The 268224-nt window shown below is 42.9% G+C and overlaps 11 protein-coding genes and 2 long non-coding RNA genes across 19 annotated transcripts; 7 read left to right on the top strand and 6 right to left on the bottom strand.

Annotated features, from left to right (window-relative positions):
- Nucleotides 1-36775: 36775 nt before the first annotated feature.
- AGK (acylglycerol kinase) lies at nt 36776-110457 on the top strand. Of its 2 annotated transcripts, none has more exons than XM_084785818.1 (16): nt 36776-36914; nt 41302-41408; nt 62264-62303; nt 68221-68300; nt 71131-71206; nt 73798-73890; nt 76283-76315; nt 78216-78310; nt 87259-87328; nt 92890-92969; nt 95462-95519; nt 99243-99390; nt 99787-99884; nt 106460-106530; nt 108391-108475; nt 109461-110457. In XM_084785818.1, the coding sequence occupies exons 2-16, from the start codon at nt 41308-41310 to the stop codon at nt 109596-109598; spliced, it is 1266 nt and encodes a 421-aa protein (XP_084641944.1). In that variant the 5' UTR covers nt 36776-36914; nt 41302-41307; the 3' UTR covers nt 109599-110457. The 2 variants fall into 2 exon arrangements, with proteins under 2 accessions (XP_084641944.1, XP_084641945.1); XM_084785819.1 differs by lacking the exon at nt 36776-36914 and adding an exon at nt 36932-36951.
- A 1684-nt stretch (nt 110458-112141) lies between these two features.
- Nucleotides 112142-141953, bottom strand: DENND11 (DENN domain containing 11). The gene is made up of 9 exons (XM_084785817.1): nt 141648-141953; nt 130287-130386; nt 129268-129426; nt 123974-124127; nt 121696-121834; nt 120316-120447; nt 120014-120164; nt 119139-119207; nt 112142-117544 (listed from the first exon to the last, which is right to left on the bottom strand). Exons 1-9 carry the CDS (start codon nt 141913-141915, stop codon nt 117349-117351), a joined length of 1368 nt encoding a protein of 455 aa, XP_084641943.1. The 5' UTR covers nt 141916-141953; the 3' UTR covers nt 112142-117348.
- Nucleotides 141954-144485: 2532 nt separating this feature from the next.
- LOC311599543 lies at nt 144486-170987 on the bottom strand. The gene is made up of 2 exons (XR_014779932.1): nt 170849-170987; nt 144486-144739 (listed from the first exon to the last, which is right to left on the bottom strand). It is a non-coding gene; the product is annotated as an uncharacterized lncRNA (long non-coding RNA).
- Nucleotides 148443-175503, top strand: WEE2 (WEE2 oocyte meiosis inhibiting kinase). 2 transcript variants are annotated; one of them, XM_084785513.1, is made up of 12 exons: nt 148443-148634; nt 151266-151596; nt 156794-156990; nt 159119-159170; nt 162489-162661; nt 164291-164409; nt 168365-168511; nt 169284-169391; nt 169780-169865; nt 170766-170936; nt 172652-172794; nt 174493-175503. In XM_084785513.1, the coding sequence occupies exons 2-12, from the start codon at nt 151279-151281 to the stop codon at nt 174722-174724; spliced, it is 1746 nt and encodes a 581-aa protein (XP_084641639.1). In that variant the 5' UTR covers nt 148443-148634; nt 151266-151278; the 3' UTR covers nt 174725-175503. The 2 variants fall into 2 exon arrangements, with proteins under 2 accessions (XP_084641639.1, XP_084641638.1); XM_084785512.1 differs by lacking the exon at nt 148443-148634 and adding an exon at nt 149149-149471.
- LOC311599542 lies at nt 170990-178688 on the bottom strand. The gene is made up of 3 exons (XR_014779931.1): nt 178540-178688; nt 171819-171908; nt 170990-171126 (listed from the first exon to the last, which is right to left on the bottom strand). It is a non-coding gene; the product is annotated as an uncharacterized lncRNA (long non-coding RNA).
- A 37-nt stretch (nt 178689-178725) lies between these two features.
- SSBP1 (single stranded DNA binding protein 1) lies at nt 178726-192685 on the top strand. Of its 3 annotated transcripts, none has more exons than XM_084785815.1 (7): nt 178726-178824; nt 179421-179494; nt 182339-182399; nt 183283-183345; nt 183652-183739; nt 184823-184911; nt 192544-192685. In XM_084785815.1, the coding sequence occupies exons 2-7, from the start codon at nt 179471-179473 to the stop codon at nt 192585-192587; spliced, it is 369 nt and encodes a 122-aa protein (XP_084641941.1). In that variant the 5' UTR covers nt 178726-178824; nt 179421-179470; the 3' UTR covers nt 192588-192685. The 3 variants fall into 3 exon arrangements, with proteins under 3 accessions (XP_084641941.1, XP_084641939.1, XP_084641940.1); XM_084785813.1 differs by having other exon boundaries at nt 183283-183423; XM_084785814.1 differs by lacking the exon at nt 178726-178824 and adding an exon at nt 178832-178954 and having other exon boundaries at nt 183283-183423.
- Nucleotides 192686-201110: 8425 nt separating this feature from the next.
- TAS2R3 (taste 2 receptor member 3) lies at nt 201111-202079 on the top strand (the record flags this gene model as incomplete). The annotated part of the gene is made up of 1 exon (XM_084787809.1): nt 201111-202079. The coding sequence occupies exon 1, from the start codon at nt 201129-201131 to the stop codon at nt 202077-202079; it is 951 nt and encodes a 316-aa protein (XP_084643935.1). The 5' UTR covers nt 201111-201128.
- Nucleotides 202080-204246: 2167 nt separating this feature from the next.
- TAS2R4 (taste 2 receptor member 4) lies at nt 204247-205140 on the top strand (the record flags this gene model as incomplete). Its single annotated transcript, XM_084785681.1, has 1 exon — nt 204247-205140. The coding sequence occupies one exon, from the start codon at nt 204247-204249 to the stop codon at nt 205138-205140; it is 894 nt and encodes a 297-aa protein (XP_084641807.1).
- Nucleotides 205141-217074: 11934 nt separating this feature from the next.
- TAS2R5 (taste 2 receptor member 5) lies at nt 217075-217921 on the top strand (the record flags this gene model as incomplete). Its single annotated transcript, XM_084785680.1, is given in 4 exon segments — nt 217075-217231; nt 217234-217339; nt 217342-217356; nt 217731-217921. Coding segments are annotated over 4 exon segments (435 nt in total). The 5' UTR covers nt 217075-217108.
- A 7349-nt stretch (nt 217922-225270) lies between these two features.
- On the bottom strand, nt 225271-230466 carry PRSS37 (serine protease 37). Its single transcript, XM_084787244.1, has 6 exons — nt 230415-230466; nt 230012-230171; nt 228042-228183; nt 226602-226855; nt 225797-225933; nt 225271-225514 (listed from the first exon to the last, which is right to left on the bottom strand). The coding sequence occupies exons 2-6, from the start codon at nt 230043-230045 to the stop codon at nt 225368-225370; spliced, it is 714 nt and encodes a 237-aa protein (XP_084643370.1). The 5' UTR covers nt 230046-230171; nt 230415-230466; the 3' UTR covers nt 225271-225367.
- Nucleotides 230467-238862: 8396 nt separating this feature from the next.
- LOC311599663 (olfactory receptor 9A1-like) lies at nt 238863-239803 on the bottom strand (the record flags this gene model as incomplete). The annotated part of the gene is given in 2 exon segments (XM_084785679.1): nt 238863-239296; nt 239299-239803. Coding segments are annotated over 2 exon segments (939 nt in total).
- Nucleotides 239804-251015: 11212 nt separating this feature from the next.
- OR9A4 (olfactory receptor family 9 subfamily A member 4) lies at nt 251016-251960 on the top strand (the record flags this gene model as incomplete). The annotated part of the gene is made up of 1 exon (XM_084785678.1): nt 251016-251960. One exon carries the CDS (start codon nt 251016-251018, stop codon nt 251958-251960), a length of 945 nt encoding a protein of 314 aa, XP_084641804.1.
- A 4570-nt stretch (nt 251961-256530) lies between these two features.
- On the bottom strand, nt 256531-267622 carry CLEC5A (C-type lectin domain containing 5A). Of its 3 annotated transcripts, none has more exons than XM_084786819.1 (7): nt 267454-267622; nt 266916-267014; nt 264268-264342; nt 261865-261924; nt 261406-261542; nt 259115-259221; nt 256531-257834 (listed from the first exon to the last, which is right to left on the bottom strand). In XM_084786819.1, exons 2-7 carry the CDS (start codon nt 266992-266994, stop codon nt 257720-257722), a joined length of 573 nt encoding a protein of 190 aa, XP_084642945.1. In that variant the 5' UTR covers nt 266995-267014; nt 267454-267622; the 3' UTR covers nt 256531-257719. The 3 variants fall into 3 exon arrangements, with proteins under 3 accessions (XP_084642945.1, XP_084642947.1, XP_084642946.1); XM_084786821.1 differs by having other exon boundaries at nt 259119-259221; XM_084786820.1 differs by lacking the exon at nt 264268-264342.
- Between the last annotated feature and the right edge of the window lie 602 nt (nt 267623-268224).

Below are 268224 nucleotides of genomic sequence, written 5' to 3'. Positions count from 1 at the left end.
TGTTTCACACTGAGAACCCTATGGCTGCTCAGCCCATGAGGCTGGATGCCCCCTCATTAGTGCCACCCCTATCCTCACCCCCACCCCGACCAAAGGCCTAAAGGAGTGTTAGAACTCCCTCGTCTTCAGTCACATCAGAAGGCCAAAGAAGCTGAGTTCCGATGTCAGTAAGAATGGCAAGAGCAACAGCAGCAGAGGCAGTGGTGGTGGCAGTGGTGGTGGCAGTGGTTGGTGGCAGTGGTGGTGACAGCAGCAGGGTAGGTGAGCGAGCTCACACCGGGTGCTACCCACTTTTACGGTTGTTCTGCTCACTTCAATTAACCTAATTTGGAAAATCTCTTGCAATTGTCTTCACAGACTTGTGGGCAACTTTAAGTCTTGTCAAGTTGACAATATTAACCGTTACAATGTCTACTTGGCTTTATTAGAAATCTCTCTTTTTGTTAAAAAAAAAAAATGTAACTGAGCAGGAAACACGGTTTGGATTAAAAACCCATGGCCAAATCACTCGCTTCCTCCTAAAGAGCAGTGTATCGAATGAGAAACAGGAGAGTGCCATCCATTTCTGGTTATGTAAGCCCAAAGTGGCAATAAGAATCCACAGAGAAAATGACCGAGTTAAAACATGAGGGCTACATCCTTTCCAATTATTTTAACTGAAGGTCAGCTAATGCTTCACCATGTCCCTATCTGCTCAACTGCCCATCACTGTCTATATGTCTATATGTGCGTTCATTACAGTGCAGGAAAGGTTCTCAACGCCTCTGTGTCCCTTTGAATTTGCTCCATTGGCTAGTTTTTTTGCCCTAGAGTCAGCGGATCCCTGGCATGCCTTATGGTACCTCTGGTCCTTTTAATCACAAGAGCAGATGTCTTTTCATAGTTGATGTGTCTGTCCCTATGTAACACTCCACGCTACCTAGAGCTTTGCATCTCTAGCCCCAGCTGTGGACTGCCTGAAGGAGGGGCAGGGCCACTGTTAGGCTCCCTCCATCAGCTTCTCCATCACTGCTAGATGAGACTTCAAGCTCTGATGAGGGCCAGGGAAAGGTATAGCTATTATTAACAGAGGTGTTGGTCATGTCTAACTTTGACAGGATTTCTGAGCTGACCTCTCTCTCCCCAGGGTTTACTTCAGTGGTTTCTCTGAGAGTCTCCGTTAGAACCTTCTAATATTCTAAAGAGTCAATTGATGACTTCTCCCAGTGGCTTCAGCCAACACTCAGGATCTTGAATTCAGGACCCGATCCTCTGATGGGCTTGTTCTCCCCTCCCCCAAGCAGTGCTGTATGCCAGGTCCCTTTTAAAAAAATATTCAGATTACATCCCAATTGCTATCTCCTACTTGTATCTTCCCTTTCCCACTCTCCCTCCCTTTTCCACCATATTCCCCTCCCCTAGACCTCTGACAGAAGGGGACCTCCTCCCCCACCATATGACCACAGTCTCATCCAGATAGCCTGCTTCCCCTTCTTCTGTGTGCTGCCAGGCCTCCCCACTCTGAAGTGATCAAATCAGAGTTCATGTCAGAGGCAGTGTCTGCTCTCCCCACAGCGGTGGAGAATGGGCTGTCCAATGGCTAGTTCTGAACAGTGGGTTCTAGGTTTACTGCATGCATTGTTCTTGGTGCAACAGTTTGTGCAGCCCCCACCACTGGTTCCAGATCCACCAGCTTTGATGATCTCCTTGTGGGGCTCCTGAACCCTCTGGGTCTTTCCATCGCCCCCCCCCATTCTTCCATACCACTCTCACCTGGAGTCCAGCATCTGTTCTGAGGCCCCTCTGGGTGGAGTCTGTCAGAGGACATCTATGTTGGGCTAATATCCACCTATAAGTCAGTATATACCATGAGTGTCTTTCTGGGTCTGGGTTACCTCACTCAGGATGATCATTTCTAGTTCCATCCATTTGCCTGCAAACTTCAAGATTTCCTTGTTTTTAATAGCTGAGTGACATTCCATCGTGCAAATGTACCATAGTTCCTTTATCCATTCTTTGGTTGAGGGACATCTAGGTTGTTTCCGGATTCTGGCTATTACATATAAAGCTGCTATAAATATAGTTGAGCAAATGTCCTTATTGTATGGTGGAACATCTTTTGAATATATGCCCAGGAGTGGTACAGCTGGATCTTGAGGTAGATCTATTCCCAATTTTCTGAGAAAGTTCCAGATTGACTTCCAAAGTGAGTCAGGTTCCTTTGAAGGTGACTCTGGACCTCCTCTTTCACATCTCTGGTTTCTCAGGAAACATGTTGTTCTTTACTTCCTCGCACAGTCTCATCTCTGCTACTTTGAGCTCTTTCTCTTCTATATTTTTTTCAGATATACTATATATAAATTTCCAACCTCCTTCAAGAGTCATATCAGGCTTTCTGAGTGGCCCCTATCACCCCTGCTATCGAAAGGGAGTAAAACACCAAAATTCTATGGTGGAATAACTCCTCTTTGCTTATCTAAAGCCTCCTGTTTCATAGGAGGGAAGTGAGTAAGGAGTGAGCTACATGTGGTCCAACAGCTGCCAGAGGATGGGGACATGGCTTGTTATATGACTTTCATCTTTAAGTATTCTGGGGAAACATACTAACCATGCCATCATGAGTATATGCGGGAAGCTCTTCTGTGTGTCACTTGGCATAGGGCAGGGGAAGAATTTATCTGGATCTTATGTCTTTGGGAGGATGGCACAAATGAGACCAAATATGCAGGCATGTAGTAAACATGTAATAATAAAGATGCTTATGCGTGTGCTGTTCTGTAACATTTGTGTGGGACTCAGATTGTTGGTCTAAGGGTACCATTAGGGAATTAACTGAAGAGGAAAGAGAAAACCATTAAATCAGTAGTTGGCAAGACTGTAGGCTTCACACATGGACAAAGAGTCAGAAGGAAATACCATGGCAGAGAATCCCAGTGGCTCGAGGAGGTAGCACAGCTGACGTGTACTGCCTCACTCCCAGTAATCCCTGTAGTGTAGGTTTGCAAGCCATATTCCTATGCCTGACTGGAACATGACAGATACTGTTGGTTCCTCCTGCTGGCTTGTTCCAGCTCTGTTAATTCTCCCCATCTCCTTTGGGAGCCATTACATTGTACAATCTCTATGATCAAATCCAATTCCAAGAATCTAAAGGGAACTTTATTATTTAAAGACATCACATATAAAGGCCAGCACCATAGTTTCCTTCAGAATGTGGTAACCTGAGTGGGATCTGACATTAAAGATAAGAAGTGAGACAAGTGAGACAGAGTCACCTCCCCCCACCCTCTGTGTGTTTGTGGGGGGGGGGATGTCTAGCAAGACCAGAGGGTAATTCTGGGTATCTTCCATCATCTTATTTTTTGAATCATGGTCTGAACATGGAGTTTATTGATTTGGCCAGACTGCCAGGCCATCCTCCTATCTCTGCATTTCCAGAACTGAGATTACAGGCATAGGCTTCCACACACAGCTTTTTTATGTGGGTTCTGGGGGTCAAACTAAGGTCCTCATGCTGGTACAGGAAGCACTTTAGCAACTGAAGCATCTCCCTGGCCCCCCAGCTTCTTACAAACACTTACCGACAATAAGAACCCCACTGCGTGTGCCAACAGAAGATGCTGTCTTCCTGTAGCGTTTAGTCAGGATAACGTGAAACATAATTGAACCCCAATCTTTTATTCACGTTAGCTCAATCTTGCCAAGGCCAGGAGCTGGAGCTGGGAAACACTAAGGCTTGGGAGTAACTGAAATCATCTTGGTGAATGAAGAGGGGACTAGGGAATCCCATGAGACCAGAGGAAATAGAGCAAGGACCACAAAGAACAGATAAGCAGGAACGGCCTGGGAAGCTCTTGGTGGACCTAGGCTCTCGGGCCTGGGAAGCCTGGGTTTCTGAAGATGCTTTGAAAGTTAGCTAGGAATAGAACCACTCATCACTCCCCCTCACCTTTTTGTCCAAAAGAGCCAAAAGGAGGGATGACAATGAAAGCGCCTAGGAGGAGTGCCTTAGGGTTTTATTGTTGTAAAGAGATACCATGACCATCCATGGTGTCTGGAGTACAAGGTAAGGTGGGAGGTGTGTAGGCGTGTAAGTGGGGCACACCAGAACATGCTGTTGTCCTTGGAGCACCAGGAGCCACGGAAGGGTCCAACTGGCCTCCGTTTGTTTTCTCCTCTGTCATGTGTTGGCAATATTTCTCAGCCTGAAACTATTAGCAGACAGAGCATATATGGAAGTTGAAACATTGATGAACATATATACTGACTTATAAATTGCTCCCAGGCACTGGCAGAGTACTGGGGGGGGGTGAGGGGGGAACTCCTCTCAGGGTCACTGCTCCCAAGGGGACTTCCTGTGACCTTGGAACTCACAGAACAGTTCAGTATTCCGCTCTATTCAGTTACCCTCCATTTTGTTTTTGTTTTCTTTCCTTCGTTCTCTATCCCATTTTCCTTCATAAGTAAAGGAAAATATTCCATTAGAGCTGGCTCACGGTTTCCAATGTTAAGCACCATTGTCATCGTGGCAGGCAGACATGGTGCTTGAGACGGAGCTGAGAGTTCTTCATCTTGTTCCACAGACAGCAGGAGACTGTGTGTCACACTGGGTATAGCCTGAGCATATGAGACCTCAAAGCCCGCCCCAATCGTGACGCACTTTCCTCCAACAAGGCTAGATCTACTCCAACAAGGCCATACCTCCTTATAGTGCCACTCCCTATGGGACAAACATTCAAATATATGAGTCTATGGGGACCAAACCTAGGCAAACCACCATAAAGTGTATCCAATTCCATGGGACTGTATTTAAGAGATTCAGGGTTGGGCTACTTAGGCCACTATTGCGAGGCAACTGCAGTGATGAGATGGTATCCCTGTGCAGCCTTATCAGCCGGATCAGCCTTGGTGTTTTAGAACTGTGCTACGCCCGTCAGTTGTTCCACACCGATGCATCCAACAGCTGTGAATTCTATGATTGTTAACTAACAGCTTTAGTGCGGAGTTGAAGAGTCTTAGTGCCAGTAGTTCCCCCAAGATAGCCAAAGAAAGAAGCCTTGGATTGGGATGTCCCTGAGGGGTAGCCTTTGCACTAAGTACCCTTTACACCCCCACCCCACCCCACCCCTAAAACATACAAAATGGTGGAGTGACTGGGATAGAGAGTGAAGGAAAGGGAGGGGAGGAAGCTAACTGGATAGTGTGGAATATCTAACTGTTCTATGAGTTTGGAGGCCACAGATGGTCCCCTTTGGAGCAGGGGCCCTGAGAGGACAGTCCCCCCTGCCCTATTCTGCCAGTGCCTGGGAGCAGCTTCTAAGTCAGCATTTATGCTCACTCAATGCACTCAATGCCTCAATTGCTATCCGTGCTCTAACAGTCTCATGCTGAGAAATGCTGCCAGCAAATGACAGAGGAGAAAACAAGTAGAGGCCACTTGGACCCTTATGGCCAATTATGTGGCTATTGGCGCTCCAAGGACAACATCTTGTTCCCGTGTGCCCCACTTACACCTGCACACTTTCCACCTCACCTTACGTTCCAGGGTGTCCTCACTGTCCCGGCCAGTGAATGCTCCCAAGAGAACCAGGAAAACCAGGAGGTGGCTGGAGATCAGGGTGGGCAGCAGTCTGGCATGCACAGGCAAGGCTATGAGCTGCCTCAAGCTGGTTGTGTGGGGGAAACTCAGAGGTGGGAGGTGCCAGCCTGGCTCTTGGCAGCCAAATGCGTTCATTTCAAAGTCAGGCAGAGGTGGAGCTTTGAGGCCTTCTAAGGAAAACCCATAGGTCTCCTCCTCACTCGTGTACAACTGTCCCCTGCCTCTGAGTCTTCCAGGTTCCCACACAAGATGCCCACACCCCATGCTCACAGCATCCTGCTTCCCAGGTGGGAGTTTATATGAACAGCCTAGCATTCCCCAGTGGAGGCTATCAGTGTTCTATTTCCTTATAACAGAATTGGTGGCTTTTCCCAATGGAAATGAGAAAGACAACTTGTTTTTCTTTTTCTGTATTTGTTTAGTTTTTTTTTTTTAATTTCTTAAGACAGGGTTTCCCTGTGTTATCTTGGCTGTCCTGGACTAACTTTGTAGACCAGGCTGGCCTTGAACTCACAGCGATCCACCTGCCTCTACCTCCCAAGTGCTGGGATTAAAAGTGTGTGCCACCACGCCCGGCTGATGAAGACAATTTCAAAGGTATCTGTGCTTCTGGACTTTTGTGTTGTAGAAGAGTTTTGGAAAACTTTTCAGTTGCTATTTACTTACTTTTGTGTAGGCTCACACATGCACGTGTGTATATGCATGTAGGCATGTATGTCCCATTGCATATATGTAGTTACAGGACAATTTGCAGAAGTTGCTTCTCTCTTTTTAATACATGGGTCCTGGGGATTGAACTCAAATCATCAGGCTTGGTGGGAAGCACTTTTAACTCCTGAACCATCTTGCTAGTCCATAAGATATATTTTAAATCTTAATCATGATACATAGTTCACAAATTCTCTTACCTTGCACAGGTCTATTTTGTAAAAATAAAAGTACCCATGTTATCATAGTAGCTTAGTGTGTGTGTGTGTGTGTGTGTGTGTGTGTGTGTGTGTGTGTGTGTGTATGTGAGAGATGGCCCAAGAGCAGGATGCATTTACATAGTATATGATAGGTGCACGTTTGCAAGCTGATGGCCATGAATAAAACAACAAAATGAGGGCAGGAGAGCTGAGCCCTGTCCTGTGAGGTTCAAGGGGCTAACCTGACCACTGTTCTCACGTCTCTTGGCAAATTCATCTCTGTGGGTGGTGATCCAGATCTCACCTCTATTTATGCCGTCCTTCAAATCATATCTTAAATGTCTCTCTGTCTGCCCACCATCTAAGGTGGACAGTTTATCACCTCTTCTCTTTCCCCCTGTGCTCTTGGTCTCCTATGTGACACTTGGCACTGTTTGGAGTCACCTGTTTGTCCCCCCCACACCATTTATTCATCATTATCACTTACATGGCATGTAACTCCTTAATTGTAGGCCATGTCTGTTTGTCACAGTTGTATGCCTGGTGCCAGTTGTATAATATGCATTCCGCAATACACTACGGATACAAGATGGAAAGAAAACAGGCAGGCGGGGTGCCAAGAGCTGGGTGGCCACATGCTGAAGGCTGACCATCAGCCACATTCGGGGATACAGCCTCCAGCTCCAGCACCGAGTCCTTCCGCCCAGCTCAGCTCTTCCTCTCTGTTGACTGCCTTTCTGACGGTCAGGGTCATCCAAGACAGTGAAAAGAGGAAAAGAAAAATGAGGCACAGGAGGGTAGAGTGGAGGAGCTAGGCTCTTTTAGCAACCACTATTCCTTATTTCCTGCCAGAGTATTGGCACCTTTAAAAGCCTTGGCTGTCTTCTCCAACTTCCCCACTCAATCACAAACCACAGTGCCCAGAAAAAAATATAAAGGGGGAAAAAATCAATGTGCTAAATCTCTGCTAGGCTCAGTGGCAACTCCCCGTAGCTTCCCTCTGCTGATTACAGAGCAGGTCTCCAGCTCTGTCTCCAAGATGGACTTCACATGTAAAGGATACACCCCTCCCTATACATGGTTCATCCCTGACTGGGGTAAGGACCGCTCAATTTTGGCCACTGCTTCTCCTTCCTCCTCTGATGGCTGCTGTCTCTGCCCTTCCCACACTGCCATCCCTGTATCACTTACCCAGCCAGTGACCTAGAAAGTCTTCCATTTGCAATTTCCCTCTACCCATCCTCTCTTTCGGGTGTGCAGGAGCACAAGAAAAGTATGAGTTATTCTGCTTGTAGATCGTTGGAATGAGTTGAAGACCTCATTGAAGCAACTTGTTTTTCGTTTCCCCATTAAGCCCTGTTCGCTTTAAGCTCTCTCTGAGATTGAGCCATGGGGTTTACCATCCCGATGAAGAAGGAGGCAGGATCCATGTAGGTCAAAGAGACAACTGGTCGCCTTTGGGGTCAACCCTCACCTGCCTGGCTGCTTACTCGTGTGCTCTGTCTCGGGAGCTAAGCTCTGTAATAGGAAAGTTTCACCTGTTCACATTTCTGTTGCACTCTTTGGTCCTCTGAAGATGTCTATGTCCTATTCTTTGGTACCTGTGAATGTGCTGCAGCTCGTGGGAAAGGTGAATTCAGTCAGCTGGCGGAAGCAAATTTCACAACTAAGGTAGGAAGATTATCTTGAGTTCCTCAGGCAGGCTCAGGATAGTCGGAAGGAATCTTCATCAAGAAAGAGCAGGAGACAAGAGAAGATCAGTGTGGTGAAAGGAGGATTCCCCCCTTTACTGGCTTGGAGACTGTCAGCCAAGGACTGTGACCAGCCTCTACAAGGGAAATGGTTAAAGAAAAGGATTCCTTCTTAATTTACAGAAGGAGCACAGACGTGCTGACACCTCGGGTTTGCTCTGGGGAACTAGTTGCTGAACTGCAGAACCTGGGGGAAAAAATACATTTTTGTTGTTGTGAGTCACTCTGTGGGAATCTGTTGTGGTGATAATGGAAAGTTAATTCAACTGAATTCTTACAGGTTGTATCACTCTGTGCACACAGGCTCATCTCGTCCAGACAAGATGTGTTCACTTTCTACCACTGTGACAAAATTTCTGAGATAATCAGCTTAACTGGAAGACGGATTTATTTAGCCTTATGGTTTCAAAGCTCTCAGTCTGCGGTCACTTGGCCTTGTTGTTTTGGGCCTTTGGTGGCACATGCGTCCCAAAAGGTGCCAATGACAGGGGAGGAGGAAAGAGACCAGGCATGCTTTCACATGCCCACACTTTTAGCACTTACAGGACTTGGGGAGGAGGGTTGCAAGTTCAAACCCAACTTGAGTAACATATTCCACCCAACTAACCGCCCCCCCTAAAGGAAAGGTCGCAATGTTCTCCTTAAGGGTAAGCTCACATGAAAGGTTTCGTTACTTCCCAACAGTATCATGGACTGGCAATGACGCCTTTAACACGTGTGCCTTTCGGGACACTTACCCAAGCTACACTACCAATCCTGTGAGGTCCGTTCCTATTGTGTGTAAAGCAGCTGCACTCACTAGGAATGTCTGAGTGTTCTCTTGGCTCCATATCCTCATTCAGGGCTTGAAATCACTGAGCTTCGTAATTATACCCACAACACACATGACATCTCGTTCCTATCGCACTATCCATTATTCTGGTTACCAGGGAAGTTGAGTGCTTTCTCCTATGATTTTTTTTTTTTTTTTGGCCCTTTGGAGCTATTCCCTGGTAAAGTGCCTCTTCAAATCTCTTGACAAATCAAGCTTGACAAAGGATGCAGTGACGTGTATACATATTCAGAGATATGTTGGTTATATATGTGTATATATGCATAATAGGATCTAACATTGAGTCTTTAGACATACAGCTTCTACTTTCTTGGAATTTGGGGGTGCCAGGAACATCTTTTTTTTTTTTCAAATGAGGAGACTCCTGGTGAGCTCTTGGGTGGATGCCAGTCACCGCTAAGGTGACTAAGATGAAGTCACATTTAGCAGCTTGAACTTGCAGCCTTAACTCCTGTCTTCTAGAACAGAAAGGAACTGGATGCTATGTTAACAACCAATCATTGCCATGTGATGAAGTCTCCGTAAAAGACCCTGGAAAACAGAGTCCTGGCAACATCTGGTTAGTGAGCACACCTGCATGCCTGGGGTGTGGGAAGGGGTGATGCACTCAACTCCACAGAGACACAAGCTCCCAGGCTTAAAACCACTCCACGCCTCACCCCTGTACCTTTTATTCTGACTGCTCATCTACACCAGTGCTGCGACCCTTTAATGCAGTCCTTCATGTTGTGGTAACTCCCAGAACCATAAAATCATTTTGTTGCTATTTCAGAACTGTAAATTGTGCTACTACTTTCAACTGTAATGCAAATATCTGTGTTTTCTGATGGTCTTAGGTGACCCATGCGAAAAGGACATTCAATCCCCAAAGGAGTCTTGACCCACCGATTGAGAACCACTGTTTTTATACTCGTCACAACAGTTGTTATGATAAACCAGTAAGGTCAAGGGCCCCCCTGAGTTCTGTGAGTCATTGTAGCCAACTATTAAGCTTGAGGAAGGAATGAGAGAATCCCAAATTTGTAGATAATTCATACACAAGTGGGTATCCTGGACCCCAATACTTGTGATTGGCATCTGAGTTGGAGCAGCATAGTAAATCTGAGCCATTAACCTGTTGAGCTGACTCCAGGCAGGCAGTGTTGGTATTGCTTCCTGTAGAAAACCCACACATTTGGCATCAGACATATTGTAGAAGCAAAACCAACATCTTCCTAGTACCGTGTGATTTCTTTGTGCTGCTGTGGTAAAGGAGGTATAGAATTTAGAATATGATTCTCTCGTTAACTATTCATAAAAGCCTCTGCTTTCTCAAGTCACAAAATTAGGATTTTTTCTTTAATATTGTATGAGGGCTTTTTCTTTTCTTATTCTTCTTTAAAATAGCATAGCAAACAGACACAGATTCTCACTTGGATATCATAGTATAGTTGCCTTAATCTTACCACATAAAACAGAGAGAGAGAGACAGACAGACAGACAGACAGACACCATATATATCCAGAGTTACCACATGTACAGGACATGAAACATAGCCACTTGGAAATAAATCATAACACAGTAGTCATAAACACCAACAGACCACTAGGACATTATTTATAGATTAATAATCTCTGCATGAGGCTATTTCATTCAGAGGCTCTGTGATGAGCCCTGTGTAGTCGATGTTAAGATGGAAACACAATGTTCCTCAGCTGATATAGCTCCTAAAATAAATCATTCATACAGTTGGTGACTCGTACAATCCATTCCAGCACACCCTGCTACATGTTAGAAGAGGCTTTTATTTAATTTAAGCATTTTCATTATTGTGTACTTTTATTGTGCACTGTTCAGTTCTGAGTCTTGGGCAATTGTTGTAATAAGGTTTACTAGTCTGAGGCTGTGGAGAAAGAACAGCAATTCAATAATTAAAAGGCAACCAAGAATGCAATCTGTCAAGTAGTAAAAAAAAAAAAAAAATCAGATTTGAAAGTGCACGAAGATGGGCTTAAAGCCAAAACTATTAAAGGAAAATATGGCCTTCTCCAGTGGTGAGTGCACATGGGACTCCTGTGTGACATGGATCTTGGGAGACCACCACACTGACAGAATTAGGCAGGGTCACCCTGTTTCTCGTCTGCCCACAATTCCTAAATATTTTCTTCCAGGAGTCCATATTTTAAGGAAAGGATTTATTTAGAGCCACAGTCTCAAAAAGAAAGGTCAGTGTACATGCTGGGAAAGGTGCTGGACTGTGCTGGAAAGACTTTCACCTGTGGAGGTGACAGCAGGGGGCAGTGGCCCTCACCAGACAGCACAGACATGCCAGAGCTCAAGGGAGGCACAACCTCCAAGACCGGCTCCCGATGACCTCTTTCCACCAGTCAGGCCATACATCTCCCACCCCCGAAATAAAAGGTGACGCAACTTCTCCAAATGATGTCACCCGTGGGGGAACATTTCACCTTTAAACCATACACGCAAATCAAGCAAAATCGATCGCAGCATTTGACACCAAAGCTAAGGAAGTATCCGCTTAAGATCATTTAGGGGTGGCCCGTGTGGGGACTCCCTCCATTTGCTTGCTCTGGAGACAGCTCACTGTGAGGAGAACAGGCCCATTCACCTCCTCAATCCATCTCTTCATGTCTGCTCTCCTCTCTATCTTCTTCATGGCTTTCCATGCTCAGAAAAAGGACATTTTGGCAAGACCCAGTCTTTTCTAGATATCTTTAAGAATTGCCCGTTTGTGTCTGCTCCCCAGCAGCCTGTTGGGTTTCTCAGGTCTTCGATCATTTCCCGTTTGGTCACCCCTTGATACATCCCAAGCCATCCCTGTGCTACAAAGTCTCCAAAGCCAGAGTGGTCTTGCGTCACAAACCGGATTCATGTCATTCTGAGCTTACAATGGCTTCACACCAGTTCAATCACCTGAGCAGAGCGTGAGGGCGTGCATGAGCCAGTCTCTTCCTCAGTCTCCGTCTTCTTGCTCTCTCAGCTCCATCTTTCAGGTCCTAGGACATGTGTGCCCCTGTCCACCGCAGGGCTTTTGTACTCCCTGCTCCCTCTGAGGCCTGAGGGCTTTCTACACGGCCTTGACCCTTCCGCCCAGCCACCAGGTCCAATTGTTCAGGTCTCCACGTAAGTGTAGCTTCCTCAGACCAGCTCTCGAACAATCTAAACCCATCCTTATCCGTGCTAATAATTGTTAGCAGACAAAATGTGTTTTGTCCCTCCAAGTAATTGTCACAATTGTTGAATTTCAATTTCTTTTTCAGAGTCCCCACTATGTGCCAATACCAAATTCACACTTGTGAATAAAACTAGGCCATGGCCCTATCCCCAATGAACTTACTGCTTCGGTAAGATGGAGGGGTCCATGGGCAGTCGTTTTATGAGAAACTAATAGGGGCCGTAGATAGAGCTCAACTGAAGGAACTTGCTTACCACGTACAAAAGCCTGGGCTCCATCCCTAGCATTTCATATAAACCAGGTATGGTGGTGAACCTTAATAATCCTAGCTCTAGGGAGCTCAGGGTCATTCTTGAGTTATATATGTGTAGCCATGTCTCAAAAAGGGAAGAAAAGAAGGAGGCATAGAGGGAGGGAGGGAGGGGGAGAGGGGGAGGAAGGAAGAAGAGTAGGTAGGAAGGAAAATAAAATAATAACATAAATGTATAACCACAAATTGTAGTCGGTATTCCTACAAAAGGACCCGATGCCGAGAGAGGAGCTACACTTTCCAAAGACTAGGGAGCGGAGCGCGCCCTCTACCGGGTGAGTTCTCACGAAGCCCTGGGGCCGCGGAGGAGTCGTCATCCATGGAAATGTCTTTGTACGTGGGGTACTCTCTGCCTACAGCAAGCAACTGGGTGGCAAAGAGTCTAGCGTACTTGGGAAGAACAAAAGCCAGGATTGGGTAGCGGTAAGCCAGAGGGAAAGTGACATGCTACCCAGTAGGGGAGCAGGCCGAGGGGGTGGCACTGCAGCCCAGGAGCCCAGTGAGGATTTCAGAGATGATTCTAAGGGCATTGAGAAGACGTTTTCATGCAGCCTAGCAAGGACACCCCTGCTGTTATGTGGCAAGTGGACACTATGGAGGCAAATGTGAGTAGGGATCACAATCAGCCTGTTTCCAGTGTACGTCCTTGAGGGGAATCAGAATGTCTGTGTTGCTATGGTGACATTAGACATACGGGAGAATCTGAATAGGGAGGAAATTCCAGGGACTTGCCCCACCCCAAGCCCCTAGTTTTTATTTGATGTGCATGGATGTTTTGGCTGCATGCATGGAGGTGGACCATGTATGTGCCAGGTGCCCATGGAAGCCAGGAAGGGCATCAGATACCCAGAACTGGAGTTACAGATGGTTGTAAGCTGCCATGTGTGTGTGCTGGGAATTGAACCCAAATCATATGAAAGAACAGCCAGCACTCTTTTTGTTTGTTTGTTTGTTATTTTTAATTTATATATTTACTTTACAACCTGGTCGTAGCCCCCTTCTTCCTCTCCTCCTGGTTCCTCCCTCCTATCCTCTTTCCCCTATCTCCCCCCTCTCCTTGTCCTCAGAAAAGTGGAGCCATCCACCAGCAACCCACGCCAGCACATCAAGTCACATCCGGACTGAGCTCTTCCTCATCCACTGAGGCCAGGCCCCCATTAGGGCGAAGTGATTGAAAGCTGATAACAGAGTCCGTTGTCATAGCCCCCACTCAACTTCCTGGAGGAAAGCTGTCCATCACTTACACATGTGTAGGGGGCCTAGGCGCAGTCCACGCATGCTCTTTGATTGGTGCTTCCATCTCTGTGAGCCCCACGGGTCTAGGTTAGTTGACTCTGTTGGTCTTCTTGCAGCATTCTTGTCCCCTCCAGGTCCTTCTGTCCTTCCCTGCCACTCTTTCACAGGACTCCCCGAGCTCCACCTAACGCTTGGCTAGGAGTCTCAGCCTCTGATTCGTTCAGCTGCTTTGGGGAGGGGCTCTCAAAGAACTGTTAAGTTACGCTCCTGTCTGTAAACAGAGAGTATCACCAGTGGTGTCAGAACTTGGCTGTCTCCCATGGGATGGGTCTCAGGTTGGCCAGTCATCGGCTGGTTATTCCCTCTACTCTGTCTTTATCTCTGCACATCTTGTAGGTAGGGCATATTTTGGTTCGAAGGTTTTGTAGGTAGATTGGTGTTCCAGTCCTACCACTATAGGCCCTGCCTAGCTAGAAGGTGGCCTCTTCAGTCTCATGTCCCCCTATCTATCAACTGACCAGTTCCCCTATTGGTAACTTCCTGCATCCGTTTGTTGTAATTGTCACCCAGTGTTGATACGCTTTTGTTGCATAAAGCCTGTAGTTTATGATTGGGTTCATTCTTTGTATTGTACATTCCATGGGTTTTGATAAATCTGTGACTCACAGAATAGTGTCACTGCCCTAGAAATCCCTTGTCTTCCACTTGTCTCCTCTTCCCTCACCATCATTTTACCATCTCCACAGCTTTCTTTTTTTTTTCTCGAAATGCCCAATTGTGCAAAACAGGCAAAAGGTAGCCTTTTCAGATTGGCTCCTTCACTTAGCAATACCCGTTTAATGTTCCCCATGTCTCTTCATTGATAGTTTGATGGCCTCCTCAACATGTGTGTGTGTGTGAGTGTATGTGTGTGTGTGTGTGAGTGTGTGTGTGTGAGTGTGTGTGTGTGAGTGTGTATGTGTGAGTGTGTGTGTGTGTGAGCGTGTGTGTGAGTGTGTATGTGTGAGTGTGTGTGTGTGAGTGTGTGTGTGAGTGTGTATGTGTGAGTGTGAGTGTGAGTATGTGTGTGTGTGTGTGTGTGTGTGTGTGTGTGTGTGTGTGTGTGTGTGCAGGTGCCCGTGAACCTGTGGAGGCCAGGGGTAGATGCTGGATGTCTTCCTCTACCACACTCCACCTTGCTTTCTGAGAAGACAGCATTTCTCACTGAACCCGGAACCCACTGACTCAGCAAGACTAGCTGGCCGTCAAGCTCCAGAGAGCCTCTTGTCTCCAGCTCCCCAGCACTAGAATTACAGGTGCACGCCACCATGTTCACTTTTTTACATGTGTGCTGGAGACCCCAAATCAGGCCCTTATGGTTGTATGGTGTGCTGTCTAGCTTTATGTCAATTTGGTACAAGCTATAGTCACCTGAGAGGAGGAAAGCTTGATTAGGAAAATGCCTCCACAAGATTATGTTACAGGCAAGCCTATGGAACATTTTCTTGGTTGATTAATTGTTTGAGGGGGTTATATCCCATTGCAGGTGGTGCCAACCCTGGGCTGGTGGTCCTGGATTCTATAAGAAAACTGGCTGAGCAAGACATGATGAGCAGGCCAGTAAGCAGCATCCCTCCATGGCCTTTGCTTTGGCTCCTGTCTCCGGTTCCTGCCCTGCTTGAATGTCTGTCCCGACTTCCTTTGATGATGAATTGTGATGTTGAAACATAAGCCTTTTCTCCCCAGGTTGCTTTTGTCATGGTGTTTTATCACAGGAAGAGTAACCCCAACTGAGACACATGACAAGCACTTTACTGACTGAGCCATCTCCTCAACCCTAATTCATTTCGTTTTGTTGCTGGATAATATTCCAACCCAGAAATGCATTACAAAAAGATTTTATTTCAAAAATGACCAAAGACTATCTAGCCTTAGAATTAAATTAAAGTAAATGTCCAATAGCTGTATCAAAGAGAATACTATGGCAAAGGAGAAGCTTGGTGTGAAGGAATGGACAGAGAGATCATGAGACTTCCTGTAGATAGTGTGTATTGGTGGAGGATGGACTGTGGATGCAGATGGTGTGTATTGGTGGAGGATGGACTGTGGATGCAGATGGTGTATGTTGGTGGAGGATGGACTGTGGATGCAGATGGTGTGTATTGGTAGAGGATGGACTGTGGATGCAGATGGTGTATATTGGTAGAGGATGGACTGTGGATGCAGATGGTGTATATTAGTAGAGGATGGACTGTGGATGCAGATGGTGTTGGTGGAGGATGGACTGTGGATGCAGATGCTGTGTATTGGTAGAGGATGGACTGTGGATGCAGATGGTGTGTATTGGTGGAGGATGGACTGTGGATGCAGATGGTGTGTATTGGTGGAGGATGGACTGTGGATGCAGATGGTGTGTATTGGTAGAGGATGGACTGTGGATGCAGATGCTGTGTGTTGGTGGAGGATGGACTGTGGATGCAGATGGTGTGTATTGGTGGAGGATGGACTGTGGGTGCAGATGGTGTGTATTGGTGGAGGATGGACTGTGGGTGCAGATGGTGTGTGTTGGTGGAGGATGGACTGTGGGTGCAGATGGTGTGTATTGGTGGAGGATGGACTGTGGGTGCGGATGGTGTGTATTGGTGGAGGATGGACTGTGGATGCAGATGGTGTGTATTGGTAGAAGATGGACTGTGGATGCAGATGGTGTGTATTGGTAGAAGATGGACTGTGGATGCAGATGGTGTGTATTGGTAGAGGATGGACTGTGGATGCAGATGGTGTGTATTGGTTGAGGACGGACTGTGGATGCAGATGGCGTGTGTTGGTGGAGGATGGACTGTGGATGCAGATGGTGTGTATTGGTAGAGGATGGACTGTGGATGCAGATGGTGTGTATTGGTTGAGGATGGACTGTGGATGCAGTTGGTGTGTATTGGTAGAGGATGGACTGTGGATGCAGATGGTGTTTATTGGTGGAGGATGGACTGTGGATGCAGATGGTGTGTATTGGTGGAGGATGGACTGTGGGTGCAGATGGTGTGTATTGGTGGAGGATGGACTGTGGGTGCAGATGGTGTGTATTGGTGGAGGATGGACTGTGGATGCAGATGGTGTGTATTGGTGGAGGATGGACTGTGGATGCAGATGGTGTGTATTGGTGGAGGATGGACTGTGGATGCAGATGGTGTGTATTGGTGGAGGATGGACTGTGGGTGCAGATGGTGTGTATTGGTGGAGGATGGACTGTGGATGCAGATGGTGTGTATTGGTGGAGGATGGACTGTGGATGCAGATGGTGTGTATTGGTGGAGGATGGACTGTGGGTGCAGATGGTGTGTATTGGTGGAGGATGGACTGTGGGTGCAGATGGTGTGTATTGGTAGAGGATGGACTGTGGATGCAGATGGTGTGTATTGGTGGAGGATGGACTGTGGATGCAGATGGTGTGTGTTGGTGGAGGATGGACTGTGGATGCAGATGGTGTGTGTTGGTGGAGGATGGACTGTGGATGCAGATGGTGTGTATTGGTGGAGGATGGACTGTGGATGCAGATGGTGTGTATTGGTGGAGGATGGACTGTGGGTGCAGATGGTGTGTATTGGTAGAGGATGGACTGTGGATGCAGATGCTGTGTATTGGTGGAGGATGGACTGTGGATGCAGATGGTGCGTGTTGGTGGAGGATGGACTGTGGGTGCAGATGGTGTTTATTGGTGGAGGATGGACTGTGGATGCAGATGGTGTGTATTGGTAGAGGATGGACTGTGGATGCAGATGGTGTGTATTGGTTGAGGATGGACTGTGGATGCAGGTGGTGTGTATTGGTAGAGGATGGACTGTGGATGCAGATGGTGTGTATTGGTAGAGGATGGACTGTGGATGCAGATGGTGTGTATTGGTAGAGGATGGACTGTGGATGCAGATGCTGTGTGTTGGTGGAGGATGGACTGTGGATGCAGATGGTGTGTATTGGTAGAGGATGGACTGTGGATGCAGATGGTGTGTGTTGGTAGAGGATGGACTGTGGATGCAGATGGTGGGTGTTGATGGAGGATGGACTGTGGATGCAGATGGTGTGTGTGTGTTTGTGTGTGTGTGTGTGTGTGTGTGTGTGTGTGTGTGTGTGTGTTGGTAGAGGATGGACTGTGGACTGGCCATGAATATAAGAATCAAAAATTTCTCTTATGTCCCCTTCTTAAAGCACAGGTCAGCTGCCAGACTCTACTTACCAAGTGTAGGCCCTGAGCATACTTCTATCCCATGTTATCTGAGCCTCTGTCTGATAAGAGCTTGAGAAAAAATAGTAATAATTAAAGTCCTGTTCTCTCAGACCAAATCTCGGCTGTATGGATGCCACATAATTTCATGCTATAGACACTCAGATGAGTGAGTGAGGAAACAAGACTAAGTTCCCAGACTTGGGGATTGAGGAAAAGGGAGGAGTGGGCAGAAGAATGGGTCACTAATCTGTTAAAGACGCTGGAAATGCTACTCCAAAACTCAAGATCCTTTTTACTAGGTGCTGAGCACAGTAGAAGGACTGTTTGCCTCAGGCTCCATCAGACTCAATCCAAAACTTCCCCCAAGATCGCCAGCAATACTAAACTGGTGCAGACTAACACAGAAGAAAACACTGGGTCACTCTGTCTTCCAATCACCTACACCTGCTGGACCTCTAGCGCCACCTCGTGGTCTGCTTCTCAATCTGGCTGCTTCACAAAGGGGACTGACTAGGACCCAAATGCCTTGGTTTAAAGCTACAAGGATTAAAGCTTTCCTCTTAAGGTCCAAGATAAGAGACTCCGTGGTAATGAACAGATCGAGAGCTTTAGGATTAATGTCAGAGAAGTTTAAGTCACACAACTTAATCTCAGCAATTACACGCACAATTAGTAGCAGGATTTTATATGTATACAAATCGTTGTGGAATTTTGGACACGAGCAATTTTGGACAACGGGGGCCAAGATCAAGTATTCAATCTGTGCAAAGGCAATGCAAAGCTGAGAAGTAGAAAAAAGACTCTGACCCAGCATAAGCCTTCATTAAACGTCCAAGGGCAAATTCCAGTAAATTAGACAAGAACCCCAGCTGGGTGAAGTGCCTTTGGCTTTTTGCATTACTGCTTCAAAGTGGCTTTTCCCTTTTTCAAAATTGTTGTCCTTTACCCATATTGCTTTGATAGGCTACGGATGGGTCAGTCGGCTTTATTCTAGCCTGAGCCAGTAAACTGTTCTTCCGAAGGCTTGGGTCACTGTCTTTCAGGCAGGAACTAGAATCCATTCTTTCTTTCTTTTACTTTTTTTTTTGTTTTAATTTTTATAATTTATTCAAATTACATCCCAATTGTTATCCCCTACTTTTTTTTTCCGTTCCCACCCCTTCTCCCTCTTCTACCCTATTCCCTCCCCCCAGACCTCTGACAGAAGGGGACCTTCCCCCCCCCCCCACCCCCCACCATATGACCACAGCCTATCAGGTCTCATCTGGATAGCCTGCTTCTCCTTCCTCTGTGTGCTGCCTGGCCTCCCCACCAAGGGGAAGTGATCAAATTGGAGCAGGGAGGGGGGTGCAGGGGTCGTGGGGGTCGGGGGAGGGAGGCAGTACCAGAGTTCATGTCAGAGGCAGTTCCCGTTTTTTCCCACAACCGTGGAGAATGATAGGATTCTTTTTTGTTGTTATTGTTGTTTTTCTTTTTCAAGACAGGGTTTCTCTGTGTTAGCCTTGACTGTCCTGGACTCACTTTGTAGACCAGGCTGGCCTGGGACTCACAGCGATCCACATGCCTCTGCCTCCCGAGTGCTGGGATTAAAGGCGTGCGCCACCACGCCCGGCCCAATAGAATTCTTATAATTTGAACAGAAGTTTATTATACTTGTTAAACACACATCATATGTCTATAATAGTGACTCCTCTCTTCTTTATCTCCTGCAAAAATTTATCTCCCCTCCTATAATTATTTTTGAAATATTTTAATTTTATTTTATATGTATGTATGTATGTATGTTGAATATATGTATGCATGAATGCAAGAGCCCTCTGAGTCAGAGTGGCAGATGGTTGTGAGCTGTCATATGTGTGCTGGGATCTGAGCCTGGGTCCTCTGCAAAAGTAATAAGTGCTCTTATCTACTCAGTCATCTCTAAAGCTCCCTGTATATTTTTAATCTTAGTGAATGGTTGCTAATGATTTATCATTATATTAATTGTACTATTAATAAAGGCTACTTGAAATCTAAGTTAACAAACATCTGGTTTGGGATTAAAAGGAGAACTTGTATTTACTTGGCTATAGATACAGACTTGGTGATTTGACACCTACTTATTTGTTTAATCGAGTGTTATGTTTATATTGATAAAGAAGCACAAACTCTGGAGTTTTAAATGGCCACCCTCAGTGCTGTACATGAAGAAGAAAAGCTGTAAATTAAATCTATGTTTCCTATACTGCTTCAGTGTAGAGGGATTTTAATCCAGCAGCATTGCTACTCTGACAAGGGATCACATGCAAAGACCTTCTGGAATGCAGACATGCCCTTAATATACACCTTTAATCCCAAGCAATGAAAGTTAGTTTCATGTATGAAAGGAAGCAGCCATGTTTGAAAGGGTCATCTAATTGAGGGACAGACTAAGACAGATAAAGATTTGCAGAATGAGTCAGAGATAGGATATGCCAAACTCTCACAAGAACAGGACAGGAAAGAGAGGCTACTCAAGAGAGAGAGAGAGAGAGAGAGAGAGAGAGAGAGAGAGAGAGAGAGAGAGAGAGAGAGAGAAGAGATTTTAACCAAGAGTTTCTACCAGAACAATTTTATAAAGACAGGATGTAGAGAGAACAAAGTAGACACAGGAGGAGACAGAACGAGCCAGAGAATCAGAAGGAGCCGGAAGATTAAAACATATTGCTAGAATTAGCTTGAGGCCAGGCAAGAGCAATTCAGTCAGAAGCCAAGAGAAACCAGTTTGAATCTGTCAGCTTGGAGAAGCATTTGGGCCAGAACAGCTGCATGGAACCAGCCATTGAGAGTTCAGAAAGAGCTAGAAAGGCTTGGCAACAACTCTCATCTCATCCCCTCATATGAGGAAATGAAAACATTTGCACTTTAGTCCATTGGATCCAATGTCTAGGAGTCTGTTTTATTCTCATTTTAATGATGCATTCAATACTTTACACCGTGCAAGTCACCCTTTTGCAAATTTATCATGCTCATCTGCATATCAGACTTCCACTGAGTTCTAATAGAAGGTACATATTTAGTCTAGTGGACCTCAAGCTCATGGAATTATTGCTGCTACTGCTGCTGCTAGTGGTAGGTATGCTGGTGGTGCTGCTGCTGCTGCCACTGGGGTGTGTGTGTGTGTGTGTGTGTGTGTGTGTGTGTGTGTGTGTGTGCGTGCGTGCATGCTAGCTACCTTTCCTCTGCAATAGTCCTCTATAAAAATACTTCAAAGAATGATGGCCTGCAAAGCAGTGTGCTTGAGAGTCTTCCTGGAGAGGTGTAGACTCTGAGAGGTGAACTGTGACTGAACAGACACACAGTCTTCTGAGGTAGGTCTTAGGCACACTTGCCAAAATGTTCACAGCATAATTATGTGTTAAATACTTGTTGGTAATCATCCTTGCTAAGGAAATAATTAATAAAGAGAACAGAATTTTTTCACATATATGGTGAAAGGCGTAATTAATTCTCCATGTGATCCATGTTATTTTATTAATTTAAGTATTGCTATAGATGATCCCTTTTTAATTTGAAACACAAGCAATAAAAAAAAAAAAAGAACAGAATTCTCATGGTCTAGTGCGAGTCACCAGCATCGTCAACGAAGATGTAAAATGCATCTCTGGTACCCTGCATGTCACCAGCATCGTCAACGAAGATGTAAAATGCATCTCTGGTACCCTCCAACTTCTTTTGTTGTTTCACCCTCCTCCTCTTGAGCTGCTTCCCACTCCAGCAGCCACCCTCACCTGTCCATCTCACAACTGCTCTCATTTGTCAGTCTAGTGATAGCAAATCAACCTGATCGAGGCACCACTCATTCTGTTATCAATCCTCTATGCACCCCTGGGGATTTGTAGCTGGACTTAGTAGCCTCTAACCAGAAAATTCACAATGGTTTTAATGAGATTCGGAAGAAACAGTTTCTACGAGCATGTAAGAGTACTTAACCTTACATTCATGTGCTGTGTTTCCTGTGTCAGCCTATGCCAGTGGGCTCAGTACTCCGTGCTGAGCAGGTTCAATAAAACATGGCTTGAGTCTTGATACCACAACTTGGTGGTGGTGTGGCGGGGAAACCTTTAAGAGACAAGGTGATTAAATCTGTGTTTCCACCCTCATAAATGCCTTAATGCTGTCTCTCAGAAGTGAGTTCACTTTTTCACAAGGAGTGAATCAGGTTGCTTAAAAGGGAGCCTGGTACCTCCCCAATTTTCTTGCTTGTTTGCTCATACAAATGCCCTTTCTGCCCATAGCTCTTTTCCTTTCTGCTTCTCTGCCATTTTGTGATGCAGCCAGGGGGCTCATCACGAGATCATGGTGGGGCTATTAGTAACATGTTAGGATTGTTGTGCCAGTGGAATCATGAACTCAATAAATGGTGTGTGTGTGTGCCTGTGTGTCTCTGTGTAGGTGTGTGTGTGGATGTGTGTGGGTAGGAGTGTGTATGTGTGTGTGTGCCTGTGTGTCTCTGTGTAGGTGTGTGTGTGGATATGTGTGGGTAGGCGTGTGTATGTGTGTGTGTGTGCCTGTGTGTCTCTGTGTAGGTGTGTGTGTGGATATGTGTGGGTAGGTGTGTGTATGTGTGTGTGTGCCTGTGTGTCTCTGTGTAGGTCTGTGTGTGGATATGTGTGGGTAGGCGTGTGTATGTGTGTGTGTAGGTATGTTTGTGTGTCTCTGTGTAGGTCTGTATATGTATATGTGTGGGTAGGCGTGTGTATGTGTGTGTGCCTGTGTGTCTCTGTGTAGGTAGGCGTGTGTGTGTGTGTGTGTGTGTGTGTGTGTGTGTGTGTGTAGGTATGTTTGTATGTCTCTGTATAGGTGTGTGTAGGTGTGTTTGTGTGTATGTGTGTAGGTGTGTGTGTATGCACATGCCATGTGCTGGTGGTGGTGCTGGGGACTGACCCCAAGGCGTTGTGCCCATGTGCTTTTCATCAGGAATATATGATAGACTACAATGCATCGACTTACAGTCAGAAACCTGGCATAGGGAACACAGGCAGATGAACAACAATTCACAATCATTTCAAAATTAGGAAACATAGATGACTTCCTGAGCATGAAGAGTATCTCTGAACAGTCTGTTGGTAAGCTCACTCAGTGGTAAAATTCTGATGGCTTTTTTTTTCTTATATTAAAAACTAGACTAATGGACAGGACATTCTCCACAGTTGAGTGGAGAATGGGGACTGACTTTCACACGTACTCTGGTGCCTCATATCTGACCACATCCCCTGGATGGGGAGGCCTGGTGGCACTCAGAGGAAGGATAGCAGGTTACCAAGAAGAGACTTGATACCCTATGAGCATATATAGGGGGAGGAAGTCCCCATCAGGAATAGTCATAGGGGAGGGGAGTAAGGGGAAAATGGGAGGGAGGGAGGAATGGGAGGATACAAGGGAGGGGATAACCATTGAGATGTAATATGAATGAATTAATAAAATATATTTTTAAAAAAGAACTAGACAAAGATGGGCGTGGTGGTGCATACTTTTAATCCCAGCACTTGGGAGGCAGAGGCAGGTGGATTGCTATGAGTTCGAGGCCAGCCTGGTCTACAGAGTGAGTCCAGGACAGCCAAGGCTACACAGAGAAACCATGTCTCCAAAAAAACAAAATCAAAATCAAAAACAAAAACAAACCAACAACAACTAGACAACAATAGCCCCCCTTACCAATTCTACTCAATACTGCCATGGTGAGGTATAGAAGTAAAAACAGATACATGTAATCAGATGACTATATGTATTAAAACTGCCTTTGTAATGAGGGCTCCTGTAAGAGTGAGGACACAAAGGGAGACCCAGTTTCAGTGACTCCGTTTTGCCCCTCTTGCATGATCTCTGTCTGAGTCATCTCTCCTCAGCTTACCTCAGGTTCCTGGAACAGTGAGGATGATAGACAGATCCTATCATAACGAGAATGGAATTGGTTCTCTTCCAACTGAAGACAAACAACACCCACAGAGCTTTACAGAAGCCGACTTGAGACAATGACCAACGAGGGAACAGTATGATCACAGAGTCTTGACGAAGCATGATTTTGTTTCCCTTGTAGTACTTTTCTCTGTAGAATCCTATAAATCTTCTCAGTGACTCCAGGGGTAGAGCTTAGGAAGCTGGCCCCTCCAGAGCAGGCCATGGGAAGCTGGTCCTTCTTTCCTTCCCAGTGTGACCACACTGAGGAAGTTCCTTTCTCACTGCAGTACCACTTGGCTCTAAGGCTGCATGTGGCTGAAACATCATCTTATGGGGACCCTAAAGACAGGCTCCTGTCCTGTCACCAGTAAGACTTTTGTGCATATGGCTTGATTATATATAGAGAATCTACACAATAAAAAAAAATGCTATAAATACTAGTTCAGCTTAGTAATGTTGCAGGCCCTAAAGTGAATATAAAAATATTTTTAATATATTTTATTAATTTATTCATATTACATCTCAAGTGTTATCCCATCCCTTGTATCCTCCCATTCATCCCACCCTCCCATTTTCCCCTTACTCCCTTCCCCTATGACTGTGACTGAGGGGGACCTCCTCCCCCTGTATATGCTCATAGGGATGTTAAAATAGTTTTAAGGTTGGAGAGATAGCTCAGAGGTTAAGAGTACTGACTGCTCTTCCAAAGGTCATGAGTTGAATTCCCAGCAACCACATGTTGGCTCATAACCATCTATAATGAGATCTGTATACATAACAAATAAATAAATATTTTAAAAAATATTTTTATAGTCTAGCAACAAGCAACTAGAAATTGAAAATAATAAATCAACACCATTTATAATATTTCTAAAAGTAAATAAAACCAGACATATACTAAGAATATCAGACTTAGAGAGGGGAGCCCCACCCTGTCCCCTGTACACCTCCTACCCAGCTCACAACTCAGTCTGTATCACTGGAGGTCTGCTGCCACGTGGGACAGATAGCTGAGACCCGACACTCCAGCCCCATGCCTGCTGCATTCCCTGGGCAGTCTCAGTAGCAATGAGCTATGCCCTGTCCCCTGTGCACTCCATCTCATGGACCACAGCCCTACCTGTATTCCTAGAGGCCGGTAGCCATGAGGGACCACCAGATAAGACCAACTCCCCACAACAGAGGTAAACCACACCTGCTTACCAGTGCTCAGTTTTCTGGCTCACAACTCAGATTGCATTATAGGAAGCAGCCAATGCCAGAGATAACCAGATGGCTAAAGGTCAGCATAAGAACACAACCAACAAGATCCAGGGCAATATGGCACCCGCAGGACCCAGCTATCATGCTACAGCAAGCTCAGGATCTCTTAATGCAGCTGAAGCATGTTATGGAAGCTTTGGTTTCTCAGTTATATAAGAATGGTTTTGTTTTAATCCCAGGTGTGGGATATGGGGTTGTCCACAGCAGCATATTATTTGTCTTGTGTGGCTCAGAGAAGGGTGTGGTCTTTGCCAGCTGCAGTTAGTTTAATTTTCAGGACTCTGGAGAGGGGATAAATGGCAGAGCCCAGAAAGAGACAGGGAGCTTAGAGAAAGAAGAAGGCTGCTGGTGCTTCTACCCTGATGCTACTGCCTGCTGTTGGTGCAGTATGACAAGAAGACATTGGAGATATCCTGAAATGAATATTAGTATTTCCCCAAGGAACTATGTCCCTAAACAGTAGGAAGTAGCCAAAGAGACCTACACCCTTTCTCCCCACTAATGTTCTTTTTCTCCTGCCTGCTGTGGCAGTGCTGGAAGGAATTGGGGTGGAGAAGGGAGAAAAAGATATAAGAAGCCATAGTAAAATAAAATAGTTTGAAAATATCACCTACAGAAGCACAAGAAGATGATAGAGGCCTTTAAAGAAGAAATGAATAAATCCCTTAAAGAAATCCAGGAAAATACAATTAAACAGGTGAAGTAAATGGATAAAACAGTCCAAGACCTGAAAATGTAAATAAAAGCAACAAAGAAATACAACTGGGGGAATCCTGGAGATGGAAAACCTAGTTAAGAGAACAGAAACTACAGACATAAGCATCGCCAACAGAATACAAGAGATGGAAGAGAGACTCTCAGGCATAGAAGATACGATAAAAGAAATTGATACATAGGTCAAAGAAAATGTTATATCTAAAATGTTTCTGACACAAATCATCCAGGAAATCTGGGACACTATGAAAAGACCAAACGTAAAAACGATAGGGATGGAAGAAGGAGAAGATTCCCAGCTCAAAGGCCCAGAAAATATTTTCAACAAAATCATAGGAGAAAATTTCCTAACCTAAAGGAAGAGATGCCTATAAATGTACAAGAAACTTTGAGAATACCAAATAGATTTGGACAAAAATAATCTTCCTGACACGTAATAATCAAAACGTGAAATTACAGAATGAATAAAGAATATTAAAAGCCACAAGTGAAAAAGTAACATATGAAGGCAGCCCTATTAGAGTTACTCCAGATTTCTCAACAGAGACTTTAAAATCCAGAAGAGCCTGAGCAGATATTTCTCATTCTCATTCATAGATGTCAGCCCAGACTTTAGAGCCAGAAAAAAATTTCAATCTTCATAGATGGAGAAAACAAGATATTCCATGACAAAACCAAATACAGACAATATCGTCCCAAAACTCCAGCCCTACAGAGGATACTAGAAGGAAAACTCCAATATAAGTATGTTAAGTACACCCCAGAAAACACAGGAAATAAATAATTTCATACCCCCAAAATGAAAAGAAGGGAAACACACACACACACACACACACACACACACACACACACACGAGAGAGAGAGAGAGAGAGAGAGAGAGAGAGAGAGAGAGAGAGAGCCACAATCAATATCAAAATAACAGGGATTAATGAGCATTGATCATTAATATCTCTCAACATCAATGGGCTCGATTCCCCAATTTAAAAAAAACCCACAAACTAATAGAATAGATGTGAAAACATGATCCATCATTCTGCTACATAGAAGAAACATACCTCAATAATAAGATAGACATTACTTCAGAGTAAGGGGTTGGAGATTTTCCAAGCAAGTGGACCCAAGAAGCAAGTTGGAGTAGCCATATAATATCTAACAAAATAGACTTTCAACCAAGATTAATCAAAAGAGATGGGAAGGACACTTCATTCTTATCAAAGGGAAAAATCTACCAAGATAATATGTCAATTCTGAATATCTGTGCCCCAAATGTGAAGGTACCCACATTTGTAAAAGAAACATTATTAAAGCTTAAATCTCACATCAACCATGTGTTAATAGTAGGAGACTTCAACACCCCAGTGTCACCAATGGAGAGGTCATCCAGACAGAAACTAAACAGAGAAATAAGGAAACTAACAGACAGTTTTGACTCAAATGGCTCTAGCAGATATTTACAGAACACTTCACCCAAACACAAAATAAAATACATTCTTCTCAGCACCTCAGAGAACATTCTCCTAAATTGACCATATACTAGGACACAAAGCAAGTCTCACCAGATACAAGAAAACTGAAATAACCCCATGTATCTTGTCAGGATACCATCATGGATTAAAGCTGGACTTCAACAACAACAACAGAAATAGTAGAAAGTCTACAAACTCATGGAAGCTGAATAACTCTCTACTACTTGACCAATGAGTCAAAAAAGGAGGAAAGAAAGTTAAAGAGTTTCTATAATCTAATGAAAATGAAGGGACAACATACCCAAACTTATGGGGCACTATAAAAGCAGTGCTAAAAGGAAAGCTCATAGCACCAAGTGCCTTCACCAAGAAGTCACAGATATCTCATGCTACCAATTTAAAAGTACACCTGAACGCCCTAGAATGAAAAGAAGCAAACACACCCAAGAGGAGTAGGCAGAAGGAGATAATCAAACTTAGGGATGAAATTAATAAATTAGAAACAAAGAGAACAATACAAAGAATCAACAAAACCAAGAGCTGGTTCTTTGAGAAGATCGATAAGATAGACAGACCCTCAGTCGAACTAACTGAAAGGCAGAGAGACAGTACAAAATTAACAAATCAGAAACAAAAAGGGGGACATAACAACAGACACGTAGGAAATCCAAAGGATCATTAAGTCTAACTTCAAAAGCCTGTACTCCACAAAATTGCAAAATCTAAATGAAATGGATGATTTTCTTAAAAGATACAACTTACAAAAGTTAAACCAAGATCAGGAAAACAAGTTAAATAGCCCATAACCTATAAGGAAATAGAAGGAGCCGTTATAAGTTTCCTATCCAAAAGTAAAAAATTTTAAAAGTCCTAGGCCAGATGGTTTTAGGGCAGAATCCTGCCAGATTTTGAAAGAAGAGCTAATACCAATACTCCTCAAGCTATTCCAAAAAACACAGAAACAGAAGGAACATTGCCACAGTCGCCCCGATACCTGAACCATACAAAGACTCAGCAAACAAAGAGAATTTCAGACCAATTTCCCTTATGAAAATTGATGAAAAAATTCTCATAAAAATACTCACAAGCCGAATCTAAGAACACATCAAAAACATCATCCACCATGATCAAATAAGATTCATCTTAGGGATGCAGAGACCAGAGGAACAAAAGAGTGAATCCAGAAGTATATATATTTGAAACTAAAATGTATAAGGAGTTCTTACAATTAATTGAGAAAAAGACTGCCTTTTTTAAATGTGGAAAACATTTAATAGCTGCTTCATCAAGAAAGATTTGTTATAGACAATTATATAGATCAGAATGTCTTCAGATTAAAAAAAAACTCATGTAAATGTTGCAGTGATATGTGTTTGCTGAGAGTGTCACACAAAGTTTCTAGGAATATGAAATTTTAAGCAGTCTGGAAAATAGTTTGGCCATGCCTCTAAAAGTTAGGCCTGTACTTAATATACTATACAACCACCTTTTTTATTTACCCAAAATGAAAACACAAACATATGTCCACACAATCGTGTATGAAAATGTTGCATCCTCCTTTATTTATGGTAAATGAAAAATAAGTGTAAATATCCACCAACAAGTGAATGAATGAACAAACTGTAATAGTCCACAGGACAGGTGGTGACTCATTCATAAAACACATCATTAATATGACACTGTGCTGAGAGAAAGAAGCCAGAAACAGAACATTACATACTACAAGCCTGCATTTGTAGGCAACTCACAGAGAGACAAATGTAGTGGGTGGTGACAGGAAGTAGACTAGAGGCTGTGTGGTTCAGGGATGGACTGGGATGTATGTGAGGGTTAACTGGGAAGGTTAGCACCTGGGTGGTGGTAGGAATGTTCTATAACTTCCGTAACACCAACTTTGCTTTGTCAAAAAAAATCACCCATCTGTATCCTTACTATGGGTGCATTTTGCTGCATGTAAAATCAAATTTGCAGTGAGGAAAATGACAACAAAGATTAGGTGTGTCTATGTTTGATGTCTTAAGTGGGTTATCAGTTAAGAAGGGAAGACAGTGGTGGAGTAAGGAAAAAAAAAGATGACCCATGAGCCAGATTTCCTGGAGTGGGGAAGAAGGAGGTGCCGTCCAGAGTGCAGGCCACGGAAGGAAAGGGCTTGCAGTGGAGGAGCGTGATGTTGGGGCACGAAGTTTGAGTAAATATACATGGTCTTTTGTATGTGCAGGTGGGGGAGGGGGCTAAGGATGCTCTGGCTCGTTCACTCACCCAATCTGATCAAGTGTTCGTTATATGTACGTGAGGAGCCAGGTATTTTTTAGGGAGAAAAACAATATCTCTCTTGCATAAATAGGACTGCCATCAAGAGGGGGGATGATACATATAAAGTAATAATCGCACAATTAAATATAGGATAACAGGTTACTATGAGTGCAATCAAAGATGAGTAAGGTAAGGAAAGGTTAAGAATAACTTTATTTATTTTATTTTTAATTAATGTGATGGTATCGGTGGTTGCCTGTTGCATGGGGACATCTTCATTCTCAACAGTCCTTCTGTGTTTGCTTTACCACTGAGCTCTGCTCCAACCTTGAAGCATCACACATATGCTTGAGAGAGTTTTCTTTGGTGAAAATGCTGAGCTGAGCCCAGGAGGGTGAACAGAAGTTAGTAGTTGCTAACTAACTAGATGGTGAAGTGGAGACCTTGAGGCTAGATAAAGGTTGGTATAATCTGATGATGATGGTGATGATGATGATGATGATGATGATGATGATTTGGCTGGGCAGGGTGGCACATACCTGTAATCCCAGCACTCTGGGAGGAAGAGGCAGGTGGATCTCTGTAAGTTCGAGGCCAGCCTGGTGAGTCCAGGACAGCCGGGCTACACAGAGAAACCCTGTCTCAGAACAAACAAACAAACAAACAAACAAACAATTATAGAGGCCTGGAAAGGTGGCTCAGTAAGTAGAGTGCTTGACTTTCAAGTATCAGGACCTGAGTTCAGATCCTAGCTCCTATGTGAAAAATTGATGCTCTAAGTCTATGATACTAGCACTGGGCAGGAGGACATAGGAGGGACCCTAGGACTTGCAAGCTAGCCAATCTAGTTGACTTGCTGAGTTCCAGGCTCAGTGAGAGACACTGCTACAAAAATTAAGGTGGAGAGCAATTGAGGAAGACACCCAAAATGACCTGTGGCCTCTACGTGTGGGAATACCCGTCCACACATACATACATATACATAACAATACATACATAGATGCACATATGCACAAATAATTATAGATGAATTTTAAAGGATTAATATAAAGATGAAATCATAGGAAACCTAGAGACAATACTTGGCAAATATTTGATTACTCTCTCAGAATGTATCTAAAATTTATAATGTCAAAAAATTTCAGTAGCCAATACAAAAAGCAAATGAAACCAGAAAATATTTCTAATAAGTCAAAGGGTTGTCATTCTTACTTCAGAAATAGTGTGCATCAAATTATTAGGAGAAACATTAAAATATTAATCAGCCTTGGTCACTACTAAATGATTGTTCTAAAATAATTTGATCCTTTGGCTATGTGTAGGTAAGTTTATAGAATTTAATAGCAGACATGCACATAAAGGGGAAATGTAACTAGATATAAGTGAAAGATATTGTCAAATATTTTATAGATGAGAAAATATGTGGAATCTTTTGTTTTCTGGTATTTTAGGGCATCTCCATTTTCCCTGGGACCTTTTGATTTTCTTTTTCCAGACACAAAAAGCATTTTATGCCTGGAACCAGATTTTTACAGTAGCTTTCCCTGTTTTAAGGCTTTCTAAGTTTATTTTTATTTATGCGTATGTATCTGTGTGAGTCTGTGTCAAATGTAGGTGGGCATCTAACAGGCTAGAAGAAGGCATGACAGGTTGGGGCTACAGGTTCTGTGGCTTCTGGGAAGTGAACTCAGGTTGTTTGCAAAAGCAACAAACGTTTTGAACCACTGAAAGAACTTTCTAGGCTCTTGAGGTTGTCCCATCATTGAGGTAGAGTAGCAGAGAACAGTTTTCCTCTGCAGAGGAATACAACTTCCTGTGTTGATGGGTAAGTTTTCATAGAGTGGCTTGGTGACAGGTCTCATTTCTTACTCTGCATCTTCACAGGACACATGTGGTCATCTCTCATAGATGCTGAGATGGAGGTCTGAGCCAGAACTTTCGGCCCAGGCACCGTACTGTCACACACATTTCCATTCTCAGATCATGTCCTAGTCAGTCTCTAGCCCTGTTGGGTTTCTTTCTTGCCAGCTTAGTTATGCACTTTGGATACTTTTGTTTTGTTTCATCTACAATTTCTAGGTATTAGAGTATAGAGACTTTCAGATCTATTCCATCATGCCCCAAATGAAATTCTAAATGAGTCTAATGGATTGCTTATATTGCTGTTGCTCTCTAAGGCACTCCACCTAAAAGAGATATTCTTATTTTATACAGGTGAAAGATGCAGCTATTTTAATTGCATGATTGTTCATTAGAATGATGTTGCAAGAATGCTATTTTGACTGACATCTCAAAACAACAATAATGCCAAACCAAACCACTAGGAAACTCGATAGATGTTATGCTTCTAAAGAGGAAAAATAACCAGCAAGATAGAAACAAAAATAAATGCATTACAGGTAGAAATTTTGCCTTCTTGCATCAGACCCCTTGGAATTGGATTATCTGGGAGACTGGGTTCTGAAGAACAACACTGTAGACCTGGCTTCATCCTAGGTCTGGTCTTTGTCCTTATAAATTGTCATACAGAACAGGCAGCTACAGTCGAAAGCTGGGGCCCAAGTGAGGTGAGGAGGAGGTGGCACTGGATGACAAGGAGACACATTAAAGACAAGGAGCAACTGGAGGAAAAGAGAGAGCCCTAACAGACACAGATGACGGGAAGCTTCTCGCAGGGGTCTCTACAAATCCTATGCAATGATTTGAAAATATTCTGTCTCCCAGGAAGCCATTGGTTGCTTGAAAGGCCTCATTTACATATTTCCAATCTGGTAGTTGTAGATTCAGTGGATATTAAAGGTCATAATAAGGAAGGGATTTTAAGCATAAATACCACAAGAACACCACTTCACACACACACACACACACACACACACACACACACACACACACACACACACACGTATTTTTATAGGAAACACAGAGTCTAAAGAAGTATCTGTATGCATAAAATGAGTAAACAGAATGTTAAAAGAATTTCCTCTCATTTTCCACACTAGAAGCGCTGACACTGGGGTGCATCTGCTCCTGCCCCAGAATTCATCTAAAGAGATAGATACCTACTAACAGGCAGAGACACCTCCCAACATCCTTTTACTGGAACCCCTAATGCATCTAAAGGAGCACAGCTCGGGTCCAAGAACCATCAAAATGACTGGGGAATGAGTTAAGTACAGTAAAAGGTTAAGCATAGCAGTGATGCCTGCCCGCAATTTCTATCATTGGTTTCCACTTACTTCCTGCCTTAAAGCCTCAACACTGTCATATTAAAAAGAATGTCCTCACTCTGGCCACCAATAGCCCGTGGGTTGTAGATTGGCAACATGGTGTCCAGGCCACCTGCCTTTGACCTGAACAGGATTTGTTATTCCGCATAATGGGATGTATAGAATTTTGGCAAGATCCAGACACAGGCTGACCACTTGGTTCCATGACATCTTTAAGCATCCTGGTTCTTGATGCCTCTTCTTCCTGTCATCCTCTGTGATGTGTGGCTCAGCCTCAGGCTGGCTTCCTTCATGGATGAGTGATGACAGCAGCAGTTTCTAGCACTGAGTAGATAGTTACAATCTCATGAAGCAAAATGGGACCATCTTTTTGTAAGTTTGTTTATTTATCTATTTATTTATTGTGTGTGTGTGTGTGTGTGTGTGTGTGTGTGTGTGTATTTTCCTGTTTGCACAACTGTGCAACATATCTGTTAGTGACCGGGGAGGTCAGAAGGGAATGTCAGATGGTTGCGAGCCACCATTTGGTGCTGGGAACCAAACCCAGGTGTGTTTAACCACTGAGCAACCTTTCCAGTCCCTGAGCCATCTCTTTTCCTTTTTTCTTTTTTCTTTTTTTTCTTTTCTCTTATACACTTCACCTGTTTAAAGTTTGTGACTCCCTAGTTTTAATCTTGTTACAGAGCTGTGCAGATACCACCAGACCCATATTGAGAACATTTTCCTCACCCCAAAACTGATCTCTTACCCACTAACAGTCATTTCTCTCAACCCTCCCTCCCAACACCTAATTCAGCCCATTCTGATGTGTTGTTCAGTTCTGGATGTTTCATGTACATGAAGTCATATAACATGTAGTCTTGCCACTGGCTCATTTCCTCTAGCGTAATGCTCTTAAAACCGATCACCATAATTTTGTGGACTCCTCCCATGTAAGAACGGACGCTTTCTTAGAGATCTCTCAGCCGACTTCCTCTCAAGACTCTTTGGACTAAATCAGGCTACATGACAAATCCCTGGTCTAATCAATGGCCCAGAAGAGGAATTGCTGTGGTTATCGCAAGTGGGGACTGGGTGAGATAATCACCTGTGATAGAGTCACAGGTGAACAGGGGGCTGGGAAGGTTGTGGTCTGAGCAAAGCACAGGTCCCATAAGGAATAAGTGTAAGAGAAAGGATGCCAGAGAGGGAAGCAAAATGGAAACTACACTTTGATAACACACATGGCAGTTACAGGTGGAGTTATGAGTCAACAGCAAAAGAAGCTGCAATTTTGGTTTGTTTATTCTATCAAATTTTCCTCTTCCTCCTCCTGCTCCTCCTCTTCCTCCTCCTTCTTCTCATCTTCCTCTTCCTCCTCCTCTATTAATAACCTTCAAACTCCAGGGCAGTGAGTTCACCGGGTACTGAAAATCCTACCCCTAGAGTTGATTCTATCACCAGATTTATCTAAGCGGAACCACTTCAGAGAGTTCTAGAAAGTAGCAAAACCAGGAAGGAGTCAATGAGATGTAAGAGTCACATGCGTCCCCATCTCCAGGAAATCCTTCGACAAGAGTCTGGCATGCCAGCTTTGCTCTCGGGCCTTATGAAGTTGACGGGCATAACTGGTGAGTGTGGTGTGTATATGTCAATATTGATTTAAAATTTCTTATTCATGGGAAAAATTGAGATATGGAGTCTTTTTTTTAAATCTCGATTCTTTCTCCCGTATCATAGCTTCCTTTTCCCTCTTTCTCATGACAGAGGTTGTCGGAGGGAGGTATTAGCATTTGTTCACTGTGACAAAATATATCACAAAAATGTGTGGGGCTAGAAAGTTGGCTCAGTGGTTAAGACCGCTTGTTGCTCTCGCAGAGGACCTGGGTTTGGTTCCCAGCACATCACACAGCGGCTCACAACCGTCCATAACTCAAGTTCCAGCACATGTAACATCTTTGCCTGACCTCTGCAGTTACCAGGCCCGTATGTGGTGTACACATACACACCTAGGCAAAGCGCATGCATTAAATAAATATCTTCTTAAAAGAAGAGGCTGGGAAAGTGGCTCAGTGGTTAAAATGCTTCCCTCCCCACTGTGAGGACAGGAATCTGAATACCCAGAACCCTCACGTGTGCTCTTTTGGTATTGCAGTCCATTTTAATTCTAGCCCCTGAAGGCAGAGCTGGGGGGATCCCTAGAGCAAGCTGGAGGGCAAGACTAGCCACATTGATGAGCTCTGGGTTTGACTGAGAGACCCTGCTTCCGCAAACAATGTTTGTCTAGAGATGTGTGTAAAACGTAAACCAGATCCCTCAGTTCTGCTGACTGAATCCTAATCTACTAAAGGGCCTGGCCAAAATGCTATTCCTTGCAGGGAAATTAATATAACTTCTCTGTCCTTGAGGAAGTTTCCCTGCAGAAAGGAAGGAAGGAAGGAAGAAAGGAAGGAAGAACAAAGAAAGGAAGGAGAAGCCAAGGATAATTGCCAACATGTGAACATCATCAGGCGAAAGCTCAAAGCAGTGACCTGGAACTCAGACAGGACTTGTAACAAAGAATAATTAGCATTTAGAGAGGTGACAGAAGGGGGGATTTTGATTTTCTATTGACAGCAACGTAGGGGAAGTTGAATACATAGCAGATAAAGATTGGTTTGTTAAATAAATCACTCTAATGCTGACGAGGGCCTAAAGCTGTCCTCAGGGGTTGCCTTTGTTGTCTGGGGACTTAAGGTTCTGTGAGAAAAAAAAAAAAGACACATTGCTGTACTAGAGCCTGCAGAGCAGTAGACGGATTAGAACTGCATAACACTGGAGAAATGGAGTGTCACAGATGGATAGCCAAATTTCTTAAGACAGATTAGAACTTCATAATACTGGAGAAACAGAGTGTCACAGATAGACAGCCAAATTTCTCCTCTCTTACCTTTAATGGCCATTTGTCACCAAGCTCTCTACCTAACCCATCTTTGTGGCTACTAGGTAAAACTTTTGGAATAATGAAACTCTAAACTTCCTCCAACCCAAATCTAAGACGGTCATCATCACAGGGCCTCTGAAACCCATGCAAGATATTTCTCTGCTTTACTTGTGACCTGCCACCTGGCATCTTAAATTGAGTTATGACTGTATTTTATTCTGTGATTTATAAATGTCCAACTAACCTTTTCCACAGAGGAACATGTCATTCAGGGCAACATGAATTCATGTTCCCAAACTACGGCCACTCATACTGGCTCAGAATCAGTTCATTTCCTGTTGACTTTCCCGAGGGAAACGCCAGCAAATAAAGGTCGATTCTCTCCAGATAGGGTGACAAGGACAGACCGCAAAGAAATTATTCCACCAAGGTCTTGATTTGTGAATCGAGGAATTTCATTGGGATTATCTATACCAGCACAGGTGAAGGATTACCTTCAGGAACATGGGCAGAACCAGAAGGTAACACCACTGAAGACGTTTTTTGTTTTCACCACCGCCCCAACACTTCTCAGCTCCTCTGGCCCCAGTAACCTTTAATTGCTTGTATAACCCGTAGAAGTCGTGAACCTCTAGGGATCGAGAGTTACTGAGTCCGATCTTGCGATGATCACAGGCAAGTTCCCGTTTGAAGCTGCTCTCAATGAACATCTGTTCCCCCTTCAAGACAGCAATGGCCACGTCGTGTCTTCAAGACAGGCTTTCACAAGTACTCTTTGTAGCCAGATCTGTACTGTTTTGTTGACATCTCCCTGGTAGTGAGAGGCGGCAAGTCTTTGTCACCTCGACTTTAGGCGAACAGAGGGACAGCAGGATGCATCACTGCACGAGGACCTGCACCTCCTCTTACTTTCTGATTTAGTTCCAAATCGTAAAACTGTTCTTATGATTTATTGTGAACGTTCCAGAAACGATTAGCCGGCGATAGAGAGATGGATGAAAGATTGAATGAAGGAGGAAAGTGGGAGAAGGGGACGCCTAGGTCACTCACTGGAGGAGTGCTAGGTCTGCTTAGCCCCGCGTCGGAACCCGAGGGCAGCGGTAGCGGTTTCCCTTAAAAGAGAGGGAGAGGATTGTGAGAGCACACAGGAAAGGCCGGGCGCCGAGCGGCGGGCAGCGGTGAGTTCGGGCAGCGAGCACGAGCACGGGCTGCCGGGTGTGTGCGGCCAGGTTGCGGGGCGCAATCGCGGGTTGTTGTGCCAAGCAAGGCGTCCCGGGAACGGGCCTGGGGTTCTGGGATCGGCCACGCGGTTATTGGTTGCCGCGCGGCGGGAGGAGGGGAGGTTGGGCCGGGCCGGCGTGGCAGCACGCACGCCCCTTGGTCCCTGCGAGTTAGGTGTGCTGGTTCAAGTCCCAGAGCTAACCTGTGGTCCCCCTCAGTCACTCCCCCGCCTTGGGCCGTGGGGTATCCCGGAACAAAAATGGGGCCAGTAGTATTCGAACCATAAAGGGGGGTGGTTTCATTCATTCTGCTCACTAGGTTCTGCTGTTGAGAATGGCTAGAGCCTGTCCCAAGGAGCTCTCCGTTAGTGGGGAAACCCTTACCTTCCTTGTCAGGAGATGGGCCGAACTTAAAAAATTGGGAGCTTATGGGTTTGGGAGAACCTGCTTGGAAGGCAAAGACAGGTTAATTTAGACATAAAATTGAGGCTTTAACTGACACGAATGAGAATGAAATCTCTGGCTACTGAGAAAGGAATATACACTGAATATAGTACATACGGCGAAGACAACACATGTATAGCTTTTATTCACAACTCTTTCACAGCCAGGTTAAGTAATTTGATAGTGTTTCCTTTTCTAGTGAAAAAGTTAATTGACTTATCCAGGGTCGCACCAACTGTAAGCGATGAAATCAGTCCTCTTCCTGCACACAAGGCTGCCTGCATGGTTTCCTCATCTTGGAGTAATACAGGAATCATGTATGATAAAAAGGGACTTGCATAAGGTAGGAGTGGCGTTTTTAAAAAGACAGCCCACTCAGTGTCCTCAACTTACAGGAATTCTTTCCTTGCTACCCTCCTCTTGAATGTTTATTAGCAACTCTCGTACATCGCCTTCACGGGCATGAATCCCAACTGGGCAGCTTGTGTTCAGTTTCTCCTGTTTCCAAACAGTTAAAGCCCGGACAGGACATCTGTTTGGGCTTCATTTGAGTGTGCCCACCAGGTATGCCAGTCTATGCTAGTCTAACTGCATACCGTGTTTTCCCCAAACCTACAAAGTAAGTCCAAAGGCTTGAAGTCACCTTCCAACCCATCGCCCAAGCACAAAACCTGGCTTGTTTCCTCATCCCTCACGTCCTGCAGGGAGCTGCCCATTTCGATTTTATAAAGACCTCCAAATCCTTTGTTGACTGTTGTCTAGAAAGTATGGCAGCCAGCCCTCTAATGGCTCCCTTTAACTTTACTTTCAGGTTTTAGCAGTCTGTTTTAAGATTCTGCAGCTCAAATATAATTACATTATATTTGCATTCATCTGCTAAACATTTTGAGGGTTTTTTTTTTCTCATTGTCTTCAACATAACATCCAAAACCCTTAATGTGGGTTCACTCTTTCCAAAACATTTTCACTGCCCCCATCGTTAATCTATAAACTTCTGTTTCTGAAAGTCTGGTGTGTTTGCCACCTCCATCCCAACCATGGTAGTAACTGCTACCTAAAAATGAGATGATTACTCAGGTCTAGAACAGAAGAGGGTTTGGGGGAGGGAGGTGTAATAACCAAGAATCTACATTTTCAACCATTTTTGTGCATCTTAATAAGCTTTAATAAGGCATGAGGACCAGAGTCCCAGAAGCTCTCCTGTCCATATAGTCTTTTGATGATGCTTAGGCCATTGTAATCTCCCCAAAGTAGTACATTGGCAGTTGAGGAAACGGTCAAGTTGTCGCTGTTCTAAACTGAAGCAGACTTCCTGTGTAAGGCTCTCATGTTAGAGGTGCTGTCTTATACACAAAGGAAAAGATTACTTTTACTTTTATTCCTTAAGATGAAGGGACACAGAAGAATGTGAACAAACATGCCTTGCTGGTTATTGTCTTTAAGTCATTACACCTTGTTCAGTCATGTTTCTGTACAACTTTCTACTCTTCATCAAATTGAACACACACAATTTTATTTCTGAAAGTTCTGTGTCATGTAAAACTCAAATTAGATTTATATGGTTTTTTTTTCTTCCTAATATGTCCTTTGTTACAGAAGTCTTAGTCTTTGTTCTTAGTCTTGGGTGAGAAGAGAAATTAGTTATTCAGTCTACTGTCTACCTGTGTTTTTCAGAACATAATTTTATATATATACACACACACACACACACACACACACACACACACACACACACACAAACACATATGTATGTATGTATTCTTTATGTAGCACACATACACATTTGGGTTTTGTATACTTCTTAGTTCAGGTTACTATCACTGCAGTGGCTTACATTAACAAAAATTTGTGTCTCACAATGTGCAAACTGGACGTATGAACCCAAGATGGCTGGCATTGGGTGTGGTACACTTGTAGTTTGTAAGTGGCTTTCTTGTTGCTGTGTCTTCATGTGACGTGTTGATGGGATGGGATGTAAGGCTGTCTTGCTGTGTCTCTTCTTGAAGAGGTACTAATCCCATTCATGAGGATAACATCCTTATGACCCTGTGATCTCTACGCCCTAATACCGGTTCAGAGGGAATTAGGGCAGCTGCTTTCAAGTTTGGAAACAGATGCTCAGGCCACAGCGTATCCTAACTCCTTTAGTCTGACTCCTCCTAATCTGTGGGACTCTGTAAGAATTCCCTGACTTGTCAGGCCCCTTCAGATCCATCCCAGTTTGTGGACTCAAGGTAGATCCTGTTCTTATTCCCCAACATTTATCTTACTGCGTTGCAACCTTGCTGATGTGCTTGTATTGTCGCTAGGGATTGAATGATTGTGAGCATTTGAGAGTGTGCTTTACTTTTCCTTGCCCTAGCTCTTAACACAGAGCAAGTGTCTGTTAAAGACCTCTGGGACGATTAAGTATTTAAGGCCAGATGGAGAGAGGTCAAGAATTACTTGGGCCTTTGAAACTTTTTTTTTTACTAGTCTGAATGGCTTCATTGATGTCTGTAGTGTAGCTGTTTCTTCCTAGGAGAGGGATTTTAACCAAGGGAAGTTAAAGGGAGAAATAATTTTATATCTGTTCAGATAAAAATTTATATTGTTTTAGAACACTTGACGTTGCATATATGTTGCAATTTTAAGATGTCATTTGCCATTGTACAACTTAGAAGAATTTATGTAAAAGTTCTGCTTTTGTTTATTGGTATTTTGATTGATAGTCCTATTTAAGCATAATTGCGATAATGCTAGGTATACATGGATTTTTACCCTGCTAATTTCATTTAACATTGTATGCTGAGTTGGGTTTTTTTTCTACATCTGTGAAAAATTCTCAATTAAAAAAATGGAATTGCTATGTGACTTGCTTACTTAATAGATGTTTCTGGAATAGCTCTTATGTGCCAAATCTAACTTATGTACAGGTTCTGGCCGTGACCACAGCCCTACGTTCATGGCATTTACTCCAGTGGGATAAGCTAAATAGCATATTAATAAATATAAATATCATCAAGTGGTACTTTACAAAAACAGGAAAAACATTATGCTGTTTTGTTTTTTTCATAAAGAGCTAATTTACCTTCCTTCCAAAGCTAGGTAAGAATATCTTTCTAGGTTTTTTTCTGTTTGTTTGTTTTTTGTTTTTTGTTTCTTGTCATAAGTAAACATAATTTAAAATTTAATTTTATATGTGAATAATAATAGTTCTTTGCAATTTGCATGCCTTTGATTAGTAAGTTGAACTCTTTTTTCTTTTTTTTAAGATAGGATTTTTCTCTGTAGCCTTGGCTGTCCTGGACTCATTTTGTAGACCAGACTGAACTTGAACTCACAGAGATTCTCCTGCCTCTGCCTCCCCTAGTGCTGGGATTAAAGGTGTGCACCATCATGCCCAGCTAAAGTTGAACTTTTTTTTTTTAACTTAGCCATGTGAATTTATTTTTTTTAATGCATGTTCTCCACTGATTTTCATACTGAAGACCTGGTATTTTCTTCTGTTTTGAATAAGCTGTTGCTAGTATTTTGGGTCCCTCAGACGTAATGAACAAATACTCAACAGTGGTATAATGGGGCTGTAAGAAGACAGACGTCAGAGGAAAGCTGAGGTTTATTCCCCCCTTTCTTATCTCCTCTTTCCTGCTAATATGGATGAGGAACAGTGATAGGACATGGAAGGAGCGTCATGGTAGAATAGATGACTAAAGAAGGAAGCAGAGAGTGGCGAATGGATGAGGAGATGCTGATGATGAGACTAGACAGGAAAAGATGAGAAGGGCTTGAGCAGAAGTGGCAAAGAGAAAACAAGGGGGAAACGGAGGGGGGGGCGGGAACCATAGACGAATTGATAATAGGACGTGCCATGATTATCTTGGATAACTTTTTTTTCTTTTTCTGCTTATCACATCTATAGGAGAAGATGACTGCATTCTTTAAAACACTTCGAAATCATTGGAAGAAAACTACAGCTGGGCTCTGCTTGCTGACATGGGGAGGACACTGGCTCTATGGAAAGCACTGGTAAATATAGACAGCCCCACAGCACCTGCATCCCACTACAGAGTGATCCATAGGCCTGGGTTCAAATCTTTTTTTTTTCCTTTTTTTTTTTAATTGAAAAATAAAATCATTCATATTACATCTCAATTGCTATCCCATCCCGTGCATCCTCCCATTCCTCCCTCCCTCCCGCTTTCACCCCATTCCCCTTCCCTATGACTGTGACTGAGGGGGACCTCCTCCTCCTGAATATGATGCTAGGGTATCAAGTCTCTTCTTGGTAGCCTGCTATCCTTCCTCTGAGTGCCATCAGGCCTCCTTATCAAGGGGACATGGCCAAATAAGGGCACCAGAGTTTATGTGAAAGTCAGTCCCCACTCTCCACTTAACTGTGGAGAATGTCCTGTCCCTTGGCTACATCTGGGTAGGGGTTTGATGATGACTGCACGTATTGTTCTTGGTTGGTGCCATAGTTCGAGCAGAACCCCTGGGCCCAGATCTGCCTATCATAGTATTCTTCTTGTAGGTTTCTAGGACCCTCTGGATCCTTCTATTCCCCCATCTCCTATATTTCTCTCACCTAGACTCCCAATAGGATGTCCTCACCTCTAGCCCACTTTCCTGGTAAGTGAAGACTTTCATGGGACCTGTCCCTTGGGCTAGTGTCCGGTTATAAGTGAGTATATACCATTTGAGTCTCTCTGCTTCTGGGTTAGCTCACTCATTATGATCATTTCTAGTTCAATCCATTTGTCCACAAATTTCAGAGATTCCTTGTTTTTAATAACTGAGTAGTATTCCATAGTGTAAATATACCACAGTTTCTTTATCCATTCTTCTACTGAGGGGCACTTAGGCTGTTTGCATGTTCTGGCTATTATGAATAAGGCTGCTGTGAACATGGTTGAACATATGTCCAAGTTGTATGCTGGAGCATCTTCTGGGTAAATTCCAAGGAGTGGAATAGCTGGGTCTTGAGGAAGCCCTATTCCCAGTTTTCTGAGATAGCGCCAGACAGATTTCCAAAGTGGCTCCACTAGACTACATTCCCACCAGCAATGAAGGAGTGTTCCTCTTTCTCCACATCCTCACCAGCATTTGGTGTCACTTGAGTTTTTGATCTTAGCCATTCTGATGGGAGTAAGATGGAATCTCAGAGTTGTTTTGATTTGCATTTCTCTGATGACTAAAGATGTTGAGCATTTCTTTAAGTGTTTCTCAGCCATTTGATATTCCTCTGTTGAGAATTCTCTGTTTAATTCTGATTCCCATTTCTCAATTGGATTATTTGTTTTGGTGGTGTTTAATTTCTTGAGTTCTTTATATATTGGGTTCAAACCTTCTCCACCTGTACTTCTCTATAAAATATAGTGGTTAAGCAAAATTATTCAAATTAAAACAAAAGCAAAAGCTTCTTGTAACCCACCCTATTTAATTAGCTGTACAAAGCACTAGCTGTAATACTCACACATCAACACATATAGTTAGTAAGGTTAGAAAGAAAGCAAGTTTTACTCACTTTATTTGTAATTGAAGAAATTAAGACCCATTCCAGACAGAATAAAGTCCTCTCCCAAGTAAGTAGTAAATTGAAGTTGTAACTCACGTATCCCCTTGGTTTTTTTTTTTTTTCCCAGTTTTTCTTACTGTGTCTTTATACGTCATCCCCTGGTTGCTGGATATTTATCAGCTCCGCTTTCTCCATCCCCTGCGACTATCTTCATGTATTTCATTAGACTGGGTTAATTTAAATGAGATCACAGATTAGCCCCCTTTGTGTCTGAATAAGGAATTCAGTGTAATCATGACACAGCCAGAGAAGAAAGATCTTCTATTCAGATCTTCTATTCCGGCTTTATATGGTAAGACTTAAATGAGCAGAAATTTTGTATAAAAATCATAACAACTTAAGGCCGACACTGTAACTGCAGTCTTTAAGGGACCAAGTGCTACCTTTTACATGTACCAACACAGTACTGCTCTGCTAAACAGAAAAGAGGGAGGGATTGTATCGGAAAAGAAATCCATACTTGATACTTTTATGAGTGTTCTCAGTTCACTGTTGACAGGAAACACTTGACACTACAGTGTGCGGTCTGATAGTTCTCAGCTGTGTGGTTCCTTCCTTGCTGAGTATTCTCAGAACTAAGTTCTATTAGCTAGTGCACACAAGGAATGGGTAAGGCAAGGAAGAGTGGAGGCACAGAAAGTTAACAGGTCTTTCCTCTCTCCTAACCTGGGCCCTCTTGACCTCTTTTGCCTTTGCAGGGCCTCTCAGGCACACTGTGCTGGTGCCAGCTCATCGGGACTCCCTCGACTCTGCCAGGGGAGGATCCAAGGAGCGATCACTATGTTCCTATTTCAGTTTGTCTTCAGAGGTCCTCTGATATTCCCTGAAAACTTTAAGACTTTTTAAAAGGCCCTTCAGTTCTCCAGCATGAAGAGGCCTCACTCTGAACTAGTCTTGATAGCCTTTATGTTTAATTTTATATATGGAGTAATACAAAGACAGCCTCACTGTTTTGCATGTGGGTAGCTGTGCTGGCACCATTTATGGAAAGGTGTTCTTTCTCGCCTGTATGGTCTTGGAACTTTGTTGAAGATATTTTGACCATATACAATGGAGCTTTATTTTTAAGCTCTGTGTTCTGTTCCTTGGCCTATGTATCTGTCTCTATGCCAGAACCACATTATTCTGATTACGGTAGCCTTATAAGAAGTTGTGAAGTTAGGAAGTGAGAAGCTTCCAACGTTATTCATTTTCTAGATTACTTTGGACATTCGGGCTATTTGAGATTTTATATCAATTCTTTGGTGGCTTTTTCCTATTTCTGCAAAAAGTGCCATTGGGATTTTGACAGGGATTGCATGGAACTGGTAGACTGCATTCATTGTGTTGTGGCCATTTTTAATTTATTTTTTATTGAAAAATAAAATCATTCATATTACATCTCAATTGTTATCCCATCCCGTGCATCCTCCCATTCCTCCCTCCCTCCCGCTTTCACCCCATCCCCCTTCCCTATGACTACGACTGATGGGGACCTCCTCCCCTTGAATATGATGCTAGGGTATCAAGTTTCTTCTTGGTAGCCTGCTATCCTTCATCCAAGTGCCATCGGGCCTCCCCATCAAGGGGACATGGCCAAATAAGGGGCACCAGAGTTCATGTGAAAGTCAGTCCCCACTCTCCACTTAACTGTGGAGAATATTCTGTCCCTTGGCTAGATCTGGGTAGGGGTTTTATGATGACTGTACATATTGTCCCTGGTTGGTGCCATAGATCGAGCAGAACCCCTGGGCCCAGATCTGCCCATCATAGTGTTCTTCTTGTAGGTTTCTAGGACCCTCTGGATCCATCTATTTCCCTATCTCCTATATTTCTCTCACCTTAGGATGTCCTCACCACTATCCTATTTTCCTGGTAAGTGAAGACTTTCATGCGACATGCCCCTTGGGCTAGTGTCCAGTTATAAGTGAGTATATACCATTTGAGTCTCTCTGCTTCTGGGTTAGCTCACTCATTATGATCATTTCTAGTTCAATCCATTTGTCCACAAATTTCAGAGATTCCTTGTTTTTAATAGCTGAGTAGTATTCCATAGTGTAAATATACCACAGTTTCTTTATCCATTCTTCTACTGAGGGACACTTAGGCTGTTTGCATGTTCTGGCTATTATGAATAAGGCTGCTGTGAACATGGTTGAACATATGTCCAAGTTGTATGCTGGAGCATCTTCTGGGTAAATTCCAAGGAGTGGAATAGCTGGGTCTTGAGGAAGCCCTATTCCCAGTTTTCTGAGATAGCGCCAGACAGATTTCCAAAGTGGCTCCACTAGACTACATTCCTACCAGCAATGAAGGAGTGTTCCTCTTTCTCCACATCCTCACCAGCATTTGGTGTCACTTGAGTTTTTGATCTTAGCCATTCTGATGGGAGTAAGATGGAATCTCAGAGTTGTTTTGATTTGCATTTCTCTGATGACTAAAGATGTTGAGCATTTCTTTAAGTGTTTCTCAGCCATTTGATATTCCTCTGTTGAGAATTCTCTGTTTAATTCTGATTCCCATTTCTCAATTGGATTATTTGTTTTGGTGGTGTTTCATTTCTTGAGTTCTTTATATATTTTGGATATTAGACCGTTGTCAGATGTAGGGTTGGTGAAGATCTTTTCCCAGTCTGTAGGCTGTCGCTTTGTTCTGTTGACAGTATCTCCTGTCTTACAGAATCTTCTCAGCCTCATGAGGTTCCATTTATTAATTGTTGACCTTAAGGCATGGGCTGTTAGTATTCTGTTCAGGAAGTTGTCTCTTATGCCAATGTGTTCCAGGCTCTTCCCCAGTTTTTCTTCTAACTGATTTAGTGTCTCTAGTTTTATGTTGTGGCCATTTTAACAGTGTTGTCTTCCATTCCATGGACACAAGATGTCTCCCTGTCTGTTTTCTAGTTTTCAGTAAATAAATATCTCTCTCATCTGCCTAAGTTTATTTCTAAATATTTATTCTTTTTTATCTTCTTATGATTTTTTTTCTTTTCTTTTTGGTTTTTGGATACAGAGTTTCTCTTGTAGTCCTGGCTGACCTGGACTGCTTTGTAGACCAGGCTGGCCTCGAACTCACAGGAATCTACCTGCCTCTGCCTCCCAAGTGCTGGGATTAAAGGCATGTGCCACCACCCCTGGCTATGATTGAGTTCTTAATTTCCTTTATCTGTTGTTGAAAAGTGGATGGAAATGCAGCTTACTTTGCTAATCCTTGTTTGTTTTGGGTCTGGCAGCTTTGTAAGTTGTTTTGTGGCTCTAACATTTTTTTCTGTCTGTTTGGGTGGAATCATTCTAATGTTCTATATAAAAGACCCTATCATCTGTAAAGAGAGGTCATTTTCTTCTTCCTTTCCATTCATCTTAGATGCATTTCATTTCTTTCTCCTCCTTTTCCCTTTTTTCTTTCTCTCCCAATCTTCAACTTGTCCCTGTCGTGCTGTGTACCCCAGGCTGCTGTGAGTTTAGGATATGCCTGCTTCAGCCTCCCAAGTGCAGGGGTTACAGGTGTGTGCCACTTCTTGACATTTGTAGTTAATTTTTCTTCCATACTTGCTCTGATTCAATTTCCCTTATACCTGTACTGCCTGGCCTTGGAGTCTCACATATCCTACCCTTACCGCAGAAAGCTGAGAAAATAGACATATTTTCTCCATTTCTTCCTTCCAAACTTCTGCTTCTTTCCTTCTTTTTCTCTCTTTGCGTCCCCTTCTTGTCCTCTGTGACCCCTTCCTTGCCTTCCTTCAAGCATGAGGAGAGAGTTCCCTGCCCCAGGCCCTCTTTTCATGTCATATCCTCTCCCGAAGGATCTCACCTGTGCTTACTGCCTTCCGTTACAGCTCTAGGTGTCCAGTCCCAGGTCTTTGGTTGTCTCTATAAAGATCTCTTCAGAGCTCCAGAACTAAATGGATGTTCACGTGCTGTGGTGGCTGGAATGAGATAGTCATGAGTGACATAGTCTTGTGGCAGTTTAAACACTCGATCCTTAGTTGATGGTGCTGTTTGGGAGGTGTTGCCAGGGGAAATATGCCATGAAGGGTGGTTTTGAGGTTTAAAAGACTTAGATCAAGTCAGGTTCACTAAGAGAGCCTGTCTCCGGAAAGAAAGGTGTAGAATGATAGAGCACATGCTCAACATAAGCACCTGCACAGGTGAGCACATCTGTGTACACACACACACACACACACACACACACACACACACACACACACACGTAAAACCACTCACTGCTATCATAATACTGTATAGACTTTGTCTTGCACAGTGTTACCCTGAAGCCCATGCATATAGAAGGGACTCAATGCAGATTTTGTTGGTGGGGAAGAAACAAGGAGAGGCTGAAAGGCCGAGACTACCAAGCAAAGCAGCACTCAGACATGCAGGCTGCTGAATCTCCTAAAACAAGTACTGTACTCCATCTGTAGTCAGGGTCCTCCTCCATTGCTCACAAATGTATCTAGAAATATTTATGAATTTCCCTGTTTCATCCTCTGCCTTCTCTATACTCAGACAAGCTTAACTCTCATTTTAAAGAGAAAATTAAAGGCTGCAGGCCAGTTACTCACACACATGCTTTTGTGTTCTTTACTTCAGTGGATGAGGCAGCCATCCTGCTGCCCAATGCCAGTCCTTCTGCCCCTCTGTTCCTGTCTCTCAGCATCTGTGCCTTCATCTGTGTCCTTAAGCTCAGATTTCTGCTTCTTCCTTGTTGATCACAATCATTCCAAACTTAAACATGTCTTCACTCAAGTGACAATTCCATTTGTTTACTGCTCTGCCTATCTTTTCATTTATACCAGTTTTTAAATGTTTTCCTCTCAACGCTTTCTGCCATTTTAAAACCTTGTTAGTAAAATTTGGATTATATACGATCATTTGATTGAGCATGCTCTTGACAAAGCCATGACTAGCCTCTTAGTTGAGTGGGTACCTCTCAGTCTTTGCCCGCTGCATTCAGTTGTCTGTCATCTGCAGTTAACTCTCAGGCTGGCTTTCTGTTTGGTTTCTCTCGTTCTGGTGTCCTCCAGACTCCGACTTACTTGGCATATTTGGCAAGTGAACCCCAGCTACGTGGCTGTTCGCAGGTCGGAGAGAGATTTTGGGACCATTGTGTTTGTTTAGACATTCATCTTCTCTGGACATTCCATGAAAATAGAAGAGCTGAGGGCCGTTCACAGCAGGCCTGGGGGGAAAGGCATATTTTAATTTATTTCATCTGTCCCATTTGTTATTACCTTCTCTTATTAATCTTTTGACATCACATATTTATTTGTAGGGCTTATTCCATTGTTTATAGTACTTATAGATTTCTTCTCTTTTGAGAATTTCTTCTATTTTCTCCCTTCTCCCAAGTTTCAAAGAAGAAAGTAATTTTTTTTTTTTAAAGATTTCTCCTCTATAATTTTCCTGCTGAGGGCTGCTGTAGTTGGCAGGAGCAGCAGGAATGGCTCTCAGCACAGCTCTGTGAGTGCAATTGAAGAGGAGGAAATGACCCTGTGTGCTGAGAGTAAAGCGAGTTTAAGTATTGCGCATTCCTCTCCAACTGCTCTTACTGAGCCTCGTGGGATCCCTGGGGAAGCTTATGTTCCAGGCTGCCAGTTCTTCATGTCAGTGCTTTACCTGCAGCAGCTTTTCATACTTCTCCAGCCTTTTAGTAGCAAAGAGCCTGCTGATTAAAAAGTAGCAGAAGAACGGAAGCAGTGTAGGATGAACATTGTCACTGGAGCCAAACGGCAGTGAGACATCCTGGCAGTGTGACCTTGGGCTCTTCAAGCTTTCCCGTCTTCAACTGTGGAGCGGGCAGAGTAGCATCTCATTGGGCCATTGAAGGGCTGAATAAGATGACCTCAGAACTGTGGCATAGTGTATTCTAGACGTGAGTTGAGTAAGTGCTCCGAGTAATTTGATGTAATGACTACCCAGTACTTGGAGAGTTAAAACAAAGTGCTGCTGGGACCTGGACAATGAGTAAAGTGAAAGATATCCAATGGGGTAGGAAGCCAAGCGCCTGTCAGATGATCAAGTGAGATCTGAGCCCTTTTCTATTTCTCCTCCATGAAATGAGACAATTAGGAAAAAGTCTAGTTTTAAGTCTAATGTAGGGGCTGAAGAGGTGGCTCTGTGGTTCAGAGAACTTGCTGCTTTGCAGAGGACCTCAGGTTGTTTTCTCTCACAGTCCCCTGTCACTACATTTCCAGGAGAATCTGATACACTCTTCTGGCCTCTGTGGGTTCCACAAATATATGTGATGCACATGCATATAGTCAGGTACTCACACATACACATAGAATAACTATAAGACAAACCTTAAATTACATACAGCCTATCTTCAGAACAATAGAGCACAAACAGCTAAGAACAGCAAGACCTACCTGAACCCTTGATGATCTGCCTTGAACTCATATGGTTCTGTAATCACTGGAGACTGGTCCTGTGTATCCTGCCTTTGGTTAGTCTCACTGTTCGGTAATTGAGCATTAGCACTACTTTCCAACTAACTCCTTTGGCTCCGCAGCTAATGATGGCTCTTTCTGGCCCCCACTTCTCAGTTTTTGCCGTTGGCTCCAGGCTTCTGGCACTAGTACTAACACCACCCTTGCCTGTAACCCAAGACTCCCTTCCACTTATTTCAAGGGACTATCTGCTCAAGTTGGCTAGACTTCTTGGTATCTTTTCCTGAAGATTTTTAAAATCTCATTGTCACCTTAAGTCCCTTGTTAAGCTTGCAAAGCAAATGTGATACTGTAGCCATGGTCCTGGGCCCTGTGCTCCTAGGTTTTTATTAATCTTGGAGATTTTTTTCCTCCGTGTCTTATAACAGCAATATGACCACGTGTACATTTGGCCTTCCTAAACAGAGGCTATGAAGTTTTCTACAGGATTTTTTCAGTGCCATTCACTTGTATCGAGACCTTAATTATAATAGCTAACAAGTAGAGTTGCTGGGTGTCATTCTCAGCTCTCAGTATTTATGCAATTTTTTTATTTCCCCCATAATTTGATGATATGCTTATTAGTTTCATAGTAGCATATTAGCATGAGCTTAATAGATACATGCAGATGAGGAAACAAGGACAATGAGAGTAAATCATGCTGATGTTGTGTGTGAGTGACCAGAAGGTTTGGGTGCAATTGCCTAGTTATTGAGAAAGAAGGATCACTTCCCAGAGCCCCCTACAGTAGCATAGTTAAGATAAGGCCCTAGAGTCCAGCAATGGAGAATTGAACATCATATTTATCCAAATATCTCCATTACTGGTCTGTTGCTGTGAAGAGACACTATGACTAAGGCAGCTTTTAAAAGAAAGCACTTAATGAGGGCCTTGCTTACAGCTTGAAAGTGTCAGTGTGATGGGCAGGCACGCATGGAACCAGAGAAGTAGCTGAGAGGTTACATCTGGTTTGAAAGAGGGGAGAAAGAGGTGCTGATGGGGGGACTTCAAAGTCCACCCCTCAGTGACACACCTCCAATAGGACCGCACCTCCTAATCCTTCCTAGGCAGTCCACCAACTGGGAGCCAACCACTCCAATATGTGAGCCTGAGGTGCCGTTCTCCTCAGCCCTGCACACGTAGTGAAGCCCTGGGTAGCTTCACCTTCCATGGTTGGATTATCTACCTACACTAGAGGTAGTAGGCAGTAATAGAATCCATCTCTCTGGGTCATCATACAGATTTTTCTTAGAATAGCACTTGGTCCCAAGACGCTAACAGAAACAGCACATTTATTTGGGTTTCCCTCGTGAGGGAGTTTGGCCTTGAGGATGTAGTGGAGATGGCAAACAGTGTGAGTGGAGTTGACGTTTTCATGGACGTTGGAAAAGCCAGGCTGAGGGAGGCTTTACATTGGAACGCCTGTGCTTGGTGAGCAGTAGAAGTCTTAAGAGGGGAAGGATACATGGCCAAGGTAGCATTTTAGAAGGGTAACCTAGCCTCCTGCAGGGCACATTTTACAAGTTAACCTCAGAGCTACTGAAGGCCTGAAATAGAGGGTTGCTTAAGGAAAAGGAAAACAAAACGGCAAATAGGAAGCTGTGGTGCTGTGCCTGCTACGGCACTGAGGCCTGTGGGCATCTCTGATGCTGTGCCTGCTACGGCACTGAGGCCTGTGGGCATCTCTGATGCTGTGACTGCTATGGCACTGAGGCATGTGGGCATCTCTGATGCTGTGCCTGCTACGGCACTGAGGCATGTGGGCATCTCTGATGCTGTGCCTGCTACGGCACTGAGGCATGTGGGCATCTCTGATGCTGTGCCTGCTACGGCACTGAGGCATGTGGGCATCTCTGATGCTGTGCCTGCTACGGCACTGAGGCCTGTGGGCATCTCTGATGCTGTGCCTGCTACGGCACTGAGGCATGTGGGCATCTCTGCAGCTCTGGTGCTGTGACTGCTACAGCACTGAGGCATGTGAGCATTTCTGGCTTCAGTTTTGCTCCCTGTCACCTTCGTGGCCCTGTCATTTAAACCACTTACTTTTGAGCCCCAGCTCCCCATGCCCACATGAAGGATATTATATGTGTCTGGCAGGTGAGTTGCAAGGACCGAATGAGGAGGTGTGGTCAACTGCTTTATACTGTGCTTGAATGTAGCTCTCTGAGGATGCTAGCTGTTGTTAGCGCAAGGTGATAGACTGGGTGTTTGGCTGAGGCAGAGGAACATAGGAGAAATGATTTTATGGCTTCAAGACTGGTTATATTGGTGATACAGAAGAAAGAAAGTCAGCAAGGAGAATTGGTTCTAGGAAGAGGTATTCTATTCTATTTTCAGCATACTGAGTCTGAGACCCTGACAGGATAGGCAAGGGGAATGTTAGCCGCCAGGGAGAAATTATGCCTGAACTACTCTTGACTAGACTGGTATTTTTTCCTTTGGTGGGGATTATGGTTTCAGGGGTGTCTTGGGCTTTGGGTCCCAGTATCTCTGGATGTCCGGAAGCACATGCTTTACCCTGATAGCCCTTCAGATCAGCCTCTGCTGTGCAGGCAGTTGTCCAGGCTCTGGCTCCCTCCCTGCAGCAGCTGCCTTATCACTGCTTATGGTTTATTCCCCTTCATAGCTTCTCTTTGTTTCAGATTTTTTTTGAAATTTTGATAAAGCGGTTTGTTTTTCTTTTTAGTTAGAGTTCATTTTGCATCACCCCGCCCTCCATCCCCGTGCATAAGCTGGTGCTGAAATTGGGGTTTTAATGGGTGTTATTTTAAGAAGCTCGTTTGTGGGCAATTAAATAACATGCTTGTCAGCCCAGATTTGATAGGGAATAAGGAAACCTTTTTTTTTTTTAACTTTTAAATACAATGAAGTTTAATTATATTCCCTTTCTTTTCAACTTCTTTTGTTAGATAATGTGGAAAACAGATTTCATCCTTTAAAAAAATGGTATCTGTACTTTCCTGTATCTAAGCGGGTGCTAAGATGGAAGACAGGAGGTATATTTTAAGTTATAGTTTGTCTTTTTGGCTTCTCATAATTGGGGAAGTTTTTATGTTGTTTTACTTGTACTGAAAGTAATCATAGCTGCTGCTGAAAGCAACTTTTCTCTAGGTAGTGACCGACATTTCAAGTGGATCATGTTTCAACATCAGAGCACTGATATTAGTAGCTATGGCTTTGTGTTTTCAGGTCAGAAGTTGTTCAGATCTGTCATGGAGCTTTACTCCACAGTGAGTACCATCTCATGTGGGGTGTTTATACAGAGAATTGGTAGGTTGGGAGAGAAGGGAGGTTTTCACTCAGCTTATATGTTCTTGAATACCATCATAATCTCTGTTTACTACTTCATCTTCTCTTTTTCTCTAGATTTGGGTACCTTACATATAAGTGGAACTCATTATATATTCCTTTTTATTGACATTTGCCAAAGTATAAACATGATCATTGGAACCCAGAGAGCTAGTGTTTTGTTTGCTTAGTAGCATGTGATACATTTGTATGGAAAAATAAATCTTGAATAAGGTGTTAAAATGGATACAAATGGATGGATGGAAAAAATAAAGAAAATATAGAAGTGAATGAGCCATGAACGCATGTCTTATTAGAATTGGATAGAAGCCACTGTGATGGCTGTAGGGATAAAGGTGTTTCCTGACAAGCCTGACAACCTGACTTTGATTTTAGGCCCCACCAAGAGAGAACTGACTCCTGAAAGTTGTCTTCTGGCCTACACACATTGCTGTGGCATATGTGCCATATATATGTATATATGTATGTATGTATACACACATACACACACACACACATAAATGTATGAATTAGATAGGAGAACTATTTTCTAAAAGCTAGGCGGTAGGCTGGAGAGATAGCTGAGAGGTTAAGAGCACTGACTACTATTTTAGAGGTCCTGAGTTCAATTCCCATCAACTACATGGTAGCTCATAGCCATCTATAATGTGATCTGATGCCCTCTTCTGGCATGCAGGTATATATGCAGGGAGAACACTGTATACATTATAAATAAATAAATCTTTAAAAAGAATTAAAAACCTTAAAAGCTAGAGGGCAAAGGATGGCAGCGGAAGCCTCCTCTAATGGTGCTGTAATGTAGACCTCAGCAGAAACGTAGCCACCAGGCAGAGATGGAGCCTTTACATAGAGGGTAAGGAACTCAGTCCACTTCCTTGTGCTTCCATGAGTATCAGAACAGTGCAGTAGGAAGAAACATTGGTATCTTGTGGGGACTTGAGTCTAGAATAAAAGAGTGAAAGGAGAACAATTTCTATTCTTAAGGAAAGAAAAGGCTTTCAGGATAAAGATTTTTCCACTGCCATTTCTCTCAGTCAGTGGATGGGCGTGTGTGTGGAACATAGACTGCAGATCCATCTTCTGGTTAATGAAAAGCCCTCCAGAGCAGGCTCCCAGGACCGCACAGTCACGAGAGAGAACCCCTCAAGGATGCCAACTTTTGTTAAATAATTTCCTGCCCTGAGCTGGAAAGGGAGCAGGCTGTGAGGAGGACACCTGAGAGCCCAGGAGAAACTTGAAGTACTCACAGGTAACAGCTTGTTCTGCACAGAGGTAGACAAGTACCTGTGCTCTGATAGTAAGATTGGGGGGAAGGTGGTTGGGGATTTCTTACTTCAGGGTGTAAAGAATGGGCACCAAACTAGAACTGCTAAGAGCAGCCTTTGGATTTTGTCAGAGTTGAGGCCTGCCTATCTAAGTAAGAGTCAGGTCTTCGCCTGATCAGTACTACTGAACATTAAAGGGTTGGGATAGGGTTGTGGGGTTGTTTTTGTAAACCCACTTGCAAGATGAAATACCAGTGCGGTGAGAAAGTGTGAAGCTGGCGACTGATGACCAGTGGACAGGGCTTTGTCGTTGCTGAAAATACCTGTAGAAAGCAGCAGGAGTGTTGGAGGAAAGTACAGCACGCTGAGAAGCATGGTGTGTTAGTTCTAGTGCTAAGCCCCCTGCCACTTCCTAACAGGGTGCCTGTCCCCAGGCCAGAGCTTTCCTCAAGCTAGGTCAGTTAGTCATTTCCTAGGAGCTCAAAGGGGTTGAAAAACTGCCTAAGTGGACATCCCTGAGTCTTTGGGGGTAGAGACCGAGGCTTCTACATTACATGTTCTTAGTATCTCATTACCAAAATGAGGAGCATCACTATAGTGACCTTTGTTACTAGTGGGGCAGTGTCAGACCATTTGGTGGATGGCTTGGAATGTATGGAAGTATTGTAAAGCAGTGGGCTAGATCGTTTCTGAGAACTCTGACAACCTTAAAGTTTCCAATTTCTAGGAAATAGGGCTTAAGTTTGGACACCTTTGACAAAAATATTTATTTGTTCTAGCTGCTGTTTGCCTTTTCTGTGTTGGCAAAGAAGCAAAGATAGTAAAAACAGGATTGTGGACCTAAGCACTGCTGTCAGTGTTCAGTAATCCGTTTTTTGACAGTTAGCAAATTCAAAACTCTGGCTTGAATCACAGATCTCACTCAGTAAGTGGGTTCACACATTTGGCAAAGGCTTGTTGGAAGTGTTTTTAGTTCATTGTTGAATACTCTCCTGCTGGCTTGTTTTTCATTGCTTGTGTCCCTGCTAAATGCATTGTCTTCTTTCTTTCCTTCTTTCCTTCCTTCTTTCCTTCTTTCCTTCCTTCCTTCCTTCTTCCCTCCCTCCCTTCCTTCCTTCCTTCCTTCCTTCCTTCCTTCCTTCCCCACTTTGTTTCTCCTCTCCCCCTCCTGTTTTAGCTAGTAATAATTCTTAGGGAACCACTTTTGCCTTGCTTTATATTATTATTGTTATTTTTAAAAGATTTATTTATTTATTAGTATGTATACAGTGCTCTGCCTGCACGTACACCTGCAGGCCAGAAGAGGGCATCAGATCTCATTATAGATGGTTGTGAGCCACCATGTGATTGCTGGGAATTGAGCTCAGGACCTCTGGAAAAGCGGTCAGTACCCTTAACTTCTGAGCCATCTCTCCAGCCCCTATGTTATTATTTGTAAATGTCTTTGTTGAATTAAGCCATCAACTAAAAGTTTCTGAACACTTCTGTACACTTCGCTAGTACAGGAGGCTGCCTCGCACACCACCTACACATCTGCTCGTAGTTGGTTAGCTCTCTTGTTCTTTACACACTTTCACTCACAACAAGACTATGATAGGCTTTGATGCCAGCCATTGCCTGTGTGGCTCCTGTTTTTCTTTTATATACCTTTGAAATGAAGGCAGTTGCCACTTAGATCAACAATATTTTTCTCCTTTATACAACTTAAGGACTTTAGAAATTTAGAGATTTCTTTATCATTTTGTGTGTAAGAGAGTTGAGAAAATTTAAGTTTCCTTGGTGTCCATCATAGGGAGGCCCAGGAACAAGGAAAGATGATGTCTAGAAATACCAGAGTGAAGGGCCCCACATCCTTTCAACAATCCTTAGTATTTGGATGGTGTTCTAACTTGTCACACTGCCTCTCCCTTCTCCCCTTTTTTTAATTTCTAAAAGAACTGGACATTCTTTGGGAAGGACGAGTTAACATTCTTCCCAGTAGGCTGCACTTCCCTCTGCTGGGTCAAATGTCTGCCTGTGTGTCTCTTAGATAGAAGGGATGTGGTCACTGTCTTTTCATGTGTAACAGGGACCCCTGTCTTTACCCTTTTGGGAGGGAGTCTGGGATATGACAATGGGGTTGAAAATGTAACTGGAAAAGTGTTCCCCTCAGTAGTCACTTTCCTAAAATTCACTTTTAGCTTTGCTGTCATTTATTTTTCTATCCTTCCTTCTCCATGGCCAACCAGTGAGCACAGCCTCTGGCAATGTGATGACTAATTATTTTCAGAAGCCTGAGTAAGTCACAGTGGTTGCTGTAAACATCTAAACTTTAAATCTGTTTTGGGCAAAGCAAAGACAGTGTTTGTATGCACCAAGGGAAAACTGGTGGTGGAAATTGCTGAACAATTTGCCTCTAACTATAGAAGGAAATATCCTTTTTGGGAAGAAGGATGGATCAATGTAATTCTTCTCTTCATGTAAAGCTGTTATTGAAGTAACAACTTATCTTATTTTGCAGTCCTAAAGTAATAAATAAAACATTTATGGCTTGAAATAAATTGAGAGCATCCTATTACCTGTAGTAGCTGGCAAGTTCATATTCTTTTAAAGCCCCAGGCAGTAACATCAGCAGATATTTTTTCCTTCCTTATTTTCTAATCCAGAAGCTTCTAATTTCTTTCTGTCAAAGAGCTTCCATTTTGGTTCTGAGTAGGTGTTCAGGGACCCTTCCTGATCTGACTACATTTTGGAGCACCTCTTGTAAATTGTATTTACCATTAGTGCCCAATAGACACCTTGCTGCATAGAGAGAACATGGGCTGCCAGTTGACAAGTACAGTCAGTGTTCTGTGTTTGGTAGCAGGTCTCTGACTCACACGCAGACTCTTGATCCATTAGGTGCCTGGAAGTTGCTGACACTGGAACAGTTCTCGGGCTTCATGGTGTAGAGAAAGGAACTCCTTGCTTTGCCTTTTAAGAGTACCAGTTGCACCATGTTCGACAAGTGTATGCTCACACACAGCCTGAGGTCCTTCTGACCTGGCAGCGTTCCCAGGACAGTGTGGGCTTTTCGTCCTTGTCCTTGGCTGCGCTGGAGAGCTGTCTCAGATGATGTGCTAGTTCAGGAATGCCAGGTACTCATACAAGAATAACCTTCAGTTTCCCTTCAAGGGCAAAGTATGCCTTCTGAACACAGTGAGTCAATTTTCCTGTTCAAACATTTGCCACTTATTTATTAACAAGTATTCATTGAGTTCTCACTATCTATAGGTGTCTGTGCTGAGGGTTGTACAGGAGAAAATACTGGCAAACTATCCATTATTTAAAGATCCTTATAATCCAGAAAGGAAGACAAGACGAGCAGTTCCATGTATGGTGGGGTGAAGGGATGGGTGGTTTTGTATATGGGGTTTTTTTTTTCCTCCAAATTTGTATTAGTTGCTTTTCATTACTATGACCAAAATTATGGGTTTTTGTTGTTATTGTTTTGTTTTGTTTTTTGTTTTTGTTTGTTTGTTTGTTTGTTTCGAGACAAGGTTTCTCTGTGTAGCCTTGGCTGTCCTGGACTCACTTTGTAGACCAGGCTGGCCTCAAACTCACAGCGATCCACCAGCCTCTGCCTCCTGGGGTGCTGGGATTAAAGGCGTGCACCACCATGCCTGGCCACCAAAATTATGGACAGAAACAATTTACAACAATGGACAGAAATCTCATTTTGACTCATTGTTTCTTGTTGGTTACAACCCATAATGCTGGGGAAGGCATGGTAGTGGGAGCATGTGGTGATGGATCAAAGGCAAGAGAGTGCAGGCTGGAACCAAGGACAGGATCACCTTCAACTACTCACTCCATAGTGATGCTTCAGGCAGCTAGGCGCTGCCTCCTAAGGTGCCACAAGCTGGGGACCAAGGGTCTGAAACATGGTCATGTTAGGGGAGTTCAGATTTAAACCATAACATCTGGAGAGAGGTAAGAAACCAGATTCTTGGAGGTCTGAACTCTGGTATTTTTAGGAGAAGCAAAACATGAAGTGGTGAAAGCAACATCAAAGGGAATGATGGGAACATCAGGAAGCCTTAACCCTTTCCTCAGTTATCCACCTTTGTCCGTCTGCCTCTCTCTCTTCCCCTCTGGATTCATTCCATTTCTGTCTCTCATTAGACTAGAACATGCTTCTAAGAGATAACAATCAAACATGACAAAACAATATAATAAGATGAAGCAAAAACTATCACATCGCCGTTGGGACACAGCAACCCAATAGGAGGAAGAGAGTCCCAAAAGCAGGCACAAGAGTCAAAGACCCACTTCTTCTCACAGTCAGGAGTCCCATAAAAATACTAAGCAATAGATATAAGATATATGCCACGGACCTGGTGCAGATCTATGTACATCCTGTGCTTTCTGCCTAAGTTTCTGTGAGCTCATATGCATCTTGCTTAGTTGATTCAGAGGGCTGTGTTTACCTGGTGTCCTCCATGCATTTTTTCAGCCTCCTCTTTTGTAGGATTTCCTGAGCTCTGAGGGCTGAGGTTTGATGGAGATTTTCAATTTAGACTCTTTCTGCATAATCTCTGGCTGTGGGTCTCTGCATCTGTTCCCATCTACTGCTGAGGAAGCTCTCTGGTGGTGACTAGATAAGGCACTGATCTACGGGTATAGCAGAATATTATTAGGAATCATTTTATTCATTTTAGAACAGTCATGTTTGGTTTTATCCCAGATTTTTGGCTATCTAGTTTCTGGTTCTTGGTTACCCAAGCAGTGTTGAGGTGTGAGTTCTTTCTTGTGGAATGGGCCTTAGGTCAAGTCATACAATGGTTGGCTACTCTCACAAGTTCTGCGCCACCATTGCTCTAGTGTATTATGCCGGCAGGACAAATTGTAGGTCAGAGGTTTCGTGGCTGGGTTGGTGTCCATGTTTCTTTTTCTGTAGCCTGTGGAGTATCTTCCCATACTAAAGAGACTAGAATGGAGGGGTGAAGGCTCCATGTAGGCACCAGTACAACTTCTCCATGTTCAGTGAGTTGTGTGGATGGATGACAGTGGCAAAACCCCATTCCCTGTTTGCAGAGAGCAGCTTTTTGTCTTAACCGCAGCCTAGGTTGTTTGGGGATTTCCATGGGCCCCTCCTAGCCAACAACTCAATTGAATGGACCTTAGTCCCCTGACTGGAAGTCTCACCCGGCTACAAGAGATGGCCAGTTGAAACGTCATATCCCCCATTATAGGACTCCTCACTAGGATCACCTTCATAGAGTCCAGGAAGTTTCTACTGCTCTAGGCTTCCATACCACCCCTCAAGGGACCCCAATCCCAGCCATCTTTCCCCACACCCTCTCTCTCGCTCCACCCCACCTCCCCTGCTGCCTGACCCCCACCCCCATCTCCATTTACCCCCAGTCTACTCACAAAATTTATTCTAATTCCTCCTCTCAAGGAGATCCTTGTATTTCCCTAGACCCTTCCTCTTTACCTAACCTCTCTGGGTCTATGGATTCTAGCTTGGTTATCATTTACTTAATGACTAATATCCCCTTATAAATAAATCCATACCACATTATCTTTCTGGGTCTGGGTTACCTCACTCAGGAAGAGTTTTTCTAGTTACATATATTTGCATACAAATTTCATGATGTCATTTTTTTAAACAACTAAGTAATACTCCATTGTGTAGATGTACCACAATTTATTTGTTCTTCTGTTGACAGTGCTTTGGGTATCTGGGGTGGAGGAGGGCTGTCCCAGATCCAGTCCCTGTAGGATACTAATGTCTTTCTATCTTGGTACACGGAGTCTTTTTCTTTGAGAATGTATTTGTCTTTTACAAACATCCTGGTTCAGAGAGTAAGATCAAGATAGTTTATGTTATATAGATATTAGCTTTAACTGTGATTATATTAGACTTTTTTTTAGTATGATCTAAGTTGGTGCACATTCTGGGTTTCCTATAGGCAGCATTAGCAGCATATTCCATTTTGCACATTAGATGAAAATTATTTGGATTTTTAAAAGCATTCTGAAAAATCAAGCAGTGTTAATAAACTCAAGAGACATACAGTTCTAAAAATAGCTATCACTGGTTAATTATCAAAATGTTATGTGTAGCAACAGACTTTGAGGGAAATTATCTAAGACACTGCCTTATGTTCTTACACACATTGGGGTAGTTCTCTTTAGCTAATGTCTGGGGAATCATGGCTGAAACAAAGCAAGGTGAGTTCTCTGCTCATGACCCCAGAAGAGCCAGTGCCCTCCAGTGGTCTGTGTGGCACAGTGGGAGGACCCTGGAAGGAGGCAGAGGTGGGTGGAAGTGAGCAAAGATAGAGGGAGGAGTCTGTAGCATCTCTAGAGGGAGGCCAGAAGCCCTGGCGGAGTGCACAGGGAGGTAACCTGACAGACACTGGAAGCCAGCAGAAATCAGCCTGCTGGGAACAAACAAAACAAAACAGAAACACTTTAAAAACAACAGTTTGAGAGGATCCAAGCATGGAAGAGTAGAAGCAGTTTTCCCAGGGTTGCATGGAAGCAGGTGGTGGTTGGTGCAGTCCAGGGAGCTTTAGTGACCATGCCATCATTGCTGCCAAGAACCTGGTAATACTCTGTGCCCAGCGATGCCTAGAAATTCAACGTTTCACCATTCCAGTGTATTTGTGGTAATAGGTGTGAAATACCAAGTAAACTGCAAAGGTTTGTCAGCATGTACTTTTTAAAAATGAAGTTTGTACCCTATAGTATATGTGTTTGAGATGCTACTGTTGGAATGATTCTCTAGGGACATTTGATGAAAGGATGCAGGGAGAAAAACAGAGCACGAGCTCAAAAGTGTTGAATGGGGCAGGGGAGAAGGTTGTACAACTTCCCTGCCACCTGGACAGCTGTGCACGGTTACACAGAAGATGGGGCCTGAACCTGCCTACCAGGGCCACTTTTAGACCAGACCTCATAACAGATCAGTGCCCCTCAACTCTATTGTGTGCTTTTGAGGTACTGGAGCCATTATAATTTATACAAAACATTGTTCCTAGCTTTCCGGCCATTTACCATGTTGGTGTATTGTATTGCTTGGCTGTAGAAGACAGGTTATCTATCAGGCAACAACTGTGGCAAAAGTATACCGATTATTTTTTTTTCTCCTTCATCCTTAATTATCAGTATCAGTCTTGAAATTACTCTCAAAATGCCAAATTCCAGGTGTCCAATGTTGTAAAGGTGGTCAAGGAATAGATGTTCCTTTAAAATTCTCTTCTCCAGTTAGTTTCTTAATAATACCAAGTGTCTAAGTGCAGACTGAGGTGTTGAAGACTGGCTTCTGTAGGCAATCAGAGCCATTTAATGTGCTCTCATGACACATCTTGGAGACCTTTATGTTAAAACACATTTTATTCTGATAGAGTGTTTTCATATTTGAAAGCCAAACTTTTACCTCATTTCCATTTATGATATAGATACAAATAATAGATAGTAGTAATATTAAAAAAAAATAGGCTGGAGAGATGGCTCAAAGGTTAAGAGCACTGGCTGTTCTTCCAAAGGTCCTGAGTTCAATTCCCAGCAACCACATGGTGGCTCACAACCATCTATAATGAGATCTGGTGACATGGAGCCAGAATACTATATAAATAATAATAAAAAAAAATAGGGGACTCAGATAAAATAGTAGCAGAAGCAGCTAAATATCAAGCTTTGGCAAATGACCCAAGTAATGCCTATTGGATAAGAAATATACCCAAGACATGTATATTAGTTTCCTATTGTTGCCTAATAACCTACAGTTTAACACACCATTGATACTTATCTTACCATTTTATGAGCCATAGTCCACGGGTTGACAAGGCCTGCCATTCCTCTTGGAGGCTCTAAGGAGAGAAGCAACTTGCCGACTTTTCCAGTTTGGCAAGGCTGTCAACATTTCTGGACTCACAGGCCCTTTCATCTTTAAAGCTTGCAACTGACCACCATCCCAGAGTCACATGTGTTCTCGCCACAGCCAGAAAAAGCCGCTCTGCCTAAAAACCTAGTGGACAATGCAGAGTGCCCTCCCTATCCTGAAGCCCTAATATAATCTGCATTTTCCTGCTGCCATGTGGAGTCGCAGATCTTGAGGTTCTGGACACAAGGCTGTAGGTGTTTCAGGGGTCCGGGGCATTACTCTGCCCACCAGAATGTGGAAATAGCTAACATAAGCTTTCACTCAGAGAAAGCATTTCCTGGATGTGCTCCTGATTTGGTTAACAGGTCTTTAAGAAGTTTTCACTTATGGTATTTTTTGTTTTTACCCCTCAATTCTTTTTGGGTCTTAATCTCTAGGAATCCTAATGCTGGTCTCTTTTGTTTGCTTTGATAGTGATAACCTGCTAAGAAGAGCAGCCTGTCAAGAAGCTCAGGTAATGCCATTTCCTGTGATAAAATTAAATCACCCCTTATCTCCATGGTGCAGGAGACACAGCTACTCCAGGGACTTACTTACATGGGGTCTTGCATCAGTGCAGTTTGACTGTTTTCCCTCCACCTCCAGATGGATCAGGCCCTCAGCCAGCTCTGACTAGAATGGGTGGAAGTTAGCCATCTGGTGAAGAACAGCTCTTACGCCCACTCTGTTAGACTTGCTTACTTCTGGATCACTCCCAAGAACATATAACCTTACTGGCTGAAGAGCTAGGAATTGGCACAAGTTTGCAGTTATCCTCGAAGATCTGGCTAAACCCTGAATCATTCCTGATGGAATAGCCTCCAGGGATAATGGTTTGGAGCAGATGTTACCTCTGAAAATCAAATCTTGTTAAAACAGTTGCCTCCTACTTTTAAAGCCCATCTCCGTACTATAGCCAATTTGTAGCATTGCACTGCCATTCAGCTGCATGAGATTCTGCTTAAGCATTAATTTATCTGGCCAAGGAGATGATAGTTGAACTGTAAATCCTCTCAGATTTAAGACCCTGGCTTTGCTTTCTTCCCTATTTTAATGTATACCCTGCAGATGGATTTCTGCGACTTTGCACCTTCATGTTATATGCCATTTCAGCTTATGATGTCAGAAATGCCTAAAGAGGTGTATGAAGGTTAAAGTGACAAAGAGAACACGTTTGTTAGAAGTTGGTGTCAAACCTCATGTTTGTTTTTGAAGTATTTTCATAGATGATAATGACAATAGATATTAATAAATCCTTCTTTGGTTCTAAATATGCTTTGTGAATTTGATTTTATTCATGACACATGTACCATTTCTTAAGGTTTCAAGTTATTTTACAAAATTAATTTAAATACACTTTACATTTTATTTTAAAGATCAACACGATGGTTCACACCCATAATCCCAGCTTCGTGGAAGCTGAGAGAGGAAGATTACCATGAACTTACCTCTTGGTACATAGCAAGTTTCAGGCTAGCCTAAGCTGTGCTGGGAGGCCCTCTCTCAAAAAACAAAACAAAACAAAAACCAAAAAACCTTTTGGATTATTTTTTAATTTGCTCAATATTCATACTTACTTATGAGTTTCAGTATGATACTCGGTACATGTATGAAATGCTTAATGATCAAATCAAGGTAATTATCCAATAAACCTTGATATTGCATTCCAGGTAGTTCTGCTGATGCAGTCTTGTCTTTCTTACTTACAGTGAATCCCTTGCATCTGCTCACTCTGAATTCCACCCCTTCCTACCTTCCCAGACACAAAGTCTTGTTAGGCGCTTTCTCCCATACTTACCTCCTTACTGTCCTAATCCTCATGTCCTCCGCACATGTTTAGCTCCTTTCATATGACTAAAGGTAGGTTGATTCTCACAGATTCCTCTACTGTTTCTGTTCTCTTTTTACAGTCTAAATTATTGAGTGATTTAAAAAAAATCATGTGAACTCAACTCTATAGTTTTATAAACTTCTTAATCCATGATGGGTCTGAGACTTGAGTTTACACGTATGGTTAGGAACTGTAGGGACTAAGACATGAGAGCAAGGAGGGACAGTCTAGTGCGGTAGATTTGGAATCTGCTTGGCCAGAGAGCTGGTGTCTTATTAGGGTTTCTATTAGGGTTCTATTGCTGTGAAGAGGCACCATGACCATGACAACTCTTATTAAGGAGCTGGTTCAGAGGTTTAGTTTATTGTCATCATGGCTGCAAGCTTAGCAGCCTGCAAGCACCATAGTACTAGAGAGGTAGCTGAGAATTCTACATCCACATCGGCAGACAGCAGGAAGCCAGTGCCACGCTGGGCCTGGCTTGAGCATCGAAAACCTCAAAGCCCAACCTCCAGTGGCTCGCTTCCTCCAATAAGGCCACGCCCCTGCAATCGTGCTGCTCCCTGTGAGTCTGTGGGGCCATTTTCATTCAGGCCACCATGTCCCACTCCCTTGCCCCCATAGACTTGTAGCCGTATCACAATGCAAAGTGCACTTAGTCCAACTTCAAAAGTCCCCAGAATCTATCACGGTCTCAACCACATTTAAAAATCACAGTTCAAAGTCTCTGATTCTCATGGCAGTCTCTTAACTATAACTTTCTGTAAAATCAAAATGGAAAAAAAAAGCAGATCACACACTTCTTAAGATCCAATGGCACAGGATATACATTACCATCCCAAAAGGGAGGAAAGAGAGCATAGTGAGGAAATACTGGACCAAAGCAAGACCAAAAAACAGCTGGGCAAACTCCAAACTCTGCATCCCCACGTCTGATGTCAAATTGATCTTCAGATCTCCAACTCCTTTCAGCTTTATTGGCTACAACACACTTCTTTTTCTTGGGCTGTTTGCACAGCTGTTAGCAGCTCTCCCTACCAAGTGTGCCACGGCACTGGCATCTCCAACATCTTAGGGTCTTCAAGGCAGTGCAGGCTTCGCCTTCCCAGCTTCACGCCTGGCCTTTCTGGGCCTCCATGCAGGGGCACGTGTCTATGCCTGGCTTCAGCGGGGCTCTCTTTAGTTGCAGTGGGAGATTCCAGAACTCCTTTCTTGTATCCTTGATTCTAATTTCAGAACCTCGTGGCTGAAGTTACAAAGTTCTGCTCTTTGCTGGGGTTAGAACATGGACCCCCTTGTTCAAATACATTTTCACCAGCTCCCTGGTCTTGATAGCTTCCTTCACTCCCTAAGCTTGGCTGTCCTGGAACTCCATCTGTAGAACAGGCTGGCCTTGAACTCTGAAATCTGCCTGCCTCTACCTACCCAGTGCTGGGATTAAATGTGTGTATACTTGGAAATACGATTTTCTTTAATTCCTTTTCACAAACTGGAAGCTTGGGTGGGGTTGTGCTCTGAGGCCACTACCTTTAGTCTATGTAGCATTATTAGGCTTTTCTTTAATCTGTTTACACTACCTGGTGCTCCTTTCCTGTACATTTTCTTTTTCTTGCAGTTTGCTCCTTTTTATTATATATCTGCATAGGATTGGCCACTAATAACCATATAACACAGTCAATGCTAGGTTGTTTGGAATGTCATTTGCCATAGCTATTAATTCATAATCCCTTAATTTTGCCTCAGGCAGATTCTTTATGAGTCAAGGGCAGAAAGCAGCTGCATTCTTCACCCAAATATCACAAGAATAATCTCTAGGCCACATACTAATATTCTTCTCTGAAACCTCTTGAGTTGTGCTCTCACAGTTCAAGTCACCCTCAGTATCATTGTCTTCCATACTCCTACTAGTATGGCCCGTTAAAGCCCTGCTTAAAATGTCCAGTCGCTTTGCTAGTCCAAAGTCCCAAAGTGTTCTATATTTCTCTAGGCAAAACCACTGTCAAGCCTGTCACAGCAATACCCCACTCCTGGTACCAACTTCTGTCATGGAGTTTCTGTTGCTGTGAAGATACGCCATGACCACAACTCTTGTAAAGACAGACATTTAATTGGGACTGGTCAACAGGTCAGAGGTTTAGTCCGTTGTCACAATGGCAGGAAGCATGGTGGCACACAGGCAGACATGGTGCTAGAGAGGTAGCTGAGAGTTCTACATCCGGATCAGCAGATAGCAGGAAGAGAGTGATTGATTAAATAAGCAGAATGAACTAATTGGCAATGAAGCTATAATATGTAAATACAGGTATATTGGAGGTGGCACAGGACCGGGAAGGGAATGGGGGTGCACGCTGGGGACTCGGGGGAGGGAAGGAGAGAGGGTAGGGAGGTGGAGAAGAAAGGGGGCAGGCTTATATAGTGAATCTCTGGGAGAGGGGAACCCCACCCCTAGGTAGAGGGCAGGCCATGCCAGCCACGCCCTGTAGCAAGCCCCAACAGAGAATGCCGCACTGGGCCTGGCTTGATCATCTGAAATTTCAAAGCCCACCCCCAGTGACATACTTCCTCCAAAAGACCACACCTACTCCAGCAAAGCCACACATCCGATAATTGCCACTTCCTGTGAGTGTGTGGGAGCCATTTTTATTCAGACCATCACAGCTGGGTTAGTTACTTCATTCCTGGTCGAATTCCAGATGGAATGGATTGGAACAAAACAAAGGATATTAGGAGATTTAGGAGGAAAATGCCAATATCTAGGAGTAAAAAGAAAACAGAATTGATAATGGGCAGGTAGTTTTTATAAAGAAAATACCTTTTTGAAGTATTTGGAAAAGGGTGTGTGTGGGTGTGGGTGTGGGTGTGGGTGTGGGTGTGTGTAGGCACTTGTCTGTGTATGTGTGCATGGAGGCCAGACATTAGCATTAGTATGTCATCCTCAATAGCTTTCACACCTTATCTTTTGAGACACTATCTCTTACTGAACTTGGAGCCTGCTGTTTCAGCTGGTCTGGCTGGCAAAGGAGCCCCCAGGATCTGCCTGTTTTCATCTCCCTGCACTGGGCTTATAGACATCAACTGACTCTCTCAGCTTTTTACCTAGATGCTAGGAATTGCAACTCAGTGTCTTATGCTTGCACAACAAGCACTTTACTTCTTATTTACACACTGAGCCACCTCCCCAGCTCAGAGGGTTGTTTATAAGGACCTCTCATGGACAACCAGGGAGGTGGCAGATTACAATGAGTCATTCAGTACAATAGCTTTATATGACTTTTTTTCTCTAGTTTTTATTTTATACTTCCTTTCTAGAATTCTGCTTCCATAACCCGACTTGCTTTTTCACACCGGGGACCTGAAGTTTTTGCCCTTTTTAGTGTTTTTCTATCATTCTTTTCCTCAACCGTCTTCTCCAGTCTAGGAGTCACAGTAGTAGCCCCCATTTTTGCTCCCATTTTGAATCCTCACATTTAATCTTTTGCTTCTTGGTTCCATTCAGCCTTAGAGTCAATAGCGTAGAAAAATGTTGAGTAATAGGCTTCTTCTGTGTATGCAGATGCGAAAATTGACTGGTAGGGGGAGACCTGGTGGCACTCAGAGGAAGGACAGCAGGTTACCAAGAAGAGACTTGATACCCTATGAGCATATACAGGGGGAGGTAATCCCCCTCAGGAACAGTCATAGGGGAGGGGAATAAGGGGAAAATGGGAGGGAGGGAAGAATGGGAGGATACAAGGGATGGGATAACCATTGAGATGTAACAAGAATAAATTAATAAAGGAAAAAAAAATAAAAAAAATAAATTAAAAAAAAAAGAAAAGAAAATTGACTGGTAATAGATTCCTCTGGAATAAGTTGGCTTTTTGTTGTGTGTTTGTTTTTTGTTGTTTCTTCTTTGTTTTTTCTTTTTTTTTTTTTTTTTTTTTTTTTCCTTTTTTTTTCTTTTTTTTTTCTTTGTTTTTTCAAGATAGGGTTTCACTGTGTGGCCTCTGCTGTCCTGGACTCACTTTGTAGACCAGGCTGGCCTCGAACTCACAGAGATCCATCTGCCTCTGCCTCCCATGTGCTGGGATTACAGGTGTGAGCCATTACATCTGGAATGAGTTTTAGTAATGAATGGAAGGAGAAAGGATTGAAGCATGAAAACTGAAGCCACATGGGTTAAATTTGCCTTCTCGTAGCCTGTAGCCTGTAGCCTGTAGCCTGTAGCCTGTAGCCTGTAGCCTGTAGCCTGTAGCCTGTAGCCTTGTAGCCTTGTAGCCTTGTAGCCTTGTAGCCTTGTAGCCTTGTAGGTTGTATGCTTGTAGTAAAACCAGCAGTATTTCAGAGAAAAGGTACTACCACTGGTGAGTGAAGCAAGGTTTTTAATCCTAATGTAGAAGTGGGCTTATTGTCACGGAATAACAGCATACTTTTGTTATGTTGCTGTGGTAGTTCTGTTATGGAGCTCATGAAGGAGCTTTTGTTCTTTGCCTGGAAGTAAAGTCCTTGGGAATGAAACAAAAATGTTTATGATCCCTAGTTGAATAAAGCATTTAATTGAAAACTCTTTTTTTCTTTTCAGGTATTTGGCAACCAGCTCATTCCTCCCAATGCACAAGTGAAGAAAGCCACAGTCTTTCTCAATCCTGCAGCTTGCAAAGGGTATTTCAGTTTGTGACTTATATTTAGTTTTTCTAAAGGCAAAAGGCAAAATCCCCACAGAGGCAGGTGGTTAGACTATGTGGGACTACAATGACTCCAGGACTAGACACTCTGCAGCCACAGGAGTTACGCTCAAAAGCAGAAATAACCCTCACTGTGAAATAACTGTGCCACAAATTGATGTTCAACACACAGCAAGGGTTTGTGTCAGCTTGGGTGTGATCCTCCTGGGACTGGCTGTTCTCCAGCTTTGCATGACTGTGTTAGGCTGTCACCATGACAGAGACGTACAGAGATGATCAAGATCACTGAGGGCCGGAGACAGTGCATCCTTTCCAAAGAAGGGGGCCTGCAGCTGGTCTTGGAGGAGAATGTTCACTATTCCCAAATGAGGGTGTAGCCTATACGGATGCAGCCTAGGGATAAGAGCACTTGCTCCTCAGTACCTGCTGCATGAAGGGCTTCTGGGAAATACAGTGAAGAATAACTGCTTTTGCTAGAAATGGTGTATTTGTTGGTTTGATTGTACCCATTGTCTCACACTGAAATGGAGGGTATTATGAAGGCAAGGAGAGGGTGGAGAGGAACTCAAAATTACCATGCGTGGGGGGAAAGCCATAAGCAAGAAAAACAGTTAAGGTGCTGCCATAGATGGCCTCCTGTAGCCAGGTGGATCCCTGCACGCATCTAGGACATGGAGGCTCTGAAACTCCCCACCACTTTTTGTTTTAAAGCTTTTACTATTTAATGGCCCCAGTTTTGTCATTGTGGCCATGCACTAACACATAATGTATAATTTATGGTACAGCTATCTCATTATGTAGGACTGGTTTAAAACTTCAGGACAACCTTAAGAAATAAGATAACTATGTGTTTAGTATTAATAAATAATACATTAAAGAAGTAATTATCTTGTGTGGTGCCTGAGTCTAGAAATTGCCGTAAGTACATAAAGTTTTTATTCAGGCCTGGTGCTGTTGCACCTTTAATTATGTAATAAATAATGTATTTCTTACTGGCAACACTTGTTTGTCAATCTGAAGAAAAGTCTTTTTGCTTTTATTTTGGAGATTTCCCTGAACCCATGGCATTTTCACATAGTCAATAAGCAACTAGTGTTCAGATCACGTTTCTTAAACTCACAGGAGATACAGATCTTTTAGGATTGACAGGACAGACTCAGACCTCGTCAGCGTTTGCCTTTAGGAAATAGACCTGGTCCGCTCCCGGCTGCTCTGTCCTTGCCGTTCCAGCAGGAAAAGCCCCCCTTGCAGTGTCCCAGCTTCACCTGGGAGGGGAAAGGGGAATGCGTTTCCATGTAGCTTTTCACGTTCATTCTGATGACCAGTGAAGCAGCAGAGAAGGTGCCGATGTTCAGCTTGCTTGTATTGTTGGTTGGGGCCGATGGTGGTTCTTGTGAAATTTTGTGCCATCTTTTCAGTTTCTATCCTAGTTCATGAGAAGGAATGTTCGTTTTGTTGCCATCTGTGGTTCTAGCTTTTCAGTAAAGATGGTGAATCTCTTCTGTGCTTGACTCTTAAGTATTTCTCGTTAGCTGCCTTTATATTTCTCATATAAATATCCTTAAGAAAGATGAAGCACGCACCATTGGTTTTTAAGGAAACAATTTTAGAAAGAGAACTAAGTGGATATGTATACAGAAGTTATGTTTTAATACTGTTTTTTTATGTGTGTGTGATATAGGTGGGATAGTTGAAAGAACCCAGGTAGAACACAGGCCAGCTAGTTGGTATATTTTGACATTTATCTGATTTCAACTCTGCCATTTGTGTGGAGAGACTTTTGATCCCTAGAGTGTTTTTGACTCTTGTGCTGGACTGGACAGGAGTGCACTAATGGAAGAGTGTTCACGAGAAATCCACAAGCCCATCCAAAGGCTGCTGAGTGAGTTCTCCGACTGCATCATGTTGTTTGCCTTTCCTCAGAATTTACCTGTCTACATTTGGAGATTTATTTACTCATTCATTGTACACTAATCCATCAGGTACGTAGTTCGTACCTTTGAAATAGCCTAGAAGTTGGAGGACTCAAGAGCTTATAAGGACTGGCATCTGTTTGTAAGTTTCTTGTGCAGTCCTAAAGACAGTTTTGGAAGCTATCCTCATCATGTGTTGAGAAGATTCCTGATGGACAGATGCATCAAGTGCTAGAGAAACCAAGATGGGCTTCTGGGCTAGGGAGCTGTAGACCGGCTTCCCCTTGATTATCCTTGTTAGTCACCTAGACTAATAGATAGCTTTGGCTTTCCCTTTCTAGCAAACATGCTGTTGTCATGGAAAAGACTTTTGGCCTATCTCTACAAGTTTAAAGATTTGAAACTTTAAGCTTTACAAACAAGGTGTCTTTTTCTAGATGTTCATGCTGATTGGGAAAAGGTTAAGTAAATCTGTTTTGTGCCCCTGGCCTTGTGGCTAATGTGACAGTAAGGACCTCTACTCCTTACAGTAGAAAGGAGTAAGCTCCAGGAGAACAGGCGATGTGCTGTGAGAGTGTGCGTTCCTCAGACAATCCCTGCGTCTGTCCGCTCTGCTGCTGTATACGGCACTGGGGATTCTGGGTGGATGGAGCTGTGTTGTTTTGAGTGGAGCTGTATCTACTGTTCATTGTTTGCCTAGCAAATGTAGCACCCCAAATGTATACACGCTGATTAGATGAGACAAGGGACAAACTGTTTACTATCTACGGTGACTCACTGTTGAGCTACCTATACTCAAACAAGTAAAGAAAGTCTGTATTCTCCAGGGCACGTGGTTACATTTTGAAATTGTGTCTTAAAATATTGTGGATTTTTTTTTTCTTTTGCCTACAGCAAAGCCAGAACTCTATTTGAAAAAAATGCTGCCCCAATTTTACACCTCTCTGGCATGGATGTGACTGTCGTCAAGGTGAGACTGACTCTAGAGAGCCTTTATTTACACAAGACCACCACTTGTAATGTATTCTCCCCTCTTACCTTCTAAGCAGAACCCAGCTTTCACTTAAGCCAAGAGGAAAACCAATGTTGTGTCTTGTTCTATTAATTACTCAAAGAAGTTTTGTTTTCTCCTGACATTGTCAGCTTTTATTTCAGCACAGGCTCACATGGGTGTGTGCAGGTCCTATATTTTGTAATTTTTGCAATTTGTCTTTGGGTCTAGATTGAATATAGTCTATTTTTTAAATAAGTGTTCTGTATATGCCTAAATGTAATTCATGTCAATTACTGAATATTATGTTATGTTTATGACCCACAAACCAAATCTGTTCATTGTGGACTGCAAGTCCTTTATTTCCCTCCTGTTTTTTATTTTGATTTTATTGTTAATAACTGTTTTAAACTATCCTGTCAGGGGAGTTACACATCTCCCTGTGTGATTGTGAATTGCTCACTTCTATAGATAATTTTGCCTGTTTTTTATTTTTATATCTTGAGATGATTAACTCTCAAGGACTGACCACAACCTTTTAAAGACAAATTGATCCATAAGTGTTTGTTGTAAATGTTGATACATTTTGGAAGTGAACATAAGCCTTTAGTGGTTGAGTCCTCTCTCTAGCCCAACAGTTGATATATTTAAACCTATTTCTTTGCTAGTTGTGATATGCAACACCTTGGCTTAATTATTGCTTTTCTGATTAAGATCTTATTGGTCAACAGTATGTGGCTAGAAATGTCTTTGTGTTTGTCTAGGCAGGAATCTTCAGTGTCACGGGTGAAGAAGATATTGATGGCCTTACTCACATGTTAGGTTGACGGGACTGTTTTGTGGCGCATGTGGTCTCTACCACGCATCCTTACACAGTAGCTGAGTTTTCTGAAATGAATAAAACACTATCCCATTTTAGTTTTAAATACTTGAATATATATATTTTAATAAGGAAGAATATTTTCTATGTAACCATAATGACATCTTTATAACCGAACAAGTGTAACAGTTATTTAATACCAAAGGTCTATGGCCTTTTAAAAATATTTTGTAATTTTTCCAATTGAAGATACATACATATATATATATATACATACATATATATATGCCAGTATATTATTTATGTTACATATTTAGATAATAGGTGCTAACGGGAGATTTAATTACTAGTAGAAATATTAATGTTTTCTTCTTAGAGTTTAATTGAAACTATTGATCTTTGAAAGGTTAATTTCCTGTCTTTTCTATAAAATTCTATTTGGAAATAATTTTAAATTTCAAAAACATTACAAATATATATATTTCACCCAGACTACTAACATTTTACTGTGTCTGCACATAATTTTTCTTTACATAAATGTGCATGTATGTATATAATATATATAGGAGTTCCTGTGTAGAGCTTATAGATGAAATCATTGATCCCTGATGAACGAACTCATCCTTAGGCTTTCTCCCTTCCTGGAGTTAGGGTGTTGGTACTAACATAAAGCATCTGAGGCTCACCCCTCTGGTGACCAGCTCCTATTTCGAAGCCTTCCAGGGTCCTCCCAAAGTTACTTCTATAGCAGTACTCTGCTATGTTTGAGGGACTTCCTGTGAGTAACAATGTGGATTTTTAGAGTGCTATGCCAGGAACAGGCCATAAACAGCAGTTCAAATTACACATCAGGTGTTTTAGCCTATCTGATATTTAAGTAGTTAGTTGCTGCCTGTTAGTGTTAGCTAGTGTATTTTGAATTGGAGTAGTATTTCTGTTTTTGTTGCTTTATGCTCTTAGCATTTGTCTTCAGGGGTGGGCATATCAAAGTACACCCTGATGGTGGCTGAACTGTACATTTACGTGTATGCATATATCTGAGATCAAATGTTCTCAGTAAAAATGGGAAGGTTGGAGTGCTCTTCTGTGATTTCTTTAAAACACACCTGCATTATTTTATGTGCCATCATAGCAAAAACAATAATGATCTCCATTTACTTAGCACAGTACCAGTGGCAAACACTTTTCCAGCTGTTTTAAATTCTGCTGTGTAGCAATAGTACAGGAAACCATGATTATCCTTCCCTTGATACAAGGAAATTCATTGATAAGGAAATTAAGATCCAGTGAGTTTAAGGCCACTCAGCTAAAAAGTAGCAGAGCTGAGATTTACCGCAGGCCTCTTGGGCTCTGAAATCTGTGCTCTTTTCATTACATTGACTTTCCTATTTGCATATGCACTTGACTTCCTGCTTTCAGATGAAAAGCAGAGTGTAAATAGTGTAGCAGAAGTCACACTGAACTGGGAAAGAGCCCTTTGCCTGGCTAGCTGTAGAACTAAGTTTATTAGACTAGAATTTTATTTTTAGAGTAAGGAGTGGAGTAGATAGTTTCTGAAGCCAATTCTGGCTTAGAATGTATCAAACTATGAAAATCCATACCTAATTGCTTTCGTAGAATTTTCATGTCTATCAACTGTGTAAAATTAAGAGAGTCAATATAAAACTTTAAAGAACATATCGCACCCTTTCAACCTTTGAACTGTGATCCTTCAGTGACATATTTACCAAAGCCTTCTTTTATATTTCAGACAGATTATGAAGGACAAGCCAAGAAGCTCCTGGAATTGATGGAAAGCACAGATGTGATCATTGTTGCTGGAGGAGACGGGACTCTGCAGGAGGTGCCCCTTCCCATTTAGGACCATTTTTAAGGAGAGAAAAATGGAAACTGGGTTCTGGGATAATGGCAACAATAATTAAGGAAATTGTTGTAATTTATTATTTTAGGGCTGTTGCTCTCAAACTTGTACAGCCCTCAGCTTTTCTCCTGAACTTTTCTGTCCTTGTTTTTGATAAACCTTCCTCCCAGCACAAAGAAGAGTTTATATGTAACCAAATTTATTTGAGAAAGTTAAATAAAACAAGCGCTTAAGATGAAGTGGGAAGATCTTGAGTTCCAGTTAGTCTTAGGCTACATAGCAAGATGAGATTGTAAATATTGAATAAAACAGGAGACAAAATGAGTATGGATGGGCTAAGCTTGTTATGTTGTGCGTACTGACATGCAGGAGCTCGGTGATGGCATCACGGTCTCACTACAAGGACAAGTTCTCGTCAAATGAATGCTTCTAGGAAGAAAATGCCTTATGCCCACTCACGGCATTTCTGTTGTACAGAAAGTTACTCTTGACACTGCATTTGTAGGAAGAGGCACTACTTGTTCAGACATACGCATCTGTCTCTCCTCTTCTGTTGTTTCTAAGGTTGGCGATTTGGCATTTAGTGCTAGAGAACCCACCTCATGCGTGCGGGCCAAGTGCTCTCCTACAGAGCTGCAGCCCCAGCCCTGCCTCTGCTCTGATATTAATTCCATTTATCCTCGGTGAGGTGCAATGCCTATTTGAATGGCCAAGATCCAGAGTGCTGGCAATATCAAATGTTGATGAGTGTGGAACAATAGGAACCGTCATTCACTGATGGTTAGAACGCACAATGGCCTAGTCACTTTATACCTATTAGAGCAACTAAAATCCAGGATAAACAAAATGAAAAATGAGTGGCTTTACTGAAAACTGAACATATTCTCACCATATGGTCCAGCAGTTGTGCTTATGAAGCTATCCAGAGAAGTTCACAACTCATGTGCATACAAAAAACTTGCACATGGATATTTATAGCATCTTTATCTATAATTGACAAAACTTGTAAGAAATGACGGTGCCCTTTAATAGATGAACAGTAGAGTGGTATGCCCAAGTAATGAAAGAGAGAACTATCCAGCTACGACAAGACTTGGAGGAAGCAGTGCGTATTACTCAGTGAAAGAAACCGTGAAGAGGATGATAGTCTTCAGTTCAGCTGTTTGACTTATGGCCCAGGCAACAGGAGAGGGAGTAAGAGGAGGAGAGGTTGCCTGAGGTTGGGAGAGGAGAAGGATTAACAGTCAGCACATGAAAATATTTAGAAGATGATAATGGTGGATCGGTGTCAGTACATGTTTTTCAAAACCTGGGAAGTCTATAACACAGAGTGAACACCAATCTAAACAATAAAGTTTAGATGGTAATGTAGGTTTATCAATTTTACCAGATCCTGTAGTTTACACACATAACTACATGACTGTTGCTATGATCTCTCTTTGGTGGCTGTATCGGTGTGAGGGACCAGAAATGAACAGTACAAAAGCTGTCCTATGTCTGACTTGGCATTTATATGAGCCGTAGTAAGCTTCTTCTTAAAAAAGGCTCTGCTAATGATCTTGTAATTGCTTTTATAGCTTGTTAATGAGTTGTGAAGAGTTCTGATTGTATACCTACGGAGAATGAAGCCGACCACTGACAGCCCCTCTAATACTGAAGCCCAGTGAGGCAGGACAAGATTAAGAGAGGAGATATGTCAACCTTTATTTTAACAAAATGTTTTTAAAGAAAGACAGTGATTTGTATGTTTGCTGTATTAAAAGACAATAAAGACTTTGGCTAGAGAAATGGTTGGCTGGGCATGGCAGCTGACACCTGCAGTCCCAAGGAGGCAGAGGCAGAAGGAGGCTGTGAGGCCAGCCTAGGCTACCTGACAAAAGCCTGTCTCGGAAGTGAATGAGTAAATAATGAATAGAATAAATAAAAGATTAATGTTAGTTGCCCACTGCTTTGTCCTGATAGCTCCCAGGAAGAAGCACTTGAGTAAAGATTGCTGAGCATAGTAAGCCATCCTTCCCTCTGTGTACTGCAAAGGCTAGCAGGCTTTTCTGTAAATTGAAAAGAATTCACATTTCTATAGAACCTACAATGTGTAAACATTAGTAGGTTACGTTTTGTAGACCTTGATACATAATTTTACTAACGTGATGTGGAATTTTTATAATTTATCTTAGTCTTTATTATTTTAGGTTAACAATAAAATCCAATTTGCCCATCATCATATTTGACAATATGATGTTTTTTCAGGTCTCGTACATCATTTAAAATAGTTTCTAGAAGAAAATAAATAAGTTTATGATCCATGAAATTTGAGTCTAATTTTGTTTTGATAAGGAAAATGCATATTGTTTATAATTTTTTTTTACATTCATAGGTTGTTACTGGAGTACTTCGAAGAACAGATGAGGTGAGCTTATAAAAAATACATCAAGCTTTTACTTGTTATCATTCTTCTGTCTTTTGTTCCTTGTAATGTATACATACATATTTATATTTATGTATACTATGTATATATGTGTATATAAATACACACACACACACACACACACACACACACACACACACACACACACACACATTGCACTGAGGATTGAACCCAGGGCTTTGACCATGCAAGGGAAGCACTGTACCATTGAGCTACACCTCCAGCCCTTTGTTCATTTAGTTTTTATTTTGAGACAGGGTCCTGATAAGTTGCCCAGGCTGGCCTTGAACTTGTGATTCTCCTGCCTCGGTCTCTAGAATCTCTGGCATTCCAGGCATAGACCACTGTGTTCAACTTCTGTTTTATATTTTCAATCCAGTGCAATTGTGATAGGATTGGATTTTTAAACAGATGGTGCAATACTTCTTCCTCTGTCATAGATCACGCTCATGAACCCATGGTGGACTTCCTGTGTGGGTAGTCCAGTGTACCCAGTTCCTTTTAACAACAGCTAGTGTGCTATCTAAAAATTTCCTTTAGCCTCTTCTCTTCAAGGAATGATTTCATAAATTAATAGTTACATGTTCATATAACAGGAGCCAGGTAGCACTTAAATGGATCAACTTGGCTGACTTAGTTAAGGGCAAGCATGAGGATCTGAGTTGATCCCCAGGGTCCGTGTGAGATGAGCTGGTACAGTCAGCAGTGCTGCTGGTAGCCCTGGTGCTGCCGGGCCAGGACAGCCAACGTCACAAGTCTCAAGCCATGTGTGAAACTAAACAGTGCCTAGGGAACAAGACAGGAAGTTACCATCTAGCCTCTTTGTGTACCCTCAACACACACGCACATACAGATAAACGTGCTCACACACACGGACAAATGCGCATCATACACAAGAATGAGCTACATCTATAAATATTTACATCTTTAGATCTTAGAAACCTTAAATACAAAGTAAGTTTTTAGAGAAGGTGATATATTTTTACATGGTTTTAGAACTCAGGAAACAGTACTATGTCTGTATGTTATTTGGTATGCACGAATGCAATGAGAAAAAAAGGAGTTGGAAAAGAGCCATGCCATGCTAGAATTATGGTTTCCTCTAGGAGTCAGGAGAACAGAAGCCCAAAGCTCTCTGTCTGTCTCTGCCTATTTGTCTGTTTACTTTAATTTTGAGATCCAATTTTATTTCTTAAGATATCAGAAGCAAAAGGGCAAATGTTCTTTAATCTGGGTTGTGGACATATGGGATTTTGTAAAATCTCATTTATTTTCCTGCCATAGTTTAAAATATTTAAGTAAAAACAATAAGAGATACTGTTCCAAATAGTCTTTAAGACTCTGCAAGTAACTCTTGTATATGTGACATTTAGTGATGTCACCTGCTATGTCATTAACTGGCAGCTATTTGACTTACTCTTTTTTTTGCCTTATTTGTATTTGAAGTAACTAGTTTATGAAACACTGCCACCTGCCATTGGCCAGTGTATAATTAGTAGGTAATTTCAGTTGAATTTTATCTCCATATTTCTTAGCAAGTGGGATACTTAGTACAGACTCTTACATTGGTTCATTGATCCAGTAGTGGTAAGACTGTTCTCATCTTAACCCAGTCTCATACAGATAGTTGTAGTTACCGAGTACTCAAATATAGCTTCTAAGTTTCAAGTCGCTGTGTTTTCATTGCCTGGTTTAGAAGCTGCTACCCCCCTTCTCCGACACATGTTGGGGTATCTGCTTACTGGCATAGGGGCAGGGGGTGGAAACCAGAAGGAAGGCACGAGCCAGCTACTCTGTCACAGAGGACACACATTTGCCTCTCTTTAAACCTACACTCTTCTGACTGTATCAATACAACTTTCTCTTCTTTTTGTTCTACCAGGCTACCTTCAGTAAGATTCCAATTGGATTTATCCCGCTGGGACAGACCAGTAGTTTGAGTCACACCCTCTTTGCCGAAAGTGGAAACAAAGTCCAGTAGGTTGCCAACATGGAATGCTAACATCTGTGGGTGATAGAGCCTGGGACTAAAAATTAACATGCATGATAAAATCGGCTTTTCAAATTTCCATAGCTTGAAACTTCAAGTTACTGAGAGGGAGCATCCAGCCTTTCAGGGAATTGGGGTGTTTCCAGTTGAGTTGTGGTACCTTCCTATCTAGTAGTAAGTACTGACGTCAGGGTGTGGATGGGTGCTTTCTGTCAGTGCAGTGGATATGGAGATGGCGCCTGTCGTCTATACATTTTTCTGCTGTTGCACTGTAGGACCCTTTCATAAAGGCAAGGACAGATTTGCAGTGATCATTTCCTTTAAATACTCATGGTGACAAATAGCAAGTTGTGGAAACTCAGCTAGTAGCCATGGCTTCGTTACCATGGTGATGTAAGCAGATAAAAGAACTACATACAGCCGCATCCTTTTGTGACTGCCGGAAGTGCTAGGCATATGGATAGAGTAACTACAGAAGGGGATGAAGGCCCATGTCTAAATTAAATTGCTGTGTCTTCAGGAGTCAGGCAAATCATGTGTTTATAGTTCTAATTTCTTGAAAGCTTTATGGAACAAACCCAAATCTTTGGTCTTGAATTTGAGGCCTGGCATTCACAGCAATTAATAACATAATCTTGAGCAAATGGTTTTCAAAAGACGTAAGTACGTGGAGGATTTTGGAGAAATTGTTACATTATATGTAATGTAAGGTTTGTGACAGAAGTCAAAAAGTAAATATTTGCTGAATTAATTAGTTAAAAATTTCTCAGAATTTTTTCAATAATAATGATACTCAAGTGGTTTTCTTGTTTGTTTTGTTTTGTTTTTTAAATTTGGGTTAAATTTTTTTTTCCTGCTTCAGAGTGTCTTCTTAGACTGGTGCTTATGGACTAACATTCCCTGTTGCAATTTTGAGGGCCAACAATTGTGTCTTTTAACAGTTCTATGGTTTTCATAAAAACCTGAGTGCAGATCGGAAAGCCTAGACATGCATACAGGTATTTATCAGACCCTCACTCTAGTGTCTCTCATGAGTCACAGCTCCATAGTGTCCTTCAGCTATGCGCTGACCGTCCTGAAGCCTAGCGAGCAGGAGACGCACTTTTAAGGGGCCATGCTTTTTTGGTCACGGGTTAGACTTTTGTGGGGCAATAGATAGTGACAGAGTAAATGCCTCATGCATTTTTCCTGATCTGTATAAATGCTATCCAGTTTAGGACCTGACTGCATTAGGGAGCTTGTCTTTCCTTGTATCAACAGGGGTTATTGAACTGCCTGCGTTAGTCTCATTTGCAAATGGCACGTCAGTGATCAGAGTAGATTATTTTCCTTGCTGAAACCATTGCCTATCAAAAAGCCAATTTACACTCATGTGGCCACACCCAGGATCTGAGATAGGGTTCTGCTATTTAGGAGCTGTTTTTCCATGTTCTTAAACTATTGTTATGGCTGCTTCTATTCATAATTTGAAGATTTATAAGACCTAATCTGTAAGCATCCCTTGGGTAATCAGTAACTTCCCTGGGCTCAGGATTTTGCAGACCTTTTAACATGGCTGCTGCCTGGGGCTATTTAAAAAGAACAAAGCTTTGCCTTTTGCTTTGCTATCAAGATTTCATGTAGCATAATTATTAAAGAAGAAGAACGTATATTTTTCTTGAAATGTGGAATGCTGCAGGTAAATAATCCTACATACCAGGCTGCAATGCTTCTTTATTACAACTTTAAATTATTATTAGAGAATGAAAAATTTGAGGTTGCATTTTAGTTGTCTTCTGCCAAGCAATTTAGAGAAGCAATTTAATGCAAAAAGTACTTTTGAATTACAGTAGTTTGGGTTGTTTTTTAGGTCAGTCTTTCAAAGCCACTTTCCAAGTCTCTCCCAGTGTGCCAGATGCTATTCAGATTAAGAGCGTTGCGCACATCATCTGTGGCGCTCCCATCATAACTTACACATACCCAGAACAGAGTCGCCTAGACTTCTGAGCATTGCTCCTTGTTTCCTCTAAGTAGAGTTTCATTTTTGTAAAAATTTGCTGCCCATTTCCCCAAAACATCTATATTGAAAGGAAAAAAATGGGTTTATAGATAACTATGGGTGTTTTGCCTGTATGTGTAATTCCTGATGCTGAAGGAGTCCAGAAGAGGAAGTTGGATCCCCTGGAACCGGAGATACAGGTGGGTGTAAACCTCATGTTGGTGCTGGGAATCGAACCAGGGTCCTCTCAAGAGCAGCAAGTACTTTTAACCACCTAGCAGTCTCTCCAACCCACAATTGTTGACATTAAATGACGGAAAGAAGGCAGTCCACACACCATAAGCACTGTTAGGAGTATTGCGCAACTGAAACTCATGTGTTGATGGCATGAGTACCAGTAGTACAAGCATTATGGGAGCTAATGTGGCTGTTCCTTATCAAATTAAGCATAAACTTACCCTACTTTTAGGTGTGTGCCTGAGAGAAATGGAGACATTCAGAGCCATACAACAACATAAACTTTATTTGTAGAATATGCTGCTAGTTACCAAAAAGCAGGGACAGTGCCAGTGTCAGCCAGCCCATGATGGCTATACGGATTATGTCCATCTCCAACAGAGGGCTATTTCACCATAAAATGACACCATCTACCTATGTTGTTGATAAAGTCAGTAAACTCATGCTTTTTTTATTCTATTATATGATAATTCTACTGAAGATAGACTGGACATGGTAATTGCCAGGAATTGATGATGTGGTAGGAGTGGGTTGGCAACAAAGATTAAAGAGGGACTTGAGGGAATGTTAGAAATAGTAAGTATTTTGATGATGGTATTGGTTTTATGAATACAGTGTCAAAATATGTAGAAAGGCATGCCTACAAGGACAGATTGCACTGTATGCGGATTCTAACTCAGTCAGGCTGATTTTAAAGAAGTTGGTCCTTCAGTTTCCAGGTTTACTCAGAGTTCTGAGCAGCTCTGCTGGAGGAACAAATGGAAAGCTGACAGGATTGGTTGCCCAGGATGCATGAGGCCCTGGGCCCAATTCTCAGCATCACAATTGAAAAACAAAACAAAACAAAACAAACTACAGGAGGGGAGGACACCAGCCAAACAGCTGCCCTGTGATTGAAGGAACAGGTGGGGACATAGTGTCCCGACTTAACCACAGCAGAGACTCCTCAGCGGAAGCAGCTGTGGGGACCATTGCTGGTGTAGGAAAACCTGAGGTTCTGTGTGGTCAGCGCTGAGCGTTCCAGCCTCCTTGGCACCCCGCCTTATGAGCTTTCTATAATTCTGTGATATTTACATCAAGGAGTTTGCTGAAGAAAAAGAGGAAAGGATGACTTTTGAAATAGTCTGAAACAGTCTTTTCCCTTGTAAGGTCGGCCTCAGGAGGAGTTAGTTATATAGAACCCAAGCTTCTGGAGTAGTGTTGGAGCTCAGCAGGGGCTGCTGACTCTTGCTGGCTCTGGCCTTCCTTCCACTTGAGCAGAGGGAAATACCCAACTCCATCTTACTCTCCAGTCCCGCCCTAACATAGTATGTAGAAAAGAGTTTCAGGTTGAAATGGGAAGATAACCAGACAGTTCTCAAATCTGTGCAGACTATACAACATACATCAAGGAAGAAGCCTTGAGAAGATTTAAAATATTTTGAACTAAATAAAAACAACTCCCAAAATATGTGGGAGGTGGTGGTTAGAAGAAATTTAAAGCATTTAGTGTACATATGAGTACAGAAGGCAGCGCAAGACTAAGCATGAGGCACACACATGGCATGGTGCAGCAGCGAGGCTGGGTTTGAGACCAGCCTGGTTATGTAGTCAGGCACTTCCTCTGAAATTGGGAGGAGGAAAAGCAAATTAAATCAAGAGTTAACAGAAGGAAAGAAGTAAGAATTTAAATCCAGAGTAAACAAAAGAAAACAATAAGAATTAGAGCAAAACTTAAAAATAGAAGCCAATAGAAAAGCTGGTTCTTGAAAATAATAAATAGGTTAGCAAGTCTCTAGCCAGGCGAAATAGTAAGTATAAAGTATACAAATGACTAATTTTAGTGATGAAAGAGAGGACGTCACTGCAGAGCCTATCAACATGAAAGGTTAGGAAGGAAAAGTATGACAACTCTAGGCCCATAAGGTTGATAACCTCGGAACAGACCGACTTTTTCAAAAGACAGTTTGGCGTAGCACATGCAAGAAGAACTCATTGGCAAGTGGATTAATAAACTAAACATGCAAACAGTGGAATCTTTCAGTGCTGAAAGAAATGAGCTATGAAGCCACAGAAAGAAATGTGAATGCACGTTACTAAGTAAAGGAAAAAAGCCTGAAAAAGGCTACACTATATGGTTCTCACTATTAGAGATCTGGGAGAGGTAAAATTATGACAGGAAGAAGGGGATGATTGTTAGCATTTGGAGAAGGTACAACAAGATTTGTATGGCAGGAAAATTACTTTGTATATACAGTAGACTACTGTAGTCTAAACCCATTTAGACTGCAGCTATGATCAAAACTGGATAATGAATGTCAGTAATAAGCCAATGTAAGTTCTTCACTTGTGACAAATGAGCCAACCAGTCTCGGCTTGTGGAGGGATACGATAATAGAACAGCTGTGTTTGGAAGGGAAAAGGATTATAGGAAAACTTCTGTACTGGCCTTTAAATGTTGCTATGAACCTGATCTAAGATTGCTCTAAAAAAGGAATTTTGTATAAAATTGCTAGTTTTGATCCCTAGTGTGCGCTAGTCCTTTCAAACTTGAATAAATTTACTTGATTAAGCAAGCATTAAAGATGTGCTCCAGTTTCTCCTGAGTTTTGTTAACATCAGCATATACTTCCGTGGCTACTACCTCTCACCATTAATTCTAACTCTATGGTGATCCTGTACCCCTTCATTAAATTGTATGACAATGTGTCAGTAAGGGGAACATCTACAGTGTGTTGAAGCATAGCTGACTGGTTTCATCGTGATGATCAGAAAACAAGTAAAAGTGAAATGCTGAACACATTTGTATGCTCTGGGGAGCCAGGTTATTTAGAAAACTGGCTTTTAGAGGGATTTTTGTTTTTTGTTTTTTAAAGTGGGCAACTGGTGTTGTGGTGTATACCTTTAATCATAGCAGTCAGAAGGCAGAGGCAGGTAGATCTCTGTGAATTCAAGGCCAGCCTGGTCTATATAGCCAGTTCGAGGTCACCTGGGGGACAAAGTGAGACCCTATCCAAATAAATAGGCGTGAAGGGAAGGGTTATAGTTTAGTAGGGGAAATCCTGGCATATGTGCAGCCCTGGGTTCCATCCGCGGTATGGAATAGACCAATTATGATGGTTTATTCTGTAATCCTAGTGCTGGGAAGATAGAGGCACAGAGATCAGAAGTTAAAAGTCATCCTTGGCTACAAGGTGAGTTCAGTGCCAGCGTGGAATACATAGACCCTGTCTCAAAGTTTTAACAGTTAAACATAGCCAGGTGTGGTGGTGTAGGCCTTTAATCCAGCACTTGGGAGGCAGAGGCAGGTAGATCTTTAAGTTCGAGGCCAGCCTCGTCTACAAAGCAGGCCCAGGACAGCCAGGGCCACACAGAGAAACCCTGTCTCAGAAAACAGAAACAAACAAACAAACAAAAAAGAGTTAAATATTTCTCGTGGCTTTCTTACATGACCTGCATTACAGTGTATCCAAATGGATAATAAGAGGAAGGTTCTTTTGTACAATTGAAGATAAGTTAGGAAGATGGTGGAAGGGGCTGGAGAGGCTGCTGGCTGGCTATGGCTGCATGCTGCTTCTGCAGAGGCCCAGGCTTGGTTCCCAGCACCCATGAGCCTCACAACCATCCGGAACTCTAGTTCCAGGGGATCTGCTGCCCTTCTGATCCCCACAGGCATAATAGTCATACAGATAAAATACATTAAAGTATTAAATGATAGAATTTAAACACTGTGGGTTTGCAGCCCAGTAAATCTAAGTAATTACTTTTATTGGTTGTCATTCTCATCAGAGGTAGGCAGCGCTTTTTGTCTTCTGCTGGAAGTACATGCTACCAGATAGTGATTATTGTTGCCGGATTTCAAGGATGACGTGATACAAACTTTCCATTCTAGCTGTCCTCAGGAAAGACATGTAATAGATACATACACTAGAGTCACACACATGTAATCCCCAAGGTTCAAGTGCACAGAAACTCAGCAGACAAATGGCCTATTATTTTAACGGGTAGGGGAATGAGAAGGAACAGACAGTGGACAAAAGAGACTTCAAACACAGAAGCCAAGCCCAGTTCCCATGTCTTGTTTCAATCTTGACTTGAACAAAGGAAGTAACATAATATTTATATATTGCTAAAACGTAAGCACTGACTAAATATGCTGATGCACATGGGTCAAAATTGTAAGTATAATAATGACATTTCATAAAGTCTCTTTTGCAGATACACAGTGAACTATTGAGCTCTCAGATTTGCTTTCATTGATTAGTGGCATGCGGGGTGATGTGAGGAAGACAGACTGCTTATGAGGGGATAGTTGTTGAGTCCGAGTGAGGACTACATAGGACTCTCTGCAGTGTCGCTGCTTACAATTATGGAAAATAAAATAATGCCCAGAAAAATACTGATTGCTACTGTTTGGCATGTACTGTGCTGATGTAGAGTTTTCGTTGGTCAGTTCTCCAGGAAGGCAGACGATAATGTTAATAAGTACAGAGTACAGACTGTGGCTGATGAAAGGACAGCGAGGGTTCAGTGACAGAGTCACAGTGAAGGAGCTTTGCGGTAGGCTGGAAGGAGTGGGCTTCTGAGAAGGCGCTGTCTGCCAGGTCTGAAGGATGGGGGCAAAGGGCTTGCTGTGCCCAGGGTGAGGGAGGGTTAACCAGCATTCCCAAAAGGCCCTTGATGTAGGGCTACGCATTGGCTCCTGTGAGCACAGATTTCTTTTTTCATTTTTAAAAATTTATTTATTTATTTGAGCACAGATATTTTACTGTCTAGCCACTGACTTAATAATTCTCTTGTTGACCATGTGCTGTATGTCTGACTGACTTTGAATTTAAAGTACAAACTCTAGGCTTGCTTGCGGCTCTGGCATAATTTTATATGTCCTGAATGTATAATCCATAGTATTTACTTTCTGGTGGGTTTTTTTAAACATAGAAAATTTTCAAGAGATTGCCAGAATGTAGGTAAGAAAAGCCTTGTATCTTTGAAAGAATCAGCAGTAACAATGAAGCATACAGCACATCCTAGTACTCCTGGAAAACAAGGAAATATGTCTTGGGTCCTGGACTGTTGTTTGCTGAGGTAGCTGCAGTTCTGTCCTTTACTTACCTTCTGGCTTTGAGAAGAGAGATTTCTTTTTTTTTTTTTAATGGCTGAATTTGTTATAGTGATTAAAAGATGTTATGCTGTTATTATGCACTTAAGTACCAATTTTTGCGATAATGGGCACAATGGAGTGGTTTAATAGATGTATGCATTAGTAATTTTTTTACGTGCTTTCCTTCTACTTTCTTAATATTATTTTGAAAGACTAGCTTTCCTGACTTCCCCTCTAGGGCTCTGGGTGTGGATGTGGGTGTGGGTGTGGGTGTGGGTGTGCATGCACACATACATGCACATATGCTGTGCACTGGGGGAGGTGGCACACATGCGCACATGCTGTGCACTGGGGGAGATGGCACACATGCACATATGCTGTGCACTGGGGGAGGTGGCACACATGCACATATGCTGTGCACTGGGGGAGGTGGCACACATGCACATATGCTGTGCACTGGGGGAGGTGGCACACATGCACATATGCTGTGCACTGGGGGAGGTGGCACACATGCGCACATGCTGTGCACTGGGGGAGATGGCACACATGCGCACATGCTGTGCACTGGGGGAGGTGGCACACATGCGCACATGCTGTGCACTGGGGGAGATGGCACACATGCGCACATGCTGTGCACTGGGGGAGGTGGCACACATGCGCACATGCTGTGCACTGGGGGAAGTGGCGCATGAAGTGGCACACATGCGCACATGCTGTGCACTGGGGGAAGTGGCACACATGCGCACATGCTGTGCACTGGGGGAGATGGCACACATGCGCAATGCTATGCACTGGGGGAGGTGGCATACATGCGCACATGCTGTGCACTGGGGGAGGTGGCACACATGCGCACATGCTGTGCACTGGGGAAGTGGCGCATGAAGTGGCACACATGCGCACATGCTATGCACTGGGGGAAGTGGCGCATGAAGTGGCACACATGCTGTGCACTGGGGGAAGTGGCACACATGCGCACATGCTGTGCACTGGGGGAGGTGGCACACATGCGCACATGCTGTGTACTGGGGGAAGTGGCGCACATGCGCACATGCTATGCACTGGGGGAGGTGGCACACATGCGCACATGCTATGCACTGGGGGAGGTGGCACACACGAGCACATGCTGTGCACTGGGGGAGGTGGCACACATGCGCACATGCTGTGCACTGGGGGAGGTGGCACACATGCGCACATGCTGTGCATTGGGGGAGATGGCACACATGCGCACATGCTGTGCACTGGGGAAGTGGCACACATACGCACATGCTGTGCACTGGGGAGGTGGCACACATGCTGTGCACTGGGGAGGTGGCGCACATGCTGTGCACTGGGGGAGGTGGCGCACATGCTGTGCACTAGGGGAGGTGGCACACATGCTGTGCACTGGGGAGGTGGCACACATGCTGTGCACTGGGGGAGGTGGCACACATGCGCACATGCTGTGCACTGGGGAGGTGGCACACATGTGCACAGCTGTGCACTGGGGGAGGTGGCACACATGCGCACATGCTGTGCACTGGGGGAGGTGGCACACATGCGCACATGCTGTGCACTGGGGGAAGTGGTGCACATGCTGTGCACTGGGGGAGGTGGTGTTTGCTTTTTACAACAGGTCCCTTTCCATTTTTTCCCCTGTTTAGACACATTACAGATGCCACACTTGCCATTGTGAAAGGAGAGACAGTTCCACTTGATGTCTTGCAGATCAAGGTAAAATCTATTTCAGAGTTTGAAAGAGGTGCCAAAGTAATAAGCACATGTCAAGGAGACAGAGCTAAACACAGCCCATCTCAGTCACATGGGAGTATGATGAATAACGCATTCCCTTCCTCTATCCCTGGGGTTAGTCCCAGTGCATTGGTCATGATTCTGTTAACACGAATTAATGCGCTTATGATCCCACTTGTAATAAAAATCATGTGATGTAAATTTTACCTCTGTAGTCATTTTAAGTCTGCACTTCGGTGTATTAGGTGTATGATGTCACCTTTTGATACATCAGCTTTAAACTTACCTCTTCACCTCTGTGTTACACAAAAGAATTTCTCTGTATCACTTCCTAATATAATTATATCTAATTTTAAGTTCTCCACCTACAACCTTTGTCTCCCCCCCCCCCCTCTCTCTCTCTCTCTCTCTCTCTCTCTCACACACACACACACACACACACACACACACACACACACATCCATCTGTGTAAGGTTGGTTTGAGTGTTAAAAGAGCCCCTGAGGCCAGACATTGTGCTGTATGCTTATAATCCCAATCCTCTGTACCTAGCAGAAGGATGAAGAGTTCAAGGTCATCCTCAGTTACCCAGCAAATTGAGGCTAACCTGTACTCCATGAGACCCTGCCTTTAAAAGGGGGGGAGGGGAGAGACCCATAAAATACTTTGGTCATAGCTGAGTGCAGTGGTGGCACACACCTATAATCCCAGCACCTGGGGAGGCAGAGGCAGGTGCATCTCTGTGATTTCGAGGCCAGCGTGGTCTACAAAGTGAGTCCAGGTCAGCCAAGGCTACACAGAGAAACAGTGTCTCCAAACAAACAAACAAAACAAATCTCAGACAGTGAGTTATTTCTGTGCCTATTTAAATGTTGGCTGCATCTCTTCTGTGCTCTATGACACATGAACTTTGTCCCCTGTCCTGCTGGAGCAGCTGCTCATGATCTCCTGGTCACCTTGTAATCTTAGCTCTCAGATGAACTTTAAGTCGTTAGGATTTTGTAGCTTCTCTGTCCATTCTTTCTCACATTGTGAACAGTGTTTTCTGTAGCCTCCAACTTCTTAGACTGCTTTATTTTTCTATTGAGCTGTATAACATTTTCTTATTTGTAGAGGATAATTTGTTTTGGAAATATGTTTGCTGGCTGTGCCAATGAAAGGGCATAGAAGTAATTACACTTCACAGTGAACTTACTTGGCACTCAGATTTTGGTTTTTAATTACTGCTATCTTAAAACAAAACAACAACAACAACAAAACAAAACAAAAACCCAGCAGGACTCAGTGAAAGGGTGGTTTTTAAGGGAAAGGTAAATGTGAGGTAAGAAAGCACTCAGAAATCAACAGGGACATCACAGAAAGATGTTAAGAGCCAACCTGTTGGTGTTATTAATTGTGGTAGATTATGATGCTGTATATAAAAATGAGAAGTCCCTGAAGTCTGAGTGATATTATCGAAGAATTGCCATGATATAAGTATAGAAGGAAAGATAGAATGTTGACATTGTTATTTTTCTGTCACCATTTTGATAATTGATTTCAGGTCAAGGTTATCAGTAGAAAGTAAATGCCATGAATAGAAATCTAATAGAAAACAAATCTGCAAGCATTCTCAACACTATTTACTTAGTCATTAAAGGGGGCAAATGTGTATTTCTTTTTTTAATTTATATATATTTTATTAATTTATTCATATTACATCTCAGTTGTTATCCCCTCCCTTGTATCCTCCCCGTCCTCCCTCCTTCCCTCCCATTTACCCCTTACTCCCCTCCTATGACTGTGACTGAGGGGGACTTCATAGGGTATCAAGTCTCTTCTTGGTAGCCTGCTATCCTTCCTCTGAGTGCCACCAGGCCTCCCCGCAAATGTGTATTTCAAGTAGAGAAATCTAGCATATGCTAATTTATCTGACCATGAAACAAACTGCAGGTACCCACCTTCTGAGAATGACACCACATCACTGTATAGTCTCCTGCTCCAGATGTCAGCTAATTTCAATCTAATCATGAGATAGTAACCAGAACAATCCAAACAGTGGGTCCCTCTAAATATTCAGACTGCCCTCAAAAATGTCAGGGTTACGAAATCCAAAAGAGAGTCAATGGTCTGTTCAAGATGAAAAACTATAAATCTAGTAAAGGATCCTGGATTTGGTAATAGAAGTCAGTTGTGATCATGGATGTTGTTATAACAAGTATAGAGTCTCGTGCAAGACTTGTATTTTAGATACTACCTTAGATTCCTTGAGAGTGATGTGAGCATTGCATTTCTACCCATTAAGTCCTTACTCTGGAAGGTTCTGGGGTGATGTCTACAACTGAAAATCTAACATTACAAAGCATACACAGGAGCTGGAGAAAGACCACTGGCTGTCCTTTTAGAGAAGTCTGGTTTGGCTTTTAATACCCATTCACATATGACAGCTTAGAACAGCTCCAGAGAAACTGATGCCCTCTTCTGGCCAGTGTGGGCACTGCATGTATGTGGCACACAGACAAGCATGTAGATATACACATAAATAAAAATGAGACAAAATACAAACAGCAGATAACACTACAAAAAGAAGACTTTGGCAATGGTGACTTTAGGTGAGAGGACTATGTAATGCCCATTGTACAATTTAAGCTCTTGCCTTTACATTGTTTTTCAAAATAAAAAGTGGGATAAGAGAGAAATTTCATTAGCAATTTCTAAAATTTGGTTAACATTCTTTTAAAATATTAGAAAAATGACAAGCTTACTTGGGTAGGAGTTAAACAAGTATTCCTTCTTTATCTAAGTTAAAGTGGGAGGGCTAATGTCACAAAAAGCAGAGTTGCAGAGTTAAGTCGCCCCGCAGTGTTGAGCCCTGTGTGTTTGCTCGCATCTGGCCTTTAGATGTGCCAGCTCCACTCTGGATAAGCATTCGCTGTTCACTCATTTTATCATTTTGTAAACATTTTAAGGCTCTATACTGTGATGATCCCAACTCTAACCCTGAAAGTTGCTGTTACATTGGTTGAGCATCTCTGATCTAAAAATCTGGATGCCAAATGCTCTTGAACTGGAAACTTTAGAACACTTGAGATCCCACAGTTTTGATTTGGAGTTAAGAATGCTCAGTAGTTTTTGCAAATATTCCAAAATTTGAGAAACCCCAAAATGGTTAACATTTCTGGCTTTATGCCGTTCAGGCATGGACATTTAACCTATATTCAGTTTGCTAGTACATTTTTATAATTGGTGAGCTTACAAGTTTATAGTCAAGTTTCCTTTTACTTTTCTATATGCAGTGTGTCTAGACTTTTCATCATGATATCATTAATCATAATATGAATTGCAATTGATCTTTTAGTATGTAATACAGATAAGTTATTTGTACAAAGCAGAAGGACTATGGTTAAAAGATAGCTAGTAGAGATTTTTATCCATAAAGATATTGTTGTAAAATATGACTATTACCAAAAGAGGTGAGTCAGGAGATATATTTAATAATTTAGTGATTTAGTTTTTATTATGTATGTTAGAGGTAATATATTGCAGAGTAAATTGAATGTAACTGGAAATTCTTGTTGTGCTTGTACTTAAATGTCTTTTGTCTCAACCCCTTCTCTCATATACTATTTTGTAAGTTGATGTCAGATTTTTCACAATCTCTGTATATTAATGACACAGCCCAAGAAGTAGAAAAAATTTAATCAGTTCTTAGAAAATGTTGAACAGTAGCTTCTACCCTAGTTTCTGAGGAACCGGATTAATTTAATTGATTTTTTTCCCCCTTCCTTCTCCTTATTTCTGAAAATAGCTTTCAAAATGTGGAGAAAATCTCAGTAAGAGAAAATCTCTGTAGACAAAGCTTGATACCAAAAAATTATAGACAATGCTTGATGCCAGTCTTTCCTTCCAAGTGCACCACAAACTTGTTTACATGCACTGAAGTCTGTCCAAAAGTACAAGAAATCATAAACTGAAACAGTACCGTGTTTACTTGTACACATCTCATTTGAACTTTCAATTTGGTGAGGAAGTGAAGATGTGTTTCTTTATATGACACGCACACACACGCACACACACACACACACATACGTACATACATACATATATACATATATATACTGGTACATAGGCAAGAAACAATGTTGGTTCCATCTTTAAAACATATCTAAAGTCCAGCATTTTTTCTTCTCTCTTGTTCCCACGCTGGTAGCCTTTATGTTACTTCAGAGCCCTCTGACTATGACCTTGCCTTGTACCCTTGCCTCCCTGTAGTCTGTTTCCAACAGCCAGTGTGTGATCACAAGTTAGAGCACCTCACTTTTCTGTTCAAAGCCCTCAGGAGTGTCTCTTCCCTGAATAAAAGCCAAGGTCATTCATTTAAGGTCTTTAATCTTGTCCCCTGAGCCTTGTCTGGATTATGCATGTACTGATTTGGGCCTCTGTTCAAATGCCACATTAATGGCTTCTTCTTTCATCTTCTATAAATGTAGTCATTAGTCCTCTTAGCAATATCTTTGAAATATATATTTTGGTTCTACTACCCTCTCATCATATTGTTTATAGCTCCTCTCCTGTTGATACCTAGAAACTCTTTTTGCTTAACTGGTAGTGTTATATTTCCCTGTTGGTTGCTATGCCTCACTCCTAGGACTCTTGTGGGCTCATACGAATTTCTTTGTATATGTCCCCATGACATTGTTTGTTGAATTTAAAAATCTATTTTAGCTTCATTTCTTTTAACTCTTTTCATCCTCAGGCTAAGTACTCTCTACAGCCGCTTCCTACTTGAGTGCTTGAGCCCCCGGCCCACAACTCTTAGATGAAGTACTCTCTACTTGGCACCCAGAAACAAACATGTCCTTGCTATGCCAGTCAGCTGGTTCCCTCACCAGCACCTCTTTGCTTGCTCTGCTCTCTCACTCTGGTTTCTTCTCCCCATTGCTTGTATGATCCGGAGAGTAGAAAACCAGTCTACTGCCTGAGAACAACACATCAAAGGAATGAGAGAGAGGTCAGTGTCTCCATGTATGATTCTCATACACATCTCTTGCTTGGCTTTGACACAGTTGAATGGGAGTGATGCTGATGCTGGGATCGAAGGAGCTCTTGATCCAATGAGCACAAGATGCAATGTGCTTTCTCTAAAACACACCTGGTCCAGGTCTTAATCTTGGCTCCTATTAGCCATGGCAGAGAAGTGATGGCGTGGGAGAGTACAACTTGGTCCTTCTGTCTTTTCAGCAACCTCCTCTGAGGAGTCGTGTAGTACGGTACCTCTTCCTAGGATGTAGGGGTGCCCTGTATTTATTGGAAGTTAGCCGCTCAGAACTGCAGCTAATATGTTCCCTTACCAGCAGATTTAAGAAAACTAATACGTAAGATTACATTAGTTTTAAAGTGTGGATCATTCAAGCACTCTTACCATGTGTTCATAGGGCTCATTGCTTTAGTATGTGAACTTACATATAAAATACTCGGTTTGATGAGAAGTAGGCCATGAACATTTTCTAGGTACTTGTGAATTTCCTGTATTCACAAAACTAAATCAATTGTATTTAACTTCCAGGGTGAAAAAGAACAACCTGTGTATGCAGTGACTGGCCTCCGGTGGGGATCCTTCCGAGATGCTGGCGTCAAAGTTAGCAAGTAAAGGATTTACTGTGGTGATGGTTGACGATTCTTTAAAAGTTTTGTTCCATCCTTACTTTTGAGCTTTCAAAATATGATGGTCTTCCAGGCCTGGGAATTGATTTAAGTATTGATAATGAAATAGGAGCAGCCAGGTAAAAGTTTAAATTCTGTAGGCAGAAAGGATAGGGAACGTTCCATAAAGAGAAGGGTATGTCTCTATCTTCAGACACATTTAGTTTAGGGTCGAGCTACCTAGAAGAGGAAACTGGCATTGCTTCTCAGACAGCAGCATGCTTAGCTAGATCCCAAGGTGCTGCCTGGGGAACCCTTATAGTCATAGTTGGTCAGAAGGACGTGTACCATGTTTTTAAAATCGCATAAGTGGAAAGACAATGGGCTGCTTCCTACAGGAGAAAGGTGGATGTCTGGCTTTGCTGACAGGAGGAATGGGCTTGGGACACGTCATTCCTGGGAAGCTGCTGGCTTTCATGGGAATAGACTTAGTTTTAGAGACTTGAGTGGAATGAAACTTCTGACTAGGAAAGAGGTGCGGAGACGTAGTGTGGGGTGGCTTCCTGAGGCCGGACTGAAGGGGACACCATGCAAGGTGCATCTCATTTCTAGTAGATGTGTAGAGGTGTCCTCCTCTTTCCTACAGGCCAGGGCTTACAGTTTTAGTTATCTGAGCTATGATTGATCTCATGTATAGCTCTCTCATCAAGAAACCTCTTTCAGCTCACGTCCAGACTGCCAAACTTTCTTCACAGAAATTTCTCATGCATCACTGCATTATCCCTGATAGTGACATTCTGACAGAGAAATGCCAGTAGAGCAGTACTGCTGTATCTCCTCCTACACCACGGTCTTCCGGGCTTCACACCTTTCTTTTTGCAAGTGTGCCATGCTTATGTTAATTCCACAAATTACCTTGTGTTTGATCTGTCATCTCAAATTCCCGCAGCTCACGGAGAACAATTGTTTAGCTTCTCTGAGAAAGTCTGCTCAGAGCAAACTGCCTTCCGCAGTGTGCTGACGAAAGGTTCAGCACTCGCTCATGTCACCTGCCTTAGCATAGCTCAGATACCTGGTCCCTGTTCTGACTGGCTTCTGAACAGTGCCTTTCAGAGTCTGCAGCTGGGTGCATAACACCTTGGCTAGGACTGACCACTGAGTCACTTTTGGTGTAAAATAAGGAAAGTCCCCTTGCCAGCCATAGGATGACCACAAGCATAGTGTCAAACTTTACTACTGGTAAAAGTACAAGGAACTGCTGACACTTCAGGAATAAACCACCTGGCTAACTGGGACAAGGAGAGAACTATAAAGGATTTAAAATCACCGTAAAGTATCAACCATCCAAGGCCCTCATCAGTCTCATCACAGTGTTAACCTGAATGGTAGTTAGGAATGCCACCACACTGGCGATATCCAACTTCCTTATTATGGGAATGTAGGCCATTATCCCTGATAGGCGGTCTGTGTTTTTATTTTAAGCCTCACCTTTTCTCTGGCTCTATACCTCTTCTTGCCGAAACTGATTTTTCCTCCCTCTTTCATGTGTCTAGATTTAACCCACTCCCAGTCATTTTCTGCTCTACACCTGTGCTTTAACCTTATGTGTTTTATGTCACAGTATGGCCACTCTAATGTTTTTGTTGTTTTTCCCTTCTTGACCCTTCTTACCAATAGTGATCAGTTCCTACCACAACACATGTAGTCACTTATAATTTATGATTATTTAGGAGCCATTAACTTCTCAAAACACAGGCCTAAAGGTAGGAATTTTATACTGTGTTCTTCTGTATGTTTATACTCAGTACATCTTTCTCCAAACATGTAATAGGAGTTAAATAAAGGCATTCTGACACAAACCATTCAGGAGCAGTCAGGTAGCACGGTTGGTATGAGAGATAAGTCCAAAGAGCGGCATCCACATCACTTTCTACTTGCAAGTAGGTATCTTTCTCTCTAGTAGTTTTTATGTGCTTAGCAATATGTAATAAATTTTCACTCTGAGACTTAACACTTGCCATATTAAAGCCATATATCATGAGTAATGTGAATATATACTGGTTTTTTAATGTGTGTACATTTGTATGAGATGAACCATAGGATCCGGGTCTATATCTTATAACACATTAGATCATGCAGCATCTGTAATACATTATCTCTATATGGCTTTATTACTCCCTCCTTGTGGCTCTTTCGACTGTATACTCAACCTATACTATGGGTGAAAGTCTGTATTATAACGACATTTGTAAACTTAGGGGTCAGAGAGACTTAGGCTATACATCTCTTATTAACCACAAGAATCTTTCTACTATCTAATTGCATTTTGTTAGATGTGGCACTAAAATTTAGGTTAAAAGTTGGGTTATGCCACAATCTTTAAGGCTCCAGAGCAACCAATCTTAGGAGAGGCACATTACTGATGAATTGATTGTTTTGGATGGTGTCTAGAACATTGGTAGCTCTTTTCATCTTTTTGTCTTGGTTTTTCTTAGGTACTGGTATCTTGGTCCACTGAAAATCAAAGCAGCCCACTTTTTCAGCACTCTTCAGGTAAATGCAATTTACAATATAGAACTTAACCTATGCTAATTTAATGAATCTCTGTAATGTACATATTTGAGATATTCTTTGCTACAGAGCCATTTTTCATGTTCAAACATTAAAATGGGGGCATTTGATTTATATAATTACAGAAAATACTCTTGTTTTGATAGACAAGCACCCTTCATACTATTTTATCTATCAAACAGTCCTCACATCTGTCTGTCTGTCTATCTATCTATCTATCCATCCGTCTGTCTGTCATCTGACCTCATTCTCTCCATGGCCAAACTCATGTTTGATTTGTCTTGGATATTTGCCTTTGTTATTCATTCACCCATCCTTGCCAGACAAGCCTTGAACAGAGTGAGCAAATGTCTAATCATGAATATGTGTATCTATATTAGTACCTGGTAATAAACTGAAGATTTGTCATGGATTATAGTTAATAATATATATATATAATATATATATAATATAGTTAATAATAACTACATATTATTAGTAGGTTCCGAACCATGTTGCTTATAGTACTTACTGTATTGGACAATACTGGTACAGAACATTTCCCTCATCACAAGGTTCTGCCAAGCAGTGCCCTCTCCATAAAATACAGTAAAAAGTAATAAAGTCTGAGGTTGTAGCATAGCATAGTGACAAAGCATTTTTATAAAGCCCTGGGTTTGATTACTAATGAGAGAGGAAGGGGGCATAGAAAAAAGCTCAGTAAGCTCATACTAATGAAAAAGCAAACAGAAAGTCACTCAATAGATGAGCTATATGCTGTGTTCTGAAAATTGGTTGTGAAAAACAAGGCTGCACTATTAATTTTAGAGTTATCTGGTATTCTTATAATTATAAAACTACATAAAATGTAGCTCTCTTAACCTAAGAAACTTCAATTGGATTAAAAAAATAAAATGGAAAAACTAAAAAGTCAGTAAAAATACTTTGAGCAAACAGACATAATTTTAAAAATCAAATAGAAAAGGCAAGCTTTTTGTACTCCTAGGGCAAAGTGATTAGTAAAAAGTATTACTGTTAAAGAGAACAGTTTCACCAGTGAAATAGTAACACTCTGGGAAGAAACCGTAGCTCTACATTTAAATGATGGCTTTCTAGATCCTATAAATACTTCCCACCCAGTGTTCATCGGGTGCTTATTGCTGTGTGCTTGGCAGATAGAGCACAAACTGCACAGGCTTTCTGGCCTCAGGAAGCAATCATGTGCCAGAGAGCAGTGCAGTGGATCAGCGGCCTGAGAGACGGCAGGAGAGAAATGCGGTGGGCAAGACAGGGCCAGAGGAGGGCCTCCTGAACTTGACTGGGGGTCAGGAAGCTTCACAATGGCATTTATCCTAAATTTGGAACTACATAGAACCAGATAAGGACATTTGGGATAGAGAAATGGGCTGTGTGGAGTCAGTGTGATAGACCATGGTCATTAATTTAGGCTGGTGCAGTAGAGTGTGCAGATGGATCTGGAAGGGCGGGGCTGGCTTCGGTGGGTAACCATGTACACAGATCTGCATTGTGGAAACGTTGTTTGGCCTCAACATGCACAAGGAGTTGGGCACGCAGAGCTATAGGCAAAGATGGTGGGAAAAGAGTGTTGAACTGCAGACGAGGGTTGCTAAAGGCAGATGGATCAAAGCACCACTGGAGTGCAGTCTCAGACGCTGGAAGAATATTAGATTGCCAGATATCCAGTCTGAGGACTAGAGTTGTGTAACTTATTTTTTTTTATTAATGTTAATGGTATTAGGGTAAGCCAAGTTTGTGGAGGAAGAGGCAATTTCAGTTTGGTGTGTGGTGAGTGTAGCCTATCTATACAAATAGGTGTAGATACAGCTGTGATTCTGTCTGGCACCCAGAGGCTCTAGGTTGAACAGATCTGTTTCCATTCTGTAAGGACATGACTGCTTTTGAGACTAGGGATTTGTAAAGGTGCTGTTCAGAACAGATGGCTAGGAGTAGCACAAAGGACTGCAAACATTTAGAAAATTGGGGAAAATAATATGACTGTACTAAGAGAAAAGCCAAAAGAGAGACCCGGCATAGCAGCCAATAGACGAGGAATTTCAAGAGAGAGAAAAAATTAGTAGTTTTAAGAAGCAACAGCAAGAGTCTAAATAAAAACAGGAGACTATCCTCTGAACTTGGTAGCTGCCAAAGGTTTGTCAAACTCCAAAGAGAATTAGATTATAACAAAGAAAGATAAGAAATAAATGTAAGTAAAGAAACAGACAATGGAGCCTTCCCTTTTCTGAGAAGGGGAGGGGTATAGGAGAAGGTGGGGTACGAGATGGGACGGGAGGAGAGGAAGGAGGGGGCTACAGTCAGGATGTAAAATGAATGAATGAATGAACGAACGAACGAACGAACAAATAAAATAAATAGAAAAAATGGAGACACTTAGCAGGTGGGTGGCACACACCTTTATTCTCAACTCTCAGGAGGCAGAAGCAGGCGTATCTGAGTTTGAGGCCAGAGTGAGCTCCAGAACAGCCAGGGCTGTACAGAGAAACTCTGTGTCTAAAAAACATAAACAAAAAAGGAGAAAGAGAGGGTGGGGAGGGAGAGAGGGAGGGAGAGATGCAGACAGCAAGGGCAGACTGTTTCATCTTCAGGACACAACCTTGAAGAGGAGAAGACAGGAAAGGTAAAAGCTGAGAGAGACAGGAGGGCAGTAGGACAGTGGTTTTTAAATGAGCAAATGTTTGTGTTTTTATGTGTCCCCAAGCAGGAGAAGGGAGGAGCGGGAAGTGACTAGAAAGGAGACTGATCAGATGACTGAGTGCGTTAAAGCCATACACAGAAGGATGTATCCTGGGTTCTCCCTGCACAGGGCAAGGGCTTCCTTTTTCACTAGACAGGAGAGACGTAGCAGTTCAGTGCCGATGGCAGTGACGCTGGAGAGATTGAGGCCTTCTCCCCAGTGGACCTCATACGCTTTGAGAACAGTTGATCCTCTGAAAGTGAAGCAGGTGGATGGAGGTAGAGGTGGCACAGAATACTTACCCTAAATGTCAAGAGAATGTGTGCTGTCCCATAGCTTGTGGGTTTGTAATGTCACTGTTAGGCTCCTCTGCTTTCTGTGTATACTCAGCAGGAGTATGGGTTTCCTCCCAATAAATGTTGAGCCCTGATTTAGGGCTCCCTCCCTCTCTCTCCCTCACAAACATATACACATGCAGACATTGATGATGATGATAGACTAAAACATACTATAAACATATCTAGTGTGAGAACGATGGGCTTTGAGGCAGGAAGAGGCCTGAGGCTGGATTTGAATTGAGTCATAGCCAGAACATTCCGTCCTTCTCATGGAGTATGATCCCAGTAGTGCCGTAGGTGTTGGATGCGACTGATTTCATTAGGTTTTTGCGTGCCATCGATAAACTGAGGGTGCATTTATTATGGGACCACTCTGCTCATTCATATTGATTTCTGTTGTTTGGATAAGTAAATGTGAGCAGTAGTTGTCAGTTCAATTTGGTTTTTTGTTTTATGTTAGGGGAAGTAATAGAGACCACAGGCTCTGTATTCTTGGCTTTTAAAGCAAGGTTTTTAAAGAAAAGAGAAGCTTGAAGGCTTCCTAATTCCAAAGCAGAGAAAACTTTGCCCACTGAAGAGACAGGTAGCTTGCTAGAATTCTGCCCTTTGCAGCACTTAGCCCTCAGTTAGGACTTACGTGTACACGCTGAAAGCTGCTTTCTTCTTCATTAACAGGAGTGGCCTCAGACGCATCAGGCCTCCATCTCTTACACGGGCCCTACAGAGAGACCTCCCAGTGAGCCAGAAGAGACCCCTCCCCGCCCTTCTCTGTACAGGAGAATATTGCGCAGGCTTGCCTCGTTCTGGGCACAGCCACAGGATGGTGAGCGATGTGGTGACTATGAATTACAAACCCTGCTCAATCTTAAAATGCCCTGGAGCAGACACCCAGAACCAGTTCTAGAGATGGAGCGGGTGGAGCCGTTCTAGCCTTGCTGAATTCAGATTTCTAGGCGCCATCAGGGCAGGCTCAATGTCTTGTGAATGGGCACCCCACTTTCTCTGCACTCTGTCACTGACGTTTGTGCTATTGTGCTGCTTTCAGTGAGGGTGCTTTTACGGCTGAGAAAGCCAGACAAAGCCACCAGCAGCTCAGCTGTCTGCCTGCCTGCCTACCCCACCCCTGTGTGTGTGTGTGTGTGTGTGTGTGTGTGTGTGTGTGTGTGTGTGTGTGTGGTGTGATTAGAAACATTGACCCATGTCTGATGGATTTCCACAGCCTTCTCCCGAGATGTGACCCCAGCAGTCTGGAATGATAAACAACTGTCCACCATTGAACTGTCTATCACAACTCGAAACAGCCAACTTGACCTGATGGTAAGTATACTCTTAAAAAAAAAAAGAAAAAAGAATTTGGTGTGCAGGGGGAAGGGGTGGCAGGTGACAGGTACTTTTCTTGCACTACTTCAGTATTTTTGTGGGCATAGAGAGGAAAGGATCTAGTGACGGGAGATAGAGTGTGCCTTTGAGAAGTGTCAGCTTGAGTGCACTGGGCACAAGAGCTCAAGGGTATCTCAATAAATGTTTTGCTCATACTTGGGTGAAAAGCTAGAAACAGTTGAACTTTCACTTGAGTAAATATGCATTATTTTTAAAACTATATTAAATACATAAACTCAGATTTCCTAGGAGAAACACATCTCTATAGGGGTTTGTTTGGTTTTGGTGAGACAGGGTCTTGCTATGTGGTACAGGCTAGCCTCAAATTTCCTGCTTCAGCCTCCTAAATAGTGGAATCACAGGCCACTGTGCCACACGTGGCCTTACATATATGATTTAATTTGGAAACAATCTATAGATAAGCACTGCCCAAAGCTATTAATCTTACGTGGCTATTTAAATTTAAGTTACACAGGATTAAAATACAGTTTAAAATGCAGTTTCTCAGCCATGGTAGCCATATTTTAAGTGCTCCATAGCTATATGTAGCTTATAGCTACTATCCTAAGCATGCAGATATGGAAAATTCCATCAGTGTAGAAATTTCTATTGGCTAGTGCTGCTGTAGTCAGTGCACTAAAGCAACAAGAAAACACAAGAAGTGAAATAAACCAAACCGACTGTCAGCTGATTTTATGTTCCCTATAAGTAAAGAATTGACTTTCTAATATTAAATGATGGAAAGTCAAAAGAATGATATTTTGTGGTATGTGAGATGTGAAAGTCACATTTCACAATCCATATATAACAATCCACATGTAACAATCCTGTGTTACAGTACTCTATTTCTCCTATAGCTGCCCTTGTACCACAGCAGAGGGGGTGGAGTAGTTGTGACAGAGACTATGTCGCCTCAAAGCCTTAGATGGTTGCTATCTGGCCAGTTTTGGAAAAAGCATACTGAACCTGGAAAGGAAAAAATTTAGTTACTTACATTAACAACAGTGCCAGTATAAGTTGTTCTTACTGTGGGCTAGTTATTATAATATTTCAGCTTTTATGAAAACCACAGTAGTCCATTTGCCAATCAGAAAACTGGTGGCTGGAGCTGCAGTGAAGTGGGAAGGCTAATCCCTCCTTTACTCTTCAGAGTATTGATTTGTTTTCTACTTAAACAAGTAATATGTGTCTCTTGTAAAGTATTTGCAAGCACAGCCCTCCTTACCTTCTGAAATAAATCCAGCTGAATTAAAGAACTGCATTTAAAAGCCGGGTGTTAGCTGGGCGTGGTGGCGCACGCCTTTAATCCCAGCACTCGGGAGGCAGAGGCAGGCGGATCGCTGTGAGTTCGAGGCTAGCCTGGTCTACAAAATGAGTCCAGGACAGCCAAGGCTACACAGAGAGACCCTGTCTCGAAAAACCAAAAATAAATAAATAAATAAATAAATAAATAAATAAATAAATAAAATAAATAAAAGCCGGGTGTTGTGGCACATGCCTGTAATCCCAGCACTTGGGGAGGCAGAGGCAGGTGGATCTCTGTGGGTTGGAGGCCAGTCTGGTCTGCAAAGAGAGTCCAGGACAGCCAAGGCTACACAGAGAAACCCTGTTTTGAAAAAACAACCAAACAAGAAACATAGAAGTAAATTTAAATAATAAAATTATTTAAGTAATTTACATGATTATCAGTATAAATTTGGAACGTACAAAAGGTTTTCTAAGCATGACACCTAAGGCAAATTTTATATTGATGCATTCATCTACTTATTTAAAAGATAAACTTCTGAGTGACAGTCGGGGAGAATATTAGAATGTGGCAGGTCACACTTATTAGCGTTCCTTATCACAGGCTCCTCATATAAATCAATAAGGAGTGAACAGAAACAATATTAAATAATGTGCTAAAGGCTAAAAATAGAAAATGCACAAAGGGAAACATCCTAGGAAAAATAACTCATATTTGCTGAGTTTATTACATGGGAGTCATTGTCCTAAGAATCTTACATAAATTAGTTATTTTATCCTCAGATTTACACCATGTGTGTCTATGCAATAACATTAAGCTGCATTTTATATTAAGGGTAACGAAAAGTGTTCAAAGAAACACCAATTGACATAGTAGCTACTGGGTCACCATGTGTTGCACAGCACACTAGCCCTCAGAGGTGCTGGGCTCGGGAACTGAGCCGTCTCTTATCCTTCACGAGACTGTAAGTTATAAGACTCTATTTTTGGCCGTGTATATAAGGTTCCCAGAACCCATGCATACCCCTTGCCCTGGCACGTGTACATGTTTAGCTTATGGGCGCCAGCAGTGAATGCTTAGTGTTCATGGTCTTCCCTTACTTAACACAGAATTCTGAAACTGCCGTAAATGGATGAGGTTGAAAAGTCCTCTGTGCAGAGGGATCTTTGAAAAGAAGATAAAATTTCTATTACACGTTTTCTTTATTCTTGGTCTTTGGGAACAACGTGCCGCCAGCATTTTGCTCATGTTCTTTTGCCATTGTTCTTTTCTGTGATGACGGAATCTGTGAGTGCACTGAGCTCACTGAGCATGTGATGGCAGCTCTAGATGAGCGCTTATCTTTGTGCTAATTACAAAGGTATGTGACACTACTTCTTATCATTAGTGGAGCACTGTCACTGCTTTTCCTTTTTCCCTCACCACTTTGCAAAAGCAAATACAATAATATATTCAGACACTGTAGCTGTCGTGTAGTAGCTTGAAATGTTTACTTCTCATTAAAATAATATACCCATAGTATGAAAACAGCTTTAGGATTATGGAATGTCAGAAATTTAATCTCTTAAATAAGCATGTTTATTCTTTAATAGCAAAGCACACTAAATAGATTGATTAAATGGATATTGATGCTTTTATTTAAAGTAATACATCATCTTCATATTTACTAATGTTGCAAGATGCTCATCATATAGTGCTGACTGAAAAACCAATTTTAAATGATTTTCATGAAACGGTTGTTTCCATTTTTATTCCAAAAAGAAAAACTGCCCCCTAAAATGAACTCTGTGAATGGTGCAGATAAAGGCTCCAATTTCATTTCCTCATTCCAGTAGCCAGTTGTCCAGGCCAGTTTACTGAAGCGCCACCTTTCCCCTAGAGACCAGACAGGTGATGGTGAGCCACCCAGTGTGGGTGCTAGGAACTGAACTCAGCTCCTCTAGAAGAGCAGCAAGCATGCTTATCTCCTGAGCCACTGCCTCAGCCCAATGCCTTCTATAAATACTTTAGAATGTTTATTAGGTTCCTCATAGTTTTATAAGGTTGCATTGTTCACATAGATCAATTTGAGGAGAAATGGCATTTCTATAGTATTGACCTTTCTGGCATATCAATGTGATGTATCCCTTCATTTACTGAGGTCTTCAATATCTCTCAATGAAGTTTTATGGTTTCCTCTATAGCATTTGTCTATTGCTGGGTGTATTCCTGGTTATCTTACTTTTGATGCTTTTATCAATATAATCTCTTAAAACTTCATCTCTAACTAACTGAAGAGAGAGACAGACATGCAACTGATTTTTGTGTGTGTTATGCTGAATCAACATCCTAATTAAATTCTTATTAGTTATGTTTGCCTATGGGTTCTTTTAGATTTTGCTATTATCAACAGTGCCAGTTTCATTTCTTCCTTTTAAACACTTTATAATCCTTTGTCTTTCCTCACTGCCCTGTGAGGACTTTAGTGGTGCTGGACAGAAGTAACACTGAATTTGATAGAATTTTTTGGATTCCTTTTATTATATAAGAAAGTTTCTCATAAAGAAAACTTTACTAGGTTTGCCAAGAGTTTTATTAACTTTAAATATCTTGGACATTGGACATTAAATTCTATTAAGTATCTTTGCACCATCCATTAAGACAATAAGGTTCTCATCCTCTGCCAATATGAGTTGATTTTTGAATGGCTGTGAGACTATTGGCCAAGATGCAGAACAAGCAGTGGCTTTGCCTTCACACCTTAAACCTGGACAAAATCTGTGAAATAACTGCTGGCAAGACTCAAGTAGCATAGGACAGGGATCCCAGAGAGAAGGCCACAGACAAGGTAAGCCTATCCCTGCCTCGTGCTTGGGCGAGGCCACAGCGTGAGTATGGGCTTACCAGGAGTGCAGGCTCTCCTTGGGAAGGCATCCTTGAGAACTCAGGGGGCATCCGGGCAATGTAAAAGAAAGCTGCCCTGAAGAGAGAGCCAGGCACCCACAGATCTCTGTGGCCTTCATCTGTATTTTTCACTGATAGATAAATATGAGAAGTCAACAGAGTTGAATACAGAACTCCCAAGAAACAGGCTTAGTCCTGGAAGATTCAATCACACACAGGACCAACAAGTATGTTTCCACCAGGTAAAGGTGAGCACTGTTGTCAGGCAGGCTTCAGGTGTTGATCCTTAAAAACGCATTTCTACCATAATGGGACAAAACTAGTCTGATTCCAGGCTATTTCCTTTAGCAAAATCTGGAGACTAACCTGCAGAGTCAGCATTTCCAGGTAACCCAACTGTGCCTCCAAATAAAGCTCAAGAAAGATGTCAACAGACTATAACCACTGGATAGCCACAGGCCCAATGGGCCAGCTGCCTGCAAGCTAGAATGCTGTTCCATTTCACTGGAATGCAAACACACCAACACATACGTGCTGCAAGGTGGCCTTTACATAGTACACAGAACCTAGTGGCCATCATAGAGACTCTGGAGAACTCTCTCTGTCCTTAACAAAGACACATGTTGGTGTCTATTCTCACTGGAGCATGGCTTTGCTGCCTGCTGCAAGTCTAAATATGCCAGCTTCTTTCCCTGTATCTTCTGTGTGTTAGGCCTGGCTGGTAGATAGTTTCCCTGCTCCTCTGTGCCACTTTCAAGGCCATGTCCCATCATCATTTCCTTGTCCTGGCATCTTCTGAACCTTCGCTGCTCCTGCTCATTTCTCCATAATGTTCTTTCCTGGCTCACTGCCTCCCTCTGCAGTCAGACTCATCTCGATTCTTAGCACGGCAGGCAGAGTGACCCTATTACAAACACGCCAGAACATTTCCCTCCTTGGAGCCCTCCACTGCATCTCACTCAGCCTAGAAGGCACATTCCTTAAAGTGGTCTACAGAGCTCTACCCATCAAGATGCTCTCTTCTCCCCTCCCCCACCTTCATGTTTTTCTTGCCCCTGCCACTCAGTCTACCCTAGGCATATGGACTTCTTCACTGTTGTCTGTATATTTCAGGGATGCCTCCCCCACCTGAATGTCTCTACCAGTAGTTAGTTCCCTTTGTATGGATGGCGTGTCCTCAGAACAGTGGTTTTCAAAGTATGGTCTTTAGATTGGCAGCATCAGATCACCAGGACATCGTCTGAAATAGAAATCCTTGAGCTTCACAACAGGCCTACTGAGCTAGGAACTCTGAGGATAACAGAGTTTGAGTAGTAGGTTTTTATATTAACTTTTAACCAACAATGCAAACAGGATCCTGATGTTAATCAGCCCTCCAGGGCTACTCACTAAAACCTGAAGATGGCTTCCCCTGATGAGGGTCACTTTCTCACCTGGCCTCTCTTTAAAAATAGTCGTCGCTGGGGAGATGGCTCCGTGGTGTATGCGCACTCTTTCAGAAGGCCCAGGGCCCAGAGCCCACGCAGCAGCTCACAACCATCCAACTCTACTTCCAGGGGACCCAGCACCCTCTTCAGACCTCCATGGATATCCTGAATGCATTTAGTGCATGCAGATACATGCAGGCAAAACATGCATACACAGAAAGTAAAAGAAAGAAATGTGTTTTAAAACAGCACTGCCACTTGTGCCATCTCAGGCCCATCGTCCACCCATGATGTTTTCTAGGTACTCGGATGTGCTTCTAGCACACCTACTTCCACTGTGCAGAATAGCACACGGCTTTGCTCGTCTGTCTTCTCCCTGCGCTCCCCACAGTGAAATGTGGGGTCTTCGTGGGCAGAACTCTGTGTTCTGCTCAATGATGTAACCCGAACATTCTGAGGCAGATGGGATGTGGCTAGCACTCGGTAGGTAGTGAACCCCGGCGGTCACTATCAGAACATTGCTCTGTAGTTCCTAGTTGATCCAGCTGTGCTTCCGTTGTCCCTCTGAAACGCAGGCAACGGCTCTCAGCGGCTTGTGAATGTTCTCCTGGGCCTACATGTTTTCAACTCCCCCGAGAAGGCCACACAGAAGTGTTGGGATTGCTTCACGAAAGCGAGGCTTGTGTTACTCGCTAATGACTAGTAGCAAACTGAGGAGGGACACAGGAATCATGATCCTTTCCAAAGCACTTCCTTGTGGGTCAGTCTTCCAGAGCTTTGTATGGATAGAACTGTGTTTTACAACCATTTTTAGGGAATCAATAGGCCGCTGCTTTCTGCTCTGGTTGCATATCATGTTTGCATTTTGAGCATTTTAAAGAACACAGACACCTGTGGGTAACAGGTGCATTAACCCAATTTCCAAGTCTTAACATTCATATTCTTCATCTTTCTAGAGCAAAGAGGACTTTATGAACATTTGCATTGAGCCTGACACTGTCAGCAAAGGAGATTTCATAACCATAGGGTAAGTGCCTGGTCTGTAGGAAATGGGGCTCATCAAATAAATTGTGCCCTCAAACCTTTCAGTTCAGAGAAGGCTGTCTACTTAAGATGAGGACCTGGCAAAGGCCTTGGCTGTCTGGGAATTCTGGCCTTTGTTTTTTTATAACAGAGCTGGCATGCCGGGTACCTGTGTACTTTGGCCCTCTCTGCTCATTTTGGGGAGAACAGAATTTAACAGTTTGCCTTCCAATTGAAGTTGAAGAATTCAGTGTTTCAGGCAGAGCTAAGGACTCTAGTTTCAGCCCAAGAGCTTGACTGCCTCCTCACTGGCTTTGGGACTCTAACTTAGTCATTGACTTGTCTGAATCCTTTCCCATCTGTAAAACAGAAGGTACCATCACGTCTACCACCCCAGAACTGCTTCTCAGTATCAAGGAGGCTTTTGACACCGAGCAGCACTTCCCAGCATCTTTTACTATGCACGCCATTCACCTTGTCTTCCTGTTCCTAGAACACCAGGGACAAACTTGAAAGGACACTGAATACCTGGACATTTCCCAGGCTTCCCTTTTTCTAATACAGTGGATTCTTCCAAGTTCTGCCGGATTTGTTAAATCCTGCCTTGGCTGGAACTTCATTGGCTGTAAACCCTCCAGACATCTTCAGAGTATCTAAGGAGCTGTGTGTTCCCATGCCAACCAGAAGTCTGCTCACTGTCTTTGCTTTGTCCTAGTGCTCCCTCTCGTGCCCGCTCACGGGTTGGACATTGCTGCTGCAACAGCTGTGTCTCCATGGCTGCGTCATTATCTAGTCCAGCGTAGGCAGCAGAATGGCTTTCATTAGTCTGTGTTGTTCTTGCCTTTGATACCAATTTTTTAGATACTGAATGGTCCCTTCTGCAGCCGTTGATTGCTCTAGCTGTATAATAAAGCGAAGAAGGAAAAGCCATATCTTAAGTGAGTCTAGCTAGTGGGAACAGCCATATTCAAATCTCCTTTACAAAACTGACACCCAAAACAAAAACCCACTGTGTCTCTTAAGTAAAATGGCTTTATGTTCAGCATTCTTACCAAGTTTTCCTTTCATTCTTGAGGGAAATAAATTTGTGTAAATCATGTGATCATTGAATGTCTGAATAGAACATGGTGAAGCTGCTTTTGAAACTCTGAGGACAATTTCATACATGAAAGAATTGCTGCTTCCAAATAACAAGAGATAATGGACTTTTTTTTTTTTTTTTTTTTTTAAGACAGGGTCTCTTATAAGTCCAAGCTTAACTTAACTCCCCAAGTAGCTCAAGCTGGCCTTAGACTCTTGCCTCTGTCTCTTTCCCTCTTTTTGTATTTACCGTAACTAGCCAAATGGGGTACAAGTGCACTGAGGACATGCATGTTTATGTCTGACTGCTTGACTCCAAGGCCATTTAGCCAAGGTTAATGTGCTAGGTAGGCTGTTACATATGGAGAATCATCAGAAAATAGCCAAGACTCTTTATAGGGATAAAATTATCTACCCTAAACTAGAATAAAACCACTTTGTCCTTAACAAAGAACCAAGTAACAGAAACTTGATGCTTTCCTCAAATGACTGAATTACATCCTAATTTTTAAAGTTGAGATGAACAGCTTAAGAACTAGATAGCTATAGAACCATTTAAAAAATAAAGAGCAATTGAGAGACATTTCATCTCAGCTTTATGGAGTCAGTTTTCTCAATCTAGAACATACCACAACACTGGACAAGGATCATAGGGAGAATTAGTCACTGAGCCCTGGTCTCCATAGCCTCTCTTGCTTGCCCTCATAGGGGAGAGCTCGGCTTTTCTGAGGGCTAATGTAGTTGCTATCAAAGGTTCTGACCTAGTCTTTTCTTTTACTAATAGAAGTAAGAAGGTGAGAGACCCTGGCCTGCGTGCGGCTGGTGCTGAGTGTCTGCAAGCCAGCCACTGCTCCCTGGTTCTTCCTGAGGTAAGGCAGGCTCACCTGTTGGCGTTAGTCTGTCACTCCCTTTTCTTCTGCTTTTTTCCATGTTAACTGACTGCCATTTAAGTACCTTCTGTTTGACAAACTCGAAATCAGGTCTGAGTTAAAGGAGACCAAAAAAGAAAGGCAAAAGCATCTAAGGTGCTGATTTGGAGCAGGCCTCTGAGGCCTTTGAGTCTCTAAGCCAAGGTTCTCCCGCAAAGAGATCCTTAGGCCCCCTGACCTTTGTTTTTCATGCCAGTAATGAAAAAGATGTTTCTATTAGTGGAAGAATTTTCTAGCTGGTGAATGGTGAGTTTTATTTTTTCTTGTACATTTGCGATATACTGCCATACTTAGAATAATGACCTTTGTTAAGTCGGAACAGTACGTGGAGGTCGCTCAACTGAAGCTGATTTGATTTACCTAGGCCTCTGAAGAGCTCTGGCTGTGCTGCTGCTGTCCTGGCACTGCCACCATAATCTCCTGCACAAAAGCTCAATTAAATGAGCTCTGCCAGGACGCTGTAGAGTCTGAAATGACCCTGTGGTGACACATCCAAGCCTGACGCTCAGGAAGTCTCGGGGATAATGAACATGGGTCGGTGGGCACAAGAGCTCCCTGAGAACTAGCTGTCTTTGTTGCTTTTAGCTTGGAAGGATTAGAACCCCTGGCTGTAGGTTACATGCTCATCAGTCTTCCCCTAACGATCTCCTTCCTTATTTGCTATGTTAGTTCCTTGACAATTTCATCCAACATGGAAGGGCTCCTGCCTTTTCATAAGTATTTAAAAATTTAAACCTTATTTATGTATGCTCCAAAGTGTTTGAGATAGTAATTTTAAAAAGGAAAAATCTCTCTTCTTGGAGTGGAAATAGTTGTTTCCAGAACCAGTCAGTACTGGGAGATTTTGTTCGGATGTGTGCCCTCAGCAGAGATGCTTTTTCCTGCGGTGAGGTCACAGGTGTGCTCAGAACTCTCCTCTCTCTAGGGAACCGAAGGCTCTTTCAGCATTGACAGCGAGGAGTATGAAGCCATGCCTGTGGAGGTCAAACTACTGCCCAGGAAACTGCAGTTCTTCTGTGATCCGAGGAAGAGAGAGCAAATGCTGCAGAGCACATCCCAGTGAGCTGGCAGCACGGAGGGCATTCCCAGGCTGCACCCTCGAGCCACCAGTGGGACCACAAGGGGATGAGTGTGTTTCATCCATCCCCAGAGTGTCACAGGATCCCAAGGGATTTTCATGGCAAGTACCCCAGACCCTTCCTTTAGTGCTCCCGAAAGCACATGCCCTGTCGCCCATTGCTCAGCATTCTGTTCGCCCTTGTGTTCCTTGTGTTGTGGTAGTTGATCCCTCCTACCCAGCAGCTGTCTCAGGCTGGTTCAAGGATGTTCTTGCATTCAGTGAGTTGGAAAGGGCTGGGATTCTGTTACTGGCCCACAGTGGAGAGTGGAATCTGTCCCAGTTCTCTAACCGTCCTAGGGCGTCCGAGGAAAGCAGCTGCCACCTTCAGGTGCCTCTCCCATTCTGGCTCTCATGGGTGCTGCCCCTTCATGAGCGCTCTGCTTTGCTTGCTTGTCTCAGTCTGGAAGCAAATGTGAAGTTGTTCCCTCTTCAGCCAAGGCTACCGTATTGTAAAATGCTATGTAAAAAACAGACTAGCGCTTCTTCATTGTTAGTTTGCATGTGTAAAACTGAGGCGCATGTTGAAAGCTAACTGACTTGGGGCTGGCAGGAGGGCAGGGTTCTTCATTTTACAGGCTGCTTCCCCAGGGGCATCAACCATCCCTGGAGAAAGTGCTTTAAAACTACTTCATAAACTTCTGATTTTCCCAAATGTATCATATATATATTTTTTAAAAATCACATATTCATGTTGACACCTATCATTTTTCATGGGAAGCGAAACAGTTGTTAATGTACTTTCTAGTGTTGTGTAAATACGTTATTTAAAAATAAAAATTGTTACATCATTCTTTTAAACATATACAGTGTATTTAAAATGCACCCCTCATTTATAGGACCAGGGAGGGAGGGAGGGTGCTGTGACACGGATGTAGAGTAAATTAATTAATTAAAAATAATAATAAACTAGTAAACTAAAGTCTTCACTATTTGAAAATTTCAAAAAATTTTTTCTCCCTTGGGTGGTATATCTCTATATACCACGGTCAGCAAAGGAATCTTATCATAGTTTATTTTTTATGTATGGCATTCTTTATCATTTGCTTTTTATCAGTAAAAATGTAAGTCTAAATAAGTACTAACTTATTACAGAACAAATGTTTTAACAATTGTTGGTATAAGAAGAAATAATGTTTTGAATACATAATTTTGATAATTAAAAAGTATGTTATTAGAATGTTCTTATTCCCAATATAAATATTATTTCTGGTGAGACAAGGATATCCAATATCAGTGATATTCCTTTTTCATTTTTTATTAATTTTGAGACCAGAAAGTAAATGAGAATAAGAATTATAACATTGTTTTTAAATGGCTTTGAAATTAGTGGGGAGGAAAGCATACTACTGCATTAAATTAATAATGATCGTCCTTTAGTCTGTTGCAAGCTGAGAACTGAAAACACTTGCCTTTCTAAGGAGTCGCTACCATTTTCTTTTAATCTTAGCATGAGCATTTCCTTTGCTCATGCCAGAAGTCCTTGAACTCTAGAAGGCCTGTACTGTAGTAAATTGGATTGAGCCTTTGTCATGGAGAAAGTGACACCTTTAGCAGCAAGAATTTCAGGAAGATCAAATTTAAATGTAAATAAATATATCTATACCAGTGTGCATGAATTGAGTAGATCAACAGCATCTACAAAAAGCCCGGCTTGCCTATGCAGTTCTGTATGCTACGGTGGTAAACGTCCCGCTTCAAAGCAAACAGAGGGGTCTGAGGATCAGCATAATCACTTACCCGTGCCAGCTGGGGAGGGAAGGGGGCTGCCATGGCACAAGCAGAGAAAAGAGCCTGTGTTTCTGTAACCGCATGTAAGACCAGTAGCGAATCCAGTGTTAGTTCTTAAAACACTGTGTAGCAGCGGATTCTAACAATAACCAGTGCGTGGTTAGAGAAGGATATTGGGCTCACATTACGAATTTCACTCACCTTTAAATATAAACGTGCTTTAATTTTGTCTCCTTTAGTCAGTTTCCTCCAGGGGCTTGGGTTTCATTTGATTGTCCATCCATAGAATGCCCACATTTAACAACAGGTATATAAATTTGCTCAGCTATGCAAAGGAGACCATGGGGGTCACCTCCAGGCCTTTACACACACAACTGACATTAGACCAACATCAGTTCCTATGATACCCCAAAGGCGTAGGCACTATTGGTTACAATCCCCCCACTAGAAAACAGAAACCTAGCCTTGCAACCAGGGTTAACAGTTCACTCTACAGTGGTTTAAATGACTTCACCTATATAAACACATGTGCATCTGTGTATCTGGCTTCTTTCTAGAGTCTAGAAGTTTCCTGCGGGGGTTAAAGGTACACAGTCCCAGTTCCTTGACTTTAGTTTCCATTACCTTGAGACTAAAGATTGGCTGCGGCTCCCCAGGGTCTGTCCTCATCCGTCCCTTGGGCTCTGCTCACAGGCTGGGCCATCATCATCATTCCTTCCTACCAAAAACTGCATGGTGAAGGATCACAGCACATGGGCTCATGTTAAAATGTCAACTTTAATTGTAAAAATTGGGTTGTTTGGTTTTTTTGTAAATATAGTTATTATCAACCTCTGCACATAACTTGGTTCAGATATATACAGATATGATATACACAGGTGTTACCTTGTACCACGGAAGAATCAATTCAAGAAACATTTACACTTAGTCTCGCGACTGAGCCCAGCTTCCTTCTGGTCTGTAAATAATACACCATTAAAGACACAGAGAGAGGACACACGGGTCTGCAGGAGTACCCAGAGCAAAGCTTACCAATCATCCCTCTGACTTTGTCATATGAGGTAAAGACTTGAAACGAAAATACACTCGGGTTCTCTTATTGCTGTAGCTCTTACGCTGCGGTTCCTACTCAAAATAGGTTTTTACATTTAAGGCAACAGGGACACTATATTAAACAACAACAGCAAAACTAGGAAAACATATTTCCTTGGTTACGTCTACCTCTAACTATTTCTTTTTCAGGAAGGATTATATTCCAGACTTACACAAAATTTAACCAAAAAGTTTTGGGTAAATAAAGGAAGTTAGTTTTCTTTACCCCTGTCCTAAACCCTGGGAGTCAGTCGCACTGGCAGTTCAGGCACACAGAATCTTCCACTGCTAATGGCCAATGTGGGCACAGCAAACCCGAGGCTCATCATTTTTATATATCTCTGCTGAATTTACCCAGATACAATGTCAGTTAGACACATTTGCTCTTTATGGGCTTTTAGCTTTGCAGTTCCATCTATGCACAATTTATCAAACCAAAGTAAACTCGGCAGACTAAGCGGGCACCTGCTGCAAATGCAAAGCCTCCGTTGCAAACCTTTCAGAAGTTAAAATCACCATGGTTCTAAGAGACCGCACTATGCTGAAATTCTAGAATAAATTCTAAACAATGAAAGCAGAGTTTTACTTTTCCCGTCTTCATTTCTCTATATAGCACCAAAGAGTTCCTATTCCTTTCCTAAATTTACAGTATCACCCAACTTCCAGCTGCTAAAATGAATTAAAGTGCCAGTTAGAACACTCCGCCCCATTCCTCTCCCTCTCCGTCGACCGAGAGGGAGCAGTCACTGGAGGACCACCTACCCTCTCTGTCCTAGAGCGTCACCCAAGGTTACTGTCTCCGCTCCCCGCCCCCTCGTCCTTCCCAGGCCAGCTGACTTCATCCCCTGCTGGAACACCGCACAGAGCCATGCTCATACGGCACACACCGCCACGGACAGTGACGCAGCTAAGGGCCTCAGCGGCTATCAAACTAGAAAGCTGCCCAGCTCTTCTTCCATTATAACTCTGCAACCCCTTTCCATTTCAACAATTCAGTAGTCAACTCATCACTCAGTAAAACACTGGTATAAAAAATAAACTTCCATTTCTCGTAGGAAAAACATTACCTTAATTCACAGTCTTTTCCCCCACAGCACTCAGTACACTTCAGTAGCTCCTGGGAACAGAGGTATATTTGCAATATAGTGGAATAGTCAAACCTATGTCTTGGGTATAAAGGAGCCCTTTAACTCCTCCCCTCCCCTACCTGAATCAGAAAAGGGTTTTCGTGAAATGAGAAGGGATGAAGTTGGACCTGCTGAGGTAAAGCCCATAGGTCTCCAGGATCCCAACCATGGGGTACAACTACGAGCTAGGAGGGAGAGATGGGACAGCTCTCAGAGTCACAGCCCACTAACCCGGAAGCCTAACAAGAAGACAGACCTGTTGCGTCCTCCCTACGAGATTCCTGTCAGTTTTCAAACTCTTCTCAAGATAAGGCAAGTTCGCTGTGAAACAGCATTGTCTTACGGCTCAGCCTGTTCTGCAAGGACCACGACACTGGCCTACAGAGAGCATCGCAGTCCACTCTCTGGCTGCGCGGTTTGAGGAAAAAGACAGTTCCTGAGTCCCTGCATCTCCAGGCGGCTGGGGCCTTTGCCACCAGAGGCTAATTCACCACCAGCCTTTGGAGAAGTGTCCCTGCAAGCCCCAGTGGAAGGCCGAGTTCATGTCACCTTCGCACTGCATTGACAGGCTTTCAGTGCCTAAGACAGAGCAGGCTGGGCCCCTTGCCTCCAGGAATGGAGACAGCCATTAGCTATGACTAAGTTTACCTTTATCATCTAGCTGAGATATATTGGGTAATTATGTATGTGAGGTTTCCTCCCACGAAGCGTTTGGCACCCCTGTATCTGAGCGTCGCTCTCACCTTTCCTGTGGTTGCCTAACTTCTATCACAGCGATGAAACCAGCTTCTCTCCCGAAGCCTGAGTGCGTGGGAGGCGTGGGAGCAAATGCCTCCTGTCACACTGTACTCCTGACTGACTGGACCATATGGGCCCACGCAGGACGCTGACCCTGGATCCATGCCCAGCACTGGGAAGGCTTCCTGTGTAAAGCCAAAGCTAATACCAGGCAATGGCTTGGCCTTCCTCTGCAGACTGGTAGGAGATAAGCTCTGCTATTTTTACTCTTTCTGAGGAAAGAGTCCTGAGCCAGGCAGCAACTAGCTGTGACTTACCATCTGCTGATGAAACTGAAAACATCCACTTTAAGAGCTTTTGTTCTACCTAGTGGGTTATACTTAATATAGATGTCCATGAACGCCAGCCTTCGGGCCCCTTGAGGACTGCTGCCTTTGGATTGCTTCTAAGTGAAGAATGACTGGGTAGCCTGCAATGCAAGTCAGCAAGTGCTTCCGGGTTAGCACACGGTTCACAGCACGGGACAGATCGGGGCTAGGGCTCTGCCAACTTAGACAGGGATCCGACGAGCGTGACCAGCAGAGTGGCAGGACCCACATTGGAGTTTTTAGCCTTGTTTCTAGAGGCTAGTGGTAATTTTTTTTTAAATGCCCATCTCTGCTAATTGTCAGAAAACTGTAAAGGATGTGAACTAACTTCTTCCAAATAAAGCCAGATGGATTTTCAGAAAGTATTTCGAGAACGGCAGGAAAGCACATCCTACAGCTCCTATTTCCCTTTATAGGAAAGTCACAGCATAGCATGCAGGCTTGCAGCTGCTAACTGCCACTGTGGGACTTCACAGTGCCACAGATTGGGACATCCTCTGTGGCTGGTAAATGGAGGCAAAGGATGCAGTGATGCTGGCATACACATTACATGGCCACACAGATGCCTGGTGCCGGGTTCTGGCCCCAGGAGGAAGCTGACAAGGTAGAGAAGGACTGAAGGAAATATTGAACAAGTTCTGCTGTGGGTCAGCCCAGAACCTGTGACTTAGCACAGCTGCTTAGTTAAAAAGGACCCCAAGACCCCACCTCACAAAGGACAACCTTTCTCACCCTTGCTACCTTTACATCAGCGCGACTCAGCTCACAGCTACTGTAGCACAGCAGTGTTGGCATGCTTTCAAGGCTCCGGGGAGGCCCTCAGAAATGGGCTCTTCAAGAAACTGAATTCTAAAGAAAGAGTCTTCTAGTTCCCTAGAAGCAACAGCCCCCCCCCCCCCCTTTTACCCTGCTCCTGTCTCTATGGTCTCTACCCTTGAGTCTAAGGGAAGTGTTGCCAGGTGGTCCCTGCTCAGCTCTGAGGCATATAAGGTAGCTAGAAAGACCAAGCGGGTGAACCGTCAGCCACTGAGCACAGCTGTGGTTTTTGTAAACATTATGTTACTGGAATGAAGGCTAAACCCACATTGCAGAGGAGAAAAATCTATTAGCTGGAACAGTTTATGTCGATGCCTTAAACTTATTTATCTATTTACAGAAAAGATGTTACCCTGACTCATCAGTGTCTATTCGCATTTACACACACACACACACACACACACACAAATCTCTTCATTCTTGAGTTCTTTATCAAGGAGCTACAGCAAAAATACTTGAGTTAAGCAATAACCCTCAAGAACTAGAATTGATCTAAGAGGCATGGCCCCTCCATTTGACATTCTCTTTACTGTGGACATCAACCCGGCTGCTCTTTGGCTGTGGACATGGACATTTGATGGCTAGCTAGCTAGTCAGATTAACAAAGGCAGGCAGGAAGGGCACAGGAGAAATCATTACCAAAATTTCAAAATCCTTAAGGAAACTACCATTGGAACTGGCTTTCTGAATATGGTTAACAACTAACTGCCCTCCCAGCTAGTCCACAAATCAAAAGCATCCCAGCCCCAGAGAACAAGGTGGCTACAGGCCCCAGCCCAGCCCAAAGGAAGCAGGCATGGCTGTTAGCCTGGGATTTCCAGCTATCCTTTTGGCAGGGGAGGCACTGGTATATTTTCCCTGTCAAATCTGTAGGTCTGTAGATTCAATTGCTTTGCCTAAGGAATGTCGTGAGAGCTTCAAACAGGTTAATAGACCTGTTAACCTCATACCCTGACATCTCAGATCGACCAGTTCGGACCCTGGCTACACTTCAGAATTCATCAGAATTCTGCATCCCTCCAGAGAGCTCTGAGAGACACTGGCGAGCTCTTCCCTTACCTGTCTGAACCTTTTAGTCCAAGAGGACATTGGGCCCTTAAGAGATACTCAAATGTCAAATGAATTTGATTATAAACTCCAGGGTCAATACCACCCTTCAGAACTGACCAAGGGGACTGGACTATAGTGTGGAGGGGGTGGGGAGGAGTAATTGTAACCCATAGCTTACTCATGCCCTTACTTTAGGAAGGATTTCAAGGATTCATTCTAGTTTTCAACCTTTCCCTGCCATTCTGTCAGAAACATGTTTTCCTCCTCTGTGGTCCCTCTATTCCAGTGAACCAAGATACATACTTGCCCTATGACAAATAGGCAATCCTAACCTGACTCCTAGCTAACTTGGTGACCTTGCAAGGCCATCTGGTTAGTTTCTGTTTTCAGGCAGATGAACATCTAAGGCCACACTAGGACACGTGGTCATCTTATTCTTGTATGCAACAAGGGACAGGAGACACAGATTTTTCTAACAGGTCATCCCAGAATTTGACTCACTCTGACCAACAGAACTCCTAAGACTAAACCCAAAGAAGCAACAGTGGAAGACAGTAGATTCCCACGTCCAACTAAAGGCTACGTAACCCAGGCAGTCTCACCACAGCCCCAGAGCTGAGGGCGAGAAAGGAAATGGCAGAAGTTACATGTGTTGGAAAGTACAAATAGTCCTCTTTGTCAACTTAATTAACGCTGAAGCTGCTGAGGGCCTGGGGTGCACTCCAGGCTCCTGTCACCCCCGTCAGTGTCTCACCACCAGTCCTGTTACTCTGCCTATGGACAACAGGGGTTATCGATGACCAGCATGACATCAATGCCGTAGGCCTCCAGCAGGTCCATGAGAAAGCTCCTGTCTCCCTGGGGATCCAGTCCCATGCCTCGGGCGTGCTCGGCTGTTAGAGTTTTGTCTTGACTAGCCGACACCTCCAACAGAGTCTGAAAAATCCGGTTGTTTTGCTCTAGGAAAAACCTGTGTTTCCAAGACAGGAGAGGGAGAGAAGACAAGACAAAAAGCTCATCTAGATAACCCGAGCATCCAGAGCCCAGTCAGTGCTGGGTAGTACCCTTCTACAAGCCCGCCAAGCTAACTGTAACAAGCTTCAGAGAGGGTGAAAGTTCCGCGGTTACTAGAGTGCGGACTGCAGCATCATAGAGAGAGCTGTGTGGGTGGCGGCTCCACTGCTGCTCTCCTGTTTTAAACATGGCCTCCCAGGGAAAGGAAGGAGGGGTCTGTGACCATGCTATAAAGTGAGTGAGTGAATGAATGAATAAATAAATAAATAAATAAATAAATAAATAAATAGGGAAAATGTCAGAATGCAAGTGCTAAAAAAGAAAAAGGAAATGTAAACTACTAATAAAGCCCAATTTTAATAAGTAGAAGAAGCTGTGGGAGTTATTGTTATTTTAGATATAATTATAAATAAATTCTGAGTTACATGATTAAAAAAACCACAGCCTCCTGGAGAGGCTCCATAGAGAGGCTCTATGCCTGTATGTAATCGTTGGAAGAGAGTGAAGACACTGGACCTGATAATGCAGCTCTGAGACCAAGATTTCAGGTAAGAGACCGAAATGCACATTTTACAAGGCCCCAACTGGACCATGACAATTGGCAGCCAACAGGCATTGCTGGAGGGCACAGGATTCTGTGCTGGCTTTGCAGCCCTAGGTCACTGATGCTGTACCCAGAAAAGGAGAGCTTAGGGTCCTGGAGTAGGCACAGGCAGTTCTGAAGGCAGCAGTGCAAAAAAAAGGGAAGTAAGCCACACACCCACTTAGAATGGCACAGCGCACAGCACTCTGGGTGTTTGCCCTCTTTGGGAGGGTTGTCTGGAGGAAGAGTATGCATAAAGCAGGATTCAGAGTCATAGCTTAGGAAGGCATTAGCTCAGCCATGCTGTGTAGGGCTTCTGGGGCTTCAAGAGCCACACCAAAGTGGCTTAAAAAGACCGTGTGTCTGCCCAGACTCACAGTATGCATGCATCAGAAAGCAGACCCCCCATCCAAAGTAAACCTCCGGAGATGCCCTCATCAAAGCTAGGAACTCGCCAGGAGGTTTGTTTCTACTTCAATCACGGTTCCGCCCTAATTTTCAAACAGCTTCTTGTGGTTGCCCAGTGCAGTGGGCGCTGGAAGGAGCTGGCCCTTTCCCTGGCTACCAGATCTGGAGAAGAAGAGATTACACTCGATTCAAGGATTGAGGTGTCAGACGATCTCATAATACTCAGCACAAGGAACTGGTTTTTCAGAAGAAGCAATGACCGAGAGGGTGGAGAGATGGACAGCTATGTGGTGACATTCTGGATGCAAGTGTTCAGCAAGATGCATGTGCAGGGTCCCCATTTTCTCTTGGACCTATCCTTGTCTCTTCAGCCACTCTGGGTTCACCCCGATGGCTTCGCAGGACTCAGGTTAGCTCTAAGGACAGAGCCCTGAGAGCCCTGCCAATAATAAAGGGCACCCTACACTGCAGTGGTGGCTTGCATAGGACGGAAGGCACATTGTCCACAGCAGTCAGTACTGAAAGAGTTTCTGGAGCCCCACAGCTGCTGCCCACTCACAGCACAAAAAGGTCCTCTTCACAAGGGTTGTAGTCTCCTTCAACTTCCTGGGAGTACAGCAGCATCTGCCTGTGGGAAGGGAGAAGACCATCAGACTAGTGGCTACTGCATCCAAGAACATGACTGGTGGCAACCAAGCATCAACAATGGCCGTTACCTCTCAGGAAGCAGCACCGGGCAGAGTTGGTCCCAGGCCAGAGGCAGAGAAAAGAAGGAACAAAGTGTGTGCTCACACAAACCCAGGATCGATGGCCCATTTTGCCAGTGGTTTCCCCTCACCCCACCCTTAGTCAAGTGACTGACTTGCCTGATTGTCCCCTCAATGGTGACTGTATGCTAATCTTGTAGGATAAACAGTTGGGAGTGACAAGGGACAGTGCATACACAAGGTGCCTAATGGATCCATACCGCACAGATGCTCAGCAAAGGTCTTTGGGGTGTTTCTGTAAGCTAGTGTGACTGTTCCCTCACATTCTCAAACCCATCAGTGTGTCGGCTACCCTGCAGTGAGGGCAGTGTGGAGGGGCATGTGTCTGCTACCCTGCAGTGAGGGCAGCATGGAGGGGCGTGTGTCTGCTACCCTGCAGTGAGGGCAGCGTGGAGGGGCTTGTGTCTGCTACCCTGCAGTGAGGGCAGCGTGGAGGGGCATGTGTCTGCTATCCTGCAGTGAGGGCAGCGTGGAGGGCGCCAGCCCCTTCAAGCACAGATCTCCTCTTGATTCCCAGTGGTTAGGAAGTAGTAGCAGGATAAACTTCTCACAGGACCATCCTGAATAGGATGTGCCCTTCGAGGCCCTGGGCCCTTTTAGCACAGCACTGGCTGGGCTGCACTCACTGGCCCACAGGGCACGGGTGTGGCCGACCTGCGGTTCTCACCTCTGCTCATTGAGCCGACGGTACTTCTCCCTGTCCGCACTGTTGATCTTCAGCAGGGGCTGCAGGTGGTCGTGGTGTGTCTTTACGTTCTGGTTGTCCACGTAGACGTCGTACAGCTCCCGCTTCTCCTCAAATATCTTCTCTGTGGTGCCTGCGGAGCCCAGGGTTAGTGAGGTAAGAACCCCAAGGGGCCACGAAGAAAGCCAGCCCAACCCTACTACTGAGTCAAGCAGCCATGGGTATCTATTTCTAAGAGGAGGAGGGTTTGGACACGGGAGAGTCGGGGAGGGCCCCGTACTCACAGGCTACATAGGACACCTCAACTTCAAGGCTCTCGATGTCAGCCACATTCACATAGAAGAAAGGCTTAGACTCGGGGATGGTGCCCCCAATGCCGGGCAGAGAGACATTGGCCAGACAGCAGCAACAGTACACTGTAAGAGGGGACGACAGATGTGAGGGATTTTTCCCTTCTATTCCTTCTCCTCCACCCAAGACCGAGCAGGCCAATAACACGGAACAGTTGACTTACATGGGAGCTGCTACATTCTGTTGCTTGGTCTTGCCAAACCCCCTATGGAAGATTGGTCCTTAATTCAATAGCATTGAGAGATGTAGGATCTTTAAGATGGAATTAAGTCCCAGAGGCACTACCCTTAAAGGCAGTTTACTGCACTCTGGAGACAATGAGTCAGTTATCTCTAAAGCATACTATAGAGTACGTCGGCTTCCTCCCCCACGCTACTCTTCAAAAGATGACCAAATCCCAGCATCATTCTCTTGGACTTTCAGCGCTATGAGCCCAAACAAACCTCTTATGAATTCCCAGCCTCCAGTGTTCAGCTAGGCCAGTGGGACGTCTTCTCAGAAGCTGAAGAAGGCTTTGTTTGTGCTACTTATCCTATCACTAGGTGGTCTACAAAAAAATCTTTGCGGGCCCCACTGCAGGACCTGGTACCCTAAAGTTCTCATCAGCAATTTACCACCAAATAGATGTTTTCTGAATTTCTCTGTTGGGCCTGACTGGCCTTCCACCTCGTCAAGGTGCTGGCCTGCTGGAAGCTCCCATCCTCCGGTCTTCCTCCTTTTACGGTCTCCTTTAGTCTCCTGTCCTTGCCCCACTATTGGCCAACCTCTTACACCTTCATTCCTCACTCTCCCTCCAGGTGATGCCGTCACCCCAAGGTTATTACAAAGGCTTTATGCCACTCTCGGACCTTCCTCTCCAGCCCAGCTGTTCCCTAGAGGTCCTGACCCAATCACACAAGCACCTGGTGCACACCTCCCTAGAAACGTCTCAAGCAGCACACACCCATCCTGTCCCAAGTTGCCCCACCACCAAACCAACTAACTCCTCACCGCTCCTTGGTCCCCCCTCCCCATCATCCTTGTCACCATAGACGCTTCCTCAACTATACCCCTGCATACTTCAGCCAACCCGATCCAGTTTACTCTTACCTAAAATCCATCATCTCTACTTCAACCCAGAGCCTTAGCTCTGCCTAAGATACTAAGGTGACAGCCCATCCGTCTTCATTGCCTCTAGACTCCACAGTCTAAAGTCCAGATCTCATCAGAATCTTGGATCCCGCCGCTCTTCTAAACTTGATCAACAACGGAAGGGCTAGAGCACATGCACTGGGCCCTCGGGAAGAGCCTCCCCTCCTGGGGCTCTGGGTTACCTCTGTAGCACACGACGCCCACGGGTGGAGGAGAAAATATCAGAATGCGCTTTCGGAGTAAGGCAAACTTCCAAAGGATGAGGATCTGTTCTCCGAAGAACTTAATGAACTGGGACATGCAGCCAGCCGGGTGTGTGATCTGGAAACAGACAAGGGCAGGGTGGACAGCCTGTTAGAGGGCACCACTGTCAAACGGCATTCCGTAAAAACACCAAGTACCATCAAGCATTAAGAGAGTTTCTTCCACAACAAAATGGTTAGTGGATGCTTTAGACTGGATTTGTCTGATGCATCAGCTCCCCTGCCATAAGTCTGAATTTAAGGACTATAAACACTTTATGCTAGAGAGAAATGCAGAGGAAACGGCTAACTTATTATTATTTAAGAGAGAGAGAGAAAGCTCAGCGATTCAGCGTGCTTATGGTACAGTGACAGCAGGAGTTCAGATAACAGCAGCCACATAACAGCATCCCACAAACATCTGCAGCTCCTGATCCAAGCTCTCTTCTGGCTATGTGTGTGTGCATGTGTGCGTGCGTTGTGTGATACACAGGTGCACAGACAAACACACACAACAAAACTACCCCTTCAAGGGATCCAAGCTCTCTTCTGGCTGTGTGTGTGTGTGTGTGTGTGTGTGTGTGTGTGTGTGTGTGTGTGTCACATGTGCATAGACACACACATAAAATTACTATACGGCATGCCTTCAACACAAAAACCCTGAGCATTGTAAGTAAGAAAATGATGAGCAAACAGTCTGAAATTGGTTTTCCAAGTATTCAGGGACCTGGGGACAAGTGCACAGCAAGGCACCTGCAGTGGTTACAGGCAGGGAGCGTCCAACGGTCTCACGACTGCCTCTGGTATATTTCAATTCTAACCAATGTCCTTTGAATGCTAACTGCAGGGAGCCCTGCTCCCCGAGGGCTACCTTCTGGAAGGACTGTAAGATGAGCTCAGAAGGGCTCAGAAGATAAGCTTGGAAAACTGCCTCTGTCAACTACTAATAGGGAAACCTGGGAAAGTGAGCCAGCATTTCCAGTCAGTTTTCCTAGTCTATAAAATGGGGAGACCAGGCCATGCGTTACCTCACTCAGCTTGGGATCACCTGAGCCAAACCGTGAATGACTTACAGCTGGCAATAGCCCAGGCATAGAGAACACTAGTGTCACTGGCAGAATAGAGGCTTTAAGGCAGAGCCTCTGAGTACTTCAGAAAGCCACTCTGATGCTTAACTGTTGGCATAAGTGTTCACCTGCCGTAAAAAAAGTAGGCCAGAGCGGTTCTGAAGACAGGCAGGTACCCTCAAGTACACACTGAGTTTAACAGGCTGAGAGCTGTGGAGGGAACCCAAGTATTAAGACAGCCCTGGGGCAGCCCCTGCATTCAACCTCCAAATCTGCTGCTTCAATCTCCAAAGCTTCGACGGGACTCCCTGGGAGAGGAATTTTCCTTTCCCAAGCAACCTACCACCTCCATCCTGACACCATAATCCACCAGCACCATGCTGCATGCAAGGCCACACCCTCCACTGAGCATGCTTGCTGTGACTCTTGGCCTGTTTCCTGTTCTTCAATCACCAGGGAGAGAGGAGCCCAGTGGAGCAAGGCTGCTCGGATCTCTTCAGTCCCTGTCTTTTACCCAGCCAAACAGCAGCCAGGCGAGAGCGGAGCCAGAGAACAGCCCGTTCCTCCTGACTTTCCTTCTGCCGTCTCTAGGCCTCTGAGGTGTATGTGCGTGCATTGCACACAGGTCTGATGGGAGTTGGGCACGTGTGTCCTAGAATAAATTAATGTGCTAAATTCTCATCTCCTTTATTTGTTCATTCATGGATGCACATATCTGTAACTAAAAAGTATCTCCTAAGGGACTACTCTGTGCTAAAGTACTGTGTGTTCTAGTTTCAACAGTGAAGGAAGACACTCGGGCCATGACTTCCTGGTAAGCAAAGTGAGTCAAAAAGCAGCTAAAACACAGCCTGAGGAGCCAGCATGGTAAAGGACAGCAACCGCTGGGGGCAAGCGGAAAGGTGCCCCAGTGCATTCTGGTAGATGGTGAAGGCTTCCTGAAGTGATGTCTAAGCTTCAATTTAACAGATGACTCTGAAGGATGCCATTTGGGCAGAAGGATGCGTGTTTATAAAGGCCTGGGAGGAGAGAATGCTAGTGACTCACATATGCAGACCTGTGCCAAGGAAGTCCCAGGAGAGCCGACAAGCAGAACTCTGCACAACCTCTAATGGCTGTTCCCAGACTCGTGAGAGAATAGCCAACCTCACCTTCATCTCGGGATACATGTAGCGGTGGATGGAAGGCAGCCAGTAGACGGGTGGCAAGCTGCCACTACTTCCGGGTCCAGCATGGAGCACCCCTTTCTTGTCTTCATAGAATGCAGCCAGATGAGAGTAATGTCCCGGCATCTCCAGTTGGTGTCTGTGTAACACATATGCACGGTCAACAGCTCGGCCCAGCATCACTGCGTATCTCTCCCCTGAGGGTTAAAGGTCCAGGTGCCCTCAAAACATCTGCACCTGAAGGTTAGGGTCAAGTCCCTCTTTTTCTTTCTTTCCTTTTTTTTTTCCCCCGAGATAGGATTTCTCTTGTAGTCCTGGCTGTCCCAGACTCGCTTTGTAGACCAGGCTGGCCTCGAACTCACAGAGATCCGCTTGCCTCTTCCTCCCGCGTGCTGGGATTGCAGGCGTGCACCACCACACCCAGCTTCACAGAGATCTTTATGCAAAGTTCAAACATGAGGCGTGAACGAAGGGGCTGCTACAATGGAAGAGAGAGAAGCTGAGCCCTCAGTGTCCCAAAGAAAGGAAAATAGCCATGACCGGAGGCCACTGAGGGCTCACACTCCCACACCATCCTCCTGCCCACCAGTCTCATCCTCTGGTCCGGCTAAAAGCCTTGTCCACTGACCCTTGGATGAGAGAATGGCACTGAGGTCCTAGACCACCCGGGCAGTGCAGACTGCTGGCCCAGGTCAAGGCTTTAGGTTTAATGGGAATGTTAAAGGTTGACTTTGGTCCCGCCCCAAAGATAACGCTGGAACCCTGGCCTTTGTCTCGGTACCTGCAAAGGTCACTTTATTTGCATCTTAGGATGCAATTAAAGAAAGGTCTTTTGAGGGAACTCTGATTCTGTGTGGCTTAAAAAGGAGAAATTACACACACACACACACACACACACACACACAGAGAGAGAGAGAGAGACAGAGACAGAGAGAGAGAGAGAGAGAGAGACAGAGACAGAGAGAGAGAGAGAGAGTAATTAGAAAATAATTACTAAAAATAAGTGCCTCTCTCTAATTTTCAGGGGTCTGGCAAGCTTTGATTCAGGAGGCAGACATGTGCTACTAGTGATAAGGGTGCTCAGAGCAGCTGTGTCATTCTCGGAAATGCTCCTGGGCTGGACAGGGAATCCGTGGTGGTTAAGGTCTAGCTGGCTGTTCTGAGCATCAGGGGGTTGTAGGTACTCTTCAGGGAAATGTGTCATGTCTGATAAATAAGTCATGGTCAAAGGTGTTTGAATTCGGATCTGCTCTCCCTTAAAAGCCCATTGAGAGTCTACATATTCTGTCCCCAAACAGGTAAGTTATCCAGGGTAATTTAAATAATGCATCTTCATTTTCTGTTTGCTGATCTGCTACTCAGTTGCTGGTCTTTACTCTGACTATAGTCAACACTGTATTTGGATCAAGACTCTACAGAAAAAGTCAGTACTGAGCCTTTTAGACAAAAAGCTAGAGACAGAGCCAGCTTTTCCTCTAAGTCTGACAACCTGAGTTTGATGCCTGGTCTCACTCCCACAAAGAGAGAGAACTGTGTAGGTGTAAAAAGAAAGCAGCTAATGTCAGGACTCTGGCCTTTGATAGGGCAGCACAGGGCAGTAATAGACAATGTAGGATAGTACACAGGAGCTCGGGGATAAACAGAAATCCACAGTGCAGATCTGACTGCTACCCAGCAGTGTAACACACCGCAGACTGTCTAACAGATCAAGCCGTAACACCAAGAGAAGCCAAGGGTACTAGAGCAATGGAGTACCGGAAGACAAGTTATTTTTCAAAGATGGAGAGATGATGAGGTTATCAATAAGGGCAGGTAAATTTAAAAACTACTGCACTGAAGCGCATGCCAGAGCCGCCATGCTAACTGTGCAAGAGTCCTGCTCTAAATAATGGAGATAAATGACTGAGTGTGTGCTGCCGATACGAAGCCGCTGCTGTGTCAACCAGATCAGGGATTCCCCTGTAGGATCAGTAAAGAGAGACTGGGGCTCTCTGAAGGCCACAGCCCCCTGCAGAGGTCAGGTACATGTGGCTATGCAGATGCCCAGTACAGAGACCCTTGCTGTCCCCACACACACCCTGCATAAATTTGTCCACTGTAAGAGTCAGAGATGCTCTGTCAGCAATCACATTTTATCACTCTGGGCAATTCTGTATTTGTCTGAATAAGTCTGTCACCTGGTTTTTATAGATACAGAATGATCAGGTTTTCCCATTTACAGCTAGTGCAGGGGGAAAGGACCACCACCGGTCTGAAGGCTCTGAGTACAATTTGTGTTAACATGCACACTGCGTCCATCCTCTGACCCAATGAGTCCACCCGTTGGAAATTGCCCTAAAGTAGTATTCATGGATGTAGTTCACCCAGAAGATGCTCCTGTCTATAGATGACATAGGAAACAACATGAAAGCCCAATGACAATGAAATGGTTAAATAAATCAAGAGTTGTGGCATGCCATGAAGCTGCCAAGACTCTCTGTGTGTGTGTGTGTGTGTGTGTGTGTGTGTGTGATGGGAAAAGTCAAAGTTCAACCTCAAGTATGGTTTCTGAAGATGCCATCCTTTTTTTTTTTTTTTTTTTTTGAGCCAACATCTTTCACTGGCCCAGAATCTGCCTAGTAGGCTAGACTTGTGGCCAGTGAGAGCCTCAGGGATCTGTATGTCTCCACTCCCTACCCTACTCAGTTCTGGGACTGCAAGTGCGCACCACCACAGCTGGCATTTCTCTTACGTGGGCTGTAGTGATTGAACTCAGAACTACAACTGGAAAGATATTGAAGGTGACAATTTTAGATGAACTATTACCATATAAGGCTAGGACATCACGAGTCAGAATGAATTGAAGTACAGATTAGGTATTGCAGAAATTAAGTCCAATTAACCTATGTAAAGTTGCTGTCCCACCTGGACCTGACTCTTTTCTTCCCTCATGTCCTATCATCAGAGTCTCGTCTCTGTCGCCTCTAGTCTTCTTTAATCAGCAAGGGAAAACAATATGGAAGCTCTCAAAGCCATGTGAGAGTGAGTGCCGGTACCGCTGAATGAAAAGGGCAAAATGCAAGCAGATAACGTGCTTTCTTTTGTATGAGAGGGAAAACCCTGAGAGTATATATTCATATATATATACACACACATACGTACTTACTTAGCTATCAATTTTGGAAGATATATGAGAAATTAATAGTGATTACTAGGGTTGTTGGGTGGCTATGACAATTGGGGAAATCTGTATTGTTTTGTTTTTTAATTTTTTTCAAGACAGGGTTTCTCTGTGTAGCCTTGGCTGTCTTGAACTTGCCTTGTAGACCAGGCTGGCCTCGAACACACAGAGATTCAGCTGCTCCTACCTCCTTGTGTGCTGGGATTACAGGCATGTGTCACCTGGGAAATCTGTATTTTATCACTGTGGTGGAGACTGCTTTCTTCTGCTAGCATACAGAACCTTCTAGTTTTAGCTGTCCTCACCCTCTCTGGGACTACATGTTCCCAGACGTCCTCCAGCTGGGTATGGCCAGGAGCCAACAACTAGCCTACGGAACGTGTGCAGAAGTAATGTGTTCGAGCTGAGACTTCTGCATCAGTCGCTCTCCTTACTGATGGAAACGGCCGATGGTAACAGGAGTCCCCATCATGCTGGGAGATGGGGACATGGGAGGACCTTGCTCTGGACCTTGCTCCAGGCACCACCTGCACTGGAGCGTTTCTCTCCATCTAGTCTGGGATGATGAGCTAGAAGGCTGCAGTTCTGACTCGTTGGAGCCACTGTACTCTGGGGTCTCCTCTTTGTTACAGTAACTTAGCTTCTATTCTAGCCAAAGCGGAAGTCGGTACCCAGAAAATGAGTTACTGAAGAATCAAAAACCACACTGCGGTGCTGGCTTAGAAGCTGAAGAGGGTGATTAAACCTTCTCTGTGGGGAAGGAGGGGGGAGGATCAGGGGGAGGGATGTGTGAGGGGGCTGCGATCAGGATTAATTAATGGAGAAGAAGAGCTGTTCAGAAAGAGAAAGCAGGTCATCTCTGTAAAATCCAGTGATTTAGATCTCATGAGGCTGGGAAAGGCAACTCCTCTGTAGTACCCCAAAGCAGCTGGGACTCTTGCTCACTCCAAAGCACTCTTGGGCAGACCAAGAGTTAGACTGTAAGGGTAAAATGTAAAATACAGGAAGTTAGCATGAGAATGAAGGAGAGGAGGGTGGGCGGAGTCAGACTGTAAAGATAAAAATGTAAGATACAGGAAGTTATCATGAGAATGAGGAAGAGGAGGCTGTGCAAAAGACAAGGACTAGCTTAGATCGCCAACTTAAACGACGACCCAGGTGGGCTGGAAGGTGGCTCAGTCACTAAGAGCAATCCACGCCCAGTCAAGATGACTGCAGCCGACATCCCAGTGCCCATGTAGAAAGCTAGCATCCCATGCAATTGTAAATTAAAAGGCCAGCTAGGATACAACAAGACACTACCTCAAAATGAATAAGAGAATGAATAACGCCTAGGATAAAGTAGTTTATACACAGTATCAATGCCAAGGACATACACACACACTATACATATACACTTAGAGTATGTTGTATACATGACACACAGGTTTTGCTATGTTGCTACTAATATAAACTGAAAGCCTTTATTTCCTGGGCTAAAAAGCACCACTATGCTTGGTTGTCAAGTGTATTTTATCAAAGCACACATCATATATGTATCAGAAAACAGACTAAAATTTTAAGTGCTACCAGGACTAGAGAAAAAAAATTCCCCAGCAATGTTTGAGATTTAATTAGGTTACCTGCAGAATTTTATATATATATATATTATATATACATATATATTATATATACATATATTATATATAACAACTAATAATCTTTCTGCTTCTATTACATCTTCTCCTACTACCCCAAATAATAAATGATTTGACATAAGACAAATATTAAAGTCTGCCTGCCTACCTGGGAAAAAAGGTAAGTATAGCAGCTAAGTGTAAACAAAGACAATGTCCATATCTGATTAAAATATATTTGATTAAAAAGTGTTGAGAGTATTAGTGAAAACTGAAAATAAACATCTTCCCAAGCTTTCATTATAGGATAAAGAATTACCTTATAATATGTTAACTGAAAGGAGCATCACCTGATGCTTGACTCAGAGCCACGGATGCTGTGGGAAAGACACCCGTGGCCCTGGTCCACAGCCTGCATCTCCAGGGACTCAGTGCACAGGGACGAGCTGCCGGATCCTGCTGCTACCCCCAACATACAGCAGCCACCCGTGGAAACCACTTACCGAACCTGGTTCTCCAGAAAGTGCATGTAGCGGTAAAGCAGGGTGTAGGACGGAGAGAGGACACCCACAGACTTCATCCGCGCACCGCGCTCCAGCTCGCTCTCCACAGGCATGTTGGCAAAGCAGGCCAGGCCAAAGAAGGGGCCCTTCCGAAAATAGCTGAAACAGACCAAATATGCACTGTGGCTCCTGTTCACGAAGATGACACTCCTTTGTATTTTTTGTTTTGTTTTGTTTTGTTTTTATTTTGCAATGCAATCTCAGCCCAAACACCCATGTTCAGAGCTCCAGGTAAAGTCTGGCCATAAAAGAAGTCATTCAGTCTCCCAGGGAGCGGCCAAGGCTCCAAGACTCCACAGCTTGCCCTCCCAGAGTCAAAGGCTAGAGTTAGTATGTGGGCTCTGCAAGCTCAAATGGCCACAGCCAGAGCCACAACTAAAGGCTTCAATGAGAGAACCAGAACCAGACTCTTTTGGAACTCACTGTTTTCTTGGCATAAACCCCAATTCTCTCAGTCCCTTGGCTTCAGGCAGCTCCAACGCAGCTGACATTTCACTTCCTTCCCCTTTACACACTTGGCTCAGCCGTGGCTTCGGCCCAATGCAGAGATTAAAGCTACCAATCCTCCTTAAGGCATATCCATTGGCTTCTCGAAAATCTCACCACCCACCGTTTACACATTATTAAAACTGTCCTGCTTAGGGCTAGTATTTCAAGTTTTTCACGTAGCTGTCTTAGGTTAACCCACACTGAACTGAAAGGCTCTCGTACACTAAAATCAAACCTCTACAAAGACACACAATCACTCCGCAATAGCAGGGCCTCTATTGGAGGAGCTGCCAGGGTGGGATGTTGGAACTCATTGAGAACTTGAGAGCTAGGGCCCTTCTTGCAGGGAAACTGGATAAGCACAGAGAACGATTCCACGTGCTGTCTGAGGACAGCTCTTGGCCACATGCTCTAGGGGCCGTGGGAGATAAGGAAGGAGCAAGTAGCATAAGTCGGTTCAAAGTACTCACATGAAGTCAGACTGGACTTTATGGGACCCACTGGCCATAGACTTGAACTCGACACCTTCAAGGTCAATATCCTGAGGTAAGCACCATTCTACCATGTTTCCTGTAGGAACAGGGGGATCAAATGAGCAGGAACAAGAATTATTCAGAGAGAAGAGCACACATCACTTCTCAGAACTGTGTGGCTTGATCAGACTGAGCAGAACTGATAAGGAGCTGCTCACGGGCTCATCTCCTCCATCTCCTGGTGAACTACAGCAAAGAACCAGGAGGGGGCAGTAGAGGGAACCTCAACCCCATGCTTCAAATTCAGCATCCTCTGAATGACTGTGCCTCTCTATTCAGGACTTCCTCTCTGGCTTCACCTAAGTATAGGGGTTTTATTTGTTTGCTTGTTTTTTTAACCTTAGGCTCCCATTTCTTCATCCTATATGCTTACCTTAATCTCTTGAGAGATTGTTTTTATTCTTATTATCTACGTCTGACAAAAACAAACAAACAAACAAACAAACAAACATCCTCATCCTCCTCGCTGACCTCTGTGGGTTTACTCACTCCTCTCTCTCTCTCTCTCTCTCTCTCTCTCTCTCTCTCTCTCTCTCTCTCTCTCGGCTTCCCTGGTAGGATGCAATTCTGGATCTTCTCCTACTTCTCCGAGCAGAGCAGTGTACCCATCCCCCACACCTCCTCACCTTCCCCCAGGTGTGGTCCTTCTTCAAGGATCAACTATCAGTTCTCAGCCACTCATAAGTGACTTGCCACTTCTACTAAGCTAGGTGTTGGCAGCTTGAGGAAGGACAAGACGTGATCCCTGACCACAGAGAGATGAGGGCCTAAGTAACAAGGCGACAGAGAAAAAGAGCAGCAGTTATAGCTCAGTGGGATGACTGCTCTGACAGGAGGTGGGAGGTTTTAGAATCCAGCATCAAGAAGCATCCTCCAGACAGAGGGAAAGAGAACCCTGCAAGGCAAGCTAAGGAGGAGAGGCTATCGTAGAATAGTCTGTTCTGTTTTGTGCATATTCAAAATTTTCCAAAGTGAAAGAATACGTAACCTGTAAGACTTCATTTTGGAAGAAACTCACCAGCACTCCAAATCCTAGTTTCCGAGACATTAAAAACAGCATCAACTATCTTAGCCACCACCGCTTTCAGATAATGGTTCGGGGCATCAGAGAACACATAGTCCAGTCTCCTGTCACCACAGACAGCACAGAGGATCACCCAGTCCCACCCTCAACAACCCATGGCACTTTCAAATAATCTGTTTTGGAGAAAAGGATCACAATTTTATCCAGCTAATGAAGTCACTGAAAGAAAAAGCATGAAAAGAAGTTTTAAAAATTCCATAAAACAGAAAAGGCTAAAAAGGTGTTCTGTTGGTTAGGGTTAAGGTATGAAGACATGTTCACACACACTTAGGTTGAGAGTAAAGGTGAGTTCCCCCCTCTGCATCAAGTCCCCCCTATTGCTGCAATCTCCCCCTTATTATGCATGTGCAACCATCTAAGATCCAAGGGACCTAACCCAGGGGCCTGTGCATACTAGGCACAGCTGAGCTCCCTCCCTAGGCTCCACCCCACTATTGGTTCACCTAACTCCAGCCCATGGCCTATTCAGGTCAATGCCTTCGAAAGGCAGCCCAGGCACTTACCAGATGGCAAGTACAACTGTTTACAGAAACGTCAGTTGCTATGGTTTTAAATGAGCACTAACCTAAACGGCCACCAATAGTTAAGTACATAAGTGCTACACCAAATTGATAGCGGTGACATACGGACACATCGCGGACCATACACAAATAATGAGCAGAAGACACTGCTATTTCAAAAAGGCCAAGCAGCTTTAGGGCTGTGGTTACTCTAAGAGGATGAGCATGGCGTTGGGGGTCTCGCAGGAAGGAGTCCGACGGCCTGTAATGTTCTCTCTGCCTCCCTTCCTTTGCTTCTTCCTACAGGAGCACTGGATGTGTTACAGAATTCATACTTAATGCCAGGCTTCAGTACGAAGTTTGGGTAAGTTAGGTTTCCTCAAGCCTGACCGACAGGATTCCCACACACTCCTGTTGCTTCGCTGCAAAGTAAGGAACCTTCGGGGATTCCAAGGCTAATGGGAACGCGGCTTCTCAAAGAAATATAAAGTATGGTAAGCTGGGCATGGTGGCGCACGCCTTTAATCCCAGCACTCGGGAGGCAGAGGCAGGCGGATCGATATAAGTTCGAGGCCAGCCTGGTTTACAAAGTGAGCCCAGGACAACAAAGGCTACACAGAGAAACCCTGTCTTAAAAAACAACAACAAAACAAAAAAAAAAAAGAAAGAAAAAGAAAAAAGAAAAAGAAAAGACAAGAAAAAAGAAAGAAGAAAGAAAGAAAAGAAAAAAAGAAATATAAAGTGTGGTATGAAACACTTTTTTATGGAGAGGCTATCGTTTAATTTAAAAAAAAATACAAAATTTGAAAATGAAATTTCAAGTATAGGCCTTTGAAAGACATCAGATAGGCGAGGGGCCTGAGGCTAGGTTCACAAGCTTCATGACAAATCTGCCTTTTACACTGGCTGTGGGTCTTACCACCTGGGTGAATTTCCTTTCACTTTAAAAAAAATTATGTATAATTCACAAATAATATTATGTACTGTTTTCTATATTTTAACATTAATATGAATGATATTCTTCATGATATGTTTATGCAACCCACTTTTCCCATCAACATTTTAGTCAGAAATATATCCTTTTGGATATACTTTAGATATTCTAGTTTTTAAATTTTTTTAAAATTAATTAAACAAGGGGAGGCCATCCTCTTGTCTGCTGTGCCCTTTACTTTCAGGTGGAGGGGAGGCCTTCTGGGTTGGGAGCCTCAGAAGCAGGTTCATGGCGGATCACGGACGGGGCAGAACACCACGCTGGGCAGCGTTTGCTTTCTGCTGAGACACTCCCGAGGAAACAGACGCAGCTCCTGTTACTCTCGCCCCAACCTATCATGCCTCAGAGGCCTGGTTCCCCAGGGCCCTAAGACTCTGAAGGGCAGCTCGATTTTTTTTTTCTCACATGCCAACACAGCTCAGTGCCTAGGACGAGAGAGAAAGGGCAAGACAACCAAACCAAACCAAACAATACAGCTTTATTAGGAACAAGCAGGTCTTTAAACAGCTAATTGATGAATCAGTGGTAATTATCACAGGAATGGTAATGGCACTGTGGCTGTACAGGAAAACTGCCTTACTCTGAGGGAGTTCATTATTAATTATTTTTAGAGTGAGATTTAAACACCACTGTACCTTAGTTTCAAATAGTTTGGGGTAAGGGGCGGGATGTATATCCAAGCCCATATAAAATCAATGCCATTTACAATGTCTGCTCAACGTGGGCCGACGCAACTGATCAGGGAGCAATCTGAGCACAAAGGATTATATAGTTTCTATTACAGAGTCAATGAAATTCCAATTAACAAATAATGACAAATTCATTCTACAGTTGGGCAGACGAGACGGCTCGGCGCGTAAAGGTGCTGGACCAGAATTTCTAAAGCTGTGAACGAAACCCAGTCTTCCCTCAGCTGCCTGTGTCAGGTATTTCACTACTGTGATAAAAGTAACCATTAACTTGGGGACGTGATTACAGAGAATGTCACCTTAGGTGTTACATCATTTCAACTATGAGAAACACCAGAGAGATGCACAACCCTGCTCACTCAAGTACGCATGCATTAGACCCCCCAGACCCCCATACAAGATAAACCTCTGTGGAGATGCCCTCATCAAAGCTCGGAACTGACTCAAGCTGTGGAGAAACATACGATGTCCATGCCTCACCCTCTGGCTGGTGTCTGGAGCCGCTGCTACCTCGCTAGTGTTACAACTTTCCATCAGATCTCAGGCAGCCCTCGGCCTAGATCACCACTATTCACCGGCTCAAACTGCCAACTCTCAGCTCCTTAGGCGAACTGCAGGTTTCTCAAGGAGGACTCCACCTGTATTTAGGACGTATGTGTTTCTTATCCACCTCTTACACTGAAGTGTCCTACTGTTCCTGCTGAGCTCTTCCCTGCTACCTGCCCCCTCTTCGGTGTGTTGCTGACATTTTCGAGGGTTGTGCCCACCTCTCACTTTTCTCATGAAATTGATTTGCACTGCGTGATATTTCCTAGCAGACGTTTCTGGAACATATTATCGCATGTTATAGTGGAACTGACTGTATAAGGATGAAGCCAATATGACAAAATGTCAACAGATGGAGATGCTACATGAAGGGATAAAGCAAGCTCTCTCTCTCCCGTTCTTTCACTACCTGCCCGCCCCTCGCCCACCCCCCGCCCACCCCCACCCCCCACAGGTCTAACCTGCATGTATTTCAGAAATACATGAAATGGTAGAAATTCATATGCCTATATGTATGTATGTGTATATATGTGTGTATGTGTGTATATGTATATAAAGTATATATGTGTGTATATATATACATATATATGTGTGTGTGCGCGCGTGCGTGTGTGTTTATATATCATAAAGGACTTTGCAAAACCACTAGTAACTGAGAAAAAGAACCATACTAATGTGAGACAGGGAACTATTATGATTTGAGGTCCTCTTTTTCTAAAAGTATTCTTAAGTAGGGGCAACTTCTATATGGAATTTATAGAAGTTTAAAGAAAAAAAAATGATTTTACAAAAATGGAAAAGCTTAAGGGAAAATATTTAAATGCCTGAAAAACTTTACAGAGAGTAATCCCTACCTATCCCCAGGCTCAGAACTCATACTTTGCTTTCAATTTTGCCAAACACCCTCACTCTATTAACAAAAACGTAGTCTGGCAGCCTGGAAGGATTAATAAGAAGAGAACTTATTTAAAAAACAAAAAAACCCCATCACTGGCACATGCTACTCCTTTCTAACTTGGTTTCCTTCCATCTCTGTATCTTCCCAGGTCTTGGGCCACATTTGGGGCCATCACAGGGACCTGCAGGTCTAGCCTGGCCCTTCCTGTAAGGGTAGCTTAGGAGGAGGCTAGCACACGGTGGCCTGAGGAACAGATGTGGTGATCTGAATATGTACACTCAGCTATTCTGGTCATTCAGTAAATACTGGTAGAGCCTAGCCTGGCAGGCAGCACAGTGCCCAGTGTGGAGCTCACGCAAAGGTAAATAGACTCCTATTCAAGGGAACCCGGACTAACAAATAACTGGGCTGGCAGCCTGTGTGCCTACGGGAAGCTAATAGGGCTATGGATGGACACAACACTGGTCTGAACCCAGCCATACGATTGCTCCTAAGGTCACACTCCTACGGTGTGTGAGCACCTCTCAAGTGGTGTTTTAGAAACTCCTGAGGGAGACCAGACGTAACCCGTCCCAGGCTAGGGATCTAGTGTGATAGTACAGTACTTGCTTGGCCTGTGTGAAGCCCTGGGTTCAAGTCCTGGTGCCCTAGAAATGAACAAAGCTTGTGAGACAGGCTGCCCCATCCATATAGGGCTGCCTCTGCCTCCCAAATCTTCCCCTTAAATGTGAAGTAACCTTACCCCCTGAGGACTGGATCTGTCACAGCCCACACAGCACAGTCCGCATCCTCTCTTAAGCTGGCTTGCAAGCTGAAAGGCTCATCTCAAAATATTTGAAGTAGAGAAAAATAACAATCTTGACCCCAATCTCTTAAGAGGTTAGAAAGTGGACTCCTCTCTCTATTGGGCGGCTCCAGCCAGGCACCGCCTCATGAGACTTCCTGGAACCGCCTCGTGAGGCTTCCTGGACTGGGTATGGATGGAGTGGCATCCTCTTAGAGCTCCCTTAGGCCTAAGGGCAAGTAAGGCTGTATACTCCATGCCCTGAGACGCCTTTACTGATTTTTTCATCTCTTCCCTGAGCTACCTCCCATTTGTGCTGTAGCTTCAGCTAGGAGGTAAAAGGGAATTCTGTCTCAGAGATTCAGGTGCAAGCCAGGTTTACTGGCTCATACCTGTAATCCCAGCACTGAAGAGGCCAAGGAAGGAGTCTGAGGCCAGCCTGGGCTATATAGTGAGTTCCAGGCCAACTTGGGTTAGAGCGAGAGATCAAAATAACAAAAAAGGGAGGAAAAGGCAAGAAGGAGGAACACTGTTGGTCCCAACAGCACACATTACTTGAATATGATCCTTTTTTTTTTAACAAGCCACTAAATCTTATCGATAGAAGATAAGTTGTCCAGCCCCTGCCCAGCCCGTATCAATTGACTCTGGGTCTTGAGTATTGTGATGTAATCTTTCTTCATCACCCTAGAGGAGAACACAACTAAAACAAGAGGCAGAGACAGAATGGACAGCTCTGAATTAGAGAGAAGCTCATCCTCGCAATTTCAAGGCAGTCATATGTCAGCCGCGGCTGAACCCCAGTGCACCTATTTTACACAGGGGGAGGAGGAGAAGGGGGAGGAGGGGGAAGAAGAAGGGGGAGGAGGGGAAGGGGAGGAGGGGGAAGAGGGGAAGGAGGAGACAAGACAACCACCTCCTCCTCCTGGTTCAAAAGCCACTCATACTGACTATGGTGTACTTCACAGCTCTAGGTGTCTGATTTTCCCTTGTGTAGACTTTTGTGGGGGGTAGGGGGGGTGGGGGGGTGTCCCAGGCACAGTCCTTGAATCCCAGAGTACAGTTCCTGAGACCCCAGTCGGCACACAACTTTGATAGGCACTGAGACCGCCATCCTTACTTTTCTCTCTGTAGATTTTTTTTTTAAGAGAAGAAACTAAATTCCTAACAGATGGCCACATACTTTTAGCCTGAAAACCACAAAGCAGGTGAATCACCAGCAGCCCGGAAAGAGTCTGCCAATGTGGCATTAATCAATAACCACAATCGTATTGTACTCCACCGCTGACAGGTGAAGGCAAACAGAGAGAGCCTCCACTGAGACTTCCCTGCTGCCTATGGGAACTGGCTTTCCCTTCCCCTCCCTGTGGGCCGGCCATTCGCCTGTCCATTCCCAGAGTCTCCATTTGCTCTTCACCTTCAAGCTCCTCCCATTTCTGAAAGGCGTCAGATGAGCTGGGCAGCCCTCCAAGTTATGCCTTGGACGCCAGAGCTAGCCCTAATCTCACCGTGCCTCTCCACCTGCTCTGGCTTGTACCAGTCCATGACTGGACTAGGAATCTACAAAGTGTAAAATGAGAACAAGTATATGAGGCTTTTGTTTTTTGGGGTTTTGTTTTGTTTTGTTTTTTGAGATAGGTCGTTACGCATCCCAGCCTAGCTTTGAATGCGCTAGGATTGTCATGCACTGCCAACACCTGGCTGTGTGTACGTGATTGCAAATGTTCCCATCTGACAGATGCATCATTCAGATGGGTCAAGAGGTGTTTACATAATGTGGGCAAGGGCTAGAGGCAGAGAGAGAACAGGTGACTCGTTAGCAATCAGGAAGACAGCATTGTGAAAACCCAACCAGAAAAAGAAAGAAACTCACACCAGGTGACATCCTGCAACTACCTCTCTCCCCGCTTCTGAACAACCCCAAGGCAAACACGCAAACACACACACACACACACACACACACACACACACACACACACAGCGCATGGGGGACATACTCCCAAATGCCCACAAAATAACAACAGTGTAAAGTGACTCTCATAAAGAAATGGCCTAAAGTAGGCAGATTCACAGCATACCAGCAGGAACTAAGGGGCTAAAACTTCATTAGCCTCTATTGCCCTGGGGGGGGACAGTTCCTACCACCAGTGGGGGATACCTCATGTATGATGATACTTTTTTCCTAACCAAGTAGAGAAAAGGAAATTTTACTAGAAAGCCTAAGAACAGATTTAAAATCAGGCTGTAAAGCACAGAATTGAACACAGCCGGGAGAGAGGCGGCAGGGGGGGGGGGGAGGGGGCGCATTCTGGCTGCCAACCTCTTCTACCCAGCATGCCAACTTAGCATCTGGGACTGGTTTCAATAGCAGCTTTGTAGCCCAGATGGCCAGCACCACCACCCTACAGCTAGTTCTTGGCTCCAGACAAATAATCTGTGTGTGCGTGCAGCCTCTAACCTTGAACCTGCAGCCCTTGATCTTTGTGCCACTCGTCAGTAAAACAACCGTAAGCTTCAAGCAATGAGCCAGGAGTCCAGAGAAAAGAATCACATCTCTTTTTTTCTCTGCTTTTTCCAACAGATGCTTATGTTTAGAAGTGTGAACGAATTACTCTTACTTCCTGTCCTAAAGCACGAACACACGCTCTAGCAGGGATGCACTCCCCTGTCTGACTCGTGTGGCGTTTAATCTTCACTCTCAACGTCATTAGATTTCCAGCCCCGGGTGCATCTTTCAGGGTATTTCTGCGAAGGTTTGACTGAGGAGGAAAGCCCCATTTAGAATGCGGGCAGCAGCTTCCCATGAGCTGGGGTCCTGGACTGAATAAAGACGGAGAAAGCAAGCTGGGTGTGCCAGCCAGCATTCAGCTCTGTCTGCTTCCTGTTCAAACCACATCACTTACCACTCCACACTCTCATCACACCACGCCTTTTCTGTCTCGATGGACTGTGTCTCCTCCAACCACAAGCCAAGCCCTTCCTGCCTTAAGTTGCTTTCATCGGGTGTTTCATCACAGAAACTTACAGAGGTAACTACCTCACCCCCTTACATCCCCCCTGGACAGACAAGCCACAGCTGGGGATGCTCTCCTCCCGTTCCTTCGTCCCACACCCATGTGTGTGTGTGTGCGTGTCATTTGTACATAAGATAAATGTAACGTATATTGGGTGGGAGGGTACATGAAATCCTTTGCCTGGGCAGTGACTGGGTTGGTTAGCTCCTAAAAATGAAAACTGAGGACAGAAGCAGGAAAGACACTGGGAAGTGATAAGACAACAGAGCAGAGGAGAAACTGAAACAAAGTCCTCACACCTCAGAAACTCATGTGACATGCTCTGATTTGGGCCAGCCAGCGGCGTTACCTACCTGACTACTTCTGGTAATGCAGGCTGAGGCACTGCCCGAGTGGCCCAGTGTTCACTAGGAACACATGGCAGACAGGACTCAGGAGAGTAGACAAGACCTGAGACGAAAATGAGGAGACACAATACTAGTCACGGTGATGGCTCCAGCTTACGGGACAACGGTGGCCCTGGAGCACCTCTCTAAACTGGCCCTTCCTCTACCACCGTCTACATGGGCACTGCGGTGCTCTCTCCTTTGTCCTGGTGCTGAGGTTTGCGACTTCACTCATTCCTCAGGTACTCTCAGAGATGTGCTACACAACTTTCTTTTACACAAGCCGTACCAGCATATTTCACAGGCTGAGAGGAGCCATAGAGAATAAGACTGGCAAGATTAGAGGAAAAGCGATGGGCAGGAAACAGCTGCTTTCTCGACCCAAACTTAACCCATTTAATAATGGTCAGCCGAGTGCACACATCTTCTTCTCCCCAGACTCCTAGGGGAACGGGAGGCAGTGTGAGGGGCAATGGTTCAGGCAGCGGAGGGTGCCAGAAAGACACCTGACTTAGCTGGATAGTTAATTACAAAAATACATAACCATTCTTGGCGCCTTTTCTCATGGACAAACTAGATATTAACAATCAGTAAATTACAGAGTAGTTAGAATTAAATAAAACAGGATTAGAGTTAAAAGGCCCGTACAAACGTCACAGCTCCGACTTTCCACATTAAACTTAGTCTGGAAACCATCTCACAGAAAGCCACAGACACCAGCTGTGAACGGAAAGACATGGGAGACGCTAGAGGTCTTTGGGGCTTTTTATGAATTGGTCACTATTACTTGCCAACCTATGCACACCAGTAGCTGATCAATGGCAGTGAGCCATCACTGATCAATTTTATCAACTCTGCCTGTGATTATTTGAAGTTTTCTTTTCCCCTCCTTTCCCTAGACCATCACTAGAGAGCTACCATTATGCAGTCAGAAAGCCATTAATGTCTCCTTTCCGGTTTCTCACACTTTGAGTAACTTTTAAGCTTGTCTCCATTTACCTGTTCATGAAGGAGGAAATACAGTTAGCTATAAGTAACTTTTTAAAAAATTACATTAAGGGTTCCTTTGGTTGTTTTGTATTTTAACAGTATTTTTTTTCAAACCATATGTGTCTAGGCATCCCGGTTATGAGTCAAGCAGTACGTGTGAACACTAATAAAAAAAAGGACAGAGGGGTCTATACTGTTTCCGGAAACGCAGCTTCCTTTGGTCTGAATGTTCTGGTTGTGATGTAAATTTAATTCTACATAGAAGGTCAAAGTCAAAAAAGTTTGAAAGTCAACGGGATGAGGCAGCAAGGAGACAGGATTTAATGGGGCTTGAGGTCTTCCCACAAGCGCCCCTCCTCCACCCCCCCCCCCCAGCTGGTGGTAAGAAAGCGTCATGCCTGTTGGTTGGGTCAGAATCCCCGAGCACCCGAGCACCCGAGCACCCGAGCACCCGTAAGCCACCAGCTTCATTACAGCTGAATCCCTTTTCGCATAATCCTAATCTTTCTTCCTCCTATCCCATCCATACCCACAGGTTTGGAAGACTGGTTGGTAACTTCCAAAATGAAACCACATCCTTCCCTCACAAACACCAACTCCTCACTTTAGCAACTCCATGGAGAAAGATAAGAGAAAGCATCTGGGTGGTGTTCTTCCTCAACTAGGAAGCAGAACAGCAGCTGGGGGATTTCGACGCCCCAGGAAGGACCACTGGAGCCCACAGCTTTTTGTTCACTTTTATCCTCCCTCGAAACAGCCCACTGTTGCAACAACACACAACCCCGCAGTGGGTGGTGAGGGTAAAGACGGTGCGACATAACCAGTGAGTCTTCCCAGAAAGGCAGCCGGCCAGAGAAAGCGTCTCCAGCTCCAATCCCTAATGCTCTCACGTTAATTCCTCAAAATAAAGCCTTCGGAGAAAGTGAACTTGGAGGCTGGGAAAGTTAAAGCGCCAGGAGCAACCAGGAGCCAGGGCGGACGCAGAGCAGGGTCGTTCTGGACCTGCCTGGGAGGCGACATACGCGGGGGATAAGGAGTTTGGGGGGTGGGGGTTGTCCCTCCTTTCAGTGTCTAAGAGAACCTTCGAGCAGAGCAGAAAAGAAAGAAAACAAAAGCCAATGAGCCGGTGGCCACAAATCTCCCGCACTGAAGCGGAGCAAATAGGAGAGCGACTCTAGTCGTGGGAGCGCAGCAGAGAGCGGCGGCGGGACGGAGCAGGGGGCGGAACAAAGCCCCAGAGATTCTTTGGGGAGACGTAGCGTCCCTGTGCCCCGGGACCCCTCGGGCGGGGAGGGATGCAGGTGTGTGGGTGCGAGTGCGCGCGCAGCGAGTCCCTCCCCCGCGACCCCCGAAACCCTGCAGGTTGCCTGCCCCCGCCCCACCCCCATCCCTCTATCCCTAAGCCGCTCTCACCGGAGCGGGGATCGAAGGTGACCACGAATACGGCCACCACCTGGTCCTCCTCCACGTCGCCCAGTTCCAGGCGCCCGGGCTGCAGCAGCACTTCGGGGGGAGCTGGTTCCTCGGGTTCCCGCCTTCGGGGGCCTTCCACGGCCACCCGGCCGCCCCCGCTGCCACCCCGAGCCCATCCTCCCGCCTGCAGCGCGGGGTCCTGCGGCACAGAGACCGCGGGGCCCTCGGCCCAGCGCAGCAGCGGCGCCGCGTCTCCCTGCTCCACCATGGCGAGGCGAGGCGGAGCCGAGGCGCGAGGGGCGGGGCGGGCTGCGGGAACTCCCCTCGGGGCCTGCCGGTCCAGCCGCTCTCGGCGGCGCAGCGGCTCTCTGGGTGCCCGCTGGGCTCGGCCACACCTGCCTTTGCCTGACACCAGCGGGCTTGAGATAGCCCGGGAGCGCTGGAAAGCGGCCCGCATAGGTTCGGAGCCCTAAGGCCTGGTCCAGGCTTCAGCACTGCATTTCTCCCTGTGGGTTGCTCTTGACCCAGAGTGCGCGGTGCAGGACGCGTGTCCCTTAGTCTGTCCACCTGCGCGTGGGTTGTAAGCGCCTTCCCACCTAAGATACCACTGTGAATTTTTGAACGTCACCATTACTCTTAAGGACCAAGGCACATATATTACATAATCCTGAGAGCTCGACGAAAACTGCCTCCAAGTCAGAAAGTGAAGCTGAAGGCTTCCCAAGCACTTCAAATATACACATAAATCAAGACGGAAAGGACTGTGGGGTTGCCATTTGGCATTTTACTCTATTTATATAACAGGCCGATTGTGATGGTAATCTGGTAATCGGGAATGTATTTCCTTGTGTATATGCAATTTGAAGGAATTAAGTTGGGGGGGGAGGTTATGGCGTTTGTTCTACACTAAAAACGGCAGGGGAAAAGGCAGAGGAGTGGGAGGGCAGCCCTTAAGCCTGTGGCTTTGGAAAGTAAGGACTGTGAACTCCCTTTGTATATTACAAATAAATTTTTTGAACGTCTCAACTCTGTGGAGGAGGGGCGACGATCTGGTAACTAACTCAGAAGTAAGTGTAAAGAAATAGCCATTAAAATCAGGAGAAGAAGTAAGATGAGACAATTATTTATATACACAACTCATCCCATGTTTCAGGAAGGCCCAGTGTCTGAGAAGGCCTTGGGGGTTTCTGTATTACCTATTACTCCGGGGGCCTTTGTGAAGCTCAAGGTCTTCTTGCCAGAGATGCAAAGATATTATGCCTTGATCTTGTTCCCAAGAGAAGCATCAATGACTGACTGCCCACAGCTGCTGCTAGCTCCAACTATGTGACTCATGACTTAACAATAAAACATTTTACCAAAAAGAGTGGGGATTGCTGTCATCATCATCAATTAGCTCAACCTGACCCCCATCCCCTAAAGACATGTTAAGTGACTATCTCCCTTGATTAATGGAGTAATTACTGAAATGGGAGTCTGGGGATGTACGATCCAAGCCAGGACCAGGGCACAGTCTAGTTTAAAATCAAGGGCACCCCAGGTCGAGTTTTGCACAAATTCTCAAGGCCCACTCCAGAGCCCGCTCCTTCAGAAACTGAGCCACAGCCAAAGCTTCTGACGTTGAGGCATACAAGATTTTATTGTCAGGTACAAAATGGGAGTTGGTAGATAATCCTTAACCACTTTCCACAGTCATCAGTTTTGGGGCAAATATATTCTTTCTTTCCTTTCTTTTTAAAAATTGTTTTGCTTGTGTTTGTTTGTTTGTTTGTTTTTTCCGAGACAGGATTTCTCTGTGTAGTCCTGGCTGTCATGGAACGAACTCTGTGTAGATCAGGATGGCCTTGAACTCAGAGATACCCTACATCTGCCTCCCAAGTGCTGGGATTAAAGGCCTGTGCCACGACTGCCCAGCTGTTATTTCTCTTTCTTACTTGAGAACGATTCTTTCCTGCTCTCACAGCAATGCCTACCTCTCCCAGTACCCCAACTTTAAAGTCCTAGGTCTACGTATATGCCTATAAGTCAACTCGTAATTTCCATACCAATCAGTTCTCTGTATGCTCCGAAGGGCAGTCTCCATAGTAACAGCTGTGTTCTGTCTTCAGTATGTTCTGGTCTAGTTCACCAACCATGCGGTCCAAGTATACTCCTAGTGCTTTGCATAATATTGCTCAGCAGCTATCTGTCATCTCAGGACGTGCAAGCAGAGGCTTACACTCCTGTGCCACGAGCCCTCTTGCCAGACTTTAGTACCTTGCACATGGTAGGTGCTCAGTACTTCGTGACGCTGTCTTAGCACACAGCTTCACAATCTGGAAGAGGCTTTTCTACCTAACCACCAGATTAGCTCCTGTATCTATGGAGTTGTCACACAAGGACAGGGACATTTGGGTTTTGCTGTTAGGACAGTTCTGCTTAGGAACAATTTGAGAAGAGGTGGGAGAAGGTTCACTCATTTTCAGAGATGCTTGGCTGGGGTCATGATATTGCAAAAACATGTCCACCTAGAATACCATGTCTCCATTTAAAAATCTTTATACTTTCCCAAATACTAAACATATCTCTATCACATAAAATACAGACTAGTTTTTCATCTATTATCTCATCATATATATTGGAAATACTTAAATTGTCCCATCTCATCATTCTGAAATACAGAACGCATGCGTGTTTAACCATGCTGTGGTGTCTGGCACTTATGGCCGAGATCTGGTTGTCACAGAAAATATTTCTGGTTGCTTTGTCAGCATGGAAAGGAACCACCAATCCTGGACTAAGGTGAGTAAAAGGCCATGCTTGAAGTTCCTTGGCTAGTGCAGGTAGGGTGATTTCAAAATGAAAGTTATCTTAAGGAGTCCAGTGTAATTCAGATTCTTAGGGGAGATTTTTCTTCCCTCCCGCCTAGTGACGAATCTGAGAGAAGAAGTTTCCTTATCTAGCCCTCTCCTTAGGAGGCTGCTTTGCTGGTTTATATGGCCATCCCTGCGTGGAAATATAGTGGCTTGTCTTAAATAAGATGTCTTCCTTCGTGTAACGAGTGTGCTCTCTGCCAGGCTCCTTTTACAGCAGATCGCGAACATTTTGGTGTCCTATAAAGGGAAACGACATGCATTATTTTGTGGCTAGTGTCATGTTGAGAGTCGGATAAGTGACGTCACCATCTGTCACTGTTGCAGAGTAAGGCTCTTCCCGATTCTGTTGTGTCTAAAGTTCTGACCAAATTTCACTCTTACTGTAAAGCTCTGTAACCGTCAGTCCTGTGCTCATGTTGGGAAAGATGTGAAAAAGACTGGTGTGTCTCTTCTCTCAAACTCAAAACCCAGCAGGGAAAGGAGCTATCAGACAACAAATACAATGTGGGATGAGCGAAGACAACCAGGCATTTGGGCCGCAGGCTTGTGACAACTGATAGATGTGCCAACTGGATTCGAGTGCATCCTTTTCTTTTATTAGCTTCTTGATGTATGTTTATGATTTGTGGTTGAATCAAAAATATATGCTCTTTAGAAATGCATTTCCTCTTTAGAACATGCCTGTCCATTTTATGTCTTAATCTTACCCAGGCTTTTTATGATGCTATACTTAACCTTTTCCCATTGAACCACTGATATGTGTGTGTACTTATGGAATTTTTCCTTTAATTCTTATGAGTTGTAATCCCTTTACAGTAAATCACTATATACTACTCAATCATTTCCAGTTAAATCACTGTATTTGCTGAATATGCATCTCTAGCCATTGTCTGTCTCTACACATCCACCACACTAATGGGAGGCCCTGGAGGGCCTGGGTGTAAGAATACAATCATGGTATTTACCATATTTACTCTTTAGCGAGAGTGCATGAGCTGCTAGACAGAGATATACGTTATGAGTCTGCTGTCTTCAGTAATGCGGCAGGTGGGGAGTGCACAGGAGGTTTCAGGGAGAGCGAGGGGGCCTTACAAGTTTCTTTTCTGGGATGTGAAAACAACGCAAAGGGAAGATTGGAGAGGGATGCTCGGGGACGTGTGAAAAGGGAGCCTATCCAATAGGCAGAGCGGCCTGTGAATAGAGCAGGGAAATTTGAAGTTCAAGACAGAGGACCATGATGTAGTTGTGAATCCAAGGCGCTTGGCTGCAGATGGATAGCATCTCCAGCACTGACACTCTAGGGAAGTGAGTTCAGACCAAAGTTCCAGGGACTGAGCCCAGGGAACTCCATGTTTAGAGGCCAGAACTGGAGAGAAGTCATCCCGGGTCTTTATGCATCAGATTTCAAGATACAGATACTTATTTATATTTTATTACAGGTTAGTTTAACATTATGTTAAGCATTTTAATAACTAGATATTCATGATAAGACGCTAATCAGTCCAGGAGGTAGCATTTAAGCACGAGGACCTGAGTTTGATTCCTAGAATGCACATTTTAAGAGCCAGGCATGGTGGCACACTGTTGTAGTCCTGGCATTGGACAGGCAGAGAAAGACAAGTGGATCCTGTCCCTGCCCCCAAGTCCAGGGAGAGACTCTGTGTCCAAAACAAAAACAAAAAGAGGGAGAGGAAGGCAAATGATGATGGCTCATCTACAGGCATACACACACACACCTGCACACACACACACACACCTGCACACACACACACACACACACACACCTGCACACACACACACACACACACACACCTACACACACACACCTACACACACACACCTGCACACACACACCTGCACACACACACACCTGCACACACAAGAATATACATGAGCAAAACCATGAAGCTGCACAGGCAGTACACAGTGAGCAGCGACTGCCGCCTCCAGCCCCCCACCCCCACTCTCTCCTTAGAGAAAGCCACTTTCGAAAGTTTCTGACTTTTCAGTTTCTGGTGGCTCCCCTGTGGAGAGGTGTTAATTCTTCTTAATCAGCACCCTCAAAAATTCATAAAATTCTTTCTAATCCAGGGATGGTGGTGCATGTCTGTGATCCCAGCATCCCAGCACTTGGGAAACGGAGGCAGAAGCTATCAGGAGCTCAAGGCAGCCTCAGCTATTTAAGAGATTGAAGGCCAGGCAGGTTTATATGAGATAACCAAACCAAACCAATCCAAAGTGGAGGTGGAGGAGTTGGGGGGTTAAAAGGACAGACCATCAGTGTAGGGACTGCAATAGAACTAGACTTAATACTGCAAAGCACAAAGAAGTGCCAAGACTTCTACAGCCTGTGCTTTGGTTCAGGAACGAGATAAACGTCAAACAAGCACAAACTCTCCCCATACTTAAAGTGTATCCACATGCCTGTGTGCTTGTGCGCATGGGCATAGAGAACAATGTATACACTCATAGATAAAGTCAGGGAGGAGAGGCAGAGCTCTCATCTCTGGCTGCAGGGTTAGCTGAGCTTGGACAAGCTATTACCTACTGTAGGTTTAGGGGAGTGAAAATGCTCACAGCTCATGGAAATGCCAGGTGAGTGACTCTGAGGAATAACTTCTAAGCATCTGCTCACTAGAGTACGGACAGCATAGCATGGATGTCTCAATTACTGTGCATCAGTTTGGCGATATGCTCCTGGCCTAGAATGACTGAGTCTGTGGCTTGGAAGGCCACAGCTTCAACAGTTATTTTAATGAACAGGTTCTCCTTCTAGCCAGGGGGAAACTGTGGCAAGAGAAGCAAAGTATTAGTCTCTGTTAAATACTAGTTAAATTTCAGGGGATTCCAAAGTGATGGATTAACCAAAATGATGGATTATTACTGGCAACTAAGTATTCATGGGTGATATGACATGAAGTCATTGATTAGCTTTTAAATACCCTAGCACCACTACCCACCTACCCCTACATGCCCCAAAAATGAAGATACAAAGGTAGCTAGATTATAAAGCTGTTATAATGTTTGGAGCTGGGTTATAATATAGTCACACTATCCTGTCTTCTCTAATGTGGACACGTTTGGTCATTTTCATAAGAAAGAGATGTGGTTCAGTGGTTAGAGTACTTGATGCTCTTCCAGAGGACCCACGTTTATTTCTCAGCTCCCATATGGTGGCTTGCAAGCATCTGTAACTCCTGTTTCATGAGACCTGACATTTTCTTTTGGCCTCCGTGGGTACCATACATTTGAACATGGGGCATATACATACACATAGGTAAAACCTTCATACATACAAAATAAAATGAATCTAAACAAAGAAAAATTTAAACCGAAATATTACGGGGAAGTCACACTTTGCAGTGGTTTCCAGTGGGGCAATCGTGTCAAATACAAGATAATCTAACATCACAAGCTGAGTTATCTTAGTGACAGGCTTAATTCAGTTTTAAATAAAGTGTCAGACCTTCACTTTGGCCTGCTGAAGTAGGTTTTTACAATTCTCCCGACTGAGGTTTTTACAATGACCTTCCTTGGAGTGACACCTTTCAGGCTATAATTTTACCCCTTTACAAAAGAAGAGTCTGCCCTAAAGGTGAACACAGGTGTCTTGCCTTGCAAAATCAGTTCCAACAAGCAGATCTTCGTGCTCCTGCTTTTCCCATCCGTGTTGCTAAGGCCCTGGAACCAGAGTGGACTCTCCTTATCGCTTAGTAATTAGTGTGTTTACAAGAGACAACTGCACTATCCCCCACCCCTCCAGGCAAGAGCCTTAGGAACTTGAATGCAACCTGACATGCATGACATCCTATGCATCTCACGTTTGTGATCTTGGGTTGTTGTTGTTGTTGTTTTTTTATGGGCAGCAACTTCTGTTAGTTTTGTTTTTTTCCAAGTAAAATACTTGACTATTTTAAACAAAACTGAGATATACTATTTCCCCAAATCCACCCAAAAGCAACTGATAGAACATCTTTTGTGTGTCAGGCATGAAGGGAAGACTCCTTTTGCTCCTATACTGACAGATAATGTGGGGTCCCTGTGAGCAAACCATCCTGGTTATTAAAGGATGCCTGGGATGGATGCACTGAAGCAGAGCTGGAGAGGCTAAGAACGGAGAACAGAGAATAAGGTAAGAGAAGCGGTGCGCAGCCAGGCGTGGTGGCGCTCGCCTTTAATCCCAGCACTCGGGAGGCAGAGGCAGGTAGATCGCTGCGAGTTCGAGGCCAGCCTGATCTACAAAGTGAGTCCAGGACAGCCAAGGCTACACAGAGAAACTCTGTTTCGAAAAACCAAAGAGAGAGAGAGAGAGAGAGAGAGAGAGAGAGAGAGAGAGAGAGAGAGAGAGAGAAGAGTTGCGGCCTCAGGTCAGAGGCGGGATCACAACCACAGGGAACTCCGTGCCTTGTCAGAATCATAAGCTGCTCAGTCCCCATTGTATTTTCCACCCCTGAATATCATGTAAGTGACAAATGGTGGAAACGGGTACGACGCTGGATTTCTAACACGAGATCTAAACACAGTTCCTCCCCAGGTAAACAACATAGTGTTAAATGATTTATCATGTTTGTAATTGAGCCGTCTAACAGGGAGAGAGGAAAAGCAGGGCACAGGGGTAGACAATGATCATCTGACCTACCTGGGGACCGCCCACACAACCAGCTGCTGTGCCCCACCTCCAGGTCCAAGATAAACTCAGTATTTTATGTCCCTCTATTCTGTTGGGAGCAAAGTCAACAATCAGCTGGCCTGAAGAAGTGGCAGGTGACGTGATATGAGGAAGCAAGAACTGACTGACCTACAGGGAGGTTGTGGTGGAAAGAATCATATCACCTGACTCGCTGGCTTGTCACTTGCCCCTGGGTTCAGAATTTCAGCAGATGGAAAACTCTCTGCTGGTAGCCTACGCCTTTTTTTCCCTTAGATGGCTCTTTATTGCCACCTATGGAATGCTGAACTTGTGGAGAAGGTGGGCACTGAGTTTCCACACGCTGTGAGGACTGCCTGGCACTGAAGCAGGTGGGAAAGACCAAGGCGAGATCACTAGTGGGCTTCCTGCCAAGGCACCGGCTCCTGGGGCAGCCTTTAGCTGCGGACTTGTTTCCTTACTGCCCAGTTTTCGTTCAGGTTGCCTTCTCCATGGGTTCTTGTCAGAGATGGGGATGAGCTGGGGGAGGAGCGGGTTGTGAAGGGACCAGTGGAGAGGGAGAAGACGGAAGAGGACTGGGAAGCAGTTGTAAAGCAAGCACCCGGGAGATGGGGGAGGTACACTTTGTTTCCGTTTCTTTAAGCTGCCTTGGTTCCTCAGTCTCTTTGCTTCTCTTGTTCTCTTCATCCAGGCACCCCCAGAGCCACTTTACAGGTACAAAGCGTCTCCTGTACAGCATTTTCCTTTTTCACTGGCTGCCTTTCACACAGACTTCACCTTGGTATCAGTGAGGCTTCCCTTTTCATCTATTTGATGATATGTGCGTACACAGTGTGTAATGAATATCATAATCAGACTAACATGACCCTCACCACTCTAACTGTAATTAGATTCCACAGAACTTATTTACCTTATCACTAAATGCTGGTTTCCTCTGACCAGCTTGTCCCCAGTGCGCTTCTGAGAGTTTACTTTTTCTAGACTCCACGTATCAGTGACGTCACACAGCAGTTGGGTTGTACTAATTATGTATTTTATAGCATAATGTCCTCCAGGTTCACCCATATTGTCAGAATGGTACGACTGCCTTTATCTGTAGCCAAACAGTATTCCATCAGATATGTGTGCCAGGATTTAGAAAGCCAGTCCATTTGCTGATGGCATGAGCGGTCTCCGCGTCCTAGTTGTGGTGGCTGGTGCTTCAGGGAACATGGGGATATGGAACTCTCTTTGAGCCACTGTTTTCATTTTCATTGAGGGTAATTACATTGGAAAAAGTTTGAGTGATCAAGTGGTTATTTTTCTCCCAAAGAAGACGCTTCTGAGAAAGAAATGAAATAATTGAAAATATCTAAACTCTAAAACAGGCATTCTATAAAATATGGCAAATTTGGCTCAAAGTAATTGTATTTTAGAATGATTACCATCCACTTCCAAGCATTGCTTTTTTTAAAAAAAATAAACTTTATTAGTTCAAAAATTTGTTAAATGTCTTCATAGCTTTAATGGCTCATAGTCAGTGGACAGGGATGGTACTTGAATTAGGAAAGGTGTGTTTGGCAAAGGTATAAGGAGTGACCACGCTGAGGGTATAGACAGCAGGGAAGACATGTCAAGGCCTGTGTAAGGATCGTCAGAACATGCAGGAGATCTAAGCACTAATGGCCTGCTGCTGAGAGCTGTGAGACGGGGGTAGCAGGAAGGGAGTAGAGATCTGTGTATACGCACGGCAGATGTGAAAGGACAGAAAATAACTTCCTTCTGATAATGAACTTGCCCTCCCATTGGCTAATGGACACTTTTGGTAAATTAAAAGGAGCCAACCATATTCCCAGTATTTCACAGTGAATGGTCACTGGGAGCCTCTGGGGCTTCAGGGGAGCTCTTACAGGGGTTGGATGTAATTGCTTGGAGAGCGGCTGGAGATTTCACTAATCAGATGAAAATGAGGATATGCTGAGGCCTTAGAAGGTACTTAAGGGAAAACATCCACAGCCTGGCTCTCAGCTGTCGGTGGGGAGAGAGAAGGGCAGGCTGAAGTGGTGCAAGTTGGGTTTTTTTCCTTCCCACCTCTGTAGATTCACAGTGTGCTCTTCTCCTTGCCTGCACTGTAAGGCCCTTCACTGAGATGGCCGACAGAGGAGTGGACCAGGGGCTGAATAAGAAATTCAAAGTCTCCTTTTGTGACGAAGATACTGAGAATGAAAGGCAGATGACAGCACGAGACATCGGAGAGACCCAGAGCCAAAGGCCTGAGAGGGCCAAGGATGAGGAGTTGGAGGGTCCCAAGTCTCCCCCAAAAGATGAACTTTATACTTCTCAGAACGGAGACAAGACCAGTCCAGTGCCTGCTCTTGGGATGTCAGTTTCAGACCTACCCAAATGTCCAGAGACACCATACAGCAAGAGCAGGCTGCCAGCCACCGACAACCCCTCTACTCCCAAAGTGAGTAAACTATGGAGAAGAGGGCCAGGTCTCGGATCTGTTCTCCTGTGGGCCAGCTGATGGGTGGCAAGGTCATAGTCATTTACATATATGCAAATGAACTTGCCTTACAGACTAGATATATCTTCAGTTACCTGTTTCCTAGTGGGAATGGGGGCCAGTTTAAAGTTACCGAATGAAATGTCTAACTGCTTGTTCCCCGCAACCAGTAACTATTTGATGTTGGCCCCACATACAGCTTAGTTGAAAAGGTCACAGTTAAAGACCATTGGAACTGGAAGAGATGCAGAGATCCACAGACACCCTGTGTACTTTGCACATAATCAATTTCCAAGAGATGAGCTGTCTTGGCCATTGTTGGAGACAGGACTGGATACCTCATCTTTTTGGTTTAGTCTGTTTTCCTTCCCTTATGCCAAATGGTTGTATGTGTGGGTAATTGTTTACCAATTGTCTAATACTGAATGCTCACGTTTACCATCTGCACACACTCATGTCTGCGGCTGTTGCTCTCCTCGGCACACAGTCCCTCTGCTTTTGGCCGAGTGCAGTATTGGCACCTTTATTACACTTGAGCAAAGCAGTTCTTTAAAAACTGAAAGTGGCAGCAATTAAGGCAATGGTCGCCCATCGTTCACAAATTCCTTTCTTTATGCTGAATCACACTGTTCTTTTGTTAAAGCGAAGGCCTGGGGACGGTTCCGTGTGGTAGGCTCTGATGCCATGGTGTGTGATTCTCTAGGATGAGTATTAGCTCTGCTCCCTGCCAGCTCAGCTTGAGGTACTTAAGACCATTAGAATCCGTGTGCTCCTGCTTGCAGCCCAGTTGCTGTCAGCAGGACTCTGTAGTGCCTGCTGAGTGTCTGCTCTACGCCTGACAGGGAATCCTAGCCTTCTTGTCTGAACTGTAGACAAACAAAGAGGTTCTGATGCCCATCAGGGGATGTTTCACTCTTCAATACCAACCAATCGATTACCTGTTTTTCTTCTTGAGAACCACAGGACACAATCTGTTTTCAGTCCATTTACCGTGTATCTGGAGATGGGGAGAGTGGTATTTTGGGAGCTCTCTGTGAAGGCTGACTCCCAGCAGGTTGGTTAGGAAAGAGAGAAAGGTGGTGGTAGTTGGGGCAGGTTTTAGTGGATGGTGGAAGAGAATGGGCTTTGAGTGGGAGTATGTAGGCAAGACATGTGCTCTGCATACATGTGCGTTCCATCCGATGTGCCCCGTTAGCAGACCCTCTGCTGGAAGACACTGTTTACTTTCTTCAGCAAGTGCCCCCCATTTACTAAGCAAACAAAGCAGTAATAGATGCTCAGATATTGTGACGTGAAAGAATGGCAGACTACGAGGAGCAGAAGTTGGGAGTTAAATCTACAAACAGTAGGGAAGTTGTTGTTTGTTTGTTTGTTTGTTTGTAGGAAGTGCTGTCTGAGGAAATCCTTAAGGAATTAACTGGAGTTAGCCAAGTAGAGAGGGGAAGGAGATGAGATCTGGCACATTCAGGACTACTTCTGACCTGGACTCTGGTACCCACACATTGATCACTTGCCCCTGGTGGGGCAGCCTTGCCAGGCCACAGAGGAAAAGGATACAGGCCGTCCAGATGAGACCTGATAGGCTGAGGTCAGATGATAGGGGAGGAGGGCTCCCCTTTGTGAGGACTGGGGGGCAGGGAGGACTGGGAGGTGACAAGGGAGGGGGCTACAATTGGGCTGTAAAGTGAACCAAAAACCCCTAAAGTTCAAAAATAAAAAATAAGGGGCTCAGAGGTTAAGAGCACTGCCTGCTCTTCCAAAGGTCCTTAGTTCAATTCCCAGTCAACCACATGGTGGCTCACAACCATCTATAATGAGATCTGGTGCCCTCTTCTAGCTTGCAGGTGTACATTCAGGCAAAACATTGTATACATAATAAATAAATAAATTAAAAATAATAATAAAATAAAAAATAAAAAAGCACAGGGCATCCACTAAGGGACAGGGGAAAGGAAAACTACTTGTTATTCAGAGGGACACAAGTCTCTGTGTAAAAAAACCAGCTGGAAGTGAGGTAAGATGGGTAGGCAGAGGAGAGAAGTTTGGGGGAAGAAGACAGAAATGTGGAGTAAATAAGTGGCTAAGTCGGGCACGGGAAAACAGCTGAAGCCAGGGATCTGTTTCGTTATATGTGGCATGTAGGAAGCCAGGGAAACCGTAGGCGAGGATGAGGCCACATGGCTTGGATGCTGGTGTGAGGAGAGATCTCCAGTCATGCCACGTTGAACAGGTATAGAGCACGGAGAGGTAGGTCCAGGGGAAAACACCTGCTCCACGATGACAGGTTTGAGCCAGGGTGGGAGCAGACCAGGGTGGCAGGCAGTGGAGCTCTGCTGACGACACCTCTGCTGAGGCACAGGAGCGGAGGGGAGGCTTCTTTCAGCTTTTCCCAAGAGGTGCAAACAGAAATCGTGTGACACTAATGTCCTCTCCACAAGGGATTCTCGGCAGAATTACTGAAGAACAGAAAAGCATCTTTAGGCAGTACTAAGGTTGCTGCAGCTGACGGCATTAAACACTGGCTCACTGTGACTCCATCACAAGATCACTGATTCAAGATTCAGAGGTTTAACTGGCCTCTGAATTAGCAACAACCAAATACTATAACGCTGTCTTGATAGGGGGTGCCTTCTCGCCATCTTTAGAAGTCAAGCAGCCACCCCCCACCTCTCCCTTAGTTGGCCATTCAGAGTTGTCAGTCACTAGACATTCATCTATCCTCTGGAGGGCACATACCCTTTCCACTGCTTTTCAGTCTGCTCTAACTTCCAGGCAAGGCTTTCTTTCATAAGGGATGTTAATGGAATCTTTTCCTGTGTCATGGGAGATCACAAATTCTATTGGCCTTCATGTTTCCAGGCTAGAAATTCTAGTGTCTCTGCCATGATATGAATTTCCCCAAGTTTTATCTGCAAATGTCAGAGGTTTTTATTTTCCTTAAGGTATGGCAAAAGAATTTCATGTGGCATTACAGATATGGACACCCTTCATTTCATATGTGGAAGACGCATTTTACTTGGCATTATAAAACAAACATTCCTTGGGGATGGTCTAGTACAACTGAGTTATTTCCAAGATCACACTGATAATGGAGACAGATCATTATGTGCTATAGTTTTGCTTGTTTTGAAGCCATGATACATTATCAGTGTGGGTTTTGAACACAGCCCTATGATTATTCACTGTGTGAACTTTAAGATCCATGCACGACCCCTATAAAAGAAAGCCTTAGTGCCAATGCCATATTTTCTCTACCTACAAAAGTTATGCTAATTGTTATGCTTTGGAGCATCTTTCATTTCTGCTTATGTCATTTAGTGAGTATTTATTAAGTCTAACAGTATTTAAAGACATTATTTAATGAGTCAGATGATAGTTTGGCTTCTGATTTTACACTGAAAAATCATGGGCAGAGACCATCAAAATGGTAGGATTCTTTGCTAGCCGCCCCCAAGGGCAATGAGCACACTGTAAAGCTCCATCTTGAGCACGTGTATGCCATTGTGTGCTGGCAGAACTGCAGCATGGCTGCTTCTCCAGACCCTGGCACTTATGTCTAATGGCATCCCGCTCTCTCAGACCCTTTGTCTTTGAACTTGACAGCTGGTTAAACTCTGGTTAAGTCTAGGTTCAGTTAGGTTAGCTAGTCCTCATTTTCCCATAAATTGGTAGCTAGTAATAGCCATATCAAAGCCAATAAATCTTTTTTAAATTAAATTAATTTATTTATTCACTTTACATCTCAAGTGCATCCTCCTCCCTCCTCTCTTCCTGGTCCCACCCTCCTACCCTCTTCTCCCTTTCTCCCCTGCCCTTCTTTTCAGAAAAGAGGAGGACCACCCCCCCCAACTCCATACCAACCCACTCAAGCACACCCAATTCCATTAAGACAAAGCCTTGAAATCATGATTACTTTAAACCATATACTTTTTAGAGCTATGATTGTTTACTAATATCCACTCAGCACAGTGTAAAAATAGTTGGGAGGGCTTTAGCTGCTAGACTATATGGAGTGGTTTTCTTCTAGTATGTGATGTATTTACTTATTCTTAGAACTATACACTTGAACTATTACCACTGCACTTCTCCAGAACACATACTTTAAGTATCTATAACAGTGTCTGCCATTTGTGAGTGTATATACATATACATGGTCATTTATACTAAGTTCTACCTCTTTACAATACTGGTTAGGATGCAATTAGTTAAAAATCTGTATAAGCCTTTTGTTCTTTCATTTCTACTTCTAAGTGTTGGCAACCCATGGTATAAATGCTGCTATTCTTTCTGGTGCACTCTTTTAATAGCTAAAAACCCATTCCTTATAATAATTTTTAATTAAAAAAATAACATAGTTACATTATTTCCCCTTTCCCTTTCCTCAAACCTCCACCCCTGCACCATTCTCCCCTGCCCCCCTCCTCTCTTAAATTCCTGGCCTCTGGCCTCTTTCTTCTTATTCTAGACAGAGAACTATAGGCATCTAAAAGATGCTGAGAGTACTAGAAATGATGTTCCCCAGGGAATACCAAATGGGTGACTATAGTACCATAGTAACATTATAGTACTGAGGAGGTTGTATTTATGTACTTAGGGATGTATATATGTGGACTATTATTTTTAATCTCTTTATTTCACTTCAAGGGGTTCTTCTCATCTTATGTGTTTAAGTGAATTTGATAACTCCCCTTTTCATATTTAAAAGTATGAACTAGTTCTCTTACAAAGTTAGTAATTCAGACACAGAGAGTTTATCTTTGTGGCCATCAGTATCTACTCTAGCATCAGCCACTAAGCAGGCCCCAAATACTGGGATGAATAGTTAAGAGAGAGCTGATGTATGAGACCATAAGGATGGCATCATCTATAGAATCATCTTGTCCACCTAAATGCAATGTCACCGTCTTTGACATTTGAAGGTAGGGCTTCACAATTAGGAAAACTGCCTGGAAGAAAGGGCGGATCTTAACAAAAACACTGATTCCTGTGTTGATTCAAGAAATGAGGCACCGGGTACAATGCAACTAGTTCTCACTGAGCCACACAGTCTTTTAGCAATAACATCCTTTGGTTCAAATACTAACTAGTTAGTTGATGTGAAACTTTCTTTTACTTTTGAAAGCCCTACTCTAATTCTCCTTTTGTTGCCTTTACTTAGAATTCAGTGGATCAACCAGACATTTCTTCAGTAGGGAAGCTCTCTGCCCGAAGCTGTAAACATTTGAGACTCACGCCTGCTCCCCTTATGGATGAGATGACCTCTTTGTCTCTGGTCAATATCAACCCATTCACTCCAGAGTCCTATAGAAAATTACTCCTTCGATCAAGTGGCAAGAGGAAAACCAGAGACTTTCTGTAAGTGTACGGTTCTCTTAATTTCTGAGAACTTCTTCAGGCAAGTGCTAGAATAAGGTTAGGAGTGAGAACTCTACTTGAACGAAAGTGAAGTAGTGTGTGCGTGTCCGTCATCCCGACAACAGTGCTCCTCACGGGGACTCTTGCACCTTTCCATTCCGATATGTTCCGCAGAGAGCTTTTCAATCAAAGGGTCTGGCAGAGCAAGCAATAGATCTGACTTCCAGCAGACAGCTGGATGCGCCAGGGGCTGACTTCAACGGGCTTCCTTTGCTTCCATGAGGCTAGCAAAGGCTTTCATATCTTAAACTGTACGGTGCTGCTTTGAATTTGGCCTGTGGCACCTGGTGATACTGGTGACAAGAGGCACAGGGCAGCTGTTTGAACTTCTCTGTAGATGATGAAAAACAGAAGAAGACGGGAAAGATAGTACTGCTTTCCAGAGGTGCTAACAATGAAAAGTCAAACTACCCTATTCCCCAAAATGCCACAAAAATGATAGAAATCACCCAAATAAGGATTGTTTGTGTTACTTGTGAACACTGACTGTTTTTGTTACACTTCTCCCTCCCTCTCCCTTGTGTTCGTGTGTGTGTGTGTGTGTGTGTGTGTGTGTGTGTGTGTGTGTGTGTGTGTGTTGGGGGAAATGCACACTCCCTAGCACATGTCTGGAGGGCAGAGGACAACTTAGGGGATCAGTCCTATCCTCCTATGGTGTGGATGGATCCTGGGCTTGAACTCAGGTCAGCAGACTTGCTGGCAGGTGCTCTGCCCCAACTTGTGGATTGTTTCTTTTCCAGTTTTCTTTGACATTTTTTTTATACAATGGAAATAGTTCTAAAATGGGGAAGCTATATGTGTTCATACATACTCAGCAAAATAAATGTACAGCTACCCGTCTAGCTTTGCAAAGCATCTAATGAAAGGTGCTGTTATTTTTTTTTTTAAATTATGACTATGTATTATAGAGCCTTTCGGCTAGATGAGAGTTTTCTCCATATTACTGTCCAGCTCCTAAGCAGTCAGTACCTCGATGCACGTCCACCCAGCCTATTCTGGCTACTAAGAATCCTATTGGTGTTTCACTTGTTAGGCCTCTTTACAAACCTTTACATTACGTACGCCCCTCCCCACTCAGTAAAGCCAGCAGGAAAAAATAGATGGTTTGGATGGAAGTAGACACACTGTAGTGACATCTCCCAGTGTTCAGTAAAGGACAGCCTTCTCCAGGATGCGCGGTGTTGTCACTTTAAGAAGTATCAGAGTGTTGTATTTAGATTTAAGTCACACATATTCATCAGTTGATCTCATGAACATAGTGTCATGTGCTTGCTGCTTCTCCCTTGTACTCCTCTAAAACAGTTGTCGATTCATGCAAAGGAGGATGTTCGCCAATGATTTCTTATTGTAACTGAAAACCTCTTAAGGCAAAATTATATTTCTGCTATATTCACCGTCTAGGCACTCAGTTAAAAGCTGGGTTCTGGGGAGGCTGGGATTGGCTGGTGTGCCTGTGAATAAATGCCTTGAAGTTAGACTGGGTTTCAAATCCAAGTTCTGTACTTGCTAATTGTGGATCATAGTGTGATTTAACGTCCCAGCTTTGGATGGCTCCTCTGGGATAACAGCACCTACCTCCCCTCGCACAAGGGTTCTCAGCCTGTGGGTCATGACCCCTTTGGGTCAAATGACTTTTCACAGGGGTTACATATCTGACATACGTATTCTGCATGTCAGACATTTACATTACAATTCATAGCAGTAGCGAAATCAAAGTTATAAAGTATCAGTGAAAGTAATTTTATGGTTGGGGTTACTACAACGTGAGGAACTGTATTAAGGGGTCCCAGCTTTAGGAAGCCTTAGCATGGCTAGTCAACTTGCCTGGAACGTCCACTCCTTTCATGAAATACTCACATAACTGAGTTGCTGTTTATAGTATCTCCTGATGCCCTACTGTTACCCTGTCCAAGGCTCCTGTGTTGAGTTTCTGGGTTATCTCTGATCCCTAACACAACGTGAAGAGGGGAAGAAATTTCTTCATTTGCAGCTACAGAACTTACCACAGTACCTACGAGTGTGGCCGTTATTCTTTAACCAGCCTTGCTTTAACCTCTTTCCTTTTCAGCGAGGAAACTGGAGAAGGAAAAAGCCAGTCAGAGCAGTGTCTGCCTGCTAAGGTGAGCATGGCCTTCCGGTCCAGCAGCCACAACACAGGCATCTCATCCTACTCCTTCTGCCTGCCTGTCTCTCTGCTTCCTGCCCTTTTGTTCCCTTTCCCTCCCTCTCCCCCTCGCTCCTCCCCCTCATCCTACCCTCCCTCCTCATCAGCCTCCCCCACTGCCCCCTCACCCTTCCCTCCCTCCTCATCAGCCTCCCCCACTGCCCCCTCACCCTTCCCTCCCTCCTCATCAGCCTCCTCCACTGCCCCCTCACCCTTCCTTTGCTCACCTTGCTCCCTCTACCCCTTAATCCTCAGCCACCCCATTCTTCCCTCCCACCATTAACGCTCTCTTTTCCCTCCCTCTACCTTATTCCTCTCTCCCCCTTTATTCTTTTATCTTCCATCACCCTTCCCACCCTCCCCTTCTCTTTCCCTTCCTTTCTCAGTCACACCTGTTTTATAGTTTTAAAGTTTATGTTGCAACAGAATTTACACAGTCTGTAGTTAGCATATAGATAGTTGTTACGTTGGCAAGAAGTAGCTGATAGGCACATTGCTAAGTTACTAGATACATTTTAAAGGTTCCTATTTATGCCTTTATTCTAGGGGAAACTCTGTAACCTGGGGAAGAGAAAGAGTGAGAAAATTAAGCTATTCCCCCCACCCCACCCCCACCCCAAATTGAAATGGAGAAGAGTGGTACTGGTCCAGAGATTTCTTTGTAAAATTTTAGCTGTCAAATGTATCCTTATGTGTTCATTTTTATGATATTCCCCATGTGGTAATCTAATTTATAAAAATAATACTATAGACATGTGATGTGGAGGTCTCTGAAGGCCCAATAATAGGGGAATGGCCAGGTTAAATACAGTCTGAAGGATATTAAATTGCTATTAAGGAAGCTGGGCACAGTGGCACAAGGCAGTAATCCCAGTACTCAGGGAGACACAGGCAGGTGGATTTCTGTGAGTTCGAGGCCAGCCTGGTCTACAATGTGAGTCCAAGACAGTCTAGGCTACACAGACAGACCCTGTCTCAAAAACTCAAAAAAAGAAAAAAAATGCTATTAAGGTATTTCCAGTATGTAGAAACATGTCTCTTATCAGTACTCAGTGTAAAAAACTCAGGAATTTCTATGATGATTACATGCATTACATGTTAACCACAGAGTCAGGGTTAGTAACAGTGACAGCTGTCATTTGAATGCCTTTAAATAGCAGAAACCACACAGTTGCTCTCACTTCCAGTACTAAACTTTTCTTGAGAAAATTTTTCTGCATAAGTAAGTTAATGTGTCCCATGTTCTTTTCTTTCTGGTTTTACTCTCTCTCTTCCCCCCTCTCCCTCTCTCCCTTGGCATAGGTTTCTCATAGCTCAGGCCGGCCTAGAATGTATGGTTCTCCTGAACCTGCCTCCTGAGTGCTAGGGTACCACACAGATGGAGGCAGTGTTTTAAGTGTCAGCACTTGGCTAGTGTAACTGCCACAGGGAAGGCTGCAGCATAGGCCATCAACTTTCACATGCAAACACTTCCTACTCGTGCTTTCACTACTTTTTCCTTTGAGTTTTATTCTTGTTTGTTGTAAGCCATTTGACTGCTTTCTGCTAAAATGCTAAATATGTTCATTAAATGAAGAAAATATATCTATATAAATAGCTGCATAAACGTTACTATCCAGGAGAAACACCTTGGAAATATCAAAACAATGTACACATAAGGCAAAAAAGACACGTGGATCTGTATGCACCGATGTGATGTGTAAATATATGCATATATTTATGGTTGACAAGGGTAGTAAAACGATCCTTAGAGAAAGCAGAATAGTAGAACAGATATGTATACAGATAATTCTAGGCAAGAACGAATTATTTATGATTTTATAAAACCAGGGGAATGGGTTCTTTGTAAGAGGGTGGGTTGGTGGTGAACGGCTGGCAGAAATGTGGACAGTGAGCTGCCTGTTTGGTAGCTAAGATAGGGTGGCTAAGAGTATTTAGTGTCAGTTGGTAGGAGGGCTTTGGTTCTATTGTCAAACAGCTAGGTTTGTAATTCTGCAGAATCATCTTGCAAAGCTGTTGTTATTAGAGGACTTGGAGAGAGAGAGCTGGTACTACAGGCAAATCCAGATATGGGGGAGTCAGAGCTCAGGACTGCGCAAGGGAAAAGGAAACTACAGGGCTGATTGGAATTGTATATAGAAATGATCAATCGAATGATAGTCAAGATTTTTTTAGTTTGCTAAAGTTAGATGAGAAACATTTTTACTAATTGGGACATTTAAAAAAAGATGATGTTGGGGAGAAAAGCATGGAAAATTTAGATTCACGTGTAGTCGTAGAGAGTTCTATCACAATCATAGACTATAAATGTCCATGTGTTGTCATTATGGTAAGATAACTGTGATATGTTGATATAAAACACTTATCAACGTACATACTTCAACATACATAAACACAAGTGAGATGATATATGTGATAAAACATTGTATATTATCACATAATAGTAATGGGCCTGAGGAGATATTGCTACGGTTTTTATGTTACAAACAGAAAACTGGTGAGTTCAATGATTTTCCTGGCTTGGTTTACTTGCTAGAAAACGAGTGATGTTACCAGCTGGCCACCAGGAGAAGGTTTTGTTCCGTTTTGCTGTTTTTGCTTTTGTTTTTTGAGACAGGGTTTCTTCTGTAGTCCTGGCTGTCCTGGACTGCCTACGTAGACCAGGCTGGCCTTGAACTCACAGAGGTCTGCCTGCCTCTGACTCCCTGAGTGCTAGTATTAGAGGCGTGCGCCACCACTCCTCACTGCACGGGGAGTTATTTCTGAGCACATGTGATGGATTAATCCACTTAACAATTTTGTTTCCCAGACTATGACTTCTGTGAAAGCAAATTGAAACAGGAAATGAACTCATTATGAGGTGGAGATACAGCACCACACCTTGAGAAAAGTGGAGAGCCAAAAGAAGGGTTTGCTATTGTTTGTGCTTGCTTGGAACACGCTCCACCCACTTCCTGTTAGTCCTTTAGCTGAGGACTGTAGTTCTGGTTTCGGAAGCTGTGTGTCTCCCATCAGAAACATCTGACCAGATAGAGGAAAGACATTTAAAATAATGTGACCAGGGACGGTACTGACTTCTTTGTAAGGTTACAAAGGGCATAGGTGTGGCCAGCCATTGGCAGAACTCTTGCTGCCATGAATATCAACAGAAAGAGAAGCCATTGCATTTGCCTCACATTTCTAAAAAGCAATCAGGAAATGTAATATAGCGCTGTTTGATTGCTCTCAGTATGTAGGAAGACTTACTCCCTCTCTCTTTTTTTAAATATTTTAGAGAAATGTTCTACAAGAAACTAATATGGCTTCCCGCTATGAAAATGAATTCTTGGAGATAGAAAAAATTGGGGTTGGGGTATTTGGTACAGTCTACAAGTGCATTAAGAGGTTGGATGGATGCATTTATGCAGTAAAGCACTCTGAAAGACCCCTTTCAGGATTATCAAATGAGTAAGTACCTTTGAAAAGTACCAGATGAATGAAATTGGACGTGGTAATGTATTAATTCTCAAAATAGTTTTAAAAAGAACACCAGCGTCAATGAGAACACACCATTTGCTTGTTTTTAAATGCATCAACACCATTAGATGTCATTTTACATCATAGCTTTACTGAGTTGTACAGAACACCAATGGCATTCCCGAAAACAGAGGGCGATAATGTGAGATCATGTTGTTTATAGTTATAGGGTCTAATTATACAACTTTGGGTAGCCGAGAACCCACTAGGTAGACCAGCCTGGCCTTGACCTCAGAGATTTGCCTGCCTTCTCTGGGATTGAGCATCCTGTTGTTGTTTTAATTTCTTGGCTTTTCTGTCTACTGGCCTTACTGCCAATCTAATGAACTGAATTATGAAATGGTCTCCTGGTACCCATTTAAGTTCATCATTCTGAAATATTGTCAGGTAGGGAATGCTTACTATCAGTGGGGTAGCTCTATTTTCTACTCGTCTAGCTTACCTTCTGCCTCTGTGATAAACACCACGACTAAAAGCAACCTGTGAAGGAGAAGAGGGTTTGTTTCATTTTATATTCCTAGGTCATGATCCGTCATGGACGGAAGTCAGACAGAAGTGGAGCCGAGAACTATGAAGGGACACTGCTTACTGCTCCCTGGCTCATGCTCAGCCTGCTTTCTTATACTTGTCTAAAGTTGGTAGCTCCCACAGTGGGCTGGGTCCTCTCCCACCAAATATCAAGCCAGACAGTCTCTCCTAGACCTGGCTGTAGGGCCATCCAATATGCAGTTGCTCAGTTGACATTCCCTCTTCCTAGGTGGCGCCAGTTTGTATCAAGTTGACAATAAAACTAAGTAGTACATGTACTAATAATTCTGTAGTAAAGTTTGAGACTGTATACAAAGGAAAACTATTAGCAATGTTTGCATTTAATGCCATTTCCCCTTAATAATAATGAAAACAGTATTTTCAGATTGAGTCAATGCTATTGTGAGTTCCTTTCATCCGTACTGACCATGCTGAAGCCAGAAATTATAGGCTTTTTGTTTTTATGTTGTTATCAATCAAGGACAGAATTTCCTTTTCTTTTGCCAATGCATGTCTCTCCCAAGGCTTTGCCCACAACTCCATCAGACTGACTAACTTTAATAGTGACTCTATTGATTATCCAGCCTTTAGGAAGGAGATGACCCATAAGAGTATCCACAATCAAGTGTGTGATGGCTTTTTTGTCATGCCTATCAAGGTTTGTGCACTGTGCTACAGTGAAATTAAGACCCAAAGCATATCTGCTATTGAGACAGTAAGCACATGAGGTACCTCTATATATGCTATGCTCAATGAATAAACCATGGTCTTTGGCACCAGGTTGACCAAGGTTCTGCTCTTCAATCTACTAGTACCAGTTTCACCTTGGACCAGTCACTTACCCTCATCATGTTTTCCGATGTATCTTGCCAAGACTGTATAAAGACTGAATAGATAAAACACTAAACACATAGCAGTCCCTAGATAAATATTTTGTCATTTTTATTGCCTCCTGTGTTTCCCTTTTTAAAAAACCTTTTAATTTAGATTCTCTCAATTAATTTTTCTAAATGCTTCTCTGTCCCTTGGGAGTTTGGATTTGAATGAAGTTTATGCTCACGCAGTGCTTGGCCACCACCCCCATGTGGTACGCTACTATTCTTCATGGGCAGAAGATGATCACGTGGTCATTCAGAATGAATACTGTAATGGTAAGTATGTGGACTAATACAGAAAGATAAATCTGCCTCCCCACATGGGTAGCAATGCATATTCTGACCACAGAATATTTAAGTCTGCCTCCCCACAGCCATCCTGAAAGTTTTCTAATATTTTTAGTGCACACCCAGAGGCCCTGCCTGTTCCTTAACTGGGAACAAAGCTTCTCCGCTAGGGAAGTGAATGAGTGAACAAGCAGGTGAGTAAATAACATTGTAAAAAGCCAGGGAATGACACACACATCTTGCAAAATAACTTGGCATTTCTTGTTTCCTTATAGATAAGGTTTCTTTTCAGTCTTTCTTCCCCCCCCCTCCTTTTTTTTTTTCGAGACAAAGTCTATCTGTGTTAGCCTTGGCTATCCTGGACTCGCTTTGTAGACCAGGATGGTCTCGAACTCATGGTGATCCGCCTGCCTCTGCCTCCCGAGTGCGGGGATAAAGGCGTGCGGTGTTTGCAGGCCTTTTTATTTTCTATTCTAAATTCGCCATCACCCCTCCTTTTGTTCTAATAATCTTTGGGGAGGTGGAGCTTCTCTTTATGTTTGTGATGGAGACTTTTCTGAATGACCTTTTCTTTCCAAACCTGAAGCTCCCTACTTTCTTCTCCTCCCTTTTTCTAGAAAGAAAATTGGTTTGATTTTCATGATTTTTTTTTGTACTAGCACAACGTACAAAGTAGCAAAAATTAACAAAGTAAAACGTTAATATGATGTAGAGCCAATGAAAAAGTTCTGAAAAATCTCAAAACCAGCAAGAGAAGGAAGTTTTTCTTATTACAGTCATCCTTTACTTCATCTTAGCATTTGAATGCCTTCTCTAACTCTGATACTCCACTAAACTCTAGGTAGAGAGATACTCAAGATTGAGATGGACAGGTAACTCCTTCAAGGTGCTTTGTTCCACTCCTTCTGCTAAAAGAACCACATAACAGAAATCTGACGCAATCTTAGATAAAGAAGCAGTCAGACTACTTCCCCTTGGTAGTGGTGAGGGGGGGAGGGGCTGGTACACTCAGAGGAAGGGGAAGCAGGCTATCCGGTTGAGACATGATAGGCTGTGGTCATATGGTGGGGGAAGGAGGTCCCCTTCTGTCAGAGGTCTAGGGGAGGGGAATAGGGTGAAAGAGGGAGGGAAGGGGAACGGGAAGATACAAATGAGGGAATAACAATTGGGATGCAATTTGAATAAATTATTTAAAAAATAAAAAAAGTTAGTCAGTATTATAACAGGGTACTGGAAGGGGCCTAGGCATTAAAGTTGGGAGGATCTGGGTTTATAGCCCAACTCTGATGCTCATTAGCTGAACAACTAACTACTGGAGTATCACCCAAGGAGTGCATAAATGGATGGTAGTATTTATTACAGAAATGATTTTGAGAATTAACAATAGCACATGCCAAATATTATCAAAGAAAATACCTGGTGTACAGTAAAAATAGAGCAGCCCCAAATTTCATAAAGAAGGCAAGATTTTACAGAAGAATTACTGTAGGTTAGGAAATCAGAGATTTCCTAAATAAGAGAAGGCATCCAGTTGTTGGAACATCTGGCAGGCTCAAGGCAAAGTCCTGAGAGTGGTCTGACCTAACCGAAGGTGGGAAACCCAGTAAGAGAGATCGTTACGGTGGGAAATAATACCAGCAAGGTAAGAGGTAGGGATGGTGTGTGGGACTTTAAAACCCAGTCAGGGCTTTCAGATCGGATGGTGTAGGTCACAGGTTGCTTCATCACACCAGCCCACTCCTTCACAGACTGCCGGTTCACTGATGTGAAGCTGATGTTGTGGTTTAGTTACTACAGGCGGAACCTTTCCAAGTCTTTATTCTTCTCCCTCCTCAGCTTTCCCACCCCCCGTTTCTTTGCTTTGCATTTCCCTCTTTTCATCCCATGCCTTCTCCCGCTGCTCATCTGGCCCATCAAAGCAGTCAGACCAGGGCATGTGCAGTTGTGGTTTCAGATGCTATAGTTGGTGATACAGAGTCCTGTCGGTAGATATTAGATGGCTGTTATTAGAGACCCACTGTTATATAATTTCCCGTTGTCCCTCTTAAGCCTGAACCAATCAGATGTCCTCTCCTCTTCCTTGACCCTTGTCAAGTCCCTTGAAAGTCACCTCTGGATCAGCCTGGACAACTAAAAGGTCTCTAATAGGTTCAACAGGCCCTGGGGATTTCAAATGATTCTGGATTAGATTATTAAAGCTCTGTAAAGACAATATACATGTATGTGGCATCTTCTGCCCCTGACATTCCATGAAGCCAACTCCTGATTCTACTTGCTTGAGTGACACATCAGGTTCAGCATCCACCATGGAATGCCATAAATGGTTGTATTTATCTACTAAACAAGGAACCATTATCAGTAGAAAAATATCAGTATTACCCACAGTACTAAAATGGTATTGTGAGGCTATGAATGTCTGGATGAAATATCCCATTGAATTGTTAACCTGCTTTTTACATTTTATTGTTAGAAGTTACTTACTCTTTATTTGCTTTGACATTTTTAGCCCCTGATAACAGAAAGAAAAACAAGTACCTTTTAAAGATGTTCTTTCTGCTAAACGGGTAAAATGCTTTCCATGTACAATCACAAGGACAGGCCGTACATGGCCAAACCTGTTTTTCCATAGAGGCACGTAGACAACAACAGCTGAAGTAAACTCACTCCTATTCGTTTCACCTGGGAAGGGCATGGACGCATCCCAAAAGCAGTTCTGTGTTCTGAAGAAACCAAGGTCATAAGATTGTTTTCTGACAAGCACTCTGAACTCTCCCATGACTCCATTCTTAGACCGTGTTTGAACAGAGGTCCTTGACTTACTCATTTTCCCTGTCGCCAGGGTAAACATCCAATCATAAAAATAAACATTAATCTCCCGGTCTCTCAGAATAGGAGTGAGAATTTGCTGTGGGTCTTGCCCCTTAGGAATACCCAGGCTGGCCGCAGCCTGTAGGGTTCTCCAGGACACAGTTCCTTCTCCTTCTTTACATGGAATAACTTCCCTACACATTCAGTTCCACAGTAACTTCATTTCTTGACAAAATTGAAAATGCTTGCTTTCCTTACATAATTTTTCTAAGTTTCCCAAAGTAATAACCCTTTGTCATCTCTGTGTGGGTTGAAAGGGAGTGGAATTTTCTTACTGAACATACTTATTTTAGCATGACAAATTGGCCTTTAAAGTTTACACAGGATGCTTTTTTTTAAAGGTTTAGACGCCCTTAATACTTGTTTTTATCATTTTAGACCATACTTTGTAGAGAGGTACAGCTGTAGGCTTTGCACCTCCTGATACGAGTCAGGATTTGAAGATCTTGTCAGTGAACTCTAATTCACAAAATGCTCATAAACATTCTGATACCTCAGGGTGAGTGTCCAAACCCAGGCATGGCGTGAACTCAGGACTTTTAATGTTTTACTGATGACAAAGGTAAATCAAGATAGTCTAGAGCCAGTGTAAAAATATAGGATTCAGACATATAAAGAGCTTTTACGTTTTCTTTGAGTCATAACCATTACATTTCCAATTTTATGGTCTATCCTTAATGAAATAAGAGTCACATTCAAATTAATAATGCTCTGTAATTACTAGCCTGACACTGACATGAGATTGCTTATGAACACTGATAGTAACTACTCAAGTTGGCCTGATTGTCTTATGGCTAATAATTAGGCAAAAACTCTTAAAATGTCAGTTGTCGAATACCCGAGGCAGTGAGATCACATACTGTATTTCTGGCCATGTACTGAGACACTAGAACCGTGTTTTCCTCTTTCTGAAATTTCTGAAATCCTCGCATCTCTGGCTCTGTCTAGGGGCTGATACTGTATGCTTTGCACAGACACTGACTGAGATTCGTCCAAGCCTCTTGTGGTCATTTCCTGTGCCTCTTCTCACTTGTTTTGTTCATCTGCTGTGTTGTTCTCGACTATTTCTCTCCAGGTGGGAGCTTGCAAGCTGCCATATCTGAAAATGCTGTGTCTGGTAATCACTTCCAGGAGCCCAAACTCAAAGACATCCTTCTACAGATTTCCTTGGGACTCAAGTACATCCACAACTCTGGCATGGTACACATGGACATCAAACCCAGTTAGTACTGTCTATATTCCTTCCATATCATCATGAAAATCTCCACCTGTGAACCTCCAAGTTCAAAGACAATATTATCTGGAAGAATCGCTTTCTTCCATTTCTTTCCCATAACAAATTCCGCCAAATATCTTTAATCATTTTCTCCTTGAGCCAGGGAAAATAATAAGGGTAAAAGATATTTTCTCATGTAGAGAAGAATCTAAAACTAGGTATTTGCTGCATAGAAAGCTGATAGTATGGCAGCTACATTCAGGTTGTGTTTATAACTAGTACTATATGTTTTCTAAGTTAGCCTTGATCAGAGTGAACAGAGCGAATGTGTTTACACTTGTGAAACCTAAGGAACAGTTAGTATTCTTCTGTGGGTTTTGTTTATTTTGAGACAGCATGTTAATGTTAATCATGCTCTTCAGAAGACGGGGAAAGTATGAGGGTGATTTAATTTAAACAGGTGTTATCCCATCAGTGGCTGTTCCAATATAATATAAGTGATTATACAGAACTGGGTGTGTGCATTCCGGAGGCAGATGTAGAGCACGTTGTTTGATGAGCCCATTTACATAATGAGTTCCAGGCTAGCCAGAACTCCACAGTGAGATACAGCCATGGAGCTGTAGAGCTGTGGAGCCTTAGAGGGAGAAAGCCATAGAGCGAGAGTGAGAGAGAGAAACACACTAAAGGAGGAAAGCTGAAATGCCATGGGCACAAAGGCTCTTTGTGGGGTGAGAGCTCAGAAATAACTACTTATGTTTACTCTGTATTTTTAAAGGTAACATCTTTATTTGTTATAAGATGCATACTGATTTCCCTGTTGGCCCAGAAGAGACTGAGAGCGAATTTGACTGGTTTCTCTCTGCCAGTGTGATATATAAAATTGGTGAGTCTGCTTTCTACTCCAGCAGCATACCTACAATTATTCCATCTCCAAAAAGACGTATTTCTTTTCTTTAACTTTTGTCCACAGTATTCACTTTACTTATTTATATTTTAAATGTGTTCACTTTACATCCCCATTATAGCCCCTCCCTCACTGCCACCTGGCCCCACCCTCCCTCCCTCACACCCTCTCCCTCCCTTCCCCTTGTCCTCAGAAAGAGGGAGCCCTCCTCATCTGACCTCAGCCTATCAAGTCTCATCTGGACTGCCTATAGCCTCTTCCTCTGTGGCCTGGAAGGCCACCCTGCCAGGAGAAAGTGATCAATGAGTGAGCACCAGATTTCAAAAGGACATATTCTTAAAAATACCCGTTCTTTCTTTTTAAAAAGGTGACCTGGGCCATGTGACCTCAATCAGTAACCCTAAAGTGGAAGAAGGAGATATTCGCTTCCTGGCTAAAGAGATCTTGCAAGAGGTATAGATTAGGGGAACAAGGTGGGGGAAGGACTCATTTTTTTCCACTTGTAATTTTTTGAGACTGAATCTTGCTATGTTATCCTGCATGGCTGCTGCAAACTTGCTGGCTTCCTGTCTTAGTTTCCCAAGTAGCTAGGGCAACAGATGTGCAATGAATATTATGACTCATTCAACTGTTTTTACTATTAAATGAAGGCTCATGGCACCCAAAATGAAGAATATATATTTGTAATTCAAACTTCTAAAGTCTCTGTTTCCACTCAGAATAGAGACCAAACACAATAAGGAAATTCCCAAAAGCCAAGAATTGTTGCCTCTATCAATAGTGAATCAGTATTTACACAGTTCTTTCTAAAGATCTGTTTCTAACATTTCTTAGAATGCTTAGCCTCATGGGTTGCACAGTAGGAAGGAAACCATCTCTTCATGGTCATCTTTGTTTTTATCATGTTGGTATCTTCCTGATAGCCCACCAGCTCTGACCACTAAGATGACTGTTAGTTGCTGCCCATTTTCTAGGCTTCCTGTTGAGTCCGACCTAACCAGACTATAATTTCCTCCTAGATAATACTCAGGAGTGGGGTGGGGTGTGGAGTCTTTCCTAGCGGTCATCTAATTATGTGTTCAAGCCTCCTTGAATCTGATACAACAGAATGGTGCTGAGATTCTGCCCTGGGCTCTCAGGGCACAGAAATATTATTAAAAGTTTGTTTGTGTCCCCTTTCGCTTCTTAGGCATAAATTAGAAAAGACAGTAAATATAACTGTAGGCCCAGAAGAGGCTGAAAGTGAAGGGCCCGTAGCATTGAGAGCTTACACGTAATCAGATCTGTGTCGGTCACATTTTAGACTCACTCTACTTGGCATGCTAACCGCTCTTCCTGTCTTCTGCTTTGTAGAACTATCAACACCTTACCAAAGCAGACATATTTGCCTTAGGATTAACAATTGCCATGGCTGCAGGAGCGGAGTCATTACCTACCAATGGTGCTATGTGGCATCATATCCGCAAGGGGAACTTTCCAAAGATTCTCCAGGAGCTCTCAGATGACTTTTATGGTCTTCTCAAGGTAATACCTCTTCTTCTTCTTCTTGTTGTTATTTTTTCCCCCAAGACAAGGTTTCTCTGTGTTATCCTTGGCTGTCCTGGATTTGCTTTGTAGACCAGGCTGGCCTCGAACTCACAGTGATCCACCTGCCTCTGCCTCCTGAGTGCAGGGATTAAAGGGGTGTGCCACCGTGCCGGCTGTAACACCTCTTCTGAAATGAAAGATGAGACATCTATATTTTAAATGTGATAGCAAGTGCAGTGGTGGGGCAGGAATTAGGTAAATATGAATTTGGTTTGGACCATGTATGAACAGAAAGAGGAAGGAAGCAGGAAGTTCAGATAAAACAAACTGAAACTTAAAGAGACTTAACTTCCACACTACACTGATGTGGACACTTTTTGTTCCCTCTTCCTAATAATCCTATAGAATGGCAGATGGCACATCTCTCTGCAGCAGAGGGAATTCGAGCTCAGAGGAGCTCTTGCATTCAGTTGGTAATTGGTAATTCTAAATTCAAACCCCATCTTTCCCTTCTAACTTCAGGTACTGCACTGGTGTCAGTGGCTAGTGATGACACTGTTTTCTAAAAGTGTCTCTTTAAAAGTGAAAGCAACTTTTTGGTAACTGAAAATACCAATTAGTTGACCTACTGGGGAAAGGGAATAATGCTAATTCAAAAACCTGTGGTATTTGTTCTTCTAATAAGTGTGCATAGGGATAACAAAGGCGGGATATTATATTGAAACAAAGACAGCCACAAAACAAAACAAAACAAACAGCACCGCTAACAAAACCCCAACTCAAAGAAGTTTAGACTCATAACCCTCCCCCCTCCTTGAAAAACCAAGGCGGGCTAGAAAACAAGATTGATGAGGATCCCTACCATTGCTTTAGACACACCTGCTTCTTTGGACATTACACTTGAGTTCCACACTTCACCTAAAAGTTTCAAATGTAGTTACGGATTCTTTCTTCTTCCATTTTGCTGTCCTAGAAGGAGGGAAACAATTCATTTGCTCTTTCATTGATAATCTAATCATTGATCAAATATATATATATATTATATGCATACACACATATGTATATAGTATATACATATAGCTCTTACTGTAAATGAATCTTAGATTTAGTTCATATTTACTGGGTGCATAGAAGCTTAGTGTATTTAGGTATACAGCATAGAGTATAGCCCTGTGCTATGTATACTGTATAATTTAAGTTAATTGAATTGACCCTTACAACATCGCCATAAAGAGCATAGCATGGTACTGGATTTCAGATAAAATGATGGGCAAGACAGTTACAGAGTAAATGGTGGTGCTTACTCTTGAATCTCAAATGAAATGTTACGGAAAGTTCAGTGTATTTGCCATCCTGTGACACCATAATAATTTTACACTAACATATAGAGAGAAAGTGATATATTAATCACATGGTAATGCCACAATATTCAGATCACCATAAGTTCCAGGTCTGTTCTCCCCTGAAATAAGTATTTTAGGGTCATTAAAAGGCAAAGGAGCCCAATGTAGTGGAAACCCAAGTTCATAGGTACAGGTAAGCAATGTTACCAGACACAGGCAACCCTTCTGAAGTTCAAGGTGGAACAAAGTTTTCACCAAGAAGCAGTTTTGCAAAATGCAGCAGTAGACATTGAACTGAAGTTGGCTTGCCTGGGGAGATGCTGCCAGTATCAAAACTTGTTTCTTTCCTGGTCCTAAATCTGTCTTCAGAGCATGATCCACCCTGACCCAGAGAAGAGGCCTTCCGCAGCAGAGCTGGCCAGAAGTCAAATTCTCTGGCCCTCCCAGAAGAAGACAGATGAACTCCAGAAACAACTGAACTTGGAGAAATCCAAGACAGCCACACTGGAAAGGTCAGTTGGTTGTTGGAGTCAAGACAGCATCTGTTTGAACCACTCACAGTGGTCTGACTGGACTGATGTGTCTGTATGGATTCAAGTTTATTGTATATTCTGCGTCATCAGACATAGGCCTTACCCACCAGGAGTGGGCTTTGTTTTATGGCATGGACAGCTTTGTGACTAGGCAGCTTGAAAGAGAATTCCAGGTAATGCAAATGAAACAAGAGGGAGGAATACAAGGGCATACCAGCAATAAGCAAGCCCTCGGATTCTGTGAGGGACAGTGGGTATCAGAGAAGTGTTTGATGATCACCTGAGATAGTCTTAGCTAAATAGGTATCTGTTTTAGGGTCTTATGTGAGTAGAGACCTACTTTAGAAAGCACCAAGTTGCAGGGACAGAAGGCAGACATCCTATCTTGATAATATTTTTAGAAGATAATGGTTTTCAGAGAAAAGAAGGCAGTCTGGTCGCTACTTGTCATAGGTCTGCATTCATTTATCTACTTATTCCTTCATTAGACAAATGGGAATTAGCATGGATGGAGTCACAAGAAGTCAGGCAATGATGTTTACAAAGGCCTTTGATGGTTATTACATCATATGAGTACTATTGAAAATAGAGAGGGAAACGAAATATGGTCCTTGCTTGAAATTTGCTTAGAAGTTCCACTTTGCTTCACCAAAAAGTCCATCTTGGAAAGACTACTAGCTTGAAAATTTGAACAGCCACCAAAACCTATGCTTTGGTTCTGAGATGAGGAGACTCTTAGCCTTTAGTGGTAATTAGTTATTCCCAATAAAGCACTGCATCTTTTTCATTTTTTTTTTTGAGACAGGGTTTCTCTGTGTATCCTTGGCTGTCCTGGATTCACTTTGTAGACCAGTCTGGCCTCAAACTCACATCCATCCACCTGCCTCTGCCTGCTGAGTGCTGGGATTAAAGGCGTGCTCCACAATGCCTGGCCACCACTTCATCTTTTTAAGTTCCATTGTTTCAGGTAATAGACTACAAAGTACATACACATATACACACACATATGTATGTATGTATATATGTATACATATAAGAAGAATGTGAGTTATTCTGTGAAGGTGTGGTGTACATATTCTGTGAGGCTAGGTTGAAGGTACCAAGTGACTGTCATCATTCAATACAAGTGACAGGCACCTATTATAGAGATGAGGCAGATGGCGTCTTGAAACTGTCTAGACCAAGGGGTGGTCAGCTTGTCCTTAAAGAAGTAGGTACTAAAAATTCATGCTTTGTAGGATGTATCATTCCTGCTGCAATGCTTCAGCTCTGCCACTGCTGAGTAAAAACAACCACTGCATGTATGTATGTATGTATGTATGTATGTGTATATATATATGTGTATATATATATATATGTGTGTGTGTGTGTATATATATATATCAGGTAAAATGAGTAACTCTGTTTCTATAACATCTGTGGGTTGTTGCCCCACATTTCTTATATTTTGCCAAAGAGTTGTTCACCTAGAATTTTAATTGTGAAGGTGATCTGTGAACCATGCACGTATCAGCCTTTTTAGTAACATAAAAATCCTAAGAACTGATTATTCTATTCCGCATATAGCTCAGGCTTGATTTTGTAAACCTGAAATAAAAAGAGAAATTAAGCTGTGATGCTCAATACTCCCTCTAACTAGGGAAGCATTTACCCATGCCTGTCTTCCTTTGATTGCAGGGAACTGATGAAAGCTCAACAACTCCAGACCCCTCAGAGAGTCACCCACAGTGGTCATCCTGGGACCTGTGGGGCCCACAAAAGCCCAAGAAGCACAAGACACCAGACGAGAGAAAGGAGTAGGAGCCCCCACGCTTCACCTGCTGGGCATCCTCCTTGTAGGAACTCACCCCTCAGCAGCCAGCCTTTGGCCACACAGCCTTCAGAAAACTCTTACAGTGAGCAACACTGAACCAGCGTGAATGCATGATTTCAAAAGCCATCTCAATGTGGCTTCTGTACGCAAGATCACAGAACTTCTAGGGTCTCGTGCATCATAGATACTGGGCACTTCCCTACTGCCATAGTTGTAGTGACTAATGAGAAAACATGCCTCTGAACGCAAAGAAGCAGCAACATGCTATTTTGGCCTATACATTAAGAAGCTGCCATTACGTATTGTTCACTAGGGATCCAGGGAACTTTCCCCATACACAGAAAGGAATAAAATATGGCTTTAAGTACCAGTTCACAGGAGAGTGTTGCCAGTATCCCAGCAGGGCTTCCTAAACTGTGTCTACTCCTACACTTGCCAGCTCCTTTGAGCAAGGAATTTGTCTGTTTTATGAACAGAAGCAGTATCTTTTCTGATTTTGTGTTATTAAATAAAAGGCTGTTGTTGTGTGAAATGATTACAAGTAAGACTACAATGCAGACATTCCTGAGCTGCTTATTAACTTGTGAAACAAAACTGGCAGAAGCAGAGGGCCCAGGAAAGGCTGTTGTGACTGCCTCCCTGTGTCCTAACCCTCCTTGGGCTGCCCCTACCCTCATGTCCTAGCTCTCTGTGGCTGACCGCAGTTTCTTTTGAATTTTTGAGCATCATCATCAGGTTCTCTTGATTTTTTTTTTAAATCAGAATTTGTCTTGTTTCCTGCTTTTAACATGTTTTAATCCAAATCTTTTTCTCTGTGTACATTTAAAATAACAGAACATTTGTAAATAAAGGTTTTTATCTTTTCCAAAGACAAACATGGGTAAAACATTCTTCTTTGTAATATGTACAAAGAATGTGAACTTTGTTAGAATTTCTTACAATTAAGAGGAAATGTAGGTTAGCAGTAATATGTCTTTGTGTCAAAACTATCAACCCAACTGCACAGGTACAGCTATATCGATAATGGCTGTAATATATTAGCCACAAATATATTCTTTTTGCAATCTTAATGAAGGCAGCCTGTTAAAAATTAGTTTAAAATTAAGAAAATATCCCTACTGACTAGAAAGTATTTCAAAAGTTGCTTTTTAAACAAGCCTTAAAGTACATGCTACTTTAATTAGCTCATGTGGAAGGATATAAGCTCCCTATTGTCATTAGGAGGCTTTATTAAAAAATGATTTAAAGGTGAGAACTTCATTAGACTTTCTCAGGGTTTGTGTTGTGTGTTTGTTTGCTCCAACTTTCTTTCCGTTTCCAAAACTTTCTGCTTATGGCAAAGCACTGCCACCCAGAGTTGGCACTTCTCATATACAGAGAGAAATAAGGACGTGGCCCGAGGCAACTCAGGACTCTGCACTCCCAGGCACAGGCACGAGTATGCTCTCCTTCTGTCGGATTTGCAAGGTTTGAAATCTGTAGTCTAATACTCTTGGGAATTCAAGTTGAGCAAAGATCCAGTGCCACTACCTGTCACCACATTTCACTGGGACGGCTCTGTGACCATGGATGAACTCTATCAAATCAATCAATCAAACTCACTCCTCCTCCTCCTCCTCCCCTCCTTCCTTCTGTTCTCGCCCCCACTGTGCCTTAGTCACTGTTCATTGCTGTGTAGAGACGGCATGGCCAAGGTAACTCATTTTTTAAAAAAGCATTCCGTTAAGGGCTGGCTTATAGTTTTAGAGGGTTAGGCGCTTATCATTATGGTGGGAAACAGCCAGGCATTGCCCTTGGAGCAGGGGCTGAGAGCTTTACATCCTGATCTTAGGTAGGAGATGGTAGACCTGGTGTGACCCCCCGCCCACCCATCCCCAGTGACACTTCCTCCAAGAACACAAAGCCACACCTCTGAATTCTAATTTTTCCCAAACAGTCCTACTCAAACGTGAGTCTCGTTCAAACCAGCACATCCTCCCTTCCCTCCCTAAGGAAAGGGTTCCAAATTTCCCTAGAGCGGCATCGGAGCATATTATGGGTTCTTGTATCTCTAACAAAACATTTGGGCCACTTTTTTTTTTCAGGTTAGTTAAATATTTTGCGTTCCTCAGCATTTTAGTATATTTGAATTTGCCTGAACTCAGACTTCCTTTTGTGTGTCTGTGTTCCATCCTAAGACTTGAGCTGCTGTGAAGCGTGTGCTTGTTTTAAGGTACACTGTAAACTCTGAAGCAAGAACTGCATTATGTGAGTGACCGGATGTGCGTAACAGGAGTTAAGACTTATCCCAAAGTTCAAGTCAGAGACCATTAAATCAAAGCTTGTGAGGTGGGTGGGGAATTTCACTCTGCAAGAGAAGGCGAACTTAGCCTTTTTTTTTGCCTTGTCTACAACGCAGAGGTAGGATATTTAAAGAGGAAACCATTGAAGTAGTGGATGTTCTATTATCTATTGACAATAAAATAGTGGAAGGCTCCGATACTGTACCTCATTATTTCAGGAGCTCAATTTTGTAAAGGTGGAAAATACAGGGAGATTAAACATCTATAAACACACCACTAGAGAGTCAGACTTCAGAGCAGGTTAAAATGTAATTTGAAAACCATGTTAAATCTTTCAGATTTGTAAAATTTCTTAAATGGCAAAAATGGACCTGAGGAGGCAATGTGTGTGTCTGAATGAGCTCCCTTCCTCCTGACACTGGACAGCGACAAAAACTGTGAACACGGAGCCCTGCCCCCATTTAGGCTGCCTTGGTTTCTTTAATCTGTAGGAGTCCATACATGTGTTACCTAAAATAGGGCCGCCAGGGTTAGGGTATAAACAAGACAGGATTTAAAGGCGTGGAAGAAATTCAGCAATCATGATAAAAGATGTCTCCATGCAGTATTTTGGAAATGTTAAAATAAAACTATGAACACAATACCAAAGGCAAGATTAATAAGCTTAAGTGAATTGAAATTACTTAAGACTGCCATGTGGTGCTGGGCGTGGTGGCACAGGCCTTTAATCACAGCAGGAACGAAGCTGAGGCCGGAAGGTCTCTGTGAGTTAGAGACCAGCCTGGTCTAGTCTACATAGTAAGTTTCAAGTTTCAGGCCAGCCAGGGCTACAAGAGTAAGTCTCTTTTTCTTTTCTTTTCTTTTCTTTCTTTCTTTTTTCTTTTTTAAATACCCTTCCATCTACGGTAATTGCCAGAGTTAGGGAATTATGTGAAAAAACAAACAAACAAACACACAAAAAACAAAACCTCCAAGCCCCAAAATTCCACGATCAGTTTCTTTCTATTAAAGCTTACGAAGAAAATCTTAATTACACTTTGCTTTTCTTTAAAATAAAGCAATGTTGTGAGTTTTAATACTCCTTTAAAATGTTTTGAAATTTCATCAACTTTTAATGTTTTAGAAGAAAAAAAATACATAAAAACATAATAGAAGGGCCCACTTTCCTTGTGCCTCAGACACAGTTCGGGACCTATATTTAATAAAAATGTTAAGTAGTATTTTGCTGTTCACGTATTTCTTGAAACAATTTTGACTCAACACGTTAACATATCCAGATCACGGAGTTTTTTTTTTTTTAATTAATTATTTATTTATTGAATTATTTATTTATTTATACAGTATTCTGCCCACATGTGTGCCAGAAGAGGGCACCAGATCTCATTGTAGATGGTTGTGAGCCACCACGTGGTTGCTGGGAATTGAACTAAGGGTCTTTGGAAGAGTAGACAGTGCTAACTCCGAGCCACCTCTCCAGCCCCAGATCACGGAGTTTTTGACAGCCCTGTTTTTGTTTTGTTTTGTTTTGTTTTTACGATTTTAGCCACTTTTGTTAAATCTCCCGTCTATTAGAAGGCTTGCGTCGGTTTTAGTTCCCGTAGAGGTTGAACTATGTTTTATTTCACCTACCTTACTCCCTCTCCCAGGCTGGGAACATGATCAAATAATTTCAATTCTGGGCTGGGAGATGAAAAAAAAAAAAAATCACAAAGGAGTGGCACAGTTGATTCACCCATTTCCGCCAGGAAAAACGTTCCTGGCTTTTCTAAGCTGCGGGGGTCGTGTTTCAGCCGGCAGCATTTCAGCGGCGCACACCTCAGACTTCCTGTTCTTTCTTGCCTATCGCGAGCTTTGCGGGCTCTGTGCGCCGGAAGCGAGCCTCTGGTTGGGGGACAGTCGGGTGCTGCGCATCAGGTGAAAGTGGGGAGAAGGTTGAGCCATAGCTTTGTGTCCGGCGTGCACGCGGGAGTCGGGAGGAGGTGTGCGGTTCCATCGCAGGACCCCGAGTGTCCCCGCTGTTCCCTCTATGGCCTGCTAGCGCCGGGTTAGGGAAAAAAAGCACCGGCTCTTAGCCTCGGCGAGGCTGTGGAGCTAAGCGTACTCAGTGCTAACGGAATCGCACTAACTTCGAGTCCTTTTATAGCAGTATTTATCGAGCCCTGATTGTTTGCTAGAGACTGCGTTAGTGTTTTAGAATTACAGAAGAAATGATAAAAAGTCTGTAAGAAACTTGTATTTTAAAGAAATTTTTAGCAGACAATGGATTGGAAGTGAGAACAGTGACCCCCCCGCCCCCCACCTTGGACCGAGTTGAGACCCAAAGCCACAGAGTTTCTTATGTCGTGTTCTATTTTGTTTTTGTTTTTAGAGAGGAAATCCCCAAATGTGCAAACAAATTGGGTGCACATGATATTGAATACACTTAGGATTTAGGACTAGCGAACGTATGTACTTGATGTATACTGTTATGTGTTTGATTTATCTTTTCTTCTTTTATTTTTTTTCTTCAGGAAAAGCCTGAAGATTAGATTGTTAAAAAAAAAAAAAAAAAAGCGAAGCCATGTTTCGAAGACCTGTGTTACAGGTAGTCGCTTTTCTACATTAGTGTGTGCTTGGCTGTGCTTTCATTGTCTAAAACCATCAAGTTTCTTTTATCTTTTGCATACATAAGTAAAAGACTCTTAAACCTATCCATCTTCTTATATGTGCTTATTTGATGGGGGAAGGTTCTGGATGGTATTTTGTTTTGTTTTTGTTTTTTGATGCTCATTATATTTACTGAGTAAAAAAGGATTTAAAACTGTATTCACATATATAGTACAAATCATTTGGTAAGTGTTTGTTACTTGTACTAGGTCCGTGTGTGCATTTAGTTCGAGTTTGGTTTTGTGAGACGGCATCTCCTAGTTCTGGCTATGAGACTCGCAGCTAATTTGAAGAGAGCAAGAACCTGGTCCTCTTCCCTCTGTTCTCCCAGTGCTGCTATTTCGGGCCTGCAGCACCACACCTGGCTTCGGTCACTTTCCCATATGGCTCCGGTTCCTTTTGTGACCTTCGTTTTCCTCTCTTCCCTACTCATCTTGCTGTCCAGAGAGAAGAGCTCACCTGTCACCAGAGCTACAAATCCATCCCCATCCTGCAGCCTGATTGGGTGTCCTCTGCTCTGGCCAAGCCTTAAGCAGGCCCGGCTTACTTTTTTTTTTTTTTTTTCTCATTGTGTCATATGGGTACCAAGTCTTGTAAATTCTCCTAATGTAAACTCTATGGCCCTTCTCCTTCTGTTAATGACTAACGAATCAACTTCTTTTTTTCTTTTAATTTTTTATTAATTTATTCTTGTTACATCTCAATGGTTATCCCATCCCTTGTATCCTCCCATTCTTCCCTCCCTCCCACTTTCCCCTTATTCCCCTCCCCTATGACTGTTCCTGAGGGGGATTTCCTCCCCCTGTATATGCTCATAGGGAATCAAGTCTCTTCTTGGTAACCTGCTGTCCTTCCTCTGAGTGCCACCAGGTTTCCCCCTGCAGGGGACATAGTCAAAGGTGAGGCACCAGAGTATGTGAGAAAGTAATATCCCACTCTCCACTCACCTGAGTCAACTTCTTTATAAGAGTCTGTGGTCATCTCCATCTTACTCCGGATCCTTAGGTCTGCACTTTCATCTGCAGCTACTTTAGCCTTTATAAGTGGAAAAGCTGTACTGTAGTATTATCTTTGAAACTAAATGTGAAGTAAGTATTGAAGTTACATAATCCTTTCCCTATTTCTGCTTTTCTGCTAGGTTGTGATCTGTGCATGTGTGGCTAAGATGAGGCGTGTAGTTATTCCTTAATACTTGATGAGCTCTGACGCTTATGTTCTCTCAGATGAGCATTGTCGGTGATCATGGCGTAGGAACTGATGAGCAGTTTGATCCTGTATTGTGGGATAACATCTTATTCTTGTATCTCCCCTGAGTGATAGTATTATGATCACTCCAGGAGTCAGTGTTTATTTGAGTTGGTTTGGAGGGAAAAGGCCAGTATTAAAAGACCAGGGGAGGAAACAGCTCCCCATTGGGATTAAAAAAAAAAAAGCCAGGTCTAGAAATGATAATGTGTTAACCTGCCACCTCACAGTTGCAGCCAGGTCTCTGCCTTTACTTGCATGGAGAGGTTGCATAACCGGAAGTTACGTACACAGTGTCCCTCGTAGGCCTGGGCAACGGCCGATTGAGATGATCCTTATGCCAGAGAACTGCCTTCCAAGTGGCTCACTACCAGAGTGAGACCTTCAAAATGGAGGGTATCACCTTCAGCCCTTGGCCTGGAGTCTGAAGTGCCTGGGCGTCCTGTTAAATGTCTAGCCTCTTGTAGTCTCTTGAATAAATTTATTTTCTTTTCTGCTGCTTGTTCTAAAAGGAGAAGTCTTTGGCTTGCCAACCCCTTTCTTTCCCTGTGTGTTATGTGAACAGTGCTGCCGCTTGGGAAACGTTTCTCTTTTAGAACACGTCCAGCTCTCTGAAGTCTTAAGTGTAGTGATGTGCACTCTTCTTCTTACCTTAATGGTAACTGTAGAACAGATGTCTTTAAGAGAGCAACAGAGAGCAGGTTGGAAAAACATCCTTGGTTATAATTCACCAGTTAATTCCTAGCCTCCTAGCCTACACTCTCTGGCTTTAATTTTCCTCAGATCTGACGTAGGGATAATTTGACATTGTGTCTGTAGTTGTTTTATGATTAAATGGTAATAGGTGTAATTCATTTAGTGAATTAAGTGATGCTTTTTTCCCCTTTTGGCTGTGAATATCCTTTTTTGTTGTTGTTGTTAATTGTGACTTAGTAGCCATATGTTTGAGCTACATTTCTGTTTTTCTTTGATCCGCTGGAAGAAGGAGACTTTACCCTGGCCCAAGCTCACTACAGAAGCTACTGACCTTTTGCAGCAGCTTCAGGAAATCAGTGTTACCATCTTCGTTCACTTTTAAACGAAACACTCTAAGCCAGTCATTTGAGATGCCTTATCCCTCATGAATTGTGGCTAACCAATTGGGGAAAACAATTTTATTAAAGACCTTGTAAGCTTTTATCTTCAGTGCCTGTTGTGATGTCAGGAAGATAACAAATGCAAGGAATGTATTATTTTGTTACCGTTTAGCCAATTTCTCATTGCCTATAACTGAGAGTGATGCTTTATATACTGATTATATTCTAATATCATCACATTGATAATTGCTTTTATGTTTCCTTAATTGATTTAGACTACATTCATTAGAAAGCACTGATTTCTTTCTCTTCTCCTTTCTACTCTATTCTCCTTTACTGCCCTTTCCTACAACTTGTAGGAACTGTCTGATTATATGGCGAATTAATATGAGTGGATCTTCTGTTGATAGTTTTCTTCCCTAAAAAATGTAAAGCCACATTACTTGTTTGTTTTCCTTTAGGTATTTCATCAGTTTGTAAGGCATGAATCTGAAGTAGCCAGCAGTTTGGTTCTTGAAAGATGTAAGTTACTGAATTCTAAGTTTAAAATGTCATATATTATACTCTTAAAGTACTGTAGGACTGATGGGCCGTGTTTAGCCCTGGTACCCATCATGCCTTTGCACCTCTGGCTGTGAAGACCTAGTATAAACAGGGCTTATAGTACAGATAGCACCCCCTCCTGCTGCCCTGTCCTGCTAGTCCTTCAAGGCTGTGTTGTACAGGGTGCGAAGGATGCTGCCACGGGAATACTTCTTTTTGTAATAGAGATTTTCTTAAATCTCAGATTTGTTCCTTTAGCTCAAGATAAAGAGCTTAACCTTTGCTTTGTGGGCCTGTTCTGTTTTCATATCAGCCTACCCTTACTTCCCTTTTTAACTTACTTGTTGATATTCCATAGCTTGAGTTTTTATAATACAGAGAAGAAGCTGAAGCAGTATTTGTAGTTGTTTATTCTCTGGACATTTCTGTCAGTTTCAGGTTTGGGTTGATCCTGTGTGACTGTCCTGACCACTATAATGAATAGACCAGATGGCTTACGCAATAGATTCTTATTTCTTATGTCTCTGGTCTTGCAAGCTAAGGCCAGACTGTCAGCATGGTTGGGTTACCAGTAAGGCTCCGCGTGCTGGTCTGCAGATAGTTGCCCTCTCACTTTTGTCTTTGTGTGGCACTGGCCGGGTGGTGGCTACTCTGGTCTCCCTCTTTCCTTCTGAGGACACTAATTCCATCATGGAGGCGTCACCTTTATAACCTCATCTAAAACCTAATTACCTATCCAAGGATCACCTCCAAATACTGTCACACTGGAAGTTGGAGTGCAGAGAACCAAGTTTCCAGGAAGCATAAGCATACAGCCATCAGCAGGTCCTCAGTCTCTTTTCATCTCTGCTTTATATTTCAGCTATGAATCGTGTTCAGTTGCTCGGGCGAGTAGGTCAGGACCCTGTCATGAGACAGGTGGAAGGTAAAAACCCAGTCACAATATTTTCTCTAGCAACAAATGAGATGTGGCGATCAGGGGACAATGAAGCATACCAAATGGGTGAGTAGAAAAGGCTACAGTTTTTATTTTATCAGCAGTAAGCAGACATTATTTTTTGCTACTTCTCTAACAGTAAAAATGTTATTTATAGATACAGTCAGTCTTTGTTAGTTCTGTTCTGTTCTTTCAGAAAATGTAAGCTTGTTTTCCCAAGACATGTTCTGTGTTGTTGACACCTGTGTTTTCTGCTGGCATCTGTAACCCCATTTCTTAAACCTGGTGATTTAGGTGACATCAGTCAAAAGACAACGTGGCACAGAATATCAGTGTTTCGACCAGGACTCAGAGATGTGGCGTATCAGTATGTGAAAAAGGGGTGAGTTAAAGAAAGGATCTTTTTATTAAATAGCCAAAAGAATTGATAATAAGTGTCCCCTTGTCTGCCTTTTACTTAAGTACTGACGTTAATGTGTATGTATTCCTTAATGTCATGTGCATGGAAAGTCCCTCTGTGGCTTTAGCCTGCTGACAAGTTAGGGCAAACAGCATCTTTACGTAAATAGAAAGAAATGAGCTAGACACTGCAAGGGCCTTGATGCCAAAGCTGCATGTGCCTTTTGCAGAGCATCTAAAAGGGCAGGCCTTCATGTCTGGCCCGTGAGCAACCACAGAATGTCTTCACTGAACCGGGAATAGTTGATGTCTGCCGTACTGAGTTATGATGGTAGTTTTCATAGTAGTTACTTTATATTTAATAACTTTCTTTAGGTGTGCCTTTTCTGAATGCATAGAATGACGAAGAATGTTTTTATGGATATACTTCTTATATTTAGAAATATACTTGTTTGTGGATCTAAACTATTTCACGAGAAATCATTTAAGCATTAACTAGAATTTCAATTTTTTCAGTAATTGCAAACCTTTTCTTCGTGTGTGTGAATATGTGAAGATACATATAAACACAGAATATTTAAAGAAAAATGTCAACAGATAGTTTCATTTATGGGGTGTGTGTGTGTGTCAGAGAGAGAGAGAGAGAGACAGACAGACAGACAGACAGACAGAGACATACATACATACATACAGACAGACAGACAGATACTAGGGATTGAACTCAGAGCCTTGTATATGCTAGGTGAGTGCTGTATCACTAAACTGCATCTACTATATTTTATATAAACCTGTAAATTTGAGGCAGGATCCCACTGAGTTGCCCAGGTGGTCCTAAAGCTTTCAGTCCTCCCGTCTTAGCTTTCTTTGTATTGGACTGTGAGAAGGTATTGGCATGCATCAGAACAAAGTCCTTCCTAACCAGATTGTACACTGTGTTTCAGTACTCTTAATTTTGAAATTGAAGAAGTGTTAGCAAAGTATGTGTTGTTGTTACGTCATGTCCTAACACCCTGAAAGGCAGAATTTTAGAATCTTCAGACTAAAGACTGTGTTTTCTTTATATCAGGGCTCGTATATTTGTGGAAGGCAAAGTGGACTACGGTGAATACATGGATAAAAATAATGTGAGGCGGCAAGCAACAACAATCATAGCTGGTAAGAAGCCTGTGGTAGATAGTGTTTCTTGTTTTCTGTCATTTAAAAGCTTGGCATGTTATAAGCAGCTTTAGCTGTGCTATATCCATAATGGCAAGTTTGTAGGAAACCCATCAGAGGAGTTTTAACAATTTTCATTTTACTGTTTGCTCACACCGCCAGCATTTATTTATTTATTCATCTATTTATTTGTTTACAGTGATTTTATTTTTTATCACTTAATTTATTTAATAGCTTCATAGCCTGATGACACCCCTCTCCTTTCTTTCCAGGCCCACTCTCCCATCCCTCCCCCATCCCCTCTTTCCCTTCTCCTCAAAGAAGGGAAGGTTGCTCGAGGGGTAACAACCTACCCTAGCACAGCACGTTGTAGCAGGTCTAAGTGCATCTTCTCCCATGGAGGCCATACAGGTTAGCCCAGCTATGGGAAAGGGATCCAAAGACACGTAACAGAGCCAGGGACAGCCTCCACCCCAGTTGTCAGGAACGCACAGGAAGAATATGCTGCACATTGCTACATGGATCCAGGTTAGCTGACTCTGTAGGCCTTCTTGTGGTGTTCTTGACCCTTCTGGCTCCCTCAGTCCTTCCTCTTGCTCTTTCACAAGATTCTCCAAGCTCCACCTATTGTTTGCCTGTGGGTCTCTGAATCTATTTCCATCAACTGCTGCATGGAGCCTCTCAGAAGACAAGTATGCTAGGCTCCTGTCTGCAAGCATAGCAGAATGTCATTAATAGTGACAGGGGTTGGCCCTGTCCCATGGTGTGGGTCTCAAGTTGGGCCAGTCGTTGGTTGGCCATTCCCTCAATCTCTGCTCCATTTTTACCTGTACACTTCTTATATGCAGGACAAATACTGGGTTGAAGGTTTTATGGGTGGGTTGGTGTCCCCCTCCCTCTACTTGCAGTTCTACTTGGCCAAAGGAGGTGGCAGCTTCAGGCTCCATATCCCCAACTGCTAGGCGTCTCAGCCAGAGCCACCCTCATAGGCCCCGCACCCCAGGAACCTCCCAGCCTTCATTCTTTTTCTCATCCCTCCCCCCACACTGATCACCATCTCTGCTCCCCACCCTACCACACTCCTACCCAGTTCCTTCCGTCTACTCCATATGACTATATTATGTCCTGTTCTGAGTGAGATTCAAATGGTCTCCCCCTTCCATTCTCCTTGATACTTAGCTTCTTTGGGTCTGTGGAGTGTAACATGATTATCCTGTACTTTATGGCTAATATCCACTTATAAGTGAGTACATACCATCTGTGTCTTTCTGGGTCTGGGCTACCTTACTCAGAATTATATTTTCTAGTTCTATCTATCTGGCCGCAAATTGCATGATGTCTTTGTTTTTAATAGCTGAGTAGTGTTCCATAATGTAAATGTACCATAGTTTCTTTATTCATTCTTTGCTTGAGGGACATCTAGATTGTTTGCAATTTATACCCATGTTGTATGGTGGAGCATCTTTTGGGTATATGCCCAGCAGTGGAATAGCTTGGTAGATCTATTCCAATTTTCAGAGAAAGTGCCAGAATGATTTCCAAAGTGGTTGTACAAGCTTGCACTCTCACCAGCAATGGAGGAGTGTTCCCCTTGCTTCCCATCCTCACCAACATATGCTGTCACTGAGTTTTCTATCTTAGCCACTCTGACCAAGGACATTGAGCATTTCTTTAAGTGTTTCTTGGCTATTAGAGAAATCTCTGTTTAGAACTGTTACACCTCATCCCATCCCTGACACCTCCCTTTTGTTTTTGTTTTTTTTTGTTTGTTTGTTTGTTTTTTGTTTTAAAAGACAGAGTCTCTATATATGTAGCCTTGGCTGTCCTGGACTCATTTTGTAGACTAGGCTGGCCTTGAACTTATAGAGATTTGCCTGCCTATATCTCCCCAAGTCATGGGATTAGAGGCATACACTGCCACGCCCAGCTCTGTACCATTTTTTAATTAGGTTATTTGGCTTGTTGGTGTCTAATATTTGAGTTCTTTATATATTTTGGATATAAGCCCTCTGTCAGATGTAGGGTTAGTTAGTAAAGATCTTTTTCTAATCTGTAGACATCCATTTTGTTTTATTGATGGTGTTCTTTGCCTTGAAGAATCTTTCCGGTTTTATGAGATTCCATTTATTAATTGTTGATCTTAGTGCTTGAGATGTTGATGTTCTGTTGAGGATGTTGTCTCCTGTGACAGTGAGCTCAAGGATGACCCCCACTTTCTCTTCTAATAGATGTAGTGTCCAGTTTTATGTTGAGGTCTTGGATCCACTTCAACTTGAGTTTTGTGTAGAGTGATAAATACGGATCTGTGTGGTTTCTTTTATGTACAGATATCCAGTTAGACCAGCACCTGTTGTTGAAAATGCTTTCTTTTTTCCACTTATGATTTTGGATTCTTTGTTAAAAATCAAGTGTCCATTGGTGTGTGTGTTTATTTCTCGGTCTTTGATTCAGTTCCATTGATCAGTCTGTTTCCATGGCCAGACCATGCAGTTTTATTACTCTATTGCTCTGTTGTACAGCTTGAAATCAGGGATGGTGATAGCTCGAGAAATTCTCTTAATGGATTATTTAAGCTATCTGGGGGTTTTAATTTTTCTAAATGAAGTTGAGGATTACTCTGTCAAGGTCTATAAAGAATTGTATTGATATTTTGAAGGGAATTGCATTGAATCTGTAGATTGCTTTTGGTAAGATGGCCATTTTCACTTTGTTAATCCTACTGATCCATGTACATAGGAGATCTTTCTGTCTTCTGGTATCTTCAATTTCTTTCTTCAGAGACTTGAAGTTCTTGTCTTTCGCTTGCTTGGTTTGAGTTACACCAAGATATTATATTATTTGTGGCTAGTATGAAGGGTGTTGTTTCCCTAATTTCTTTCTCAGCCTGTATAAAGGAAAGTTAGTGATTTTTTTTTTTTTTTGAGTTTATTTTGTATCCAGTCACTTTGCTGAAGGTGTTTATCAGCTGTTGGAGTTCTGTGGCAGAATTTTTTGGGTAACTTACATATACCATCATATCATTTGCAAATGGTGATACTTTGACTTCTTCCTTTTCAATTTGTATCCCTTTGATCCCCTTTAGTTGTCTTATTGCTCTAGCTAGAACTTCAAGTACTATATTGAGTAGGTCCAGAGAGAATACCTTTTCTTGTCCTGATTTTAGTGGAATTGCTTTAAGTTTCTATCCACTTAATTTAATGTTGGCTATTGGCTTGCTGTATATTGCCTTTATTATGTTTAGGTATGTTCCTTGTATCCCTGATCTCTCCAAGACTTTCAACATGAAGGGATGTTGGATTTTGTCAAAGGCTTTTTTCAGCATCTAATGTGGTTTTTTTTTTCCCTTCAGTTTGTATAATATAGTGGATAACATTGATGGATTTTTTTATATTACACCATTCTTGCATCCCTGGAATGAAGCCTACTTGATCATGGAGGGTGATGCGTTCTTGAATTTGATTTGCGAGTATTTTATTGAGTATTTTTGCATCAATTGAGTATTTTTCTAATCAAGGACAATTCTTTTTTTTTTTTTTTTTTACTAATCTTTGTGTAATTTAGTTATCAGGATGACTATGGCCTCATAAAATGAATTTGGTAATGTTCCTTGTTTCTATTTTGTAGAATAGTTTGAGGAGTATTGATTGCTATTAGCTCTTCTTGAAAAGTCTAATAGAATTCTGCATTAAAACCATTTAGCCCAGGGCTTTGCTTGGGAGACTTGGTTTTTTCGAGATGGTTTTTCTTTGTAGCCTTGGAAGACTTTTAATAACTGCTTCTATCTCCTTAGGATTGTTTACCTGATCTTGATTTAACTTTGGTAAATGGTATCTATCAAGAAAATCATCCATTTCATTTAGATTTTCCAATTTTGTGGAGTATAGGCTTTTTAAGTATGACCTAATGATTCTTTGGATTTCCTCGGTGTCTATTTTAATGTAATGTCCCCCTTTTCATTTCTGATTTTAATTTAGATACTGCCTCTCTGCCTTTAAGTTAGTTTGGCTAAAAGTTTCTCTATCTTGTTGATTTTTCTCAAAGAACCAGCCCTTGGTTTTGTTGAATCTTTGTATTGTTCTCTTTGTTTCTAATTTATTGATTTCAGCCCTGAGTTTGATTATTTGTTTATTTCTTTTTCTTCTAGAGCTTTCAGGTGTGCTTTTAAATTGCTAGTATGAGATCTCTCCAATTTCTTTATGAAGGCACTTAGTGCTGTGAACTTTCCTCTTAGCACTGCTTTCAGTAGGTCCCATAGGTTTGGGTGTGTTGTGCTTCCATTTTCATTGAATTCTAAGAAGTCTTTAATTTCTTCTTCTATTTCTTCCCTGACCTAGTGACCATTGAGTAGGGAATTGTTTAGTTTCCATGTGTTTGTAGGCTTTCTGTTGTTGTTGAAATCTAGCTTTAATCCATAGTGGTTTGGTAAAATACAAGGAGTTATTTCAGTTTGTATCTGTTTAGGCTTCCTTTGTGACCCTGTCTTCACTTAATTATTCCTCAAAAAAGCTCTCTCTATTCACAGGTTTAGTTCAGGAGGAACTTTGGGTAGAATATAAAATCCAGTTGCTCATGCCAGTACATACTGTTAATCCTGGAAGAATTTAAACTTAGTGTCTTTTAAAAGCACTCTGTACAAGGACATGCCTATGGCAAGGCAGTTGCAGAAATGTGATGTTAAGGATTTGTGATTTACTCAAAACTTTGAAGCTTAAGGTGCAGCAACTTCCATTTGAAATGTAAAAACCTTTGATGTCTTTAAACAAAGTGCAAAACAACATGGACTATATAGACGTAAAGCTTCAGGAGGCTGAAATACGATATGGTAGATTCAGACATCTGGACGTGTTAGAAATGTTGAAAACAATATAGCTGTTTATATGTCTGTAAGTTAACGTGAAGAAATGTTTATATAAAATTATGTAGATTAATAAAATCTAGATGATGTCTTAACAGTTTTTTACAGACCCATTTTTTTTCTAAATAAGTACCTGCTTCACAAATTTTAATGTTAGCATGAATGAGATCGACATTTTTATTACTTCTTGAATAAGTTGCTAAAATTATGAGTTAAGCCTCAATTTATTTTGTTTTTTATTATGAACACCTAGAAACGTGTTTTTAGAGATAGGAGTGAAAAAAATCCTACTGTGATTTCTTAGTGTCTATGGACTATTGAGATAGGCTATAATTAAGGGTGTCATTAAAGATTATTGCGTTGTATGAAGTAAATGAGAGACTAGTAGAGGGGGCCAGTTCTGACGTTTTACCACTTATTACTGATGGCCAGTATTGGTTCACTTTACTTTTTTTCTCTACCAGGATCAGTTGGAAGTGACATTATTCCATCTATTCATAATTTTTAGCTTGTATCACTGAAAGAAAAGGTGTTTCTTGAAAAAGATAACTGTAATACTTTTATTTCAACCAATGTTGGCACTATTGTGGTGCTTTTACAGACTAGATGTCACTGTAGTTAATCTTCCTTGGATTATTCCAGCTTTCTTATAATATATATGCTGCTTCTTTTTCTTCTTCTTTTTTTTTTTAACTTTTTTCTCTTTGTTCCAGTGTTTATTAATTAATCACTGTTCATATTGGTAAATTATAAGTTTTTGTAAGCAATAATCATTTATTTTCCTAGCAGTAACTTTTTGGGGGGGGAATACATTGACTTTAAAAACCAATGCAGCAAACTTTTCATTATTTGCAGTGTTGAGTTGTTACAAACTAAGCCAAGTAGAGAAACATTTTACATTGTTCATAATTTTGCTTTTTCTTGTCATGGTTGTTACTGGTCTGGTCAGTTGAAAGAAACCTATTTGATTTTCTTTTTCTGATTACATTTAACTTCTTTTGTTTATTGTATATTAACATAATCTAAAAAGCAAGTCCTGTTTCTCATGTTGTAAATAGTAGCAAGTATAGAGATTAATTTAAAAATTTAAAAGTATATTTTCCATCCGAAATTAATCTTTTTATGTTTGTTTATTTGTTTTGTTTTAATTGTGTTTTTCCAGTCTTACAATTCCTTTTATTTTTTTTACTTTTTCTTTTATTAACTCATTCATATTATATCTCAATTGTTATCCCATCCCTTATATCCTCCCATTCCTCCCTCCCTCCCGCTTTTCCCTTACTCCCCTCCTCTATGACTGTGACTGAGGGGGACTTCCTCTTCCCCCTTTATATGCTCATAGGGTATCAAGTCTCTTCTTGGTAGCCTGCTATTCTTCCTCTGAGTGCCACCAGGCCTCCCTATCCAGGGGACATGGTCAAATATGGGGCACCAGAGTACGTGTGAAGGTCAGACCCCACTCTCCACTCAACTGTGGAGAATGTCCTGTCTATTGGCTAGATCTGGGTAGGGGTTTAAAGTTTACTGCATGTATTGTCCTTAATTGGTGCAGTAGTTTGAACAGAACCCCTGGGCCCAGATCTGCCCATCAAAATGTTCTTCTTGTAGGTTTCTAGGACCTTCTAGATCCTTCTATTTCCCCATTCTCCCATACTTCTGTCACCTAGAGTCCCAAAAGAATGTCCTCCCCTCTATCCCACTTTCCTCATAAGTTAAGATTTTCATGGGACATGCCCCTTGGCCTAGTGTCCAGATATAAGTGAGTGAAATGATCATAATGAGTGAGTTAACCTAGAAGCAGTCTTACAATTTTTTTATTTTTTATTTTTTTGGTTTTTCGAGACAAGGTCTCTCTGTGTTGCCTTGGCTGTTCTGGACTCACTTTGTAGACCAGGCTGGCCTCGAACTCACACTGATCCGCTTGCCTCTGCCTCCCGAGTGCTGGGATTACAGGCATGTGCCACCATGCCCGGCTTTTAAACTACTTTTTCACCTACGGGTCATACTTGAACTTTAAAACAAAACCCAAAACTAACCAGTAGATGGCACTCTTGGCTTTTGACAGTGATTGCCATTTTAATCCCTTCAGGCTATCATCCTGTACAGTCATGAATTGTTTCTAATAACTATCTTTTAGTTAATTTTATAATTACTGAGGATATAAAGTATTTGGAATTATCCAAGAAATGCTTTTTCTCTTTGGTTGTTTTAGCTAATATTCTTTGAAATAATCAACAGTGCCCAATTTTGTTTGTTTGTGAATGAAAATACTTGCTTTGCAATACTTAAAATCTTTCCCAAAAATCAGTATATGAAATTAATTCTCAGAATTTAAAATGAGCCTGTTTCCTTAAGAGCAAATAGACTTGCAGTTACTAAGTAGCCACAAGCAGACATTTGCACTTGGCTTCATGTTTGTAGCTTGTAGCATGTGGAATGTGTTCATTGGTCCTCTTGCATGTGGGTGTGCTTACTGGTCTCAGTTGCATCTGTAGATATTCACCTCATTTATAGAAAGTTATTGCTGAGGAGACCTTAAGAGGCTCATCCTTAATGAAGTCTGAATTGTTGGAGGCACAGTTACAGCTTGTTGTGTTGTGTTATATTGTATTTATTTATTCAATGCCTCTTTTGTGTACCTCTCTTGAAAACAGCAAAAGTTACCTAATATTTTATAATTTTGTATTACCACTTATGGATGTCTGTGTTGGAGTGCAATTATCAAATGAAATGAAAAAAGCATTCTGAAAATGACTCTTACTTCTTTTTCTTTCCAGATAACATCATATTTCTGAGTGACCAAACAAAAGAAAAGGCATAGAACGGATGATTCTTCTTTGATCATTGTTTGGGATAGTCTCCTTTCCAAATCATGTATAGTCTATAGTTTAAAAATGAAGATTAAACATTTTTCTATAAGATGAGTGGTTATTTTTTTCCTGACTAACATATCTTCTTTTGTGTGTGCGTATACTAAGTTTCTCAGCTTTGGCACCTACTAATTACTTATTTTCTTTTAGGAGTGGTTTGTCTGTACAAGTGTACAAAATAGTGCACTCTCGGGCTTCATCTTGTGTGCTGTGGCCGTGGCATCCCTTTGTTTGGGAAGCCTTCTCTGCTCCATGCTTGTCCTGGTGTGTTTGAGCCTTGTATGTCAGGAGTCTGTCTGTCATAGGTGTAAACACTGCTGTTCTTATCTTTCCTTACAGATTAAAGATGACATAGCTCCCCTCCGGATGGTCTCGTCCATTTGTTTCTTCTTTCCATACCCTTCTCTACTGTCATTTTCAAAGTTTATCTCACACTCTTGAGGGTGGAGATTAAGATCTTTTTTGTGGTGGTGAGGATCAAAAGTATGGTCTCAAGTTAGGCAGGCCCTCTCCTACTTAGCCATGCCCACCATTGAGGACCTTTAATATCTTTGACTTTGCCTCCCTAGAGAGTGTATTGTAAGTTTACTAGTAATTTACCAATAAAGATTATATAAACTTGTGTGTATATATATATACATATATATATATATATCTTTTTTCTTTTAAAATGTGTACTAGTCATCCATAGTCAGCCTGGAGCTTTCTAGAAGTTGTCTACTGCTCAGTGTGTTGCTTTGTTCAAGTGTTCAAGTGTTCCTCATTGCGTGTGTTCCACACCATGCACAGTTTGGTCCCCAGCACAGCCTGTGTGTTTGTTCTTTGCCCTGAGAGTTTAGATTATGTTGGACTGTGAGAAGCTCAGAATTAACTCGCAGTGTTGTGGACCCAGCTTTCTGAGGTGTTCTCCTGCATACATGAGCACCCTTTCTGTACTGACTGTGTGGTTTGTCGGAAGGACAGAGGAGCCCTTAGCTAAAGCTGTCCTTACCCAGGAACCAGAGAAGACCGCTATCCTCCCGCCTGCCTCTGTTTTCTGCCACTGGATCACCGGTCAGAGTTTACAGGTTGAATCTGGTGGGACGGTCTTCAGTTTTGAGCAACTCTCATGTCTTTCCTCAGCAAAGCAGTTTTTATAATCCTCAACATTGTGAGAGATTATGTGTATTCCTGAGAGAAATTTAAACAAGTTGCAAATGGGAAAATCTCATCATGTACAAGAACTAACGCAAAGCCGAAGCGGCTCCTGACCCCAGGATGCACATATGGAGAAGGTCCCACAGGGTCATCTGGGAGTGGAGACTGCCTGCCCTCTGCCCTCTGCCCTCCCTGTCTCTGAAAGGCTCTCAGGTAGAGGCAGCAGCACTGTCACTTGGTGACCTCGTGCCTCCTAGTCAGATTTGCTGAAGCCTGATCTCATGCCCCACATCTGCTGAGCAACTCCACTGCGCCCAAGCTAGACCGGCACAGAGTAGACTCAGGGACCCTGACCACACTAAGAGAGCCTAGGGACTTGTAATTCAAGTTTGGGGTCTTGGAGTTTTGATGTGATTATATTGGGCAAGTTTGGTGTGGGATATTATTCCATGCTGAATGGAAAGATAACTACATAGAAAAGTAGGAAGAAAAGTGTCAAGCAGCATATATAGTAATATCCAATTTAAAAAATTATTTTAAGAGTAAAGGCTGAAAGAGAAGCAGCAAATGGCTGTGATTGTTTATAGCGTATTGTGTGTAGTTCCCTTACTTTAATACTTCCCGTACATACTTTTAATAATAGAATGTGTGTTTTAAAATAAAGGGAGGGGCTTTTCTAAACCACAGAGAGTTAACCCTGCTCATCCTGCTGCTGGTGCTGTTTTATATACAGGGAGTGTATACGAATCCCAGTCATATGCTCTTTAGCATCTTCTGCTTGTATGTGTGTTTTGTCTTCATTCACCCGTTGACAGCATGCACATGGCTCTGAAGGCTGCTCTTTCAGGATGAGCCAGTATGAAACCAGCTGTTTACTTCTACTACAGTTCTTAGACTGGATGATAAACTCACAGCCCCAGTCTCCAAACATGTTTTTCTGAGGTTGTTCAGGGAGGTTATTGTTGCCTACCAGGTTATATAGGCTAAGTTTAACAGTGGAGTAAGCAAATCATCAAGAAATTTTCCCTCGTTCCCAAAAGGGATCATTTAATTCTTAGAATTAGTTTCTCCTCTACTCAGATTGTCTCTGACCCTACTTAGCTCAGACCAGCACAGTGGCATTGTGCTATGTTGGGTTGGGTGTTGGGGTGGGTCTTCATTGGCATGGAAACATTGACATGGAAATGAGAGCAGGGTCATTTTACGCACTTTCTTTGGGGATTTGCATTCCATGCTGTGAAGACTACTGGGAGTAACAGCAAAACAAATCATAGCAAAGCAGCAGTGAATAGGAAGACATCTGAGACAGTGACAGTAATCATAGTAATGGCTTCTTAGTCCATTGCATGAGCCAAGTGCTGTGCTAAACACATTTTATTGTCTCATATAGCTGTTTCCCAAGAAGAAAGTGACTGTTATTTTACAAAAGAAATTCAGAAACAGAGTGGCTTTAAAAAACGTCAACACCACACAGTGGGAGTTTTAACTCAGATATTTGAACTGTACATTTAGTTTTCTTCCATTGACACTTGTATTCCACTGGCCTTAGGTAGTGTCAGCCTCCCACTGCTAAACTGAAGTTTGCCGGATAGTGTGCTTCCTGGTATGCTAGAAATAAACAGCAGGTTTCAGTTAGAGACTCAAGTGAAGGAGATGCCTCTACCTCTTAGCTGACAAGTCACAGTTCCTCTCCTGGCGTCTCCTGACAGCCCTGCTTTGTTTGTGTCAGGCAGCTCCTTACAGGTTAGCGTAACATCACAGTGTCTGCTGCTTTCACTGTTGACTTACCAAACATCGGAACTGAAGCTCACTCACTGTGGCACTAACAGAATTGAAGTTTGTTCTAAAAGCTCAGTTTTCCTCTTGTCACCTCATAGCTCCACATAGTACAGCAGTGGGTAACGTCTATGGCTGACAGTATCATGCAGCCGCACTATTGAAGAAATCATTTTGTGGTTTTTAAGAAATGGCCAGTCATTTGCTTGCTGCCATGTTTTAGACCTCGGAGTCTTATTTTGCTGTACAAGTATCTGTGTCAACTTTCTCTGCCTTATTTTAAAATAGATATATAAAAGAGGATGGTCTCTAGTAATAATTGTCAGGCGTAAGGCTTTACAGTTATACAGCTTAGATATATTTACCAGCTGGATGAAAGTTACTTAGTTTTTTCTGTTCTCAGTTTTGTTTTTCTTGAATAAGACAGGCATTGTTGTATCTACCTCATAGGTCTGCTGTGAGGAGCACAATAAATATAATATTTATGACTTATGGTTGTAAGCGAAAAATGTACAGAACATCTCAGCTACTGTTGTTTAAAATAAGGTATGTTATTCAGCTGCTGTGCCTTTTAGAAAGTCTCGTGGGATTTATGAGTATAGTAACTGTAGGTTAGTTTGTTGTACTTGCCTGTTTTGTTAAGTTCTATGAGAAACGTAGTCCACATCGGTAGTACAGTTTGGTTGTTTTTAATCTTTTATGACTACCTACAATTGGGAATTTTAAAGTTCAGGCAGCTGGCTACCTGCTGTATGCAGTGCTGCAATGCATACTTAGATACAAGGATGCATTCAGCAGGACCCTGTGTTGAAGGAACTCATAATTTAGGATGATGAGGGCCAGCACGGAGGGAAAGCAGAAGATGGGGCAGCTAACGGTGATTTGATGTGGTAACAGCCGAGGAGAAAGTAGTAACTAAGCCATTGATACCAGGGGTACAGCATGGGCAGACGTCCAGAAAATTAAAAGCGTTTGAACAGTGGAAGGTGAGACAAGAAAGTGGGTTTGGGCTTAGACTTTATAGGACTTGTGGAAGCTTGTGGAGAACTTCAGCCACATGGAGCCCCTGAAGGCTTGAGAACAAGAGTAGGTTAAAGATGTGCTTTAGAACGGCCCAACCCAAGAGCCACCCCATGCAAGACAGCCAACCCCTGACACTATTAACGATACTCTGCTATGCGTGCAGACAGGAGTCTAGCAGGGTTGCCCTCTGAGAGGCTCCACCCAGCAGCAGTTTGAAACAGATGCTGAGACTCAAGGCCAAACATCAGGTCAAGCATAGGGAGTCTTATGGAGAAGTGGGGGGGAAGGATAGAAGGACCTAGCGGTGACAAGAAAGCTACAGGAGGACCAACAGAGCCAATTAGCCAGGGTCCGGAGGGGCTTGTGGAATCTGGACCATGCATGGACTGGACCTAGGTCTTCTACATAGAAGTAGCCAATGGGCAGCTCAGGCTTCATGTGGGTCCCCTAGTAAAGGGAGCAGGGCCTGTCTCTGACACGGACTCTGTTGCCTGCTTTTTAATCACTTCCCCCTGGCGGGACTGTCAAGCAAGGCCACAGAGGAAGAGGACAAACAGTCCTGATGCGACTTGATGATCTGGGGTGGGTGAGTAGGGGGGCTCCCCTTTTCTGAGGGATGGGCCTGTGACTGGGATATAGAGTGAATAAATAAATTAACAAAAAAGAAAGAGTGCAACAAAAATGAGTGATAGGTGAGAAAAGGAACAGCTTCCGAAGCAGCCAGGAAGCACCGCGGTGCGCCTGGAAGGTTTGATAGGGTGCCGGTGAGGAATGACTTGGGGGGCATTTGGGTGCGCCTGGAAGGTTTGATAGGGTGCGGGTGAGGAATGACTTGGGCGGCATTTGGGATTCAGATGGATTCAGTACATACTGTGCTCTAGTTTTCAGTTAGATACTGTATTTGCTGTAGCCTAGAAATAGTCAAGGAAAAGTTGGAGGAGATGGCTCAGTGGGTAAAGTGCTTCGCTGTTCAGATTGCCAGAACCCATTAAAAAAAAAAAAACAAGTACACATGTGCATGCATGTAATTCCAGTGTTGGGAGACCAGAGGATCCTGGGGCCTTGCTAGCCAACTGGTAAGCTCTAAGGTTCCATGAGATACCTTATTTCAAAAAACAAGGTGAAGAAGACTAGAGGGAAAAAAGGAATGTGGACCTCTGGCCTCCCCATGTGTACACATGGGCACGTGTGCCCTAGCATGGGTACACCACACATACACTCACATGTGGAAAAGTCAAGAAAAATGTACAGCTCCTGCCTGGTGTCTGGTATTGACATAGTATGTAGCTGTGAGAGAAAAAGCAACCAGGTTATTTAGAGCTTCTTCCTGTCAGATGTGTAGTAGACAGTGATATTTTATTTCTGCATGTGGGGGCAGATGTGAGAGGGTGAAAATCTGTGGGAAGTCTACCTTTAAGCCAGGCAAAGAACATAGGAATTAATCCTGCAAGGACAGCTCCCTTTCTGGGTCCATATGGCTGTGAGAATTCAAAGCTATCTAGAACATAAAGCACAAATGTGATTAGTAAATTACCCATTATCCACTATTTCTTTATTCACAGAGCTGTATTTGTTTGAAGTGACGATACGCACAAGTCAAATACTGCATTCCTGTCCTTTGTGGTTATGGGTTGCCAAAAGGTTATGTGCGTGAGGGTCATTTGGTGGTGCTCTTAGCCAAGTTCTTAGATGAACTGTTCGGAAACATGTCCTCGATATTTCTCTAGACTCTCATCCTTGACCTTTTCTTTCTTTTCTGTGATGGGAACATGTTGGCTGAATCTCCAGGAGCCATCCAGAGCGAGGAGTAGTCTTCAGGGTGGAAGATGGAAGAAGCTGAGACTATGATGACGTAAAACCAGCAGACCACCTCAGAATTTTGGGGAGATACAAGCAAACCTCTTGTGTTTGTGTGCAGTTAAATCTTCCTTATGAATTCATACACATCTACCTTTCTGTCCATATAAAAGGTCAAATCTTTGCTTTTTTTTTGAATATTCTTTCACTGCACATTGAAGTAAGAAAGACTTCACTGATCTCACATTCTTTTCAATTTATGTCATTTATAAATTTGGGGACAGAGTTGGACCATGGAAAACACACAAAACCTCAACAGTCAACTAAATTAGTTTTTTGTTTGGTTGGGCTTTTTTGAGGAGAGGGCAGAGGTCTGTCAAGCACTAAATTTTCCTTACAGTCCCTAGTGAGGAACCTCAGCCCTCCTAAGGGAGCAGCAGGTTCGGTTAAGAATAGAAGTATTGTCTTTATATTTCCCTTGCAAATGGCACAGTAGAAAACCGAGTTATGAGGCTTTCTTAAGCACAGAACAGTTTGTTTCGTGTTGGTAGATCTATTAATCTGCTGAGGTAGCCAGAACAAAATACAGACCAGTAGTTTGAAGAGCAGACATTTTCTTTTAGTTTTCAAAGCTGGAAGGAGCTCAGGCCAGCAGGACCCATTCTGGAGAAGAATTTTCCTGGCCTGTAGGTGGCTGCTGTTGGCCTGTGTTGACTTTATTTTGTGTTTGCCATAGCAGAGCCCTACCTTTTGGATCTCATATAACCTTAGTTTCCCCCTTAAAAGGCTCATCCCTGAGTGCTTTTCTGTGTGGTGTGTTACATGGAGGGTGAGAATTACATGGATTTGGGGAACAGATGCAGAATGCAACCTATAGCACCGGATATGCAGGAAGAAAGCAGCTGTTTAACATTTTAAAAACAGGAGCTAAAACAGGCAAGAACAGGGTTCCTTAGTGGTTGGTGTACAAACATGTTAATGTGGTTTATAAATGAGCGCTATATACCAAAGGTATGTGTTAAACATTAAAATTTCCATTCAAATGAAAAGATGAACACTCTTAACATACTTGCACTGAGACTAGCAAGTACTGTTGTACGAGAGTTAAGAAGAGAGGGTGATTCACAAATGCTGTGATTACTTTAAAAATAAATGCAGATAAGAGGTACAGGAAATTAAGCAACGCTCAAGTGCCAAGTTCTAAACAACATGAAAAAAAGTTAATTTTGAAAAGATGCCACCTAAGAATAGCAGAATACAAAAGTCTTCAATTAATGGTCTCTGAAGAGCTTTCTAAAACCTTATTTAAGCACATTGAAAACACTGGTCCATCGTGTTTATTGCAAGCATTTGCCATCATTGTTACAGATGGAAAGGAAGTTAAAACAATTTTTAGAAATCCTTTGGGGAGGCATGATAAGCTGATTTTGGAGAGGTTTTGACAAGCAAATGCCCAAGAATAATAGACTCCTGGAGAAAGAGCTAGGGGATGTGCTCTGCTAGTTAAGGCTTTGCGTGTGTGTGTGTGTGTGTGTGTGTGTGTGTGTGTGTGTGTGTGAATCTGTGTGTGTGTTACTATGAGAAAGTGTACTGTTGATGTAGATACAAAGCAAAGTAATATAATAGAGTCCAGAAATTGATAATGTATGTGTGCCAATGAAAGTGGCGTGTGGCATAGGTTATTCAATACATGATGCTAGGAAAACATGTTACTACTCATTTGGGAGTAGGAATAAAAATAGTATCTTTATACTTTATGAAAAAATAATTTTTGACTATTGAGATCTATTTGCAAAATTCAAAACAGTGCTTTTATGAGTTGAGATTACGGAACTTTTAATAAGTGAACTGATTTTTAAGACCAGTGACACTGAACTTTATGCACTTAAACCTCCTTCCATTGTGGTAGAATTCTGCCATTTCCTTGGTTCTGTCTGTCCTTGTATAGAAACAAGACCTGTAACCTTTCAGGTAGGTCACTTTTTTTCTCCTGGGTGTTTCCCCAAACCACTTTTCTGTAGTTCTTTCTTGTTAGTGTGATAAAATACCTCGACTGAAGCTTTGTTGTTGTTGTTGTTGTATTTTTATTTGTTTTATTTTCTTCTGTTTTTTGAGACAGGGTTTCTCTGTATAGCCTTGCCTGTCCTGTACTTGCTTTGTGGACCCACTAAAGCTTTGTAAGGGAGAAAAGATTTATTTGGGCATGCAGATACAGAGGGAGCAGCAGGCCAGCCCATGGTATTGTGTGGGAAGCAGAGAATAGAAAATGAGGCCAGGTAAAATCTCAAAGCCCATCCCTAGCAACCGTAATGTACTTCCTCTTGCCAGCTTCCACCTCCTAAGGTTCCCGTAACCTTGCTGAACACCGCCACCAGCTGGGGACTTGTTTTTGAATACATGTGCCAGTGGGGGATGTTTTGCATTCAAACCACAATGCCACTCCCTCTGAAACTGAGCCTCCCTCCTCCATATTCTTTGTGACCCAGATGTCTTCGCTGGCCATGTGACACTGGGCATTATTTGCCTTTTAACAAAGAGCTGCTGAATCTAAGGTCATAGAAGTGACAGTCTGTGAAGAGGACAACCAGAGCAGATTCACAAAGCTGTTCTGTAAGACAGACTAAATGGTGCAGAAGAGACAGGTACAGTGAAGTGTCAGGAGGAGCAGGTAGATCTCAGGGGGGGGGGGGGGGGAAAGGAAATTGAAACGGGAATTAGAAACATGAACAGAACAGGATCAGGGTGACCTGAATTCCGATATGTTAGGATTCGCTGAAGGGGTGTTTCTGGTTCTGGTTCTGACTGAATTTATTCTTGGAAATCTGGTGAATGGTTTCATTGGGTTGGTCAATGGCAACCACTGGTTCAAGAACAAGAAAGTTTCTTTGTCTGACTTCATCATCGCTAGCTTGGCCCTCTTCAGGGTCCTTCTGCTGTGGATCATCTTCATCGATAGCCTTATAATAGTGTTCTTTTACCACACCCATGACTCGGGGATAATGATGCAACTTATCGATGTTTGCTGGATATTTACAAACCACTTCAGTATTTGGCTTATCTCCTGTCTCAGTGTTTTCTACTGCCTGAAAATAGCCAGTTTCTCCCACCGCACGTTCCTCTGGCTCAAATGGAGAGTTTCCAGAGTGGTTGTTGGGATGATGCGGGGTGCGCTGCTCTTATCCTTTGCCTGTACTGTGTCTCTGATGAATGAATTTAAGATCTATTCTGTCTTCAGTGGAAGCAGAGACACACCAAATATGACAGAGTACATCAGATTGAAGAAAAATGAATATGATCTGGTACATGTTCTTGGAAACCTGTGGAATCTTCCTCCCTTAGTTGTCTCCCTGGCTGCCTCCTTTCTGCTCCTTCTCTCTCTGAGGAAGCACACACAACAGATGCAGGGATACAGTGTTGGCTCCAGGGATCAGAGAACTGAGGCTCATAAAAGAGCCATCAGAATCATCTTCTCCTACCTCTTACTCCTCCTACTCTACTTTCTTTCCTTTCTAATTTTGGCATTCAGTCGTTTCCTACCAGCGACTAAGGTTGCCAGGATAGTTGGTGTAGTAATTACAATGTCATACCTTGTTGGTGACTCGTTTACACTCATTCTGTGCAACAACAAACTGAAGCAGATATTTATGGCGATGCTCCCGTTTGAGTGTGGTCATCTGAAGCCCAAAGCTAAGGAAGTCTCTGCTTCATAAAATAGCAGATGCCGTTGGATGGAGCCAGGTAATTCTTCAGCCTGGTTTATCACTATGGAACCCTTCTGACTCTCAACGTATTATTAGTCTATACCATCAATGGGAGAGATGCTGCCTGCTTTGGCCCTGATCCTGCTTGGCTTAGAGGTGAAAACCATGCTTCTTAGTGCCTTTCTCCATCAGGTTGTCTGGGCAGATACAATGGTCTTCGGGAAATCCCAGTGTAAGAACACTCACTATATAGACATGGAGTTGTATTTTATTAACCATTAGCTTAACAATAACCAATCTGCATATTAGTTGTACCTTAAAGTTTATGTTGATATAAATAAAGTACTCTTGTGGACTTGAGACAAAGAGCTAAAGCATTTGCTTTTCCATAGATTTAGTTTGAATTCTGGTTCTGTCAACGCTATATTTTTGTTCTTGGATGAATTATTTTTGTGCTTTTTTCTCATCCTAAAATGTGGATGATAACATCATCCACAGGGTAGTAGAAGTTCATGAGACAATGCGTGCCATGTGTTATGTGAAGTGCTAGATTAAATGAAAGCTGTCATGCAGCAATATCAATCCTTTTTTTTTTAAATGAGTCTTTTTAAGACTTAGAATTTTTTCTTGTTTTTTTATTATGTTTCTTTTTCAACATATACATTTATATTATTACACATGAATAAAATAATCTACATACAGCAGGAAGAACCACGAGACAATCAGGAATTATATAAATGCTACATTCGTAGTGATTTGGCTATTTGTATTTGGCAAACATGAAATAAACATCTTTCCTATCTTGTTGAATCTAAATTTCTGGATGAAGATCAACATTTATCACATCTGATCTCTACTAACTTAAAACATCTATCTTGATCTAAAGACATCTTAACCCCTTACTCTACCAAGCTTAATTGTAAGACTAAACTATCAACATCAATCCTTTTAAGAAAGCACTTCCCACAGCCCTTCTGTGATGATATAAACAATAGCAGGAAAGTCAAGACTCCTGGATTTTAGGTTCCAATCTCTTCCTGTGTTTTGCTGACATTTTACTGAAATCAATGCCAACTAATTTTTGTTGTTGTTTTTTTTAGACTGAAAGACCCAAATGTTTTATTCCTCCTGTCCTTCCTCCTTTTCTCCTCCTTTTTCCAAGATGCATATCTGCTTTTCACACTTATAGAATATATGTATATGTATATGTGCTTTGATGTTTAATTAATATTATTTTAAAATAATAGACATTGATTTGCTTATTGTTATCAAATACCTTTGTCAAGTCAGTGAGAATATTGTTCAGTTCATGAAAATTCCTTTTAGCTTTGTGAATATAATCAGCTAGGACATGTGAAATCCTCAGTGCGGATATCTAATGTAACTAAATAAGTACTCTGGACTTTACATCAGAGTGCTTTGATGTCGAATGGGGATATATTATAACTACAAATGATCTAAGCATAGATCCAGATTTATAAAGGAAACATGAAAGAGTAGATACTTTTTCTAGGTGAATCCCAAAGCAGATTATGGCACGATTCTCTGCTGTGTCCCCTACACATGTCTCACAAAAAGTATGTCTCAAGGAGGGGATCATTCCTGGGACTTACCGTGTTAGATTCAGTACCTCAGCCCGTGTGTGAAAGGATGGACTGGCAGTGGCGTGGTCAAAATGCAGTTGGGGAAAATGGCTACGGTCTCAACATATGGGGGAGACACAAACTGGTTCAGCCAGGTCTGGAGGGAAGAGAGGGGGCAAGAGTGCGGCGTGAGGAATGCCACAATAGTCTGTGGTTTCTAGAAAGCAAAGTTGCTGAGGAACTGAAATAGCTTTGGGCTGGAACCCCATGTTTCGGGTTTGAAGTTCTCTGGAGCCTGCCATGACGCCCTCTAGCCTTCCTGCTCTTGGAGGAACAGATTCTACATTCAATAAGCTTGGCTGCAATTAGGCATTTCTAAGAAAATAAGAAGAGGCGTGAAGAAGTGGTAATTTAATCCTTGAAAGATTTGCATCTCAGTAAAAGCAGCTGCTCTTAAGACTAGCAATGGCTCAGTTGCCACACTGGGAAATAAACAGGAGACCTCCTTCCAGACGGAGTACTGTGCCTTCGTACTTATTTCAGTGAGACATATTTCATCGGCACCGCAACCACTGAAGCGTCCGTGAGTGAAGATGCTTTGGGAGCTGTATTTATTTGCGTTTGCTGCCTCGGTAGTTTTTAATTTTGTAGGAATCATTGCAAATCTATTCATCATAGTGGTCATTTATAAGACTTGGGTCAAAAGTCACAGAATCTCTTCTTCGGATGGGATCCTCTTCAGCTTGGCCATCACTCGATTCCTGACTCTGGGCTTGTTTCTACTGAACACTGTCTATATTTCTGCAAGTGCTGAAAGGTCAGTCTATTTCTCCACATTTTTTCTATTGTGCTGGAAGTTTCTGGATTCCAACAGTCTCTGGCTAGTGACTTTGCTGAACAGCTTGTATTGTGTGAAGATTACTAATTTCCAAAACCCGGTGTTTCTTCTGTTGAAAAGGACTATCTCTGTGAAGACCACCAGCCTGCTGCTGGCCTGTCTTTTGATTTCCGCCTTCACCACTCTCCTGTATCTTGTGCTCATGCAGATATCACGTTTTCCTGAACGTCTAACTGGGAGGAATGGCACGTTATTTGACCTCAACGAGGGCATCTTGACCTTAGCAGCCTCCCTAGCCTTGAGCTCACTATTACAGTTTATGCTCAACGTGACTTTCGCCTCCTTGTTAATACATTCCTTGAGAAGACACATACGGAAGATGCAGAGAAACACGAGCAGCTTCTGGACACCGCAGACGGAGGCTCACGTGGGCGCGATGCGGCTGATGATCTGTTTCCTTGTGCTTTACATTCCATACTCAATTGCTGCCCTGCTCTATTTTCCTTTCTCTGCACGGAAAAACCTGAGGGCCCAGGCCGTCTGCATGATGGTTACCGCCGCTTACCCTCCTGGGCATTCAGCCCTCCTCATTGTCACACACCATACACTGAAAGCTAAAGCAAAGAAGATGCTCTGCTTCTATAGGTAATGGAGTGGCCTTCGTAAAGGTTGACGGCATCGCCTCACACTTGCTTGCAAGCATTCAACATTTCCCAGTGACTTTAGGCTTGATTTTTGTTATCCTGTATCTGGCAATCCTGATCCTGATGCTGAGAGCTTATATTTTGGTCAGTATGGCATCTCTTGGCTAACAATTTAACGTAAAGCACATTTCCTGAAGACTTGTTCGAGGTATATGTGTACTTTGCCTGGTCATTCCATTCCTAGACAATGGTAATCATCATACTGTTTCTCTAGCTGGCGAAGTGTAATGGAATGTTCCTGAATAAAGGCTACATTACGATGTGCATGGTTAGTTAGCACAAATTAGAGACTTTAACCAAGGAGCCCTGAACAAGATATTACCAATAACTAAGCTGTCACTGAGAGGAGATTAGTTTAAAGTGTAAGAAGGTAGCACAGAAAGGAGAGACAGGGGTTGGGGGGGCCTTCAGAGAAAAGTGTGCATCGTAGGGCATGGCAGACGAAGTGTCCTGATGTGTGCCTAGCATTTCTAGGCTTGGCCTAGAAAGGCTTGGAGTTGATAGATCAAGAGTAGGGACTGATAGTAAACCATCCCGCTAAAATGGTTTAAACTCAAAGAATTTATCTTAATATCTAAAGAGATAGCCATAGGGCAAAAGCAAGTTCTTTTCAAATAGTGAGAGCAATACTACCTGAGTGAACATGTAAGCGCATGGCGCCTACACCCTGTGATATCTGCATCAGATGTCTGTGTCACAGGGTGTGGGGGCCGTGTTCTGTGCATTCAGTGAAAGCCAAGAAGCATTGAGCTGGTGGGGAGTGCAGAACTTGGTGGGCGTATTTCACTGTTTTCTACATCACACAGCTGTGCGGAAGAATGCTGCTTTGGGCAATCTGATGAATGGGTGTTGAAAAGTTATGATTATATAGTTGAAATATATTGCTCATGTAATATTTATAACATGCAATGTTTATATATCTAAAAATAAAAACTCCACAAGGTCCAAGTCACCTGCCTTTTCCTGTTCTCCTCACCACAGTCTTCACTGTGCTTTTTAGTAAATAGTACCCAACCAGTATTAATGACATAAAACTGGAGGTATTCTTCATGTCGTAGTCTTAATATTAACAGATAAACGGAATTCTGAAAGTGATAAGTGAAATCCCTTAATGTCCTTTTCTCCTCCTTTTAGTATTGGTCAAACTGTGAGCTCTCCAGAATTTATTTCCTATTGTAAGTTTGGGCTGTATTGCCGTAGAGTGTGAATAGAGGGAATGCGTGTAACTTCCAGGTGAGCCCTGGGTTAGTCAGCCCCTTCCTTCCCACTTCCCTCCTTCCTTCCTTCCTTCCCTCCTTCCTTCCTTCCCTCCTTCCTTTCCACTTCACTTCTTCCTTCCTTCCTTCCTTCCTTCCTTCCTTCCCATTTCTCTCCTTCCTTCCTTCCTTCCTTCCTTCCTTGCCCATGGGTTGGAATGTTTACTTATTGTAACCAAGCATTTGAGGAGAACACTTGAATTTGTGGCATGGTTCATGACAGAAGTGTCACCATCTCTGAACTGTTGGTGACTAAATTCCAGGATAGGTCATGAGACACAAATATCTCCACAGTTTACTTTTATTAAAAAGGAGCTATTTTATTCTGTTACCTTGATGAAATCTTAGGCTTTAGCATATTTCATGCAATAGCATACCTTCATGTCATTATGATGAAATAGTATGCAATTACTTATACTGTTATAATCAAAACACATATAATATTGTTTGTTAAGTAAAGTAAAACCAAAAGCATGTATAAGCTTTATACAAATTTTTATAAAAATAGACACATTGGAAGAAAAGCCTAAAAGGAAACATATAAACAGACATAAACATGCATATACCATTTTTTTTTATGTTAGCTATTGACTTTTTAAATGCTAGGCATTGAGTTCAAAGCCTTGGCCATACTGGGTAAGTTCTGTACAATTGAACTATGTCCCCAGCTCATGTTGGAAGCTTTGAGTAATATTTTTGTATTTTATAGACTTTTTATAATGAACATATACTTTCAAATATATGCAACACATGCAGCATATATCTTATCTAACCAATGTTCCTTCTCTTTAATAGACAGGTCAGGCATTCTTATGTGAATACCTAGCTTCTCTTCGCTCAGAAAGAAAAGTGACTAGTATTTCTTTTCTTTCTTTCTTTCTTTTTTTTTTTTTTTGGTCTGATTATTTTTAATGGAATAAACAAACCCTTAAGTGTATGATTTCATTCAATTTATAGTGGAAAACACTACCAGATTTAGTATGTTTGGTTGAAGTTACTATAGAAATGAATTGTCAGAGAACATAGGGAACTCCAGAACGCACCAACTTTATCTTTGATGAATATTTTTATTAGGTGAAATTCATTGAGAATTTCATACAATATATTTTGATCATATTCACCCCAAATTCCCTTAATTCCTCCTAGATCCACTTATCTCCCTAACTGAAAACCTACTTTAAAAAAATTTAATAATCCGGGCCTGGAGAGATAGCTCAGTGGTTAAGAGCACTGTTTGCTCATTCAAAGGTCCTGAGTTCAATTCCCAGCAACCACATGGTGGCTCACAACCATCTATAATGAGATCTTGTGCCCCCTTCTGGCCTGCAGGTGTACATGCAGGCAGAGCACTGTATACATAATAAATAAATAAATTAAAAAATTTAATAACCCATCATATCCAGTTTGTGATGCCCATATATTTCTGGGCGTAGTCTATCCACTGGAATATAGTGGAACTACCAGGTGCCACACCGTTAAAGAAAGCCACCTTCTCTTTCTCCAGAACTATCCATACCATCTTAGGGACAGGATTTACAGTCCCCTTCCAGCTCTGTGATAGAAAGTTGATTGGCTTGGTTTTTTGTAGGTCTTGTGTAGGCAACAATAGTTGTTCTGAATGAGTGCAGGCGTCCTGTATTGCCCAGAAGACCCTGACTATGGTTTTCAATCATCTGTGGCTTGTACAATCTTCCTACTCACTCTTCTGCAATGATCCCCGAGCCTTGACAATGGGCTGTGATATAGATGTCCTATTTGTAGCGGGGTACTCTCTGAACTTTGGCCAGTTATTAGTATTAGTGTTAACCACTAAGTTTCACAAAGAAACTTCTCTGATGTGGTCTGAAAGCTGCACTGTTCTACAGGTAGAAAGGTAGATATTTAAGGCAGTTTGATACAATATCTACTTAGCCAAATAATAGTGGTAGGCTCCTTTCTGGGGCTCCTGCCTCAACATGGGTTCTCTGCCAGGTTTGCAGTATTAGCCATGTGTTTCCTACAGTGGAGTGGGCCTTAAATCTTATCAGAAAGTGTCAATTACCCCCATAACATCCATGCCATTATTGCATCGATGGTCATATTTTGCCACATTAATCATTATTGAATTTAAAGGTACAGTCCATCATTGTGGGTAAGTCAAGGCATTATGGGGAAGCTTCAAGAGCTTTAAGCAACTGGGCCACATTACTCCACAGTAAAAATAAAAACAAAAACAAAAACAAAAAACAAAACAGAGCAATGAATTCATGCATACTGCTGTTCATCCAACCCATTTCTCTACTTAACATAGTCTAGGATCCCTTTCCTGGCCCACCGTGGGCAGATCTTCACACCTTAGTGCAGTCAAGATAATTTCCCCAAGGCAGGTTCATGGTTTAATCTCCCAGGAGATTCTACATTATGTTAAATTAAAACTCACGCTCTCACAGTGCTCTATGCATACATAATATTCTGCATCTTCTCACATCCACTGGTTATATATAAACTTTATGTCACTTAAGTTTGGGTTTCCTTATTAATGAATCAATTTGAAGTTTTTTCTAACAGAAAGGATTATTTGGGAAGAAACTGTATTTTAAATCATGAATTAAAAGTCACTTTTAAATGTTTGTTAATTAAAATTATTTTTGGATAAGTTCACGCATATACACAAAGCATATTCATCATTTTCACCTCTAACTCTCTCCCATCTTTCTACCACTCCTGTCCACCCCCTCTTCCCCACAATCTCTCTCTCATTTTCATTTCCTTTTCTTTCTTTCTTTCTTTCTTTCTTTCTTTCTTTCTTTCTTTCTTTTTTTCTGAGACCGGGTTGCTCTGTGTAGCCTTGGTTGGTCTGGACTTTCTTTGTAGACCAGGCTGGCCTCGAACTCACAGAGATTCACCTACCTCTGCCTCCCAAGTACTGGGATTAAAGGCGTGCACCACCATGCCCAGCTGATTTTCATTTCTATTCATTTTGTTTTGTTTCCCAGCGACTATACCTAGGGCTGTCGATGGGTTTGAAGCTGTGCATTGCACAGCTTAGGGAGAGAAGCATGGATATACAACTAAAAACCATGATTACCCTCTTCCAGAATCTGTGAGTAGTCAATAGTTCAGGTATATGAGCCCCTTCCTCTTCCATTGATTGACAGGGCCTGCCATGTGTGGTGCCTAGTGCAAGTAACCCAAATGTTGTGAGTTAATGAATACAATAGTTGAGTCTAGAGATGGCGTTTCTCAGCACTTACCTTACCTTCTGGTACTCACATACCCCTCCTCCCAAGAGAGAAGCCCACATACAGTTTTATTCTATAAGAAGAAAAGTATGAGAAGAAACTGCATGGAAATTTGCCTGACATGTAAATCAACAGGGGTGTGAGCTGTGTTAATAAATGTACGAAAGAAGGAGAAGAAGCAGAGCTGATTGAGAAAATAGACAACAGAATAGGGGCACGGTCTGTACACCCTTCCTCAAGTGTATGGCACTAAAGGGGTAAGGTCAGCATTACCTCAGAATTGCTTAAGTGTTCTCTGACTTATGACTGTGTGGATGCATGGGATCTTGGAAAGGAAAGTGGCTACACGTCGTCTATGAGTTAATAGGGAGAGCTGAGAAGCACTGGGTAAGTGACTGACTAGGTGTACTGACTATTTACAAATCAAATATATAAACAGAGGTATATTCTGGATACTTTTTATAGCATTTAAACCTACTTTTATAGAAAAAAAGTCTATTTTCTGCTTTTGTTGTTGATACAATGATTGTGATTATTTTTATATCAAAGATCTCAACATAAAACCAGATACACTAAACTTTATAGAAAAGAAAAGTGGGGAATAGCCTTGAACTCATTGGCACAGGAGAAGGCTTTCTGAAAAGAACACTGATAACACAGGCCCTAAGATCAACAATTAATAAATAGGGCCTCATCGAACTTAGTTTTCTGCATGACGAAGGACAGAGAGGCAGCCTACAGAACGGGAAAAGATTTTTCACTAATCCCACATCTGATAGAAGGCTAATAATAAAAATATGTAAAGAACTAAAAAAAAAAAAAACCAAAAACAAAACCAACCACACCCTAGATATCACAAAGACAACGCAATTAAAAATGGAGTACAGACCTAAACAAAGAATTCCCAAAAGAAAAAACTCAAAAAAGAAAGAAAGAAAAAAGTTCAACATCAGGGAAATGTAAATCAAAATGACTTTGAGATTCCATCTTAAACTTGTCAACAACTTATGTAACACAAGTACCAACTCATGCTGGTGAGGATATGGGGTAAGGGGAGACTCGTCCATTGCTGGTGGGAGTACAAACTTGTCAGGTTCTGTAGTAATCAGTAGGGAGATGGGAACCGATCTACCTCAAGATGCAGCCATACCACTCATGGGCATATATGCAGAGGTTGCTTCCTCCTACCACAGAGTCACTCAGCCAACGTTGCTGCTTTGTTCATTGGTAACAACCTAGATGTCCCTCAACAGAAGAACCGGTAAAGACAACGTGGTACCTTTACACAATGGAGGGGGACAAGGAAAGCTAAAGTGAAGGTTCATTTGATGGGTAGTCTAGAAATCTAATATGGTAGAATTATATAAATATATTAAAATATATACATAAATGAAGGTAAATCTAAGTCAGCTGCCAAATGAACTTTCTAAGGGGTAACAGAGACACAACTGGCCATCTTTTGCCACTAAACAAAGCCTCCAGTACTGGGATTGGGTTGCCTCTAATTGAGTTATTGAGACAAGAGGTCCCATGGCAACCCCCCCCAAACCCAGTCTGTTGCCAAGACTATAAGCTGCTCTCTACAAACTGAATGTAAGGTCCCACTGTTGAGGACAACACCTACACAACTCATTGATCATGGGGACGTAGACTTGGTGCTATATAGAGCTTGCACCCCTAGGTTCTAGTGTTTTGGGTGCAGGAAGGTACTCTGTATGCTACCAAGGAGAAGTGTAAGCACCAACCTAGCCACAAACTCTTTGATCTACAATGGAGTCCTCCTGCCTGCAATAATATATGCTAGTGCAATGGTGACACAAAGTTTGTGGGAGTAACCAACCAATATCTGATTTGGCTTAAAGCCTGCTCCGTGACATGAAACTCATGCATGATGCTATTTGGGTGACCAAGAACTAGAGGCCATATATCCCAAGGACCCAAGGGAAAACAAATACTAGTGTTATAAACAAAACAAAACAACAACATAGCAATACAAGTACTCTTAATGACATTCCAAAATACTCATAGATCAGTGCCTTGCTCAGCCATCATCAGAGAAGCCTGCAGCAGACGGGAACAGACTAAGAACCTAGGGACACTCATCTCCATCAAATCTCTCCTGTCAGAACTCAGAGAACCCCAAGGAAGAAGAGGCTGAAAGGTGTAAGAGCTAGAGATGACACCAAGAAAACAAGGCCCTCTAAATCAACATGATCAAAGCATATATGTACTCACAGGGACTGAGGCAGCTGGTACAGGCCCTGCCCAGGTCTGAACCAAGTAGGGTCCTAGAGTCAAAAGCAGACGTGAACACATACCCCTATCCCTAAGCCAGAAGCAGTCTCCAAAGTACCCTTTCCAATGGAAAACTTAGATTCTTTCAATGGAGGCTTACTGAGGAAACAAACTACTCTTAAAGGCTGCATGCCCAGCAGTGAATAGCCCACACAAAGTAAACTCAACGGCATCTTTTGAGGTTCCTTGCTGTTGTTTTAGGGATCTTCCTTTTTCTTTTAATTTTAAATGCCACAAGGAAACATAGAGGATTGGGGGATGGTTATAATCATAAAGTACTGTATACAGAAATGAAATTCTCAAAGACTGAGTAAAAGTATTATATATGATATAATGCCATAGGGAAACCTGATACATTGTATCCTAATACAAAGAGATACAATGTATCAATTACCTGTAGGGCAAAAATTAGAGGATTATTTAGATATGTATGTATATGTACAATACATATATGAATATGTATGCATATATTTATATATGTGTATACACATGCATATTCATATATCTATATCTACATATACATATATATTCTCATGTTTTTAGCCCTACAGGTCATTTGCAAATATATTATGTCTTCCAGTTTAGTGCTTCTTATGGGATTTCTGAGTGTATGAATAAGTTGGTTTCTGCTTCTTTTTCTTTTTTTAAAGTGCATTATATTCCTTATTTATTTAAACACTTTACAGCATGATCCCACCCCTTCTCTACTCTTCTTCCAGTCCCATCCTCATGCTCCTCTGCCCCATCCTCTCCTCTTCTTCCTCTTCTTCTTCTTCTTCTTCTTCTTCTTCTTCTTCTTCTTCTTCCTCTTCTTCTTCTTCTTCTTCTTCTTCTTCTTCTTCTTCTTCTTCTTCTTCTTCTCCTCCTCCTCCTCCTCCTCCTCCTCCTCCTCCTCCTCCTCCTCTTCCTCCTCCTCCTCCTCCTCCTCCTCCTCCTCAGAGAAGGGGAGGCTGCCAAGGGGTACCAACCCACCCTAGTATCTCAAGTCACAGCAGGACTAAGCATATCCTCTCCCACTGAGGTTGACAAGGCAGCCTACCTAGAGGAAACGGATCTAAAGGCAGGCAATAAAGTCAGAGACAGCCCTCACTCTCATTGTTAGGGCATCCACATGTCCAGCCCACACATGCTTTTGGGTTGGTGGTTCAGTCTCTGTGAACCCCCATGGGCCCAGGTGTTTAGTTTACTGTGTAGGTCTTCTTGTGCTAGCCTTGACCCCTCCAGCTCTGTCAAACCTTTCCCCCAATCTTCTACAAGACTCCTCAATCTCTGCCTATTGTTTGGCTGTGGGTCTCTATCTGTTCCCATCAGCTGCTGGATGAAGCCTGTGCCAGAGCTGATGCTAACCGTGATCATCTGACTTACATGACCTCTTCCAGATTTTTCTACTATTAAGGCACAGTTTTGCTGTGCTCCATTCTTTGGGAGTTATGTCCAACTAAACCAAGCCAGAAGGAAGTTAAACTCTGCCTCTGAACTTTTTTGTCTCCAATCTCATCTTCAAATTTTCACACTCACAGAAGCAGACAGCTCCCAATGTTCTCTGCCAGATCCACTCAGCCAGTGTGCTTACTCAAGGTGACTGCTCCCGAGCCCTGGTGCCTGTTCTCCACAAACAGTACGACCTTGGCTGTACCTAGAAGCCCGAACATGGAGTTTGTTAGTTCTCCCTATTACCAAATGCCTGAATTCTCATGGGTCAATGATACCGACTGGTGAGCAAGAATTTCTCTTCCTAGGCTGATGGTGTAAAAACCGGAAGTACTCTGAATGTGCATACATGTAGCATTTTCCCTATTATGTGTGCTTACTAACAATGATCTTGAGCTGTTTTTTTATATTTTTAATATATTTAAATATTAATATTATTTTTAATATATTTTAAAAATATTTTTATTAATATTAATATTAAAATATTAATATATTTTAAATATATTTAAATAATATATATTTAATATATATTAAATAAATAATATTTAATATATTTTAATTTATTCATATAACATCTCAATGGTTATCCCATCCCTTGTATCTTCCCATTCCTCCCTCCCTCCCATTTTCCCCTTACTCCCCTCTCCTATGACTATGACTGAGGTGGATTACCTCCCCCTGTATATGCTCAGGTTATCAAGTCTCTTCTTGGTAGCCTGCTATCCTTCCCCTGAGTGCCACTGGGCCTCCCCATCCAGGGGACGTGGTCAAATATGAGGCACCAGAGTTTGTGTGAAAGTCAGACCCCACTCTCCACTCAACTGGGGAGAATGTCCTGTCCTTTGGCTAGATCTGGGTAGAGGTTCGAAGTTTACTGCACATATTGTCTTTGGCTGGTGCCATAGTTTGAGCAGGACCCCTGGGCCCAGATCTGTCCATCATAATGTTCTACTTGTAGGTTTCTAGGACCCTCTGGATCCTTCTATTTCCCCATTCTCCCTTGCTTCTTTGAGCTGTTTTTTTTTTTAAGTATCTGGATGAATACAATTTATTTAAAGAACAATTTTGCTTAAGTTAGCAGCTGCCTAACTGAAATGGAGTCGCCTCTATGCCATCTAGTGGCAGGGAAGTCACAATCCTGGAAAAGTGTTTTCTGTTAGGATTTTTTAAAATGTTAGTTTTTGAGAATTTTGTACAAAGTATTTTGATTATAATTCACCCCTCCCCAACTCTTCCAAGATCCACCCCTCTTCTCCACTCATCCCGCTTTGTGTCCTTTTCGCCCCTCTACCCATTAAGAACAATTTATGCTGTGCAAATATTCTTAGATATATGGCCTTCCAGTAAGCATGGTTAACTTACCAGGCTCTACGGTATTAGAGAAAATGGCCTCTGCCTCTCACAGCAGCTAACACTTGCAATTAGATCCATAACGAGGGATGGTATTTCATGCCCAGTATCCTCTCTATGCTGAGTTTGTTCTGGCTTGGGATTTCACAAATCCTAGGCTTGCTGATTCATCCATTGTGAGTTCATATCTGCAGTTGCCATGTTCTGTCCACCAGACAAATTTTTCCTTCAGTCATCTACCAACTCTGACTCTGATATTTTCTGTGTCCTCTTCTAAAATGAACCATGTGTGTGTGTGTGTGTGTGTGTGTGTGTGTGTGTGTGTGTGTGTACATATATAAAGAAATTGTGAAAAGTCTATATAAATCCTCATTGTCCTGAGCACGATAATTATCTATCCTTTCTAACAAAACTGGAAGAGTTCCCACCATTTCAACTTTTTGGGAAATTAAGAATACTTGATATTATATCCTCTGTAAATGTTTAAGAGAATTTAGCAGTGAAGCCATCCACTTGATATTTTCATTGTTGACAGGCTTTTTGTTCCTGAAACAATTTCCTTACCTGTCATTGGTCTGGTTGGGCTGTTTCTACTTTTATGGTTGAATTTTAGTGAGTTATATGAATCTAGACATTACTCCTCTCCTCTGGGTTTCCCAGTTTGTTGCACGTTGTTGGATAGGTGGCCCCCTCTTTTTGCCTAAGAAACTCATATAATTCAAACATTTGTTTGTGTCCTATGGTTCCTTGTCTCCCAGCAGGCCCGGATGTTCCTTGGCTGGAAGTGAGTGCTTCTCCCTCAGGAAGATCCGAACACTATTGGCTTCTGGGTGGAAAAGGGTCAAGTGCAGGGTCAAAGGTTCTCCATCTCCCAGGAACTCCTGTCTCTGGGCTGAGGAAGGTGGAACATGGAACCGAGATCCATACCAGAAGATCTCCAGTTCAGCTGGAGGTGCAGGAGAAAAGATTGCTCCACAATAAGTGTTTAATGTTCTTTTAAAGAAAATAATACAACTTTGGAGGACAAGGTCTGACGTCACTTAGGCTAACTTGGATGTAACTTTCCCAGGCCTGCTTCCGCCCTGCAGGGTACAGGTTTCACCATGCCTGGATAAAAATAAAACGTTTTTAATGGCATATGTACCTGTATATGACATTCAATCGAATGTGTATGTTTTAATTTGATGTATCTTTTTGAGGGTTTTAAAAATTATTTCCTTGTATCTAGCCATTAGCCCTAGACCTTGAGATGGAATGTTAAGGTCTTCGGTGCTGTTTCTAACCTTTGTGCTTTGTCTCAGGGTTCATTTATTCAGATGTGAATGCAGAGGCGACCAGATCATCCTGTCTTCTAATTTCTCTTTTCCTGAGCACAGCTTTTAAGTATCTGCTTGAGGAGAGATTACAAAACAACACAAAGGATTCAAAACAAATTGTCATGCTTTCACAATAATAACCCCCACACAGAGCTACCTCTCAAGCCTTTAAATATGTAGTTTTGAATGCTAGTTTGTGCCAAGAGCTACCCTGTTGACAGGGCTCACTAGTCATGTGGGCTGTCTAGGACGTGATCTGGTGTTTGCAAGGTCTTATACCACTATGTATCCCAAAACTGCTTCCAGCCTCTGACATGCTGTCAGGAGCCATTGATTTGGGAAAGTCCAGGAGGCATGAGAAATCTCTGGAGGCAATCCGGTATTTCCAAGGTCTGTATTGTGATGTACCCCAGAATTGCTTCCAATCTCTGACTATCCTGTCAATTGTGCACTGCTGCATCTCTCTGAAATCTGGCATTGGAGCCAGGCATGGTGGCACATGCCTTTAATCCCAGCACCCAGGGAGGCAGAGGCAGGTGAATCACTGTGAGTCTAAGGCCAGCTTGGTCTACAAAGTGAGTCCAGGACAACCAGGACTATGTTCATAGCCAGCCCAGTCTACAAAGCGAGTCCGGGATAGCCAAGATTACACAGAGAAACCCTGTCTCGAAAAACCAAAAGTAAATACATCTGGCATTGGTGTGAATTGTTATTTTCTGGGTACTGACCAGCTCTGATTGAGCAAACTTCCTAGAGGATCTTATTGAAGATGTACTTTTTGTTATCACACAACACAAATGTAAACTTTTGTGCTCTGAAAATGTACCCTGAAAGATGGTATGACATCAGGCAATCTGGCCACAGTCAGGAGCTTGATATACTCACCAACTCTGACACAGGATTTCCTGGGGGTGGGCGGTGGGTGGCTTTCCTCATAGCTGTGCCCTTGGATGCCTTATAGGATGGATGCCTCTAGCCATAGCTGAATTTCTCTTTGGCCTGGTTGGAAATGGAGTTCCTGTGAGCTGCAATTTTAGAGACTAGATGAGAAAAGCCAAGGAGTCCTCATATAACCTCATTGTCCTGGGCCTGGCTGCTTGTCATGTACTCTTGCAGTGGCTGCTGATGTTGGATTTAACCCTGCTTCGTTGGTTTGAGACCAACCATGAGCATCACTTTATCAATGCCTTATGAGTCCTGGTGAGCTAGACCTTTTTCCTACTTTCCTCAGTGTCTTCTTTTGGCACAAAATCATGACCTTCAAATACCCTGCCTACTATGGTTAAAGCAAGGTCAACTTCTATCGCTTGAGTTTTGGTGTGTTCTGGGGCACTTTGTAAAAAATTTTTACTTAGAGCCAACAATAGCCCGATGTCCCATGGCCTTTCCAATGATACAGAAGCATTCCATACTGCCTTTCAAGCTGACAACATCATTCTGTATTTCATCTCACTGCAGGAAGTTGGTTGCCTTTCATTTTATGTCTTCTTTCTTCTGGGATGCTGATCACCTCTTTGTATAGACACAAGAGAAAGAGGAATGTATATGTGGATGGTAGGGAGAGATGTTAGGGCAACAGGCTCACATCACTGCCCTGAGTCCTTGGTATATTTTCTTGTCCTTTGCCTAGTTTAGATGGTGGCTAGCCTCTCCTGTCACTTCCAAGTGTTCTTCTCTGACACATTCATGGCTGCCTACCCTTCTCTCCACTTTATTGTGATGCTCATGTCAATCCCTAGGGTGAATCAGACTTGTCAGACAATGTTTGCAGAAGACAGTGTGTGTTTAGAGAGCCCAGGGCCAATGATCAGGAGTAACGGGGAAGTAAGGATGCTTCGGAGGACCTTCTTTAGCTAGCGCTCCGTAAAAGAGTTGAGTTTTATATCCTTAAAGATTTCTCTACTTTGGTACCAACTTAATGAATATAAACTAACATTGATTTTCTTTTTAAAATGTAAAGTAAATTATTTTAATACATTATAGAAACGAAGACAGGGGCTTTATGTTTGGTAGGAGTGTTATGATATTCCATTTCTATATGGGAAATAATTTATTTTTTATATTACACGAGCATGCTATATTTTCCTGTATTTAGGACCTGGTTGGGGCAAGATGGGCATGGAGACCACTTGTTTCTACTCTCCAAAGAACAAAGCCCATGAGGAAATCATGGCTTTACCTTCTTGGCCCACTTCGTCCACTTCTTAGCCACAGTTAGAGCTTTCGTTTTCCAGATATTTGTGCTTTTTGGATGGAGAGCCTTTGGAATGTCAAATCCACAGCAGCGGTTTGTTCTTTGCTATGTTGTGAGTGACTAGTGACTGGAACTAGCCCATAATAAACACGAGTATTTTGAAGATGATTGACTAGCTTCATTCACTAGTCTGAAACTGAGGTCCAGACTAAAACAGTGGCTTGTCTATGCTTTTTTTCAGAGAGTCTGTGACATTGCTCAAGCCATTGCTGTTCCATGACCCCAAGCCAGCCTCCTAAAGATCCAGTCTCACCCTTCATTCCATAAATTGCATCCCTCGATCTGTGAAATTTTTTACTTTCTAAGCTTTCTTATTTTGTTTGGACTTGTCTCTTTAAGACCATTTCTAGGGGATCTGGAATCCAAATGGGTAATACTTGATACCACTAAATATTTTTCTACTTCTTACCAATCATGCCAGTCTACTTTCATAATCTACTGTCACTCTCTCTTTTACCTAAAGCTACAAATTGTTTTGTGCTATTTCACATGTGGGTGTCAGTCGTTATCCAATGGAAGGCTGGCTTTGATGGTATCACTGTGAGTTACATGGGGTCAGGCACCATCTTTTGTGTTTTGGAGATGACAACATCAATTCTTTTTAAAATAAAACGAGTACTTCTTTTTGGTGATATTTTTAGCTATAGGATGAGTGTCTGTTATATTAGTCCTTTAAAAATAGATGTCCTTTTTGACTAACAGAACCTAACATCATTATATTTCTCTCTCTATATCTATATCTCTGTATCTCTGTATCTATCTATTTATCTATGCGTGTGTGTGTGTGTGTGTGTGTAGCCTTAGCTGTCCTGGACTCACTTCATAGACCAGGCTGGCCTAGAACTCACATTGATCTGTCTGCCTCTGCCTCCCGAGTGCTGGCGCCACCATGGCAGTCTATCTCATTTTCTTTTAATAACTGTATGTTATAACTAATTCTATCCTCATTTTATAGGTGACAAAACTGGTGTCATGATTCACTCAAGACATAATCAGCTGGTAAATGATCCAGATGAAAGAGTTCCAGTTTCTTTTTTACTTTAGCTTTGTTCTCTTGACATCTTACTAGGACACACAATACCATGCTAGGATTATCCTGTGAAATAAATGATTAAGATTTTAATAATTTCAAACACATGAAGTAACAACTTATATTTCAAACTTGATAATATGCTTTGCTTTGGAGCTAAGTTCCAGTCTCTTGACAGATCACAATTTTCATGATTTTATTTTCTTTAAGAACATAAAAATAGTCAAGATGTGAAGCCAACCTAATGACCACTTTTGCATAAATAGACAAAGAAAATGTAACATAAATTTGCAATAGAATATTATCTATATACAGTCATCTTTGCTAAAGAAAAATGAACCTGGAGGACATTCTGCTAAGAAAATAGTCTAGGTACAGAATGACAGATGATCCTCTGAGATATGAGGTTTGGAAGACAAACCCAGAGACGCAGAGTAGGACCATGGCTATTAGGAGATGAGGAAGAGGGGAAATAGAGAGACACTTAGCAAGGGGCACATGTTTTAGTTAGGCCTGCCTGTTAGATTCTGCTGATCTAACTGATGTGCAGCATGAGGTCCACACTTGGTACTCTATTACACACTTGAAATTTACTAGGAGAAAAGAGCTTATTTTTCTTGGTACTAGAGAGAGGGAAGAGGGATAGAAGGGAGAACATTATGTGAAGCCATGGATTGTTAAATAACTTGATTATGGTAATCATTTCATATGCATACACAAATAAAATGTAAATGTAAAGTTTTTAATTTGCCTATTATAGCTCAATAAAATTATATTATTTCCCATGTACCTTCTGGGATTTGATTTCTTTACCTTTCTGTGGACAATTTAATTTGTGACAGGTGTAAGGCTGCTTTGTGTTTTAGCAAGAATACAAATCTGGAGGCAAATCTCTGTTCTTGAATTGAATCCTATGTAATTACATCTTTTATAGTTTGCATTTTCAGAGTTGTAGCTGGGGTGTGTGTGTGTGTGTGTGTGTGTGTGTGTGTGTGTGTGTGTGTGTGCATACACGTGTGGTCTTTCAACTATGTATTATGCTTTGATGTGGAATCAACTTAGAGTAAATGTTTGAGTTGATGGAATGTAATATATGTGCATGACTAACCATAGCTCAAACAGTATAGAAAGATTCACCATCATTAGCCCCCCTCCTGCCTATAATCAGTAATTTTTTCATACTTTTTAGTTGTTCTGGTGATTGCTTTCACTACCTAGATAATAGTGATCAATGCCTGCTACTTGGTTAATGAGGTCAAGGTTACATTCTTGTAAAACACAATTCAGCCTCACATTTGTCATTATAGAGTAGTAACTTTTTAGCTTGGTATTACCTCATTCACCCTAAGTTCATTCCTTTCTATTAAATTTTATTAGCTATATTTTAGTTATAAAACCAACTAGTCATTGTATTCTGCTAAAAAACAAACAAACAACAACAACAGCAACAACAAAAAACAAAACAAAAAAATCACCCCCAAAACTTGGCTTAATTCTGCCCATGACATAAGAACGTGAATGAGAGTGAACTAAAATGTAATTAAGGAATTTGTTTGATGGAGAATATTTCAAGTGAGGCAGCTTTCATGCTGTGGTGTTGTTGCTACTCTCAAGTTGGGAGAGACAGAGAGAGAGAGAGAGAGAGAGAGAGAGAGACAGAGAGAGAGAGACAGAGAGACAGACAGAGAGAGAGAGACAGAGAGAGAGAGACAGAGAGAGAGAGACAGAGAAAGAGACAGAGAGAGAGACACACAGAGAGAGACACAGAGAGAGAGACAGAGACAGAGAAAGACAGAGACAGAGAGAGAAACAAGAGGAGCAGGGAATAAACATCTAAACATGCAGTTTGGGAAGGTGTGAGCGAGTTTATAATTGCAGATAAGGTAGGCTGGAGAATACTGTTGTAGAAATTAGGATTGGATATGGAGTACCCTCCCTCCTGTGTTCCTATAAGACACATGCTACTCCATGCAACATGAGGGGTGGGGTGTTTAGGAAGTGCCTGGACCATGAGGGCTCTGCTTTTATCAGTGGTGGATTCATAATTTGATGGCTTTATTGGGAGGTGCTGATGACTTTTGGAGGTGGGGTCTAGTTGGAGGAAGTATATCACTGACGATGTGTTCTGGTGATTATACCTTTACCCACCTCTTGTCCTCACTTTTTTCCGTTGGCCACAGGTACACAGCTTCCCTCCACCACATCTTTCCACCATGATTTTTTCTTAGTGTTACCTCAGACCCACAGCAAGGAACCCACAGACCATGGATAAAACCTCCCAAAACAAACCTCTTCTCCTTTAAAGTATTACTTTTAGGCACTTCAGCATTAAAATGAAAAAAAAAAAAACTAATGTAATTAATATCCATCCCACAGTAAAACACAACAAATAAGAGAAATAGGAAGTATGGCTAGATCTGTTAAATAGAGTACATTTCTTTCTGCTTTTGCCAATTATTAGTAAGATTAGCATCAACCTTTTCTAACATCTATTTAAGAAGTAGAAGAGGATGTCTTCCATGATGGCAGCAGCCAGATGTGCCATATGTGAGTTGTAGACAGTCACTGTGGATCTAGTGAGCAACCTCGTGGCTGACTCTAAAACACCAGTACATAGATGTTTCCCAGATGGTAGAGGACATCCTGGGAACTGGGGATGGACAGTTCCAGCACCGCTCCCCCATCGAGGCTGTCTCCCTAGTGCAGGAGTCCTTCACGGTCAGGTCCTGGACTCCTGGAGCTCACCCAGCACTTTCTGCATACTAGAGGGCAGATCCAAGGTTCCAGCTCTACCAACCAGATCTCAGATTCCTACTGCTTCCTTGCCAACAGCACCTGGATACCAGGGACAGTACCCCAGCATCCAATACATGGTTCCACTGGTCCCCCTGGGGAGACCAGCTGGGCAACAAGAGCATACAGGGCCTGGGTTCAAGACAGCAGAGCCCAGCTGAATCTAAGTGTTGGGAATGTAGTGTCTTTTTGGTAAGAAACCTGCAGTAGTGGCTGACTCCAAAGTGCCATCTTGTTCTTCCTGACTTCCTGCCATCCTGAAAAGGACTCCAGACTCCAGAGATGTACAGATGCAGCCTTCAGTTCAGCTCTACTAGTTGTCTGTCTTGAGAAGACTGACAGGATCTCACTGCATCACAAAAGCCTGAGAAACCCAGCAGCTTCCTGGAACAAACAGCCAACTCCACAGACAACCAGAAGGCTAAAGACCAGTGTAAGATCACAACCAACAAAAAACAGGGTAATATGGCTCCATCAGAACTGCCCTTCCCTAAAAAAAAACCCATTGGATATTCTAATGCAACTGAAACACAGGAAAATGACCTTAAATTTCTGCTCATGAAGTTGTTAGAGGTTTTAATGAGGGAACTAATAAATCCCTCAAAGAAACACAGGAAAATACAATCAAACAATTCAGGCTATCAAGGACATACAAGAAAATATCAAACAGGTGAAGGAAATTAATAAAATGGTTCAAGACCTGAAAATGGAAATAGAATCAATAAGGAAAACACAAACCGAGAAATCCTGGAGATGGAAAACTTAGAGAACAGGAACCACAGAGGTATGCAACACTAAAAGAATACAAAAGATGGAGGAGAACTTCAAGTGTAGAAGTTACAATTGAAGAAATCAATATATCTGTCAAAATTATTAAATAAAAAAATCCTTACACAAAACATTCAAGAAATCAAGGACACCATGAAAAGACAAAACCTAACAATAATAGGAATAGAAGAAAAAGAAGATTCCAGGCTCTAAGGACTATAAAATATTTTCCAGAAAATCATAGAAGAAAATTTCCCCAACCTAAAAAATACAAGACATTTAAAGAACACCAAATAGACTAGACCAGAAAAGAAATCCGTCCTGCCACATAATAATTAAAGCACTAATTCTCCAGAACAAAGAAAAAATATTAAAAGTGGCAAGAGAGAAAATCCAAGTAATGTATAAAAGAAGATTTATCAGAATCATGCCTGACTTCTCAACAGAGACTATGAAAGCCAGAAGGGCCTGGGCAGATGTCATGAAGACACTAAGAGACCACAGATGCCAGCCCAGACTTCTATACCTAGCAAAGCTTTAAATCACCATAAAAGATGAAAACAAGATTATCCATGAAAAAACCAAATTTAAACAATATCTATGGACAAAAACCCTACAGAAGATACTAGAAGAAAAACTCCAACTCAATGAGGTCATCTACACCAAAGAAATCATATGATATAAATAACTTCACAACAGCAAAAACAAATGGACAAGCACAAGCACGCAAATACACTATCACCACCAACACTACAATAAAAAGCAGTAACAATCATTGGTCACTAACATTTATCAATATGAATGGAATCAATTCTCCAATAAAAAGATACAGGCTAACAGAATAGATGTATAAACAGGATCCAACATTCTGCTGCATACCAGAAACACACCTTAGCAACAAATACAGACATTATCTCAGAGTAAAGGGCTGTAATGAGCTGTTTCCAAGCAAACGGACCCAAAAAGCAAGCTGGCATAGCCATCTTAATATCTAATAAAATAGACTTTCAACCATAATTAATCAGAATAGACGGAAAAGGACACTTCATTCTCATCAAAGGAAAAATCCACATACACACACACACACAAAAAGCCATCTCAATCCTGAACATCTATGCCCCAAAATACAAGGTCACCTGCATGTATAAAAGAAACATTATTAAAGCTTAATTCACATATCAATCCCCACACCTTAATAGTGGGAGATTTTACCATCCCACTCACCAATGGAGAGGTCATTAAAACAGAAACTAAATAGAGAAATAGTGAAACTGACAGAGGTCATGAACTAAATGGGCCTAATAGATATGTACAGAACTTTTCACCCAAACACAAAAGAATATCCTTTTCTTCTCACTACCTCATGGAACCTTCTCCAAAATCGACCACATAGTCGATTGCAGAGCAAATCTCAACCGATACAAGGAAATTGAATTAGCCCATTGTTCTTTATCAGATCACTATGGATGAAAGCTGGACCTCAACAACAGAAATAACAGAAAGCCTACACATTCATGGAAACTGGAAGCTGAACAACTCCCTGCTCGATGTGGAAGCTCACTGTGGCCTGCTTTTTGATCACTTCCCCGTGATGGGACTGCCTTGCCAGGCGACAGGGAAGGAAGATGAACTCAATCCTGATGGGACTTGATGAGCAGGGGTGGGTAGGTAGGGGGCTCTCCTCTTCTGAGGAATAGGGGAGGGGAGGGGAGAGGGAGGATGGGACTGGAAGGAGAGGAGGGGAGGGGCTAGAACAAGAAGGTAGAGTAAATAAATTAATTAATAAAAAGAAGCAAAATAGTAATGAGAACTTCCCCACTCATTAAGTGAGGTTTCTGCTTGAACCCACCCATTTCTGAATTCTTTTCCCTTAGGAAGCATAATTTTACAACTCCCTCTATATATTTGCCCTTTTTTTTTGGCAGCTGCCAAGATTTCAAGCCTGCCTGCCCTTCCCTCAGGCATAGTTTCTCTCTTCTTTGAACTTAATGAACGGTCCTGAGTTTTCTTACTGCGTCACTCCCTTTTAAATATATTCCCCCCCCCCCAGCCCACAGCAATACCATGGATTATTCCCATATATTTGCACTAAAAGCACAGGATTTAAAGATTTAAAGTCTGATGTTTCACATTCCATTCCATGCTTTGATATTTACTAGTTAATAGTAATGTTTTAGCCTCAAAATGTGTTTTGTAAAGGGAGATATAAAATGATAACTTCAAAGGCTTGCTGTGAGCATAGCACACACTGGATAGCAGACCCCTGCGCCATGTGATAACAGCCCATTTTTTTGCCATCGTGATGTAGTGTGGACATGGACAAAAATAAGACATAGGCTCCCAGTGCACTGCATCCCAAACTTTCTACTTAGGTAGTTTATTTGAGTTTAGGGAGTGGGTAAGCTCCTTTAACCAGTGGCAGAGGAGGCCAATGGGATGCAGAGGGAAACACAGGACATCATCTCACGGTTTCCTTAGTGGCTTTCTCAATCCAAGGTACATATGTGTAAAGATTGGTGTAGATACCAACATCCCCTCCCATGAAGTGTCCAACTTCAATTCCCTGGAGCTTGCCTTTACAAATGACAGTAGCTACAGCCACCTCCTGCCAGGGAGGGGAGGGGAAGAAGGGAGGGAGGGAGAGAGAAAGAGAGAGAGAGAGAAAATTAAAAATTTAAAGCAATGCTTGTTTTCACAGCGTTTTTTTTCATAGCTTTAATAAATAAAGATCATCTGTAGGAAGGACTATGACTGAAAAAATGCAGGCATCATTGTTAAATCCTTATCATATCCTTAGAAATCACTTGGAAATTAAAATGCATTGTGATTAAACAGTCAGCTAGACACATACAAATAAATGAAATCTGAACATAGACAAAAAGATTACCCCAAAAATTCGGCTGAATACTTTCACAAATTTGACACATAAGGAGTTCCTGTGACTGCTCCCTTGCTCAGTTTTCTTGCAGTCTCTGTCAGTCATCACTGGAGCCTCCAGATTCTGCCTTAAGTCAGGATGCCTGCCTGAGGGAAAAAACAACAGCGGGCTCAGCTCACGACTGTTACTTATCCCTAGTCCTGACCACCTGTATGTCAATGGCATTATTTTGTGTAGAAAGATGAAAAAGGAAAAAAAAAAAAAAGAAAGTTTTGTGTTGATGAGAATTAACCCTGCAGATTCTCCTCATTTTACAAATGCTGTACCAGGTGCACATAGTAGCACTTTACCAGTATGAAATAGTCTCATGTGCTTTTGAATGCAATTTTCTTTCTACTCTGTATCTACAAATGATCTGATTTAGGCTCTCTAGGGATGTCCTTTATATGTGAAATGAATATGTCTGTGCCCGCTAGTGTGTGTGTGTGTGTGTGTGTGTGTGTGTGTAGGGCAATTGTCTCCTTAATGCAAATTGTGTCTGTGACAATGAGGTATATAGCCTCTATGCAGTCAGATGGCCCATGGGGTCCAGCTGCTAAAGTCCTGCAGAGGCCAATGGAGGTTCAGCTGACACCCCGGCAACAGAGAAGCACTGGGGTTCTAGACAGGTCTCTTTTTCTAGAACACTCCAGTAGCTTTGCCCTTTGGCCTTGAGCCACATTCTGCTTCATCTCATCTCACAGCTCTGAGGACACGGATGTACCTCACTAAGGGCGAAACTGACGGCTTTATTTGCTGTGGACGGTGCACTTACCATTGTTTTCTTGGCTCCAGTCCAAACCTGAAACTATGCAGACAGTGCCTGGCCGGACATTGTGGGTAGCTACGGGAAGAACCTGGACTTTGTGGTTGAAGGTGGCAGGCTTAGCTAGTTTAATAAGCATGAGGTCATCCTGTGGGGCTTCGTGGCTGTAATTCCAGTAGCGGATGATCTGGATGGGATAAATTGTTTGCTCTGTCCCATCTCTGACTCGGCTCCTGAAATTTCCCAACATGACCCTCAGATTTCTGGAGGAAGAAGAGATTGGAAGAAATCACTATTACTGTCACCACTTCCACCATCACCACCACCACCCTATCATCATTACCATCATCATCATCATCATCATCATCATCATCATCATCATCATCATAACTCACCACCACCATCATAATTTTGGGTATTAGATGCTACAGTGTGCAAGATACTATGTCAAGTGCTGTGTCTATCTGAGTTATCTTTTACTCACAATAAGTCTGTGCCGTGGATTTTATGTTAATTCCCACTTTACAAACAGTCATAGTAGTAATGTACTTGTAGTCACAGTAAACAATCGAGTCTTTAATTACTGTTTTTGAATATAGTGCAGGGGGCAGAAAAATAATGAATGCAAACATTAGTATTCGGCCCTCTTTGGGCCTCAATTATCCAAGTGGGTAATTTCCATTTTATTGGATGTATGAAAATGAAATGAACAGAACGCTGAACAGCAAGGCAACCACCAACTCCCCCTTTCCCTGTATTTGAAGATTTGGAAGGTGATGTGGTTTAAATCAGTGAGCTTTATTCTCTGCTTCTAGACAATAGGAAGTTAGAGAAAGTATTTGGAGAGAGAAGGCTGACGGAGTATTTATCTTCCCAGATCCTTTCCAGGAGCATTGTCACAGATTGTTTTAACATCTTTGGGCAAAAGTCGCTGTTCCTATCCTATAGTATCTTCCTGCAGGGCTCACTGTTATTCTGTTAGAATCATTCTTTCCTCTTAGGATAAGAATGGCCACTGTCTTTCCTCATTATTTCTCCTGTTTGACATGGAACGATCTCTTTACAATTAGTTCCTTTTAAAAATTCTTTTTAATTTACTCAGTTTATGAACTTGAATCACCTGCTGAGCCCCTGCTTGATTAAATATAATCATACTTCCAGCTGAAAAAAAAAACCAACTAAAAAACCTGATGGTGCAGCAATGGAGGTATAGCATGAAACAGAGTCTTTCAGAGTATGAGGTGGAGACATGTTGATTATATAGGAACTTTAGCATCCTCTTCCTAGGGTGCTTTCCAATAGATGCCAGCAGTGCTGTTCTCTGGCTGTGAAAACTCAAAGTACCTTCAGACTTTCCTAAACAAATCTTGGAGAAAAGTGGTCCCTGCTTGAGAACCACTGGTCTAGGATGAGCAGAACCCATCTGGGGAGGGGATGTTCAATACTCACGGCAAATAACAGTGTGATGGGGCCAGCACCCAGCTGGCCTTGATGAGGACACCCACACACGGGTTGAAGTTAGACTTAAGGTACACTAAGTAAGGAGCATGGTCCTCTTTCTGCACATATGGCTGAGTGAATAAAGCTGTTCCTGAGAAAACAAGACCACAGCAGTGTCAGAGTAAATGAAACATTCACATCTTCCCAGCAGAAAAGGAGTGCACATGATCTTAAAGGAGTAATCAATTGGCTAGGGATCTCTTTTGTAATAAAGATATAAATTAAAGAGACACACTTTATACAAGACATAATGCTGGCAATATTGGTAAACTTTATTCTAAGAAAGGGTAAAATGTGTATGACATATTTACTGCTTATAAGTTGATTTTATTTTCTTGGAAAGCAATTTAGAAATAGGCATTAAGGACAGAATTCTGCTTAAAAATGGGCAAGCTTGGATGCAGGCAGAGTTGACACCCAAACTCTGCCAAGACAGGGTAAGCAAGTCCTCAATAGTTCCTGCCTCACAAATATGTCTGTCAGATATATTGGACGAGAAGGCTGAAGATGATGCTTTGCTGTTATAGTTTTGGGTGACTGTTCAGGCAGCAGGCTGTCTCTGCCATCTTCTCATTTGGGAAGCTGCTAACTGGCAATCCCTGTATACTTAGGTAATCAGTTTTATTCCTTCTCAAGTCTCTGATGGGGTTGAAGACCAGATAGTTTAGTTTTACAATTAAGCTTAGTTGTTTAGGGGTTGAGATATTTTTAGGTCTGGATAGATGTTTTAAGTTGATAATCATGAGATATGATAGATATTGATTTATATTCAGAATTTTATACTCACCAAGATAGAAATATGTTTTCTTTAAGGCTGCCAAGTACGAATAGCCAAAACACTATGAATATACCATATATATAATTCCTGATTGTTTCATCGTTCTTCTTGATGTAGATAGTTTATTGTACATAAGTGTAATCATACAAATGCATACATAAAAATATTTAATAAAAAATTAAAAAATGGCAAAAAAGACTTTAACTTGTTCATAACTTGTGGTTTGAGGATTCTAACAATAGTAATGCATTTTAGAAGCCATTATAAGATGTAGGCAAAGGTGATTAATACGTGTATTCATTTTTAGCAGACCTTCAGTAGTTAAACTTAGAAGGATAAATATATGTAAGTTAGACATTGAAGTAAAAAACACACACAAGCAAGTGGAATACATCAAAAATAATAGTAGTGACATCTGAGTTAAGAATTAAAAACAAGTTTAAAAAGCAGTGGAGTATAAAAGAGAGGTCTGGTGCTCTTTCCTAGGCTCTCGCTCGCTTTCTGTTGACCCTTCCACATCTGGGCCTAAACCTCACCTCGGTGAGACCATGCTTAAAAACTTCAAAGCAAAGAGGACAAGTTATTAATAAAGGCAAGAAAGTTTGAGCTCTATATTAGAGGTTGGCTTAAGTAGCTTGCCAAATCTCAACCCAGTTAGTATGTGACATGGCCCTGGCAATAACAGAGTGGTGGGAAATTCTTTAATCCAACTTTTATGGAAGCAGAGACTGACTGCAGAAGGAGAGATGGAAGTATTAAGTCTCTTGTTCCTGCCTTGACCATTTTCTGCATTCCAAGTTATGGGAAAGAGGGGGAAAGTAGAAGTCAAATTGGCTTCTCTGTTCTTATGGCCACACTAGGACTTTCCCAGAGGGCAATGGGCCTCATATTTCACAATAACCAGGGGGAACACTCATGATTGAGGGTTCTCCAAGGCAGAGATATGTCATAGCCTATCCAACAGCTTACCACTTAGGGAAGACTGTTTTTGATAAGCTCTTGGATAGGGTCTAAGTGGGGAGACCCAGAGTCTACTCATAGTAGAAGGCTCCTGCACACCTTTCACGCATCCATTTCACCTCGCCGTGTTCTACATTAACCCTCAGTTTAATGGACAGAATAGGGAGCCTTAAGTACGTACCAGCTAGGATGGCCAAATAGAAAGTGAGTTTCATGATGGTTCAGCTCTTTCCTTGCAAAAGAAGAGGCCGGAGTCTTCTGCCCACTTGTCTCCTTAGGAATTCTACCAAAGCCAGCAGATTTGGCTAGGTAGGGGCACTCGGTGGGATCCGGAAAGGGCTCTAGGAAGAAACAACAGGTGAAGAGTCCGGATGGGAAGACCGCAGAAACAGGAGACTATACTTCCCTTGGGACTTTTCAGGCAAGGGAAAAGAATCTTGATTTGTTGAACTTCTGAATCCAACTTCCTCTATACGCTATTTTCCTAAAAGGTCCCCAACCTATAGCTAGTTCAACCACTTGGAAAGAGTTATCTTTCTTGCAGAGTTTCTGATGACAGAGCTATGAGAAACAGGATTCTCTACCTTGCCTCAGGGAGAGCTTGTCCTTAATGGTTTGCTCTGAACCCCATCATGGTCACTTAATGCTTCCCTTAGCCCCTCCCATCTTTGTTACATCTGGTCACTGTTTCATCACTCAGTTATCATCATCAGCTGAGCATTTTTTGGGGGTCCTGTTCAGCATCACTAAGCTGAAGAAATGAAAGTTTTCATGGAAAGTTAATTATCTTTGACAATTGGAAAATGGTATACATTTAAGATGACATTGAATCTAAGATTTAATGTGTTGATGACAATTCAGAAGGCAGACTCCTTTAAGTGACTTTTACATAATGAAATAGTGATTTTTGTAGCTAACTACATGATCAAAATCAACATTCAGTACTAGGGAGAACATACTAAAAAAAAAAAAAAAAGAAAAAAGAAAAAAGAAAAAAAAGAAATAAGAACATCAACACAAACAGCTCACATTCTTTGAACAGTTACAGAATTCAGACACAAACCAATGTCCTCTCCCTCTATGAGTGTCTAAGTCTCTGCCCTGATCCTTTTTCTCCTGTTTTCCTTTTCATTTATTTATTTAGCCCCTTTACATCCTGATTGAAACCCTGTCTCTCCTCTCCTTCCAGTCCCACTCTCATACTCCCCTCATTCCATTCCCTCTCCCCTTGTCCCCCAAGAATGAGAGGTTCCCCCATGAGTACCAACCCACCTGGCTATATCAAGTCCCAGCAGGACTAAATGCATCCCCTCCTTCTAAGGCAAGACAAGGAAGTCTTGCTAGGGGAAAGAGATCCAAAGCCAAGAGTCAGAGACAGCCCCTGCACCAATTGTTAGGAGACTCACATGATGACCAAGCTGCACATCTGCTACATATGTATAGGGAGCCTTGGTCAAGCCTGTGCATGCTTTTTGGTTGGTAGTTCAGTCTCTGTGAGCCCCCATGGGCCCAGGTTAGCTGACCCTGTAGGTCTTTTTGTGGTGTCCTTGACCCCTCTGGCTCCCTCTGTCCTTCTTCCCACTTGTCTACAAGACTCCCCAAGCTCAGCCTATTGTTTGGCTATGGGTTTCTGCATCTGTTTCCATTAGATGCTGGTTGTAGCCTCTCAGAGGACAGTTATGCAGTTATGCTAGGCTCCTGTGTGCAAGCATAACAGAGTTTCATTACTACTGTCAGGGGTTGGCTCTCTCCCATATGGTGGGTCTCAAGTTGGGCCAGTCATTGGTTGGCTTTTCCCTCAATCTCTGCTCTATCTTTATCCCTATACTTCTTGTAGGCAGGACAAATTTTGGGTCACAGATTTTATAGGTGGCTCCTCACCAGTTCCCTGCCTGTCTGGTCCTCCTGGGACACAGCCAGCTTCATTGTCAGATCCACAGAAGTTGCCTATGTTTTCTCCACCTCCTCCTCCTTCTTAACTTCTCTTTTTAATTGAAAAATATTTTCATACAATGTATCTTGATCATGTTTTTCTCCTCCTCTAATTCATCTCAGATCCTATTCACCTCCTACCCACTCAACTTTATATTCCTTTTCTCTCACCTTAAAGAAAAAGCAACCCAAACCAACCAACCAGACAAACAAACAAAAAAGCCAACAAACAAAGCAAAACTCAAGAAACACTTCCCCAACACAAACTTCCCCCTCCTCACAAAAAAAAAAGGAAGGCAAAATAGAACAAAAATACCAATAAGACAAAAACAAGCAAACAAACAAACCAAACAGAACAAAAGGAGACAAAAAGTCTACAGAAATATCATTGAGTTTGTTTTCTGTTGGCCAACTACTCCAGGGCATGGGGCCTACCACGAAGTAGGATTAATACACCAGTAAGACTTCATTGAACTTATTTTGCCAGTGGTTTTCAATTGCACATAGCTCCTTGGTTAGAGATGGGAACCCTTCACTGGGACCCTGGCAGACCTTGTGTGTGCGGCCATAATATTTTTGAGTTCATATGTTCATCAATCCTGTTGTGTTCAGAAGACAATGTTTCCTTGGAGTCACCCATCCCTTCTGGATCCTACAATCTTTTCACCTTCTCTTTTGCAGGCTTCCTGACCCTTGAGGGGGAGGATTTGATGGAAACCTCCCATTTCAGGCTGAGTACTCCACGGCCTCTCACTCTGTGCACATTGGTCAGTTGTGCATCTCTGTGTTGGTTCCCATCTACCACAAGAAGAAGCTCCTGTGATGGTAGCTGAGCGAGGCACTGATCTGAGTCCCATCCTGGCATGGACGTGGGAGGTCCCTGGTAGGGACTGTTTCTTGGAACTGGCAGCTGACACAGAGGAAAAGAGATAGGCTAGAAGGCAACCGTTTCACCATTTTTGAGTCAGGGTCTTTCTAAACAGCTCAGGCTGGCCTCTCATGCGTGCCTTTTCTGTCTCTGTTTCCCAGCTGTGTGCCACCACGCCCAACCTGACCAGAGCTCAGTTCTTCACTGATTATATTTTCTCCCTTTTACTGCTTAGTTAAGGTTTCTAATGTGACTGCCCTTGCCTATTATATGACAAATAAGTTACATGTTTTTATCCAACTGAGCTAGATATAACCTACCTCATATATTCCTGAGATATCTTCCATAATAATTCATCTATGTCCTGTCTGCATGCTTACATTCTTTTTTTGTCTAATTTTCTCTGGTCTCATAGATCTCATCAGTTGTTGCTCCAGAGTAAATTATACTTTTTAGTTATAGACTCTCTTGTACCGAGTGGACTGTCAATTCTTTGATCTTTAGACTTGTCTATGTCTTCCTTTCCTCTGGACTTTATACTTGAGAATGAATTTCTTTCTACATCTATTCTTACTCTTTAATATAATAAGTATCAATCATTCTATATCCTGTTTGGTATGTATGTATGTATGTATATATGTGTATGTATGTATCTACCTACTTATCTTTCAAGAAGTTTATTCCAAGACTAACTTTTAGAGTGAGTGATTGTATTTCTAAACTTCCTGCGTTTCACATTGGACCAGCTCTTTCCCTTCAAGATATAGGAGATCATCAGTAGTCTGAGCCCTTAGCCCATTTGCCTCTTCAGGGATGTCTACCAGTGTCATCAGACAGGGGCATTCAGTGGTATTGGAAAAGACCTCTGGGTACAGCTCAGGGTGAAATAGTGATATTTAATATACTATGGCTTAATTCACAGCATTTAGTGGAAAAACTTTTATTTTGAAGAATCAATAAAATTTGGATTTTTAGATTTGTCTTATCAGTCTTTCTTTTTAATGAAAGATTAAATCAGATGATGCTAGTAGTAGACAATTGTAGTTCAGATTCCTTTTTTTTCTTTCTTTTCTTTTCCTTTCTATTTTTTTTTTTTTTTGATACAGAGGCTGTGGAGAAATGATGCTTACTGGTTTGCTCTTCATGTGTCACTCAGCCTGTTTTAAAAAATATTATTTTTTTACATATACATTTATATTATTAAACATATTTTTAAAACTACATACATCAAGAAGAACCATGAAACAATCAGGATTATATTAAAGTTACATTCATAGTGTTTTGTATTTGGCAACCTTGAAGAAAACATATTTTCTATCTTGGTGAGTCTAAAATTCTGAATATAAATCAGTATTTATCATATCCTATCTCTATCAAATTAAAGCACGTATCTAGACCTAAAATCATCTTAACTCCTAAACAACCAAGCTTAATTGTAAAACTAAACTATCTGGTCTTCAACCCCATCAGAGACTTGAGAAGGAATAAAATGAATTACCAGTAAACAGGAAGTGCAGGTTAGCAGCTTCCAAAGTGAAAAAAAAAATGACAGAGGCAGTTGCCTGAACAGTCACCCATAACTCTCTATAACATTGGAGCATAACAGCCAGGGGGCTGGCAGGCTTTAGAGGAGCGTACATCCTGACTGAAAAAACAGGAAGCAGACAGCACACAGTGGGAGGGCCATACATCTTCTGAAACCTCAAAGGCCAGCTCTAGAACACCCTTCTTTCAACAAAGCCTGACCTTCTAATCCTCAAACAGTAGGAATCAAGTATTGAAACATATAAAGCTATAGCGGCTCCTCTCACTCACATTCCTGCAGGAGGTGAAGGAGACCTCACTATTGTAAGATATCTGTGTATTTGAGGGCATGTCCTAAAAGTGGATTTGAGGGCCCTGGTCTTTTTCTCACCTTGTTTTTTTGTGCCCTGGTCATAAGTAAGTAGGTTTCACTGTATGTTTCTACCACTCCTACCAAGCAGGCCTAAAGTGTGGACTGAAATACCGCAAACTGCCTCAAAAATAAACCTTTTCTCTTGGTAAGCTGATCGCCTCATGTGTTTGACATAGTTACGGAAAGCTGACTAATAGGAAGTGGATTGGGTTTTGCTTTTACTATCTATGAAAATGTGGAAAACGTTTAGGAATTGGTTTGAAGGAAGGATTTGGGTTGGTGAGCTAGGGAAAGCCTTATAGTGCTGTAGGTTAACTGAACAGGCGATTCTGGTAAGGACTCAAAACATCAAAACATTGATGATAAATGCTTTGGTGACAATGATTGAGGCTTTGTTGATGAAGAGTCAGATGAGAATGAGTATTAATTTGGGAATAAGACTGGAAGATACATGTGTGACACTGTGGCCAAGACTTTGATGCATTTTGACCATGTCCTGATACTTTGTGGGAGACAGACCTTAAAGGCGACGGACTGATCAATGGGCAGAAAGAAATATATCCAGACACAAATATATCCAGATAGCGGAATGGTTGCTACTGTTGAGACGCAGGCAAATTTGCAGTGAAAGTCAGGAGCAGAAAAAACAGAAAAGAAAGATTTGAAAAATAGACAGACTGGTAAGAAAAGGAGTGCATGTAAAGTGTAGCTAGGGAGGCTGTGGTTGCTAAGGAGATGGACACTCATGAAAAGAAGACTTTCTGGGTGTGGCAACAGATGCCTGTAATCCTAGCACTTAGGAGGCAGAGGCAGGAGGTTGCCGGAAGTTGTAAGGGACCAACAGATCAAAGAACCATTCTCATCAGTGTGGATATTTCCCAAGTTCCACACACTTCTGTTGGGGGGATGGTCTGATGTATTTTGATGCTAATTACTGCTTGTTGTCTGTGTGACCTAACTTTTGTTTAATAAAAAGACATCCCAGCTGGGCAGGGCAAAGGAGATAGGTGGGACTAGGAGAGAGAGGAATTCTGGGAAGAAGAAGGACTGCCCTCAGGAGAAAGGAGAGAGACCCTGAAAGGAGGAGAGGAAGGCTGGCGGCGTGGATGGAGAATCTGGCCCAGATGAAGAACACCAGCAAGTATTTGGGATTATGGATGGGAGGTAGCTTGATAGAAGTTATTAGAAGCAGATGGCATGGGATTGAGGCAGGAATCCCATGCCTGAGGCCCTGCTATGGGAGGTAGTTTAACGGACTGATATCTGCCCTGCCCCAGGTTAACTAAGGCTATCTTAATATATAACAAGTGTCTGTGTCTTGATTGATTGCTAGCTGGGCCTATAGATAGTCCATGTAATTTAAAAACAATACCCTTCCTTACAAGGCCAATGCAGTTAGCAAAGCTGAACAGTTGAGTCTACTTCTCCCAGGAGTAGCTGGAAGCCTAAGCTAAGACTCCTGAGGACTCGCCCCTCAGAACTTATCTCTAGAAACAGGATCTGGCAGAACACCACTCAGGAAAGAGATGCCAGGGAAGGAAGGCGGAACACTTCATAATAACTCTAGGAAAATACAGAAACTGCTTTCCCAATAATCTTGATTTTTATGTTAGCTGTGAGGCAGTGTTGTTTCTGTGGGATGCATGGTAATGGGACAACTGTCTATCCTAACATTTCGAAACCCTGAAGTCACAAAACTTATCTTTTCCAAAAAGGAGAGCAAGATAGAAAACCTAGCACGTGTGATTTATAGCCAGGGATGGACTAACAAGTGTGTGATGGCGATCCCGAGGCAGGTGGGCTCAGGCCGCATTTAAAAAGTAACAAAGCAAGCCAGAAGGCAGCACTCCTCCATGGTATGTTCTTCGGTTTCTGTCCCCATGTTCCTGCCTTGAGCTCTTCTGTCCTGCCTTCCCTAAGTGATGGACTATAAGCCGAAAATGAAAAGAAACCCTTTCCTCCCCAGGATGCTTGTGGTCATGGTGTTTACCACAGAAATAGAAACCAAACTAAAACAAGGTGGGAAGAACTGTAGGAGAATCTCTCGAGAGAAATCAAGTGATTTGTGCTCTGATACATTAATAAAAGCCAAGGTATGTGTTCTTTAGGAAGAAGATAATTGCTTTTATTCCTTACAAAGTTTTCAGAGTGAGAAAATAATTGGTCCCTTGGGAGTCAGTGCAGAAAACTTTTCATTGCTCAAAATTATTTTCCTAATTTAATGGTTCCTCCCATTTTGCTAAAAATGATAGCATTCAATATTTTTCATAAATGGGTGGTATTACCATGTTTTCACGATCCATTTATCAATCAATGATAGGTGTCTAATTTGATCTACATCTTGCTATAGACATGAAGGCATATTTGTGATGTGATGATTTCATTTTCTCTGTATTTATAACACGAAGTTGTGCTGTTGGATCATGTAGCATGTTTTGAGGGATGTTCATGCTATTCTCTATGCTGACAATTCTAACTTACACTTCAGCCATAATGTATAGAAGTTCCCTTGCTAGCATTTGGTAGATTTTTGCCTTTTTAATAGTATTGATGCGGTCTATGTTGAGATATCTTGTTGTGGTTTGGATTTTCATTTTCCTGATGATTAATGATGTTACACATTTTAAAATAAATTTGTATGCATTTGTGTGTGTGTGTGTGTGTGTGTGTGTGTGTGTGTGTGTGTGTATTTGAAGTAGGACATTATCATGATATAGAATGCAAGGTAATATAAAGTGTGCCTCACCAGTGTCTTTTTGGTTTGATTTGGTTTGGTTTTTCGAGACAGAGTTTCTCAGTGTATCCTTGGCTGTCCTGGCCTCCCTTTGTAGAGCAGGCTGGCCTTGAACTCTCAGTGATCCTCCTGCCTCTGCCTCCCAAGTGCTGGAATTAAAGGCGTGTGCCACCACGCTGGGCCACACCAGTGTCTTATCTGGCAAAGTCCCATTCTAATCACCACATCCCAGGGGAACCAATTTCTTCCAAGATTAGCTTCATACAAACATATGCAAATATGTATATAAACTAACTTTAATTTTTCTTATGAAAGTTACAACTTTCTGGTCTTTATTTTTCTTACCAAACACTATGTTTTTAGATACCTTTTTAGTGATAGAGACATGCTTATTCTTCTTATCATCCTGTAGTGTTCAACCAAATTAAAGTTCGAGACTAATTTCAGCAGCCATATCCTGACATCTGAGTTTCCATCCACTTGTGTAACTATATGTATAATGGGACAGAAGAAAATCCAAATTTCAACCATAAGATGCATTGATATTGAGAAAGTGTGACAGGAGCTAGGCCAGGGCAACATGAACCAGACACGTTAGGGGAGCTTGCTGGGCTGGACGACAGACAACTTGGCAAACTTGATCCTGGTGAGGGAAGAGAGAAATGAGGAAGTGAAAATGGAAATCACAGGAAGTGGGCTCAGAAACAGAACTCTCCAGAACAGAGGGTGCAGTGGGGGAGCCAGGAAGAGCAAAGCTGTTGGAACTGACGCATGTGAAGCACACACAGAGGGGCCGGAGGCTGCTTCTTCCCCAGGCCAGTTCTGCCACGTCACTTAACTTCCAGAACGCATCACACGAGGATACGAGTGGCCTAAGGACGAGGCTCTTTCCCACACCCCAAGAAAGTCCATAGATTAAAGATGCACCTGCACTAACCCCCCACCCTGGCTGAAACTGCTAAAGGGCAGGGTTGTGGAGTGAGCTCACTCTCCCCATTGCCAGTGGAAAAATTCCCAATGAGGTGCCGCTGTCACTGGTGAGACCCTGTAAGATGGCTGGAGCATATGAGCCTAGTTGTGGGATTGCTCAGCAATTATCAGCACTGAACATCAGGAAAACTCAACGAAGGGCCAGGGCTATGCAGAGGACGATAGTCTTGGAACCTAGAATCAAAAATTTGTTAGGTGTTAGAGAACAAATCTCACTTTTATCCCACACCCGTGTTCAGATATTCTAAAACAGACACCTAGTTCACATATTACACATGTCAAGTTTATTTTAGGAAATTCATTATAACCACAAGTATTTGTATATTGAGCTACTGAAAATAACAAACTGAAGGTTTAAGTTATAGCTTAATGATACAGCACTTGTTTAATGATACAGGCACTTGTGGCCTGAAACCACAAAAAGAAGCAAAAATAACAATAATTGAGCAATCTACTTAGGAGCCACTCAGTCACACATGCGAGCTGCTCAGAATCTTAAAATCCCCCGGGTAGCACACACAAAAAGCGTGGAGAATGGTGACTACAGAGTGGTGTGGATCGCTGTTTTTAGATAGTTAGAGCCCACCGTGAAGACGGCACGCAAGGCAACCTTAACGCTCGAGAAGCTGCCAGGAACGTTTCGCTCCATCCCTAAAGGCCTCTATGAATTTGTCATTTCGAAGAGTGAAGATGAAAGGATTCAGAAAGGGGGTCAACACCAGCACCAGCAGTGACGCCACCCTGTTGTACTCGGCTGCCTGCGCCTGCTTCGGTTTCACGTAGAGGAACAGGCAGCTGCCGTAGCCAATCACAACATAGGCAAAGTGGGAGGCGCAGGTGGAGAAGGCTTTCCTCCGGCCAGAGGCTGAGCGGATCTTGAGGATGGTGGAGATGATGTATGTGTAAGAGATAATTGTAAGGACCATGGAACCAACGATAATGAAAACAGCCATTAAAAACAGAATAAACTCTGTGAAAAGGGTGTTTTCACAGGAGAGCTTGAACAATTGTCCCCGGTCACAGTAGAAATGGTCTAGCACGTTGACTTGCAAAAAGTCAGCTGAAATGTGGCATAGACTGGCCATATTTGAAAGAGGAACCCAAACACCCATGACCCAGTTACCATCCAGGTACAAGTATAGCTGCTCATGATGACACTGTATCTCAAAGGGTTGCAGACAGCCACATACCGGTCTACTGCCATCACGCCTATCAACACCAACTCTGAGCTTCCCAAAGAAAGGTACAAGTACAGTTGTGCACAACATGCGGACAGAGACATTATCTGGGTCTGCAGAAGGAGTCCCTGGAGCATGTAAGGGACTGCCACGGATGTGATCAAGATCTCCAGGACAGAGAGGTGCTCAAGGAAGAAGTACATGGGAGACTGAAGACGTTTGTCAGCACAGACTGTCAGGATGATGAGCATATTTCCTAATATTGTCACAGAGTACAAGAAAAGGAAGGCCGCAAAAAGGATGTGACGTAGTTCTTTGGCGACAGGGAAACCTACCAGAAGAAATTCTGTGGCACTAGAGTAGTTCCCCAACATTTGGTTCTGAGCACTTGTTGTCATGAGCTCTAAAAAAAAGGGGAGAGAGAACACTGCTTGTCATTTCATCTTAAGAATACCGTGGTCTAGGCTGGGCATGGTGGTGCACACCTTTAATCTCAGCTCTTGGGAGGCAGAGGCAGAGGCAGGAGGATCTCTGTAATTTTGAGGCCAGCCTGCTCTACAAAAGTGAGTCCAGACAGCCAAGGTTAAGCAGGGAAACCCTGTCATGAAAGACCAAAATAAATAAATAAATACATAAAAAAAAAAAGAATAATGTGGTTCAATCATGTTTAACATAGTGGCTAAGACTGATTCAAAGAAGGCAGACAAAAAATAAAAAAAGGAAAAATAAAAAAGACAAGTGTCTTTTCTTATGTGGGAGTTAAAATGTCAATCCGAGTGCAGAATCCAATAATTAGAGTTCAGGCAGTGTTAGAAGTATAGAGGGTGGCTGTGAGAGAGGGCAGTTGGATTTGAAGAGTAAATAATGCATGCATGTATGGAAAAGCCTACTAAACTTCATTAATGTATGCAAATTAGCAGATGTTAATATTACTAAACATAAAAGAAGTAAATACCATTCTCAGTTGTGGATATGGTCACTTCCTGCTCATAAGCTCTACATGGCTATGAAAGGTTCGTGCTGTCCTGTCCTCATTCATAGCCGATAATAACTGGTTATTGACAACCATGAAGAGTATTGAGTTGGACAAAGGTGAGCTCAGTAATCAACACCACATCGTGGCCATTGAAACCTTCTGCCAACGGACAGTCCCCTGTTCCTGTAAACAGTTCCTAGGTATCCTCTGCCTCTAAACATCCAGTAAGTGTGTTTCTCGGGCCACTCCCTTTTATAATTAGCGCACCTCATCATCTGTGTCCAAATTATCCTGTCTGCTGAGTGTATTCTATTTTATGGATTCCTGCTCTGGCACCATCCATGTCCTAGAAGAAGTGTTCCCTGTGGAATATCTTACCAAGACGTGCATACTTGGTTACTGCGTTTTTTTCCAGAAAGCAGCTTCCACTTACCTCCCACCCCCTTGGAGAGATTCTGTTTTGCCTGTGGCCATTGTGGTAGTTAGTGAGCATGAGGTATAGAAGACTGAGGATAAGACTGAGGGACGTGACAAAGTTGCCCTCAATCCGGTGGCTACCTGGTTCTGTGAGTGGGCCAGTGTCTTCCTCCATGCTATCTTTGAAAAGAAGTCTTCCTTGCTTTTTCCTTCAGTAAATGCATCTTGTCAGAGGAGCTAGGATTTGACAGGCAAGGCCACTTCTTTCCAAGACTTTAACACTTGTTGTGACCAGGAGGACAGAAGAGGCCTTTTGATCCCCGGCTTCTATTTGTCACGTGTTTCCCTCATGTTGGACTAGTGGATGGGAGGCTTTGGGTCCGAGTAACATCCCTTCCTTCAGAAGAGCTGAACATTCTAGAAAGCTATCTACTGTGGACTGTAAGTCCCACCTGGGTCCTACATAGCATAGTTGGCCATGGTCTCACTATGATAAGTCTAGGAAGTCATCTCAGGCACTTGTTCCTGCTCCGATCGTGTCTTGCCACACAAATCACACGAGAAAGTTAATTCTTCGTCTGACACTAATCTGCCCTAGACAAGGGCTTCGGCCCACTAGGATTTTTGGGCCCATCTTTTATAGCCTTTAGGTCTCTCCCCAAGTATCCAGGCTCAAGGAGTTATCTCTCACCATTGGTTCTAAAAGGATGCTCAGTACCCTTCACTCGAAGCATTCTTTATGTTGTCAGCTCTTACACTTGAAGTTGAATGCCAACTCTTGTTTATTTTCTGTCACTCTTTTCACCACATGATCACACCATAAAACCAAGAACGCTGCCTTTCTTGTTCATTCTGCCTAATATGGAAAGTGGGCTAGTTCTCAATGAGTACTTTTTTTAGTCAGTCCATTAATTTGTTAATGAAGAAAGAAAAAAAAAAAGCTATGAGCAAAGTTTATCCTGTCTTTGATACAACCAATTCTGATGCATCTATTTTTTACTTTCATTTGTTATTATGACACTTCCCTTTCAATAGTCAGTCTTTTTTTTTTTTTTAAATGTAGATCTTTATGAAACAGCTACTGTGGAGCAGGGACAGACTGGTCGGGAGAACTCAGTAACCTGCTTCCTACAATCTTTGCCTTGTCAGGACCATATGGAAAGTTAAGAGAGACAAGGGTTTGGCAATACCCGGAAGTGCTCTATCCCTGAGAAAAGACCCGTGTTCTGACTCTGCCTTTCCTAATGCTCCCTTAGCCCACTCCTCGGTTCTCACTGGTAGGATCTTCCCTAGGCAGCCAAGCCTGAGATGCTCATGTCAGTGCACGTCCCTCTACTTCACAGAAAGGGAACAAGGGAGAGACTCACCTCCATAGAAAAGAACCGACCTGAAGGTTGTATGACATTGCAATTCAGCTCAGACTACGTCCTGGCTGATCTGTGTTGAGCATACTCCCTGGGCTAGAGCAAGCTGCTTTTACCTTTCCTCTCAGAACTAAGGAACTTTCTTCACGTTAGCATTTAGGGAAAACCCCAGAATGCCTAGCGCTATTGAGTCCCCAGTTGTTTTTTTTTCTTTTTCCCTTTGTTCCCCCCACCCCCGCCCCGATGTCTATCTCTAAGGGAAGTTTTTCAGTGAACAAAGTTACCTCATTCGGACCCCAGGGATGCAGTCTAGAGAAAGCCAGAGAAACTATTATTACTCCATTTCTCCTGAGGCTGATCAAAGTTGAGAACTTTTGTGGTGTGTAACAGGCTAAGTGGGACACTCCCTCACTAAGAGTGCCTTATCACGCAGGTTGCCTTCTCTTTGGCTCCAAGTCTTAGTTGTCCGCAAACAGTTCAAATCAGCCTTTCTTCTATGTGCATCACTCTGTTTTAATTGTATAGAAAGTAAAGGTATCTCTAAGAAAACTCTACCAAAGGCTTCAATATTTTTTTTCTTTTCCTTTTTTTTTTTTTTTTTTTTTTTTGGTTTTTCGAGACAGGGTTTCTCTATGTAGCCTTGGCCATCCTGGACTCACTTTGTAGACCAGGCTGGCCTCGAACTCACAGCGATCCGCCTGCCTCTGCCTCCTGAGTGCTGGGATTAAAGGCATGCGCCACCACGCCCGGCGCCAAAGGCTTCAATATTTATATAAAAGATCCAGAAGCCAGGAATGGGACTACTGGGAAGCGGGCTCTGCATGGTGCAGGCAGGTGACTGGGAATGTGACTTTGAAGGGTTTGTCTTTTCCTTTCTTTGGGTGATTCTGTCTCCTGTCTGCCACCAGATGAGCCGACTACTTTACCACATGCCCTGACCATGGTGTTCTGCCCAGAAGCAATGGGGCGAAGTGAGCACAGACTGAACCCTCAAAACTGTGAGCACACACAAGTTGTTTGTACTCTCCTTTTAAAAGGCTTTTTTTTTCAGCTGTTTTGACCCAGTGGGGCAAGATTAGCGGTCCACCTTCAATGTGCTGCTTATGACAATAAGAGCTATTTGCCATACTCAAAGCTGCCCTAGCCTTAACCAGTTACCCGAGTCCCAAAGCCACTTACACAATTTCAGATATATGTGTAGTAACAATGCTGCTTCTTGACAACAAGTTTTTAAAAATTTTATTCTATGTTTTGTTCTTCCATTAGATACTTGAGGCTGGTTAATTTATAGAGGAAAGAAGTTTGTTTGGATCACAGTTGTAGAAACTGAGAATTCCAACAGCATGGTGCTAGCCTCTGGGTGATGTTTGCTAGATAATTTCTTGCTATATTATAACATAAAATGCATCACATGATGGTGGGCATGGTGGCACATGCCTTTAATCCCAGCACTCAGGAGGCAGAGGCAGGCGATCTCTGTGAGTTCGAGGACAGCTTGGTCTACAAAGCAGGTTCAGGATAGCTACACAGAGAAACCCTGTCTTGAAGATGTCTCAGAGGTTAACAGCACTGTCTGTTCTTTCAAAGGCCTGAGTTCAATTCCCAGGCACCACAAAGTGGCTCACAATTGTCTGTAATGAGATCTGGTATCCTCTTCTGGCAGGCACACGTTTGGGCAGAATACTGTATAAATAATAAAAATAAATCTTAAAAAAAGAAAAGCAAAATAAAAATTTTAAAAAGCATCACAGGATGAGACAGAAGAAGTGTGGTAACCAATGCCTATCTTTTACTACAAAGTCACCGATACTTTTCTAACCAGTGTGAATTCCTGGGCTCAATTTCTTTTTTGTTGTTCTTATTAATTTGTGAGAAAATTTTAACTTAATTAAATTATAATTCCATCACTTACCCCTCCCTCTTGTCCTTCCTAGCCTGCCCAAACTCACAGCTTTCTTTTCTTTAAACTTTGTCGTTTTATATATACACACAAACAAGTGATTCCATTCAGTTCAGCCTGCACGTCTGTGTTTCCAGGGCTGACCACCTGGTACGGGAACGAACAACCAGGGAGAGCTCATCCCTCGGGAAAACTAATTCTCTTGTTAAACAGTTGTTTGCTTTTCCCATTCCTAATAGCAAACATTAATGATAAGAGCCAAATTTAATGAAATAGAGATTTAAACTATTTGTTACAGATATATATATAGAGGTGAGAGGTTAACATTAAGTACCTTTTTATTTTTTAAAATTGGTCTCCATCTTATTTTTCAAGACGGACTTTTTCACTGATCTTGGAGCTCACTGATTGGCTAGTCTGGCTGTCCAGCCAGCCCCTGGGGCTCACTGATTGGCTAATCTGGCTGTCTAGCTGTCTGGCTGGGGTCTCTGGTTCTGGGATGCTAGGCTCAATACTACAAATTACACCTTTTACCTGAGTGCTAAAGCTTTGAGTTCAGGTCTTATCATAGCCCCTCCCTTCTCTCCTCCTGGTTATTTCCTCTTTTCCTCCATCCCTTCTCCCCTTCTCCTCAGAAACAGGGCGCCCCACCGGAACCCACAGCAGCACATTAAGTTGAATCAGAACTAAGCTTATCCCTCTGTCACCGAGGCTGCACAAGACAGCCCCGCCAGGGCGGAAGTGATCAGTGATGGTCAGGCAGGCAACAGAGTCCATGCCAGAGACAGCCCTTGATCCACTTACTAGTATATGTAAGCAACCCCCACAATTCTACCAGAGAACTCCTACAGCTGACGGACGTGTTTGTCATATCCTGGACACAGTAGAATCACTGCACTCATGAAGTCAATGAAACCTTCACAAGATCAATGCAATTTTGTTCTAAAACTTATATTCTGTAGTAGTTAACTTGAAAAATGACACGTTTTACAAAATATAATAACGAATAGATTGTTTATTATTGTAGTATGTCTGTGTGTATGACATATGCATGTACGTGCATATGTGGTGTGGGTGTGCTTATCTGTGCCTGTGCATGTAGAGGTGAGAGGTTAACATTAAGTATCTTTTTTTTTATAATTGGTCTCCATCTTATTTTTCAAGATGGACTTTTTCACTGAACTTGGAGCTTAGTGATTGGCTAGACTGGCTGTCCAGCCAGCCCCTGGGGCTCACTGATTGGCTAATCTGGCTGTCTAGCTGTCTGGCTGGGGTCTCTGGTTCTGGGATGCTAGGCTCAATACTACAAATTACACCTTTTACCTGAGTGCTAAAGCTTTGAGCTCAGGTCTTCATGCTTGCGCAGTGAGCACTTTCCCCATAAGCCACCTCCCAGCCCTAAAAACAATTACTTCAAATGTAATTTTGTCACTTACTCAGCAACCCAGCCATCTTTATTTTTATATAATATTTTCTGCCACTTCCAAATATTGGCTTTTTATATTTTATTCCTCAATTCAGACATGTAAGGGAGACATAGCATGAGAAGACACACAAAAATGCTTGCCTGAGTTGAGTGGCCTCTACCGGAAATCGCCCATGCTGGAAGACTCCGTGATCGGGGACTCTCACATACTCTGATGTTAAAATAGAAGGCAGTTCCTCTCTATTTGTTTTTTTTTTCTTACCATAATTTATGTAACTTTAGGCAGAGTAGATCTGATAGGAGATAGAGATCAGCTGGGAAAGTGGGTTCATAGAAACCTGGAGCTTCTTCCTTGGAAAAACAGCAAATGGAGGATGACACCGGTGCAGCAGGAGGCCCAGGAGGCCCCGGAGAGCCCAGGATTCAGTGGCTACAGCGGCTTCCATGGAGGATTCTGCATGGTCTTAGGGGCTGCGGTCATGGTGGTAGCCTTGGCAGTGGCCATGGCCATGGGGCTCTTGGAGATAAAGCCGAAGCCAAGGAGTAAATCCCTGTCACCAAACTGGGCTGGTTAAGGACATGAAGATCAAGTCCTTGGCGGAGATTTATCTGCTCTCCCTGCCCATTAAGGAATCTAAGATTATTGACTTTTTCCTGGGCGCATCCATAAAGGATGAGATTCTCACAATCATGCCAGTGCAGAAGCAGGCACGGGCTGGCCAGCGGACCAGGTTCAAGGCTTTTGTCGCTATTGGGGACTACAGTGGTCACGTTGGTCTTGGTATTAAGTGCTTCAAGGAGGTAGCCACTGCTATCCGAGGGGCCATCATCTTGGCCAAGTTTTCCATCATCCCTGTGTGGAGAGGATTCTGGAGGAACAAGATTGGCAAGCCACACTCTGTTCTATACAAGGTGATAGGCCCCTGTGGCTCTGTTTTGGTGTGTCTCATCCCTGCCTCCAGAGGCACTGTCATTGTCTCTGCTCCTGTGCCCAGGAAGCTGCTGCTGATGGCCGGTATTGATAACTGCTGTACATCAGCCAGGGGCTGTAACTGCCACCATGGGCAACTTTGAAGGAGAGAAACCTGTTCTTTAGGATCCCAAGTGTGGGACCGAACGGTCTAGTAAGAGAACAGGTGATGTTAATTCATTAGAAGAGCAACCACCTCGTGCAGGAGCTTAATTGCTACCAGATGAAAAAGATCCTGAGAGCAGGCTCTGGGAGGAGCTATATAAATGAGCCCAGAACTGGCGGCAGGGTGGATTGAAGACTTGGGATAGATTTGGTGTTCATTGTTGCCCTTCAAGACGCTCCTAGAGAAATCCACTTGAGGGAAGGCTTCAGAGCTCCGGCTCCTGCTGAGGCTCTGGGGTCTGGTTACCCCCTGTTCCAGTGGAAGAAATCCTGTGGCTCCCGACCGGAGAATCGTTCCTCGGGACTGATATCCTTAAGGTTTTGTTGTTGTGTCAATTAATCCTCATTTCCTACTGTTTGGGTTAATTGGGTTATAACTGACGTAGGCTCGGTCAATAAGTTGTTAATAAAATATTTTGGTTAAGAAAGTTGAGTCTACACAACTTTGCCAAGTCCACTTTTGATGCCATCTTCAAGACCTAAAGCTACCTGACACCCGACCTCTGGAAAGAAACTGTGCCCACCAAGTCTCCTTATCAGGAATTCACTGATTATCTTGTGAAAATCCACACCAGAGTTTCTGTTCAGAAGACCCAGGCTCCAGCTGTGGCTATCACATAGATGTTTTTAATACAAGAAAAATAAAAGCGAATCAACTCTGTTTAAAAACAAAACAAAACAAAATGAAACAAAACAAAACAAAAAACATGGAGACAAGAGAGCCAGTAGTGAAAGCACTAGTCTAAGAGTAGCTAAGGTTCTGTTGGGCTAAACTACACACAGGACAGGCATAGACCGGACTAGAAAGCTGCCACTTTACAGCCTGGATTGTTTGTTCGTAACTTAAAAAATTTATTTACTCACTTTATATTCCTCCTATTGCAGCCCCCTCCCTCCTCTCCTCCTGGCCCCACCCTTCCACCCTCTTTCCACTTGCTCCCTCCCTTCTCCTCAGAAAAGAGGAGGCCCTCACTAACCCATCCCGGCACATCAAGTCACATCAGGACCAAGTGCATCCTCTTCTTCTGAAGCCCAACAAGGCTGCCCAGGTAGGGGGAAATGATACAAAAGCAGGCAACAGAGCCCATGTCAGAGGTAACCCCTCCTAATTGCTAGGGGACCTTCATGAATACCAAGCTGCCCATCAGTTACATATGTGTAGGGGACCTAGGTCCAGTCCATGCATGCTCTTTGGTTGGTGGTGCAGTCTCTGTTAGGCCCCATGGTCCTTGGTTAATTGACTCTGTTGGTCTTCTTGTGGATGGAGTTCTTGTCCCCTCTGGGTCCCTCTATCCTTCTTTCAACTCTTCCACAAGGCTCCCTGAGCATTAATGTTTGGCTGTGGGTCTCTGCATCTGTTTTGATCTGATGCTGGGTGGAGCCCCTCATAGGACAGTTATGCTAGGCGCCTGTGTGCAAGCATAGCAGAGTACCGTTAATAACATGAGGGGTTGGCTTTCTCCCATGGGGTGGGTCTCAAGTTGGGCAGGCTATTGTTTGACCCTTCCTTCAATCTCTGCTTCATTTTTATCCCTGTACACCTTGTAGGCAGGGTCAAGTTTGGGTCAAAGGTTTTGTGGGTATGTTGCTGTCCCCCTTCCTTCACTGGATGTCCTACCTGGCTACAGGAGGTGGCTACTTCAGTCTCCATATCACCAGCTGCTAAGGAGTCTCAGCTAGGGTCACCCTTATATCCTCCGAGGAGCCTACTCTGTGGCTGGCTTGTCCCTGAGATTCCCCCCCCTCCAACCCCCCTACCCCCAACAGCATCAGTTTCCCTTCTCTCTCCCAGCCCTCTCATGAAATTTACAGGCAAATGGATGGAACTAGAAAATATTATCCCTAGTGAGGTAATCCCAAGTGAGACCCAGAAAGACACACATCGTATGCATTTACTCATATGTGGACATTAGCCATTTAGTAAGGATAACCATTCTGCAATCCACAGACCCAAAGACACTGTGTAACAAGGAAGGCCCAAGGGAGGATGCTTGACTCTCCCTGAGAAGGGGAAATAAAATAACTGGGTAGGAGAGGGGGTGGGGAGAGGATCAGGTTGGGGGAAGGTGGGGTTGGGGGGTTTGTTTATAATTTAGAATCTGAGAGAAGCTGACACGGGGATCAGAAGTGCCTGATAAGGGAAGCTTTAAGTTTGCTCACTCAACAACTTTTCAGGGCTCTGAATATTGATTAGCCTCCAGAGAGAAAGATACAAGTTCTGCTCAGCTTTTTTTTTTCTTCTTTTTTTGCTAGCATCCCTAGTGTATCTTTGAACTTTTAAAAATTGTTCCTTAGTGGATTGCAAACTATCCTTGGGGGCGGATATAGGAAAGAAAGAAGGGAACGGAGAATATAAGAGAAGAAGACAAATGAACTTTCCTCACCACGATGACTTCTGGATGTTTCCCTAAGCGTCTCTGTGTGTGGACAAGGTTCTTCCTTATGAATGTGGAAAGCAGCCACTGGCTCTGCCTCCTGGTGTTAGGTCTGGACTAGCCAGGAGATAGCCAGTTCACGTGATTCCTAGAGAGGCAATGAACTTCCTAGCTGAGTCCCCTTGTCTGGAGGTGTCTTCCAGGAGCTCCTGCCTATGAGCTATGGAACAGCAAAACACCATCATGGAAAGGCTTGGCTTGTCGCTTTCTAAGGACACAGCCACACCAAAGAGAGACTGGCGTGCACAAAAGGTAAGCCAGAAGTCACATCTTCCTCCTTAGCAGAGAACACTTACTCGGCTCTGTGCAGGGCTGGTATAAAGCTCTGCCTTGCTCTCAAATCCCACCCCTCTCTCTTCTCCCTATTTTTCTTCTATCTGCCTGCCATTTTGCAGAGCTCTAGGACTGGCAGATCTACAAGATCATGCTGTATTCTCTGTTTAGTCCCTGTTTCCTCGCCTCTGTTCATTGGCATAATCATGTAAAAAACAAAAAACCACTGAGTGCATCTGAGTGCATATTATCATCAAACTGTTTTTTGACACTGGCAATACAAGAAAGAGAAGCAAAGGATGCATTAATCAAATGTGGTGTTCTGAGGCTACATTTGTGAGCAAGCAAACGTATGACTTGCGATTGCAATAAGAGCAACGGTAGGAAAAACAGCCCGAGGGAGGGTAGAGAGCAAAGGTGTGTTGGGCTGTTTTGGAGAAAAATGAAGTTTCTCTAAATGAAGGGCTGGGAGGAGGAGACATCTGTGCAAAGACCCGAATGAGGTGAAGGAAGGAGCTCAGGCTGACCCACTGGTGTTTTCTGGTGTTTTTCTTTTCTCCCAGGACTGTGGAGAAAACAGGTGCTCACGGTAGTTCCTGTGGCGTTTCCCAAGCTGTTTGGTGGGACTGAGACAGTGGCAGGTTAGATATAGGAGTACACTAGTACTTTGAAGTCCTGTCTCCCATGGAAAGTAGAGTTTGAGACCCAAGAGATGTAGGAGATACTGTCTCCATCTCACCATTACTTTCTTGCCTTCTGGTCCCAGGTGGAGACTTCACAGGACAGATGAAAACGGAAGACTAAAGTTTGAATCTCTTCACTCCTACTGGACTCTTCCTTGCTTGCTTGCAGGAAACGTATTCACCAAGGTAAGAGGTGAGGATGCTTTTCATCATCCTCAAAAAATAAAAAAATAGTGGAAGAGGGCAAGCTATTTCAGGAAGCAAGCCCCGGAGTCTGAGGAAGATATAATACTTTATTTCAGAAAAGGTGATGCCTTATGACTGTATCCCTTGTAATTAGATTCCACGCCCCAGCCACACTCCATAACTGATCCATATTGCAGAGGGGAAGCTTTCAGATGAACACAACACAGATGGAGCCCCAAATGTGTTTGGAGAACACAACGGATGTAAGGAGCCCCATCTCTGTCAGATTGGCCAGGAACACTTAGGGCCATCGAAAGGCAGCAGGGGTTTGTAAGACAGAAGCACAATTGCAGAGAAGAGGTACGATAAACAGGCAGGCTGTGCTCAGGGAAGTAGAGTAATGGCTGATCACAGCAGGATGTAGGAGGAGTTACAGCATGGCGAGCGACAAAGGAACATGTTATTCTGGGTGAGTTTCCCTGTTTATGCTGTAAATGCTGTGGGTTGTGGTATTGATGATTAGCACGTATCCATTTGCCCTTGCACACTTCTAGTTTGCGTTCACATATCTGAGTTCATACCTATGTTATTTCTTAGACATTTAATATCAAGTGTGGATAGAAAATAACAGCCATGGTGTGGAGTTCAGGAACTCAAGGGGATGTCTCTTTAACCCGATAGTGTCTTCCGTGATTCTGAGGCGAGAAACATTGTCCTCTTTCTCTTCCTCCTCCTCCTCCTCTCTCTCTGTTGCTCTCTAGATTTTAAAAGGAACAAGGACTCAGAACTAAATGTTGGGGAATTACACTAGTGCCACTGAATTTTATCTTGTTGGTTTTCCTGGCTCTGAAAAGCTACGCCACATCCTTTTCGCTACCTTCTGCTTCTTCTACTTAGTGACGTTAGCGGGGAATGTGGTCATCATTGTGATCGTCTGTGTTGATAAACGTCTGCAGTCCCCCATGTACTTCTTTCTTGTTCACCTCTCCGTCCTTGAGATCCTGGTCACAAGCGTTATTGTGCCTGTGATGCTGTGGGGGCTGCTGCTTCCTGGGATGCAGGCTATCTCTCTGGCTGGCTGTGTTGCCCAACTCTTTCTGCAGCTTGCTCTGGGGACTACAGAGTTTTCATTGCTTGGAGCCATGGCAGTGGATCGTTACGTGGCTGTCTGCAACCCTTTGAGGTACAGCACCATCATGAGCAGTCGCACCTGCAACTCTGTGGTAATTGTGTCATGGATATTTGGGTTCCTTTATCAAATTTGGCCAGTTTATGCCACGTTTCACCTTACCTACTGCAAATCGAACGTGGTGGACAATTTCTTCTGGGACCGAGGGCAGTTGCTCAAACTGTCCTGCAGCAATACTGTTTTCATAGAGTTTATCCTCTTTTTAATGGCGGTCTTTGTTCTCTTCGGTTCTTTGATCCCTACAATTGTTTCCTACACCTATATCATCTCCACCATCCTGAAGATCCCCTCAGCCTCTGGCCGGAGGAAAGCCTTCTCCACTTGCGCCTCCCACTTCACTTGTGTTGTGATTGGCTACGGCAGCTGCTTGTTCCTCTATGTGAAACCCAAGCAGACACAGGCGGCTGACTACAATAGGGTAGTTTCCTTGATGATTTCAATTGTAACTCCTTTCCTCAACCCTTTCATCTTCACACTCCGTAATGAGAAAGTCTTAGAAGCCCTTCGGGATGGAGTGAGTCATTGCTACCAGTTACTCAAGAGCTAGCCTTGCCCTTGGTCATGTACATCGCCAAACACATACTAAGAATGCTAGAATCATCTGAGAAGAGCACCTCTGAGCTGTCCCACAGTTACGATCATTAAACAATCTGTGTTCAAAGACTTTAAGAAGGACCACATTTTTTAAAAATCTTATTCCTTTCCTCCCAGATTTTCTCCATCCCTAACCCACCCAAATTCATGTTCTCACTCTCACTTAAAAACAACAACAACAACAACAACAACAACAACAGCAACAACAACAACACATCACCGAATTAAAAATCCACTGAAACCTACCAAGTCTTATCTGAGTTGGCCATCTATTCCTTAGCATGCTGCCTGATATGGAGCGTGGTTGATATACCAAGTGTCACTCCATTGAAGAAAATCAATTTTCCTTCTTCTAGAAGCTATCCACAGGGAATAGCTTCTTGGATAAGGGTGGGATTTCGTACTTATTTCCCCTCCTTTGTGCTGGGACTTATTTTTCTGTGACAGTATGCTCTGTCACAGTCCCTGTGAGTTTATCTGGGTATCTGTTGCTTTGATAGGCCATTTTAAAACCACATGAGGGAAAATAGTAAGGAAATTGTTGACGTGACCGATCCATTATTGGGGGGGAAGGTTTTTATTGTGAATAAAAGAGAGAGAGAGAAAATATCCAGAGGTATCTGGAAGAGTCCAGAGCAGAGAGAAAAGAAAACAGAGTGGACATGTCCAGGGCTGGAGAAGTAGGGGAGTGCAGTGGAGATGGCGAGAGATTAGAACACAGCAGGAGAGGGAATCCTGAGATTAGCCAGAGGCTAGCCACAGACAGAGTGTGTGGGGTGGTCAAATCATGTGGTTTACAAAAAGGGCGAGTCTGCTCAGGCGAGGGAGGGTCTAGGAGACTAATGTGGATTTTGAAATGTACAACAAGTACTTGTCAATAGGGACTGAGGGAGCCCCGGAGGCCAGCATGGACTCTATATGCAGCCATAGGAGCCATATGTTCCTTCTGCCAGAGGCAAGGGAAATGACTCCTTATTTTTTTGCAGATAGGAATCAGGTTTACAAGTTTCTGAGGAACACTGACTTTTTTCTAACCACCGGAAATCCTCCCATAGTCCATCTTGAGCTCATTCCTAGACATACGGACCACGGGAACTAGCAATCGTCTCCATAATTGCAGAGCCTTCTTGAGGTGTTGGAGGAAGACCTGGGGAAGGTGGTGTTCTCTTACTCCAATCACCCAGACCCTAGTGTTGCCACAAAGGAGCTAGGAGATGGAGCTAGAATGAGAAGCAAGCTGTGCTTTCCATCGCCCTGGGCTGAGGGTGCCGGTACACAGGGCTGAAGATGAGGCAGCTCCCGTTCACCTCTGGGCTTCTCCGTCTTCCGTCGTCTCCAGGTCTATAATGCCTCCCTTTCTCTTGTCCTTCTTCTGTCCATCCTCTCCTACCGTCCTTCCCCACGCACCTCTGTGTTCCTCTTTTGGCAGCTCCAGTCCCCAGTGTACTTCTGGGTTCCCATTTCCCCTCACTCAGAAGCCTCGGAGTTTTCCATGCGGTTGTCCGGCTTTCTCCAGAGTTGCGCTCATGTTTTGTTTTTCCGCGTTGCCCAACTTCCCTCTTTTCCCCTCAGCTCCACCCCATTTCTAGTCATTGTTTCCATTTCTTTGGTCATGGCTACGTTGTGGAGTCATCCTGGGTAGAATTTTTAAACACTACAAATTAATGTCGTGTGGCATGTCCATAGGGATCTGGTTAAACAATATATCATCCATCCAGTGGAATTTTCTGAAGCTGCCAGAACAAAGATGTTCTTCCTGTATTGGTTAGGGATGGGACACACCCTATATTCTTGAGTGAGGAAGCCAGAGTGTACTGAATGTAAGTGGCTTTGTATTCTCAGTTGCTGTGGATGACAACTGCTATGGATGGTCACTAGTTGTCCTGAAACCGTGGTGATGAAGTGGGCATAAAGGGAACGGAAGACTTGGCACTGTGAACCTATTAATATTGTTTTTGTTTCTGCAAGCATGTACTAATTTCCTATAAAAGAGAAAATAATTGAATCTCTCTTATTTGTCTTAAAGGGTGCACTAAGTCAAACGCCTATACTATTTTAATATATGCCACAGGCCCAAAATTGTCATCACATACACAACTGTCCAAGTAAAGAGGGATAATTAAGTCCTGGTGTTCAGTCACAACATTTATGGGAGGTGTTTTGGATGCTAACCTATAATCATAGTACTTAGGAGGCAGAGGAAGAGATTGCAAGCCTGAAGCTATGCTGGATTACTCAGTGATTTCTAGGCTGGAACGAATGGTATAGCAAGACCTGTCTTTAAAAAAAAAAAGGATCTATGAAAGAGGATATAAAACCATTTGTTTTTTATAAAGTTCTAATTCTGTCATGGCATTTTGACTTAACTGGTAGATAAGTGCTTAAAATATATTCACTACTGAAAGTGTAACATTTAATGTAAAGTCACACAGCTTCTATTTCAAATGCCAATTCTAATTATATGTTAATTCATTAAAATTTCTAGACTTTGGGTCTGGTTAATTTTGGTGTGTGATGTTTTTATTTATGTGCAAGATTTTTTGAATAATTAAATTTACAATAGAAAGAACACCCCCTGCAAAACAAACAAACAAACAAAGGGAGGATGAAAGGTAGCCTACCAGGTAGAAAGCCCTAGGTTTCATCTTCAGCATGACATAAAAACACAATTATTGGAGGTGTTTCTAGATCTTAACATAGAAGCCGAGATCTCAGGAATATTAATAGAATAAGGCATGCATTGATATGACCATATTATTTCCATAAGGCTTTAGTCAAGAAGTCTGATAAGAACAAAAACACCGTTCTCAGCATGAGAAGCTATTCGAGGTACGAGAAACATCCTTTAAATCTTCATGAGATGATGATGGACGGTGATGAGGTACAAATCAAGATCACTCTGGGAAGTCATTCCCAGAAAGCAAGGCAGCTAAGTAATGGCACGTGTTGGCAAGGATGCCAAAAATATCAGAGTCCATGTATACTACTGATGAGAAGATGCAATAGTTCGGGAGCTTTTGAAGAATGAAAATTCTTTAAATAACGGGCCACTTAACAACATGAACTAGCAACCCTACTCCTAGGCCTACACTTGAGAAGTGAATGTTTGTAATAGTTATAATAGTTGGCAGGTGGAGGAGCTAAGGTATCAACCAGTTGTTGAAGGAACAAACAGATGCGATAGTATTCATCCATAGAGTGACATGCAGATTGTGATAACAAGCCTTGCACCAAGGTAACAAATGCCTGAGGTAGATAACTTATCAAAAGATTTCGGAGCTTTCAATCCATAACTGGTTCATGGCTATTGCACCTGTGGAGAGGCCACAGCTCATGTTAGAAGCATGCAACAGAGGAAAACCACTCCTGGCTTGGGAGCAAAAGGGAGAAAAATGAAAGGGCTGAGGACTGTCCAGCCCCTATAGAAAGCACACATGCAGGGACCTAAATCCATTTCAGGAGTTATTTATTACCCCTTACAGGTTCAGGGAATGAGCCTTTGACCTTTGGAGGACACTCAAGATCCAGACTAGAGCACTGTTACATTGCTGAAATAAATGGGTGAATCTCAAAAATCTTATTCTGCGTGGAGGAAGCCAGTAAAGAATGGCCATGTATTGTGTTGATTCTATTCTCATGACACAAGAACAAGGATCTCTATAGAGACAGGAAGTAGACCAGTGTCCCCATAGGGCTGAGAGACACACAAAGATGGTGTAGTAATGGTTGATGGGTATGGGATCTCTTTTCGAGGTGATGGATGCAAGCTAGTGTGAATGCACCTAACCTATTAAGCTGTACATTTCAAATGGGTAAACCTTATGACATGTTATTTACATACTAATTAAGTACTGTACATAGTGTGCCTACTGTTACAGAATTGTGTAAGGGAAAGTATATTAGAAACAAAGCAAAACTCCAATTCAAATGGCTTACTAAGACCACTTTAAAAGCTCATATCACAGTTTCCTAAGAAACGCCGTTGGTCTACCCTTCATGAGCCCCTTCCCCACTAATTGAAACAAAATCCGCAGAGTCCCTAAATATTCTTTTCCCTATGACTGCTCCTGCCCAGAGCTCTTTAAGAGCCTGTACATGCGTAACTTCTCATCTTGCGGGAAATTCAGACTTCAACCACAGCAATCACTAGATGTCCTCATTTCCTGACCTCAGTAGTCTGCAACTATTCTGTCATAAGACAGGAAGTGTGGCAATGAAAGTTCTCTTTTCTCAAAAGGGACGAAGATTTCCTTTCTGTTGTCTGAGTTCTGTGGCTCACCTCTGGTGAGAACGCAGTTGCTTCTCTCTAGCCTAGGTTCAACTCACCCTGTCCCAGCCATGGCATTAATGTTTTCAGACCACCAGAGAACTTAGAGCTCCATAGGGTCCAAGTACAATTCCAGTATCCACCAGGTTACTTCTGATGGCCTTCTTCAAGCAGCATTTGATAGCTAGTGCATTATCTCATTAAAGTTATAATGCACCAACAATTATGAGAACTAGAAATTAGAAAAATAACAATATTATAATAATAGAATTTACAATTTATTTTGACTAGTGACCCGTGTACATATTGCTGTTAGATGAAAATATTGAGTCGATTATTAGGTGACTTTAATTCCTTTATCTTTCTATAAGCTTCCTTCTAGTCTAATTCTTGTTAGTCAAAACAACACATGCATTTCTTTTCTCCTATGACGTTAGGTATGTATACAACTGATATCTTCTTGTGAATGCAGAAAGTAGTTAAGACGCCCAAGACTTTTCTACTTCACTTCTGCCTTTCTTTCATTGTGATAAAATAATCCTCCTGTTTCATCTCTCATATTTTGCCCCTTTGACCCCATTTTGTCTCCACTTTGCCCATTTTCTTCTAATGAAAAGGAATTATATGTATCATTGTAGAGTTTTATTCCCCCCTCCCTCATAAAAAAAAAACCAAACAAAAACCCCAAACCAAAAACCAATTTTGGCTTCAGTGTATTTTCTGGCCACCTTTCTCTCTTGCCCATCACTCCTTTCCCCTCCTTTCTCCTTTCTTCCCCTCTTCCCCCTTTTTCCTGTCTCTTCTCTTACCCTCCTCTTTTATCTCTGTCCTATACAGAACTTTCTTTGTTCCTGCAATATTTTTTTCAGTTCCAAGTTGAGCTGTAGATGTCCTCCCAGAAGCCTTGGTCTCAGTTAGGAGGGCCCCTGCTTCTAAGGAGGAGTAGGGGAACGGGAGTCTTTTGGGACTAGAGGAGGTCGTAAAGCCGAACCTATTGCCTACTCATAGTGCTTAACAATTCTCATGTCTGTTCCCTCCGCAGTTTCTCCTCGCTAGCATGGGCATGCTAAGGGTGATACAGATTCTGTCAACAGACAAAACCCCACTAATTAGTCAAAATACTCAGCTCTACAGAAACAGACTTCATTTCCATATGGATTTCATCTTCAGCAAGCTGGTCCTATCTGCTGGAGATGACGAGAGTCTAGTCCCCTCTCTCAAGGGGTGTGGTCTTGGGGAATGCCTGGTGCAGAAAAGGAGTTTTACTGTGTGCGAAGATGATTGTGAAGGGAGTAACGTATTGACTCTGAGGATTCATTAGGGAGCTCCACCTATGGAAGACGGGCACAGTGCTTGATGCTCTCTACTTCCTGGGCTAGCTTCAGTTGCAACTCATCTCTTTTGCTGCCTCTGTACAGTTTTGCCCTTGCTGTAGAGACCCATGATCACTTGGGAGCCTTCTCGCAGATCCAGCGATAGGTGACGTCACACGATACAGCATCAAATGTCTTTGTCAGGCCTATAGTGACGCAGAGGAAGTTCTGGTTCTCGTTGCTAACGCTAAATGAAAAGAGAAAAAGGTAGTTAAGGTTTCGGGTCTGACTTGGACTGTGAGTGAGGGGAAGGTCTCATGGGAGCTGTGCGTGGAGGGGATGCAGCCTTATGCAACCACACCCCCTCCTCCCCTGCACTGTGTCTTTCATCTTAACTTAGATCCCTTCTTCTCAATACATCTTCACCAACCCAGCCCTATACCTCTTGCTTCCCCTCACCTCCCCTGTGGAGACTCACAGACTCCAAGGATCTTGGCCTAACTTGCTAATATTAGGTTGGAAATATCCTATGTGATGTCACTGCCCACATCCCTAAAAATCATATTTTAGTACTGGTTGTGTGTTTATAACAGGAAAGCCCAAGGAAGAAGGAAAGAAAAATTTCACCCCTTTCTACACTTGAGCTGACTCTAGGAAAAACTTGGTGGATGCAAACTGATGGACTTCTTTTTTTTTTTTTTTTGTTCTGATGGACTTCTTATACATCCTCTCTGTCATACAGATCCTTTGGTCTGACTATAAAGTCTCCTTTCATGAAAAAGTTGCATGGGATTGGTCCGAAGGGACTATGGAATCAAATTATCACCCTGCTGTTGCTCTATGAAACTCAACACATTTCTAACTTTTTTCACATCCAGTTCAACTGCTTGGGAGAAATAAAAGCTTTCTCTATGACATCCTGGTAAAGACACGGAGAAAGAATCCATTTTCAACACAGTGTAGCACCTGATGTTAGTAGACACCAAGTGGATATTAATTTCCTCCCCACTGTAAGGAAATGCAGTTGCACGTTGGGGACTCAGCTTGTTCCTTGTCTGGCTCATCATTTCTATATGAAGACTGGGAAGGTTACAGCCTTCTCCAAAGTTTGACTGCATGGAATGATGTCCTGAAAATAGCTCCTGAGAGTTACAGGTTCAACTTAAGATATAGATAGGGTATAGGCATATAATACATTTTCTTTAAATGAAGGAGCTATATCTGGAGAAATGCCATGATGCATAGTTTAATGGGCTATGAAATATCATATGAGGTACAGCAACAGCTATGTGTATGGGTCAGTTTGAAGAAGATAATTTATTATATGACTGATTCTCTTCTAGTTTTCCATTATGTAAGATGCTTGATATTTTCTATAACAAAAAGGTTAAACAGGAAAGAAATGGGTTGGAAGGAACCAGAAAATCGGAACAGAGACCAGCCTAAGCCTCTGAGCTGTCTCAGTCTGACTCGGGTTTTTGTCTTCTTATGCACAAATCCCTAGGGCAGTGTAACGTGCTCACGTACTTGCCATTGAACACAGATTTGTTGACCCAGTGCCACGTTTTCTCTCCAGGCTGACGCACCAAACCAACAAAGTACTTCTCAGCATCAGCTATGTCCTGAAGAAACTTCTAGAAATTAAAAGAGAAGCCCAGCAGTGAGGTCCTCACTGCTGCATCCTGAGCGGGTGGTCAATGATTGGCCAGGGAACCAGGAAGGCAGCAGAGGATTGGGTAGTGGATGTCACGAGCACTTGCTCTTAAATCCCAAGGAAGCTCTGAAACTTTGCCAGAAGTAAGATCACCTAGATATCTGAACCAAACACAGACTGCCTGGCTTCTGGTACAGAGGATCTCATGGAGACGATGAAGCGCTTAGGTTACTGATAAATGCTCTGGTGATGTCAGTATTGCCCTCCTGGGCCAACCCAGAAGGGCCGGGGAAGGAGGGCACCACAATCAAAACCAGGTCATTTCAAACATACATTTCATATCTGGTATGGCTTTCTTTGTAGAATTTTCATTATTCTAGAAGATTTCACATTCCTAGTAAAGCTCAATCAAATGAAAAATAAAATGTACTGAGAGTTATCAACAAACCATAAATGTTGTGATCTTTTTTTTGGGGGGTCTGGTCAATATGCAGAGGAGGCTGGAGACTTAGGGTAGGATGGTGGAAATTGGATGCACCAGAACTTAAATGGTGAATAGAGGAAGTAGTGGGATCGATTTCTACTTGTTCTCCTCTTCTCTGTACCTCTTCCTCTTTCTCTCTCCATCCTCTGCCTCTCTATTGCTCCTGATTTTCTACCAGAAAACATCTTGCTTTTCCACTTGGGTACTTCGCCCTAGAGATTTGTGGGATTCTGGTTGCTGGCCTTGTTTATCTATTCAGGGACACCCCTCTTGAAAATTCCTCCCATCACAGGGTGATTTTTTTGGGGAAAGGATAGTTGAGGAAAACATGAACGGGGTGTAGCGTCGTACCTAGTGTCCAGCCAGTGTGAAGGCCTGAAGAAGAGGCAACTATACATAAAATATGTCTGACCTAAAAGTGATGAGTTCAGTGTTCTTTTGTTGTTTGTGATCTTCGTCAAACAACTTTTATTTTGGCTGAGGGGATGCATCAGTTGGTGAGGCACTTGCTGTATAAGTGTGACTACCAAGATCAGATTCTCCAGCACCCATGGGAAAGCCTGATGGCAGAGTGATCTGTAATCCTAGCTTTCCTATGGCAAGATGAGAGACAGAAATAGAGGATCTCTGAAGACTGGGAGTCGGGAGCAGCTAACCTAGCTATGTGGTGGTGAATAACAAGTCACCCTGCCTCAAACAAGGTAAAAAAAAAGGATGCAATAAACAAAGCTGTTACATAGTGTTAATCTATTTTCATTACCACAAAGGTAAACTCCAAATTGTTATCTGATTCTTTGTTTTTGGCATTATAATGATATTAATACATATTTTTCTTACATACAATGAGATGATGCTTTAATATCTCAAGTAACTTATATCTTTCTCCTTTACTATATATATTAACATCTCACAAAATATTCTGTAATTTTTTCAGTAATTTATATTTGTATTATATTAACACTTATTCATGCACTCATTTTTTATGTCTGTGTTTTGAGGTGTTTGTATATGTACATATTCATGTGTACTATCATACATGTGTCACTTTGGGAGGTGAGAGCACAACCGGTGGGAGCTGGTTCTCGCTGAGATCATGTGGGTCCTAGAGATTGAATTCAGGCCATCAGACCCAGTGGCCAGAACCTATACCCTCTGTGTCATCTTACCAGGTTCATATGACAGTTACTTATTTTATTTGTTTTATATATTATACATATGTATGTGCTCACATGTGTGTGACATAGTCTTCCTGTGGAGATCAGAGGGCAATTGTGGGAGTTGCATCTCTCCTTGTGTTATGTGAATCTCAGGTCTCTGGGGTCAAATTCAGGTCATCAGTCATGATAGCACACGACTGTATCTATTGAGCTATCCTCCCAGTCCTTAAACTACTTCTGCACGCATTAGGTCTCTGGTAACTCCTTGGACTTTAAATGTCTCTGTCCATTCTTACTGGGGTTTATGGGGACGACAACAGAATCTGGGTTTCTAGCTTAGATGAAGATGAAGAACCTCCCACTGTCAGGTTTAGGAGAAGGAGGACTGTGAAATTCCCAGCGAGACTCATCTCTAGTCCTCATCAGCATGCTACCCCTACATCACCAAATTGTCCCGTAGACTCCACCAAGTGCCGCTGGTGCAGGGCAGGCTGTTCTATTACCACCATCCCAATGCTTTTACCAGTTTCTCTGGTGTGTTGACAATTGCCAGTGTGGAACCTTTTGTCTCACAGTCATCCTTGCTGTTTTTCCAAGATAATTCGGAGGTGGAGAAGAAGAAGCATCTTCCTTGATAAAATTCCCAGTCACTGGGACAGGCTGGAGAGATTGGGAGAGGAAGAGCAAAGACAGAGACGGAGAATGAGAACGTGATTATTGCTTTGCAGTGTGAACCCTGGAACCGAGTCATAAAATGATGGCACATGAGTTTCTTAATAACTACATTAAAATTTTTTCCCGATTTATGAAGAAATTCCATCACTTTAGTCGGCCTCCCTGTTCCTGACAGAGAGAGAATAAAAGCTTTTCATCGTTCCTTTGAGCAGAAGTCTCACAGGAAAGGAGGTGATGGGGAAAAGTCCTTGAGAATCAGCTTGTGGGTACCAAGGGGGTGAGAGGAGCCTGGGGTCATGCACTGTACCTGTTCCGTAGCTCCTTGTAGGAGCGAGGCTTTCATCATTTCTCCCCAAAATCCGTGAGACTGAAATGCAAAGAAGGCCAGATGGTTACTACACGGCGGCGAACATAGCAGTCCTTAGGGTGTGGGCTTCTGAGTTCCGACTGTCTGTTTCTAAATGTCCCTGATGTTCTGGATGGAAAAAGTATTTTCCTGGATAAAATTCCCAGTGTTTGGGGCAGGCTGAAGAGATTTTAGATGGGCAGGGGGGTGGGGGATGGCTTTGTGGAAGGAAGGAGGGAAGAAGGGAAAAGGGAGGGAGACAGGGACGGAAAGAGACGCTGTGGAGAGGACATGGGCCTTGGCCGCTCACAGTTGTCAGACACGTTCTTTCTCTGAAATGTCCATCTAACTAGTACCATGATCTATCATGCTTTGTACTCAAGTCCTACTTCATGCCTTACCTCCCCACCCCCACCCGCTGCCGTTATGGTAGTAGCTGTGAACTACTTAGGAGACAAAAAAGATGTGTGTGTGTGTGTGTGTGTGTGTGTGTGTGTGTGTGTGTGAGAGAGAGAGAGAGAGAGAGAGAGAGAGAGAGAGAGAGAGAGAGAGAGAGAGAGAGAGAGAGAGTGTTAGTATTCCAGAGTGCTCTTCTTTCTTTCTTTCTTTCTTTCTTTCTTTCTTTTCTTTTCTTTTCTTTTCTTCTCTTTCTTTCTTTTTCTTTTCTTTTCTTTTCTTTTTTTGGTTTTTGGAGACAGGGGTTTCTCTGTGTAATAGCCCTGGCTGTCCAGGCTGGCCTCGAACTCAAGGGTCCTCTTGCTTCAGCCTCCCGAGTGCTGGAATTAAAGGCATGCGCCACCACTGCCTGGCTCATTTCTTTCTTATATACATTTTTAGTGTGGTTATCTCCAGAGGGCTGTTTGAAGCACCTTCTTTTTTAACCTAACAGAATATTTTTATTAATTATTTGGGAATTTCACATAGTGTACCCTGACCACACTCGCTTCCTAGTTCTCCCGGGTTCACGCTCATCTACCCTTCTGGCCACCTCTGAGAAAAAAGAAGAAAAATAGAAAGAAAAAAAAGAAAGAAGAAAATTCCAAGTCCATTTTGTGTTGCCCTTATACTTTTACTCTGGGCTCCACACCACATTTTTGTTGTTCCCTTTATTTCTGGGGTCCAAACCCTCTATGTGAGGCTACAACCCAGGGCAGCCTTTCGATGCTTTTCTCTTTGGCATTTCCTCAGCTCTAAGGGTTGCAACTGAGTGAAGCAGGACACAGGACTCAGGCCGTTGCAGCAGATTAGAAGGTAGGTAACTGATCCGGAGATTTCTCTAAATATACAAGTTCTCTTTTTAAAATACAAAATGTGGGGATTGGTGGACCCCTAAGAGGCTCGTTTCTCCCGGGAGCACTGGCTGTCTGAGCAGACCACTATGATGGCTCCGTAGGCTACTGAACTCTCCCCTCAGGGATCCTGGTTATTTTTTGGTTATGCTTAAGACATTTACCCAGGTACCAAGTAGTAACTTAAAAGTCATATTGATGAGACAGACATCAGCATTCACTTTTTATTGCATCCTCTAGCTCAGTGACTTTAATATAATAGACTGGTTTTTAAAAAATTAAAATATATATTTTTTGGTCTTAAATATGTCAGTAGTGATCCGTATCTTAAGAGGCAGTGACACGGAGTTCTTGCAGAAGGCCTCAAGAATCTCTAGAGGGTTTGGGGCTAGAGAGATGGTGCAGTTCCCAGCACCCCCATGCTGGCTCACACCACATGTAACTCCAGTTCCAGGGTCCTTTTATGGCATCCATAGGCCCCCATACGCACACTTGTATATGTGAAGGCAAATCATTCATATACACAAAATGAATAACTGTTTAAAAGCAGAGTCATGAATTAGAAACAAGCCCCATGCTCCTTTTGTGTGAAACATCTGGCATTGAGATTATTTTTCCTTATAGATGAGGCTTGATTGTTATCTTATTTTTATTCTTATCACATGGTTGGTCTAACATAATGTTTGTCACACAAAAATATGCCTTGTCTTTTGTAGTGGAACATGACCTGGTGTGTGTGTGTGTGTGTGTGTGCATGTTTGGGTGAGTGTATATACTGGGTGCCTTCTTCAATCATTGTCCATCTCCTTTACTAAGACAGGGTCTCTTTCCTGGAGACTGGAATCTGGAATCTGGAATTCACAAATTCAACTAGGCTGACTGGCCATTGAGCACCATGGATCTACCTATCTGCCTCCGTCCACCAGGCTTGGTGTTACAGGCACACACTGCAATGACTTTGCTGTTCATTTCTCCACTTGTAAAGGAGAAAAGAACCTTCGTGTAGCATTTGTACCCAAGTTTCTTAGGAACCGTCAGAATTCAGGGCGTAGAAGCTGGATGCTAGTGAGATTACCATTCTGCACATTAGTGGTTCCGTAGCTCTCCGTGGGGATGAAGCCATCATTACTTTTGCCAAAAACCTGTGGGACTGCAAAGAAAATCTGCTAGTGGCTCAGCCCTGCCAAGAGCAGCCCTGTTGAGGGGGTTCACTAGGCATGTGGGCTGTCTAGGAGGTGATCTGGTGTTTGCAAGGACTTATACCATGATGTACCCTGAAACTACTTCCAGCCTCTGACATGCTGTCAGGAGCCATTGATTTGGGAAAATCCAGGAGGCATGAGAGATCTCTGGAGGTGATCCGATATTTGCAAGGTCTGTATCATGATGTGCCCCAGAATTGCTTCCAACCTCTGACTACCCTGTCAATTGTGCACTGCTGCATCTCTCTGAAATCTGGCATTAGAGCCGGGCATGGTGGCGCATGCCTTTAATCCCAGTGCCCAGGGAGGCAGAGGCAGGTGAATCACTGTGAGTCTAAGGCCAGCTTGGTCTACAAAGTGAGTCCAGGACAGCCAGGACTACATTCATGGCCAGCCCGGTCTACAAAGCGAGTCCAGGATAGCCAAGATTACACAGAGAAACCCTGTCTCGAAAAACCAAAAATAAATACATCTGGCATTGGTGTGAATTGTTATTTTCTGGGTACTGACCAGCTCTGATTGAGCAAACTTCCTAGAGGATCTTATTGAAGATGTACTTTTTGTTATCCAGATGAATTAATCCCTGATTATGGAATTCCTGATTTGGCTCAAATAGTTTTAAAAGTTAAAGTTAGTTTATGGCTGCAATAAATACCTTTGTGGACCTCTAGATGCCTCACTAGGATAGCCTACCAGCAGATTTGTGGCTTCAGATAAGCCTCCACCACAGATGGCACCACGAATCCTGGTATTTCACCATAAATATAGCTAACTTTGTTTAAACTCCATGTGAACCTATGTGGAATGAAGTTACCTAGAGACGTCTGAATTTACTCTGTTTCTTAGAATGAAAGACAGACAAAATTATTGTCCTGAGCTCATAACAAACTAAGAGATAGCTGGATAATGTATAGTCAGGACCGTCCTAACTGATAAGTTGTATACTCTTGTAAGTTTCTGACCCTATTAACCTTAGACCCTGTCAATCTTTGTCATTCTGAACTCACCATGAACTTATGTAATGGATACATAGATAAGAAATGTTTAGATTTAAAGCATGTAACCTGTTGTATTTTAGAATTCATCTGCTTTTGTGATTAATTGTACTGTTTTGACTATGAGGTAATTCCCTGTTCTCAGAAGTATAAGTATGGTCTTCTACAATAAACGAGAAGGAGAGAGCGGGAAAAGTTGAGGAAAAAAAATGAAGCAGCTCAACTTCAGGTGAAGTTAAGATGCCTGACTTCATCCACTTTTTCTCCTGATCCTCTTCTCTTGAATGTATGTGTGTGAGTGGTTTATTTTCTATCTCCCTCTTACTTCGTATTTCTCTGTAGATTCGCAAATAAGTTAGCAGACTCAGGGCCATCAGCCTTCTACAGCTAATAAGCCTACGTTTACACCAACTTATTGGAGATCTCCGTAAAGAGGCCTATCTACAGATCAAAGGCCTCCTTTTACGACCCCGTGCAGTTTGTAGCCAGAAGCTGCTTTTACAGCCTCAGCCATAGGAAAAAAGGTGGTCAGTTTAAGTTCTCCTCAGCCGCAGTACAGCCAGTCCCTAGAGAAGAAACCTTGGGCTCTTTTTCCCTTTCCTTCCTTTTTCTTCTTTCAATCCTGATCGGTTGCCTGAGCCATCAGCTCTGGCCACCCAAGAGATAAAGTGAACAAGAAGGGCACCCGCGATCCTACCCCAGAGTGAATCTACCCTGGACCCTCACCAGAGCACTAGCCGGGCATTAACACAGCCCCAGTGTGGCTGCAAATGAAGGGAACAAATGAGCCACAGGGGATGCCAGGGAACTGTGACCAGGAGGAAGCACTGAGGTTTCTGCCTCCGAAGGACTGTGTGTATTTTCACTGGTCTTCACTTAGCTATGTGTATCTCTTCTGCTCTCCTTATAGTCATTACACGTTAGAATTGAGTCACCAGGAAAATGCCCCTTACCCAACTGCTTCAACTTACTCACATTTCCTTCCTCCTTAACTTTTCTTACTGGCTTTAGAACTAACTCGTTGGCTATGGGGCTTCTAATGAATACTAATGAATACAGTAAATCCTAATGAATTGATTGAGAATGATTTATACACACAGTGCACACACACAATGCACACACACATGCACACACACACACACACACACACACACACACACACACACACACACACACACACACACCCCTCAGTTAAATCTTGCTCTTATAGTTAGCTCTTCATACAGCCTTATTCTATGGAGCAGTATTTTTAAAATTATAGCAACAGTAAAAAGCCAGGCAAAAACATTCTAGTGAAGATTGACCAGTGAAGACTCTCATAAAAGCTTCACGTAAGGGCTCTACCCTCTTTCCACAGTCAGTTGTGTATCTCTATTGTAGACCACGGAACCCAACCCCACATGTCTGCTGGAGTGTGGGAAGACAATGAGGAAGAAGTCGGGCATTGAGTCTTTACACTCAGTCTGGCGTTCTGAATAGAATAAACCAGCATGGATGCTGGAGAGAAGGCTTGCACAAATACTCACAATACAGCAGGAATAAGGTCATTCCAACAGCTTTGATCACTACTACGATGAGCCCTGAGATGATCATGTGCCAGTTCATGATGACGGGGATTCAGGGACCTGTGGAGAATCAGAGCAACATCATCAGAATCGGGGTGTGAAGCTGCTTTCTCCTGTCTGAGCGTTGTCTCTTGCTCAGAGTACCCAAGGAGGGACTGGAAGACAGGCATTCTGTTTACGGGTAGAAGGAAGTGACCCAGAAACACCCAGAACACTGATGGGAGACCTGACGTGCTGTCTCTCCTTCATGGAATCTTTAGCATTAGGCCTTAACCTTGTCTGTCTCCTGTTGGTTTTCTGAATTTTGTCTAATAAGTAAATCTGCAATCCAAGAATAGTCTTGAAATTACCCTTGTTGACAAGCTTCTAGTCTTGCCAATGCTAATTACTCTTATAGAAGCCCCAGTCTCCAGTGTGTCAGGAGTATGTGACAGATGAACAGAGGACAGACAGACAGACAGGCAGGCAGGCAGACAGACAGACAGATAGACAGACTTACCTGATCTCTTTCTGGAAGTCTGGGTTGTCATACAGATAGGAGTCTTTTTGATAGGTTACTACTTGGTGCGGTGAGCAGGGTTCCTTGTCTCCTGAGTATATGCTCCTGCTTGGGTAATGTTCTTGTTCACAACGGCTCTGTCCTAGGAGCATCTCCAAGCAGATGCTTCTTCCTGTTTGGTGCTCTTGGTAAAGGAGCAGGCGGGGCAAAGAGGGGGAAGGGAAGTTCTAGCTCAGCAGGAGGAAGGTTCTTGTCAGGGGAACATCTCCAGAAGGATTTGAAAACCGTGTGCCTTAGCTCAGACTCACCCTTTATCTGTTAACTTTTAGTTGCTCATAGGATGAGATTTGGTTCCTTAATATAGTATACACATCTTTGCATATCCCTTCTTTTGTGCATGTTAAGTGCTCAGCCATGTGATCAGTATTCTCTTAGCATCTGGGGTAGATGTGGTGGTCCCATGCCTCTCATCAGCACCAAGTCTTATCTGCCAGCAGCACTGAGCTGACATTTATGCATTTTCTCATCCCGGCACACCTGTACGACCACATAATCACAGAACACTAATACTATCATCTTCTGTTTGTCTCTCAGTCAGTCAGTCAGTCAGTCTGTCTGTCTTTCTATCTGTCTCAGACACACAATAGACTCCTTTATGTTCTCTTTGACTAGATAACTCTGAAACACCTTTAGACTTCACTTCCTTCAGGAAAACTCCTCTGCCAATCCTCCTGTCGCCTGTCCCATGACACTGGGTATCTGCTCTTTGGG

The sequence above is a fragment of the Acomys minous genome (assembly GCF_964271855.1).
Source record: "Acomys minous genome assembly, chromosome: 6".
In the NCBI taxonomy this organism is placed as follows: domain Eukaryota; kingdom Metazoa; phylum Chordata; class Mammalia; order Rodentia; family Muridae; genus Acomys; species Acomys minous.
This window is presented reverse-complemented; position numbering and strand designations above follow the sequence as displayed.

Bases quoted from the DNA above. Each gene is read 5' to 3' on its own strand.
- AGK (XM_084785818.1), top strand. From the start codon at position 41,308: ATGACTGCATTCTTTAAAACACTTCGAAATCATTGGAAGAAAACTACA. The intron at 92,970-95,461 runs GTAAAGGATTTA...GGTTTTTCTTAG, and splicing joins GCTGGCGTCAAAGTTAGCAA to GTACTGGTATCTTGGTCCAC. The intron at 108,476-109,460 runs GTAAGGCAGGCT...TCCTCTCTCTAG, and splicing joins GCTCCCTGGTTCTTCCTGAG to GGAACCGAAGGCTCTTTCAG.
- DENND11 (XM_084785817.1), bottom strand. From the start codon at position 141,915: ATGGTGGAGCAGGGAGACGCGGCGCCGCTGCTGCGCTGGGCCGAGGGC. The intron at 129,427-130,286 runs GTGAGTACTTTG...GGTCTGTTTCAG, and splicing joins AAAGTCCAGTCTGACTTCAT to CTATTTTCGGAAGGGCCCCT. The intron at 117,545-119,138 runs GTGAGTGGGCAG...TTGGAAACACAG, and splicing joins GAAGAGGACCTTTTTGTGCT to GTTTTTCCTAGAGCAAAACA.
- WEE2 (XM_084785512.1), top strand. From the start codon at position 149,383: ATGGAAAACTCTCTGCTGGTAGCCTACGCCTTTTTTTCCCTTAGATGG. The intron at 159,171-162,488 runs GTGAGCATGGCC...TAAATATTTTAG, and splicing joins AGCAGTGTCTGCCTGCTAAG to AGAAATGTTCTACAAGAAAC. The intron at 170,937-172,651 runs GTAATACCTCTT...ATCTGTCTTCAG, and splicing joins ACTTTTATGGTCTTCTCAAG to AGCATGATCCACCCTGACCC.
- SSBP1 (XM_084785813.1), top strand. From the start codon at position 179,471: ATGTTTCGAAGACCTGTGTTACAG. The intron at 182,400-183,282 runs GTAAGTTACTGA...TTTATATTTCAG, and splicing joins CAGTTTGGTTCTTGAAAGAT to CTATGAATCGTGTTCAGTTG. The intron at 183,424-183,651 runs GTGAGTAGAAAA...CTGGTGATTTAG, and splicing joins CAATGAAGCATACCAAATGG to GTGACATCAGTCAAAAGACA.
- PRSS37 (XM_084787244.1), bottom strand. From the start codon at position 230,045: ATGAAACTCACTTTCTATTTGGCCATCCTAGCTG. The intron at 228,184-230,011 runs GTACGTACTTAA...TTGTTTTCTCAG, and splicing joins CTATTTGGCCATCCTAGCTG to GAACAGCTTTATTCACTCAG. The intron at 226,856-228,041 runs GTGAGTATTGAA...TTCTTCCTCCAG, and splicing joins CCATCACACTGTTATTTGCC to AAATCTGAGGGTCATGTTGG.
- CLEC5A (XM_084786819.1), bottom strand. From the start codon at position 266,994: ATGAACTGGCACATGATCATCTCAGGGCTCATCGTAGTAGTGATCAAA. The intron at 264,343-266,915 runs GTGAGTATTTGT...TTTTCTTTGCAG, and splicing joins GACCTTATTCCTGCTGTATT to TCCCACAGGTTTTTGGCAAA. The intron at 261,543-261,864 runs GTACAGTGCATG...CAATCTCTCCAG, and splicing joins TACAAGGAGCTACGGAACAG to CCTGTCCCAGTGACTGGGAA.